The sequence below is a fragment of the Parasteatoda tepidariorum genome, chromosome 3, assembly GCF_982258835.1.
Source record: "Parasteatoda tepidariorum strain Cologne lab strain chromosome 3, Ptep-v5.0, whole genome shotgun sequence".
NCBI lineage: Eukaryota > Metazoa > Arthropoda > Arachnida > Araneae > Theridiidae > Parasteatoda > Parasteatoda tepidariorum.
Window position 1 is genome coordinate 45,489,743 of NC_141757.1, and position 266,797 is coordinate 45,756,539.

Below are 266,797 nucleotides of genomic sequence, written 5' to 3' on the forward strand. Positions count from 1 at the left end.
ATTTACGCATTAACAGTATCTTTTTTTTTTTTTTTTTTTTTTTTTTTGTTATTTCAAGACCTATAACAAGTTTTTATCTATTCAAGTTTAAGGACTACTTTCTATTGGAAATTCCAAAAAAACTTTTAAGTTACTTATCTAATATAATGGAACAATATGATAACAAAATGGAAATGGTTAAAGGTTGAAGCACCTCTATATTACCCTAAGTTATTCAGCTATGTGTTAACTTACTTAATATTACAAAAATATTTGTACATTTATTTTTTTCTTTTAATCGTACATAGATTTAGTTTTTTTTTACTCTTTATCATTTGGAATTATGTCTTTAAATTTTACAGTTTTTTTTTACTTCTTCAAATGAAATAAAATTTCTACTGACAGAATATTTTTTAGTAATTTTCCGGTTGATTTCTCAACAACTTACACAAATTTACAAACCATTATTGAAAAACCGATATTTTGGTGTTAAAGGCTAAACACAAGACAAAGCACTATCTCAGTAGCCAAACTCAAATGCCTAAATTAAGAATTGTTGAAACATAGAACCTCTTTTCACAATTAGTCTGCTAATACTTGCATTGGCAAACTTTATCAAAAAAGTGAATTTCATTTTTTTGAGATATTTTTTTTCAGCTAAGCTAATCTTATTATCTCATTCCTTTTTTTGTAACTTCTCCATTAATATCAAATTCGAATTAATAAAAAAAACTCTATTAGGGAAGAAATATTTTAACTAGTTAGTTATGATTAATTCCCTTAATATTTTTAAATGTTTTATTTCTCTATTTGCATTATTTATTATCTTGACGCTCAGTATTATTATTCTCATCTTAAATTTTTAAAGAATATCTTTTAATAAGAAATTACTGCACCTACTTTTAAAAAATAAATAAAGAGAAGCACTAAAGAAATTATTATATATTTATATACTAAAAACAAAATCTATTTTATAATATTTTTCAAATAATTAAAACGGATTAAAAATGCTTCTTCTTTAGCATATTAATACATTCATGTTTCCTCAAAGTAATATAAATCATTGAAAGAAATAAAAATACTTGTATATCTTAATGAAGCAAACTATCTTTTTTAAACTCAAACTTCTTTTGCTTTAATGCAATTTTTTTTAAATAAAGTGCAACTCAACTCGGACATAATCTTCTTTTATTTTCTGAGGATAAAGAATTGGAAATGGAACAACATAATTATCTTTCACCCTTCAGCAAATTTAATGAGGATTACTTTCTTACACATTTGTGCATACTGAAAACTCGTGGTAGAAATTATTTTTAAAAAAACTAATTTAAAAATTTTTCTGTTGCAGCAAAAGAGTAGCAAGTGAAATTTTAATGGAAAAATCTTAACTTTTTGTAATATCCTATAAAAAATTATTTTTGAAAAGCAGATTAAGAAAAATTCTCAGCTCTAAATTGATGTTAGTCTATTTTCCTTAGGGTTTTTGTGATTCAGTAGCTCCTACAGAAGGAAAAAACAAAAAAATTAGATGTAATCATTATTTTTTGAAGTCAAATGAAAGTTTCGATTTTGTGCTCTTTTTCAGAAATGAAAAGTAAGTAAAAATTTGAGAAAAAACAGCATTTAAAAGGTTAAAAAAGAAATGCAGGTTAAGGAAACCAGCATTCGTGATAATGTTACTTGTCATTATTATTATTTCAAAAAAGCTGAAAAAAGTATAACAAATTTAACTCTTTAAGAAAAATTTTATGTCATCGCATTATTTAGACGTCAAAATTTAATTATAAATAGTTATACAAAAAACATTATTTATAAATATTATTAATAACTATTATTAATAAATATTTTAATAAATTAAGTAATTTTCCAATAAATTTTATGTTTTAAAGGAATTTTTTTCAGTAATTAATTTTATGGCCTTCCTAATGAGTTTTATAAAAATAGCTTTTCTAAAAAAATAAGTGCAACTAAATTTGTTATAAAGAAAATTTTTGAGAAAAATTCTGAAATCGTAATTAAATACAATACTTAAAATTTAATTTATAGAAAGGTTTCGAATTAAGTGATGTGTTGTATTGATACAGGTCCAAGTCTTCTTGTGTAATTGGTCACAGTTACTAATTTTCTAGTACCGAACTTTCTTGAGAATGTAAATGGTGATTCAGATTCAACCGTACAGTTAGCCGTACCTAATGGACATTCCCGTCAAATTAAATCTACCAAAATAGTCAGAAAACGTTGATTTAAAAGAAAAATGGTTATATCCAAAAAAAATTGGTTATAAATAATCTTTTTCTTGAATATTTTACTTTTTAAACAGATTACAAGTAACCATAATTTACGATTGCAATTGTAACTGTCTTTAAACGCATGCAAACTCGACGGTTACAGTTAATATCTTACAAGGGAAACTAAGGAAGTGTGACTCGCCAATTTTGAAATAAACTAGTGGGATGTATGCCTTATGAGGAATAATTTTAGGCGGCAACATTCGTTTCGGCCCATAGAGGGTCCTATGTGAGATAAAAAATAATTAAGTACGTAGAAAAATCGGTATTTCATTACTTCAATGCAGACTATTAGTTATTGTAATTATCTTATACTCCAATTAATTTTATGGTACTTTCACGTACTATATAATGCATATTTATTGTCAAAATTGATTTCGAAAATTTTATATATCTGTAGTTTTTCAGAAAAGAATAAAAAAAATTGGCATTTTAAAAAAAAAAAATTTGGCATCAAATTTTTAAATTTTTTTTTTTTTTCAAAAAATTTTCCAACATTAAAACTAGTAAACAGTAATAAATTTCATTTATATGAGAGTCGAAATATAATACTCATTTTCCCAAACTGATGGAATTTTTTCATATTTAATGTGTATCCAAAAATGTGATTTATAAAAAAAAAAATTTTTTTTTCATATTGTTAGATCTTGCAAAAAAATCTGAAATAATTTATGTGATTGCATAAAATTAAATGGCATTTATAAAAATGTTTTCAAATTTGTTTGGCGGGAAATTTGAACTTAAAAAAATATTTCAGTTTTCAATGATTTTCTTTTTTTCTTGAAAGGTCAACCGTACTATATAAACAAAATTTGTAAGTATTTGTCGCTTTAATAGACACATTTTTTTTCTTAATTTTTTTTTATTGCACAACTGGTAAAAAAATGAAAAAAATAAATAAGTTTCAAAAAAGTTTAAATTTTTTGCCAAAAAATTAACATATTATAAAAAAAAATTTTCCTGTGAATTGTTCAATATTTTGTCCAAACATTGCTATTTTTGAAATATTATTCATACAATAATCCTTATACCTGATATCCTAGCTAATGCCAACTTTTAAAGTTAAATATTTAAAAAATTAGTTTTTACTAGTTTTAATACTGTTTACTAGTTTTAATATTGGAAAATTTTTTGAAAAAAAAAAATTTAAAAAATTTGATGCCAATTTTTTTTCTTTTTTTTTCTGAAAAACTACAGATATATAAAATTTTCGAAATCAATTTTGACAATAAATATGCATTATATAGTACGTGAAAGTAGCACAAAATTAATTGGAGTATGAGATAATTACAATAACTAATAGCCTGCATTGAAGTAATGAAATACCGATTTTTCTACATACTTAATTATTTTTTATCTCTCGTAGGACCCTCTATGGGCCGAAACGAATGTTGCCCCCTAAAATTATTCCTCATAAAGCATACATCCCACTAGTTTATTTCAAAATTGACGAGTCACACTTCCCTAGTTTCCCTTGTTAGTTAATAATAATTATTAGCTACTATAACAAATAATTACTATTTACACTTACAAGTAATTATAATTGCACCTTATCTTAAAATTATAATCTGGAGAGCCTGAAATTCATAGAAAAGTTTTTATGAAAATTATAGTTTTTCGGTAGGTAGGGGGTAAAGAAGTAAGCTATCTTTTCGATTAGGGGATGAGAAAACTCACATGAATGTTCTTAGAAGTCTAAATTATGTAAAAATTAAAGATTTGCAAAAGAAATCAAAAATAGTAATGACCTTAAGAATTATGATTTTTGAAAGGTTTAAGTTAAAATTGTTGTTATTGGAAGATGTAGAAGGAGGACTATTTTTATCCGTTGAAGTACTGAGAAAGCCATCATTCCAATGCTGTAGTCATTATTCCCCTACTCATAATTTTTAGATTTATTTCCCTACAAATACAACGAATTCGAATTTATTTCCCTACGAATATATTAGATTCATCGGAAAGTTTCTCTAGTTTTCAAATATACCATTCAAAAAAATTTTTTGAAAACCAAAAAAGTTATATGCAAAAAAGACTAGATTTTCCATGTTTTCCTGTATCTGCAGCCTCTGCAAGAAAAACATATTTTCTGGAAAAAATTTTAGTGTCAAAATCGGATTCGTGTTCAGCACTCCAAAGAAACATAAATCAACAAAAAATAAATTTCTTCTTCTTTCCACCAATTTCTTCCAAGTAACAAACATTTTTAAGCCCTATTGCAATCACTAAAGGCTTGGGATAATGTAATGATAAGCCACATTTTTTAAGATATTCATAGAGCATTTTTAGTGCAAAGGAACTCGATTTCCGAGGGCTGAACCACCACCTAGTGGACATTTTATAATTTTATATTTTATAACCGTCATTGAACAGCCGACCCAATTTGGGTTTACGACTACCTATGTTTAACTTCGTAACCTTGTAATTTTGAACTAATCCAGAAGACAAGGAAACTTCTGTACGAGTACCCCCAGAGGTTTGATATGTTAAAGGAACATTGAGGACTTTGTGACAGACAGATTTAACGTGCATCAGTCACCATTTACTGCACGGGAAGTCTTCGGCCGGCGGGGATCGAACCCATAACCTCTTGTACAAGGGCCCAGCGCCCTACCAACTAGGCTTTCCCAGTCCACCTAGTGAACATGGTAGAAACTCATCAAAAACTTATCTGGAAACAATAAAAAAGAAGAGATTGCTTTTAAAAAATTCTCCTTTTGAGAAATGTGAGGTGAATTTCTAAAGTGCCCCAAAAACTGCTTTCTCATCTACCAGTCAGTAGCAAGGTTTAATAAATTATCTTATTTCAAGTAGTTTTTATACTCTGAGAGAGACAATCGCAAAATACCGCTCATTTTATTTATTTATTTACTTTTTATGTTTTGTTTATACAAAACTTATATATATATGATTCACGTTGTTCTGCCGATCTGATTGGGTTAAGTTAAGGGTTAGAACCTAAAAGTATCAAAAGTATTTAACAAGTTACAGATTCTAATTAACGGCAAAGTATTTAAAATAATTAAAATTCTCCAATTCGCCTCTGTACATTAAAAATACACCTTCATTGAGTTACATATAAACTTTTTGAGTTCATTATATTTCATTTTCTCTCATTTGCACTTGGCCTTCCACTTATTCAAATGATGTGTAAACTTTAGTATTTCAATTTTAAATGTATACTGTCAGACCATCAGACCAACACTAAATGCTTAATTTTTGTAAACTAATTATACAAATAAAATAAAAAAATATTAAGAAGTTACCCATCATTTTGTTACACTGATTTCAGAATGCTATATTTATCTATTTTTAAACTCTTGCGGATGATCACTATCTGGTTGCAAAACTTCCCAAAGTAAATTTTTTATCATATTTCAATGACGTGTGACTTTTAATTCACTTTTTGAATAACATAAACTTTAAAAATATGCTGGTTGAATTCATTTCCTATTCACATTTTATATTCAATCTATGCAGAAACTTTACAAACATTAACTTATTATACATCCGTCGGTACTCACCAATCGAGTTTGTTAAAGATATGCTTTAACATTTTTGGAATGTGGACACAATGAAAAAACATATAAACATTAAAATATAATCTGTGTAAAAGCCTATTTAAATATCCAAGCATAAAATTAAAATCCAAAAGCAAAAGTGACTGATTAATTTTTCCCGCAGAAAACTTCTCATCTTTAGAGTTCCTTTTAAAGGAGAGTTAACGCAGTTACATAGAAGGAGATTTTTCTTACTGAAGCTTTTATCAGAAGTATGTGTAAGTTAAAGAATCAAACCTAATGCGTCCCCTTAATATAATTATATAGAAAGTTAGGTTTTCAGAAAATTTGAAAAAACGCATTAAATGTTCCAAGTCAATTTCCTCAATAAAGAACATAATATTCTCAACCCCACGCAAATAAGAAAAAAAGAACGATAAATTACTTAAGTTTCTGCTTCACTGCTTTTACCACTAAAAGAAAATTTTAAGTATCGCCTTTATTAAAGCAAATCTTTTAAAAGTTGGCGAACTTTTGATGGCGCTTATGTATAAATTCGTCACAGAGTGGTTTTAGAAAACTTCGGTAAACTTATATGCATCAATTACCATTTTAACCATTTTGGAATAAATTTAAGGGTATTCCATTAAAATATTTAAATTGCATAAGTTTCTACAGTATAATGGATATCGTGACACTTATTTAAGTTTGACCAATCCCCGCAGTGTAGGTTTTATGGTATTAGCGTGGTTAACAACCATAACAGTTGTTCGATTTATTGCACATATTAGAAGATAAAGGAATTTTGGAAAAACTCTTTTCTTAAACTTGGGCTTAACTATTTTCCTTATTATAACTTCTTAAATACATTTAAAGGGTTAGTCCACAAAAGAAGAGGAAAAAATTAGCATACTTCGGGAATTTTTCAGCATGACAATGGGAAAAATTAAATTTTTAAAAAAATATTTTATTTTCAATCGGCCCTAAATAAAATATATAATCAGTAAACATGTGCTTATCGAAACTATGAGTTCCTGCACAAAACTAAAATTCATATACAGACATATAAATAAAGCTGATATATCCTTTTTTATTACTGTTTTATTATTTTTATGCAAAACAAGTTTTCAGAAATTTATTCCAACAAAAAAGGAACTTGCATAATGCTATTAGAACATCTATTAAAACATCTAAAATTGTGATCATTAGGGATTAAAACCAGTAGTACAAATTACCAAAGTTAATAAAGCATCATAGATGTCAATAATAGTTTGGCGATTTTTGTTGTTTTACTAAATGAATAAACACCATTTCTCCATTAATTTTGCATTTTAGTACATAGCTTATTTATTTATTTATATTTAATTATTGTAAGCCGTGGTGGCTCAGGTGATAGAGAGTTCATCTTCCAATGAGGTGACCCGGGATCGAATCCCAGAGGTGGCTGGTCGATACGTCATTGAACAGCTGGCCCAATTTCGGGTTTACGACTACTTATGTTCAACTTCGTAGCCTTGTAGTTTTGAACTCAATCCAGAAGACAATTGAACTCCTGTATCAAGTATTAGGAGAAATTTGCCTTCGTGGAGGACTTTCTGATGGTGCTAACCCGCATTTGCGTTACACCGAGAGAAAAACACGAAAACCTCTCATGGTTAGCCTGACGGCAAGGGGACTCTAAACCATGATTCGTCTGACATTGAGGATATTTTGAGTCAGTAATGTTGAGCTTTTCTGACGAGTTATAATTAATGGATATTAATAAAGAAAATTTCCGCTGATGCGTATAGATAAATTATTACTTCAACTGTAGATTTTATTCGATTCGATTTTAGTCGATTATATGTCAATTTATGTGAATGATCACAATATTGTAAATGTTACTTTTACAGTTTATACTATATCATTTATTATAGTTACTAGATGAATATCTGCTTTTCGTAATGGATTAAAAAAAAAACAATAAATCAGTGCTGAATATCACTACGAAATCATAAAACTGAAGGACACATGCCAACACAATTAATAAAGCTAAAATAATTCCCATTTTTGTTATTATTTTTTTGCCCTTGAAGGGGGCTTTACGTTTTAGATTAGGCAAAATATGTTTCTAGTATTTTATCCGATCAAAATAAAGAGCAACTGTATTCAGTACCATTTGACATGATGCTGTTGCTCGCGTAATTTTCTTAGGTACTTCTCCTCTTCGATATTCTCGTAACAAATATAAATAAAAACCTCTTTCCACACTATATTTTTATGCTGAAACTGCGCAGTATTGATGCAGTTTATTCCTGAAGGGTACCAAAAATACTAATTTCATATTAAGATATTTGGTACCTACAATGCTAATATATTTCGTACCTACTAAAACGGTACCAATTGCCATAATCTTCATTAATATTGCTTTTTAATACATAGCTGATTTTTTTTTTCAATTGAAATCTATTACTGAAATTATTTAAATATTAATAATTAAAATAATAGCATAGGGATTTTTTTAACCTTTTTCTCATACGAATTAAAGCCATTTCTCCATAAATTTTTCTTTTAATACATAGTTTTTCTTATTTCAATAAGTACCTTTCACCGAAATTAACTAAGCATAATTGATCTAAGCATATTGATAAATAATATAGCGGGTTTTTGCACTTTTACCAAGACAAATTGAATTAGTACTATTTCACCATCACTTTGCCTTTTTAGTGCCTAGCTTCTTTTCTTGTTTCAATTAGAAAATATCACCAAAATTGATTAAGCATCATTGGTGTCAATAATAGAGTAATGCCTTTTTCTACTCTTCGTCTAAATGAATTAGGATTCATCAATTTTGCTTTTTAGTGCGTAGCTTCTTTTTTTTGTTTCAATTTGAGAATATTACCAAAATTAATCAACATCATTGGCATCATTAACAGTATGGGGATTCTTAACGTTTCTAATAATTCTCCATTAATTTTGTTTATCAATACATAATTTACGTTTTATTTATTTCAACTGCCGCTGATTTTAAATTATATTATTTCATAGTAACGTGTTTTAAAAGCATAATTATATTATATTTTAAAAGCATAATTATATTAATTTATTTCTTACAATTGCCGCTAATTTTAAATTATTTTATTTCATAGCAACATGTTATAAAAGCATAATTATGTTATATTTTAAAAGCATAATTATATTAATTTATTTATTTCAATTACCGATGATTTTAAATTATTTTATTTAATAGTAACACATGTTTTAAAAAGCATAATTACATGCAAAACAAATGCGTGGTTTCAGATAACTTAACGCTAATCTTGTGACGTAGTCCATCTATGTCACCACGTTCATGTTGATCATTTTATTTTGTTTTATAACCGGCGTTAAATAGCCGCCTCAATTCAGAGTTTACAACTATCACTGTTTAATTCCGTATACCAGTAATTTTAAACCGAATCCAGAAGACAAGGGAACTCCTAGATGAAGCATTGGGAAAAACTAGCCTTCATGTAGAACTTTGTGATAGAACTAATACGCAATTGCGTTGCATGGAGCAGAAAACCACGAAAAGCTTACACGGTTAGAAAAAGGCAAGGGGAAATGTTACCCATGATCCGACTTCCACTGAGGATATTTTCAGTCAGCGCTGTGGTCAGTGCGAGGCAGGAGCAAATTTCGTATCAGCCAATCATCGCTGGGATTCGATTGTGGATCACCCTATTAGAAGGCGAACACTCTATCCTGATCTACTTCTGATCATAGATTTTATCTGACATAACGAACAAAAAGAACTAAATACTAAAAGTCTCATAATAAACTCCTCTCTTAATTAACGAGAGTTAACGCTAGTGAACATTAGTGCTGCTGTTATTTTTAAATGTTTGATAAAATAAAATAATTTGCAGTTAGTTCCAAACCTGTGGCGTAACAAAAACTACAAATATTAAATACCAAATCACTAGTATATAAGACATGTTAACTTGATTCTATTCAGAGGTACGCTTTGATGGATGAAGGTTGACATATTCGATAATTAAATCCCTTCATTGGTGATCCGGACGTGATAAGAACATGCCAATATCGATGGATGATCCACATTAAACAGTTAATTTGCTTAAAAATATACTACTCAAAGAAAAAGAAAATCCGGTTAAGTAAATAAAGTCTACCGGTCAAAAAACAATAATGAAGAAAGAAAAAATAATGAGCGAAATGCTATTAAAAAAAATAATGAAGGAGAAAAATATAATGAGCAAAATTGATGTAAATAAACAACAGCATGAATCAACGAGTGGTATCCGTTCATCGAATTATATCACAGATAAAATTCTGGAAGGGGAGTAATGTGGCGTAACTACCACTACAAATATTAAATACCAAATGACTAGTATATAACACATGTTAACTTGATTTAAATTAAAAGTACCTTTTGATAGATGAAAGTTGACATAGTCGATAATTAAATCTCCTGAAACCAATGAGAAAATCTCATTTTTCAAACGTCTTTCTTGAATGATCGAATTTAAATTTATTAACGAAATTCAATAGCTAAAAAAGCTCCCTTCAACTACTGTCCAAATTTCAGGACGCTAGCACTAATGGTTCTGGAGTTATAAAAGAGACGCATAGAGAAATACAGACAAACTCGTTATTTTATTATTTTTAAGATATGACGACTATTTTAAAAATGTCCGCAAAAAAAACAGACTACCCTAAACAACTTTTGATGTAATGATCGGATCATCACATTTTAAGACTCAATCTTCAATTAAAGGGGTAACCTCAAATATGCTAATTAATTAGTGGGGACGGTGTTTTGAATTACAAAATCAGACACAAAAACATACTTTCTCTGAAAAAACATACCTTTTTTTTCCATGGATTCAGATTTCTAAGTTTCAAAATGTAGGGGGTTGTTGTAATCTGGGAAATATGGTCCCAATTGTCTGGTCAGGATAGGGGTACAAAGCTTAGACGCCTTAGTGTTAGTTTGGTTTTTTGCATATTTCGCCAAATATCGAAACCTTTTTAGCGAATTGAACAAAATTTGCACACAATTAAAAAATTCGTTTGTCCGAAAATTATCCCACACAAAAAGAAAAAATTTGAAATATTTATTATTTTTATTATTTTATTTAATGATAATCGAACAAATTTGGAATTATTAGATATAAAACTCTTTGCATCATTCTAAAGTACGTAATTTTGCTCAAAATCGGTTGAATAATTCCTGAGAAAGTGAATTTTAACGATATTTAAAATATTTAAAATTTATACATTTAAAATTAGATTTCTCAGGAACTATTTGACCAATTTCGTTCAAATTTTGTATATTGCCATGCAAAATTACATACTGCTAAATAATACAAAAAAATGTATGCCTTACAATTCAACATTTTTCGATTATTACTAAATAAAATAATTAAAAATAATGAATGTTTACAAAACTTTCTATTTTATTTGGAGTTATCTTTGAACAAACGAATTTTATAATTGTGTGCAAAAAATCTTCAAATCGCTTAAAAAGTTCTCGAGATACAGCGAAATGCGTACAAAATCAAATTAACATTAAGGGGTCCAAGCTTTCAACCCTTCTCCTGACCTAACTATTGGGGCCATATTTCCCGGATTGCGGTATTTTGGAGGCCAGAAAACTGAATACGTTATAAAAAAAAGGTATGTTTATTCTGAAAAAGTACGTTTTTGTGTCTGATTTCGTAACTTAAATTATCGTCTTCACTAATTAATTAGCATATTTGAAGTCTCTGTCTCGAACCATTAAGATTGAGTCTTAGAACGGGAAGATCTTTCCGTTAGGGGATCAAAAATTATACAAAGTGGCCCATTTTGTTTTTTTAATTTTTATTTATTTATTTTTTTTTTGACGCACCGTACCTCTGTAACTGTTCTGTTGCCTTGTGATTTGTGTTTTCATTTCATTATTTTTTTTCGTGTAATTGTTTATTAGGTTGCTTTTTTTTTTTTTTTTTTTAAGACTTCGTCGTTTAATGAATACTATGCTATTTATACTACTGTTGCGTGTTTATTACTATTATTCATGACTGTTAAGTTAAAATTTGCTTAACATTAAGTCAGCAACCTTTACGCTAACTATGAAAATGGTGCTAAATCTCAGTATAAAGAAAAGTCATAATTTGAAAAAATGTAAAGCCTTCTTGATCTAATTTTTTAATGTTTGAAAAATTACACTAATGCTTTATCACTTAGACTCATAAAAATTTGCAAAAATTACAAATGTTTCCACTGATAATATGTATTTTCATCTAGTAAATTGAAAAATCTCGCCAGATGGCTGAATTTTAAAAAGTTGTATAATTTTTTTAAATACTATTTAGCTCTCTGTCCGTTCTAAAGTTTCGCTAGTTAGTTCTTTACAGCTAAACTGTATGTGTTGTTTAAAATAGCTTTTCCTCGAGTTTAGGGCCCATAAATAACTACTTTTTTATTTTTCTTGGCAAAAGACCTTCGAAAAAGCCCTCAAGTAAATCGGATCAAGGAGATAACTGGCCTGAAATAAAAGCGGTAGTACTAATCCTAAATACTGTATTGTAAAAGACAGAAATAACCAAAAATAATATATTTATAAGTTTGAAATAAAAATAATTAAGGGTAAATATTGAGCCGAATTTTAACAAAGGACCACATAACCAATATTAAAAAGCACGCATAATTTATTTTATAAATGTAGAAGACAGCGTAAATTTTAATGGAAAAAAAATATTTTTTGATACTAAGAAACTTCAGTGCTTTTTTATTTATTTAATAAAACTACGCCTAATTTTTGTTGGAAAAAAACACTGTTTTGCTTACTTCAACTTAGGTTTCTTTTAACTTTTGGCTAAGAATTTAATAAAAAAAATTTATTTGTGTAACTTATAAATAGCTACACGTAGTCTATGATATGCGTAGAGAAGGGTAAAAAAGAGAAGAAAAAAAAACGGTAAGAAAACATATGGTACAAAGAACAAATATTTCTCACTCTCAATGTTTTCTTGACTAGACCACAGTGTAAACCTGAAGATAGATGCTTTTCCATTAAAATCTTGCTATCGTTGCCATAGAAACTCAATCTTTGTTGCCTTGCAAATTAGGAAATAGACACAAGAATTTTTTTTTTTTCGATTTTGCTATGGATACAGCTCTAGGCAGAGACAATATTGAGTTTCTTCGCATTCGATTTATCAAGCGATGAATAGAAACTATTCACTTCTTTTCCTTAGGTAATGGAAAGCATATCTTTAAAAAAAAAAAAAAAAAAAAAAAAAAAAAAAAAAGAAATTTAGTTTAGATTTCCCTTTTCCCCTTGTATTAACTCTTCAATATTTTTAAAGAATTAACAAGAGTTTATTTCGAATTTAATTAAAAGGATATAAATGATTCATTTTTAAAATCTTTATAAGAGTAAATAGAAATTTTTATTTACAATTTTCAATGGATGCAACATAATATGCTATTCATCAAAAAAGGGGATTGTTAAATGATACTCTTAGTTAGAATTGTATTTATTTCTTTACAATTTTATATTTATTCAAATTAAAAAAAATACCCTTTTAATGAATTTCTTGATTTATTAGGAATGTAAAATTTTAATTGCGAAAACTCTTTTAAGTATAACATTTTTTTAAATAAAATCATATTTGTTTTAAACAATGAATATATAATTTCAGGAATCATAAATATATTTTTAAATAAGGCGTATGTTTCTTCCTGAGCTTGTTTATTTTCTTCAGAAATTATTCCGACATAAAAACTTATAGAAGGAAATATTAAAATAAAAAAAGAAATGCCAGACAGGTATGATCAAAACAATTGCATAAAAATTTTATTCACATTAAAGAAGAAATTCAATTAATTCTTTTTGTTTCAGTCATAAGAAAGGATTGACATTTTAGAAAAAATCCATGATAACTCTTAATTAAAAGAAATACAAACTAAATTGGCATAACAAAATATTATAGTCTTATATATATCTAAGCCAATCTGCAAAAAACAATGGCTTTATATAACCACATATAATAGAAATTACCATTTAATAGTTCTTAATGAATAATGCATCACTATGGCAATAATTACTATAAATAATTCTTGATATAGCGAGTGTATAAAGAAGAGCGGGATTTAGTTGGAAAGGGCATTAAAAATCATTTCATTAGTAATTCAGTGGATCAGTTTCAAAATAAATAAAACGTATGTTGTGTATTTCAGTGAACTAAGAATATTTTTTTCTAAAGCCTACTCTTAATTAAAATCTCAAAAAAAAAATTTATGTATTGTTTTATTTGAATACATTAAATATGCATTACATTCGCAATGCAGAAAAACTTTTCAATGCACCTCAAAACGTTTTGCTTACTCTTTAAATTAACACAAAAACAAATAAACAAAAATCGTTTTCTGCTGCGATTATTAAAGCGTTTTGTTTGGTTTCGAAACATTGTCGAAAAAAAGTTCCAAATAGTTTTCGTAATAAATATTCCCATGGGAAAAATACTCATTACAATAAATTGGCGAAATTTATTTTAAAAGTTTTTATTCAATTAACCAGCTTTTAACCACGAAAATTAAATTTGATAAACTATCTGTTGGAAGCATGTTGGATACATATTTAATATATATTTAAAAGTTTTCAAAAGAGCTTTATTGAAACACATTAGTTATTCCACAATACGTTTATTTCAGGTATTAAAATATTATCGATTCTAAATGTTGTGTAAATTAGTATAAATATAAAATTATTTATTAAGCACTTAAAATACATTTTAATGAATTACTAAGTAATATGTTATTCAGGTCTACGATTTATTTACCTCCTTTCAATTTAGAACTAAAACGTCATTGTTCGACGAACATAACAAAAAAATAGAGCATCAACCTTTCTCAAGGTACAAACGAACTATCATATATTAATATATCATTTAACCTCATCTTCAAAATACGAAAATTCATTCAACTCTACTGTCATACCACAAAAGACATTGAACCAGGCTCTGTTCGGGCCGTTGAGGTACACTCCAAGGACGTGGAATTCTTTTTCAAGGTCCAAACTTTCCATTTCCATCTCTCTCAGAGGAAGTAAACCTACTTCCAAGGTGCAATGGACTTGCGGATTTAGGAAGAAGCCTTCTCTTTCACGGTTTTCTCTGGATTCACTGGGAAGTTGTCCACTTTCTCTCTTATTTCAAGTTCAGGATGATTCTTCCGCATTACTTTCTCTGCGGAAGCGAGGAAAAACCTTCTGACACAGTGGTCCAGTAAATGAATGTCATGTTATTGCTTCCTTGTTGCTTATTTGAGTCATCGTGTTAAGGTTGTTCTTCGAAGGCTCTTCCGCAAATAACTCTTCTTAATTCGAGAGAATTAATTAAATGAAATTAATTTTAATTTTCAGCAAATAATATGCCGTTTTTAATAAATGTTTTGAATAATTGATAGTTATTCATAACTGTTCCTTAGTTATTTAAATTCTTCCATCTTTCCACTTTTATTTCAAACCTTATTCGCTATATTGCAGAAATCTTTTGCCAATGCTTTATATGCTAATTATGAAAAAAAAGGCCCATACAAGGAAATGCCACATTATCTTGAAAATGAAAAGTATTCGTAATCTAATTTTTTCGGTATTTAAAATTTTACATGCTATTGGACTATTGCAATAATTGAGCACATGAAAATAGGCAAATATGTTCATTGAGTAAAGCAAAACAACGTGAATGAAGCAGAAATAAAAACACAGAAAGGGACATGCTATATTTTCGGTAGTGTTGTAATATTTCCGCAGCCTTGCAATTTTGAACCAATCCAGAAGACAAGAAACTTCTGGATCAATACCCCCAGAGGTACTGATTTGTTATGGAAACATGAAGGACTTAGCGACTCAACAGATTTAACGTGCATCAGTCACCATTTACTACACGGGGAGTTTTTGGTCGGTGGGGATCGAGCACACGAACTCTTGAACGTGGGCCCAGTGCCCTACCAAGCAGACTATCCCGACCTTATTTTATTATATGTATAGATTATTTGCTAACCATCTAGATAGATTTCTGTTATTAGATTAATCAAAACACAATTTTAGCATTTTTTGCGAAATGAAGCCTAGCTGCATTATTCAGTATTATCTGGCCTAATGCTGTTTCTCGAGGCAACTCACGATATTGAAAATTTACTACAATAAAGTTACTTTCTCCTGTTTTCCTGTACTTATATCTTCGAGAGCCCGTAAGAAATCTTTTAAAAAAATGCACAGTTTTGTTGTCAATAATGTTATGGCGATTTTTTACAGTATCACGTAACGTATAAGTATGTTTTCTGCTTCATTTTAGTGCATAGCTTATTTTTTTATTTCAATTAATACCTATTACAAAAAATAATTTTATCATTGACGTCGATAATAATATCGGCGTTTTATTACTTTTTCTTCCACGAATTCGTACGATTTTACCCCTAATTTTGCTTTTTAGTTCAAGATTTTTTTTTTTAATTTCAAAAACCGTTGATCTTTAATTATTTAGTTTTATAAAAACCCGTTTTAAAAGCATAACTGTAAACAAAATAAACTCGAAGTTAATATTGAAAAGGTGACGTAGTCTGCTTATGCTAGCACGATCAAGTTCAGATAACCTATAATAACGAATAAAAAATTATTAAGTAATGCAGAATACGCAATAAACAACTTTTTTGATTAGCTAAGGCTCCTCTAGCTCCTCTAGAACTATAAGCTAAGGCTCCTCTATAAGCTACCAAACACTACTGGTGTTATCGTTAAAATATTTGACAAATCTGTATAGTCTACAGCTTATTTTGAAGCAATAGATTTCGCTAAGTCAATAAGAAAATTCCATTTCTTTACTGTGTCTGAATATAAAATCTGATTCAAAATCGAAAATCAGACTTCGTGAAAAGTTTGCAATTATACTCATTCAGCTTCATGTTGAATTTAGTATTCTTATTACCATTTGCACACACACAAATTATTTATTTATTATATGTGTGGATAGATTAATCTTTCAAGTATAAAAAAATTATCACTACGGCTTATGTACTCTAAATAAATTGATAATTAATTAAAAACTCCTTATTGATTTTTTGTGATAATTAATCAGTTCTAGAAGCAAACTATTACAAGTCTTTTTCGTTAATAAAAGGAAAAACTAAAGTATGCTAATCTAAATACTTTCCTTCCTTTAAACATTATTGGTTATGATTCTTTTTTTTTTTTTAATTTTCATGTGTTCTACTTATTTTGATGAACAAATTTATCAAACGCTTCAATAGAATAAAAATAGAATTTGCAATGTATTTATAGACATAGGAGTAAAATATGGGCATAGGAGTTTCCTTTTAAAAATAATATATGCTCCAACTTTCTGTTATATTCTCTAATCAATATACAAATTTAAATTGCAGATACTCAATTAGACATAATCGGTTTCAAATGTCTTTAAATTATCATAATTGCGTAATCATTCAAAAAAAATCAAAAAGCATGCTAAGAACGAAAACAGAAAGTACTTTTTCGCTGGCAGAAAAATTTATGATTTAAAAAATTTGACATCAAATACACTAATTTAACTAAAAAACAAAAAATATTCTCCTAATTATCCCGCTTATGGTTTATCCCTTATACTCGTTAATTTTGGAACATAATTAAGTTTTAAGTTTTCTTTTTTTAATTGGTTTCCCATTCTTTTTCTAAACAAGACGATGAGGTGATGATGCAAATTTGTGCAAGATGTTGTAGAGATTTGATCACATTAATAAATATTATGTAAGACTTTTTTATTCACTTTGTAATTAAATGGAGTAAGAAAGCAAAAATTTCTCAATACTATATTTAACGATTTTTAAAAAAGTGTGACTAATTATAGTTCATAATTGCTTCAGTAATTTTATGTAATTACCCATCTTCCTTTATTCCCCAACCTTCGTAAAACTTTATTACTTTTGCACTATTACAATGCAGTGTCTTTCTTTCGGTGCATTTTTATAACACCAAGAATTACTCATATTAACATCAAAGATTTTAAAAAGAATCAAATAAATAAAAGAAATTAAAAACTGCAAAATTTTATGAAGCAAAGTTTAGAACAATACATGTAAGAAGTGAAAAGGTATCTAGTAAAATCAATCACAATAATAAGAAATTTCAAATAAAAAAATTAACCGTTGAAAATTAAGAAAAAGAAAATATTTTAAATATATTTTCTTACTTTAAAACCAAAATAAAACTAATTTTGGGAGAAATTTTATTTTCAACATTGTATTCTTGAATCAAAAATCTTTTTTCAAATGTACCTATTAGGGTGCGAAAAAAAAAAAAAAAAAAAAAAAAAAAAAAAAAAAAAAAAAAAAAAACTTAACCACTTTTAAAATTACTTGAAAATAATTATTTTCAAGTTCAGTAAAAACGGCGTACAACATATTTTAAATCAAAAGATATCTTTCTCATCATCGCACTTTATTTTAGGCTTTCAAGAGAAAATAATGCTCTTAAGATATTGTTATCTATTTGCTATCTGGACAAGTGAGTTACAGCTTTCTTCTGTATTTATTTATTAATTCTGAATCGAATGAAAACAAAATCAAATAGAAAGAGTTAATGGCTGGGAAGCTATGAAGTTTGTATGCGTATGTATGTCACAGGCGACTAAAAATGTAAGATATGGTAAAAATTCAATTCATTTTTTATTTATTTAATTATTTAATTATTAAATCATAACTACCACCATTGCATACATTGTAAATTATATTTATTCAGAGCCAAAAGTTTCTTCCGAATTACCTAAAATTGTAAGCTAAAAGAAATATGCTAGAAAAAGTTACTAATTTTAAGTTATTTTAATATATTTTTGCTTTTAATTAACCACCACTTTTTACAATTTTTGTCGCCTGTGGCATCCCTGCATTAGAGTTCATGATATCTGACTTTTAGTTAGAGAATTACGACAATGGCTTCAAAATTGTCCAAAATAATGGGGTTTGTGAAAGATAAAGATATAGGAATGGTTACCATACTTAGCGACATTTCTCTCAAATCTCACTTTTTTAAACCGTGTTGGGAATTTTTATCTTACATATTTATTTCAGTGGTATTTTAATTTTTTAGTATCATGAGATGTTTGGGTTAAATATATATTAATATTAAAACTATAGTGAATAGAATGTAGCGTATCTACCACTACAAAATTACAACTACAATTCACTAGTATATAAGAGATGTTAACTCGACTCTGTGTTGGGGTACCTTTTCATAGATGACGGTTGACAGGGTCGAATACTCCTCTCCCCACATTGGTGACCCGGACGTGATGTGAACACGCCTATCTTGGCAGTAACGCCTACTTCGATATGAACACGCCTACTTCGATGAATGATCCACATTGAACAGTTGACTTGCATGACTTGTGACTGCGACATTATCCACCTCCTCGCACTGCTGCTACTCAGTCTCGTCTCGATCACACACAACGTCGTCTTGCATACTTGTGATTACTCGACTGCTAACGGCAACATAGGAGCGACTACGACAGTGAAGTTAATACACCTCTCACATTCAGCACTAAAAAAAAAATACGGTGATCTTAATACAGCTCTCCCGGCTTCTCACAAAACAGCAATGAATCAACTAGTGGTATTCGTTCATCGAATTCTATCGCAGATATAATTCTAGTGGGGGAGTACTGTAGCGTATCTACCACTACAAAATTACAACTACAATTCACTAGTATATAAGAGATGTTAACTCGACTCTGTGTTGGGGTACCTTTTCATAGATGACGGTTGACAGGGTCGAATACTCCTCTCCCCACAAGAATTTTAATCAAAAAAGGTAAATTATTGATAACCTTACAAAAAATTGGTGAAAAAAAAATTTAGCATACTTTTTATCAATTAAATAAATATTTAAATCTTAATATAAATAACCTTCTTATTTTATTGATTTTTTGTTAACTTAATGAAATTTCGATATCTTTACGATGGAATCTCGATACATGAATCTTTGTGTCGATGAAATCTTACAATCAAAATTTAGATTACTTTCTCACTAGCTGGAGCACTCAAAACAGTACTAAAACTCCCTGTCCGAGGCCATTGCAAGATTCGATCATTTTCTGCTGCTATCAGCAGAACTTATCACGATATTACTGTCAAAGAGAATTTTTCGTAACTCAAACTTTTTTTCGATCATTCTAAGAGCACACACATTTGAGCTGAATCTCTATGCTGAATGACAATACTATTTGCAATCATTTCACGACTGTTACCAGAAGAATTAATCAAGACATTACTATCAAAGGAAATTTCTGCCCACTTCCTTATTAACTACAGTGCTCGCTGTACACGATTGTACACAGTGCGCTGGTTCATTAAATACGAAAATTTCAACAAACAATATTTTATTTTAACAATTGTAAATAACCAAATTCATTGCACTATTACAATGAAAGCCACGACTGGCTCAAACAAGAGTTCAAGAGAAACTGAGCAGTTCACAACAATCGCTACAGATGGCGCTTCGCCTAAGACCGAACATGCCGGCCCCTTGAAATATTTAACATATTTCAACAATAACTAATATGCATTGAAACTATAAGAATCACAATAAAATTATTAGAAATATTTGATTTCAATTAATAGAATAAAATTATGGACTGTAGAAAAATTATTTGTTCCAATATTAAATGAATGCACAATTCCAAATTTAAAGGAAATTATTAAAATACAAAGATACAATACAAATATAAACAAAAAATAATTCAATGAGGTTACAATTATTACCAAACTATTTATTGTCCTCAATAGGTAAAATACTCAATTTATGAATTGGTCTTTTAAATAAACCTTTAGGAGTTCGCACTAAAACAACCCTAACCTTTTTATCTTTGCCAGCTATAGTTTCTTCAACTCTACCAATTACCCAATGACATACTGGAAGATTATCTTCCCTAACTAGAACCATTGTACCAGGGGTAACATTATCCTTCGAAAATTGCCACTTAGTTCGCTCGTGTAAATTAGACAAGTAATCTCTTTGCCACCTTTTCCAAATATTTTGAGTCAATTTTGTAACTCTTTCCCATCTAGACAATCTGTTATCTGGAATTTGAGTGATTTCGGGTTCTATGGGAGCAGTTATTGGACGCCCTATTAAAAAATGACCTGGCGTCAGAGCGTTCATATCATTTGCATTTGTAGATAATGGGGTAATTGGTCTAGAGTTCAAAATTCCCTCTATCTGCGTAACAAGGGTCAAAAATTCCTCAAAGGTTAGTTTTGAAATTCCAACTGTCTTTTTAAAGTGGGTTTTAAAGGATTTCACTGCTGCTTCCCAAATACCCCCGAAATGGGGGGCCCGTTGCGGTATAAATTTCCAAGTAACCTCTTCTGTTAACAGATAATCAATTAATTCTTGTTCCGGGGATTGAGCTAAACTATATAACCGTTTTAACTCGTTCCGAGCTCCACAAAAATTACTCGCATTATCACCCATTAACATAGAACATTTCCCCCTTCTTGCAAAAAACCTTTTTAATGTGGCAATCAAGGCCTCAGTTGTTAAGTCCGAGACAATTTCCAAATGTACTGCCCGAGTGCAAAGGCACACAAAGACTGCTACATACATTTTTTGAAGACTTACTTTTCTTTGATTTTTTTGCTTGACAAGAAACGGTCCGCAGAAATCTAAGCCTGATTTATTAAAGGTGAACTCCGGATTTAATCGATAAGATGGAAGGTTACCCATTAATTGATCAATAGCTACCGGTCTAAATTTAAAACAAGTAACACACTCGTGCACTATTTTTCTGGCAAGATTTCTTCCGTGAATTGGCCAAAACCTTTGGCGAACAGAATTAAGTAATGCTTGGGGACCAAGATGCAAATCTTTTACATGGAAATACAACATAATTAAATATGTAAGCTTATGACCCGCAGGCAAAATAATGGGAAACTTAGCATCGAAACTTACCTGCGAGTGGGCCAAACGACCACCCACCCTCAATATACCATCTGCATCTAAAAGGGCGTTAAGTGATTTAATCTTACTCTTAGAAGAAATTGTACCTTTCTGAATATCTGCAATATCAGAAGAAAATTCATCCCTCTGAACTTCTCTAATCAAAAATAATTCGGATAATTTTAACTCATCCCTCGAAATCGGTCCCGTAGTTTTCTTTGCTGAGTTTTTAGCATTTCTTACAAACCTGAAAATAAAACTTAAGATTCTGATTAGTTTCATATAACTATTGCTTTTGTTCAAAAAATCAATTATAAAAGTGTTTTTCTCAAAGACAGTAAAATTAAGATCAGAATTTTTCTTGAGTTCAACCATATATTCATCGCTGGAAGAAGGAGAATGTTCGAATTGCTTATAGTCCTCAGTCTTTAGAAAGGAAGGGCCATGCCACCAAAGTTCAGAGTTTGAGATTTTGTCTGCAGTAACACCACGCGAAATGAGGTCAGCAGGGTTGCTTTCGGAAGGCACGTGTCCCCATTTAAATAATCTAGTGATTTCTTGAATCTTGGACACTCTATTCGATACGAAAGTTTTCAACAAACATGGATCAGTTCGTATCCACGCCAAAGTTATGGTTGAATCCGACCACAAGTAGACACTTTGTATATCCATTTGAAGAGCTTTTAACAGTTTCTGTAGAAGTTTGGACATTAGTTCAGCCGCCAATAATTCTAAACGAGGAATCGTCAACTTTTTTATCGGCGCTATGCGTGACTTGCTGCACAGTAAGTTAATAGTCACTTGATTCAATTCATTCTTACATCGTAAATAAATCGCTGCACCGTATGCATCTTGCGAAGCATCGCAGAAGCCATGGATTTCAAAGGAGGAAACAGTTCCATTCGTTACACAGCGGTCTATTTTAATGTCTTTCACACAGAGAAGTGAGGAAGCATACTTCTCCCACTCCTTAACTTTGCAGTCTGGCAGTGCCTGGTCCCAGTCCAGTTTTTGTAGCCAGAGCTTTTGCATAAAAATTTTGGCCTTCACTATCACCGGCCCCAAGAGGCCTAATGGATCAAACAGTCTTGAAATGCACGATAAAACAGTTCTTTTAGTACAATTCGTCAGATTAGTGCTATCTGAAATTGAAAATTCAAACAAGTCTGCATTTGGGTTCCATATCACACCGAGAGTCTTAACGTTGTTTTTAATATCGAAATGGTACTCCTGGTCTTCATACGGTAAGTTTTCTAACAAGGACTGTTCATTAGATGACCATTTGTGTAAATCCATGCCACCCCGATGAAGAAGGTTTATTAACTGATTTTTTAACTCTAAGCCAGAAGAAATATCATTAGCCCCCGAGACTACATCGTCCATATAACAATCATTTTGGACTACACGAGCTGCAATGGGAAAATCCTTCCCTTCATCAATCGAAATTTGTCTTAAGACACGCGTTGCCAAAAATGGAGCAGAGGTAGTACCATAGGTTACAGTACAGAGCTTGAAAATTTTAGCTTCTTCATCTTTATTCAATTTCCATAATATTCTTTGTAAGTCTCGTTGATTTTCATCAATTAAGACAGTGCGAAACATACCTCTAATATCAGCCGTAAAGGCTACAGGATGTTTCCTAAATCTACACATAATTGAAAATAAATCATCCTGAAGCACGCCCCCCTTCATTTGAATAGAGTTAAGTGATTCACCACTCGAAGTTTGCGCACTAGCATCAAAAACGACACGCAATTTTGTGGTAGTTTTGTCAGGGCGATGTACGCCAAGATGGGGAATATAGTAACTAGTGTTTACATTAATATCGGTGTCAACTAGTTGCATGTGTCCTGAATTTTGATATTCAAGCATAAAGTCTTTATATAAGTTACAAAGTTCAGGATTAGAGTCTAACTTTCTATATATATTATTCAATCTCTTTAGAGCTAGTTTCTTTGAATCACCTAAACATTGGGGATCCTTTTTGAGTGGCATTTGAACCACATATCTACCACATTCGTTGCGATAATGAGTTTTTAAAAAATGATTTTCACAATATTCCTCCTCACCAGTAAGCATATCTGACGAAACACTTTCGATTTCCCAAAATTTCTGAAGGGAATCTTCAATATTTTCAGAGGTATGTGTTAAACCGCAAAAGGAATTTAAATTGTTCTCATGAACCTTACCCGTTGCTATCAAACCAAAAGCAGAATTTTGGAATAACAAATTAGGAGAAACTCTGGTTTTTCCTTCCTTTAAAATATCATAAAAGAGCTCAGCTCCTATAATCATGTTTATTTTACTCGGTATCTTAAAATTTGGATCAGCTAATAACGCACGATCAGGAATTAAATGCTCACTAATTTTAATGGGAGTCGATGGAATCAAGCCCGTAATTCTAGGAACTATTAACAATTCAACTTGCGAAGAAAAAGATAAATCCTTATTACAAATCAAAGAAGTCGCCTTCCACTTAACATTCATTTTATTCTCTCCCAATCCACTAACAGAAATGTTTATTTTTTCTCGCTTCAACCCCAAATCAAAACAAGTATCAGAATTTAAATAATTCGACTGACTGCCATTGTCCAACAATGCTCTTATTAAAACATATTTATTTTTAAGCGGACTCCAGATGTTAATTAAGGCAGTAGATAGAAGAACTAATTTATTACTATTTAGATTACGAGTTGAGAATGCGTGGGAGACGCTACTCTCTTTCGATTTCTCTGAGTCAGCAATTTCACTGGCTTCAGAAATATTACTCAATACATTTGGCGCCAGGGAGGGGGTTTGTTTTGGCATATCTGAGCTTGATTTAATAGTTTCAAGCGGGCGAGAATTATCTCCATGAAGTAACTCGTGATGTTTACAGTTACAAATTTTACAACTAACTTTCGAAAAACAATTAGAAAGTTTATGATTATTACCAAAACAATTAATGCAAATCCTTAATTTTTTAATTTCTTCAAACCTTTTTAAAGGGGAAAGATCTAAAAATAATGGACAATTTTGCAGTTCATGCGGTTTTTTACACAACAAACATTTCAAACTAGATTTTAGAATAAAAGATTTACTTTTATTTACGGGATGAAGTTTCGATTTATTTGGCTGCACACCTTGTAAATTCTCTAATAACTGAGCTCTTTTATGAAGAAAGTCCAAAAACTTATCCCATTCGGGTAAATCAGAAGTTGTTAGAGACATTTCGAATTCCTTACGTGTATTTTTATCTACTTTTTGTAGAATAATATTCATTAGCAATTGATAACATAAATCGTTACCTTCTAATTTCAAAAGTTTTAAACCTCTTAAATTACGGTTTAACACATCAATAAGATTTCTTATGTCTTTAAAGGAATCATACGATAACTTTTCTAAGTTTAATATATTAGAAATATAACTATTTACCACAATACGCTTATTCTCATATCTATCAATTAAAACTTTCATTAAAGATTCAAATTAATCTTCACTAGTTTCTATATATTTAGCATCGCCCTTAAGCGATGATCTCAAATAAATCAACTTTTGTAAATCAGACAATGAAGAATTATTAGATATTAAACTATCGAATTGTTGTTTAAAGCTTGACCAATGCTCAACTTGTCCATTAAATGTAGGCAAATTAATGTCAGGTAACTTTAAATTCATTTTAGTTACAATAGAATCATTGCCTCTCACTTCACTATGTTGAAACTTAAATATAAAGGTTTGCGAGCTTACCTTTATATGTTCTATAGACTCTTCTAAATTGTCCATTTCAGCTTCAAAATTGGGCAAATCTTTTTCATCGAGGGTGGCATAATAATCCAGTTTCAATTTCTCTAGTTTATCACAAGTGTCCAAAACGTTTTCTAATTTGCATTGAAGCAATAATAGTCCAGCTGTTTCGGCTTTCTCACGAACAAATGTCTCTAATTTGGTTATTCGACCTTTCAAATAACCCTTTCTGCGACTAAGCACAGTCTTTTCTGATTTTTTGTCTTCTTCACTACTACTACTCATTATGAAGAAAACGAAATGAAACTACGCATTCCACAACAAACAGAAAGTTCGAAAGTACGACCTCCGGGTCCACTAGGATCACTTTATTATGTACACGATTGTACACAGTGCGCTGGTTCATTAAATACGAAAATTTCAACAAACAATATTTTATTTTAACAATTGTAAATAACCAAATTCATTGCACTATTACAATGAAAGCCACGACTGGCTCAAACAAGAGTTCAAGAGAAACTGAGCAGTTCACAACAATCGCTACAGATGGCGCTTCGCCTAAGACCGAACACTCGCGTTATAAGAGCCCCTCGACGCTTGACGACAATCCAAGTTTCAATTCTTCCCAAAACAATCAGAATCAATCATCATATTATCGCAAAGTTAATTGATTGTTGGTGAAAATTTCATCCACTTTTCGAAAATCTAGAGAGTTTAAACATCACCTAGGAATCCGAGCCTGATGATAGATAAATTAAATAATTATTATTTCCAGGTAACTTTGCAACAGGTAAAAATTTAATACCGTATTATTACTACAAGAAATTTATAGTTAATTGAAATTTCAACTACTGTCCGATTAGCTAAAGGGCTTACATTTTAAATGGAGATCTGTTCTGGAATGACAACTAATGCTTATATTGCTTCCTGATAACTACATACAAATTTTGGAATCATATAAACACCAAAAGGAAATTGTCTTCTATCTGAATTTCAGCTACTTTCTAACTAGTTGAAATGTTCTTAAATTAACTGAATCACTGTAAAATGGAAATGCTTGTTTCAATTATTTCTTGACCTATATAAGCAAATTTTAGATCGTCAAGTAAAATTTATCATCTATCTCAATATCGACCACTGTCCGAGTAGGTAAGAGTGCTTAAATTTCACAAAATCTCTGTGTCTGGTGACAATAAGCAATTATTTCCTAAATATTTCTAGCTAAATTTATTAACAAACGAAGAACATTTCAATTTTAGAGTCATAAATTATTATTACAAATTAGAGTCATAAATATATTTACCTACAACAATATAAATGATCATTATTTAAAGCAAAATATTTAGGAAAATGTATTTACAAAATATTAGTCTGTAGTAGCCTTCCTGCGTACAGCAGAACAGAATGGTACTTTTTACAACAAGTTTAGCTCTATATAATTTTCGAACTGAATATCAAGTGATCGTTTTTTTTTTTTTTTTTTTTTTTAATTTATTTATCCTACTCCCTGTTTGTTTTTCAGCACTATTTTATTATTTTCAGTTTATAAGCCTCTTAAGCCTTGCGCAGCAAAACGAAATGTAACGTAAAGATACATAGATCAAAAAATAGATAGCAAATAGATCTGACGAACAGGTCTCGTACTTGGCCGTAGTTGACGTGTGAAAAAAAATCGCAATTAAAGTTGCATTAATTTTTGAACAAATAGGAATTTCGTAAACAACGTGAGTTATAATTTTTAAAACGCAAGTTATAAATTTGAATTATTTTTTTATAATAAAAATCCTGGCATTTTAAAATAATAAGGTGTAAAAGATATTATATAAAAAATATTATATAAAAAATATTGTATAAGAAATATTATATGAAGGATATTATATAAAACTGCGTAATTATAATGGTCAAAATCTAAATTTTGAAATAATTGTTTTAAATGTTTCTGAGAAGCAATATCCTGATACTTTTAATAAAAATTCACATTCTCATATAGTATTTTCTTGTTTTAAATTTAAATTTGCTGTGCAAAGTTGAGGGGATATTTTAGTTTGTAAAATGTCAAGTATATCTTTCTGAATAAAAAATCTTACTAGGTTACACAGTGAAAAACTCAAGTCCCTTTATTAATATATTATAAATATATAATTATATTTATAATGTAATTAATATAATTATTTATAATAATATAATTATATAACCAGTAATGAGGATTTACTGAAGAAAAAAAAGATTTTAAGTATTTTTATTTAACTACCAAATTCTCGCGTAGGCATTTACTTATAATTACTGTAAAGAGGTAAAAATACATCAAAAGTGTAGCTCATTTCCACCCAATTTTAATTTAATGAACTGCGTTTTTTGCTTTTCTCGATCGCAACTCTCGAATACGCCATCTGGGAAGAAGATCGGTTCCATGGCTTCACCCTCCCCTTTCCCTCTCCTCCTCTTCTCATTTGTTTAGGAATGCACAGTGCTTCAAAAAACGGACCACCCTGAATAACATTTAAACTAATGTTTGATTCTTCACCTTCTTAATGATTCGCACTATCTCTAAATAAACCTACAATTATTTTGCAAGCCGTTGAGACGACCTTCTTGAAAGAGCTGAGACCCTGCAAAATTTTATGACGACACAATATAACAGTATATTTTTAAAGGGAATTCTCAACCGTTTCTTCGGGTAGAAATAAGTAGCTAAAAACGTACAATCAAAACAAACCGATTAGCATGCTTTTAAACTTGCATTAAAATTGTTTGTATAAAATGTCTATTTGGAATCAAAAAGTACGTAAAAAAAGCAAGAAGTTTTGAAATTAAGTTAAACTAATATCGATGAATATAACTGCTTGAATGTAGAATATAAATTTGATTATTTAATAAATATGAACTTTTTAAAAATTTCATGTGCAGTACTCAAAAAATTCATTCCTGTTAACGATTTTAATTAGTTTTTAAGAAAATTATTTAAGGAAGTATGTTAAAGTTGTTTTTAAAATCAAAATAAATTTTCTGGGGTGAAGAGAATTGTTTAAAATAAAAATAAGTCATGGTATTTCATTTTAATATTTCAGATCATGTGTGTGCGATAATTTAAGGGATTCGTTATTTTGTAAATATTACTAATTAAAGAAAAAAAAGAGTACTACTTTTTCAAAATTTATGTTAATTAATATTATATACAAGATGTTTTAATTGTGAATGTTTCGGACCATTTCAGATAAAAGAGTTTGATCCTAAGAGCTCGACTTACATTGAACTTCAAACTGTTGATGAAGCTGAAGCTTTAGTGACAACGTATCCTAACAGCTCTAAAGCTTGGATATTGTACATTATCTACTATTTAAATCATGTTGAACTGAATAAAGCGAGAGCCATTGCTGAGAAAGCTCTTCAAACTATTAACTTCAGGTATTGTAATGGGAATGCAGGGTTGGCAGGTTTTTGACATGTGACAGTTTTTGACAGTTTAAACCATGGTTTTAACCGTCACGTCAAAAACCTCACTGTCGAAAATGTCAAAAACCTATATTCATATGTGAAATTTAATTAATACATAAAATTTATATATTTTTTATAAAGGATAGTGTTTCTAAATATGTTCTAGAAAAAACAAATTTAAAATTTTGAAGAAACACTTATATTTTGAATAGTAACCAAAATCTTGTACTTTTGAAAGCTCACATCTTTTGTAATATTATGTATTCATTTTCATGTGTTATTGAAAATCTGCAGTGATATTATTAAGAAATTTATTTATAACCAAATTTAGTGTATAGTATAGATTATACTAAAAATTAGACATTTTTAAAGATAAACATTAGCAGTTTTGTACATTAGACATCTTTTAAAGAAAAATCTTTTTAATATTCTTTTAAATCTTCTTAATAATCTTTTTAACATAAGACAATACAAATTTAAGTGCTTTCTGTTAAATACACAGAGTAGTTAGTGTCGATTTACAGTATATTCAGCCTATTCATTTACTATGCTGAAAATTTAGTTTATCCAAATACTTGTGAATTTCATTTTGCTGAATACTATATACATAGTTTTGTTGAATATCTAAATATTCAGCTGTTGAATAATTACTTCTTGCTTTCAAGATATGCATTATTTGTATTCTTAATACAAGTGGGGGAAACAAATTAAGAGGTAAAAATTGTTTTAAATTGGTAAGTGTAATAATTATAAATAAATATAATAAACAATATGAATTATATTTATCATTATTCCCAAATATAACTACTTTTAAATTCAAATTAACATACTGGATAATAAAGATATTCGGTATAACATTAAAATTTTTTTTCATACACTTGTATCAAGTTTGTATTTATACAACATAACTTGTAAGTTCCTTATAAATATTAGTTATATGTTCCTTATATGTCAAAAATGCATAGTAATAAACTTTTAATTTTCTTAAGTATCAAAAAAAAAATTTTTTTTTTTCAAAATATAAATATTTAAAAAAAATTTGTGCAAAATTTTTCTGCACATGCATTTGAATATAAATTTCTGAGATTTTAAATCTGTTATTTTACCTTAATTTTAATTAAAAAATATCTTAAAACCTGCTGATTACCTATAGTATAATTAAATTTCAATATAATGCATGGCAACTGTTGGTAGTTATGAAGTTTATATATTTTTTTGGCAAACTTTAGTTTTTGACATTTTTGACGGTTTAAACCAGTATTATACCCTTGTCATGTCAAAAACCACTTTTTGACGTCAAAAACCCAACCCTGTGGGAATGTATTTATCTTATTTTATACTATCCTGTTTTAGAATTGCTTCGTTTTTTTGCATTTATTTTTAATTGATTTAAAATATGTTTCTTATTAATGTTAATTTATTTTATAGTGATTCTTACTAATAATTAAAACGTTTAATAATTAGACGTTGCATTGTCTATCTTTTATAATTTGTGTCTAAAAATGGTTCTGAAACAGTTGATAAGATTAGGAACTTATAAAATGCATTAACTTGTACAAAATAAGTTAATATGTAAATGCCTATTCAGGGATCTGTCCAGGCCGATTTACTACCGTTTAGCGGTACTTTCACAAATTCAACTTTACGAAAAACGGTAGTTTCACAAATTCAATTTCAGGAAACAAAATATTCTTAAAATTTCATTTTTGTATCACTTAAGAAATTATAAATCCATATTTTTATGTTGATTTTTAAATATAAATTTTAATTTTTCACAAATTGTGTCTAAATTTTCACAAAATAGGTACCTCTCAGAAAAACCTAGACAGACCCCTGCTATTCTCTATTTTTATATTTTACTATTAAATAAGGTGATTTAGATCTTTAAAAATACAAATATTGTGTATGTATTTAAAATTATTTATTTTTTTCATTTATTGAGTATCAGGGTTGGCAATTTTTTGACACATGACGGTTTTTACCGGTTTATACCATGGTTATTACCGTCGTGTCAAAAACCCATAGTTTTGGTAAGACTGTATTTTTATTTGAGTTTAACTGCTTGTAATTTAAAATTAATTCATTTTAGGCCATAAAATTAGAAAAAGAGTTGTTAAAAGATATTTAAGAACAGATTCTTGCATTTTCCCAACATGATTATATCAAAACACACTATTTGAAGTAAAATATTAGGATACTAAACAAAATTTTCAACATTTCCGAGCATCATCAGTGTTTTCATTATAGAAAAAAAATGGGTGAGAATTTCTCACCCTTTCTCAAAAACAGGGTGAGATTTCTAAAAAAACAAAAACTCTTGAAAAAAAAAATCATTTCTTTAATTATAATACATTGTCAACGTCTTCTATTTTTTAAAGCATTGAATATTTTTGGTGCATCATCATAGAAGATTTTGCCTTTACAAGGTATTTGTCCATCTTACATAAGTGCATAAAAATTTTGAACGTCTTACTTACATGAAGAAACTTTACCTACGGTAAACGCGTGGTTGCAGAGAAATGTATTCTGAAAGGGGTTCCATGGTTGTGTTCTGTTGTTCGAAGAGGTTCTGAACAATACTGGTAAATAGGGAAGCTAGATAATGAGGCAGATGTTGAAAATAATGAAAGATCAAGGAAGTAAAGATAAACGGATTTTATTCTAAATGGCGTAATTCAAAGTTTTTACCAAAATGCGAGAAATTCGTGAATTTTGAAATTGATTTATAGAATGCGCGAATTTCTCGCGGTAATCATTTTTTAATGCGAGAAAAGAAAAAAATTTGCGAGATTCTCGCGCTGTAGTAAAAACACTGATCATTTTGTTTGGCATATTACATTCCTCAGGGATGAGATTCTTCCGCGGATTTCCGCTTTTTTTCATATTTTTCCATTTTTCCCGCTAATTTCCGCTGAAATTTTTTTTTTGCCCAAGTTAAAATGTTTTATAAGGAATTTAATTTTCCGCGGAGGGAAATTGTTGAATTCCCTTTTCCTCCCTCTAAAGTTTCTCTAAAAATCATTTCCTTGGGATAAAACTGGTTGACCTTTATACAGGGATGAGATTTTTTTTGTCTCTCGAATTTCAGCCTTTTTATCAAAAACTCTGATTCTCTAAAAGTTTCGTTTTTTTAAATAAATATCCCATTTTTTTTTAAATTCAGTCATTTAAGTAAAATAATTATATTTATTTACGATTTTCAAAGATAAACAGAAAATTCAATCTACGCCCTAGCTGCTAACCCTTCCGTATTTTTACTTAATTTAGCTATTTTCTCCGATTTCACGCACAGAAAATAAGATTTTCCGTATTTTTTATCCGTCGGCTGGATAGCTCGTATTTTCGTAGTTCAGATCTCGATTTTTATTCACGCGATTTTAATATCAATCATCGATTTTCGTATTTACCTGATTTAAAAGTTGCACATTGCGATTCTTATTTACGCTATTTAAATGTCGTATATTACGATTCTTATTTACGACATTTAAAAATCCAATATCGTGTTTTGTATTTATGCATTTTTAAAATCTCGATTTTATTATCAAATCTCGATTTTCGTATTTACCTGATTTAAAAGTTGAACGTTGCGATTCTTATTCAGGCGATTTAAATATTGTACAGTGCGATTCTTACTTACGAGATTTAAAAAATCAATATCGCGATTTGTATTTACGAGCTTTTAAAGCCCTATGTAGCAATTCGTATTCACGTGACCTTAAAATCCAATATCGTGATTCGTTTTTGTGGTTGTAATATCGCGCGATTTAAAAATTATGCATTGTGATCAAAAAATTAAAAAATCATGATTTCTATTTTCGCATTTTTTAAATTCGATGTAGAGTTTCATATTTACGTGATTTAAAAGTCTCATATCGGGATTTATATTCACATGGTTTACAAGTTTAAAAATCGCACTTTTTTGTCAAATTTTTGTTTATATATAAAAAAAAATTTCTTTATTTTTTTTTGTTTTTTGGATTTCCTCTTTTTTACTTTCTGACTACTCTCATCCCTGATTACTGAAGAATGTCAAGTCATTCTTGACTTATAGTATAGCTACAAATTTTGAAAGTTTTGTTTAGCTTATTTCTAATATTTAAGAAATGCCAAATTTTAAATTATTCTTTCTAGTTCTTGAATTTATTAATATCTCGAAGCTTTTTTGTATGTTTGTTTATTTCTAACAATTAAGAAGTGCGAAATTTTGAATCCTTTGCAAATCAAGCTATTATGATAAAAGTAAGCATCACTATTTTCAATAAGTATATTACAATATTTCTATATGAATGTATATCCTTCTATAAGAATACATGTATATAGTTGCAAAATCAATAGAAATCATTTACAGCATTCATTTATAAAGGCAATTATGTGAAAATAATATATTGTCCGCTATATGCCATAAATCAGGGTTGGAGTTTTTGCCGGCAAAAAGGGGTTTTTGCCAGGACAGTGGCAAAAACCTGGTAAAAACCGGCAAAAACTGGTAAAAACCGGCAAAAACCAAATTATCTAAATTGCTGATTAAATATTATTACAAAATACTTGAAACAAATTTAAATCAATCATAAGGAATAATAATTTTGATACATTACAGGAAAAAATTATTTTTAACATATTAATAATTAATATAAGGGTAATAATTTTTAAAAGATTGGAAGTTTTTGACCTCTTTTCATTTTAGAATCCTTATTAAATGTTTTTTTATAAATAAATAAATATTATTTGTATAATATTATTATTATTTATTATAAAAAATTATTATTTGTACAATTAACTACACATGTTGATAGATATTTTATGCTTTAAATTATAGTTTTATTAATTTAAAATAAGTTCATTTCACTGGAAAAAAGAGAATAATCACAAATTTTCCAATCAATAATGTTTTAAACTACTAAAATGATATATTATTACATTAGAATTTAATTATGGAATAATAATTTTGTTAATTTTTTTGTAATTATTTATATTTATAGTATATATTTCAATTTTAGGAATAATTTTGTATCAAAAATGTGTTTTTGTCCTCTCATCTTGGAAAATATAGGTTTTTGCCACTTTTTGCCAATTTGCTTGGCAAAAACCTGTTTTTGCCAGGACGGTTTTTACCGGTATTTACCATGGTTTTTTCCACCTGTGGCAAAATCTTGCCAACCCTGCCATAAATGAAAGAAAACAGTAGGTTTTTGACGGTTTTTACCGGTAAAAACACTGTTTTTACCACTGTCGTGTCAAAAACCCAACCCTGTTGAGTATATTTAAAATAGTGAAAATTTATTGACATCTCATATAGGAGTATATGCTGAAATACCTTATTAGACCTTACTTTTCTGAAGTAATCTTTGAGCTATTTACTTTTAGTTTATATGCATTTAGCTTACATGTATTTTTATTCATCACATCTTTTATCCTCTTACCACTTTTAATTTTTACCATTGTAATAAGTAAAATAAGATGACTAGGATTTTAAAGTGCAAATCTTAATTTTTTTTTATTTATTATTATATAAATTTAAGAATTGTTGCTAAGACCAATATATTTACAAATATATCTTACTAGATCTGAAAGTTTTCCAAAATATGGTTTGATTGTTTTAGGGAAGATTTAGAAAAGTTAAATGTATGGAAAGCCTTATTGAATATTGAAAGCAAATATGGATCAAGTGATACATTTGAAAATGTCCTCAAACGAGCTTTGCAATATCAAGATCAACTAAAAGTTTACAAGCATGTAATAGATTTATATGTCAAAAATGAAAAAATTGAGGTACTAATTTCATATTTACTTTATCTTTTTTATTAGTTGTCAATTTCCAATTATTTATTGCTATTTTTATTTATTTACTGCTATTTATGTAAAAAAGAATAGGGGCTATTAAAACAATATTTATAGAATTAAATATTGTAAAATAAAATCAGTACTTTTTTTTGTACAGGAAAACGGTTAAAAAATATAACATTCTAACGAAATATGTTTGAAAAAAAAAATGTGTATCAACATTTTAAACGTTAGTTATTTGCTACTTGTTAAATTCTGTTATAATTTTAACTCCAATTCTAAAAGTGAACTAATATCATGTGCAGTCCAAGAGAATGCAGGCAAAGATTGTGCATATTTTTCAAAGTTTGTTGTGATGAAATATACAGATTCCACTAAAGAATTGATGGCATTTTCAATGGGTTTTTGCTTCTGAACATAGGGAAACAGATGAGCTATGATTCCAGGGTATTTAAAAAGAGAAATTGGAAATTACCCGTAAAGATAGATTTTTTTTTTCTCCCTAGTGCAAACCTTTGAGAGCATACTTAATTCAGAAATGACTGTAGCTGTGGTTTGAGTTTCTCCACAATTTATGATAACTTTCTAACTTTTACAAAAAATTTAAATTTGTTTTCAGTTGAGAAATTTATGTTTTCCTATCTAAGGAGTTTTATATTAAGTTTTAAAATAAAATTAATTATGACACTATTGCAGGCATACTATTCTTCTGCTAATTCGCGGAATTCTGCGAATTAATGATTTATATTTCGACAAAATTTTCTCAGAGCTCTGCTAATCTAAAATTTAATTTTTGATACTTACACAAAATCTCGTGATCAAGGCATTTATTCCTTCCTTTCCACCAGCACACATTTTTTCTGAGTTATTATTCACATGCAATAATGTTTTTTTTTAACGTTGGTTTGTTTGGGAAAAAAACAACATTCTGAGAGGGGAAATCCATAACTTCGGCTTGGATTAATGAACTACTGAGGCTAACACTAAAGTATAAAATTGGTAATGTTAAAAGTAATTCCAAAATGTTTGAAAAAAAAGATTGTTCACTTAAAACATTGTTCACTTAAAAAAAGGGCTTTTTTTAAAAAAAGAAAAATTTATCTTTTAATGAGTAGCAATTTTGTTGAAAATTCCAATTTGTAACAGAAGAATTATTTAATCACTGTGATATATTTGTCCCCTTTTTTATTTGGCTACAATGATATCAAATTAATTTTTAATATGATATTACGACATGGAAATTTCAAATCGCCTATGTAAGAAGTAATCACTTTTCCATGCAATCGGAAATCCGTGTTTCGATCTTATTGTTAGGTGGGGGGAAAGTTCTTTTTCACTTTAAATTTTGTAAATGTTGATTTTGTGCATAAAAATGACAGTCTTTTAAATATCTTCTTTGTACAAGAGGACAAAATTTCAGATAATTTCTTCCAGCAATCACATGTCTGCTACAGTATTATAAAGTGGAGTTCTTAGCTTACACATAAAAAGAAAATTCTATTTTTTTATAAAAATGCAAGTTTGTTTGAAAGAAAGTTTTTTTTTCCAAACTTCAGATTAATAATCAATACTAATTGATTTTGATGTATTAAACAAATATTTATATTTAATATATAATATTATATTATATTAATGGAAAAATAAATTAAACATTGATCATTAAATAGAGAAAATATTCATGATGTTTGGTTTCTATTTTTTCTACTAGAGAGATATCAGATTAATACTTGCCTTCATTCAAAAAGTGAATAAGCTTAATATTAGATAAATGAATGCATTAATTAAAAGGCCTCATGATAAGTGTTGAGCACAATAACTCTGATAATCCTTCATTTAAACAGATTTGTACGCCTGGGGGCGCAATTAGAACTTGGCTACATATTTACCAAGGTAGGCACTTAAATTTTATCACTTTGATTAAATTTTCACTTTTTGATTCATTTATAAATATCATTTATAAATCACTTTTGATATTTAGATACAATACTTTTATTCAACTGCTATTTATCTTATAATTACAATATATTTTAATAAGTAAACTTACTTATAATTAGTTTTAATTAATAAACAGTTAAATTGTTTGCTATGGTTATTTTTATTTCATGAACTACTTGGCAACTAAATCAGCAAATTGACTTTGTTTTGACACTAACTTTCTTTATTTTTCACATTATTCAATGGCCCCTATGAGGAAAAAGTACCAATAAATTTTACTTTTAAGTTGTTAATTATAAATTATCAAATATATTGAACTTACCAAAATAAGTACATAAAGTATTTTTCTGTTTATAGGAATTAGAAAAACTGTCTACTGTAGTTCTGAAAAAATTTAAAAATGACAAGGATATTTGGTTGCAGTTTGCCACTTTTTACATGCAAAAAGGAAAGTTCAAGGAAGCTAGAAATATTTTAACCAGAAGTTTACAATGTATCTCAAACAAGGAATGTAAGCAAACATAACCTTAATCTTTATTTTAATAACTTATTTTTTTAATTATTTATATTTTAATCATTTATCATTCAATAGCTTGACCTTATGAAAAATAATGTATAATTGCTGTTTTACTGCCACAGCCTGTTTTATTACAATATATTTTTGCTAACATGTATAATATTTTTAACTTTTATAGTACTGAGTTTTACGAGATATAACTTAATATGTATCATTGCTTATAAAGAATTATTATTATGAGAAATAATAATCTATAATGATTGCCTCAAGATAAAAAGAATTAACAAATCACCTTTTATTTTACTAGAATGTTACTCCTACTTTATACTAGAAGTTCATAAGAAAATCATTATTTTTTTCAATCTCCTATTTTTAAAATGAAATTAAAATTCGTAAATTTATTCTAATGATATAACTCAGGTTGATTGTACATTTTGCAGGTGCTGATGTTTTAAGTAAATTTGCTGATTTAGAATATAAACATGGGGACTTAGAAAGAAGTTTCACTATGTATGAAGAAATTTTAGCCAAGTATCCTAAGAGAAAAGACCTAAAATCTATCTACATACAAAAATTAAAAGCTCAAGGACAAGATGAAAGGGTTTCAGCTCTACTAATTAGTGATTAAACTATTAAATTGTAATCATGTATATAGCAAACATGTATATAAATTATAAGTAAAGATTTTATAATAATTTACGATTCTGAATTATTTAAAGCATGTTTTATGATTCGTTAACAGATATTTTTATTACGTTAAAATTTTATTATCTCTACACATAAATTTTTTTTTTAACCTTGCTAATCGTGAGTTAATTATTAATTATGCTTAAAACATAGTTATTGAAGTATTTTAAAGATAAAAAGAAAACTAATTCTAACCAGTTCAGAATATTTTTGCGTGTACACTTCACAATCAATTTTATATTAATTGAGTGGGTTAATTTTATTGAAAAACAGATAGTTCAAAATATGGTGAACTTCAAATTAGTATCGAGTCTCCTTGAATTTTGACTACTGTAGAGATGCCATTTATTAAAGATTAAGATTAAAGATTCTCCTTGAATTCAGAATAACAAAACTCTAGAAAACTATATCAATGTTTATTATCCACATATTTTATGGACCTTTAGTTATTTCTTGATTGTTCACTGTATAAGGGGGAGAAAAATTAGTCTCATTTTTTTTCTCCCAATTAGGACAAAAACTCACTTTTTTTGTATACGTGCAAAATTTTCAGGTAATTAAATTAATGACTATTTTTTTACATTTCTGATTGTGTACCTTCATACAATGATTAATTATATTTTTTAGGAAAATCCCAACTTTTGAATATAAAATATACAAGAAGTAACATTTTTAATAAATTTCAAATATATGTTTTTAATTTTCTATTACAATTTTAGATCTCATCTATTATGCAATTACCAACTTTTTTTCTTCAATTACTTATTTATAAAATTAAATGTGTAAATTTTATTATGATTTCTGTTATAATTAAGTAGATTCTAAAGATAAATATTTCATGTAAATTAAAAGTATGTACCTAATTTTTACACAAAGGTGAATTTAGGATTTGATGATTATCACACATTGGTTATTAAATGAAAATTGTCTAATGATCAGATACTGTGCATCCACCACAATCAAATATTTTTATCCTTTATAATGCAATATTATGTCTAGACAATTGTAAGGGCATTTTTTTTCCCTTAGAATTAAAATAAAACAGGCTATGATAAACAAATTAACAGTGAATCTATACATAGTCTGGCAATAGTTTAAATTTAATAGAATTTATTGAATACAATGTGGTATTTTACATATAAGGAAAGAAAAAAAACAGCAATAAGTTAAGTAAATATTTATTGTTGAGTGTAAGTATGTAAATAATATCACAAATTAGTGATAAAATATAATTATAAACATTATTTTCAAATCTTTTTTTTTATTGTTTTTTTAAAAAAAAGAAAATGCATTAAAGTAAAAAATAAAATAAATATTATTATCCATTCATTTTGAAGTCTAAATATACCATAATAAAAATATTCTACAAACAAAACAATAACAACGGTTTTGGCAATGAATTTCATTCATTTGCCAAAAGTTTTTCCAATATATTATTGTAGTAATCACCAAACACCAGCTGATTGTGTTTCACAAGTGAGAAAAATTGTCCAGTGAATGCAGAAAGTTCATGTTGTAATGATGAAAGACCAGGTGGTATTCTCACAGCAGATTTAGTGTGCAGCGAAAGCTCTATGAACTCTAATAATCGTTTTGCTATAAATATAGATAAAAATGGTATATTATCCTTAAATAAATAGACTCTGGATTTATGAAGTCTTTTTTTTTTATTGATATTAATTATTTATCAATTGAAAAATTTTAACATACAAATTGAAAATAGTTAGTGACTGCAAAGTTCAAAGTTTGTATCATCTGATCTGATAAAGCAACTCTGATTATCTAATGATTTCGATTTTCGAACATAACTCTGGTCCTGTGGGTGCTGGATAATCATGGTTCCACTGCATTTAAAAGAAAATTTGTATTCAAAATAGTTGTTTTAAAATATTTAATATCAATAAAAAAATTTTACCAATGCCTGCCTAGTATGCCAAATTTAATATAAATTATGTTCCAAAAAATTCTCATTTAAGAAAATATGGATTTTAAAATATCTTTAGAGTTTAAGCTACTACTAATAAGCCTTCCAAGTGATGCCCAAGTGTTAACTAGTTATTTTATTTTTTAAAAAAAAAACTAGCAATTAAAACATTTTTAGTAAAATTTAATTTATCAAGTTTAATCTTTTTAACTGTATTTAATGAGAGAAATCAATGTTATCTTAAATTCAGACATATTTTTAATGCTTTTATAAGCGTATTTCACACATTGAAAATCAGTAACATGCTTTTAAAAAAAGTGAAAACTGATAGGTCATCTCTCTAACTTAACAGATTTTTCTTCATTCGCTCGAAACACCAACAGATCAATTTTGGGTAGTCTCAAGCAAGAATTATTTGACGTTAAAAAAAAATAAATTTCTACTCTTTTGTAATTTCATATTTGCATCATCTTTAGCCTAGCATTTCAAACCTATATATCTAGGTTTTATTGCACTGTTATAAATAGAAATAATTTTTTACAATACAGTATAAGAAAGACAGCTTTCAAAAAAAAAAAAATATATATATATATATATATATATATATAAAGAAAAAAATTGTGTAAAACAGAAATATTAATTAGAATATTAAGACTTGGACAATTTGATCATGGAAAATGCAAAAAACTGGGAAAATGAATTATTTTATATAAAATATGCTTAAAGTCAACATTTAAAATAGTACACATCTCTTCTATTTTATCCTTAAAAAGCAAGTTTTCTTATGAAATGGGTTTTTGTTATTTATAATAAAATTGTTTTTACTCCAAAAAATTCAAGGAGTATTTTCACTCTCCGGAAAAATTTTAGCTACATCTCTGGTTAAAATTACATTAATTCAATTTAAGTTTGAAAATCTCAGGGAACTTTATTTTACTTGGAATGTGACCATCCTTGGTCATTACAACAGATGCCATGTTAAAAGTATCCCTTATTTTTTCCTTAAATACATTGTTTATATTAAAAGACACCATTTTTTTAAATATATATATATATACATTCATTTTTAAAAATAATAGAATAAACTCACTGAGAAGTTGTCGCACATGTTGATCTTCATTCGAAATATTTTTAATTGATGAAATCAGAAGTGATTCCTTTTCCTTGTTTAAAATTGGATATCCATGAGATTGTAAACATTCATTCACTTCCTTAGAAACTTGCAAACCAGCTGCTTCCATTTTTGACTCCAAATCGCTTGAACTATTTTTATATTACATAAATAATTTTTTCACAGATTTTTTATAAAACATATAACAAATAATCACATCAAACTAAGTACTACAATTAAATATGAATATAGATTTAGTTATGATTATCGTAATTTAGAGGATCAAATTTAAAATATTGTGCTTTTTAATAAAATAGCATTGGAAATTTCTTGTTAAAAGTAGCATTGATTAATGTATATTCATTTATTGGGGGATTAGGAAGTAAAATTAAATTGGCTCAACAAGAAAAACAGTTAATTAAGATTTGTAGCAGTGCTGCTATATCTTAAAAAACTTAAATTTTAGTTACACGTATTACTTTTTTTTAATCCAAAATTAATACATTAGCAATAAATATATACTTTATACCTGCCAAAATTTTCTAGGACATTTTTGAGATAAAATTTATTTATATTATTATTATTTATTAGAATTGTTTTTTTTTAGACTAGTATTATTTTTTAGAATTATCATTACAGTTGGTATTACATACTTCTCAACTACCCACGCTTATGAAAAGAGATTTTTCTGAAATAATAAAAATGATAGTAAAACTTAACAGTTAGCATTTTATTCTGGATTAATTAAATTTTATTTTAAACAATTTTGACTACCAATACACACAATATGCTGGTAAAACTCAAAATATCTCTGTTTATTTTAATTAATGTTTCACTACTACCTTTAATATTGTAAGGAGGTAAAAATGTAAGGGTTAAAAGCTGTAGTGTAGAATGAAATCCAGAAATTTAAAAAATAATAAATGTCTTATTGATTAAAGTTTACTAAGTTACCTACTGCTTTTTAAATCTAGCTCTCGTGAAAACAAAATTTAAAAAATACTTTTCCCTTCACCAGACAGCGAAAAATGTTCCTTATCATTATAAACAATTCAATTTTATTTAAAAAGAAACAAACATACCTGCATTGTGGTGCATCAGCCAATATAATCTGCAAATGCTTTTTTAAAGTTTCTTTAAAGTCAGTGATGCCTTGAATAGCTGGACCAACTATAGAATATGTCACCAATATCACAGTAGCAATTAATATCATCACAGTAAAATTATGCCGTAGAGTGATAAAACGCTCGTGGTCCAGATGTAAAGTCTATTAAAAAAAATTTATAACTTGAAAATGTGTACTTTTTATAAAATAATAGTCTAAAATACAGTGATTTCAAACAAGCCTTCTATTTCTCACTAAATTATGCAAGAGACATCTAGGGTAGAGTCCAGATAATCTGAGCTAAATATGTGTGATTTGTAAAACTAGATGTTTCATAATAATAAAGCGCCAGCAACAGAAATATTTCAATACATAATTTAGTAGCCTGTACATCAATATGTGTCACCTTTGTTAGGCAAAAAAAGAAAGTGCAAATTCCTAACTATGCAACTTTGGCTAATGGTTATAAAATCAAAATGACATGAATAGCAAAAGATTGAAAAAAGTGATAATTTATAAGTCAAGATTCACACAATACAGTATTGAAACATAATGATTCATTCATGAATCATTATGTTTGATGAAACATAATGATTCATCAAACATAATGATTGAAACAGAATGATTCAGTACTTTAGTGTAAACTATTTATACTTATCCATTAATTCGAATGCATTTTTATTTATTGGCATAAAAAATATTTCATGTAAATTTGGATAATATTAATTTTTGGTCATCTGAACCAGCTATGATTTTAATTGATTTCGATAATAAGTTCTGTAACCAGAGTTTTTCGACCGTTTTTTTTTTTTTTTAACATTATCAAAATGTTCCACTTCTTAAAATCAATTGTTATTTTTTATTTGACTTTAAATTTTTTTATAACCCTACCAACAAAACTTAGTATAATTCTGTAGTACTGAAAAATAGATAATTTATTACAGATTACTTAAGTGGGTTCGATGTTTATATCAAATATATTGGTTCTGGAATTTTCTAAGCTAGTTCTATATGTATATTTTTTGGAGCAAATCAAGTAACTTAAAAGAAAATTATTAAATAAACAGTAGCTCTGTAATAAGTTGACCTGCAAAAGGTTTGCTGAATTTATTTAAAATGAATTATTATAGAATGAAACTGTGACTTAAAAATTTAAAAAGAAAAAAAAATTATATACATTTTTTGAATTTCAAAAACAACTGAAAAAAGACAATATTTCTCCGACTCCAATCTCTGGTCATAGAAATAAATTAGAAACTTTTCATAAATACCTGCAGGAAAAGACTACATTAAAGTTATAATTTTTCATTTTAATTAATAACTTTATTATTTTGCTTCGTAAGTTTTCTTCATAACTAAAATTATTCTCTTATAAAATAAAAATTGATATTTAAACCTAAAAAATTTTATACATAGTAATATCCATAATATAAATATATTTTATTTTTAAAAAATATTTATTAATAGAGAAACTAATTCTAAAGTAAAAGACATTTCAATAAATACCATAACCTTTTGCAGATTTTCTAGTTTGAGTTAATCATTTATTAATATTATAAAAATCTGTATTGACTCTTTAACGATCGGTTAATTTTCAAAAAATCGGTCATAAAAGTGCCTATTTTTTTATCCCTGAAAATTATATAAAAATATGTGTATGAACAATATATATATATTCATGTCCAATTTTTGATTTGTTTTTAGCTTGAAATTTTAAAAAATTAAATGTTTAAGAAAAGCCAACATTACTATGATAACAGGGTTACTATGACTTAATGTTGGTTTTCCAGCAAGCAAGGAAAATTAGAAAAATATGTGTTTTGAACATTTAAAAAAAAAATTATTAAACTTACGTATAATATAAATAAAGAAAAGTTATTTTTTCTTGAGTTATAAATTTCAAAGCATGAGATACAGATGCCAACATCACAATCTGGACAGTAGTATCGAGTTTCCTTCCTACATCGCTTATTGTTAATAGAAAATAATTTAAAATAAACTAATTATCTACAATTACCTTAAAAATATCTTGGTACTGCCATCTGGTGTGTAAAATGAGAAGAAGAAAAAAATTCAGGGCAAAAGATATGAATTAGTTTTATTCTTATTGGCGCGTTACTACTGAACACTCCAGCCGGGAAATATCACGGGAGCAAGGAATAGAAGGCAAAACCTCACCCCGTCAGGGGTTAAGAAAGTAAACATTTTCATAGCATTAAAAAAAAAATTTTAACTTCATCAACTTAGTGTGTTAGAATGTAAACCCACAATTTTGACAAATGTGATATTCCTCAAGAAATTCCCCAAACCTAAGCCCACAGGCACCATAATGTCTGCAGATCCTGCTGTTGTGTGACAATGTAAAAACACTCAGTTTTCTATTAAATGTTATATAACACTGTAAATTTCAAATATAAATTCACCTTGAAGATATAAATGGTGCTGATATTCTAGAATGTGCACTTTTGGTACAAAAAGGTTACAAATACTGTACTATACATAAAATTTAAGTAGCAAATATATAATTTACATACAAGTTTTAAATAGCAAAATGTAAATTTACCTCGGGAAAATTCTCAGTTTCTTTCCATATTAGAATTTTAATGCATGCTTTACTGATTAATGTAGAAATAGTAGGTTTTGCATCACCAGATTCAGCAACAGTCTCTGTATAAGCCTTTTGAAGCCACAATCTAGTGAATTTCAACCCATCAACAGGTGGTGTCAAACCTATTAACCAACAAAATGTTTTCAAATAATAGAAAGATAATGAATATTGTTTTTTCAAATCTGAATTAAAGAGAAAAAAAAATGAAGTTAAACATTTACTTATTAACTCTAAGTTTGAATTCTAATAACATTTTAAAATGGTACTTAGTTCATTCAAAGAGCATTTTTGTTTGATCAAGATTCAATTAGAATTTTTAGTTAAGTAGAAACTATTCACTTATTGACTGAAGAGTGTGACTTATTTATATTAAAATACCGTATTAGTCAAAAATAAAAAGATTTTCAATAAATTATACTGAAAAGATATCAGCAAAAATTTAGTGCAATATATTCTAAAAATTACAAATTTTTTTAAAATTTTATTATGTTTAAAATTATAACTAAATTGAACACATAAATATACCAGGTACCAATTAAAACTTTATATTCATCCTCTTAAACTTTTAAATAGCTGAAACCACAGCTATAAAAGTGGTGTCTAGAAATAGTAAAATGGCTGTACAGCAGACACCTTGTGGACATTTATGCTAGAAAAAGAATGCTTTAAACATACATTTATTAGATTCTGATTCCCTTCACCATGACAAAATTAGGAAGAAGAAAAAACTAGTTATCACAGGATATCTTTATTTAAGAAATACGAAGCTTAAGAAAAGTTTGAAAATAAAAATTAAAGAAATCTTATGATAACAAATTGTTTCTTCATAGGAAGGTTACTGAATAAGAAATTCTGCATTTTAAGCATTCTTTTCTTAACATTATTATTCACAAGTTGTCTATTCACACTAAATTGATGATGCCCTACCATTTTGTTATACACTTTTTTCTATACCTGGCACCATTTTTGAAACAGAGAAACATTTTCCTCTCATCTAACAGATTGCCATTTTGCTACACTTAGACACAGCTTTTATGACTATAGCTACAACCATTTGAACAATAAGAAATTAGAACTTTGGTGATCATTTTGTATATATGTGGTCATACCAAAAACAAAAAAATGCAGAATCAACATAATTTAAAAATTTTTGCACATTTATATTTTTTTTAGTTTCCTTCATCATTTTTACAAAACAAAATCTGTCATTTTAATTAAGAAAATTTAAAAACTTGGAAATTAAGGCAGAAAATGATATGCTTGAGAGTTGAAAACTAATGTGCATATTTTACGATAGGAACAAAGAGAATATTAGAATAGATAAATCACAAGTAAATTTTGTAGCTAAACTGAAAATAAAGAGCCTTGATAGCACAGTGGTGATTAAAGTAATGATATCAATGTGCTACAGCCTGAGCAAACACAGCTTCAGATAGATAGGTAGTCTGGCAAATGAAGACAATTCATGTGAAACATTAGCCATATTGCCCCATCATTCTGTTTCTTTATCTCCATGACCCTCTTACCAACAATTGACTGCTACAGAAAGCTTTACTTTAAATTACAAATAAAAATATATATTTTTCTCAAAACAGAATTTAAAAAAATACTAACAATAATAAAGGCTTTTTAGAAAATTGAAAATCTAATAAGACTTTATTAACTAATAAACTTTTCACAAAATGATGGAACACTCACTTTCCAAGGATCGTATAATTTCTTGAAATTTACTCTTTTCATACTCAACTGATTGTTGTTGGATATGAGGCCGTATGTGAGAAATAGTGAAATTCACCATATCCAATTTCATGACATCTAATGTTTCTAAGATACCTCTATAAATATTTTTAAAAAAATATTATAAAAATTTAATTGATGTATAAATTTAAAAACCTATTTAAACAAACACACAAAAATTATTTATTTAGTAAAGATAATTACTTATAAAGTGGAACTATTTCTGTAAGCTGCCGAAGTTCTTGTATTTTAGAATCTCTTGCTGGGCAACATATACGAGACATAGTGGAAATTATAAATTGTGCATAACTTAATACATCTATTGCACCATTTTTAGCTTGTTGCTCTATCAGATCAATATCTAACACTTCATTTATTTCGTTTTTCAAGCGACTGTTATGAGGTAATAATAGCCACAAAAGAATCTGAAAATAAATTTTATTTTATTATAAAAATGCAACAATTTAAATTTGAATGTAGTACAAAATTACGAAATATGATGAAATATAAATTAAAAAACTGACTGATTTCAACTTCTTTATCAATTCAATAAAACAAACAGTAACTGCAAAATAATTTTTAAAGAAATGTAGTAAAAGTCTAAATTATAAAGTTTTAATAGGTTATTATTGGACACTAAAATTTTAGACCATTTGGAAGAGAAAGTTTTTAAAAAACTGAAATAAAAACAAACAAATCAAATTAAAAGATATAAAAATTTAAAATAGAATGGTTTCATTAGTTTTGCAGCTCATGCTATTTATTAAAATAGATAGCAATAGAAAACAAACACAACTGTTGGTAAAATATAATTATTTTTTGATCACGGTTTAAAAACATTTTTGGTGTAACATTTTGAAACAAAACAAAAATTTATTCTAATAGTGTTTTAAAATTTTAATTAATCTTTTTACAATAATACAGCAATAACAAACAACCAATAATGCAATGATATCAGTGTTTTCATCATAGAAAAAAATGGGTGAGAATTTCTCACCTTTTCTCAAAAACAGGGTGAGATTTCAAAAAGTTAAGTAAGATTTCTAAAAACTAAAAAAAACACAAAAACTCTTGGAAAAAAATCATTTCTTTAATTATAATACATTTTTAACGTCTTCTATTTTTTAAAGCATTGAATATTTTTGGTGCATCATCATAGAAGATTTTGCCTTTACAAGGTATTTGTCCATCTTACATTAGCACATAAAAATTTTAACGTTTTACATGAAGAAACCTTACCTACGGTAAACAAGTGGTTGCAGAGAAATGTGTTCTGAAAGGGGTTCCGTGGTTGTGTTCTGTTGTTCGAAAAGGTTCTGAACAATACTGGTAAATAGAGAAGCTAGATAACGGAGCAGATGTTGAAAATAATGAAAGATCCAAGAAGAAAAGTGAAACGGATTTTATTCTAAATGGCGTAATTCAAAGCTTTTTCCAAAATGCGAGAAATTCCCGAATTTTGAAATTGATTTATAGAATAAGCGAATTTCTCGCGGGTATCATTTTTATGTGCAAGAAAAGAAAAAAATATGCGAGATTCTCGCGTTCTCGTGCTGAATGAAAACACTGGATATGAGGAACAGCATAGATATTAGATTAAAACATTTATTAAAGTAAAATAAAACTTTAAATCAATGTCATTTATGATTATTTAAACAACATATGTTTAGTTAAAGACAAATTAGTCATCGGAATTTTAATATAATATAATGGAGAAATATTAATACTTCACAATTTATCACATTTTCTTTCTCCATCTTAGATACTTGTTTAAATAAATCAGTATTTTCTTTAACTAAATCAAAATTATCACTCACAATACCATGTTTGATGATTATGAATAACAATAATACTTGCCCTATTATCATATTCATTATTTACCATTGTCGTTTATGATTGCAATATTATTGTATTTACTATTTCTTGTAGTCAATAATCATAGCAATATTATAACTGTCGATTCACTATTCATTTAAAGTCATGGTATTCACAAGATATTATAATATGACATGTTTAAAATATTGATGTACTTTATTCATAATATACATTTTAAAATATTCATAATCACATACTATTGATATTTCAGGATACAATACTATATAGCCTATCTCTAATGAAATTATGTTTAAGAGCATAATATTACAATTTAACACAGCATTTACCTCCTTAACTTCTTTTAATAAAATCATAGCATGATGATAATCTGGAGGATCACTAGCAATTCCATTATTCAAAACGTCCCAAAAGGCTCTGTGACAGATTTCACTTACTCTTTGTTCCAAACTGAAACAAATATCATTATAACAATTGAACACAGATATTAGTAATAAAGAATATTTACTAAAGTTTCATGATCTAGAATATTTATCAGCAATAACAGATATTAAACAAAGTTTACAAAGTTCAACTAAATTTGCTAAAGTAAACCAGTTGAAAATAAGAGCAAAATAAAAATTGAACAAGAGAAAAATCAAATGTAATCTATGAAGTAAAAGACATTAAAAAATTACATAAACTTTAAATTTACAACTCTAAGGCATTAAAAAGGCTACACTAAAAAGAAACATCTCTGCACCTCTCCATATTTTCAATGTTTTAAAATCAAACAGTTAAACTTTCAAATAAAAATTTAAAAAATTACATTTTGTTTTACCAGATTAAATAATTTTGAATACACTAAAATATGTAAATTAAGTTGAATTAAAAATAATATTTTTGGCATAAATTGTGATACCTAACCTCACTCTCGAAGAAAATGCCTGACTTAAGATTTTATATTTTTGGTAAGAACTAAAATGTAAAAAATTTTTTTTATCATAAATTAAAATCTTTTGCGCCTAATGAAGTTTAAAGCTGAAATAGTTAAATTATTTGCTGCATAAATCTAATTCTTAATACATTTTAAAGCAAAATTTGTAATTTTTTTTTTTTTATTCTTTTGCATAAATTTTAATTAACAATAAAAATAGCTGAAATATTTAATAGATTCGTTCAAACAGAAAATTAAAACTCACAAATTTAAAAAATCAGCAATACATATGCAGTGATTTAACAGACAAATCTCGAATTACTTAATGATGTAATGCAAAATAAAGCAAGAAATAAAAATGTTAAAAATGAAACAATTTAGCAAAGGAATAAGTTGGTAAGATACCCTGATTTAGGAGCATTTTGCTGCAATTTAAAATCCTTATTTACAGCTATTTCATGGGCAAGAGCCATATTGATTCCCGAGTTTGAGACATCTTCTGCTGCCTTTAATATTTGTTCAAGCGAAACAAAAGCTGGTGGAGATGCTGAAAGAAAACATTTAATTAGATTTTAAACAAACACAGTATATAATTCTGTACATGAAATGTATTCTTTGTAATTAGTTTTAAAACAGTTAAAAATGAAAATTCTAAAACAAGAACTTTTTGCTGCCATGTAAGACAAATAATATAGATTTAAAATTGTTATGCTACCGTAAACCGGGGCGAGTCTACCCATCCAGGGGCGAGTCTACCCATTTTAGTTTTATTTAATTTTCACTATTTTAAATTGCAAATAAAATTTTTTTTAACCGACGGAGGACTTAGTTCAGACTCTAAGGAAGATGGCGCTGTAGTAGTTTGATCCGTTTTTATTTATTTGGTGTCTTTTTAACCGACCTGTTCAAACGTCTTTTGAGAGATATGTATTGAAAATCAGCAAACTTTTAGTTGGTGCTCCGCAAGTATATTATTATTATTACTATTTTCACTTTGGTTAAAGTGATAAACTTATCTAAGACTAAGATTACATTAATTTTATATGAAAAAAACCAAAAAGAATGTAAGTTTTGCTGTTGTAAACAAAAAGCCAGAATTCGCTGGGCGAGTCTACCCATTCGTATTTAGTTTTAATAAAGCATAATAATATAATTTAGAACTTTGTTTATATTAAAATTAAGTCATTTTAAATGAATTTGAGTATATTATTTTAATTCTGCATTGATAAATTTATCATTAATAAGAAAATTTATAGGTTAAATATAAATGTAAATATAAAATATGTTTATTTTACCTATTTTTTCAATTTTTATATTACAAAATTAACTTTTTTTATTTAATGCAAGTTAAATAAATTATTATTTATAAATTATTATTACCTCCCAAAAGAATGGGAAAAGGATTTTTCATGATTCCCAATGTTTGAATTTTGATTTTGTTAATAATCTTTAATTATTATTATTTATTAATTATTTAATTGTAAATTTATATTAATTTTAATTTATTTTTATCAACAATAATCAGAAAAAAATGTTATTTTATAATGTTAATGATTATAAAAACAAAACTGTGATCAAAATGTGATAATTGATCAAATACTCAATTTGTGTTATTTTATGAATAAAAAAATGGAATATATAATAACGTTATGAGTTTTACTTCATAAATATCCTATATAGTAACTAAAATAACAATTTAATAGTAAAATTTGATTATTTACAATGTTAACATCCATTTTAGTAGAATGGGTAGACTCGCCCCAAACGAGAGATTTGTCAGCAGTTCTATAAAAATATACAGTAACAGCGTAACTGTTAATATTTTCTGAAATCGATTTCACAGCTTTAAAGAGGGATAAATAGCGATTCTGAAACACCTATTAAAAGCCTTTTTTCTTTAATATTTACAAAAGTTTGACCACTTGAAAGTTGACAAACTGAAAAAATGGGTAGACTCGCCCCGTTTTACGGTATTTTTTTTTTTTTCAATTTTAAATGAACTTGGTAACCTTATTCTACAAACTAATGATTAAAACTAATGTGGCAATCAAGAAGTAAAACAATTAATTTAGTGAAAAAGTTTATTAACTAGCAAAAAAATAATAAACGTTTTAAAATTGAAATATGTTTTAAAATATCTTGTACTAAAAAATTTAAAAAATAACTAAGTGGCATATGTAAAAAAAAATTTCATAAAATGCTGCTGACTTTTAGACAACCAAATAAAATAGCATAGAAAGTAAAAAGAAAGATATATATATATATATATATATATTTTTTTTTTTTTTCAAATTCAGAATTTTTTTTTACTTACTTTTTTTTAAACATTAACTATTTATTTGTATTAAAATATTTTTATCAAAACGAAGAATTTCTGAAAATTGATTACATCTTTTTCAACACATTCAAAATGTACCTTAAAACTAAAAACTATTCCAGTTTTTAAACATACTAAAAATTAAATTTGAATGGTTATAAAAATGAAATATTTTAGATTTTTAGGAATGAGTATTCAACAAAGGGTTTTTAATGTAACAATAAATTATATGTGAAAAACATGCAGACTATGGTTGTGTGCTAGATTTGGGGTAAAGTTATAATTAACTGAAAGGCATATTCCATAAAAAATACTTTGTGTTTTGGTAGTTTTGGTTTGCGCTTTGCCTACTGTAAAAAATATTTCTTAAGCTGAATCTCTCAATTATAAAATAAAAATTAAAAAGTTATACAAACTAAATATAAAAACTATTTAAACTTAAATAAAATCTGATTAAATTATTAAAGGATATTTATTATATCGTACAAATTACATGTTTTTCTACAAAGACCCTAACCTAAGTCTAATATACAACTAACAATGGATTATTATACATTAGTAAAGAATATTTCAAGCCAAAGAAATCTTTGCTTTGGTAGAGTTTTTTAATTAACTTACCAGGGACAATTGACGGAAATTCTGAATCTGAAGTTGTTCTTTGTCTAGTATTGCTTGTGCACTGGATATCTTTGGGGACAGATGAACATCTTTCACCAGTACTTTGTTCTTTATTTGAATTAGCTTCATCGTCTTTCTCTTGGTTTGAATCCATTTTCTAAGTTAAAAAATCAACAGAGTTTCATAAAATTCAAATATTAAGTTAGTTAAAAATACAAATATTCTCATAAAAAAATGTCAATATAATAACATATTTACATAAGATAATTTTCTCAAAATGTTGAAACAAAACAATTAACTCATGTTGTATAACTAGATGTATTTGGTTAGAGCACTGTACCCTGCCTTAATTTAATAAGGGAAAAATTGGAAAAAGGGTGTAAATAAGAACAAGAGAGATATAACAGTTTTAATTTCTAATTACTTTTTTCCTATTTAAAAAATTACTAAAGCAGCTGTCCTTTTATTTCAGATTAATCTTCCCTTCGAGAACATTTCCATATTGATATTTGTTCCCAATAACTGAAATAATAAAGTGCAACTTCTTGAACTTGCAATAAATTTTTTTAAAGATATACAGTGGTTTATCAAAGGGTAGCTACGGATTTTACACTTTGAGTTTTCCCTGAAGCTTTTATTAGTTTATCATATATGACTATTGGTTGTTGTTGAATCCTTGTTAACCATTTTAGCACGAATACTGATATAAAAATCTTCCACTACACTTTATAGTTATATTTTATTTATAGTTATACACTTATAGTTATATTTTTTTCTCTTTTTCTTTAAATTTTGTAACATTTCACTTGAAGAAAAACTAAGTATCTAAAATCTATAATTTAGAATATACAACATTCAATTTATCGATGAAAACAGAAGATTTCATTAACAGAACTTGTTTCAAAATGATCAAAGTTGTAATGACAACGGGGAAAAGCAGCATGCAAGAAACTAAATAAAATAAAAAATCACAGAATGAGGCAAATGCGAAAGGTAATACCCATAACTACCTCTGACCAAATCATTAAATGCTCTTTTTTATATTTCTGCAAAGATCAAGAAACCGGGCAAGAACATTTCGCACCTAAACGTTTCAGTTTGCATGAACAAATACTGATATGGAAATATCCCAAATGAGAATCGAACATTTAATAATTTATCTTTCTTTTATTCCTTTTTTAATAATCAATAATAACCCTTAATTTATATAACAAGTTAATGGTTTTCAGATGACAAGATACAATTAGAGGCATATCATGTAGTCACATAAAAAAACTGAGAAAATGCCTCAAGCCAAATCCCTGCACAAAACCAGTAAGTTCTTCCAACACATGCTACATATATTTTCTAGAAATCACATTTAAAAGATTTTTAACATAAAAAATCCACAAAATGTCAGTAAATAGCGATGTTCTAACCAAAACAAGTAAAAATTTAAATATTGCTAATCATATGGAGTTTTCAAGTCTATGAATCGCTATAAAAGTATGCAACTAAACAGTCTACAGATGTTCTAAAATATACAATGATTATAACTTTACGGGGACTTCAGTAATGATAATAAAATTTTACATAAAATACTTAGTTAAAAAGTATGACCATAGTTCTATTGACATGTTGAAATATGAAAATAGAAGTTTTAAAAGTTGTTAGATTTGTATTGATATTTTAAAATGTGTACTATGTATTATGGAACATATTTTCAGTGAATACAAATACTAATGAATGAATGAAAAGTTAGAGAATGAAAAGAAATTTCAATTGCCCATGTAACTGTCACACTAGCTACTATTTTTACGCGCTCAATCTTTTAATGAAAAACAAAACAACAAAGAAAAAATTTTGGAAAATAGTGTTTATCTGAGAAGTATTATATTTGATATATTTTTGAGATTAAAATCAAACCTAATACTGGTTTATCACAAAGTAGAACCAATCAAAACAGAAATTTAGAAAAGTCGAAATTTTAATTCTAATAATTTATTAAAAAAATTCTGTAAATTAAATTCGGAAACACAGCAGTTTAATTTTATAAGAAGAACGTTTGGCATAAACACAAGACAAAAATGAAGCAATTGAGTTCTATTTCTATAACATTCAATTTAATTAGTGCCCAAATAGGGAAATTCGTTTACTTTTGATTTTCTTAATAATCTAGAAACTATTTTGTATGCCTACTTCTGCCCGGTTTAAAGATCATCAACCAAAACGATTAATTCAAATTTTTTCGTAAGATTCATGTGGTTGGAAACAATGAAGAGGTCGTGAGGAGTAGATACTGAAAAATAATTTATTCGCGATCGCAACGCTTGAGTACGAGCATATTTTCAGGCTGCCATTTATTGAATTTTCCTTTAGTTCTATCAAAATCATTGGAAGAACAGGTCGCATTTTTTAGCATCAAATAAGAAGCAGAATTTCCCTAAGAAAAAGGTTAAAGAACTTGTAAAAACGACCCAGAACATTAGCAAATCATTTTAAAACAGAACGCGCCCAACATTTGAAGAAGTCCCCATTGATTACTTCATTCTTCTTATGAATACAGGCAGTTTCAGAACGTGCGGAACTGTAATACTTGTATGAGTCCTCGTTAAACTGTTCTACCATAAAGTGCTCGACTTCGCGTGCAGGTCGTCGGGCTACCAAAGTGGGGGTGCCCTCCCCTCTGCAAAAGATCAAAATTGTGATGGCGTGTCTTCGGATCATCCTCAGGGGTGCTTCCTAGACCGTCGCCAACAGCCCATCGTGCAGCTCTAGTGCGACGTAAATTAACTACAACTGTAATACTTATAGAGTATTCTTCTTCATATAGAATAATACATATTTCTGTATCTACATAATTCGTTGTTGTTTTGTTAATTTACGTCGCACTAGAGCTGCACGATGGGCTATTGGCGACGGTCTGGGAAACATCCCGGAGGATGATCCGAAGATATGCCATCACAATTTTGATCCTCTGCGGAGGGGATGGCACCCCCGCTTCGGTAGCCCGATGACCTGCCCGCGAAGTCGAGCACTTTACGGTAGCACAGTTTAGCGAGGACCAATACCGCACACCCTCGGTCCCTACGAAGACTGATCCAAGTGGTCACCCACCCGCACACTGACCGCAGCCAGTGATGCTTGACTTCGGTGATCTGCTGGGAACCGCGTCTTAACGATCAGTCCACTGGGGGACCTATATAATTCGGAAAACAACAATAAAGAATCATCCGAATTACTTGAAATAGTATCATTTGTGTTTAATATCGATAAACTTTTATCGTTTTTTTGGTAAGTAGTTTTAATATTGAATTATTAATTTTAACAGGTTTTTGATCTTAATTAATGATGTAACTATCCACGTTTTCTGAAACCTTTTTTCTTTTTATCAAGCCTGCAAAATTTAAATCAGTTGATAAACATCAATTGTAATTTTGAAAAGTCTGGAAAAAATTAGGAGTTCTTCAATCATCCACCATATTTGCCCGACATTGCACCAACAGATTTCCATACATTCCGACAGCTGCATTTTCCGTGTGACAAAAAATTTAAAAATGTGGATGATATTCAAAATACCTTCTTTTGTTGTCTTGCTCAAGAAATGATTGGTTTTTATGATTACGGCATTTGAACGTCGTGATGACTAAAGGTTTCTAATGACATGGATAATGTATAATTAAAATCTGTTAACTGAGCGTTTGACTGTTATTTCCAATTTGTAAATTTTTTGCAGTGTATGATGTTTTTAATCAAGTAATATGTTTTACCGCTTCAGTTTCTTAAGATTATTTAACTCATAACTTTGGATCTAATGATTGGTTCTTTATGCTTAAGGACTTAATCTTAATGGTTCGAGGGGGTGACCTCAAATATGTTAATTCATTTGTGCAGACGACATTTTAAGTTACAAAATCAGCCGCAAAAACTTACTTTCTTTGAATAAATATACCTTTTTCGGTGGATTTGGATTTCTGAATCCCAAAATATGGGGAGTAACTGCAATCGGGGAAATATGATTCCTATAGTTTCATCAGGAGAGGAGAGCGATCCAAATTTGGATCCCTGAGAGTGAATTTTTCTTTTTGCGTATTTCGCTAATCTCGAGAACTTTTAAAAAGTATTGAAAAACTTATGCACGCAATTGTGAAATTCGTTTATCCACTGATAATTCCATGCAAAAATTCATTTTAGTATATATTTATTTAATGACAGTAAAAAAAAAAAAAAACTTTTTAATTGCATGGTATACATTTTTCACATCATTTTAAGGAATACAAATTTGAATGGCAAAACACAAAAAATGAGCTAAATTAATCGAGCAATTCCTGAGAATTCGCATTTTGAAAAAGAGTTGTATTTTTAATATTTGATTTCTCATGAATTATTCGACTGATTTTCGATTGCTATTAAATAAAACAATAAAAAATAATAAACATTTCCTTAAAGTTGTATCTTGCATGGAATTATTTTTGGATATTTTAAAACTGTGTACAAAAATTTTAAAGTTACTGAGATAGGGCGGAATACACAAAAAGTAAAATTAATGGTCCAAACTTTGGATCTCTCTCCTGGCCAAACTATTGGGACCATGTTTCATCGAAAAAAAAGGCATGCTTATTCATAGAAAGGCAGGCGAAAAAGTTAAAAAATGGATTAAGTCCAAGAAAATTAAAACGTAAATAAAAACTATAAATAAAATATATAGTTAAAATTCTAATTTCATAACATATTTTTTTGTGTAGTTATTCTAAGTATTTATGATTTTTTGAAATTATATTATCTTAAATTTAAATATCTATAAACTATATTATCTTAAATTTAAATATCTATTAACAATTGTAAAATTTCTAATATTATTATGAACCTAAATTATTTTGTTCCAGTAATTAACGTTTAAGGATGTTTCCTAATGATCAAGTATGAACAAATTGCTATTAACAGCATATTTTAAAATCAGGATTCTAAATTTAACCCAACTTACTGATATCAAACAATATGTAGATAAAAAAGTGTCGATATATGCTTTAATTTTTCTTAACAATGAAAGTCAAAACTGAACTTTTAGTATTTATACTGTCATTTTCGAGAATTAGTAAAATATTTTTATAAGTTTAAAATGGTATTTTTTTAATATAATGGTCAAGAAAGTTTTTTTGAATTATGTTTTTGAGCGGAAATAATGTGTTAATTGTGTAAAGTTTGAAAGCTAATATCAAGAAAATGTTGAACTTATTTTTACAGAGAGAATGGATGCAAAGTTTTCATAATATCTTTGCTTGCGATCTCCGAGATTTGTGTACACAGTGACGTCCTTCCCTCTTTTCTTTAGCCCTGATACACCCCCTCCCCCCCCAAAAAAAAATCTATTTTCTGTTCAACACTAAATTCGATTTCTAAGTGCATAATTAGTGTAGCATTCTATAATCTACATCAGCCAGCGTTATTCATTAAACTTTTATATCCTCATGCATTTTTTCACAATTATTTTAAAAATCGTAAATCTGAAATTTGACGGGTAAGAGTAAAGAATGGAATGATATAAATCGTTTTGAAAATATATGAGGCATCTTGAAGATATGCGAAATGTTTCATAAAAAACAACAAGAGAAGATGATTTCAGTACTTTATTGTAAGGACTGATTTAAATTCAAATAAATAATGCAAACATTTTAGAAACTTATATACAAAGTTTTAAAAAATAAATTACATAACACTTTCAGAAATTAAGAAATTAGTGCCATTATTTATATTTGGTGTGCAAATTAACATAATTTTATTTACAAAGTATATGCATTTGAAAATATATATTAATTTGGTATTTTATTTTGTATAATAATTAAAACTGCAACTTCAGCATGAATATTGATTTTTTCAATGACACAAAAATAATTATCTATATTAAAACTACACTAAAACAAAATAAGTAATAAATAAGCATTCTAGTTAATTCATGTAGCAAAAACAAGAAGTTTAGTAAAACGATGATTGATTACAAAATCTATTTCCTTAATAAATTTTATTAAAGTATTAAACAAAATTTGCATGATTTGAAATAAAAATATTTTTCTATTTAAATGTTGAAAGAAACTTTCGTTTTTTGAATTTCATTCGTACAATACTTTATCTATGTCCGGATAAATTTCATTCAGATATCACACAACTATAATTACTAGTTCTCTCTTTCACATCTAAGTGGCATTTATTATTTTCTATTTTGTGAAGATGAAAATAGTGGTACAAATTTCCTTCACATTTTGAGACGGTTTATGACAATAGGAGGGATTATGAAAAAAAGAAACTAATATTTGAAAGAATAACTTATTTTCAATTTATAACGTTGCCACTTTCTCTGTTATCATATTTCAAAATTAGAATGCCAACAAAATTAAAGGAATGTTTTTAAATTTAATAGCAAGTAGAAATTATTTTAGGAATGTACAATATTAAAAATATTTTTATTTGAAACAAAAGGAACTATTCAACAGGTAAGTATTTTTTTAAATAAATGCAATGTTAACAAAAAACAGAATTCTGATAATAATTAAACTCCTATTTTAACAAAGCATTAATTATTTTATAAACTGATTTAATATAATATTCATAATTTATTCATAACATAATTTTGAAAATTGTTTATATCATAATTCTTAAATACCTATTTAATATTGCAAATAAAAATAATTTTTAAACAAGTAAATTTAAATCCACAAAAAAATTATAACATATCTTGTCAAGTGTTTATTTTAATATCAACATAAAAGATATAGGATCAGAAAATCAAAATATATTGCAACTGCGGATTTTTTTTTTAAAGAGAAATCATTTTTGCTTTAAAAGTAGTTTCTGGATAGAAATGTGAAATGGACTACAGACTAGAACTTATAATGTACAGGAACATATTTATTAAACTCTTTGTACTAAGGAAAATTGAGCTACATTTTTTTAGAATCAAAGAAGCTTTAAACAAAAATTAAAAGCTTCTTTGAAATAATCCTGCTGAATTTACAGGTCAGATTTAAATAGATTACAGTGGGAAATAATTGGAGCATTTGTTAAATAAATCAGTTGAAGGCCCACCAATCAAACCAACTTATAAGTTCAGTTTATTTAGTTATACCATCATGGTTAAATTGAAAAAAAAAATGCTTAATTTAATTACATACATTGCATGATATCAGGCACCTTGTTTAAAAAGTTCGTTTTCAAGTTTTTAAATAAATATATTCTAAACATATTAACTCTGCTCAAAACTTTAAAAAAAAAAAAAGTATAACTGATTTGTGGCTGGTTAATCTTAGCTTACCATCACCAAAACTATTGTCAGAGTAGAAATTCAGAATAAGGGGGGGGAAAAGCTGTTTAAAAATCATATTATAACAAATATTTTAATAGAATGTGCTTGAATTCCTGTGTTATTATGATTTCTTAAATTAAAAAAAAATTGCAATGGTTTTTAAGTTGTCCCTCTCCAATCAAATATGTTTACAGTGAGAGATTTTTTCTCTATCTGCATAATGTCAAAATTGCCCAAGGCTTTTCAGATTCTAGGTTAATTAATTGATTTCTAGATTAAATTCAATCAAAATTCATTGAAGTAGATTAAAATGCATTGACCCATTGGAACACAACTTAGAATCTTCATTAATTAAAACTAATCTTCCATTTCTGAATCCATAATCAAAACTAATCTTCCATTTTCAAAGTATTTGTCTCAAGATTTAATTTTTAATTTGTAATACTAAAAAAAAAAAAAAAAAAAAAAAAAAAAAAAAAAAAATTTAATATTTGTATAACTAATATCTATCTATACTACAATTCTGATTGACAGTTCAGATTTTGGGTTCAATTGAATATTCACATACTGATCCAAATTAGAGCATTTTATACATAATTAATCGGCAAATTCAAACCTTAAACAGATATATCCATTTACTACAATTTTGTTTTGCCGTAAAATAAGAATTTGGTACGAGCCATTGAAAAAATTTCAGCCATGACTCATTTTCCAGTTCCACCAATCAGGCTTTCAATAGAGTTATTGAATAAAGCTCATTCATTATAACTGCAATGCTGAATCGGTAAATAAACATACAAGTTTTAGAATCAAATAAATTATTATAAGTGATTGCACAATAGTAAGAAACAAGAAAATTAAATTACTCATTTAATTACTGTATTTAATAAAAATTAAACAAGGATATACAAATAAGATTGAAGATAAAAAATTACTTAATGAACATCAATTTAAGGGAGTTTTCACACTTTTATAAAATCAACAATTTTATTGCAATAAAAATTGTTGATATAATTTCCTCCAAATACATAAAATATAACTTTGAAAAATTAAAAGACTATCTACTTGATCTATTCAGGAGAAGAATATGTGGAATATTTTGGAAATATTCAATATGATAGCTGCCAACATTTTAAACTGAAAACTTTTTGCATGAATAGATTATTGATTTAGCAATAAAAATCTATATTCAAAGTATTTTTTTATAGACAAAACAGTGTTTTATAAGAAAAATAATTTAATTAAAAATATAACATATAAAAAAAATTTTGCAAAGTTTGAATTGTTTTTAATTTACAGATTTTCAGTAATATGACGATATATATATATATATATATATATATATATATATATATATATATATATATATATATATATATATATATATATATTATGAAGTTTGGAAAAAACATTTAAAGTTTCAGAGTTTATCAGGAAAAAAGATAAATATAAGGGTATAATGGCATCTATACATTAAGTAAAAAATGAACACGATTTTTGCATCATTTATTGTAAAAATTTAAGAATACTTTTTGCAATTTAGTTTCAATAATTTAGCTTAAATTTATTAAATAGTTAATGATAGTTAAAAAATAATTTAAATAGAATACATATAATTTCACACATTATTTTGATTTAAAGAATATATATTACATAAATTTACAAATATTTTAAAAACATAAATTTTACACAATTATACACAATGGGGACAAAAGATTATACAGAGATTTACATAAACAAAAAAATACATAATGCAGTCATTTCTCTGAGATAAATCGCAGCTATCACTATAAAAACAGATTTTTCTAAATTTTAAAATAATTACACCAGAGTAGTTCAACCTAAGGCCAATGGGACAGAATCAAAAAAATAATTATAATATAGGGTTCTATTGATCTCAAACTGATAAGTTTTTCAAAGACTACCAAAACCTATAAATCTATCTTTCACTTATATTTTACAACAGCATTCTATGAATAATGTTGTAAAAAGCAAGTAATATCCAGATAAATTAATGATGACCTTAGCTTTAGCAATATATGTTTGATATCAATACACACTAAAATATCTATAATCTTTTTAATTTTCTTTTCTTTAATTTCGCACGTTTTAGTGGCTCTCCTTTCTAAGAAAATGGGTATATCTGAATTGATAATTTAACCATTATATCCTCATTAAATAAGTAAGCAGATAAGTTACAATGGCTTAAGATTTAAAATCCGTTTAAAAATAAAAATGTTTAAACATAAAGAAAAGAGCTATAATTGTTGTTTCAGTGTTCAAATTTCAAAACCAGATTTTGCAATTGTACAAACATTGTTTAATTTTTTTTTCTTCTTTGCAGATTTCCTATTGATTATTGAAAATTGTGTAAAACATATAAAAATATTCTTGAAGTCCTGATGTAAAGGTTTATGTTCTAAATATTAATCTGATGCCCCTGTAAATTAATAATTAAATTTCTTAACTTACAACATCTTATATTTTGAAAGATTACCAATTATTATATTTAATAAAATCATTTTAAAATTGGAAAATCTAATTTGCATACAGAAATAAAAACAAAGACCTGCCAACCTCAGAAATTAAAAGTCTGAGCCATTTTGCAACCACAGGATAGCATAATTAGCTATTAAGATAAAAACAAATAAATTCATGCATCAAATTAAATTTATTTAGGTAACTTTATCAACCCTACTTATAAACCACAAAATATTAATTCTATTGTTTTAATATACTGACAATTTTACCTACATACCTATCCTCTTCCTCCATCTATTTAGTCTTGCTTTGCATAAATCTTGGTGAAAGTATGTTTGCCAAATAAGCCTTGGTCTTCCTCTTTTATGTTTTCCATCGTGTGATGTTAGCAGGGCTAATCTGTTTTAAACGAAGAGTATGCCTAGCCAATCTTCCTTATGAATGGGTGATAATTTTTCCTTTTTTAATAGATCTTTATTTGGAATTATGCCAGGCCAAAAGATTTTTAAATAATAAAATGTAATCCTTTAAAATATATGTATAAAGATTCTTCTACAGATTAACATATAAAAAAAATTTATCTTTTTCAAACTTGCTAAATTTTAAAACAGATTTAGGAGATTTGTCAGCAAATCTCCTAAATCTGTTTTCAAGAGAAAGCTGTAGTTGGCGACTACAAGTTTATCAAACTTAATTTTTTTACTACAGACTTTTTTTACAGTTAGTAAGAATTCTATAGAAAAAAAAAAATTTCTGAAATGTCTTTAGACTGTAAAACACAAAATTAAGGTTTTAGAATACCAAGATAGGAGTTTTTGTCATTCTTTCCTTAAATTTTTACAAACATGGAAAAACTACCAGCAAAAAATTTAGTGCTTAGAAATCAAATTAGCTACCTCAGCAAGAATTTAGATATTACCTTTTACATTTTTCAAACATTTCATCCATACATGCTTTGTTAAACTTAGTCTCACTTATCTTTCTTTTTTATCAGAGATTTTTAGCAACAAAAAATAAATAATAAAACCAGAAAGAAACTAATAATAAAATAATACATTGAAACTAGGTACAACATCCCTGTTCTGGTGGAATAGTATAGGGGTTGCAGGCATAGTACACACTGGTCTAGTGACTCTTATACTTAGTTGGAAGAAAACCTGTAAAAGCAAGACTCTGACCAAAGGCCTGAGAGTTGGCAGGTCTAAAAACATATTAAAACTACACAAACAAAAATAGCTATTGAAATAACTAGTAATTAATTGAAAAAAGAAAAAAGGCACAGATTTTTCAAGGCTTATTCCTCTTCTCCCTATTCTAAAAATGATTAATTTAGAATACAGTTTCAAAATTTCCATTGTAGAAAAAAAAAAAAAAATTCTTTATGGATATTTATGGAAAATAATTTTTTTCTAAAGTTTAACTGATACGAATGAATAGATTTTATAAAAATAATTTTAAGAATTATATCATGTTAAGACTAACTCCTAAATTGTCAACTTGAAACTCTGCAAAGTAAGTGCTTCTTTATGTTATGAAAAAGAGAAACTGTATAGCAGGAAATATTTAAGCAAATTTGCTCAAATAGCACGAAAGTGAAAGGACTAAGCCTTGGGCACTTTATAAGAATATTTCAATACAAAATACAGTCAGCTTAAATGAGCAATTTATTACTTGCCATACTTGTAACTGATACTGAGTGAGATTTTGTCAAGAGTTTCTGATAAAAAACATTCAAAGAATAATTTACAAATCAAGGATTTTTGCTGAAGGCAGTATATTTTTATATGAACAGTAGCATATTTTATTTAAATGACTGTATAATTTTTATCTTAGAGATTTATCCTGAACTACAAATATATTATTCATAAATAAAAAAGGCCTCCCTTCAAATAAAAAAAGAGCAACTTTAGCTTTATGGAGCACAGATTTAGCTATATAGATATTAATCTTAAAAATTATTTGACCAAGAATTACTCAAATAAATATTTGAACAAATAACAATGTTGAACATTAATTCAGCATCAAATTACTTTCAGTACTTATGGCATTCTGAAGTTCTGGGTTTCTGTTACTCAAAACGATGCAATCTGTTTTCTTTAAACAAAAAAAAGGAACATCATTTTCTCTAAATTGAAATGGAAAACATTCCTAAGAGGTGATAAAAGAGAGGATGGTGTCTTTATTTCTAAAAACACTTAGAGAGAAAACTGATTAGTAGTTTCACTTTAGTTTTCTTTCAGCTTCTTTTAATGTTATTGTAAATTAATTTAAATTGCAATAGCTAAAACAAATTGAAAACTATGCAATAAAAGAAATAGTGCAACAACAGGAAAATTTAGCATTTTTCTGCTGTAGTTAGGAATTACAAACTTAAAAAACTAATAACTTAAATTTTTTTTTTAAATAATCTATTTACTTTATTATTTAAATTATTCAATTTAAAATCAACTAAACGAAACAAAATTAGCAATACAATCATTTCAAGACATAAAAAATTGTGATAATATTTGATGACATGACATCTTTACATTTTAATGATCAAAATCTCACTCTGTACAAAAAAAAAAAAAAAAAAAAAAAAAAAAAAAATGTACATTACCACTATGCTATTAAAAAAAAAAAATAAGACTAGCAAATCCATTTCCTTAAATTCATATTCTATTGATATTACAAGTTAAATAATAAATTAACAAAATATTTAAAGGGGTAAACTTACATACTTAAAGCTTTGAAAACAAACAAATAAGGAAAAAGCTATATTTTGTAACAATATACAAACAAGTGATATAAAAATATTGAGCAAGCTTAATAATAAACAGCATGCTTACATGTCACATAACAACTAAACAAAAAAAAATCAAATCCTGTACATAATAGCATGAAAAATACAAATTAACGCTGGAATTTTAACAACTGTTCATTATAATACATTGTCTCTTGCATAGTATTTCAACGATTCACACAATGGAGTTACATAATCCACAATGAAGTGGGAATTTAGACTTGTCAGGCGCTTATTCGGTTGAGAATTTTAGTTTATGTGCTCATATGAAAAGAGTATAAAAAGTTATTCATAATAGCGTGTACGTTTATGGGTTGGCGAGTCCATTATGACGTCTACCGAAGGAGAACGTTTTCTTGAATGTCTAGAGAACTCTTCTGCAATAAATGCACTCAGTTCATTATGGGAAGTAGAGGTTGAGTTACAATGTCTGGATCTATTTACTCGAGACAATCCCGTAGGAGATCCTGGATTATGCTGTCTTAAATTAGCTAAAAGTAGAATGATTAACAATAAACATAGTTTAGTAACAAATAACCAAAAGAATAACAAAATGAAGACGGTATGAAACCTTTAAAGAAAAAGTTTGACATTACATTATTGATTGATTAAAAAATTTCCAAAAAATTTGAAAGGGAAATCCTAGCCTAAAAAAAATTCTACCATCTTCCAACTTTTTTTTATTCATCGCAAAACACAATAAAAATCAACATTTTTAGATTTCTTACAATATTTTTATTAACTAATTTATAATAAATGGGAAGGGGAAAAACACAGGTGGACGAGAGCTTGAAATTTAAGATAGTCTGTTGATTCAAGACCACTACAATTTAGCTCAGACAACTGCGAAATAATAATCAGCGGTGCCCTGGATCAGCAATGGACATAAATTAATATATTCTGGTCTGAACTTTTATTGCAAACTAACAAATTTTAATACAATTGCAACATCACATATTCCGGTTGTCATTATTGGTTTAAATTCAATTTATTTACATTTTAAAAAAATAAAAAATCAAATAGAGACACATTATTGATGAAAATGTGTACTGACTAGTAATAGCTTTTAGTTACAGGTCCTTTGAGCCAATGACTAAATTTTCTTAATTTCTACCCCTTATGGCTATTTGCTGCATGAAAAAGAAGTCATGTATAAAGCACACAAAGCAAATTTAAAATTTTTACCATCATCAAATTTTAGGTTATTGTAGTAGTCAGAGCATACTCAAATCTACCAAATACTTTCTACCAATACTCATAGTTATATCAATTCTCTCCTCCTACTATTTGCCACTTCCTCTCCTCTCCCCACTTTGAACAAAGTGAAAGTACAATTAATTTTTAAATTCATTCAACAAAACAGTAGGTACTATGTTATCACATAAACAGTACAATTTCAGGGTTCCCACTCTATGATGAGATTGAAATTCAAGGACTTTCCAGGACTTTTCAAGGACCTCAACAAAATTTTCAAGGACCTTAATCTAAGACCAATTTTAAAAATTATTCTCTTCTATTTTACTAGAAGCAACAATGCTTGCTGTGGCAATAATTAATTTCAAGTATAATACCTAAATGCTTTGCCTATATAGAGAGAAGAGAGTATATGTATTATGGACTAAAATTTATATTTTTTTAAAAACAACCCTACTGGTTTTACATATTAATTCACAAAATCATTTTCAGCACAATCTATAACTAATGGTAATGAGGTGTTAATGGTGAAATCCTTTAATCCTGTGTATTTCCATGTGGAGGTTGCATGAAAGACAGAGCTAAATCTTAGGTATTCCATATTCCATGACTATTCCATAACCCCCTCCTCTCCTCTATTAAACATCGTTTCTGAAATTATTCATCCATAATTTACACAACCTTCTCTAAATGTTATGCAGCAACAATTCTTTCTGAAAATAAAAATTAGAAGGAACATATCCCATTTTCACCATGTTTAAAAGCATTATTCGTTATGTGTAATCCACAACTGCCAATGAATATGACCTGGTGGGAATATTTCTCTTTTAATTCACACTGAAGCTTCTAATAGAATTTCCAATTGACATAGGGTAATTGAAGTATTTTAGAGAGCTTTTAACCACCATCCATGCATTTGTAAAAAGAGGACAAAATATTTTCTGCAGTTCCATGATCCATAAATTGGGAGGTAAGATACTTAGTGCAAAATTTATTATCAATTCCTTACCATAATGTCCATCTGCTTAGATTGTAGAGACTGATTTAACGTCTCATCAAAGAGTACAGTGTAGCAATCAACATTCTTCAGCTCATTTATAAGAATCCCTTTGAAGTATAGTGCCAATCCAAAGGAGCCCAAATAGGCTCACTTTGTGGCACTACAAAAAAATTGTCTCGCTATACAGCTATCAGCAAACATTATGGAGAACAATTTACTAATCCCTCCACAGGAGTTACATGAATAATTATTAGTGATGCACTTCAGACTCCAGAGAATTTCAGCATGAAGCACATTCCTTTTGACCAGATAAGAAGACAATGTTACCTCGGCCACTAAAGTTTGTTTCACATGGGGCACACGATGTTGAAGGAGTATTTACACCAGATGAATTAGATGTTGATGTCTTTGGCAAAAAAAGAGAACTCAGGGCATGAGACTGTTTTTTTTGTTTTACCTTTCTTTCATGTGTGATTTCAGAGCAGATTCTTCCATTTTTGCGATATCTATCTCCTTCATGCATAATCGGCACTTGGCTCTGAAGTTCGTTTCGGGCATCGATAAAATCCATTCTTTATAAGCTTGATTATCCATCCATTGGGGATTAAAATAGCACTTCCCAGGCATAACTAGTCTAAACTACATAACACAAATACGAAGCCGTGCCTTTGCGAATATGCTTTACAATAAAGTTTTGAATATACGCAAACGTAAGGACAAGTGCGGATGGTAAAACTGCAAATTTATTGAAAACTACAAGGTACATATTGTTACGAAATTCAAGAGTATTCCAGTTTCGATAAGAAAAAAGAAGATCTAAGCATATGCGACAGAAGATGAAGTGGAGTCTCGCCCCAAACGCATTGATTGTCTACTGTGCTCCGCGCGCTTGGAACCACGTGAGAGAGCTCGGGAACAAAACAGAAAGAACGAGAAAGATCCGTGGGTGTTTTAAAAAAAGGGCTGCCGGCAGTATTGGACAAATTCAAGGACCTATCAAGTTTTTCAAGGACCTAAGACGTTTTTCAAGCACTTTCAAGGACCTAAATTTAGCATAAAAAAATTCAAGGACTTTCAAGGACTCTCAAGGACCGTGGGAACCCTGAATTTTGGCAGCAAAATAAAAATTTATTGCAAGGTTAACTCTATTAGAGTAATACAATGAGCAACTATGTTCTGCATCATAATTCAATGCAGTAAAATTTAATTTTTCTCACATCGACATCAATCAAAGACATTTAGATAAAGCTGAAGTATTTTATGTATTATTTTATTCTACAAAGAATACCTGTTTTGTGAACTAAAAAATACTATCATGTTATTGTTTCTATTCAATGATATAGCAAAGCTTTAGATTAAATCATGAAATATTAGATAATCATGAAATATTAGATCATGAGCTTTTTGATAGCAGGATTGGGTTCAGATTTATTACTCTTAGCTTAAAATACTTTCCTGAAATCATGCCATGAAATTCTTGAGATTTTCCTAATGCAGAGCTAATTGTGAGTCCAACTCAAAAATCCGGAAAATTTCTTGAGTAAAATCATTAAAGATGCATAATGTCTTTATAAATTTAAATCATTGATATTTTCAAAACATTGAATTCTAAATAAATTATATACAGCATAACTTAAATGAATAATTATGTATAAGTTTATTTTTATCTCTAATCACATTTATTATTCTACCAGAATAAATATTTACAAATGAAAAATACCAAGTATAAATTGTAGTTCTTCTTCTTGGGTACTACAGCCTATAACAGGCCAAGGCCATCCCAAAAAGTTTTTGCCATCTTGATCTATTCTGTGCCATGGCCTAGTTCTAATATTTTTAAATAAAATATACAAGAATTTTTATACATAAATGTGATCAATGATTTCTTGAAACTTCTGGACCTAGGATTTCTGGAAACTTCCGGAGTGCAATTTGGGAAAAATCCAGAAATCCGGATTTTTCCGGAGCACAATCACCACTGCTAATGTGTATAAATGTTTGTAGGCTATAGTAACTTCAAAATGTAATACGTTAATGGGCTACAGTAACTACAAAAGATAGAATAAATAAGGTGCTTAGTAAAAATAAAAATGAATAAATAATATGTTTAGATGAATTTTTCCTCCACACTGTATTGCTCACTAGCCCCAATGATTGCTTTGCAAATCTGATAGCTTAAACTTGCGCCCCTAATTTTCAGATCTAAACATTTCCTTATGATTCTATCAAGATCTATAAGTGAATATATATAATTTTGTTTCGTAATCAATTTTTAATTTTAAAATAACATTTAAAATTAAAGACATATTGTTATAACAAATTAGGTGAGCTCACAAAAATAAATTAAAATTTTTGTTTACCTAACAGACCGATATATTAATAAATATAATTTGTGCATGCATCACATTATACACAAAGTTGATCGTTAAGTTCTTAATCATTAAATGAATCTCTTTATATGTAATTGATAACAGTATATTAATATAATTAGTATAAAAAATAATAATTATAAAACATTTAATAAGTTGATAAGTAACAGTTAATAAGTTGATTTGAATAAGTTTATTTAAAAAAAACAAGGTAAAATCCTAAAATTACAGCAACCTAACTTCTCTTTTAATTTTAAACCCTTAATTTGGAAAACATTTTAAATTAAAAACATAATAGCATAGTAGAATAAAAATAAAATAAAAAATATAGGTAATATTTATGAAAGGAACCCTTTAAAAACAATATGACTTTGTTAATTTTATATTGATGACAACCAAAAAAAAATATAGAAATTAATTTGAAAAAACTGGATCCTACTATGTGATGTGAAAATGTATCTACAACAACATTATATAGGATCAAAGGTCCTACACACATGGAAAACTCTGATTCGATTACATATAGTTAAGATACAAAAAACATCAGATTAAAGGTCTGAACTAACAAATATCCTTATAATCAAAGCTTTGCTGGATATACACAAGAGATCAAAAATTAATACTGCTATAAAGGATATTTTCAACTATGAACATTATGAATTTCATATAGAAAAATAATTTTAACATACTTTTTGAATCGAAGAAAAATGTGTATTAACAGTATTGAATTAGTGCTTTTACTCTTTTACCAAAATATTTTTGCTTCCTAAAAAAATTAAGCATTTTAAGGTTGTATGCCGACCTATGTAACACGAAACATATCAACAAAAAACAAGGTTGGTGCAACTTAAAACACATGATTTTAAGAAAAAGAACATATTGACTTAAGTTGAAAATATGTTTATAAAATATTTTTAATTACGAATTTTGAGAAAAAAAAATTTGCTGCTTTACTATCCATAAATCGAAATTTTAATTGTATCCATTTTGTTTTATACAATATTACAAATGCTTTAAAAACTTATATTAAATAAGTAGCTAACCTATCAGAATTAATGTATTTAAATAATAAAGAATAACCTATTCCACCAAGATAACTAAAAGTTTTCAGATAAAATTAATTTTCTTTTAGTACTTACAACATGGGCTCCTTTGTTTTATTATTCAAGAGAATATTAAACTGTTAGAAAAATAACCTATTTTATTTATTCAGAGATTAGTCAATATTAATTTGAAAGTACTAACAGTTTCAGTTAAAAGTAATAAATATTTTAGTTTTAGTATTGTTTTTAAATAATAATAAAAATATTAATATATTTAGTTAGGTTAGACCTTTGATAGGCAAATGCAAAAGTGAAAGAAAGAAAAGGGGGGAAAATTACATATTTCATTTTTTTTAAAAATATGAGGTTTTGACTCTCGCATACTATGTTCACCAACTCTTATTATTGTTTCTCTCTAAAATGACCATATTTTCATGAAAAACAAACAGATTTTTGTTAAATAAGTTTAATTTCTAAGTAAAGAAAATTTTGTAAACAAAACATGTTTATCAAGAAAAGAGCTTTTTTGTCAATGAAAATTTTAATATATGGAGAGACGGTGTAGATGGAACCTGGGGGCATGTTAGACCAGGTTCAATTATTTGAATGATATTAAATATTTTTGGTTTATTTTTTCATTAACATGTTACACCACTAGTACTACAAATCCTATGATTGAAATACAAGGCACAGTTAAAGTGTCCTTTTTTTTCCCAACAAGCTATATTTTAGCATTGGAAAGAAATTTTTAAAATTACAATCAAAAATTTCTTTCTATCGGAATAGATTAATAAATTGCAATAATTTTACAAGATTAGATCTTAATTTACTAAATAGTAGCAGTTATTAAAATTTATATGATAAGAGGATAAATTGTGATCTTTTATGAAACTCAGAATATGGGGTACTTTGGTCCAATTAAAACTGGAGTAGTTTGGACCATCAAAATAATTTACAGAAACTTTATTATAAGCATTAGTTTAGTTATTTTATAGAATAACACAGTTAATACTCTCCAATAATAATTATTTAAATTATTTATACTTTTTTAGAAATAGAAAAATTTAATCAAATATTCTTTTTCAAAAATTCAACTTATAAATGTGTTTGGGTAAATTTAAAACATGAATTAGAGCTAAAAATTAAAAATTAGTGATTCATTTCAAATTTTAAAAACAAAAACTGCGCGGATGTAATAACACTGTATAGAAATATTGAATGGAAAAACAATGTGGAAATGGCAAAAAGTGATTGAAACCTACTGAAAAAAGATTGTGAGACACGAGGATTTCCAATGTAATCATTTTGCATTAAGTAGTTATTACCTAAATTTAAGTGCAGAAATATTAATATTTCAAATTTGAAAAACCATGTGGAAATGGTTGAAAAAACTACTGGAAAACAGTGTATATTTACAATGGAGTTGTCACATCAAAAAGCGAATGCTTATATGCTTAAATTGTGTGTCATATAAACTAATTCGGAATTTGATAGACCTAGGGAAAGCTGCTGATAGAAGATATCAAAATTATGTAGATTTACAATGGAATCAGCCTCACTCGGGTGGTTAAAAAAGTAATAACTTATAATTAAAAATCATGTTTTGTAATATCATATTAAATATCTTATAATTTGAAAAACAGGGTTAAATCACCTTAAATACGATGAACTACCGAAAAAATAAACAAATAAATAAATAAAATAACAAAATTGGACTTTTCTGTAAAATGGCATATAATTCCAATGCTAACAAGCGAAATTGCGTTGAAACAATGGAGAATCTGTAATGGTTGGAATCTCTATATTTGGAATTTTACCACAAAGTAATGCTTCATTTTGCAAAAACCAATTAGCATATATACTAAGCATTAGCTTTTTATACAATTTAATAAATTCAGTAATAATGATAAGTTCAGTGACAATAAATAAGTTCAGTAATAATGATTACATTTTATTTTTTTCTCACAATTGAAGATTATTTTAATTAATCTTTAGAATTGAATTGAAAAATGCATTTTTAAAGAAAATAGGTAATGCAATTACTGAATTGGATAACATTTATCTTTTAATATTATTTTAGATTATACTTTTTGTAACTTGATCTAACATGCCTCATGAGGTGGATCAAGGTATCCTTGCCTCGGAATACGTTGGCTCATTGTTCAAGATTTTTTTTATTAATTATAAATAAATAAAAATTTCCAACAGAACATTTGAAAAAAATTATAAAATAAATAGTTAGAAGTATGCAATCCTTCTTGTAAAGAAACATGAAATCATAAGGATAGTTTTTAACAAAATAAAACATAAAAACTGAAAAGTAGACCAATTAAACCTAGTTTCCTCTACTTTCAATTCTATATTGTAAGTTCATTTTCATATGTCTCAGGTTTTATACAATTCTGAATCTAATTGAAGAAACAAGTAGTTCTAGATTATACATAATAAAAACTGCCTCTGTTATGTGGTAGAAATTTAATGAGTTTTTAACACATTTGAGTTTAAAGATATCAAACACTGCTACTGATTTTATATATATGGACGGACAATTAATCAGAAGAATAACGTAATTAAAATAATGGGGTATAGAAAAATAATGATTGAATTTGCATAGCACATTTAATCAAAAAAATTTCCAAAGTAATTTGTACAATGGAGAAAGAAATTAAGTTTACTTATTTTAAAAATTATACGAAAAGAATGTTGTTCTTATCATAAAAAAATTAACTAGCTGCGTTCAATAAAAATCTTATTGAAAATTAAAGGGATACATAGTCGAGGTGGCTACCTCACGTTCTTTTTTTTTACAATCAGACTCTTTAACTTCATCTTCATGCACATTCTCAAGAAACAAGTTTTACCTTAGTTATGAACATTGGTTGTTATAAAACTTTTTCTTGCAACAAAGGATATATATATGGTCATTGTTTAAAGCAGATAGTGAGGAAAAATTTCACAAAGAAAAGATGACTTCATGAATGAAGAACGTTAAATTTTAGTTCAGTAGACATTGGTCATTTTGTAACCCTCACAAGTTTGTGGGTTACAAAATGACACACATGATGAATTCTTACTCTAAGTTTATTGGTTAATAATTTTCGAACTTATTCTCAAATGAAAATTTTTTTTATTACATAGTAATTTCGTAATAATTTTCTATACACCTTTACATTTTTTAAGTTTCTAAGTCTAATAAATTTTGTATAGCAATGTAAATTTAAAGTTGAATACCTAAAACAGCAGCAACTCTTAAAATTTTTTAATATTGAGAGAAAATCATGATTTTTAACAAGCCTAATTAGTACGTCAAAATATTAATTACCTGAAAACGCTAAAGCTTCACGAAACATATCAAGGTTTTCTGATCTGGGAGTAAGAAGTCCAGAAGCTTCAGATTGAGAAAAACGATGGGCATGTCCTAGATGAGGAGAACTATGCATTCCATCTAAAACAAGACGAGGTTTTGGACAAGCAAATCTAGAGGCAGGTGGAGTTCGACCAGTAATATAAGCTATAAGTTCCTCTCTTCGAATATTTCTCTTTTTCTTTTTAACCCAAGACAATAATTCTTTATTTCGTTTCTGATTACCAGATTGAAATCCCAAATCATACAATGGTTTGTGAGATTCTATACATTCTGAAATTGGAAGATATGTCAGTTAAAGAGAAAGTGAAACAGTCATAAAATTAAAAAATAAATAAAAAATAAGAAAGAAATAGAGATAATATATTAATAAGGTGATGATTATAATTGATAGAAGTGAATATCAGATTATCTGGCACATCAAATATTTCGTACAGCTTAAAATTAAGGTTACACAACGAAAGTGCTTCAACTTTTTTAAGAATTAAATAGCAAAAATAATGGATTGATGGAGAGAAAAAAAATGTGTAAATTTGATGTTAGATTTAACTGTAAATATCTAAAAACTTTCAAAACATAAACTTTATAATTCTTTTATTTCTCTCATACATTTTTCAAATTTTCTTCATTTTTCGTAAAAAGAGCAGGTTAAATTATATATATATATTTTTTAAATTAGACAGTATTATAAAATAGAAATATTAATTTGATCATTTATTTTTGTTTCATATAGTGAACAAGAAAAAGAAATCATTTCTAATTTCTGATCCACACTAAATAACTGTTAGTGCACTGTTGGATATAAACTAACTTTATCCATATATAGTCAATAATTAATTTGATGAGAAAGATTTAGTACCTAAAATATATATAACCATTTATATAAAATTGAGCCTGAGATTATACCCGAGATCTTACACGATCAAAAAACAAAAGTTCTTGGCACTCTCCCCCTTGACCACACCTTTCATTGAATTTTTTTTTTTCCTTTTTGTCTTCCTTGTAGCACAAATTTTTTTTTTACATAATTAATACCTATTAAAAATGCATACAAGAACTACCATTTATACTTTAATAATGCAAAAAGAAAAAATAAATATACAAAGGAAACTTATAAGAAACAAAATAATTTGTTAAAGTAAAAATATAATTTTATAAGAAAACATTATTAGACCATGTTTGGTAAATACAAAAAATTTTGAAGTAAAAAATTGTATTAACATGATTATTAAAATGCCATAGTTCCCAACTTGAGATCATAATAATTTTATGAAATTTTCGACAGATTCCATCAAAATAGTGTCAAGTAATTCTTATGCATTAAAAATACTTTTTTAAAACATTAGCTTGTATCCATCTTTAATACTGTTAAATTTATCCAACCAGTTTTCTGTGGTTAATATTATATGTAATCAAACTCTTACAAATATATATTGTAAAAAAGTGAAATTAATACTAAATTAATTAAATTATTACCTTTATATAAGCTTGTAACACTGCTGGCAGCTGTTTGAAAAGGCACCCATAAAGAAACCCCATTTTGTCGATCTGGAATAGTAAAAAAAGCAATTAACTTCAAAAGGAGAGCTTAAAAGTAATTTAGATAATCAAATATATAATGAAAAAAGTTTCAAATTTAATTAAAAAAAACTACAATATTTAGTCTAGTAGAATCAAAACGAAATGGTATTATTTTTTTTTTAAATCCTAATTTTTATAAGAATGTAAAATATAAATTTAAACTACAGCATATTAGATTATCAATATTTAAAATAATAACAATAACAACTCATTACCTGTAATATGAACTGAATGTTTGTAATAAAACAAATAATATTGATCTTACAGTATTAATACCAAGATTTTAGAAAAATCAGCAAACAGTTTCACTAATTTTCGCAACATTTTTATAGATGTTGCATAATATAAATCGTAATTTTAGTACTAGATTGTAATGCAAGTATTGTGCATGATTTAACTTTGACTAAAATGTCCCCAATGGCAAAAGAGAAAAAACTTGCTCCAGGTTTTTGACAGTTTCAATCCGATTTCGAAAGCTTACAACTGTTTCTGACACTTTTTAACTGGTATCTGACATATTACACAAAAAACAAGTTTTTGACATCAAAAACCCAACTCCGGAAAATACTAACCCAAATCATTAGATGATCGATGTTTATATTGCAAAATATATACAAATACTAAATTCTAAGGACAGTGAGTTAAAAGTAAGATTTCTGTAACTTAAAAAGAAAAGGTCTAGATCACAGTTACACAGAACTAGCTTTGTATTACATAATACAATATTTGATTATCATTGCTAGAGGTCTATTCCGAAATGCTTTTTGAATCAATGCTAATTGTATTTCTACAAAATCAGGACTCCAGGATACATATCCTTCACTAAGAACACTTTTCCAAATTCTTTAACGGAAGAGGCTAAACTATATATGGTGCTTTTAACATAAATGTAAACAGCAATCTCAAGCTCTTAACCGGCTCTACTTCTGGTTAGAAAGTATACTGCTTACTACAGCTTATACTATAAGGCGATATTTTTATACATATAATTCTGATTTTAATAAAAGAAATAAATTATATAATTTCTGAACTCAAATCTGCTGTATTTCATAAGATATTAATTCCGGTAAATTTGAAATGAAATTTATTTTAGTTATTTATAGATGTACTGTTAAAAAAAGGTGGCATGGTTGCTAGATTTGGAAAGAGCTCATTCTTTTAGCAGTCCCGATTAGGCCTTTTTTAATATTACTGCTAATTCCTGTTGCAAGCCATGCACCATCACACGTTAGAGTTAACATATTATTCGACCAGCGAGATTAGGTTCATTCTACAAATTATCATTTAGGTTTAAATTTCCAAGTAGGCACATTGTTGATAAAATAAGAAGTGTTTTATAAAGATTCTTTTTTTCAAATGCCGATTCTTACGTCTTAAAATGACAGGTATTCAAACGATGATTCTTATAATGTTTCCTTTTTAAACACAAATAATAAATCAAGTAAAAAATAAACGTATACAAGAAATACTACTTAAGAGAGTCTCATAATGCAATGATCAATTGTGTTTCCAGGCAAGGGCACTTCCAGTTTTGAAAAGGCACTCATTTACCACTGTTAAAATTTATCAAAATATGTAATATTATGTAATAACTAAATTTTATCTCCAATTTTTAAATTACTATACTATTTTATGTGTTTATTTCACAAAATAATTCTCACTCATTATCAAAATAACAGACAAATGTGTACATAAGTTTTTGAAAAATAAAGGTAAATTAAAGACCTCTGTGTGTAAATTTTCTTCAAAACAAAAATTATTAAACTGAAAAAAATAAATAAAAAGATTAATTAATGCACTTTAAACTGAAAATTATGAGTAAAAAAATATTTAAAGGTGCATTTTTAAACAAAAGATACTTATTTGAAAAATAATGCTAAAATTTAATATCACTAAAAAATTCCTTAAATTAAAGATGTGAATATCTCTGGGGTCAAATAATATGAGAATTTTATTTATAAAACTAGACAACACAAGATAAATCTTACTAAAATGAAGGAATGTAATGAAAAATAAACTAATCAGTAATTAAATAAGTCAGAAGTGGACTTTTCATTTAAAAAGGCGATTAAGAAAACCTTTTCCCAGAAAAAAAGGCAGCGTTTTTAAGGGATGCGGATAATTTTTTAAATCAAGGACAAAGAGGGCGCATTTATAGGGATCAAAGGCAGTCGGGGTGGTCCCGCTTTTTAAAAACACTTTGGGAGAACACTGCAATAGTATGATATGAAATGCATGATAATCAGTCACAATGAAAAACAAAGTTAGCAACAATAATTATAATTGCATATAGTAATTAGATTAAGCATCATCTTAGAATACAAAAAAACATTATATTGATGAAATAATCGAAGGTGAGACAGGGATTAAAGGTTTACAACCACTAGTCCAAAACATATAAAGATATTTAATTAATAACATTGAACAGAATAAATATGTTGCCTACTGCAAATAAAAAAAATTCTACTAATATAAAATTGAAAATTCATATAAATTGAAATCGCACGATTAATTGTTATTGACTATTATATTAATAAAATGTAGAATTAGTAATATTATAAAATGCTTAAATATTATAATTTATAATGCTTTGCATTTAATGTTCATAACAGTTTTTAGAGATTAATAGAAATCCAGCAATTACTTTTTTTATAAATAGACGTGAATTTGAATTATGAGATCCCCGTATCATGATCTGTGGCAGAACAATTGCCAGGGCTTGGCAACTTCCAGGCTCCCGTCATTAAGAAACTAAAAAGAAAATCACAGAAAGAGACTAACTTGAAAGGTATAGCTCGTAGACAACTAGGGCAAATATCTACATGGTTGTTTTCTTTTAAATTTTGCAAATTTAATATCTATTTGACGCATAGGCGATTGAAGTTGGCGCGACAGATCGTGATACGGAAACACACCCCTGTTTACATTTTAAAGACATAAACCCTTCTCTTAAATATTAGTTCAATTTAGACATTGTAAAATAGTTAGTTGCTACTATCATTAAGCATTACTTCAATGAAACTTTACTTTCACATAATCTAGTTATGGGCAGATTTCTTACAAATAATAAAAGGATTCTGGGCAGTTTAAGGCAGCATGATGTTTACTGTGAATATGATCTTGTATCCAAAATCTTGTCATTCTTGGCTTGCACAATAACTGGATCTATCAATTCAATTACCAGATAAAACTTATCATAAAATTAAAGAAGTCCTTCTAAAACTCAAATCCAATCATTAAAATTTAGGGCTATACTAGATATCGCTAAAGTTTTTTTTTTCTTTTCACCTTAAAAAACATTTATAAAGTTAAACTTTAAAGTTTTCAACGATCGTTAGGATAGGGGTGGGGGGACATTTGTTGTCTAATAATTGTTTTTCTCATCTTACCTTTATATAATTGAGTAATACTAGTTGCGGCATTTTGAAATAGAAACCACAGTTTTTGAACGGCTACATCTTTAGCATTTTGCAATTCAATATCTATATCTGATGTTTTTTCATGCTCGTCAACACATTGTTGTTCCCATGAAGACAAGCCCAAAAAAGATTCTAAAGTCTCTGGATCATTATTCATTTTAGTATACTAAATAGCTAAAGAAGAGTAAAAATAAATATTCAATCTAAACGATACATAATTTTGATGAAAATACAAGGGTCTTATTTTTAGCATTTACGAGTTAACTTTCAACCAGCCCTTCCCTGTGGAAAACAGTCTTCAACTACTTCGTTTGCTTTCCTCTTCTCTGTTCTCATCACACTGATGATGATGATGATGATGAATAATTTTACATAGCGCATTCAGAAAATAAGCCAATCACGTAAAAGACAAAATTAAAACTATTTTTAAAATTTTTCCTTTTTAAAAAACTTAAAATAAAAACTAATTTTTCCCGCAGTTGCTTTTATTTAATTTATTGAATGCGTACGTGTTCAGTTTGTTTACATGTTTTATTGCGTCCCGTCATACCCGGCGGAAGTAAACCGCCATCTTGTTTATTTTCTTGACAATGAGGTAGAATTTGCCGTGAAAAGAACACAAGATATTAATTGTGTGATCTTTTATCGGTGAGCATTAAAACAAATTTGCTGACTTCTTTTTGGTTTGTTAATCCGGTGTTCGGATGTTGATGCCTTCCCCTTGTAGGGGGGTTGACACCAGCAGACATTGGGCGAATAGCGAGCAAGTATTTTAAAGTGAGTGTGTCTGGAAAGAATTTGGCAACTGGTTCGGGAAAAGAGAGAACTGTAAACTTTAAAGAAAATTTTAAATCAAAGAAAGTAAAAGAAAACTTCTATAGTCCTGTATCTAATATGAACCATTTAAATCAAGTTTCTTATGATAAAAACTGTCACCTTTCAGAATCGGAAGAAATGGACACTCGTGAAGGTGATTATGATAATGATTTTCGATGACGCTCATTTAATGTTATTGAAAATTGTTAAATGTTTTCAATTCTATTTACAGTAACCGATATATGTTGCTTGTCCCCACTTATTAATAGCTTAAAACTCATTGATAAACGCTTTTAGATTAATTTTCTGACACTATTGATACATTTACCAAGACGTCATTCTTTCTCAAGTTTCACTTTAAACTTTTTAAATTTATTCAATTGAGTAATATATTTAAGATCACTTTTGAGCAAATGAAATTCGTTATTTAAGATAAAAATTACTAATCAGATTATTAGTTGTTTCATTAACAAAAATGTCAGCATTCCAAATTTTATCCTAAAACCTTTCTAAATTCTTTAAATAATATCAATCTGCTCTTTAAAAACCTTAATATCTTTAAAATGATTGATGCACAGTGATTGCAGTTATATTAGCATTGAAAATTTATTTCAAATTAAGTATCTTAAATTTTAAAATTAAAAGTGAACCTATTATATGCAAATTATTTTTTAAAAAAAACATACCCATGTATTTTATTTTTTTATAACCGTAGTTGAAAAGCGAACCTAATCTTGGGCTTACGACTTCTAATTAGATTAAGTATTAGGATAAATTTGTCTCTGTGGAGGGCTTTTTGATGGGACTAACCCACATTTGTGTTACATGGAGAGGAAAACCTCCCATGATTAGCCTAACTGCAAGAGGACTCTAAAGCACGATCCATCCACCACAAAGGATATTTTACGCCAGCACTGTGTTTGGTGTAAGCCATGTGCAGAGTTCGTAGCAACCAGCTATAACTGGGATTCAAACCCGGTTCACCTCATTGGAAGGAGAGCACTCACTATATTTTAACCAATTCTTGAAGTTTCCTTTATACAGAAATGTTTTCTTTTTCTTTCTAATTGATTAATCTTTACTTCAAAGGAATTTCTCTGGCATATTTTGTGAGCTTTTAAAAATATATCTTGCTATTTGAATATATCTCGTTTTTTCCCCTCATGAATGTTGTTTATCATGTTTTTGTTTGTTTTTTTTAAATCTAAAGTGTCCCATTAGGTTTAGATAAGTCTTTGTATTGGATAGCTTTAATAGATCAAACTAAAAAAAATTTATTTAATGTTTTTTGTTTTCGCAATGGGATACCCTCAGGTGAGGTAAAATGGTAATCTCGTTTCTGATTAGTTGTTGAAACATGGCATTTGTTCATGTTAACAACTGTTTTTTCCATTCTATTTCTAGTAAGCCAAGCCTGTCAAGTCCCAATTCTCTTAAGTGACATATTTTATATTCTTTCACAGAAATTCTTTCTCAAAGATATCGACTTTTTTACTGTAAACTTCTTACTTAACACAGAAAGAGACATGAAGCCATGTGGAACATAAACTAATTATGCATCAAAGTTCGTACACAAAGCAAAAATATATATTACGGTTAATATAAAGTACATTAATAAATCTAAGTTAAGTGAAAGACGTAGACGAGAAAGAATTATATTTTAACAATTTTGATATGATGCATTATATTTAATTAACTTTGTGTTAATTAATATTATAACTTATGTGGAGAAACTTAGCTTGACTTTAACTGGCCATCTTGTTCATAAATGATCAGCTAGTGCTAAGGGCACGTGTCTGTGCATCAGTTATAGTCTTTTTCTCGAGTTACAAGTACCCAATTACAAAAAATATGCTGAAATATTTAGTATACTTATATATAAAAAAAATTTTACTTAAGATATTTGAAGGTAATTATATTAAGATGCGTATAGAATAAAAATTAATTTCAGATTCTATATGTATACTTTTATAAAATATTTCATAACTCATTCTATCTAATCAACCAGAAAGATTTTTAAAAGAATTATTGATTTTCAGTTTTTTTTTAGTAATTAGCATATCATGTGACTGTGTGACATTTAGTATTAATAATTAAAATTGGTTGAAGAATATTCAGTAAATTTTGCTAGGTGCAAATTTTGATTAGAATTTTTCTGCTTGATGGAAATCCATTTCTTCAAAATTGGTTAGAAAAATTTCCCCCCCCTCACTATAAAAGAAACTCAACAACCTTTGTTTAGGTATCTTTGTGCTATATTTGTTTTCAAGTTAATAAAAAATCATTGAGGTGTAGGATTTAAGTAATCACCCGCAACTGGAAATAGTTCCATTTTATTTAGCTATCGAATTATATAAATATGCTTTCAAAACAATATAAAAGCTTTTAAAAGTTAGACTTGTCAAGCAGAAATTTAATTCGTGTTATCTTTTACAATACATATATAATTATTGAAAAAGGTTATAGTTTTGTAATCTTACTGGAATCTTTAACTTGGTGACATGTTTCGATAAATAAGGAGGACATTCGCTTTTGAAAAAGAAACAACTATATGACCTTGCAAGGCCATTGGGTTTGATTAGACCACAAAAAATAGCTCTTTATATGCTGACATACCCTTGTCAAATCAAGTGCAAAATAAAAAAAATTTTTGCTTTTATAGAAAAAAGTTTGCAAAATTTCTTTATTTCATCAGTTTCTTTATATGCAAACAGAAAGACTTCTATTTGTTATGATTTTTTGGTATCATTTTTATTAATTTTATTATTAAAACAGTAGCTTTTATTCAGTAAGTTTTATTTTCCTCATTTCAAACAATTTAAGAAAGCTAGCAAAAACAAAAAAGGTGTGCAATGCCGTTTCAAAAGTTGGCCATGTTGATATGCGTTTGCACTGGGAGCTTATCATTAATTTGGTGTGAATTTTGTTGCAAATAGGCTCTCTTCGTAAGGATAATGAGTTTTTTTCTTAACTTAAACATTTTTGGATGTGGTTAGTTAAGCTACCTCTAATGATACATAATTTACGTCAGAAGTCTTTTCGCATCAATTAGTGCATTTTTTTTTTAATAATCATGTATTAGTATTTCAAGGGGAAAAAATATAAATCAGTGTTCATAGAATTTTGTTTATTAAATCTAACTGTATATACAATTAAAAGTTTTTGTTTGTGAGAAATCAAATGCTAATTATTTTTTGTATCTAAAATTTTCAATAAACTAAACATTTCGATCCCTTTTTAAAATTTCTTATTCTCTCTGACCTTTGCTATTTTTATTGTTTCTGTTTTATTGTTAAAATCTTCAATTTTAAGTAAGTCAATATATAATTCCTTCTTCTATCTGTTTAACAATTTTTTTAAGAAACTATGTTGCTCATATACTACCACTTTAAATACCACTGCTCTATTTGGCTGAGAATGTCATTCTAAAGATTACATTGATCAATTATTGGTCATTGTTATAGTGTGACAGATTTTAACATAGCATCTAAATTTTTTAAATAAATTATGGCCTTAAGATTGACAATTTTTTTATCGATGAAAGAAATTATTTTTTGCTGTAGATATCTGAAATATTAAATCGAAATAAATATTGATTATTTATAAGTATAATTTTTATTAAAATTGTTGGTAAGTTTTAAAATTTTACAAACCACTCTAAGAAATTTTTAAAATTCACTCTAAGCATCTGGTTTGTCTTTAAGTAATAAAAAATGAAGCTCTTATTAATTTTTCTTCTGGAGACATTGTAAGTAAACAAAATTATTTACTATATGATTAATTTATTCTCTACTATAAGTCTCATTACATGCAAGTTTAGAAATTTTATAAGAACTAGTACTAAGTTTTGTTATTTTTTCTTATTTAGACCCAATTCCAGTTGGTTATGCAGTGAATCTAATGAAAATTACTGCAATCTTAGCTGTTTAATCTCTAGCTAATACTGTTTTGTTTAGAAAAATTCCTTTTGAAGTAATTTTGAGGATAGAGTTAAATATATTTTTTTCTTTCCATCGGACGAAAAAAAAATCGTTCGCCGAAACCTAATTTTATTCGCCAAATTACTGAAAATTACTGCAATCCATGGGTGCAAGTCTTCCGTCCCTAGGACGGATTTCCGTCTTTCGAAAATGTCCGCGGACGGAAGTAAGACGGAAACAAGACTGACTCGAAGACGGAAATCGGAATAATTTTTTTTCTGTCCGTAAAAATATTTTTTAGGTCTAGGTTATTGGTCTATTTTCTTATGTCCTGTTGTTATTTTATCAAAAGACAGATGAATACATATTTTTTGTACGGTAGTTAATCTTGATGTATTATGGTAAAGCTTTCTTAGATAGTTTGCATAAGTTGAGGGGGTATTGTGTATGTTAGGTATTACAGTCAAAAAAATTTCAGTCTTGGCCTTTTTTCCAACTTGCACCCATGCTGCAATCTTAGCTGTTTAATCTCTAGCTAATACTGTTTTGTTTAGAAAAATTCCTTTTGAAGTAATTTTGAGGATAGAGTTAAATATATTTTTTTCTTTCCATCGGACGAAAAAAAAATCGTTCGCCAAAACCTAATTTTATTCACCAAATTTACGATTTTATCACATTTGGCAAGGTGACCTTTGCTTAGCGTTGACCCTGCTATTGTAAAAGCCTTTACGTTAGAGCTTCATATTTCTGAGCTATTTATTTGCAATTATTTTACTTATTGTTAAATTAATTTGAACAATTCTTATAATCAGGATTTAATATTTCTAAATTAATATTTTTAACTATTTATTACATTATAATTATAAACGAATGTTGTTAAAAAATATAAACTTAAAAAGAAGCATTATTTCACTTATTCTGATCCTAGAATAGAAAAGTTTCATTAATGTTCCAATTAATTTAGTAGATAGATGTTTGTCTCTTAAATTTAATTGGAATACACCAATTTTTAGAAAAGCCTTTTTAGCTTTTGTAGATTAAAAGTATTAATTTGTCGTTTATTAAATATGTTTGCTTTTCTCCACCGAGAAAAGTAATTATTCTCGCATATGATAGGCATGAGCTTGGTCTTTTTTTAAACTTATCTAGATTTTAATTCAAATTTGTCAGTCTAATGGTTTTATAAATGTTTTAATAAATTGTGTAATTTAGTACAATGTAGTAAGTTTGACTGTACTTAAATGAGATAATTTTAAAGTGAAGGTTATATTGTATTTTTATTATGCTTTTTATTAAAGAAAATCGATTTTTATATTAGTTGAAATTTAATATATATTTTAATTTAAAATAATAATTCCACCTACTAGGAGATCTGCATTTCAAATTAGTATACTGTTAATTTATAGACATTTATTATTACTTCTTAGATGAGACTGGCACTGTTCAAGTTGATGGAAGTGGTGAAGAAAGATATATAAATGGTGATATTACTGAGAACAGTGTAGGAAATCAAGAAGAAGCAATGGAAGAAGAAGGTATTATTTATGAAAATAAGTTACAACATTTGTAGTTTGAGCATTTCATTTTATAGTTTTATCTAAAGCTAAATGAATTTAAAGAATTTATATTTTTTGAAGTTACAATGTATACTATTTGAATGAAAAAGAAAAAGCTTAAATCAAATGAAAAGAAGTATTATTTGTTTTTATATGAGGCGTTATTTTAATCTACGATTGTTAGCGATGCAATGGAGTCAGCGCAAGCTCGATTCGAGCTTGTTTACTGAGAAAAGGTTTCTTAAGCGGGTTGGTACCCTTGATAAAATTTTCATTAAATTATTTATTACTTAAAAAAATATTTGGTTCAGTTATTAAACATAAAAATGCAAAATTTATAAGGTTTAAGAAATTACAGCTAAAGATCTGTTTAGTCCTTTTGTTTGTATGGACATATGAGACTGACTGAAAAACTGCAAAATTTGTTCTTTATCCAGTGTATATTTTGGACTCTTAAGTAAACCTATATATATATCTTACGCTCAGAACCGCAAAAGCCAGTCCGAACTAATCTCTAGTGAGTGTAACTTAAAATCATTTCAATCAAAACCAGATTTTAAATTTAACATGAAAACAAAAAATGCCTCTTGAACTTTTATTGGGCCATTTTTTTCTTCCTGTAATGTTAGATTAATATCTTAATTTGATTTTTAAGACTTTTTTTTTTGTGTAAAAGTAGGTGGATTTCCAAAATTTTACCTATTATAAAGGATTGACTATAAACTTGAACTTCTGCTCTTAGAAGTAACTGAATTTATAAATTCTTTCTTTACAACTACAAATAAGCTGATGAGAAATTATCAAGGAAGAAAACAAAATAGAATTGAAGAAATATAAGGAAGAAAACCAAAGACCAATTTTAACCAATGTGTTTTATTTGCATTTTGGGATTTGAAGCAATGAAATTCTTTTAAAGCAATGAAATGTTTCTGAATTTAACATTTATTAGCACTGCAGTTCTTCTTTAACCATGTTAAACTTCTTTTAAAATATTTAACTTTTGTTCTACTTATAAATATTTCTCAATTAACAATAACATTGAATATTAAGACAGTTAAGAGTTAATTTAGTTGTTATTTTTTCAGATGAAGCTCGCTCTGAAGCCACCTTAAGATTTGTTGTAAATAACTTCAGCAAATTAAGGGAGACTGCCTTGAGTCCTCCAACTTATGTCAGAAATTTACCATGGTAAGTAAATATGTTCAAAAATCAAAGATTATGTGCATATATATATATATATATATATATATATATATATATATATATATATATATATATATATATATATATATATATATATATATATTATGTAATGTTTAAAGAATTAAATTAATTCTAATCCATGAACAGAACTTATCTAATGCGCAATCAATTAAAACCTTTCCCATAATGAAAGTAATAATATTGATATAATTACCTCAGAAAATGTAATGTGTCTTTGGTAGCTTGGGAAATTGATTAGTCCCATGTTACTAAGACATGTTAATACTTAAATATATTGTTTAGAAAGATTTAAAAACCCTTTTACCAAGATCAAATTGGCTCTTTATCTATCCACCAGAATGAAATGTCTCAGCAATACTTTTGTTAAAGCACAATTTGTTTTGCCGAATTAACGATTTTATCACATTTGGCAGGATGGCAAATGATTAGATTAGTGTGTTTTAAGAAAAATTGTGTTTATATGAGAAAAATAATGAAGTAATCTCGAAACGCATGTTTACAAGGAATCGAATCTGCATATTTTGTATGCCTGTATTGTTATATTTTTTATAAATTAGCAACACACCGGTAACAAAACTGTTGCCTGGGAGGGAGATAACAATGCTTTTTTTTTTTCATTTATAAAATACATGTTTTGTATCATTAAAAAAAATGACTATAATGTTAAAGAATTTAAAATTTAATAGGGTGCAGTATCTGATTTTGTTTTTAGCATGCGACAAAAGCAGCATCAATTAAAATGCACCACAAGCTGTTGGCGAGAAAAGAAATCGCCAAACATTAGGTGCAGGTGCATATTAAATCAATAACTGAAATTAATCATCAAATAATGGAAAAAATTTACTGTTTGGAGATAAGTAAGTTTTCTTATGTTCAACACTTTTTTTTTAATAACATCAAAAATGTCATGCTATTTTATGAATCTCTTTTCTTTTTTGCTTTTATTTACGCATAAATTTTCTGATGTGTATGAAAATAATCTTTCGAGTTCTAAGAATGTAAACAAAATGGAATATTAATCATGATTTAAAGAAATTAAATTCTACTACAGCGATCATTTTTTGAATATAGAATTATGTGAAACATCCATATTTAAGTTTTTGTGAAGGGAACTTTAGAGTCTTTGATCTGTGGTGAATGGTCTTTAAACAGACCTAATCTCTTTTAACATTTATGCCTATATCAAGATACTAAAAATATATTGGCATCGTTTATCATTGATTTTTTTTCCCTACTAATTTTAACTTTTATACCTTTGTTATTGAAATAGGAAAATCATGGTTATGCCACGTACGACTCATCAGCAGGACAGATCTCCAACCAGAAGTTTAGGATTCTTTTTGCAGTGTAATGGGGAATCAGAATCCACGTAAGTGAATCTTCTTTTTAAATTTTTTTAGGAGACATTTTTTCCTAGTTTGTTTTTTGGAACAACGAGTAAGATTGGTCTGGTCCCATAAAATATGACTCATAAATAAATAATGTCTGACATTGAAAGATATTGTTATAAATGTATAGCATATGCGATTATAAGTATATAACAATTCAGTTGAGATCAAAAGTGGATTTGATATTCAGGAGGAGAGCAAAATCTACATATTTAGCTTCAACTTAACATTCATTTTATCTCTACTTAAATGAATTATGGTGTTTTAGAGCTAAATGAGTACATATTTTCTGATTGTTTTGAAACTAAATTCTTTCTGAAACAGTTGATTTTTTTTTTCTTTTTAAGTCTTAACACGTATTTGTACATAGTAATTTAAAGTTCAATTCTTTTTGTATTCATTTAAATGTTGTCCTTTTGTAAAATTTCTAATTTATTTTAAAATTATCATCACAATTCGCCTATATTTGATTAAACTGACTGTTTGCTTATTTGGAACTAGGTATTTCCCACCTATTGATAAAAGTGAGTGTACTGTATGGACAATGTAAACCTCTCACCATATAATTGTGAACATAAGTGTTTGATTGGTATATGTAACCAATAAAATGTGTTATTGCTAAGTTAATTAACATGAAAAAATTATAATTATCCATTACAAATAAAGTTTTATTCTTTACTTGTGTAATTCATGAACAATATTCATTCAAATATTAAAATAAATACTGAATAAATGAAATCATAGCTATACAAGATTTCAAACTTGAAAAAAAAAATTAGCTTAGCTAATGCAAAACACATATTTTTTTCAGAACATGTTACTACCATCATGTCTTTAATTTTATGTTGTATTTTACTTTATTCTTTTATTAAATCTTTGTTCAAAATTTTTTTAATTTGTATAACAGAACATGGTCTTGTAATGCTGTTGCTGAGTTGAGACTTATTACACAGAAAGAAGGTGTTGAAAGTTTTTCAAGAAGTAAGTTCATGTGCATAAGCATTTTATTGGCTTTTTTAAATTTTTTTTTATCTGATTTGAATCAAAAAGTTAATTTAATGACATAATAACAAAAATTATGATTTTAATTATATTTTTTTAAATATTTTTTATTTGCCAGTCGAAGCTGTGTTTAAATTTATAAATATTACTTTAACACAAATAACATTAATATAGTTCTAAACATTATTATTCCAATATTAAAATAAATACTGAATAAATAAAATCATAGTTGTTTTTATTCAAGCTCTATATTCCCTTTGAATAGAATGCCAAGGAATTGCTTTGTTAGATATCAGTTAAAGAGTAAATCAGTTAGATATCGAATGAAAAATGAGTTTATTTGGATCAGAACGTTATGAAACAATCAAATATACAAAATAACTGAATCATTTAAATATTATATATTAATTAGGTTTTAAACACACTTGATTGGGGAAACTGAGTTAATTTGAATTTCAGGTATCTGAAAGTTTGATACTATTTATTTTCTCCAAAAAAAATCAATTTTGTAAAAAAAAAAATATATATATATTCCAATTCTGTTAGCAAATATAAATGTTTTGTGTTATATTTTATTTATAAAAACACTATTATTTAGAAATGAATAAAAATTATGTCTCTGGTTACTAAAATCGGGGAGATTTTATAAAATTGGCTTGGAATAGTCTAGGAATTTTCTGAATGTTTGGGGCCACCCTTCCAATATTATATCTAAATTTTTGAATTAGAGGTGTCTTATAAAAAATCAAGTGATTTAAATCCTGTCAGTCCTGCTGCTTTTATTATCTTCTAATCATGTTAACTTTTCTCTATTTTTCAGAAATTCAGCACCTCTTTTATAGTAAAGAAAATGATTGGGGTTTTAGTCATTTTATGTCATGGGCGGTAAGTGAAACTTCTCTTTCTGTATTTTGGACAGTTTTATAGTTATAATCAAAATATTTCTTTGTATTTGGATTTTTGATTGTTCTATACTTAATCATTTTTATTTTGTTTCTCTAAGGGGGAACAACAGGGTAAAAGTCTGTAAAAAGGAATTTTTTATTGAAAGAATTGTGATAAGTTTAGCTTAATACAGTTTTTAATTACTATACATATTTTAATCTTCATATAAAAATCAAAAAAACTCAGTGCTTACACAGTACAATGATTATATCTTGTTTTTTAAATTACCCATAACTTGCTGTACTCAAAACTTTAAAAAAAAAGTCATCCAAATTTGATTAATGTAATCTTCCTTTAAAAAAAAAAAAAATCGCAAAATGTCGCTACATTTTCATGAATTACTCAAAAATGTAAACCCTAATTAAAAAATCCCTAACTGCAACAAAAACTATATTTACTGTAAACGCTGTGCCAAAATTTGAAGTGATTCAGTTGAAATTTTTACTAGTTAGTGATACAGCAAGTTAAAAAAACATAATTTCAATTAAATTTTAAAAGTTTTGTAATCGATTATTCTTATAAATATATAAAAGTTTGTAACTAACTGTACTGCATCAATACCAAGTTCATAAGATGCTTCTTCTACATCATTGCCAGTCCAACCCATTTTCTGGTCAATCTACTCTCATGGAACACCTCATATGGTTTGGTTGAAATGCTGCGGTCATTTTCATTTTAAGCACTTTCTTTCACTGTAGGGCCTACATTTATTTCTAATTGTTACATAAACTACCAATAACCCTTTGTAACCTTTATTAAAAATTATTACAGCTAAATAGGTTGCTATTTATACTGAAAGTATTATTAGTTCTTTTTCTTACATAATTTTTACAAATAATTCCAATATAATAGCTAAAATTATTCTTTTACTAAAATATTTTGATAAGAGAGAGAAAATCCATAAATCAATTGAGCACACAAGTTCACTTATTCTTGCATTTCACAACTCGTTGTGCACCAAGCTTAACATATTATGTTAAAAATATTTTGTATAAATATTTTGTTTCTTTAAAGGATAAACTATCGAAAAATACAAACAAATAGAATTAGTATTTTTATATGTAAATAATAAAGAATCATCAGAATTATGTAGTTAGGTTTATGTAAAAAAGATCTTTTGAGTGTTTTATATTTTGTAGTGTTTAAACGTTTTCTAGACATTTTGCTAAACATCTGCAGGGTTCCCACGGGTCAGGGAGAACAGGGAAAACCTGGAATTGTCAGGGAACTCCAAAAATCAGGGAAAGTTGCAATTTTTTTACAAAAACCTGGAAAATTCCTTCAGTATACCTGGCAAAAAATCAGTCTTAGAATTGTCAGTAACAGTACTAATTTGTTGAAATTCGAGTTAAATAATTCTAACATCTATTACAATTATTTATTGTAAAAATTTCACATTTTAGACAAACTGAAATGCTTCCTTCCTCATATAATATTTGTTTTACATAGAAAATCTAATACTTGGCGTTACAAATAAAAGAATCAAAATGTTCCGATGAAAAATTTCATAGCATACATAAAATATGGTATTAATTTTCATTGAAATATAACCTGATATACCTGGAAAAGTCAGGGAATTTTTTTCTGAAATTGAGTGGGAATCCTGATCTATATTTATCCTTAGTAATAGAAATTGTTAAATAAATAATCAGATAAATTTTTCAGTTATTTTTTTCAATATATTAACAATTAAAACTTTATGTATTTTTAGGAAGTATGTGATCCCGAAAAAGGTTTTATTAAAGATGATAGTGTTATCTTTGAAGTAACTGTTACTGCTGATGCTCCTCATGGTGTTAGGTAATTATTTTTATCCTGTTTTCTTTTGAAAAAGTTTTTTTTCTTTCTAATAATTGCTAGAGAGAGAGAAGAAATTAAATTGTCCAAAGTTTTGCATTGTTTTCAGTTAAGTGTTTTTTTATTTGTTGTACTGTCAAATTAAATAAAATTTATTTAAGTTAAGAGTAGTTTTTTGTGGAAATAATCCTTAACTTTGACTAAATCCTAATTAATATAATCCTAGCAAAATAATCCTAACTAATAATGCCTGCACGCTAGTAATTATTTATTTATTTAAAAGAAAATGACCAATTCAAATCGCAAATAATATTCTAAAAATATTGTGAAATGATTAACAGTTTATTTTTTTTGCAGTTGGGACTCAAAGAAACACACTGGCTATGTTGGTTTGAAAAATCAAGGTGCTACATGTTATATGAACTCATTGCTCCAAACATTATTTTTTACTAATAAACTTCGAAAGGTAAGTTTTATAATTTTAGAGTTAAAAGTTATTTGTATGCTTCCAGCAATTGTAAATTTCGCTTGTTTTGTCAACTAAATTTAAAAATTATTTTTTTAATTTGTGTTATGCATGGTTATAAAAGGTAGAAATGCTCCAACGTTATTGAAATCCAGTTGTTGAAATTTAATAGCTATTTTTAAGTGTTAATTTAAAAATCTGAAAATCTATTGCTTGACTGTAAAAGATTTTTTTAATCATAAATTGTTAAAATAAAATTCCTTTTTTAAATGTAGTTGAATTTATGTAATAAATTTAAAATTCATTGTATTAAAATATGTCTATATTATGTGTATACTTTTATTCTTTCTTATCTAGGCAGTTTATCAAATTCCTACTGAAAGTGACGATTCTTCAAAAAGTGTTGCTTTAGCTTTACAGAGAGTTTTTTATGAACTTCAATTTTCTGATAGGCCTGTTGGAACTAAAAAGTTAACAAAATCATTTGGGTATGCAATTTTTCTGCATTTGTTTTAAAAAATGCTGATAAATGTTTATTCCCTAAAAACATCCTGAATTTTATTATTTTAACTTATAAATTTATTATTCCATGTTTTTTTTTTTTTTTTTAAATTAAAAAAATGGTAATAAGTAAAGACAATTTTGATAGAGTTTTGTTATGAAAATATATTCCTGCTGGTATTAAATATTCTAACTAGTATATCAGAATTGTAGAACTTTAAATAATTTATTATTCCATGTTTTTTTTTTTTAATAAGGAAAGTGGTAATAAATGACAATTGAAAATATATTCCCGCTGATATAAAATATTCCAACTAGTATATCAGAATTGTAGAACTTTAATTAGATCATTTGATATTTTGGAACTGATGGACTATATGCCTGCTCCCATTTTTTGGGAGGAAAAAAGATGTTCACCCACATTCTTGTTAATGACTGGCAATGTGGTTTTTAGATTGTGGCAAGGTTGGCATTTCATCTGGAAAGGAACCTATTTCCTCTAAGACATTTGCATATTTTGTGTTCATGAATGATCATAATGAAAGCGAACCTCAAATTTAATAGGGCTGTAGTATCTGAATCCGCTTTCGGAATGTGATGAAAGTAGCATAAATTAAAATGTGCTGTTTGAATCTCAGCGATAGCTGGTTGGTGAGAATTCCACACCCGGCTCACACCGACCACAATGCTGACGTAAAATATCCTCAGTGGTAGACTGATTGTGAATTAGTCCCTTTGCTGCCAGGCTAACATTGGGTAGTTTTGGGGGTTTTCCTCTCCATGTAACGCAAATACGGGTTATTTCCATCAAAAAGTTCTCCTTGAAGTCAAAATTTTGCCCTATGCTTGATCCTGGAGTTGCTTTATCTTCTGGATTTGGTTTAAAATTACGAGGCTATGGCGTTGAACATTGGTAGCCATAAACTCAAAATTAGGCTGGCTGTTCAAGGGCAGTTATAAAAATATCAGATGCATAACAATTAAATATCTTTTTTTATTTTTCAATAAATAAAAAAATTTTTAATGATAACACTACCTCCTTCACAAAATATAATTTTTGAAATCAAAGATGTCGAAATCTAAAATTTTATGTAATTTAGTATGAATTTTATTGTTATTAAGTTAAATAAAAGTATATTTAAAAGACTATAAAAATATCTTGATCTAATGATTTCGTTCCTTAGTGAAATTTTGTTATCTAAGTATGTTCAAAAAGTAATATCACAAGATGTACTGTTAAAAAATTCATTAATTTTGAATTTCTCTAATTATTTAGTTGGGAAACTTTAGACTCCTTCATGCAGCATGATGTTCAGGAACTATGCAGAGTGGTAAATAAGTTACATATTTTTTACATTTTAATTTATTTTCTTGAATTGTATATTTAGAGGAAACAATTCTATTCATTAAATGCATTATAATTTATTTTTAATATAATTACATTGCATTTACACCTTTCAACAGCATAGACTATAATAAATCTAATTTCAAGTAATAAGTTTAAACTAATTGAGTAATTTTTTTCATGCCATTTGTTACCTGTTGGTTAAATATGACATCTAGAATGTCTGGGGCAATCACATTACCAAATTAATAATTTTCTTTAGCTATCATTGGTGTTCTCTGTCGTTGGTGTGTGTACATTAATTTTGAAAAATATTTTATTGGTGTTTGATGAATGAGAGCTCTTGAAAGAACAAAATCCTTAATCCTTTTGCTATTTTAAATGATGTTGAGAAATCTAAAAAAAAGTGCAGACCAGGCATCCTTTGGATGATGGTTGTGTGAGTGGAGAAAATGCATATTTCTACTGAACTCTGGTGAAAATGTTGTTCAATATTTGGTATCTGAATACTTCATATAATGATAAAATTTAATTAAGAAGCAAGTAAAACTATTCTCATTAATCGTTTTATTTTGTTTTCAAAATTTTTGTTCTATACTAATTATACAGTAAAGACCGATAGAAGTTTTAGAATATTAATTTAATTTCCCTTTAAAAAAATTAAACTATTATAAATGAAAAACTTTTAATTCTATTTTTTATCTTTATTTTTTTAATTAAAATTAGACATAAAATAAATTAAAGAAAAAATAAATTAAAATGATTTTATTAAACACAAAAATTTTTTGCTGGAAAATAAAAATAAAGAGAATCTAACATTGCCAGTCTTAAATTTTATTCTTCCTGAATTCACTTTTGGGTAATTTGTTAAAATTAATTCTGAATCAAAGTTATTGCTGTAAGAATCTATGTTCAAGAAATTGTATAAAAATATTTATATGTCAATTTTAGCTTTTAGATAACATGGAGAGTAAAATGAAAGAAACTTGTGTTGAAGGCACAATACCAAGGCTTTTTGAAGGGAAAATGACTGTAAGTTCTTCTTTTTTATTTATGTATTTAAGTGTTACATCTTGTTTAATATTTACAGGGTGGCCACTCACTCTGGAAACCGGGAAAACCGGGAATTCTCAGGGAATTTTGAAATACCACTGGAAAACCGGGAATTCTCAGGGAATTTCACGTCAATTCTGGAAAATAATTTTGTCGCGCGTCGTCGCTCTTTTCTTCCCATTCCGTTATGTTTAGTTTTTCGGAGCGAGACGCATCTGCTTCATCGCGATCAAGCATCACGTGATTATCCTTCAATGAACGCTTCGTGTTCCCGCGAAAAAGCGGAAATTCGCCTTTTTTTCTCCCAATTTTGAAAATTTCCGACCATGTACCAAAAACTAAAATTTTTGGGAAGTCCTATTCGAGAAACCCAAGCCGCCCGAACGATAGTCGGATTACTGCGACTTCCGCTATAGAGTGAAAAGGAGTCTAAGCGTTTCGTTTCTACCGTCGATATTTGATTTTTTTGTTTGACTGATTTTCGGAATTTTAAATATTAGGAACTGCACCGGAATCTGCGAAAATCGCGATTTTTAATCAGACGATTTTAATATCAATCATCGATTTTCATATTTAACTGATTTAAAACTTACGCGTTACTAGCAATTCCTATTCACTCAATTTAAAAATCAATATCGCGATTTGTATTTAAGCGTTTTAAAAACCCAATATTGCGATTTGTATTCTTGTGAGTTTAAAATCCAACGTTGCGATTCGTATTCACGCATTTTTAAATCCAATTTTACGATTCGTTATCACGCAGTTGTAATATCAGATATCGTTTTTCGTATTTGTAAGCTATTTAAAAATTACTCACTGCGATTCGTATTCACGTGATCTGAAAATTATGCATCGTGATTCTTATTTACGCGATTTAAAAATTCAATATCGCAATTTGTATTTTCGTGTTTTTAAGATCCAAAATCGCGATTCATATTCACGCGATTTTAAAATCCAACCGCACGATTCATAATCACGCGATTTTAAAATCCAATATCGTGATTCATAATCACGCGATTTTAAAATCCAATATCGTGATTCATATTCACGCGATTTTAAAATCCAAAATCGCGATTCATATTCACGCAATTTGAAAATCCAATATCGTGACTTGTTTTTTCGTGTTTTTAAAATCCAAAATCGTGATTCATATTCACGCGATTTTAAAATCCAAAATCGCAATTCATATTCACGCGATTTTAAAATCTAATATCGTGATTTCTATTCACGCGATTTTAAAATCTAATGTCGTGATTCATATTCACGCGATTTTAAAATCCAATATCGTGATTTGTATTTTCGTGTTTTTAAAATCCATTATCGTGATTTGTATTTTCGTGTTTTTAAAATCCAATATCGTGATTTGTTTTTTCGTGTTTTTAAAATTCAAAATCGTGATTCATATTCACGCGATTTTAAAATCCAAAATCGCAATTCATATTCACGCGATTTTAAAATCTAATATCGTGATTTCTATTCACGCTATTTTAAAATCTAATATCGTGATTTCTATTCACGCGATTTTAAAATCCAATACCGTGATTTGTTTTTTCGTGTTTTTAAAATCCAAAATCGTGATTCATATTCACGCGATTTTAAAATCTAATATCGTGATTTCTATTCACGCGATTTTAAAATCTAATATCGTGATTTCTATTCACGCGATTTTAAAATCTAATATCGTGATTTCTATTCACGCGATTTTAAAATCTAATATCGTGATTTCTATTCACGCGATTTTAAAATCTAATATCGTGATTTCTATTCACGCGATTTTAAAATCCAATATCGTGATTTGTATTTTCGTGTTTTTAAAATCCAATATCGTGATTTCTATTTTCGTGTTTTTAAAATCCAACAGCACGATTCCTATTCACGCGATTTTAAAATCCAAAATCGCGATTCATATTCACGCGATTTTGAAATCCGAAATCGCGATTCATATTCACGTGATTTTGAAATCCAAAATCGCGATTCATATTCATGCGATTTTAAAATCCAATATCAAGATTCTTGAAAGAAGTAGAAGTAAGTTTTCTCTTGAATTAGTTACTGTAAAGATGTGATATATTTTTCATTAGTAAGTAATTTAATAGTCGTGCCTTCCTATAATTGCTTAATTTTTTTTAATTTATAAGTGGTCAAAATTTTAAAATTATATTTAAGAAAAATTTAAAGTTAACTGTCTAAATGCTTCTGCCACTTTAAATATTGAATAAAAATCTCCTAGCATAGTTAAGAGTTACTAAAAACTTATAAATCTCGCGTATCATATAGAGCACTCTCCCCCCCCCTCCTCCCAGTGACCTGCGTTGTAAAAGTTCAGCTTTCTTTATTTTTGTCCACTTTCATGCCTGATTATGGCGAGCAATTTCAACAAACCATAGCTAGCTGTGATTATTTAGTTATGGGCTTTGATGAAAGTCTAAATAAAATCGCTCAGAAACAACAAATGGGCGTTAGTGTTCGACTTTGGAATAAAGATACAAATAGTCCAGACACAATATTTGACATCAGTATTTCTTCGTCATTCAACAGCAATGGATTTGTTGGATAACTTCAAAGAAGCCCTTACCCAATTTTCAATCAATAAAAATAAAATAATTCAAATATTTATGGATGGACCTAATGTCAACCATAAATTTCTTAATGATCTTAAAAAATAACATGAGGAAATGCCGCAAGATCCTGTGCTGTTAGATATAGGTAGCTGTGGACTGCATACAATCCATTGTGGGTTTAAACATGCAATAAAGTCTACAGAGTGGAATGTAATGGACTTTTTATGGGCGCTATACTACATTTTTAAAGATGTACCATCACATAGAGCTGATTTCTTGTATTTCACAGGATGTGAAAAATTTCCAAAGAAATTTTGTGCAATCCGATGGGTTCAAAATGTAGAAGTTGCTGAGAGGGCATTAGAAATGTTGCATCATATTTTCGAATTTGTAAAAGCAGCAAAGAAGGAGAAAAAATCTATGTTGGCTCAAAAAATTTCAGTGTACTCTCGGAGTGTATCAAATACAGTTTCGTTGCTGCAAAATTGGCATTTTTTCAGTCATTAGCTGCTTTTATTGAAACATTTCTCACAGAATTTCAGAGTGATGCTCTATTAGCTCCTTTACTTTTCTCTAATTTAACATAAATTTTAAGATCTCTTCTTGATAAATTTGTAAAACCCGATATTTTAGTGGAGAACTCTTCAAAATTAGGAAAAATAGATTTTTCATTGGCAGATAATCTGCTTCCAATCAACGAAGTTGCTCTTAGTTTTGCAGTTGCGAATGAAATAAGGAAAATAAAAGATTCTTCACCTTCTGAAGAATTTTCCTTTAGGAAAGAATGTGCAATTGCTTATAGAAAATTCTGTGAAAAGATTTTAGAAAGATCACCTTTTAAATTCCAGTTAACAAGGGGGCTATCTTGTCTTGATTCTGGTGTAATTTTAAATATAGCAATTATTGAAAAAAGGCTTTCATCTTGCCTTTCAATGTTGGTATCTAGCAATTGGATATCAGGTATCAAGGCTGACAGTGTGAAAGATAGTTACAAAACGTTCATTCGGAATCCTCTAGTTAAGAAAGAAATGGACCAATTTGAGAAGAGGGAAAAACGACTGGATAATGTTTTCTTCTCTCTATTTGAAGTTTGCAATGCACCAAAAAATTTAAGTTCCTTTGTTAAGTTTCTCCTCATATTGTCACACGGAAGTGCTTTTATAGAAAGGGGCTTTTCTATTAATTCAGATTGTTTAATAGAAAATCAACATGAAGTTAGTTTAGTTGCTCTAAGGCAAATTCATGATGGCGTTATGGATGCTGGTGATGTTGACAATATAACTGTGACGAAATCCATGATAAACTACGGAAAACAGTCTCACACACGTTATATCTAAGTGTTAGAAAAAAGGAAGGAGGCAACGGAAGAAAAAAAGAAAGTTATGTTGAAAAGAGGCAAAATGAAAAATTAAAAAAAGAATTGCATGCTAAAAAACAAAAATTAACGGCTGATTTTTATTTAGAAACTTCTTTAATTGATGAACAATTAAAAGCTATAAGAAATAAATTTTTAAAAGCTTTCAATTATTCACTTGTTGAGCTATTTATACTGTAGAATTTGATTAATTCCTCTTTTTAAAACATCTCAAACTTAAGTGTCAAAGAATATATTAATATATATACTGGTATATTTTTTATATTTATATTTAAAATAAGTTTCCCAGATAATATAAATGAACAACATTATATGACTAAATATTTTTGGCTTTTCATTTATTGATAATTTATTTCACAAGTAATTTAGATCTCAATTCTAAATTTTTAGTTTGATGGAGTTGATCAATTTGTGTAATAATCTATTTATATAACAACTTTTTATTTTATACAAAATAAAGTTTCTAAAATTCCTTGAAATGTAGATTTTTATTTTTATAATTTTTATAAACTATTATTAATTTTTAAGTTTATTTTTATGGTTGAGTATACAGCAGTTATTTTTTTATATGTAAATTTTATGGCTGCTATTTCAATAATCTGTATTTTTAGCAGAAATATGTGTATTAATATATATTTTTTGTGCTAGAAATGCCTAAATTTTTACAGCTGTTTTATTAGAGAACATTTACACTTTTTTCCTCGTTTTAATGTGTCATCAGATCTTGTAAATGTGTATCCACATTTGTAAAAGAAATTCATACAATACATTTTAAATGCAACACAGCTGTATATATATATATTATTTACTGTATATTGTTGTATAGCTAATAAATTTATGAAGTCTCGCTAATGTTGCGTTGTGGTATCTGGAATTTTAGAAATTTACTCTGGAAAGTCTGGAAAACTCAGGGAATTTTTTTTGGTCTGGAGAGTGGCCACCCTGTATTTATCCTTAAAGATATCAATGAAATCACGTAACTTGTGATTAAAACTGTCTATATTCTTACAATGGAACTCTTATAATGAGCCCTAATTTATTATGAGTCTGGATTTTACGAAGAAATCTGAAATACTTGGTGGGTACAAAGTTAAGTCTGTTGGATCATAGCTTACTTTTAAGAGGCAAACCCAGGTTGTAGTGAGTAATATTGTAATGATTTGTAAAGTTTCTACTTATTTACAAATCTCAAACTCAGATAACCCTTTCTTGGAAAATTTGTGTCTGATGTTTTTCTGTTCTACAAATTCTTTTTTGATGTTTTTCGGAATGATATTTTTTATGCCGATTATGTTTATCGGGCTATAAGTCTTATCCAAAGATCAACAGAAACAATGAGACAGTTCAAAGCTATTTTAAAATATATATGTCTTGTTCAAAGCTTTTGTGACTTTTATTCTGTAACTGAAATAAAAAAGATATTAAGTAAGTGCTATATTTATAATTTAGTTCTTAAGTATGTATTAACTTCTAGGTTGTTGTTTTTTTCCACAAAAAATTTTTTTTAGCGCTTGGTTGCAACAAACAAATTTCCATTCATCTTCAATATAAACAAGTTAGACTTTTTTTTTAAGCTTATTTTTAATGTTGCTGTTTTAGGTGATCAACATTCCGCTACTTTTTGTTTAGCAATGAGAGATTTCTTTCCTTTAGAAATTGTAAAGGTGTATAGAAAACACTTTTTTTATGTTATTATGCATTCCACTACTTTATCTATCTGTAGTGTATTATTAATTATTTGTATTAAATATAAAAATAAAGATTTCCTTTTTGTAAAGCTATTTAAAAAATTTTGAATGTTAGTGCATAGAATAGAAGCCTAGTTAATACAAATCATTCTTAAAATTTCTGCAATCCCTTTCATTGTTCGTATGAGCGTACTGATGGGTAAAAAACTCAAATTTAAATACCTGTTTAAATTTCCCATAAGGCAAGAAAATATGGCTTGTGTAAAATGTAGTGCTACGCAGGTAAGTTTAAATTTTTAAAGTTTCAAAATTTTTTCAAAAGATTCAGCTGCTATTTTTTATTTTATTATCATAATAAAATAAGCAGTTCTTTGAGATTGTATATCTTTTTAAACTTTTTTTTAATGTACTGCATGCACTGTACCTTTTATATATATAAGCAGCAAGGACTACTTTGTTAAGACTTACTATTAAGTAAAACTGCCATTATAAAATATTTCTTTTAAAGAAATTTCTTGTAAATCAATTATATTTTAGTATTTTAAGTGAAATATAGACATCTATGCAATTTTTTTGTTTAGTATTTTTGTATCAATGTTTTAAAAATATTGAATTCAAAGATGTGTCTATACTTCGCATTATAGGAATAAAGTTAATACTTTTTTTGTATTTAATAATTTTCTGTACAGTAAATAGAGAAAATAGACACCAAACGGTGCCTTCCAAATTTAATTCACGCAGCCGAAATAACATAGATAAAGGCTTTAACTTTTGTTGTTTGATTTATGATATTTGTTAATGTTATAGTCAAAATTCAGAGTATTTTTCCATAAAAAACATAGTTACATTTGTTACTTTTTGATTTGTTACTGTGAAGATGAATAAAAAACTACATACTTAGCCAAATTTATTTCCAATTCTAAATAGAACTGTAATGTTGTTTTTGAACTTTACTTGCTATTTAGTTTTATCAACTTCAATATAGTAAATTAAAATTCTGCTTATTAAATTGTGAATTTCGTGACAGTTTATTTTTCTTATTTTTAGTCTTTTCTTCGATGTAAGCATGTAAATTATACATCTAGTCGTAAAGAGCCTTTCTACGACATCCAGCTGAATGTTAAAGGAAAGAAAACAAGTATGTTGCAATATTTATTTTTCTGTGAAATTTTTTTAATTTAGTTTTTAAATTAACCCAATTTAGCAGATAAAGGTGCAAAGTATTCTTCAGCTTCTAAAGGGTCTTGATATCTTATTTTCCAAAGAAGGATTTTTATCAAGGAAAAGAACACTTCCTTTTTAAGTTGACTTCACATTATAGGGATCATTTTATTTACATTCAAATTTAATTCATATTAACACATTTCTTTAAAAGGGTAACATTTCCAACTTTATATATCAACTGCCTTAAATATGTGAAGTGTTAAAAAATGAAAAAAAGAGCTTAAATGATCAGTTGACTCATAAAAGAAAAAAAAAACCTTTCAAACTTTCCTCTTTAATATACTCATTAAAATTTTTTAAACCATTTTTAGGATCTGAGGCCGAAATTACCCTTAGGATTCTGGACAACAATTTTGGGGGTATAAAAGGCACATACACACTCTTCCTCTTATTATTGATATAATAATCTGAAATTATTCAAAAGCATTTGAAGATTATTTTATACTACCCTTAGTATCCAGTTTTCAACCTCTTTCACATGTATTTACATCCCCGTGGCGACATTGTCGCAGAACGTTAGAGTTCTTGCAGAAAGATTTTGCCTTTGGGAAATAAAAATTTTTACTTTTTTTTCTGCTGAAATTTTCAAATGATTTTATCTTTTCTTCAGAATTATATTCAATGCCTTCCTTACTTGCTCATCGGAGTGGGGAAAAATGCTTGTGATTTTTCATTTGAGAATAATGAAGTAAAAAATTTGGTTTTCTTTTCTGTAGAAATTTTAGTTCTATTTTGTATGCTGTTATTACTATTGATTTCCTCATAGCTTTTAAAATCCGGTATTTTAAAAGCGATATTTTTAGTGCAGTATTATTTATTACAGTAACTGAATTCCGAAATGAAAATACACATTTTAGTAACTCCTGTTTGAAGAGTTCGATTCGCGAGATTTCGTCGTCGATCTTTTTTTTTCTTTTTGATAGTTACTACTGCTACGGATTTCACTATTTTTTTTACGGATGAATTATAACATGTGAAAAAGGAAATAGTGTGTAAAATTAGTGACATGTATATTTTTAAAATATCTTGCAATATTAGAGAGGTATGTCGGAGAAAGCCTGAAAAAATGTTGCCACTGCGATTTACATAATTTTAATTCTCTTAATTAACTCTCTTTAATTAACTCTCAAACATGATCCTTTGGGAGAGGACAAAAATGTTTCATAGAACTTCGAAGTCAGAACAGTCAAGCAACTTTTTTTTTAATACTTGGCATAGATTACTGTTACTTGGTGTTAGTTTTAATTCCATTGATGATTGATAAAATTTTGTAAGAAAATATTTATTTGCAAATAAGAAAATATAATTTTGAACATTGTAGATGAAGTTGACATAATAACTCAGTATCATATTAACCATGCAATAAGCACATCAAAAGCAAACTGCCTTTGTTATGTGTTAATCATAGTTTTTTAACATTGCTTTATTTTCTGATTTTGAGAACTTTATTTTATCTTCAATTTTCTTTCAGCACTAAATGCATCTGGCTCTTTTACCTGTAAATTATACCTTCAATCTAATATTTTGTAACTTCTCATTGATAGTATACTTTTGGTTGCTTATGTTAAGTTTCTTTATCTATTTTTTCTTCCAGTAATAGAATCTTTTAAAGACTATTGTGCTACCGAAACTCTTGATGGGGAAAATAAATATGATGCCGGGGAATATGGCCTGCAGGAAGCTGAAAAGGGAATTTTCTTCTCTTCTTTACCACCAGTATTACATCTGCATCTGTTGAGGTTTCAGTATGATCCTATGACTGATCAAAATATAAAAATTAATGATAGGTATGTTTTTAATCCTTTATTTTGTTTCTTTAATAAATTAAACATATCTTATGATTATTAAAAATAAATCATTGAAAACAGAGTAGAAACAATCTATGATTATTAAAAATAAATCATTGAAAACAGAGTAGAAACAATCTGTCTAGTTTTTATTAATTTATTATTATATGTTTCTGAATTCACGTAATTGATAATAATTGAGACTAAAATAGGTAGCACAGATTGAATCTTTTAGATTTAGATAACCACTAATCTAGCTTATTAACGCAATGGATTATGCCTTATTTTTTTCTGATACTTAATCAAATTTTTAGAGTTTCGTCAAAATACACTTTTCCAATTAGTTTGACTTTGTCGTTATGATGTAAAAGACTCCTAACTAAACCGTAGGCTTGATTTGCCCATTGTTTTACCTGTAATGCGACCAGTACATTGTAGCGAATCTTGTTGGTACAATCTAAGCTTGTAAGAATGAAAATGTTTACTTTAATTTTTGCTTAAGATGAGGGGAAACAGTTTCTCCACCTTATCTTTTGGAAATTCATAATAATTGCTTTGTTTAATACAAACATAAGAAGAAACTTATGTTTGAGACCAAGTAATTTTCTTAAAGGAGGTCATTATCTGGCAGTCAGATAAATTACTAAGATAAATTCCTTATTCTGACCTTTGCATTGACTTCTCTAATTTTAAAAAGTTATCGCTTTTACTGAACAAGTCAAGTGAAGATAGTGCATTTGTTCTTGGTGCTAAAGTGGGAAGTTCATTTGTTCTTGGTGCTAAAGTGGGAAGTTCATTTGTTCTTGGTGCTAAAGTGGGAAGTTCATTTTGTTCACATCAATCTGCAATTGGTGACATCTAAGATTGAACACTAAGAGGGTGCTGACTTTTGACAGCAAAGTGAGTTATATCAACCTAGGTGGTGAACCTGAGGAAAAAGAAAATAACTGTATTCTTTCCCTGCTGCTTTTGACATTTTTTTATGGGCTCTTTATTTGGTTGCTAGCATTTAGCTGAATTAAATTCTACAAACAAAATAATATAAACAAATATAGAGTACAAAATTTCAAACAAAGTTAATGTATGATTTTTTGAAGATTCTAAGTTAAATAGGTTAATCTGATTCGTATTACAATTTTATCGTTTGATACTTTAGCTGTAATTCCTTACTCTTCCATATGCAATTTAAATCCTTTGATACCTTAGCTTTAGTGCTTTGTTTTTTAAAGTCATCCTGGTTGTCTTTTGCTGTTTTATTGTTTAATGTGAAAAGATTTTTGCTACTCTTTGACTTAAACTGATAGTCGAGATTCAAAAATGTTAAATTTAAAGATTACAAGAAACATGTATTGTAACCCATTTACTAAAATCCCTGTAAAATAAGACAAAAATTATCAGTAAGAAAAATTTGTGCTAGTGAGCTTTCACAAGTTTTTACCACAACTGAGTGAGTAGTCCACACCAATAATTTTATGGCTTTAGTAGTTCAGCTTTCCTCGTACAACATAACCATTCAATATTGTTTGTTTATTAATCCTTTTTTTTTTTTTAATTATGTGATTTTTTTTCTTTGCTTAAAATTGTTATATGACCATAAATTAAATTTGTTTTTTGCAATATTTCAGGTTTGAATTTCCAGAACAGCTGAATTTAGAAGAATTTTTAAAAAGTGATGAAGACACTGGACCGCCTATCTACACTTTGCATGCTGTGTTAGTTCACAGTGGCGATAATCATGGCGGACATTATGTAGTGTTTATAAATCCGAAAGGCGATGGAAAGGTAATTTATTATAGCAACAGTTTTATTTATTTTTTTAAATTACGATTGGTGTTTGTTATTGATTCATTTTATTTTGTTTTTAGTGGTGTAAATTTGATGATGATGTTGTGTCTCGCTGTTCTAAACAAGAAGCTGTTGATCATAATTTTGGTGGCCAAGAAGAAGATTTAACTGTCAAACATTGTACAAATGCTTATATGTTAGTGTATATAAAAGATAGTGCAATAAGTTAGTTTCATTTTTTGCTTAATAAGATATTTATGAGTGCTACAGTAATAATTCATTATTTTTCCTGTACTTAATCTTATTGTAATTACAGCTGATGTGTTGCAACCAGTTACAGAGCAAGATATACCAGATCAATTAGTAGACAGACTCCAAGAAGAAAGGTTAGGTTTTTGTCATATATATAAGTTTACACTCTTTAGTACAATCCTCATTACTGTTTTCTTTCTTTATAATAGTACCAAAGAAAATGAAAAAAAAAAATCACTCCAAAAGTAGGCTTAAAATATTTTTTGGCTTTCAAATCGAACATTTTTTCCTTGTTGATCAATACCAAAAGTCTAAAGGAAATTATTCAAACCACTGGAATATTTGATATTACGCTCAACATGCTTGAAGCATCTATTGATGAAGAAATAGTGACAGGTCCATTCATTTTTATCCTTGGTGTAATCTATGATAATAACAATAGAGAATATTGTTACTTTTTTTTTTATAATTGAGAATCTTCTAATGGAAGTTAGTCTCCTGTATGCTTTCATTCCTCTTTGTGAATTTGATTACGAAGCAATCAATACATTTTATTTATTTGTTTTTAGAAATGTTGTATTAAGTAGTTCATTTTGGAATTAAAACACATGGTTGTCATAACTTCTTGATTTTATGTTTGTTCAAACCAGAGATGGTGGATCTTTTTCAATTAGTGTGCCAGTTAAATAAGGATTTATTATTTTAGGGATTCTAGTGTGTCATTTGATGCTCAAGCTTGACATTTTCTCTTTAAAAAACTAGAGTTCAATTCGAAAACAGCTGCATAGAATTTGCAAGTTTTGTAATTCAGTTTGGATTATCTCTTTACATCTCATCTTTCTTTTTTCCTTTTCACACTCACTCATTTTTCCTTTTCGAGCAAAAGTCATTTTCCCTTACAATCTGGAAAATGTCATTGTGCTAATACCCATAATCACTTCTATTTGCTGCTGGTAATAGATTTGTTTATTTTTGAAATATTATTGAATATAAGTAACTTAATCTGAACTTCTTACATACCACTGAAATACCTATGTACCACCTAATGGCACTCATTGCATGGGTTTGCCCTCTCTGACTTAGGCTTTGAGATTCTCTGAAACATATGTTAATTGTCAAAAATGACTAGACCTTACAGGCGTAACGCTATGGGTTTCAAAAAGAAATTTAAAATTTTGAATGAAATGAATATCAGAATCGGAAATTGTAAGAAATAAAAGCAAATGATGCTGTCTGATTTTTGGAAAGAACTGAGTCTTGTAAATTTTTCTACCCTTAAATATACTTTTAACCCTAAAAGGTCAATTTTTTTTTATGAAGTCTTCCCTCCTTGTCCAATTATTTTTGAAACAAAGAAAGTAGACTTAAACTAAAACAGAAATAAATCAGTAAAGAATAATGCAATCCTATATTTTTTAAAAGATATAAACTTTTAGAAGCAAAACAATTGGTAGATGTTTTTAATTAATTTATATCTATGTATAATATTTTAAAAATTCCAATTTAAATTTTTTACCTTGTTATAATTATTTTAAGTTTTTATTAAAAATTAATTATTAAAATGAAAACAAAATATTTTTAAAAAAAATTCTACTAAGCTTTATATAAATAGTCTTAAATAACATATTTTAACTATAAAATAATAAAACAATTATGAATTTTTTTCTAAAAGTTTAAATCTTGTAAAAAATTTAAACTAATGAATAATATATTTATGTGTTGAATAAAACATACTAAATATTTATCAATCTTATTAGATCAGAAATCTAGAAATATAAATGAAATATCTCAACTCTGATTTGAATCTCTCCCATCTCTCAATTAAAGGGCAGATAGCTTAACTGTTATGCCACAATTCCATGTGAACTAAAGAGTTCATCATTTTTCAGTAAATGATATAAAACTTTGACACCAGGCAGCAGTAACTGCAAATTTTTACTCTTATCCAAGGTTTTCAACCTTTCCCTTTAATTTGAGCAGCTTTATCTCGTTTCAATACGGGTGTACACTTTCCTCATAAAAGAAAGTCGTTGAAAGATTTGACCTTTATCTCTGTTCTAAACAATAAGGAATCTGTGTTTACCTAAAAAATGACACCATATTTTTAACTCGAATACGGTTTGGGACAAACTGGGACTTCAAGTTTTCTAATTCATTTGGTTACCTGTATATTACTGAATTATCAATTAACCGAGATAATGAAGCAAGACTTTTTTACCTTTCATTCATATTTTTAATCTTTTCTATTATTATACTAAATACATTTGCTAATGATAAGCATTTTCTCAAATAATTATTTTTAAAATTAAATGGTACCTAATTATTTTTGTACATTTTAGGCGACAAGAGGCTTTACGGAGAAAAGAGCGAAATGAAGCCCATTTGTATATGAATGTACAAATAGTTACATCTGATAATTTTTGTGGTCATCAAGGAACAGATTTATATGATCCTGATAAAGTAAATTATAGGTACACTATTACAATTTCTTATATTTAAAAAAATATAGCTTTGAAAGAAAAAACAGATAATAATTTTTATTCTTTTTGCTATAGATGCTTTAAAATTAAAAAGTTATGTACCTTACGAACTTTCATGGAGATTCTATCTGAACAAATGGTAAGCATTTATTTAGTATTTTATTTTAGCATTCTAATATTCTTTGTTCAATGCCTTAAAAAATCTCAATTTGTGATAATAAAAAATAATAGAGTATTAGTTATCTAAGGGCCAATTAACCTGATTTCTCAGCTTTCTCTAAAAATATTTTTTATCTGAAGGAAATCAAAAATTTGTTTCTTGAAAATTTTTACACTTGCTTTATTCTGCCTTGGAATGCTGGACCAGTTTTATTAGTTTTAAAAAAGGGGACTAAAGCACTCATGCTATTTTTTTAGTAAATTGGAAAGAGTAAGAAAGTTTTTTAAACATGTCCTAAAAAATGAGAAAAATGTATGCTATCCTTACATTAAAAGATTGAAAAAAGGAGAAAACGTAATCAAAATAATTAAATATGGCTCTGAGTGGTCAACTACATTAGTTATTGTATCAGTTTTGAATAAAGGCTATGTAAAACAAAATACACTCTGTGAACTATGCTAAAATTTGTACTGCTGCAAATCCTAATCTCTGTTAAAAGAGGAAAAGTAAGTAAACTAAAAAACAACTGTTTTTTTTTCCTTCCAAGTTGCCCAATTGTTCCAAATTTCGTTGATTAATGATCTACTGTATTTTTATCTTTTATTGAAGTTTTCAATACAAAATTTCATTTACAGAAACTTCTTTTTTCTAATAAAAATTTTTAAGAATAAATTTTATCTGGAAAATCAATATTTTGATTTGAAATTAGTTCTTATTTTCAAACTAGGTATTTTACAATTACAGTACTAATTTACTTCTTATTATCTCTATTCAATTTCAAAAATTGTATCTAAAGCTGGGAAAATTTCTTCATAAAAATGTTAATTATCGTACAAAAAATTCAGAATTTTATGAAATAAACTTCTGTGCAGCGTTTTATAGATATCTATATAAATGATATTTTTCATATTTGCATGTTAAGATTTTTATAAATGTTTTTTCTGTTTATATTTAGTAGTTTTTTAAATTAAAGAAAATTTTATGTTTTATTTTTAGAAATATCCAATCAATATGATAAGGCCATGGCCCTTAATTTACCGAACGAATCAAACTTGCAGACCTGTAGCAATAGATACTGAAACTGAAGGCAGTAAACCAGTAAGATTAGAATCTATTACACATGTTATTGTTTCATTTGCATTTATTCATATCACTAATTGATTTTTCTCCTATAGATAATAGATATGGCTGATAGCACTAGTCCATGGACAGTTTTCTTAGAAACTGTTGAACCAGATTCTGGAATGCTTTCTATACCAGAATTTGACAAAGATAGTAAGTTTTTCCAATGATAGTATAGATGTATAGCACTTTCTATTTAGCTTATTAATATTAAAACTTTTGCACTTAGTAGGCATTTATAAATGCATAGCTACAACTAGATTTTTTTTTATTTAATTCTGTGTTTATGAAAACTGATCAGTATATTCAGTGTTCCTCAATTATTTTAATTGATGGTACACTAATATTATCATATTGTCTGTACCTTGCCTATTACTTTACTACTACAGTGATCAACCTTAACCATGCACCAATTTCATCACATACGAGTTCATGTGCAATACGTTAGTAAAGTATTTATTTTCTTTACCTATTTTAAAGGATTGAATTTATTGTATTTGATGCAATTTATGTAGCAGTACATAAACATGACTTGCCAATTGTGAGACTTTTTCTCCAATCGTTTTAACAGTGTGAGATTTGTTAATAAGAAATAGAAATTTTTTCAAATTTGAGAAATTTTTATGTAATTTTTCCCTTTGATCAATTTTAGAGATTAAAAAAAGCTTGTTTGCATCTGTATGCTGTTTTAAAATGATTATGTTGCTTTTTGTATTTCCATTCAATCTGTGATAGCTAATATAATTGATATTAAACTCTTTGATGGATAGGTAAAAAATATAATTTTTTAATTTTATTTTTTCTTGCAGCTGATGTCCTTTTGTTTTTCAAACTGTATGATCCAAGAAATAAAAGAATGTCTTATTGTGGTCATACATATATGTCAATAAATTCCAAAGCTAGTAAGTAACATATTAGGACTTATAAATAATTCCTTTTTGTAGATTGATTATTCATTTTTCCTTAAAAATTTTTTTTTCTTTTTAATAGGAGCTCTAATACCAATTTTGAATGAAAGAGCTGGCTTTCCAGAAGATACTGAACTTCTTTTGTTTGAGGTGATCAAATTTTTTAGTAAACTTTTAAAAATATTAACAAAATTCTTAAAATAAAAACAATACATGTTTATTATTTTATGTCCACTAACTAGATTATATTTCATTTTTAAATTTTCTTACAATTTTAAATGTTGATAATTATTGCTTGTTATGTACATAACTTAAGGATGATACTGTTGAATGTTAAAATATGACAAAAGTCTGTATTTATATTTTCCCATAACCAGTCCATAAGAACTGGGATTAAAAAAAACTTAAAAATTTTGCCAATTTTACATTAAACAATTCTATAAATGGAAGTTTTTTTTATTTTTAGATTTTTGTTGACGCTAAATCAATTAAAATTTACAATATTTATTAGATCATGTTATTCTCATACTATTTATGCCACTTTAATGCCTTATAACCATGCACTAAAATAAATGCAAACCTCTGTAATCCTAAGTTAATCCTAATTCTGTAATCCTAACATACTAATTAGATAGGTTTATAATCATTTTGACGCATTTGTGTGTTGACAAAATTAGTAAAAGTATAACATGAAATAAAATTAGTGCTGCAGTGGCTGAGGGGATAGAGCATTCGGCTCCCTATGAGGCGACCCAGGTTTGAATCTAAGTGGAAGCTGTTTGATATGAATAATGCTCTCAGTTTGCACGGTTAGTGCTGATGTCAAATATCCACAATGGTATGGGTTAGAATTCTCTAACTGTCGGGGTATAAAGGTGTTCATAGTTTTTCTCTCCATGTAACGCAAATGCGGGTAGTTGAATAAGAAAGTTTTCGATGTCCCAATGCCTGATCCAGGAGTTCCTATTGTCTTCTGGATTGGGTCCAAAATTACAAGGCTACAGAGTTGAACATAGATGCTCAGAGAGCCTCCTGTTCAATGCTGGATTATGAAATAAAATAAGTAATATTGAATGTGAAATTCAAAATGTTGTTGCTCTTCCTCTCTTTTTATATAATTTTTTTTTATCAGAAAAAGAAGTTTTTGAAAGGGAACTCCTTAAGATGCTTCGAATTCCGCAATATTTCATTTATTTGAAATTTATTTAATAAAAAATATTTTCATTTAATTATTTACACAGCATGTCATCGATCAGGCACTTTGAAAAAAACCAAGTACCTTTTTATATAAATTTTGAAAACTTTGAATTTCAATATTTTATAAATTTAGCAAGAATTTTCTTGAAATTTTAAGATAAGCTGGCAATTTTATTAAGAGGCATGACCTTAATAAAATAAAATAAAAAATCTTAACTGCCATAACTCAGTCAAAATTATTAAAAATAGGCATACATAAAAGGTACAATACTGTTAAAAGAATACAAAAGATATTTCAAACATCATTGTTTGTCACTTGAAAGTAGCATACAGAACTGTACTTAATTCTTAAAAACTTAAATCTGAGTATGATATAGATTTTAACAGGAAATGTCAACAAATTTCTTAAGTTTGGGTAAAAAATTGATGCACCTGTAAAAGAAATACTTTTATAATCAACATGCTTGAAAAATTATTATATTTTTACCTGAATAGTTTTTTTTCTTTTTTTTTTCGTTCTCACAGATATAAGCAGTCAACAAAAACTGCAAGATGATTTGTCTTATTGAAACCTTTAGATAGAACTGTACTGAAGCTTAAATGTGCACTCCAAAGTTTTGTTCATTTCTAAAATATTTTCTTTTAAATTTTTTTTTAGGAAGTAAAGCCAAATGTAGTAGAACGTATTGAAAATATAGATATGCCATTAGAAAAAGTTCTAGATGAGCTAATGGATGGTGATATAATTGTTTTCCAAAGGGCAGATTTGAACTTTGCCGATTATGAATTGCCAACAGCTAAGGAGTATTTTCGGTTAGTTATTGCAATTTCTTTTTTTTATATTTATATATTTTTGCATATTTGTTATTTTCTTAATTTTGCTTTTCCTCTATTATCATATTTTGAGTTCAATATTATTGCAAAACATTGCTAATTATTAAATACATGAATGATTCTGGTTATCTTTTATTTTAAACTAGTACACTAATAAAATTTAAAAATATCTATCCCACACCTAATATTTTTTGACATTCAGCCTATGCATCCCATTTCAAATAAATATTAATTTTTAAAGTAAACGAACTGCAAAAATGTCTTGTTCTTCTAGTTATTTCTAGTTTAAATCTCTAGTTCTGAGCAATAAAAAAAATTTAATTCTTTCATGACGTAGAAAAAATTACTTTGAAATTGGACAACATTCAGGGCTGATTGTGATCCGGATTTCCTTATTTTTCGCTAACCGTCATCCGGAAGTTTCCGGAGATCGAAGGTTCAGACTTTTCAAAAAATCATTGATCACAAAAGTTTCCAGAAATCAAATTTTCAAAGGTGGAACTTAAAAACACAGTTTATTTTATTTGTTTGTAAGGGAGAGCTAGAGAGATACTTTGTAAACTTATATTCAAGATTAATATTAATTTTTTATCAGTAAATAGTTATTATAATCATAAACTCAAGAAAGAAAGACATATTTGTAAATTTCAATTACTTCTCTAGGGCAACATAGGTATGTGTAAAATTTTAAATATATTTTAAGTAAATTAAGAAATATTGAGAAAAAGGAAAAAACCTTGCTTAAATTTTTTTTCTAATTTTTCGATTTAAACTTTTTTTTTTTTTTTTTTTACTCAAGAAATTTTACGGAATTTTGACTTGGTCTCTCAATCACCCCTGAACATTAAAAGAAAAGGAAAAAAAAACAGGGCAATTTAAAATTTTCTTTCTCATTACATTTTTAATGAAAGAACGGTTTTTGTAACAAAATATAGTGTATTTGACTAGCTAATTAATCATCTATAAATATAATTCACTCTTCAATATAATTTTCAAATTTTGTCATGTAATGGATTTAACTTTTTTTTAAACTATCTTTCCTATCTTTAAACCTGCCCTTATTGCCAATCTGTGTCAGTTTTTTTAAACTTTTATTCCATTTATAATGTTTTTTTTAGTGATCTTTTTCATCGAGTTGAAGTTATTTTCTGTGATAAAACTATTTCTAACGACCCAGGCTTTACTGTAGAACTTTCCTTGAAAATGAATTATGATCAGGTTTGATAATTTATTTATTTTTCATTTAATTTCAGTTTTTTTTTTTTTTTTTTAATTTGTATCATGTACCAAACTGTACCAATTAATACATGTTACCTAGAAATATTGGATACATTAAACTTTTCTTGGTTTATTGTTATTAATAATGAATATAATTTTTTTTTTTTTTTTCAGATGGCTCATGCTGTTGCAACAAAACTCAATACAGATCCCTATCTCTTACAGTTTTTCAAAGCTATAAAGTATGTAGCAATAATTTTATTTAACATTATATTAATTAATAACCAGTAATTACATTTAATAAAAAACTTAGTGGTTTCCCTTTTTTTAAGTACTCTTGACAGTTTTTGTCATCTTAATTTACCCTTTAACTGTATTATAAATTAGTTTTTTTTATTTATTCAATAGGTAAGTCAAATGTAAGGATTAAGGTTAAATGTAATCACATTTAATCATTACCAAATGCTAAAAGCTTAGAGAGAATTAAATATAGTATTTGATACCAACCCAACAAGCGTAGAGCTTTGTGTTATTTATACATTTTTAAGACTTTTAATATATTTGTACATAATAATTACTCTTGTTAATTAATAATTTCATTGTAAGGGCTGAATTTATCATCTGAAATATTTACTCAGTGCATACATAGTGTATTCCTTTTAGTTACAGAGATGGTCCAGGCGCTCCACTTCGATGTACTTATGAAGGAACTTTGAAAGAACTCTTGGTTCCAGTAAAAGCTAGGCAACCCAAAAAAATGTATTATCAACAGGTAAGAATGTTTGATAAGTTTCTAGTTTAAGTTATTTGAGTGAAATTAGAGAACTAAGTATTCCTCCAAATATTTCTACTTTACAAATCATTTCAAAATTCTTTCTTTTATGTATATTTGTTTCTAATAGTAACATGAGAAAGTGGTTTTTCATTGCAAGAAAACCACCAGCTTAAAAATTTTAAAAAATTAAGGACTAACATTCAGAAGGTTGAGACAGTGATGTATTTTATGCATTGAAATTTTTTAAGTAATTTTGTAGTGTTTAACTTTTTAAAAGTATGATGATTTGATTAGTTTTAACTTTGGAAATAAGATTTTAAAATGTTCAAACCCTATTTATATAAATAGCCAGTTAGTTAATTTTATTTATATATATATATATATATTTTTAATTATTTTAATCTATAGCATACTTATAAAAAGTGGAATTTAAAATTTAGTCATAAGTCATGTTTAAGAAAGGCGTGAAAAATTTCGGTAATAATTAGAAAATTACAACCTTTCATTACTTATCCATATTAATAAGAACATATATCTAATTCGTTTTTCTTTCTCTAAGTGTATATCAGTTGTATTCAAAATAAAAAAGAAAAGTAGCTATTTGAAATTAAACAAGTTTCTATTTATTGAACTAAACAGCAAACTAACAAATTAGTTGATATTTTAGGACTTAAGAATGTTGTAAAATATTAATATATATTTTCAGTTTTGGTTTTAGCTCTTTGTTAAAATATCACTGATTCCATTACTAATTATATTAATAAAATATTTACTTTTCGGGTTTATCTTAAGTATAGAACTTTATGTAATTTTTTTTAAGAACTCTCTTTAGTCAATGAGACACTGAAAATTGAAACTCATGAATTGAACCCTACTCTCCAAAGACTAGCAAAATTACTGTTATTTAAAATTTATTGTTGCATTATAACTAAATTTTAAAATTGATTTGGTTGATATGAAAGAAAGAAATTAGAAATATAAGTGACTTGTATCTTAATTTAAGATACATTTAATCTCTGATGTTGTCTTTGTGGACAATTTTATAGACACTGTCTATATCGATTTTGGCACATACAATATTCGATTTATTGGAAAGGTGAAAATTCATTGGGGGATCCCCATAATTATTTTTTAAATTGATCTAAAAAAAGCTTTTACTAAATTAAATAAAGGAAAGAAGAAAATTACTATCTTTTCCCAATTCAAACTCTTTCTGTCCCATTGACCAGGTAATATATTTGATTTCTTTCAAGAGTATGTTGGGAAAGTTAAAAATAATGCATGTAAAATAAATGTTGCTGCGTATGAAATAAATATTATGATCTACAATTTATTAATAATAGATTTTAAGTAATTATTTACTTAAATTATAAATTTCATGAATTAAAACTCTTTCTATTTTTATAGAATTATTGTAATTAAAAATTTACAATCATACAGTGCAAATATTAATGTAGTTACAATTTAATTTTATGTTTTGTGCAATGAATAGCAATTTTAATTTCTTTCTTACAAAGCTTCTGAATCATTTTCATAAATAACACTTATAAACCTTAAATATGACAATTATCTAATTTTATGAATGAAAAACAATAGTTTCTTATAAGTTTTTTTCCCCTCATTTGGCACTTGAAATTCAAACAAGACAAAAAGAAATTGCTGTGATGGTGTTTCAAGACTTTGATGTAGATATATGTTAATATTGAGAGCTTAGTATTCATTTAGCCATCAAACAGGTTCTAACTGTAAAAATAATAATTTTTTCTTGAATTACAGCAAATTGTATTGATGTATAGTGTCTTTTTTAGAAATATAAAGCTAAATTTCATTGAGAAAATAGAATATTTCTTGTTAAAAGTTGTTAGTAATTGATGTTAAAATTCATTAAATTTAATTTACCTCCCTTTACATTTCAGCTTAATATTAAAGTTAGTGAATTAGAGAACAAAAAGCAATTCAAGTGCACGTGGGTGAATAGCAAACTGAAAGAAGAGGTAATCTATGCTTTATTTTTGTTTACAAATAAGCTAATGATTTAAATCTTACCTTAAAAACCTTAATATGAATAAATATATACTTATAAAATTCTTTTTTCTGCTTCTACATTTCTGTCAATATCAGTTGCTAATTTTACCTGTTATTAATACTTTTTTCATGGGTTTGCTTTGTTCTAATTTTAAGCATACAGAAAAACATTAATCAAGCATCATTTTTATGAAATTTTCTTTAAAAAAATTTTTTTTTAAATTTCCTTGAGTGTGCTACCTAACAGTGGACAGAATTACTCATATCTTTATATAAAATTTATTTTAATATGAAATTTATTGGCTCATAATTCAACAAAACATTTGCATTAAAAAAATTTGGTTATGTAACTTTTTCTTTAACCTTTAGATATATTGTTATGTAAAAAGACATGAGATCAAGGAAGAAAAAAACCTTTGTTCAATTTTATTTCTAGATAATTCTATCTAGAAGTGAAAGTGAAGAAAATTTCTTTAAAATTATTATCTTAGGTTTTGAAAAAAGTATATATTTTTTTACGGAGTTCATTTTCGCTCCTGGTCGATCAAGCCTGATAAGAGGAATTTCTAAAGGCTTTTTCTTTGAAAGTTATACTTTGATTAACTTAAAAACTTAAGTAAAACAATCATGTATGCATTTCTTTTTTTCCTTCCTCTTAAACATTAATTTCATAAAAATATTTTTTTTTTTTTAATTTGGAAGGCTAAAAATACTCAAAAAATGAAAATCAGATGGATAACATAAAATTTCTAATAAAATAAGATGTTAAATGTGATATCGTTCATCAATTGTATTCTCTCTACCTTTATTTATCATTATTTGTTTAATGCATTTACTTTTACCTTTATTTTGATTTCCATTTTTAACATATTTATTTTTATTGCTTCTTTTCTATATCGGCTATTTGCTAAGCTTTTATTTGTATTTCTTCCGGGAGTTTGCATCAAAGTCTCCAAGAATATTCTGGAAATAAACCTAAACTATGGTTCTAAAATTATTGAGATATTTCTTTACCAACACTTTCTAAATTTTATCTACAATTATGCTTCTTGCATAGAATGGAAAAGATAAATAAATGTGATATTCTAAGCCAGTTTAAAAAAAAATGGCTGCATTTATTTTTTAAAAATTTGATGAAATAATTTTTGACTACATACATAAAGTTTCTGATGTAAGAAGTTTGATATTTTGCTAATTATAGTGGTGCTATTATTATTGAAATTCTGTGCAATGGTTTTAATGTAATAAATATAATTTATTTAATTGACCTGATTTCGCTTTTAATTTTAATTACTTCCGTGATGTAATTTTTTATTACTTTTGCAAAATTTTTTGTGCAGTCTTCATTGAACTTTGATATGTTTAGCTGTTTCATAAATTGAAAGACAAAAACCATAATTACCTGTGATGCTTAATTATATTAATAAGATTTTTATGACTTATTGTGGTAATAAGTTTTTTTAGCACCTTTTTTTTTTATTTCAAATTGTTTTCTAAATCAGGGATGAGATTTTTCCGCTTTTTAGCGGATTTCCGCTTTTTTCACTTTTATTTCTTGAATTTCAGCTTTTTTATCAAAAATTCAGATTTTTCTAAAAATTTCAGCTTTTTTTAATAAGTATTCCGCTTTTTCAGAAAATTCAAACTACATAGCTACCAATCCTTTCTCATTTTTACTTATTTTAGCTATTTTCTCCCCTTTTACTCGCAGCAGATAAGATTTTCCGAATTTTTTATCCTCCCTCCAGATAGATTTTTGTAGTTCAAACGACGCTGCTTCTGACAAGCCTTTTAGAGGTCCCAAGCCTGGACTCTGCTAATATCTCGATCTTATTCACACGATTTTAATATCAAACATAGCTTTTCATATTTGCGTGTTGCGATTCTTATTCACGCGATTTGAATATTGTACTTTGCGATTCTTATTTACGAGATTTAAGAATCCGATATTGTGATTCGTATATACGCCTTTTTAAAAACTTATGTAGCGATTCGTATTCACGTAAGTTTAAAATTCAATGTCTTGATTTTCTCATGCGGTTTATAATATCAAACATTGATTTTCATATTTATACGTGATTTTAAAATAAGGCATTGGGATTCGCATTCACGCAATCTAAAAATTATGCATCATGATTCGTATTTACGCGATCTAAAAATTATGAATCGTGATTTGTATTTACGCGTTTTAAAAATTCTATATCCCAGTTTGTATTTTCTCATTTTCAAAATCGTATATCTAGTTTCATATTCATGTGATTTCAAAATCCATAATTGTTATTCATATTCACGCAATTTTAAGATCAACTATCGCGATTCTTGTAAGAAGTAAATTTTAAAAAAAAATTAGTTACTATGAAGGTGACCGTTTTTCTAACGACGATTATTAGTATATGTAAGTGTTACAACATCAGAGAAACTGGAAGGGAATATATTCAAAACTTACATTCTGTTCTTGCAAAGAAGAAAAAATAGGATTTGTCACAAGATGTTTGAAGATGGACTAACGACTAAATATAGCAAACATAAAAGATACAGCAAACAAAAGGAATCACTTAAAAAGGGATTTAATTTATTTATTTATTTTTTTGGAAAAAGAGTTAATTAACTCATCAAAATTTTATTTATAATTGCTGTTATTTATGCTATAAAATGCAAAATTCTTATCAAATAAAAAACAATTATCTAAACAGTTGCTGATTGTCATATAATTTTTCAAACTAAAATAGCAATTTTTGTATGTTAAGGAGTTACTATATATTTCTACTTCACTTTTATTGATATGTTTCAAAGGGCTCTAGTTAGATTAGACTATAATATGAACATAATGATTCAGTCCATTGTTAAAGTTTTTTTTTCCAATATAATTTTAAAAATAATATTACTGATATATTTGCTATAAATCACATAACAATATTTATTAAAAGAAATGAAATATTAATGTATATTCTCAGTAGTTTTAATTTGCTAGACCAGGTAGTTTTTCAAGTAATAATTGTCTCTTACGTGAACTGAGGAAAAATATAATTTCCAGCTTTATTTTTTCAATTGGTAATTTTTATTTTCACTAAATGTTAAGTATCAATGTAATAATTTATATAATAATAGATTAGTGCACAATTATATGTCAACACATTATTTATTACCTTAAACTGTCTGGAATTTATTATTAAAGGGTTGCGCTTAGCGTAAAATTTACTATCGTGGAAATTCAGCTTTTTTGCCTTTTGGCTAATCTCATCCCTGCTAAATAATAAAATAAATTTGCTCCCATTTATTGTTAAATAAACAAATATTGTGAAAAAAAATTATAAATTTTAAAATCTGAACTTTCCTTCTTGTGTTTGTTTTAGAAAGAACTAGTTTTGTATCCACCCAAAAATGGTACAGTTGCTGATCTATTGGAAGAAGCCAAAAAACAAGTAGAACTTTCAGAAAATGGCTCTGGGAGACTCAGGTATGAACTTAAAATTATTTTTATTTTAGAAGAAAAACACTAAATGACATTTTAATAGCCCATTTCTGTTTGTTATAAGTTTCTATTTAAAGTTATTTGTTTTTTCTCTCTAGGTTATTAGATATAATTAGTTATAAAATATTTTCTGTATTACGAGAAGATATGACTTTAGAATCATTAACTAATGCAAATACGAAATGCTTAAGAATAGAAGAGATACCAGCTGATGAAATTGGTCTTGCTGAAGATGAATTATTGATACCTGTTGCTCATTACCAAAAGGTAAGATACCTGTTTAATGACGTGGGTGATATTCACTAATTGTTTCAAAAGTTTTAAACATTATTATTTAATTCATTATTGATACCTTGTCTTATATTCAATCTAAATCATTTCTTAAAATTTTGATTTCTTCAGTTAAATAAGTATGATTTAAATTACATAATTTACATTTGGTATTTTTATTCAGTTTAAAATACCTAATTTGTAATGAATGTTAGTCATAAAATTATATTACATTGTAGTAGACATTTTCTTATATGCAAACTTCATGTGTGCAGATATTATTCTTGCTTGATATTTTTATATAATGTTTGATTTTTGATTATTTTCTTAAATATGAAATATTTTTGTAAATTGTAGGAAGTATTTTCATCATTTGGAGTTCCTTTTCTCCTAAAAATAAAACATGTAAGTATTCTCATATTTAATTTAAATTAATAGTTATAGTAATTAAAAGAATTCTATCAATAGTTGTGTCTGTGCATATTTTTCATAAAATTTCAATTTAATTTCAGTCTAAAATAATAGATACCAATATATATCTTAAATATTGCTTTGTGTCTAGCTACAATCTGATCTGGAATTTTGGTTAATACTATCCTGAATTACTAAGAAAGTTTATTCACCTATAAAGTTGAAACTTCGCTTGATTATGCACTTCAGTTGTATTAAAAGTTTGTATTTATATTTTAAAATGTTAAATACTTGTTTGTTACAAAATAAGTTGGTATTAATTATGTACTGTTTTTCACCTTTTGGAAATTTTTACAAACTGAAAGAATTCGTTTTCCCTGTATAGTTAAAATTTTTAAAACGAGAAATTATAATCATTTTTGTTTCGTAAATTAAATAGAAAATATATCATTTACCTTTTTTTCTAATTTTGGAAGTGAGTTTAAAATCTTGTAAATAGAGAAAAATGTGCTTAGTATGAGTGTAAATATTTATATTTTTATCTATCTTAATTTTTTTCAGGGAGAGCCTTTTTCTAAAGTAAAAGAAAGGATACAAAAGAAATTAGAAGTTCCTGATAAAGAATTTGAAAGGGTAACATTTTAAATAGTAGTTATTGTTATATTACTGATGTACTGCCTCCTTCAAACTCACTGAAAATTTTGATTTCTTTTTTCAGTATAAATTTGCTATCATTGTTATGGGTAGGCAGCAGCCCATTCAAGATGATGTAGACTCAATAAATTTACCCGATTTTATACCTCATCCTCAGAGTGGTAAGTTAAAAAAATATAAATATATAGTTCAGGAATGATTGTATTCTGGATATACCTCAGAATTCCGGGTTCTTGGTATCATCCTTTCGTGTCTAAAAACTAGGAGCAGGATGTGATTTTTTATTTATTTATTTTTTTTGCAAAATTTCTGCATCTCAAGACTATTAGTTCGCGGACTTCTGCGAATCAAAAACTTCTAATCCAACAGAAATTTTATGGAGTTCCGCAATATAAAATTCTTTAAGCTTTTGCTAAATCTGATTAACGAGGTGTTTACGCATATATGATTCTTCCTCCAATTGGGGGCGATCCACCGATTTGATTCCTTTGGTTTGACAGATTTATGCATTTTGGAACTGTGCCTGAATCCATTGATGTCGTGATGCATAATCGCACAATTTTATATATCAAACAACGGTCAGTTTTCGTATTTACCTGGTTTAAAAGATATGCGTTTTGATACGTGATGACATGATTTAAAAGTCATACATCACAGTTCGTATTCAAATCAAATTTTGCAATCTATATTTACGTGTTTTTCAAATATCGCGATTTGTATTAACGCAAGTTTAAAATCCAAGGTTTTGATTTTTATTCATGCATTCTATAAATTTAATATCGTTATTTTTAAGTCCAATAGCGTAATTCAAATTCAATATTCTTAAAAGCTAAATTGTTTCTTAAAATAGTTACCATAAAGGTGTGATATACTTCATTGGTAGGTAATTTCATTATGAATCTTAGTTTTAAAAAAATATAAAACATGTATGGTATATAGATTGATATAGAGTTTTTGCACATAAAATTCACTTTGTGTAACAATCACCCCTGATAGTTATAATTGCTATAAATTAAGAATTGAATTAATATTTGATATTCTACTTCCCTAAAATTTGGTCATGCAACTTTGGGGAAATGATCAAATCTCGAAACCTATACCCAAAGTTAAGACCAAAAACAAAGCGCAATTCAACCACCATGCCAAATGAGACAGTTCACAGAAACTAAAAAAATTTATTGACAAATATTTCCACACTAAAAAGTATTTCCACAAATATAGTGTTAATTGTCCTTAGGAGCAACTTCTATTACTATTAGTTATTTTCAATGATCCAGGTTGTTTCAAGTGTGACCAAGACATTTTATCACTGATAAATTTATTTACTCTAGTTGTACTCTGATATTTGCATATGAACGTAATACATATAAATTGGGTGAATCGTTATTCACATGTTAAAGGAGTTTTTTTTATTTTCAGAAAATAATTTTTATGCATTATCTTTGTGTTTTATTAGCAGTTTAAAAAGAATGAACATTAAATATATTGGTGTTTTTTTTTTTTTTTTCATTAGTAGAAACTAACATTCTACTAATTCTATTATACACTGTTGGACAATTGCTAAGGACGGATCACAAATTGCAATGTAGCATAACATTAAGCGAGACATGAGATCTAGTAGAATAAAATATAGTTGCCACACTGTTCAGATATTAGAATAAAGAATATTCATTGTTCTGGAAAGTACAAAAGCTATGAAACATCTGAAAGAAAAAAAAATGTTCCTCTGATGCTGCGTACGGAAAAATGGAACAATGCATCTAAATGTCAGCAGGCAACTTGAAGAAAGGTGTCAGTACGGGATATGTCCACCGTGGAGTGTGATGCAACATTCTACACGTCGTATCATACTTTGCACAACATTATCCAGCAGCTGTTGAGGTAATTTATCCCATTCCTCTGTCAGTGCACGGATGAGGGTGTTCTTGTTTGTCGGAGGATAGTTTCGACCAGCAAGTTGCCTCCCCAAAGCATCCCAAACATTATCAATGGGGTTTAGATCTGGAGAACGTGATGGCTATATGAGGCGTTGAATACCCTCGCTGTCTAGACAATTCTGGACAGCGAGTGTTCGATGACATGTTGTGTTGTCGTCCATAAACACAAATTTATCACCGACACCACCACGGAAAAGACGAACATGAGGAAGTAGAACTTCATCAATGTATCGTTGGCCAGTCATAGTCCCATTCGCAACCGCATGTAGGCGCGTGCGGCCATTGATCATGACCGGCCCACACCATGACAATGCATGTCGGATATTGGTCCCTTTCCTGGATATTTTCTGGAGGATAACCAGTACCACTCTCGCGCCAGATTAGTTGGCGTCTACAATCCGATGACAGACTGAACCTACTCTCATCTGAGAATAGTACGCATGCCCAGTCCTGTTCAGTCCAATTGTGATGCTCACGACACCATTGCAAACGGGCAGTAAGGTGCTGTCTGGTCAATGGGACACACACAACAGTTCTGCGGGCGTATAGTCCTCCTCCCCTCAAATGTCTCGCAACAGTTTTTCGGGAGATCTGCTTTCCTGCGGCAGCAAGAAACTGATTTGCCACCTGCTGAGCTGTGGTGCGCCTGTTCCTTTTTGCTGATAGGACAATGTATCTGTCTTCTGCAGGCGTCGTTCTTGTAACACGACCTCCCCCGTGCCGCCTACTACACATTCCAGTAGTTTTAAATGATTTCCACAGCCGTGAAACAACGCTGTGAGCGATGTCGAACACCCTGGCAACATCTGTTATTTTTTGCCCTTCTTCGATCTTTCCAATAATTCGGCCACGCTTAAAATCATCTAAGTGATATCGGGAAGACATGCTGAAAATGTCAAGTTCGTCAACTAAATCTTTCCTGTATAACTTTGACTTAAAACAACAACTCTCCACACGCGTCAAAACCTTTAAAGCTCTTATCAGCACTATCATGTGATGAACAGACGTGGGGAAAAAATTTGCATACGCATACCTCTTCTTACTATATCCCGCACTTATTCTAATTTTCCTCATTTTGCTTCCTTTCATTTTGTGGTTGCTATGGATGATAGTGTTATCCATCCTTAGCAATTGTCCAGCAGTGTATATATTTTTTTAATATACGTTTTTAAATGATCAAACTGTTAACTTAAGTCCTAAAAATTGTCTCTTGATATAACTATCTTTATATTTTTTTAAAGAATCTGAAAAATATTGTAACAAGTTTTAATGTAGTAAAAGTGGAGTAAAGTATACCAATAAGGAATTTTTAAGGATTACTAATGAATGCTCTGTTGTAATATCAAGAAATTATTACTTGTGTGTTCTTACATTATTTAAAAGCTTCTTACAAGTTTTTTGTTATGTCACATTTTTTATGTGATCTGTAAAATGTGTGTGAGAATTTATAAATGTATAGAATAAATAAATTCGATCAGCTTTTCTTCTTAATTAAAGAATTTGCTAATATTTTTTTTAAATGAAAGATTTTGTTTTTTTATACTTACGAATAATATTACATTTTATGAACTTGATACATTCTATGTTCCATTGCAGGTAATGCAGTTCAGCCAAAACCCTGGTTAGGATTAGAACATGTAAATAAAGCTCCAAAGCGATCAAGATATAATTACTTGGAAAAGGCAATCAAAATTCATAACTGACAGTGGCATTGTAATTATTTAGAATCATTATTGTAAGTATAGAATATCTATTGCAAAAACTTTAATCTAAGTTTAAAAAAATTATTTTTAAATTAATTTATATAAATATACTAAGAGTTTGTAATAACCACAATTTACAATAGCTGGTGGAAAAGTTTTGTTTTAATCGTTAAAAGTTTTTCATTTTATCCCTACGGTATTGTATTTTCTTCCACACTCTTAAACTACAACTATGACATAGCAGTTAATCTCAATCAAGTTAGTAGCAAAAATTTGTCAAATCTTTGATTTCATTTTTAACATTGAATATAGAGTTTAGTAATTAATTGTCACAAAGAAAAGCAATGGGATGTGTTAGATAAGTAGTGAACAAAAAGTACATTCCTTTGAAATGTGCAGTGATATTCTTAAAAACAGCAGAATTATAAGAGTCTAAAATAGCAAGAATTTTTCTGATTGTAACAAGGAAATGAGTGAAATGCTTGTTTATCCCTTTTCTGTATTGATACCAAAAATGAATTAAAATATGTTTCATTTTACCTTTTTTTTATGTTGCTCTTTTTGACCTATTACATGAAAGATGTATTTGCATTAAAGAAAAAAACTGTTGTTGAAATAACAGTTATATTGGTGGTTTTTTGAACATTAAATAATAGAAATTGTTTAATGTTCTTTTGATTTTTATACATAAAAATTATTTCACTCTGGTAATAGAAAATCTATTTCCTTAGCTGTTAGTAGGCTAGATTTTACTATAGATTAAACTTTTAAAAGTATCTTTGTTTGTTGATATTATAATAGAGAAATCATACTTATTCTTTATCTTATCTGCCAACACATGCACTATAAGAAGTTTATTCTAATGATAGCAAAATGAAAACTTCTACTATAACTGTAAGCAGAAATGTCTTAAATTTTATCAGCACCTAAAACTTCATCAATGATTAGCAAAGAATTTATGTATCTTTAAATAAAAGAGTAAAATATCAAAGCTACCTCTTTAAATATAAAAATAAAAAATTTCTAATGAAGTAGGAAAATTTGGCAACTATGGTATTTATAACTAATACTTCTTTAGAGCCTCTCCTGATTCTTCTTTGCAGGATTTCTAATTGTTTTTTACAGGATGATCTAATTGCAGGAGCGTATTTATGATTCTGTCAAATTTAGAATTTTATTCTGCAAAATGGAATTTTTCCCCTCCCTAAGATATTTTTAAGTGGACAAACTCTGAATTACATTTTACTAGTTATGAAAAAACTACCATATTAGCGTCTTATTGTTGATTAATTCATGGTGTCTGTGTAGATAGGTTTGTTTTATTATGGGAACTCTAATGTTTTCTTGTTTTTAAGCTATCCTTATTTGTAAATCATTGGAATTATAAAAATTATTTTTAGTCGAGATCATTATACTTTTACTGCCCTAACAAAAAATAAGATTTCATCCTGTAGTAGCACTGTTCTATTTCGGCTACCTCTGCTCTCCGGGTAAAATTGACCTTAGCAGCAAAATAACTTTGGACCAATATTCACGATTCTTGGCTCAATAAGGGTTCAAAGGTCCATTATTTTCGAATATTGGCCTTGTATAGAATTGTCAGATTCAGCCAATATTTCCATTATTCAGCCAATTTTGAGCCCAACTAGTGCCAAGGTAAAATTGTTGTTACGCAGGTACCCCCTTGATATGTGTCTATGCAGAGCCCGAGAAAGCTGCAGTGACAGCAGAAGACAAATACATCCAAGGCTGAACAAAAGTTTTCAAGCTCTGGGTCAAAATTTATTGCAGGCTCTTTCTTTAAAGCACAAAGCCTTATTTTCATATGTTGTAGAATTATTGAAGGTTCTTTATATAAAATTGTATTTTTTATATTGATAAAAAGAAATTTTCTGCAGTTTCTTTTAAGAAAAAAAGAACTAATCAATTATATTTTGGTAAGGAATTTTGATGGGGCCTTCAGCAATACCATGCCCCGGAACAATTGTCCCTCCCTCACCCCCCTTGAGTATGGCCTTGCCTACGTCTCATGTAAAGCCTCATATATAATAGTCAGTCACGTTTTCACTATTCTAGTATTTCTAGGAATTGATATTTCGGGAGAATCACTGCTTGATCTAAGAGTTCTCTTGTCTTCTGGATTGGTTCAAAATTACAAGGCTACGGAGTTGAACATCAGTAGTCATAAACCCAGAAATTGGGTCAGCTGTTCAACGACAGATGTAAAATAAAAAAATTTGTACCCAATTTTACCTTACTAGTGTGGTAAGTCTTTTTCTAGAAAAAAAATTTCATTTATAAAAAAAGTAATGCATCAATGACTTTTGAGGAGTGATGTATTGTACAGGCCTAAGCAATGAATATCTTGAATAAATCTGAGTTTCTAGGTTGAACTGTTTAGCTCTTAAAAGCTTTTGAATCTTAGCTACCCAATATTACCCCACTTTCCCCATTATAATTTTCATTAACTAAAATAATGCTTAGGACAGATTCATTAACAAAACATTTCAATTTTCATCTGTTATGTGCTTTTTTTCCTTGTTAACTATTTATTTTTATTACATAGTATTTTTTTTCCCCTTCAGGCAACAGCTTTTTCCAGTTATGCAGCTGTTTCGAGCTGTATTTTTCTGCTGGTCAAGTGTGCATTCAGTCTTTCATCATTGTACAAACATTTTGCAGTCTGCGTTCCTTCCCACATTTTGTAGTGTATGACAAGTTTTCTCCAAAATAAAGTTATTTGTATGAGATTGAAACAAGTTATGCTGTTTAAAATGATTGAATTACAGACAATTATACGTTAGACATTCAGGGGCCTTTGTTTATTCAGAGCTGTATATGTCTAGTGTTGTATGTGGCAACATAATTGTCCAGGAACTATGCCCATTGCACTGTTAAACTTTTATATAAATAAATAAATAAATTAAAATCACTTATTGAGGAATTTTCTTGCCTGGTAATAAAAGGTTGCAGCTGGCCAAGTTTTCATCCAACGTTGGCACTTTGTACGACTGGAACTGCACTTCAATTTCTACTGTTAATATACATACTCGTATGTATACGAGCATGGCTCAAATTAGGTGTTAAATAAATAACCTTAAAAATATTTCAACTCTATTTTCTCAACAAGAACTTCCGACTATGATTTTAAGAACAATGCAATGGCTGTCGATGAAGCTATCCTCCGATTGGACAACAGGATGGGCAGTTTAGCAGAATTATAGTACCAGTGGTTGTAACTGTAACTGTTGATATTTGATCACCTGCTTTATTCCTGAACGTGGTGTACAAATTTAAGGAAAAATAATTTTAAAGAAAAATGGCTGCTGCTGCAAAGATAAAACTGAGACTGTTTATTAAGATTTGTGTGTTTTAAGGACTTGAATTGCCTTTCTAGCGTGTTAATTTATTTTTGCTTTAATTTTAGCTTTTTTCCCTTGATGCAAGCCTTTTGTACTTTGTGTTGAGTTTGAAAATAATACTTTTTTTTTTATTTAAGAAATTAAATATGAGTAACAACATAATTTATGTTTTCTTTTTTAAATTAACTTTTATTGATATGATTTTTTATTGTAAAAATTTGAAGAAAATTACTTTGTTAATTAATATTGGAGTGCTTCAATTTCCATTGCAAATTTTAAAAAAAGTGCAGAAAATTGTATTATTTTATAAATTTTACATTATTTTTACTAATTATTGCTTGATGTGTGATTATTGTAATTTCTTGAAATTGTTAAAAGTTTAGAGTTTTGATCACTATGCAAATAAAAATGAGGTTATTTTAGATGTCCTCACTTGATCTGTGATGATATTGATGGAAATATTATATTGGCTTGTTTTCACCTACAAAGTGTCTTAAAATTTATAGGAGTTACTAATTTTCAAAACTATGATGACAAGTTTTTTATCATGTGTTTTTAATAATTTTCATGATTTGCATTCCATGCAGATTATTTTCTATTTACTGTTTACTATTTTCAGAATGCATGGTTTGTAATTTGTATGTTTTCTTTTTTTTTTTTTTTTCGTTCCTTCAAAATTCATTTTTACAGTTCTAAGTCCACACACAGTGTCAATAAAAGTAATTCAAAATTTTGTTCCTTCCTTTCTTTTTCACTATTTTGCATCTCAACCTTGCATTTCAACCATATAACACTCATATGATTATCGAATGAATATTATTTTTGAAAGTGAAACAAGTCCACTTGGAGCTAAAAATCGTTAATTTCTTAAGATTTTAATATTCATTACTGCATTTTAAATTTTAATTAAATTATAAATTTAAATGCAAACATCAAAATTGGTTAACCTTTGCCAATATTTTTAAATTCAAACTCTAACCCTTCAATATCTTGATATAGGAAAACTGAACTTATTTCACTTTCAAAAATAGCAGCCCAAATATAAGTCGGACTTAACCACTAAAGAAAATATGTTTAAAATTTATTATTTTTAACCTTTAACACACTTTAAGTGCATAATAAACTGCTATAATGTTATATTTATTAATAACTTTTTAGTTCAGTTGGCTCATTTTAGATATTATAAAATGAGAGTAAAATTATTTTAAATTATCTTAAATGTAATATATATTCAGAATTTAAAAAAAGAAAACTAATGGCTGCCACTGTAAGTGGCTAATTCCAATGTACAGTGTGAGAATAGAAATTAGACTGATCCATAAGAGAGTGTCTACTTGTTGAAACTACCTGTACAGTGCGCCCCCAAAAAAGTTACTCCGGGTGTATTAAAGTTATTCAATAGATCAAAAGTTATCCTGGGTGACCCCTTTTGGGGGGTCACCCGGAATAACTTTTGAACTATTGATCGGATCTTTATGTTAGAGGACTCAATATTAATAGTTCGAGGTAGTGTCCTCAAATATGCTAATTACTGCAGACGATACTTTAAGTTACGAAATGAGACAAAAAAAGTTACTTCCTTTTTTTCCCAATGAATTTGGATTTCTGTCCTCCAAAATATAGGAGGTAGTCGCAATCTGCGAAATATAGTTCCCATAGCTTGGTAAGGAGAGCAATCCAAAGTGAGAATTCCTTAATGTTAATTTTACTTTTTGCATATTTCGCCATATCCAGAACTTTTTAAGCGAATTGAAAAAAATTTGCACACCCAGTTATAAAATTCTTTTTTCCAGGAATAATTCCATGTCCAAAATAAATTTTAGTAAGTATTTATTATTTTATCTAATAATAGTAAGAAAAAAATTTTTAATTTTTAAAAATCGAATTTTAAATATTAGTCATTTTTAAATTTCGATTTCTCAGGAACTATTCAACCGATTTCATCCAAATTTTGTATTTTGCCATGTAAAATTCTATACTTTAAAATAGCGTAAAAAATTGTATACCTGACAGTTCAAAAAGGTTTCAACTATTATTTAATAAAATAATCATAAATGTTTCTAAAATTTATTTTTTTGCATCTTTGGAAAAACTAATTTTGTGGAGAAAAAAATTTTTCAATTCGCTTAAAAAGTTCTCGAGTTATGGCAAAGTACGCATTATCATTAAGGGGTCCCAAACTTTCGATTGCTCTCCAGACCAAACCATGGGGACAACATTTCTCAAATTGCAGCTACCCCATTATACTTTGGGTGTCTGAAATCCGAATCCATTGAGAGAAAAGAAAAAGGTATATTTATTCAGAGAAAGTACGTTTTTGGGTCTGATTTCCTAACTAATTAACATATTCGATGTCTCCCCCTCGAACCATTAAGTTTGAGTATTACAAAGTGAAGATCCGATCATTAGATCAAAAGTTATTCATAGTGTTTTTTTTTTCTTCCTTCCTCACTCTCTTTTGGGCACTGTACATTGCTTTTACAGATAGATTGGTTGCTGTACTACTTTGGGCCTCATTTTTTGATTTGCCCTGGCTACTAAAAGACATTCTCACTTGAATTAGCGTTACAGATGTTAGAAAAATGCTGGGAATCTTCTGACGTATACATGATTCACTCAAACTCCTATGTAAAGCATGAATTGCAGCTGGTGGTCCTTCATTTAAGCATCAGTTGTTCCTTTACCATTCATTTTTATGGCGTTCTCCATTTTCTCTTATACTACCGTAATACTGCTGATTCAGAGCGATTTGTTGAGAACTGATTTTGAGCTAGATTCCACCTTCACAAATTCAATTTGTTCTGAAAATATACAAGACTGAAGTAGCTAAAAACTATTTGGTAAAATGAGCATTTCAAAATCTAATCGGAGATGGAATGCTATTCAGATGATTTTTATCCCAACCATTAATTTAACTGCATTGGAGAAAGCAAAGGCCCACCCCTGGTTGATGTGCCAATAATGACGATGCTTTTGATGGCAAAACTCTGCCGAATTCGATATTAATAACTTACAAGATATTATCCTTTACTTGAATTTATTTTGAACTAATATGGATGATATCAACTTTCAATTTTATTGCTGCTTTTAATATAAGAACTTAAAACGTTATAGAATTAGAAGAAGCGTATGACTTTTGTACTAATAAATCTGACTGGGCAATAATACCAAAATATAAACACTGTTTATAAATAATTTAAAATTAAACAGAAGAAAATGCTAAAAATTAAAGATAAGAATTTTAATAAATGTTAACAGCAAACATTAAGATTCTCAAAATTTGTCAAGGGTTAGGTGCCAACCCATGAGAATATTTAACTATGTTCGTGAATCTGTTGTTTAGTCACATGAAATCACAACGTCTGAATCAACTATTATTTATTTTACACAAATTGCATATTTTATAATTTATTAATCATAGACGTATCATCGGAAGGAGGACACCCAACAATTACTAATTACAAAATTAATCAAGGTTTATTTTTTCACCCTCCCTAAACGTTTTGAAAATATTTAAAAGGATTTGAAGCTATTGATAAGTCATTTAATTTCATTATAGTCGTGATTATGTTTGGAGCTTAATATGAGATGTTCTTCTTGCCCATGAAATGCGATCATGCTTTAACTACATACTTCGTCTAATTTAGAAGCCAACCCATGAGAATATTTAATTATATTCGTGAATCTGCTGTTTATTCACATTTGGAATCTTAACCACAACCTCTGAATCAACCTTTTATATATATATATAAATTTATACATCTATCACTAATTACAAAACAAGACTAATTTTTAAATGTATACTTCCCTTTTACTGTTTATATTTTGTGGCAATTAAGATTGTATTAGATTTTGTACAATTTCTTCTGTCACTCGAAAATTGAAATAAAAATCTAACTTTGAAAATTAAAGTACAAATCTAACTCAAAATTCTATATTTAACTTAAACGGACTAATTTTTCAAAAAATTTCCTTTTTCGCCACGCTTCTGTTATCAATTATTTTATGATACGGATGCAAAGTACTTACTTTAAAATCAACTTCAATCTCGGGATCTTTATTCCAAGACATAGAATTTGCTTCGATCATTTTATGAAAAGAAAAGAAAAAAAGTCTGGCAATTTAAATGCTTTACCTCATTTTATAAAGATTTTAGTTTCCGTTAATATAGTCTCTCTTAGGTGATATGTTTTTATAAACGGATATAATGTTTTAGGTTATTAAAAGCATGAAAAAACGATTTTTTTTTAAAGTTACATTTGAACCATTCCATTTCAATCAACAAAATAATTCGTTGTAAAGCAAAACTTTTTATCATGTCGGAAGAAAATACTGAAAAAATCACTTTCATTTTGCCAACACTACAAAAATTAGCCTCTTTTCAAATAGCCGAAGAGCCGGCATCATCAATGCTTGAAAGCATTTACTGGCAAACGCTTGGTTGGGTTCACACGCCTTCTTTCAAAGGCATTGATTTGCGAAAAACGCGTAGCACCTTATTAGTTCCAGAATCAAAACTTGTCACTGATTCGTCACGGCTTTATTTTGATAAAAGCTTTCGTCCTAAAATACAAATCGAGAACAAAGTACCATACGGAGTTCTTCCGAGAGAAATAGCAGAAGAAATTTTTAAAAGACGATTCGCTAAACAGGATTTGAACACCATTCTCAGCGAAATTGGCTTGGAACCCGATATTATTCGCCCACCTTTATTGTATTACAAAGATAAATTTTGTTTTCTGAAAACAAGTTTTGATGAGGGAATCCAAATGGAACCTTTCCTTCCTCTCCATTTATTTGATGACGAATGGTATTATGAAACGCGATCGCCTGAAGAATGGGTGACTTTAGGACATTCTGATACCGAAGAAAGACCAGTTCCTGCTACTGCATTTATTCCAATAGAAACGGAACAGCAAAACAAACATTTTGAATGGCAAAAGGTAGCAGTTTTAGATTACTACGAAGAAAGAAAATTATATCGAGTTAGGAAAGAGACAAACTGTGAAAAACATGGAAGTGTTCTTATCAGCAAGGATGAAAGTTTAGATTTATGGGTGCACCGCATTTATTTAAAATTCGAAGCTGAAGATCCAATTAAATTTGTAAGACGATTGTATAATGCTGTCACGTGTAGGCATTTGGTAGAAGAAAGCTTACGGCTCAATTATTATGTTGATTGTATGCCCCTAGATAAAATTCCTGGCTGGTCGCCGAAAGACGCTGATGAAATTCTTTCGATCACATTAAGAAACCCTCAGTTACATCAAAGCAATGGGTTAGAAATTTGCAAAATGCAATTAAATTACGAATTTAAAAGAAGATCCAATCTAATAAAATACATGAAAGTTACAAGTCAGGATCCCAATTTTTTGAAAGAATTTAAAAGTGCGCAATTTCGAAATATTAATGTTCCACATACGACTGGTTCTTTAGTAAAATTAGAATATTCATTTAAAAAAAGATTAGAGAGCTTCGAATGCTATACCCTGTGGAATCAAAAAGAAGTAGTACGGGTACTACAATTAGTGCAAATCGAGATATTGAATTTATATGATAAATCTCTTTATAGCGTACCCACTGACGCTTTAGCCATTGAACAATATGAGATTCTACAACGAACAGAATTAAATAATATGGAAGAATATATCCGTGGTCCATGGATAACCAATATTGTTTTTGCTGTTGAATCAAATATTTGTAAATGTGGAACTGGATCTTATGATGTGAATCAAACTCGTTTGCACACTTTTCAGCTGACGAAACTTGGTAAATTGTTGAAACTGATTACTTTTAAAATGGAAGATGTTATTCGTTCCTTAGTTAACAACTCATTGCGGAAGTATTCTGAAAGGATAGTAGAAGCTTGTGAAAGTTTAGTAGATATAAAAGAAAACTTTAAGTGGTCCGATGGATTCTTTAGTAAGAAATTTTCTCCTACTTGTTCCCCAGTGTTTGAAGTAGCCTTAGAAGTAAAAGGACAGCATCTGAAATATATTGTTGACCTTAAAAAACATTTAGACGTAGTTATAGAGTTATTTGAAGAGGGACTTCACGTCACAAAAGATTTAGAAAAAATACAAAAATTAGTTATGAAAAGGTTATTATACGATCCACTTGAAAGATTGAACACAGTTATGAGCACTGAAGAACAAATATCGCAGTGGAGGAAGCTCATAATTTCCGGTTTGTATAATTTTCTTTTTCTTGTAAAACCTTCTCGTAATCACCACCCCTCTAATATGCATTTTTTAAAATCTATATTAAAAAGAATTTTTAAAGAAAATGTACACACATTAGTAGGGGCTTCAAATAAATATTTAAGTAAGAAAAAAAAAAGAAAAACACAATCAAGACCTAGCAAATCACTATTGAGGAAGGCGAGATTAAAATATCAAAAAAAAATTTGATAGTAGGATGCAACATGAAAGTGTTTTTGATAATTCTCTTTCAACTGTTATTTGTTTCTTTAGGCAATCAAACGGATTTCGATCATTTTTTCTCCGCTTCCTCGATAGTGATTCATTAGATTTCTGATTGGTCTTTTCTCCCTTTTTGAATATTAATTTGCAACTCGTCATGAGTTATTTTTTATGTTAATTTTGACATGGAATCTAAAGAATATAAATTTAGGGTGGTGATTACGGAACATCTTGTATTTTGAGGATAAGGTTCATGTTGTTAATTTAATATAAAGACAAAAAAATCGCGACTTGAATTATTTAGAAAAAAAGCGTTTGTGTTTTAAAAAATTTTATATTTAGTGATCTCTTCGCGTAAAAAAGGAGCAGTCAATTTATCATTGCAAACCAACAACGCGTCTGTATTAGCTACACATGAGTTATACACATAATGATGTTTTAAGACTATACAAGAAGGGTCAAATTATTAGCTCTTATTGAAATGAAAAGAAAATTATTGAGATTGCTAATATGATATAGGAATTGCTTGAAGTGTTAGGGTAGTGTTTTGAAATCTGAGAAAGAAGTAAATGAACGAATGAACCAATCTTTTCGCATAAAACGTGTGGTCAAAAATTGATCTTAATTTTGAACGACGATAATTAATTAAGGTTCAAACTTAAAAAGGAGAGCCGGGATCCTTATTAAAGAAAACTAAAATCGTTTTATAACTAGTCCTATAAAATGTATATGAAATTGAATATTTTTGTTACACATCAGGAAAGTTATTTCACAAATAAATTAAATAAACATAATTCTTCAATAAACAGATCATAAGAAAATTTGAGCTCTTCTCGATATTTTATATAATATAATAATATCGATATTAGTAATTTATTATATTATATTTTTGCTAACTCAGACTCAGTTCTGTATATGTGAAGTGTAAAAACCTGCAAACGAAATTTCGAAAATATTCCGAGTTACTGGAAATTAAATTTTTTTTTTTTTAATTTCTCAATTGAGCTAAAAAGACAATAACAATTTAGGCCGCTCAAAACAAAAAACGTAGAACACGTCACTTAGCTATCTTAATAAGCTTAATCTTCAATCACTCCCGGACATTTCCCTTACGGTTTTCATAAGTGATGCTCCCTACTTTTTACACAGTTTTGAGAAAATGAAAAGCGTTTTGAAGTCTAATTGTTTAATATTTAAAAATTTTCTCCAATGCTGTATTATCCGGGCTCATAAAAAATTGTAAAAAATGATAAGGCATTGATTTTGATAATTTTTATCTAGGTAGAAAAATGCCGCCAAATTGGCAATTTTTAAAAAATTTAAATAACTTTTGAAATATTTCAGTAATTTGTTCTTTATGGCAAATATAGTTTAAAATTATAGCTTTGCTCCAAGTGATTGTGACGTGGCGAAAGAGTTTCGAAAAACCATGTTTTTATCATTTCTTAGAATGCGCGATACTCTATTTCTGTTTTAATTTTTTGACAAAACATTTTATTGGTATAAAAATAAAAACTTTTTTTAGGTATGAGGAATGCTATTATAGTTGCTACAGCTTATGCCAAATCTTATGACAATACGTTAAAAGCCTTCAAAGAAGATCATATCAATTACGTTAAACGTTTGTCACGGTCTAAAGTTACATGCGAGCAGTTAAAGCAGATAACAGAAATGCACTACAAAGAAAAAACAGAATTATCAGACACCATACCCACTTTCATAGATATAGGTCCTTTCCGCCTATTAACAAGCGCTGTTCGCACGACAGCTATTAAAAAACACGAGCAACTAGCCAGGGCTGTGTTAGAATACTTTTATGAAAAGCTCAGGCAGAACATGGAGGCTATAAATGACCAGTTCTTAGTCTTGATAGACAGAATTGAGCAACAAACTGGAAATATTGAAGACCTTTTGGAAAAAAAGTTATGGTGTAGAACGGTGCCAAAGAAAATCGAAAAAATTTGCTTAGATGTTAACAGATTGTCAGAGGACTGCAAACTCATTGCTTCATTCAATAGGAATATGGATGACGAAGACGTCAATATCTATTGGAGAATTATGGTGAGTTTAGCAACGAAATTTTTAACCACACTAGAACTTTTTCTTTTTTGTTTGAAAAGAAGAAGAAAAAAAAACATAGTCTCTTTCACTTAAATATTGCTATGCAATCTTTTAAGAGCAAGGTTTTTGTAATAAATTTTTTATAAGGGATCTAAAAATATATAAAAAGCGGTCATTACCGAACATCCTGCATAGACCATTTCTAAGGGACTACCAATATACTACGTCTCCAAGCATTTTGAAATTAATTATCAGCCTTAGTTTACGGATTAATGCGTGTTTTTATAAGGAGTCTAAAAAAAGAAGAAGGCATTAATATTTCTAAATGGATAACGTTAAAACGTTTTCATAAATTTAAATTTCGATCTCGTGTTCCAAAAACTAAACTACTTATGGCTGTAAAACAAAAGCTTATATTACAAGAATGAAATTACTCAAATCAAGATTGTTTATAGGATAGGATTTGGAGAATTGGATAAAGATGTTATTTAGTGACGAAAGTATGTTATGTGTATCGTACGGAAATCAAGGCGTTCGAGTTAAGAGGATGAATCAAGAAGCGTTTAATAAATAGTTCCTGAAACGGTCTGTAAATTTGTAGCTAGTTTGGGGATATGGAGTTGCATGAGCGCAAATGGACCTGGGAGGTTATGCATCCTCAAAGAAAAAGTCAATTCAGATATTTATAGAGAAATTCTCGATCCCTGTGTAGATCCTTTCTGCAAGGCTTCTAATTCACAACTTCTCCGCATTGTTTAATATTTAATCATCAACCTTAAGTTTACGAACTATAGAGCAAGTTAGGTCCAAAACAGTGAAGCAAAACACACAGTTTGGTTGAAATTTTTTTAAATTAACTTTATCAATTTTGTAGAATGCATATCATTTGTCTATCGGTTTTCCTTTTGTATTAAAACTTCTCAATTTTGTATATAAAACACTCATAAGACAACTGTAATTCGCGTCACAACAATAATTGATTTAATTTTCTAACATTACGCAGAATGATTAAAAGTAAGAATCAGGGATGAGATTAGCCAAAAGGCAAAAAAGCTGAATTTCCACGATAGTAAATTTTACGCAAGCGCAACCCTTTACTAATAAATTCCAGACAGTTTAAGGTAATAAATAATGTGTTGACATACAATTGTGTACTAATCTATTATTATATAAATGATTACATTGATATTTAACATTTAGTGAAAATAAAAATTACCAATTGAAAAAATAAAGCTGGAATTGAAAAATAAAGCTACCTCAGTTCACATGAGAGACAATTATTACTTGAAAAACTACCTGGTTTAGCAAATAAAAACTACTGAGAATTTACATTAATATTTCATTTCTTTTAATAAATACTGTTATGTGATTCATAGCAAATACATCAATACAAAAAGGCGTAAATACGAATCACAATATCGGATTTTTAAATCTCGTAAATAAGAATCGCAACATACAATATTCAAATCGCGTGAATAAGAATCGCAACACGCAAATATGAAAAGCTTTGTTTGATATTAAAATTGTGTGAATAAGATCAAGATATTAGCAGATTCCAGGCTTGTGAGAAGCAGCGTCGTTTGAACTACAAAAATCAGATCTATCTGGAGGGCGGGTAAAAAATTCGGAAAATCTTATCTGCTGCGAGTAAATGGAGACAAAATAGCTAAAATTAGTAAAAATGAGAAAGGATTGATAGCTATGTAGTTTGAATCTTCTGTTTCTCTTTGAAAATCGGTGAATTTTCTGAAAAAGCGGAATACTTATTAAAAAAAGTGAAATTTTTAGAAAAATCTGAATTTTTGATAAAAAAAAAAAAAGCTGAAATTCAAGAGATAAAAGTGAAAAAAGCGGAGATCCGCTAAAAAGCGGAAAAATCTCATCCCTGAAGAATGGTTTTTCGAAGTTAAATTTTTCTCTTAATTTATCAAACATTAATTTAACAAATATCTCCTATTTAATAATCTTTTCATTAGCTATTTATAGTCGTTCCCATTTTTGCAGTTTATAAAAAGAATAATTATTGAGATGCAGCAAACAGCTAAAATGCTGGATCAGTATATGTTTACAGTCATCATCTGTACTAAAGTAAATGGCTGGCCTGCAGTTGAATCAGCAAATATAAAGGCCGTCAGCTGGCCATTCACCACTTTAAAACTTTCTATTTGTTGGTAAGCTAACATAAAGAGGGCGATTACTTATCACATTTCAAAGAGTTGTTACTAAATAAACAAAGTAACAGCTAGTAATCCGTGAGCTACAGCAACATCTAGGCAACTTAATACCGATGTTGGTCAATGACCATCTGGGAGTGAATTCAACTCCCTAATGAAAATATTGAGAAAAAGCGATTATTTTTACAAATAAATTAACAAAAAACTTATTTCTGGGCATACCATATACCATCCCATTATCAGACAATCGAAACATCTTGTCTTTAAGGATAAATTTAAAAAAGTATTTAGAAGGGTATTTAAATGTAAATAATTCCTAGGATGTCTTTTTCGAATTATCTCTAACAAGTGATATTATAGGCAATAAAAAGTTAATTATTTTATTTTTAAAATAAGAATTTGTTGTTTATAAATTATAACTAAGACATTTTTTAGGAACTGCCACAAAAAACAATGAACATATTGAACAGAAGGATGAGCGAGTTTGACAATGAAAGAGACATACACAAAGAAAATTTAAAATTTGACCAAGAAAAACTCAAGACAGGCATAAGGGATCTCCAACAAGAAATACAGCTCCTTGAAGATAAATTCGACACTAAAAAAGCGTCAACTATAGCCGCCGATGTTCGCAGGCTTCGAAAAACCTTGAACACTTACCAAGAACATGCTCAATTGTTCAACAAGCGAGAAAAACTCTTTGGTCAAGACCTCACTGAATATCCAGAGATCGAAAACATTTCGAATAATTTAGTACCTTACGAGCTTTTCTGGTTGAGTACTGCAGAATTTCATAAGTATCGTGAACGCGATCTTTTGGATCAGCTGGCCTTGGAGCCTGCTCAATTAATAGATTCAATAACGGAATTTCGCACAAACCTAGAAAACAGCTTAGAGTATTTCACTTCAGATATTAATCCTAAAATAAACGAAGCTGCGATAAGAGTTATAGGCGAGATAGATGAATTTTTGAGGAGTAAGATGGAAGAATAAATTTCTACTATGTATATGATTATTATTTGACTTTTGGCAGGTTTTTTTATTTTAAAAATAAAAAATATATGGACAAACTAGACTCATCACTGTTGAGTCTTTTTTAATGCAAAGGAGGCATATAAAAAGTGCATAGAACCGCAAACGGAGTTTCAAATTAAACGTTCAAACCTTTGATGTGTTGCTCATGTAGAATCGTCTATGACATGCATGCAAAGTCCAGGGTCTGATTGGTCATAGACCTGGAATCGCTATTACAGTCCTTATATCCATTTAAATAAAAAAAATGTATTGGAAGAAAAGAGTGAAGTTTTTAATTTATTATCTTAATTTTATTGTAACTTGTTTCATTATCATTATGAATAAAAATTTATTGTAAAACTTCATATGTAATGAATCAGAGTGGAAACATTAAAAAGCGTAATTATTTAAATCACTAAAAGGCGCTACATACAAATGTAATGTTTGCTTTAACAGCTTGCCTCCCCCCCCCCTTCGTGGATGTTTAGGTAAGAAAGAAAAAAAAATCCAAAAATCCATCAAGTAAAAAAAAAAAAAAAAAAAAATTCCAAGGTGTCCTTCAAAAAAATTTCAATGAAAAATGACACTTGAACTTCGTATTCATGAATTATGAAACTAACTACATACTTGTTTCTTTCTATGTATTTTAGATAACGTTGCTAAGTACAAACAAAATAAAATTCGATGATTTGTAACAACAGTTTGAATTTTTATGATAGGGCATTTACTACGTTAATAAAAAACATTTTTTTAAAAATGAAGCATAAAGCATTTAGTTTGTTAAAGAATAATTTAAATTTCCAATAAACTTCGAAAATCAAGAAATCCGCAACAGTTTTTTTTTAAACAATTCTTTAAAATCAAATGAAATACAGTATAAATAATTCGTGTATATACTTAATTCTCTCTAGCGGCTTTTAGTTATGTGTCTAAAAATTAGTTGACATTGGAAAGTAGTCGAAATTTCGATTGGTGATTAATTTTATTTATTGATAAATTTTCCTTGCAGCAATCAAGAAATAATTGTAACTAGCATTGTCCTCAGCACTGAGTTTCAGTAAAAAACTAATTACTTTTGCTAATTAAAAAATGGTCGAAATTTCGATTGATAAATTCTATCAGATGATAAACTCAGCTTGTAGTGGCCAGTAATGTCACTATGCACAGAGATCCAGTTTGAATAGGATAAATTTAGCTCGTCGGAAAGTGGTTAAAATTTCTGTTAACAATAAATTCTGCTTGAGGTGATTAGAAAAACAATAGAAATTTTTTGATTCGTTATCGGATAAATTTAGACCCATATGTCTTAACCCTTTAAACTATGTTTAGATACAGGAAAACTATAATCTAAACTAAATACATTAATCTATAACTAAATAATTCAAATACAGGCACAAAATTTTATTCACAGTTTTAGATAAAACACATATTTAAATTACAAACTTAGTTTAGTAATAAAAGCAGCTCTATATGTCCATTAGTCTATAAGAAAAATAAAGCGTTGACATGGACAGGTATAAAGTTTACTAATAACATAATTAACAAAAACAGTTTATGCTAGAATGCAATTGAAATAAGGTAAACAGTTAATAATCTTTTAACACTTAAAGCACTGGAAGCTTACAAATATGATTTAAAGTTTAATTTTTAAAGATATGTTTAAGAAAATAGCTATCAACTGCCTCAATCTTATATTTATCTCAAAGCAAAGTGTAAAACTATCAGCAAAGTATTACACTTTTTTCATGTTTTTATAAGTACAATAAATTAAAGCACAAAGATCATAAAACAAACAAATACATAAATTCGAAATAAAGCTCAAAGAATCATTAAATATTGATTATACTATCAAAGGCAGCTTCAAATAACGGAACAAGCAAATATAATGAACAAATGTAAAAATTAAATTTTGTAGTAGTTTTTCTACTGAGAAAATCTTTGATATGCTTTATTTAAATGCAAAATAAAAAAATGCAAAAAAAAAAAAAGCCAATATTACAAGTAACAAATTTGTATTAAATGTGGTTAAAAGTATTTACTTTTAAAAAACTAGGCTCTACATGTTTTTTTTTCTTTTTCAGAAAAAAATAATCTTTTTATAAAATGCGCCAACTTTTTTTAAAAAAATGACAACACTTTAATAATTAAGAAGGTTTTTATGCATATCATTGACTATCTAATAGAAAACAACACAGTAAAAAAATAGTTCGAAACCAAAACAAATGTTGATTATATATATCAGCAACGAGTGATTCTAAAGATAGTCTAATACATATTTCTTTATAGGTTAATAACATAAACAATATCTGAGCCACAATGTAATTCATTAAAATTAAAATAAGCTCCGGGAGAAAAAATTTACGTATAACATGGCAATATAACAGACATGAGATAAAAAATAAAAGAAAAACTGAAATTAAAAGTTTAAATGTATAAAAATTACTAACTAATAAAGCAAAGAAAAATAACTTTGATTACTTAACAATTAAAACACTGGAAGTAATGAATACTCCATTGTATAGCTTATGTTGACGCCAGAAGCGCCATCTGTGAAAATTTAGTGTGTGCAATGAATCTGAAGAGCTCGGATGTGAGAAAAGTGCGTTGCTCTAAATGAGTTATGTTAATTAAGTGTTGTGTTTGATTATTACAGTCCGCTTTTATTGATTTTTGAGAACATTTTTTATTATATCGAGAATTTATGTGAAACTGAGCTATCGTCGGACCCAGCTTAATAAATAAATAATGATTACTATATAAGTTTCGTGTTTATGTTCTTAACATTTAAACTCCTGAGGAGTTTACAGCCGTTTTAGTTTACAGTTTAATTCTAATTTAAATAGTAATCTTGTTGTCTTATATTTTATTTAATTAAAATTTTCTAAAAAAATAATAGCATTATTAATTACTACATATGAAACTGAACTTTTATGACCTTAATTTTTCCAAAATAAAGCTTTTTCTAAAGGTAGTTCAATGATTTCTATAAATACTTCTTTGCTGTATTTTTAGTATTTATTCTTAATTTTAAATAGTTTTAGTTATTTTTTATACTTAAATGTTTTTAAGTAACTTACTTCTTTCTTTTTTTTAAAAAAAAATATACATATATATTATTAAGTAATTAGGTTAAATCTATATATTTACCCTCTGATATTTCTGGAAGTGAAAAGCTGCATTTCGATTTTTTCAATTTCTTATAAATTGTTTTAACTCATGTTATTCATATAGAAAAACAAATTATATAGGAGAAACTATTGTGAGTTTCCAAATTTTAAAGAGAACCAGAAAATTAATGAAAGTCATAATCAAGTACAATATTAGCTAGATACTTCAATAAAAATTTGAAACCAACCATTTTTCAATGATATGCTGCATGCAATAAATATTTTGGTTAGGCTACCTCAAATAAATGTTTAGTCAGGCAACGTCGAATCAAATTTTTATAATTAGGCTATATCATTAAATTTTTTTAATTAGGCTGCATCAAAGAAACTTCGTAGTTAAGCTGCATCAATTACATTGTTAGTTAGGGTGCATAAAATAATTTTCTTCGTTAGGTTGCATAAAAAATTTTTAATGTTAGGCTACATCAATTATATTTTTAGTTAAGATACACAAAATAAATTTCTTAGACTGGTTTATTTTTCTGTCAGGTTGCATTAAATAAATTTTTAGGTGCTGCAATTTAGAAGTTATAATAATTTGACTCTTTTGTAAACAATTCTGTTAGTTATAGTAATATGTTTCATAAATATCAAATAAAATTATTTAGCAAAATTGCGAAGATTACACCCCACAGTACTTAATCATTCAAGATAGTTAATTGGGCATTTGAATGGATTAAATTTAATTAAAACTTATGGCAAAGCTAATTTTAAAAAATTCATTAAAATGAATTATAAATAGTGCAGATATATTAATAATTTAATACAATGCTATATACAATGAAAACTGCTATTTAGAATGAAAATTTCATTTCAATAGAGTACTAGCACAAACTATTCACAGATAGAGCTAAGGGGGGGGGGATATATAACAAGTTAAAATTACAGCATATTTTAAAATAGTCACTTTATAAAACAATAAAAGATAGTGAAAATACTTTGTCCTAAATGTAAAGGTGAAAATGGTATGCTTAAATGCTAAACATTAAAATAGATAACAAAACACTAGGGAAAAAATCACAATTTTACTTTAAAAGAAAGGTATAAAAATGGTTATAGCTTAGAAATTCAGTATACACTAAAACTTTGTACAATCTAATATAAACTTAAACTCTAATAATAACATTAACAATTACTTATGCTGTCATAATTCACATAAAAATATTCTACCACTACAAAATTTTAAAAATTTGTTTTTCGTTGGCTAGTATAAAAGAGAAGCAAACCAAGAATTACTTTATAATGTTAAAAATAAAGCACATATAGTAGGTGTATTTTGAGCAAAATCTGTTTCTCTTTGATGCAGTTAATGGTCGAAAAGGATTCATGGCAGTAAATTTCTATTAGCAAAAATGTTCATAGGATCAACGCTATCCTTCACTGCTTTCAACATTTGTACTCCAATGTCTGATACTGTTTGCTGCATCCATTTTTTACGCAATTTTCCAACTAAAATTAGAAGCATTTTAATTCACATTAAATATGAATGCTATTTATACTAATAAAATACGGAATTAAATGTAAATAAATTGTTAAATTATCGATGATATCTCAAAAAATTTAAAGAGATGGAAAGCACATGAGGTACAGCCTTAAAAGCACATTACTGTACAACATTAATCTTCACGGAATTATCAAAATTGAGAAAACTTGCATCTGAGGTAATAATGCCGTTACATTAGGAATCTTTAAATTATGACCTATGGTTATGGGTAATAGTTTCATCACAGTTATTTTGCAAACTGATTTAATATGACCAAACAATAAGGCAACAACAATCGACTTTTCGAGGGTCAATCGTAATCGACTTTTTGAGGGTCAACAATCTACTGGATCTTGTCTGACTTCATCAGACAATTAGAGGATAAGAAACAACAACAAACAATAAGGCTGTTTTAAGGGCCTCAATATAAAATTAACTGTGGCACAAAACACACACAAAAAAACGAATCCTATTTTCATATTTTGTAGAATTTATTCAAAATTGTAGTTTTTATAATATACAATTTTCTTCATTTTTTCTTTTAATGAAAAAACATTACAATTGTTTGCATTTGATTTAGACCAGACATTCAGCAGTTCCGGGCCTGGCACAATTGCCAATGCGCCCCCTTCAGAACGGCCTTGGAAACATTAACTGTTACACATAATGAAATTAAACTCCTAATGAAAATGTAGTTGGATCAAAATGACTTGGAAAATGCTTGAAACAGTTCCAAAACTGTGAGAAATCAGTTGTATTTTTTAAATTTTTAAACAGATAAGTCAGAGATGAAACAACATTCCTCTAAATAAAGCCTCTGCTAATTAGGTTTGGCCTTGAGACTTAGGGAAGGAGCTTGTGTGGACCATAAGCTGAAAAGTTTGAGGACCGTTGTTCCACAATTTGGTCTAGATCCGACACCCCCAGACTCTACCATTTCTACTAGCCCCAAAACAGAAATTGTGAATATATTTAAGATAATTACAAAATAGGATAAGATTACATCTTAATAGTAAACAAAAGCATTTGTTTTCCTAAGTAGATAAAGAAATATTTTATATGAAAAAAAAATAGAAGAGTCATTATCTGATGCATGAAAGAGTCATTCAAAACTATACACTAAGTATACATATTTGAGATTTTTGTGCTAATTACATTAAAAAAAATGAGCAGTAAATTAATTAAAAACATAAGAATAGAAAATATGAATTATTAAATATGAATAATCATAAAATAATATGAATAATTAGTTAAATAACGGATAAATAAAAAATATAAAAAATAAAAGCTGATTAGCTACCTCCATGATGATGGGATATGCTACCTCCACAAGCAATGATTTCATCTCTTGCTGCACTCTATAATTATTTTTAAAACAATTATGAAATTGCACACATAAGTATATATATATACATAAAAAACTTATTTAAATTGTTTTACTAAATGCAATATCTTATAGTGAAATTTTGGTAGATAAGAATAAAATCTTTTTGCCATCTTTGTAAATAAAAAGTTGATTAAATTAAACAATTTATTAAAAAAAAAAATGAATAAATTTCAAACTAAAAACTTATTATAAAATATGCACTTTAATATTTTACAGACACAATATTAATGAACCAATATAATGGTAATGATAAAGCAACAGATAGGTATGCATATTTTTTTAAGGAATATAATAAAGAGAGTATAATATAATAAAGAGAGTATAATATAATAACAATATATATAATAATATATGTAATTTATTATACAACCTCATACCTATTAAACTATAATTCAGAAAAATTGCGAAAATATTCTGGCTAGTGGATTTTTTAGGGGGGGAGGAAAGGTGCAATTTTTGTTAGAAGATTTTTATAAGTTGTAAAAGCTAAGATTTATAATTCATATTACATACAACAAACACTAAAAAAAAAGCAAGTTATAATAATTTGTTGTCATTCAAAAAATTAGTACTTATTTTTTTTAACGTTATTTACATGGCATTTAATGTCAGCTCAAAAGTATATGCTAACATACCATCAAACATTATATTACAAACATAAAAAAATTAAACTGCATTTCACTATGATACTTTGTTTCCCGGTAGTGTTTCAAATTGTTTTCACAGATTTTTAAATGTAAGTAAAATGTAAGATTGAAAAGAGACAGTTAAAGATATTTTCAAAAGATAACAAATCCTCTGAACATCAGTCATAGTTTTTTCTTTTAATGATTTAGATGCAGGCCTTCTTGTATCAAAAAACAGGTTTCACAAATTTACACAAAGGCTCAACGCATGGATGTTTAAAAATATTAATATTTTTCTTTGTGTTAATGCAAACATTACTTACTTCAATGCTTTCATATGTATGCACAGGATCTGCAATACCCTGATAGCTAAAAGCAAAGTAGAAATAAACACAAGCCCCAACGTCATATGACTGAGTGACACGACAAGAGGCAAAAGGTGGAGATTTTATCCCATGCTTTTGACATTCCCTGTGGATTCTGTCTTTCACATTACGGCACAAATCAGTTACCCTACAATATATTCAGAATCGAAAGCTTTTAAATTTTTGAAAACAGTCAACCATAAACAATGACAAACAACTCAGAGATATTTACATTTTTATACAGACAAAATAAGAGGTATTTAAAAGATTAATGATACTTTTCATGTAATAAATTAAACAGATGTTTAAAAAATCGAAATGGCATTGTTACCATAAAAAATATACAAATTATAATTTTTAGCATTACCTGTCCCAGGGAACTGCTGTTTCAAATGATTCTGATACAACTCCGTGTTCCAAACCTATGTCCTATAGTAATAAATTTTAAAAAAATCTCAGGATACAAAATGATTGCATGAAAACTAACTAAATATATGTATATGTATATATTGATAATTATTTATTAAAGTAACTGCAGTTGATTTCAGGAATAATTAACAAAAAAAAACCCATCTACGAAGACATTAGATTTAATGTATTATGTACCTAGATGGAAGAATTAAGTAGAAGTTATTATGCAACAATCATATTTACCTTAACAAAGAGATGAAATTCAAAATAAGAATATTTATTTATAAGAGATATAATATTCAATTGTCTAGGTTAGTGTATATATATATATGAAGAAAGAGGAAAAGAACTGCCTCTCATCCCTTCTTCTGCCGCCATCATTCCAGCGCCACAACTTCCCCCCGCTCCACCACCATTCCTTTTTTTTATTGAAAGAAACAGTTTTCGTTAGTTTCTGGAAGAATTGACTTCATAGCCCAGCTGGGGCTTATACTTGCGAAAACGGGGCAGGACGGCCCATATTCTTGCTTATGATAACAGGGCAGATGGCCCATATTTTTCAATTTTCATAATTCTTCATAAAAATTTCATATTTCATCATATATGTAAATTCATTTTATTATTAGATATTACAATCATAGAAAATAGCATTATTAAATATTACAACCATAGAATTCATTCCTCAAAAATCCCACATATATATATATACACACATATATAGGCAATGTATGCTTGTATTTAGATCAAATGCAGACAACATTTCGGAGCAGTGTTGGCCAACCAATGGTCTAGGTAGTATGTTTAAAAAAAATTTCTTGTGAAGCCATTGCCGAAAAAATTGGCTTAGTTCTTGTTTGCCAGACATATGGTAGTTCTGGTATAAAATAATATTAATATTAAAACTTATTTCAGTAAAATCATGCATAGAAATTCTCAACTGATATTTTCCTTTTCTTCTAGCTTGCCAATTAATCACACGAAAAATTTACATTTCAGATAATCTATAAACAATAAAAATGTGTACATGTCTTGTTATTTTATATTGACTACTGTATTAATATACAGTAGAGAACCGATTATCCGGAACGATCGGGACTATCGCTATTCCGGATAACTGATTTTTCCGGTTTTCTGAATCACTACAAAAAGCCGTTTTTTTAGTGTTAAACCCAACTAAAAAAAAAAAACAATTTTTGGAAATAATCTTAAAAAGAAGAAAAAACGATGGAGTAATACACTAATAATTATTTCCAAAATGATGGTAAGGTAAACATCTTTCAAAAAAGAAAGAAAAATCCTAAAATCTTATAAGGGAAAATTTTTTAAAAAAAATGGCGGGAAAATTTATTGAATTTTGTTCCGGTTTTCTGATTTCCGGATAACGGGTTCTATCTGTATTACAGAGTTATAAAATATGGGGCAATTTTAAACGTTTAAAGATAAAAAAAAACAACACTTACTCTTATGTAAGCTATAACAAATGTCAGGGTGTAACCTCTTTTGCCATTTTCTTCTCCGGCTGGCAGACCTCTAAAAATACCATATAACTAGCATAATTCATTGACATAATTTAAAAAAATATTCTATATTTAGTTAAAATTTTATTGAACTGGAATCAAAATATTTTGTATAAATCATTTATATCCTAACAACTGCCATCAAAAAAGGAGGGGAAAAAAGTTCATGAAAAATTTTTACTTTTTAATGTTTCAGTGATTGTCATAGAAAAATAGAATGAACGAAAAACTTCAGTTGATTTAACATTAATCGTCAACATACTGGAACTAATTCTCAGTTATGACAGACTAATAAATAATTGTATTTTACAATACAACGTATTGAACTGAAACTTAGCTTAAGATTGAATTTTTTATAATTGAGAAGTTGTAAAGTAAGAAAAAATTGAAAATTTGAACAACTGGAATCAAAGCAAGTAAGTCCCAGTAAAAATTAAAAGAATGAGTAGTAAAATTTTGTTTACTACATCAAGACTAGTCTTTAATTTGGGCCTGATGTTACAGGATGCAATGAGTGGCATAAGTACACATAGTTTAAATTTTTATTTTCTTTTGTAAAACTTGCATCATTAAAGATGGGACGATGAGATTGAGGGGATGTTTTAATATTTAGAGCAGCCAGGGCCGGATCAACCTATAGGCACACTAGGCACGTGCCTAGGGCCTACGACATTCAGGGGCCTACGAAAAACTTGAGAGAAAAAAATTTGCTGACAAAAATAATTTAGCTTTAAAAACAACAAGTGTATTTTGCACAAAATTATGAAGATACAAATAAAAATATAATATTTTTCGGTAATAAATTATTTTGCAGAATCTTATGATCTAACATATTACTTTTTTGCGATTTTTGGATTCAACGAAATCTTGTATTATGCTGTCGAATTCCAAACTACGCAAAATGTCGTATTCAATAGACATAAGTGCGAGCGATGCCAAACGATCTTGATTCATTGTTGAATGCAAATAATTTTTTATCAATTTTAATCTGGAGAAAGATCTTTCTCCTTCTGCATTTGATCCAAGAATCGACAAATATATTCTTAATGCAATGTGAACGTTAGGAAAAGTATTCACAAGTTTATCTTTAACATAGTTATCGATCGAACTAATCATAATGGTATTATCGATATCAACTGCAATATCGGCAGTATGTCGGTATTGCAGATAAAGTTCGATAAACAAATTTGTAAATTTAAATCCATATTAATAAAAATGTAAAAAAAAATATGCAAGAAAATTTTAGCATATATTTTGAAAAGAGGGGAGGAGTGGGGGTAGGAGGGGAGGGCCCAAAAACGGCTATGCCTAGGGCCCACGAAAGGTATAATCCGGCTCTGTGCCTAGGGCCTACGAAAGGTATAATCCGGCTCTGAGAGCAGCTATAAGTTACATCACTTGAACATGTCGGTAAAAGGAACATAAATCATTATATGTTAGTCTTAGTTTATGATCTTGCAAGGTGTTATCTCCAATAATGCCAAACCAAACATTTCCAGCAACAAGTGATGATTAGCTACAATGGCAGGTTAAGGCAATAAGTTGCTATTAGGTAAGACCAAGTTAATTAATATCAGGAATTGTATTTGCGTTATACTAGGATAATCGTAAACTGCAACTTAATGATGAAGTTAATTTTTTTATTATTTATCAGAAATTCATTTTCTTTTCTCTAAACTTAGCAAAATTTGAATGGTTTCAAACTTACTGGAAAACCACTGCAAAAACTTGTTACATTAAACAGGGTTGCCACAGAAAAAAATGAGCAAAATAGTTGCTTTTAGTAGTCTAAAGCATGAAAATAGTAGCCAAAAACTAGGAAAATAGTTGCCTAATAAGAACAAAAATTCATCAAAAATATGACTAAAATTTTGTTAATGACTTAATTGTCATATACCATGATCCATTCAGTCAAGTTGGTGGCAAATATGATAATTCGCATACAAATGTTATGAAAAATGATTACTAAAATTCGAAATTCATGCATTGTAATACCGTTAAAAAGTTATTTTTTAAAGCAAAAAAAAAATCATGCAGACTTTTGTAGCAATAATCATTGAAAAGGTGATCGAGAAATGAAATGGACTTACAATGGAGTTTGCGCAGATTGAACGAATTAAAAAGTGAAGACTCTAATTTGCAATTCAAAATTTTTAAAATTTTTTATTTTTTAAGAAAAAAAAAGTTCAGTGGGTTCAGGAACTATCTAGCAGGGCGCAGACTTTTCACCAATTTATGCTTGGAAGAAAAAAACATCTCTAGGAGTACAGAAAAATCTCCCAATAGTCTCCTTGTCTTGAAAATAGTTGCTTTTTTTAGCCTTCTCAGGCAAAACAAGTTGCCATAATCGCCTCATGCCAAAAATAGTTGCAAATAGTTGCATTTTAGTTGCGCCTGTGGCAACCCTGATTAAACTTTAAAACCAAATGTAAAAGTAAATTATAAGCATTAATACTTACCCAAATCTTGATGCAATATCATAAATTCGTCTTTCTAATACTTCCACATCCTAAAAATACCCATAATAAATATGAAAATGTTATTAGATTACAATTTTTTTGATAACACAACAATAACAGTACTAACCTCTTTATTTCCTTCTAAAAGTAATGTCATCACACACATTTTATGAACATCAAATCCTTTAATTTGGGTAACATAAATTTTTTTAAAGTGATCAACTAGTGAAGAAATCATTGACTCTGACTCAGGTTTCAGGGCATGACCTAAAAATACATCTTCATAAATAGTAATATACATAAATAATTATACACATTTTTTTAACTTTTTATTCTTAAACCCATAATTTCCATACTTTAATAAAGTAATAAATTTTGACACTGCTAATTTCATTAAATGCTATAAAATTCAACACAAGTTAACTTACCAAATTGAAATTGCTTATTATCCATTAATCTTATAGAAGCAGGTTTCAATTGCTGAAAAAGAATTGTGCACAAATTAACATCATTTTTCAAGTCTACATCATTTTCATAGTCTACAAAAGTTAACTTTTGAAATTATGCGTACAACTGTAATTACAAAACATTAAATCATTCATAAATTCTATGCAGATGTTCATAATAACTCATAGGACACAAAAGTCAACTTTTTAAGAATTGTATTCTTGTCCCTTTATTTGAAATAAGGATAGAAAATTTAGTATAGTTTTAATGTAAGACTGTATAACTAAAGTTGGATCCTTTTTTTTTCTAAGTATTGTTAAAAAAAACTGAATTAAAATTCCGCATTCTCACCATTTTGTTAAACTGAATAACATTAAACCTCTCTCAAAATTTTTACAGTATTTTCACATAAACTATATTCCTATAAAATAAATTGGTGTACTTTCCTGCTTAACTGTTAATCAGGCAGGAAAGCAGTAAAGGTGGGAAAAATTCTGAATAATTCCCTATATATATATATATCTTATAGTTTATTAAAAAATATTGTATTGAAATATTAATAAGTAGATATTTTATAATGTTATAATATTATAAAAAACTATGTGTACGAAATTCTTTCTAATAATATTTAAACAGCTATTTTAATAGAATCTAATGAATCATACTGACAATCCTCACTATTCACACGAAGTGCAAACAAGATCCAACAAGTATATTTAATAGTCAGCAGCTTGGAATGAATAAAAGTTATTTAGTATTTTAGATTTCATTCAGTAGGGAAAATTAAAAGAACACCAAAACAGATCAGTTTGTATTAATCTTTTAATGCATTTTGAATAAAACTGAGCCTGAACAATTTATGAAATTAAAATAATAAATATTATATAGTGATTAATAGTTAAAAAACAATGTTGGAAAATAACTTTTTGCACTACTGTTAAATAATCTTTTTGGTGATAAAACATTAAACACCTTTTTATGGTAACCATACACCAAATAAGAATTTAACAGACAGTATCATGCATAAAGTTGAAATATCAACTGACCGCATGCCATAATCAAAATCATTAAACCACATCTGAATTCAGAAAAACTATTAGTGTAAACTAAATTAATCAGTTTTAAATGCTAGCTAAATAATTGAGCCAAATATTTTATCCCACTAGAATCATAAAGCACATTTTTAGGGAGAGGAGTTGGTACTGGAATAGAAATAAGGAAACAGTTTTTCAAATCCAAACAATATTAAAAGTTTTAATGAAAAATCAAAATTTTGAGTTAGTTCTGAAAAAGAATGATTCTTATAGTTATAGAAAATATTGCACTGTAATTTAAACGTTTAAAACAATTTTACTGATCGAAGAAATAATTCCTGGTTAATTGATATTAAACAAACTATTTTGAAATGAATAATTACTTGTCGCATAACTTCTTTTAGACAGTCAACACCAGGCTCAAATGATGGAAAAGCGACAGATCCATACTTAATAAATGGTGGGAGTGGTCTTACTCTAATTACAACTTCTGTAACAACACCAAGAGTACCTACAAATAAAAAAAGGAACAAAAATATAACAATTTTATTTCATATACTTACTGCTTCAATAAGATATTAATTTTAAAAAAATCTGTTGCAATATAGAGGCACACATTACACTCTTATTATTTTCAAAGCATTATTTTAATGGCTAATATTTTATAAAAATAATACAATTCAGTCAATACAAATCTGTAGTGGAAAGAAACTTACAGATTTGAGCCATTTTAGTTTTTTCACCTTAAGTGAAGCTGTACTCCATTTAGCTGTACTTCAAAAGATTTAATTATGAAATAACAGAACATTTAGAGCAAAAGCATTTCTTTTAACAATTTAGTGATATATTTATCTTTTATTTTAGTAATAAATGTTAAAAAAATTTTCTATGAATTATACATTTTGGTAAAAGCTAATAATTTATTATTGTTGTTTCATTAAATTATGAAGACAATTTAAGAGATTTTTAGTGATTTACTTATTCACATATTTTATACATTGTAATAGTAGAAAACTTTAATGATTGTAATTGCATGTAAGGGCAAAAAGAATATACTTTTCAAAACTTCTTTAGAAGCTTGTAAAGTTACATAGAAAAATTATTTTTTTTTTCCTTTCCAATGCCCACCTTTTAGAATGACCCACCTGGGCATCATACAGGCACCTGAAGGGCAAATTTGTTGGCCACTCTTTCAGGGGCACCATATTGGGTGGGCCAACGTTGCTCCCACAGTAAGGACAGATAGTACAGAGAAGGAAAGAACATCCATGCCATGGCGGGGATTCGAACCCAGAACCTTTCTGATGCAAGGGCAGTTCCCTAACCCCTACACAGGTCAGTCGGCTAAAAATTATTAATCAGCTATTCATATCTCACCTTCAGATCCAAGAATGAATTGATGGATGTCAGGACCACTAGATATTCTAGGCACCTGAAATATAAATTATGGACACAAATTAAAAGATAGTGATATAGAAATAGAATTATTACTAAAAACCAGATACAAAGTTTTGGAAATTGACATTCTGTGTATGCATGGATATAAACAATAGGTACCCTATAAATAATGTAGAAGTATTTCTTAAATTATGCAATAAAGAGGCAGAATTTTTTTAAAATTATGCAAATAAATTGCACAGAACCTAGAAAAAAAGTATAATATGTTTTCTTTTTTAATAAAAAATTTTCAATTGTTATAAAAAAGATTTTAACCAGGTTACACCATATCCTGGCTTAAAAAAAAAAAAACAATATTGGTTATTCTAACATAATGGTTGTAAAATTTTATTGTAGTGAGCCTAGATGCTGAAGTGAAGCAAGGACAATTGTCTTTATTTCGTAAAAAATTGGCTATAGCAAGATAAAGCTCTTTTACAGTCTACTGAATTTAGCAGCACACAAAGCACTTGCCTAGTTTTACTTGCAAGTTACAGATCTTTAAATTCTGCATCTTTAAATTCCGTAATACTATTACATCCAGGAAAGAACATTTTTTATTGGTTCTGTATTAGGTTGTTTAAAAAATAATTTCGCTTTCTTTTTTTTTTACTGAGAATGAAAGTAAATTTTCTTATAATGAAAAAATAGTTAAAATGTTTGTTCTTTTCTGGCGAAAAACACAAAGTGATTTTTGTCCTCCTTATTTGAAGTAAAGATGCTACGATCTAAAGAATTTTGTACAGACCAGAACATAGTCGTAGACAATCCATTTCTTATTCCCGGTGATGATGCGCTTCAAAAATGGATGATTTTCTTGACATTTGAGAAGCAAATCACAGGCATCAATGTGATGTTAACATTATAACTTTCATCCCATAAGAACATGTGAAATCTATATGTCGAGCTTTGAAATTATACCTTAAACTTTTAAAATTATCATGGATGTTCAAACTCGATAAACTTAATGTCTCAGTGATTTCAGGAGTTGCTATTTACTGGCTTGCATTTAATTCTCTTATTATGTCTTCATAAGATTAAATGGACATGGTGAATCATGCATCTTAATTCAAATTTTGCAAAAAAATTTTTGCACTGGCGTTCTACCAATGCATTTTATCTGCATACATCTGATTATTTTTTCCCTGCTTGAACAGCATTTTTAACTTTTTGATAGCAAAGAAGTGAAATATGCCGAAAAGTTGGCTTTTGATTTTTCATATTTGAAAGAGCACAAAACCAAAAACTACTGCAGAGAATCACTATCAAGTCTTACTATATCAGCTGTCAAAATATTATCTAATAATACGGCTTAAGGGTGAAATGGGCAGTGAAAAAATATATAATAAAATTCACTGTTGGGGAAAAAAATTAATAAAAAAATTCGGAAAAATTAGATTACTTTCAGAACGGCTCAATTACTAGGGCCCTATGACTAAAACAAGGTTCTTTTTATTATATTTTACTTAATCATGGGTTGATATAGAAACTTCAGAAATAAAGGATTTAGAAAGGTATTAAAATGAATATATGAACCTCATTCATGAATTCAAATTTTTTTAATTCAAGAATATGAACAGTCATCAATAGTGAGAGCAATAGTATTAGCAGAAAAAATAATTAATTTAAATCTTTAGACTGGAATAATATATTTTGTTTTTATAATTATAGTACGTAAAATAATAATTAGTTGAAAATTGTTTAATTTGTTTCCATTTTTTTTTTTGTCTGAAATTATTTATGAAATTATTTTAACCCAATTAACAAAAGCATTGCTTAATGCGAAAACTAATGCTTGACTAATAATTAGTTACTCAATAATTTGAATTTCCATGTTAGCAAATATGTTTGTAAATTGAACTTTCAGTAGAAAAACGGAAAATTTTAAATTAAAGAAAATTTAAAACAATTAAAGAAAATTTAAAATACACAACTTAATATGAAGAAAAAGAGGAGGGAAAAGAGGTCTGTGTTCAATATGAAATATCTTTTTAATTTAAGGAAATAAATTTGCAGTATTTCATTGTAAAATTAAAACATAGCCATGTACTAACAAAACATAATAATTTATTTAATAACATTTTAATTTAAAATAAAATAAGTGTTAAACGTTTTTAAGCATTGAAAAAAGTGTTCTTTAGTTATGTTGTTAAAAGAGCAATACTGTTTGCATTAGAGTTATAAGAAAATTAGCAAAGATCTGGGATTCATCCTCAATTATTAAGTGAAGACTATACTGGTACCATACTGTACTGGCACCACACTACAACAATTTAGATTGATAGGCAGATGTAGGTAATAATTATCAAGCATTCACACCATGTTGCTCAATTAACATTGACTTTTTTAAACTACTATGGTGCAGTGAGAGAAAGAGCAGTTCGATAAGACACACAGCCTTCAGCATGAGGAAACAAATCTTGCCTCAAACAGTGCTAACCAAAGATTAAATCCACCATAATAAAATAATTCTAAAAGTCAGGATTATAAATGAACTAAATTAATTTAACTGTTTACATCCCTAAAAGGAGAATTTTTACAAAAATCTTAATCATGAAAACATTTAAAAAAACGAACTCTTATGACTTTGATTCAAAAAGAAAATTAAAAATCTAATTTGAAATTTTAAAATTTTAATACCACAACACTTTTCTTGCCCTGGACATTAAAACTTAATCACAGAATTATTTAAAGGAAGAAAAAAAAACAATTAATTCAATGAAAACTATTTTACATAAATGCAGTAAAGAAGGATACAGAAAAAAATTTAACATTTCTGAATGCAGTTTAAAAATTTGCTTATGAAATATACTGAATGAAGTACAAATGTTTAGTTTTCATGGATTTTAATGATATAATTAAACAATTACCTTAGAAGTTTTTCTAGCAGTTCTATAAGCAGCAAAACTTTTTTCCATTATGAGATAAAAAATAAAGTCACTTGAAAAATAAATTTCAGAATAATCGTGCAGAATCCACAAATTATTTTATTTTGTATTTTAATAACGAAAAAAAGAAAAAACATATACATTCCACATATAAAAATTTTAGCTCTGAAATGTGCATGTAACCTATGAACATTGTGAAATGACCCTGATATAAAGCACTAAGAAGCAATTTGCGCTTACTTGACAATTTTTTTGTATTTCACCTTGTGGTGTAACCATTTTCACATGAACAACCATATCTTCAATATTACCATAGATATTTTTTTTCATACCAGAAGCCCTTGTAGAAACCCAGCCACCAAGGGAACTGAATTCATATGAATCTGGTTCATGGCCAGTGCACAAGTCATATTTCAGTAACTAAAAGTAAAAATAATAATAAACTGGAAAAGCATTTCATGATAAAAGTATAGTAAAATAATATATCAACTAGATAGTTTCTACCACAAGAAAGTAAATTTTGCTTAAATTTAACATAGAGATAGCAAGAGGTGTGCAAAGTTTCAGATTTAAAAACACAAACTGCACTTATAGACTAATAAAAACATACTGTGGGGTTGCCAACTTTAAGAAGAAGTCCAACACAAGTGTGAAATAAAACATTTAATTTGTCTCCTTATCATTAAATTTTTTAGATTCTAAACCTGAAACTTTGAATGACTTAGTTTAATATATTTTGAAAATAGTAAGGTGAAGATGAATCTTATAATTAGTTTACTTGATGCAAAATAGCCAATGTTAAATTTATATTTTCTTCAGAAATATTAAAAATAATTTAAGTAATGTAAGAAAAAGTGAGAAAGTGACCATCTTAACTGCAAATCTTAACTCATTTTGACTACGCTCTGTTCAAATTAATTAAAATTGTAAGTTAAAATAAATAGGACGGAAATTATATACAGTAGAAGTCCATTATAACGACAATTCATAGTATCAGATTAAATTGTCTTTATATCCAAGTTGTCATTATAAGCATATTTAACTTTAAAATTGTAATAAAAAGACTAAAAATGTAACAGACATGTTTATCTACTTTATTATGAACAACTATTTCAAATTTAAAAAAAAAAAAAAAAAATCTAGAGTAAACTGTTTTTGCCTTTAGATTACTGACTGAATTACATTGTTCTATACTTTATGAATGGCAGAAATGTCTATGACAAGGATGTTTGAATAATAAGTTTCCAAATCATGATAAGTTTTTGAAAGAATAAAATGATATAAATTGCAATACTTCTTGATGCCGTAAATAACAGTGAATGATTTCAATAGTAAGAAGTCAGAAAAGAAACAAGGGGCATGTTTAAAACTTTGTCAACAAAGGGCATAATCTTCTTGAAGTGTGCAACAGGATTACTAAAAATAAAGGACAAAGTTTTCTTTTGTTAGGACTTAGCCGAGGGTCGCCCATACACTACTTTATAAATGTAAGGAATTAAAATTGTAATAAGGATATTATGCTACTTTTTTATTTAATTTTTTTGCTTTCCTGCATTGATACCAGAAATAAATCTCTTTTAAACCTGTTTAGTATAAAAAGGTTCCCTTTAACGGCAAAAAAAATTTGCCTAATTTTTTGTTGTTGTATTAACAGAAGGCTAATAATTTTTAAAATTATAAAGTAACAATTTTGTATTTTTTATATAAGAACTTGACTGTGACTTGGAAATTTGTCGTAATAGTGGACTTCACGTAATATGCACAGAGTATTATAAAGTTTTTACTGTATACATATACATATTAATGTGCGTAAGAGCAATGATTTCAAAAAATTTCCGGAGAATTGGGTACAGACTCTAAAGATTTTAATACGTAATTGAAAACAAGTAACTAGCTTAAAAATCAAAATTGCATGCAATTAAACTGGGTATGCTTGGAAGTTGATAGTGGTTTTCATTTTGTATAAGAAATCTGTAGCAAATGTTTGGTTGATCCCTTATTTTTATAAATTGATTTTAATATATAATATTATAAATTGATTTTAATATTTGTTAATTTTAAGTCTTTGATCCAAGAACAGTTTTAAAATTTTTCAAAAACATATGGGCATTGTTTTGCTGTTCAGAAAGGAGTCGAAGATGTGACTATTATTTCAAATAAATCAATCATCTCATAAATTTCATAACAAAAGCACCTTTTGCCTTTATTATGAAATTAGCAACATATTTATATTTTCAAATAAAAACCCATCACTGTATACTTCCAAATAAGAGCCCCTATATATATGCTTTTCATTGAAATTTAACACGAAATTCAAAACCCATATAGAGGCCAACCTAAAAAATAATTAATAGTAATAAGCCATTCTTATTTTTGTGGATTACTTAAAACTTTCCTTCTCTTTATCTTCCTCCATCGATGCTTTTTTATTATTACTTCTTATATATTTTTTTTAATAATTCAAGCTATTCACATACTTCTTGTATATTACCGATTGAAATGAAAATAAATTTAATTAAGATTTTTAACATGATTTAAAGATTTTATAGGACAAATACTACATATGTCTTAAAAATTGAAATTAACAGAATGAATTTCAATTTTCAACGCAAATTTAAAAACTGATTAGTTAAAAAACAGACATGCTTATTAAGATAGTTATACATGCCAGTGTTCATAATAAATATTTTTTTAAAAAAATAACTATAAATAACATATATGCAATAGGAAAACTTAATATAATGTGTTTTCAATATTTTAAAGTTTATTTAGTAATACTTGCAAACCTATTTGTTACAAAAGTCTTTAGTTATTTCCCATATCCTCAACTCAGAAAAGAGTTTTGGTTAATTTTAAAATAGGGATAAATTTAGCAGGTTTCACTGTATTATTTAATTAAAGTAGATTGATGGCAATCTTTGCTACATTAATGTAAGAATGTTTAGGTTTTAAAAATTTCAACTGTTATATTAAATTATATTAAAACTGTTCATGGCTTTGGTCCCAGAGTTCCACAGGAGGGTAACAGGGGTTCAAGACTTAGGCCACTTTTTTTAAAAAACCTTTTACTATAATAGTATTCAACCAATAATCCATACTTTAATATTTTGTTTGTTTTTAAGAAATATTATAACATTAATATATATTTACCTATATACCACTATATATTAAATAAATTAGGGAAAGGATATGCATTTACAAATAAAGCATAAATATTTCTACAACTTTTCAATTCAACATAACAAGGGATTTTAAATATTCTGCCCCTCCCTAATTAATCAAATTAAGTACTTGTAATAATAAAAAAATTCGACATATTTCAAGAAACATAATTAGATGTTAAAATTAATTTTCAGACTGTTAGTTCAAAAGTAAAATGTAAGTTAAAAGCAAAAATTTCTTTCAATTTTAAAAACAGAATTGTGGTCACTTTTTAAAAGAATGTAGGTACTTTTCGATCAGTTGGGTTTAAGTGAAAAGTCTCCAAAAGATTTTAACCTCAGTCAGCTTTTATATTTTATTTTCTTAAACACATAAAAATTTAAAAAATAATAATAATGGAATTTCTTTGTGTTTGGCTAACCAAAAAGTACCAGAATTTTCTAGGTTATGCTCGAATTTTAAAATACCTATAACAATTTTATATGTTATTGTATTATTTGTATACATAGTAAAATACATACAAGACATTTGTACGAAATGAAAAATACATAAAATATTATAAGAAGAACACACCTCTCTTTCTAAGTCTTGGCCAATGATACCAGCCTCCACAAGTACTGTGTTATTTTCTCGATTCACCCATAATATTCTATTCTAATATTACAAAAATGTAGGATATTTATTATTAATATTTATGCATGTTACATAAGTATAAAAAAAATTTAAAAAGTAAAATATAAAACTAAAATGTAAATCGAAATAAAACATACATAAAAAATTTTAATACACAGAACTTTTATGAATTTTATTAGTAATTAAGGAAAATCTCATTTAGATTTTTAAAAATTATTCTTTTTATAAAAATTTTTCTGACATGCAAATAAAATACTTGAAAACACAAATAAATGTGTGTATTCTTTAGGAATAATTCATATGATTTAGCATATTGTGTGTAAGACAATTACAAGTATTGTTTTATAATATTGAAAAAAGCAATTTACAAGTGCTTTAAATTTTATTAAATTCTAACTTCCAATTTGTATAACTATCAAGAAATACATTACACAGAGATTTCTCTCATTAATTAGAGTCATATCAAATTTCATCCATTTGCAAAAGAAAAAAAAAAGAAAACTAGTTTTTTTTTATTAAATTCAAAATAAAGAAAGAAAGAAATAAGAAAAGAAAACAACTCTTATTGTATTATTTGCATTCTTCATGAAGAAAGTAAGAAATTGTGCAAAAAAAAATTTTTTTTCTAAAAAAGCACCAAAAAATAAAACATTTAAAAAATCAAGAAAGTGCAATTTCGTTCTCAGCTCTTAAAGGTTTTTTGTAATTGTATGTTTGGAGGTAAAATCCATAAAACATTTAAGGACAATCCATCATAAAAAAACATTAAAAAATTGTTTGTTAAAATTCACTCCTATATATAATAAAATTCATAATTGCAGTATATTTTTTAGATTGTGCTCACTTTCATTGTTAAATAAATTTTTTAAAAAGCAAAGTAAAGATGTACCATTTGGGAAGTATCCAAGGACACAATCATCCGTTTCTCTTCAGAAGGGCATTCCACCCCACAGGAGACACTAGTGCCACCTAAGGAAGCAATAATTAGTGTTGTGCACTATAAAAAACGAAAACCTAACTATAAATACAAACACAGAAGCATAATTAAAAATGAATTATAAACTATTATCAAAAAATTGCTGGAGAATTGCGTTGAAACATTGAGGGTAAAAAAAGGAATTTAATTCACATTGAAAAAAATACACATTGAAAAGGAATTTAATTCACCTTCAATTTGAAAAAAAAAATTTATTAAATAAAGAAAATAAATCTTAAATGGATAAAATCAGATTACAGTCAGCAAATTATAAAAGAAAATCACACTTTTTAACTTTTGAAAAAATGAATTAGATTTTGCCTTAATATTTTTAAACATTGCATACCTACCAACATGGATACGAAAAAATCTAGTAGATTTTATGAAATGAAATTTTTTTTATTGTAATTGTTGCATAATGTAGTTTGTAGTTGTAGTTGCTTATTTACGTTGCACTAGAGTTGTTGCAGATTTAATAAACTCGCAGTTGTTTACTACGCCTACACAATAGGCCATTGCCGTAGGTCTGGGAAACATCCCTGGTGATGATCTGAAGAAATGCCATCAGAATTCTGCCAAGGGGAAGACATCCCTGCTTCAACCCAACGATCTGCTTGGGAAGTTGAGCACTTTACAATAGAACAGTTTAACGAGGACTGATATCGCTCACCCTCAATCCAGCCGTAGCTGATCAAAGTGGTTACCCATGCGCACACTAACCACTGCCTGTGATACTTGACTTCGGTGTGTCAGGGAACAGTGTCTTAACGATCAGTCCAATGTGGAACATTGCATAATGTCCCACATTATTATTAATATATTAATGTGGGACAATAATATTTTACACATATGAAATTTTAGTCATCAAAATAAAAAAATTTCAATATTTTCCAGTTATGATAGATACTTGAAATGTTATGTATTATGTTGACTCATAATTTTGAATAAAAATAGACATTTAATTTATCAAAGATACAGTTAAAAGATTTTTTAAATAATTTAAAAAGGGAGTTCTGAATAAAAATAAACTGAACATTTTAGGACAAAAGAAGTTTTAAACTGATTTCAATAATTGAATCTCACGTCATTAAGTATTAGTAATATTTATTTAAATATTCAAGCAAGTAATAATCTGTGGAAAAAATCAATTTCAATGGGAATTTTTTAGGAAACTTACTCAATTTTAGGGAATTTTTTAAAATGTACAAAAACTAGGAGAATTTTTATTTAACCAGTTGAAATTGGCAAAATCCAGTAGAGATGGCAGCTATGATATTGTGTTACCTCTTGTCTTTGGCAAATGCTCAAATTAAATCCTTTTTTGCAGACAATTGTAAAATTTAATTGGTAAAAATTATTTCATACAAAATATTTCCTTTTTTTATTATTTGGTTTGATTTTCTTTTTTTTTTAAAAAGTATAAGTTGTCAGATATAGAAAACAGACAATGTACTGGTTTTAAATGGCAAAATCAAAAATTTGAAAAATAAAAAATATCAGTTAAATAGATTTTTTTTAAATTTAATTCTCTAAGGACCAACCATATAAACTTTAGATTTATGCATTTAAAATCATGTAGCTTTCACCAAAGTATTGTGATTATATTTTCGAAATTGTAACGAGAACAAAAGAAAGTACAAACTATTAAAACAAAACTATTAAAAGAAAGTACATTTTCATGTCATGTTATAAATTATCAAAAGCTATACATAAGCTTATAAATTATCATTTGATGATTTATTTAAGATATGACATATATTTTAGGTAAATTCTGGAGTAACACAAATTGCAATTAAATATATTCAAATTCAACTGTAATATGAAAAGTTACTTATGGTGAATCATTGTTTATTTAACGCACACTTTTTGTAATGAAAAATTATTCATCTTTAATTCATTGTTGCAAATTAATCATTAAATCATATTTAAACATCACAATTTTGAATGATATATGTTGAATAATTGATTTCAAGCAATTTTTTCACATACATCACTCACGATTGTGAAATTTAAATATAATTTCCAATGAATATGCAAATATGTACAGTAGGGAACCGATTATCCGGAACGATCGGGAACATCGATATTCCGGATAACTGATTTTTCCGGTTTTCTGAATCGCTACAAAAAGCCGTTTTTTTTTTTAATAGTTAAACCCAACTAAAAAAAAAAATTGGAAATAATCTGAAAAAGAAGAAAAAACGATGAAGTAATACACTAATGAATATTTCCAAAATGATGGTAAGGTAAACATCTTTCAAAAAAAAAAAAAAAAAAATCCTAAAATCTCATGAGGAAAAAAAATTTTTTTTTTAAAAATGGCGGGAAAACTAATCGAATTTCGTTCCGGTTTTTTGGTTTTCTGATTTCCGGATAACGAGTTCTGTACTGTAGAATAACTATGATCAAGCAGTTTAAAGTCATAGAAATAAAGTTATCATTGAAAATATTTAGATTTTTTAACATACATCATTTTAAAAGCAAAGATCCAAAGTTTATAATGAGCTTTATCTATGGGTATTTCATTAAATATTTTCAAAATTATGTATCACTAAAATCTGCCAGTTTTAAAATTTAGAGAACCCCCTGAATGCTAGCATATTAACAGAAAAATACAAATTTTCTAATAATAAAAAACTATCTTTTAATAATTTGTAAAAGACCATAGTTAAATATTTAAGAAGTAATTATGTATTTAAAGTCAGAGTGATGTGTTTTTTCCATCCTTAATAATGATTAGAAGGGAAATTTATTATGGATAATTAGAATTTAAGGGGAAAAAAACTCTAATAATGATTGTTAATGTCTTGATTAATGCAGTCTCTTCTTTAATGTTTGTTATGAAATTTGAAGTGAAGTCCTTTGATAATAGTTTTTAAACCACAATTAATTGAATTTATATTTAATCAAATAAAGTTTGATTAATAAAAAATATGATCAAATTATAATTTAAACATACAATGAATTCTTAAAACTTATTTATCAGAATTTTACAGGAAGTCAAGAAAATAACATATTTTTATGTCATTGGAGAATGTGTTAACATTAGCATTATACCTAAATAAAGAATTATATTCTTACAAAACTTAGAAGGTGCTTACCACCAAAAGGGATGATCACAACGTTACATTCAGTTGCAGCCTGGACAATGCTTAAAACATCATCATGACATCCTAAATAAAATGTTTATAAAAATCAGAGAAAAAAACTAAGTTAAAAAGTACATAAATAGAGTGATAAGAAGACTATGAGAATATTGTGTTGGTTTTATATACATCTGAGAAATATTTTTTACAATAAAAGTTTTTATTTGCAGTATAATTAATTTCGCTACTACATTAATTGAAAAATTAAAAGCAATGTTTATCGACACTTCCATATATGAATAGTCCAAATGAAAACCTTTTTAACTGTATTTTAAAGGGAAAAAATAATTATATTTAGTTTTTGCTAAATATGATTAGGAAGTGGAAGGAAGTAGAGCTGATGTATGAAGGAAGTGCAACTGAATATATTGCAATTGATTGTCTGGGAGAACACCTGCATTGTATAGGTATTTATGACCACCCTCAGTGTCAACTGTGTGGTTCTGGAGCACCAATGAATAGAGAGCACCTCCATTGCTGTAGGAGGTTCCACGGTTCTTGAATCGGAGACCGCAAGATATTGGTGTGCGAGAGAGCTTTTGGGAAGATGACTTTGGTCTTTTGTTATTTTCTATTTTTATTGCTCCTCTGTGTTATTGTTTGTATTCCCTGCCATTGGAAATAAAAAATAAGTTTTTGCTCAACACGAAAAACTCTTATTCTTAGCACAAACTAAATTTTTTTTTAAAATTTTTAAACCACATTTTTTTTTATTGTATGCAAGTTTTACATCTCTACTACCTCCCGTATGCGATTATATATTTAAACTGTGGAATGTACTTACTTGGCCAAAGTACAATATCAGGTATTCTCTCAAAGATTCCATGCCGCAAAATGAATATTTCTCGCATTGTATGACCTAAATCATGCAAATAATCATTAGAATTTTTTAATTATATTTGCCATTAACTAAAATCCATATGATTATTGAACATTACCATGAGCTCTAAAGAGTCTGTCCTGTGGATCTAAAGAATGGTCTATACCAAGCTGCTTAATTTCTTCAAAAAAGGATTCATTTATGATAGGCTTTGGAAAGTCTTCAGATTTAATTTCAGGCTAAAAATAATAAATCAATTTAAGTAAATAAACAAAATCTTGTACTTTCAATAAGGGCAGTAAAATATAAATATTTCAAACATTTCTAAACATTTTTAAAAATAAATAACTTTATTCAACACATGGAGAAGTCAGGCATAAAAAATTATGTTAAACTCTTAATAACAAACATCCATCCTGCAACATTTACTCATATTTTGAAGTATAATTGAATATATGCAAGTTTTTTCTTTCTTTTTCACTAGGCAATTATAAAAATTTAATTAGTTGCAACATTAATAATGAATATACTGTCTATCTAAATGTTAAGATTAATGAGAAGATGTTCTTTTTTTTGTCTAGCAAAGCAGCTTTAAATTAAAGTATTTTTTTAAAAATCTATTTGGTTTATTTACTTATTAATCACTCAAAATAAAAATATATTTTTAAATTTTTAGCAGACATACTTAAAGAAAGAAAATAATGAAATTTTATAAAACTATTAGGATTAGTTAAGGAAAAAATTTATAAGAGAAAATTTAGAGCCCAATTCACCAGTAAAGAAATTGCATAATTAATTTTAAAAGAATAAAATACCTCAGGTAAAAGAAAAAATTACGTTTAGACATTATGTAAAAAGGATTAACAAGAGCACAAGGTTATTTCACTTCTGATTGACAGGTAATAGTGACCTTGTATGACAGGTAATAATGGGGCAAAAAGTGGTTCTTAGCCTAAACACTGCAAGATTTTTTTTCTTCTATGGCACAAAAATAAAGTTACTTGACCTCATTTTTAAAATTTTTTTTAAATGTTATACTTTTCAGTATAAAAAACTCAAAAAAGTTTTTTAAGGTCATAAAAAAAAAAAAAGAGGTTTTCAGCCCAAATATTTAAAATTTTAAGATTAATACAAAAATTTTCTTATTTCAATCAAATAAAAAAAACATCCTCTTGATTTTTGTACATTGAAAATTATAAAAAAACTTTATTTATGCCTCTTTATATTAAAAAATCATAAAAATAGCCTCTACTGCTTTGGGTGCCCAACTTAATGTTACTTTTAGTTTCGCTGTGTTAAAACTATGAGACTTAGCAGCGAATCACCATTTACTTACAGTGAGACACACACAAAGTGTAGACTCAATCATTTGTATAGATTGAGTGGGATTTCAGCCATGTAATATTAATTGCTCCATAATAAAAAATCTAAAGAAAAGGAAAGGATGTTCAACTTAACGCTAAATTTTCTTTTACAGTGTGAAAAATATAAGACTTAAATTATGAAGATGTGTAGAAAAATGTACAGAGAGTAAAATTTAATATATTGATAATTAAATCAAAGATTATTAAACGTTAAGCTTGCAGCATAAAACAACATGCAGGCTACCTTGAAGGACACAGGAATGCAACAACAGACTTCAAATTTAACATGCTGAAAGAACCACGTTGGTTAATGAAATTACAGAAGCTTTTCTTGAAATTCTAATTTGTTTAAAAGTTATTGCAATTTTAAGTGTTTTTTGGAAATTTTTTTCACATATTTTTCTTTCTTGCTTTATGTTACATTTTTTTTCGTAAAAATTATGATTTAGAAAATTTAAACTACAAAGGTGTGTAGAAAAATATACAAGGAAAACTATGGTCTGCTGATCTGTTAAAATTGCCTACATCGATACTGTTCAAATTACCTCGATTTCATAACACCCATTTGAGAAAATCCTGTCTTGTGCATTTTTCTAACAGATCAAAATCATTTTTGTTTGCACACATTTTTTAAAGAGACTTGTTAATTAGCTTTTCTGACATTCTTTCTATTCTATCTTATTTCTTTTTCGTCTATTAGAGGGAATTTCCCCATGAGATAATATCAGAAACATGATGGGATGGATAATGAACAGGAAAGGTGGTTAAAGGAATTATGGGTGCTTAAATTATAAAATTTGAAAGTGGAATTTTCCTAGCAAGCTTCAGCATTTGAATCTTGGAATTTCCCAACTATTCAAAAAAAGTTTACACTAAATAACTGGTCAAGTTATTTAGTGTAAATTTTAGTTAATCAATTTGTTTTCTTGACTCCAGTGACCTGCAAGATGCTTCTAAAGCAAAAATAAATGTTATGGTAGCTTTGAATTTGATTTCTACAATGTTGACTAAAATACATTATAAATGGACTTAACAAAACTCTTCGGGGTTAATAGCGTCTCAGTATTCTACGGGAACCTTGGCCATTCCGAATAAAATTGCACAGCCGAGGATCTTCCGAAGCTGATGACACATATATCAACAGCCACACACATTCCATTACTTTTCAATTTCTTCAATACCTGATTTAATGTCTGCTCCAATCAGAGTCGGATTAACCATTAAGCATACTAAGCACTTGCGTAGGGCCCTAGAGGTTAGGGGGGACCACAAAGAGCCAATAAAAAAAAAATTTTCTAGAAATATTTTCTTTTACACATTTTAGTTTGATCATAAGCTCTTACACAAGATCATGATTTAAACTAAATTACTAATGTGTTATATGTGTCATTGCTATTGTGCAGATTGTCATTGCTATCATGTTATTGTGTCATATGCAATTCCACTGAAAAGAAAAAGAAAATTGCGCATTGGCAGTATCCCCTCTCAAAACAACCCAAGCTTTTTCCTAACCAATCACCTACATAGTCGATAGCATATATGAAACGTCAGTTGATAGCTGAAATACAAAACTAGAGCAGGGAAAAAACTTTGAGTAAACAAGTGTAACAAATTGATTTACTACACTGTTGTGTCAAAGACTCTTTTCCCAGATCTTACTCGAAGCCTTAAACATCTTCATCTTCGTGACTGATAATTGCCCGTATGATTTTGCCCTTTTTCAACGAAAAATACTATTTAATAAGATACTTTAAAATTCTCCTACTTGGTGGCGATTTGTGTTACAGAAAAGTAGGAGGTCTAATGAAAGAGAGGTGCCTTGATTGACATATTCTTTTAAATCAATTAGATGATTAGGAGATTTATCATCATGCATGCAATTACATTATTAGGAGAGAACTACATTAGTTACTAATTTTCCACATACACAAGAAAATTGAACATTTATTACTTAAAAAGAGATTGAAACAATGCTACTCTATCTTGACTCAGTGCATGTTTTGTTTATTTCATGTTCAAGAAGACTTGATTTGATTTTAAAATTATTCACCTTTTTTAAGTTTTAATAATGCAATGAGGCAAGAATCCTCCAGAGATTCTATGAATAATTTGTCGGATGTTCTACTTCATCTTATGTTAAAATGACTGAATTGAACATACTGTGTGCAAAAAAAAAAAAAAGTAACGCCCCGAAAAACTTTAGATCTAATCTAATGATCTGATTTTCACAGGCTCAATCCTAATATCTTGAATGCTTTAGCTTCAACCAGAAATATGTTAATCAATTAATGCAGCTGACATTAAGTTATGAAAGCACTTATTCAGAATAAACATATTTTTCAAGAGATTTGGAATTCTGACCCTCAAAACATGGAAGGGACAGGGTATATAAGAATAGGGGGAATCTATAAAATATAATACCAGGAGAGCAGTTAAAAGTTTGTATCCCTTCATGTTCATTTCCCTTTTCGCTTATTTTCCGATATCTCAAGAACTTAATTAGCTATTTGAAAAGTTTTTGAACAAAATTATAGAAGTCATCTATCCGAATATAAATCCATGTAAAATAATAACTGCTATTTATGTAATTTAATGAAGATAATTTGAATTGAAAGGTATTGAATTTTTTAGTATGTAATTTTCGATGAAAAATTATAAAATTACTTATTTTCTCAATAAAATAATGTTTCCAATTGGAGAACTTTAGCTAGCTAGAAAGTGATTAAGATATATATCTAGTGAAACGTTTTATTTACCGATAAAAGCGTAATGAATTTGATTCATAGTGGTCAAGAAATGAATGCACTTGTTAGGTTAATAAGCACAGAGCTCAAGTAAAAATAATCTAGCTAGTCGGAAAGTAATAGAAAATTCAATCACAAGTAACTATCATTACAAACAAGAAAGTGAGTTAATTTATCTAGTGAAACGTTTTATTTACCGATAAAAATGTAATGAATTCGATTCATAGTGGTCAAGAAATGAATGCACTTGTTAGGTTAATAAGCACAGAGCTCAAGTAAAAATAATCTAGCTAGTCGGAAAGTAATAGAAAATTCAATCACAAGTAACTATCATTACAAACAAGAAAGTGAGTTAATTTAGTTAATAATAATATTAATAAATCCTGTAGGTAATAAGAAAACTTTTATAAATTCATAAAGAATTGTCTCAGGTTTCCCAACATTTGCAGAGATAAGAAAATTATTTGTTATTTTTATTAATTATTAAAATTATGTTCTTTATACTGTATTGAACTTTTGTATATTTTTTTATTTTCTATAAAAATTTGCTAAAGTTCGATAAATTTTTTACATGAATAAAAGAACTACAAAAAAAAATTTTTTTACTTAATTTTTAGAAAAAAATTAAAAAAGTATATTAGAAACATTATGGAACAGCCGGAAAGTTTGAATAAAAAAATTTGTTAGATTTTATAGAAGGGAAAAAATAGCCATCATGAAATTTTTTTAAATAATAAAACACCGGAATTGACAAAATTATTTTAGTTTGGCTCTAAAATCACAAAATATGTGGTTTTCATTGAAACCTCTTCTAAGAGTTAATTGAAAAATTTCGATTAACATTATAAATTCTTTGCAAAAAGCATTTAATTTGGCAGCTTATAAATTCATATGTGCAAACTTACTTTAGTTTTATTAAAAAAATATTTTTTTTATACTCGTGCTGATATTTTTTATTACATTTAAAAAAACATCAAATATTTCAGTGCTTAGGAACTCTAAGGATCTTTCTCCGATGATAGCCAACAACTGATCAAGAGTTTGAAAGCATTAAAAACTCTGATACATTTGCCATAAAGCAAATTTGCAAACAATAGCAAATATCAAGAGAGATATTGTCAAAATCGTATCTAGAAACAAAAAACGTGTAAAGATTACACATTTTTTCTAGTAGTTTACCTCGTAAATCAGAATTTTTTTAAAAGTATGTGTATATTTTTTTACCTTAACATTACATTATCTGGCTTTGTACGCTATTCAACTCTAGTGCAACGGAAAGTGTAAAATTGGTGTTCCACTGTACATGAATTAGTATTTGGAAATTGGCATTGAAATTCAAACATTTATGACATAAAAAACTTTATTGTTTAGACCACTTAACAAAAGAATTACAGAAAAATATGAAAAATTCTTCCTTGTACTTTTAACAAAAAAATTTATAGAAAAAAACCTTTTCATAGCTTTAAACTAAAAATTTAAGTCAATTTAATTTGAAGAAAGAATTCGTTCACTATGATTTTTCTTAGAGTTACCCCTCTTAGTTTTCCTTTCTTTCTTCTAGTTTCAAGACGCTCTCCGCCCTTGGAGATATTTCTCTGTTATATTGGACTGCAAGACTTCTCATGCTCCAGAGAGCAAATGATGGACGTAATTAAAAAAAAAATTTCATTTCATTTTTTTATATTGAAAAATATCACATTTAAAATTTTGAGAAAAAAAAATTAGGTCAAGTGTGCTATAATTTTTTTTTCTTCTGAAAACAACTTTTTATTTTTTTACTTACCAAATAAAGAAAACCGTGAAGTTAAGAAGCTTTGCTTTTGTGCTTTAAAAAAAATCTTGAATTATTTTAGCTAAAATCCAATTTTTATTCTTTTACTGTCCAAAGACAAAAAACACTCTTGAATTTTCTTACATTAAAAATAATACACTTAACATTACAATAAATAAAAAAACTGAAGTGATGAAAATTGCTACTTCCTGAAAAGAAATTCTTAAAATTTGCTCCAAAAATTATTTCAATAAAACCTTTAAAAAAATTCTACAAATATTTTCAGCATTTTATTAGTTTAATTACATAGTGTTTACTTTTTTCTTTCTAATAACACGAAAAATTGAGAAAATTTGCTCATAAATAAAAAAGATAAACACATTTTCAACATTCGAGTCACCATCTGTAATTACTGATCTGTATTACATTACGATCTGTTATCTACACATATGTCGAGTCACCATCTGGAGTCATTTTATTAAATTGGGTCTGATTTCAAAATAGCTATCTAATCGTAATTTGTCTAAAAATACTCAAAAAATTATTTTACGTCATTTTTTGTCAAGACTTTTAGGACAAAAAAATTTTCATACAAATCTGTAACATGACAGCAAGGACTATTGATTGATTTCCCTGGAAAGCTAAGCATTAAAACTTTATCGAAGAATAATAGCATGAATAATTAATTTAAAAAAAAGACCATATGAATATCATATTTAAAAAGTACCCAATTACGTAATGAACACAACTCAATGTAAGATTTTTAAATTAGAGAATAAAGCAATACATTTAAACATTCTATTCTTACTACAATTTAAAATACATATTCACCTGTGGAGGATATTTTTTGCTATCAACACTAATTGCAAATGTGCTTTCAACCCAATTCTTGAAATTCGGTAGGACTTTGTTCCCAATTAGATACCTTGAGGAAAATATTGAAAATTAATACAAAGGAATTTGTAGGCAAAATAAAACAAGAATAACACTATAATAAAATATTGAGTAGGAACACTCTTATTTTGAAACACCAGGTAATATAGCATTTAATATTTTTTTCAAATCATTTATCATAAAAAACCAAAATGTAAAGCTATGCATAAATTAAGCTAATGATCAAATAGTTTATTTTATTACCCTCCGTTATCATAGTGATGGAATTTAAACTATTTAAGAACTTGATACATTTAATAATTTTATAAGAATAATTAAATACAGTACAGAACCCGTTATCCGGAAATCATAAAACCAAAAAACCGGAATGAAATGCGATACATTTTCTCGCCAATTTAAAAAAAAAATTTTTTTTCCTCGTAAGATTTAAGGATTTTTCTTTCTTTTTTGAAAGATGTTTACCTTACCATCATTTTGGAAATAATCATTAGTGTATTACTTCATTGTTTTTTCTTCTTTTTAGGATTATTTCCAATTTTTTTTTTTTTTAAAGATGGGTTTAACAATAAAAAAAAAGTTTTTTTTGTAGCGATTTAGAAAACCGGAAAAATCAGTTATCCGGAATAGCGATGGTCCCGATCGTTCCGGATAATCGGTTCCCTACTGTACTATAGAGTCATCGACACAAACTGTAATTAAAAATTTGATAATAATAAGAAATTAACACTTTCTGTTTTAAGGAGCATAGGATGCATTTTTATCGTTCTAGTGAGATTTCAGCAATATATGTAATAGAAAAATAATTTAATAAAGCAAATATTTCCCCTTTTTGAGCAATTTCATAGCAAGTTATTTGAAGCATAGAACCTGCATATTAAATGGAACTAATATAAATAAAGAATCAAAAAAATATATATTTTCCATGCATCAAAAATTAAGAGAATACAGTTAGAAAGTAAAATTGGATTCACGATGAAATCGGCACACATAGAAAGTATGAAAAATAATAACTAAAATTTCAAATTCGCATATCGTTATAATGTTGTATTAAAAATACTGGGATTTTTAAAACTATGTAAATCAGTAGCCTTAATAATCGAAACAAAAAAGATTGAAGAATTACATTGATTAAGATCGGACGTGTCAAAAAGCCTAAATAAGCAATTTGAAATTTCCATTTTTTCATTATTCAAAAAGAAAGAAAAAAGAATTAAAATATTTTTTTGATTATGTTCAGATGCTTTTGTATGTCGCACATTGAGAATTGGCAGGATGCAGGATGAGCACGCTTATCTTATGAACACCAAAAATATCAGTTGATTAAGTATAAATAATTAGGCGTTTGGGAATGTCCGAATGATATGACTCTGGAACCAAGTTTGCAAAGATGATAAAAACTAGCTGCAATATTGGATCTTAAAACATAAACAAATTAATAACATACAGGGCCGGATTAACCTATAGGCACACTAGGCACGTGCCTAGGGCCTACAAAATTCAGGGGCCTACGAAAAACTTGGGGGAAAAAAATTTTTAAAAAAAATCAAACGTAGTGGAATCAGAAAAACAGTTTTGTTTTTCTGATTCCACTACGTTTGATTTTTTTCTTCCTTTTAACGATAAACTTCGCACTCAATAAATTCTTTTTATTCATAAATTTTATAATCAGGTTTTAAAATTCCGTTGATCTTGCCTTGTTCCGGGTTTTAATATTTAGGCTAGTGCCTTTTTTAACTATCGTTTCAGTTCGATAATTTTCAAGTGTTTTTATTTAGATTAATAAGTTTTCCTTTTATTTTATTGTTCCCCCCCCCCCCCGTTTAATTAGGTCTGAAATATATTGCGTTATTTAATCATTGATTTTGTTTAGATAAGTTAATTTAGGAATTGTATTTATTTTTAAAAAATAAATATGAGAATTTTGTATTTTTTAAACTTGTTTTTCTTGTCTTAACTTGTAAATTTTTTTATTCTTTTAAGTGTTATATTTCTACCATTTTTTTTTCTCTTTAGAATTAGGAGTACCTTTCCTTTTTCTCTTACTTTATGCATTACACTTGTCGGTATTGCAGATAAAGTTCGATAAACAAATTCGTAAATTAAAATCCATATTAATAAAAATGTAAAAAAAAAAAAATATACAAGAAAATTTTAGCATATATTTTGAAAAGAGGGGAGGAGTGGGGGTAGGAGGGGAGGGCCCAAAAACGGCTATGCCTAGGGCCTACGAAAGGTATAATCCGGCTCTGATAACATAAAATTAATAAATAACAAATAAATATAAACAATAAATATGATTCCAAAGATATACATAATTCTTTAAATATTCTATAAAGAGATAGATAAAAAAACATATTTAAATAATATAGATCAGAATTGTTATCAATGATACATTATCAAATTACATAAAGAAAAATTTAAAATAAAATAAATAATCACAATAAATCAATTTGAAAAAGAAAGGAAGAAAAAAAAAAGGGAATTATTGATAAACAGCATTGATTAAAGCGTGAGATTTACAAGCAAAAGGTGATCTCACTAATGTTGTAAATATAGGTTGAATAATGTATATTTAAAAAACATTTTTTTAACTTTGATAAATTACTCATATAAAACATCTTACCTATTTCCGGTGAATGTGAATAGCCCTGTTTTAGAATCAAATTGAAATTGTGAATCTTTATATCCCCAGCCATTCCATTTTAAGAGCTCTTGCCTGACAATTAAAAAGAAAAACGCACATTTTGATAAAAACATTTAACTTTAAAAAATGGATTTGAAATTAATAACATTATCAAATTAGTTAAGGTTACCATACCTGTGTTTAGGAATAACACTTTCAGTAGCTGCAACATTACGATTGTCTGAGTTATTAGCAGAAAGATGACGTTTAATTGTTTCTAAACGATCTTTACTAGGCATTTTGACTAGATTTTACTTTGATCCCAAGAAAGAGTGCACACACGTGAAAAAAGTCACATAAAAAATCCAATAAGAAAACACTTTAGAATCTTTCTATAGAAAGAAAAGATCAGCAACACGTAAAACAAGGTATGATGGAATTATATGAAAGAGAGAATTGAAATAAAGATAACATTATCAGCAAATGCATCACTTCACCGGTAAATTATGTCAAGTAGAAATTTTCAATTTATATACCGAAACAAAAACAAGGTTAATAAAAATGCATCTGGCAACAAACTTTTATCGCCTGTTTCGGGATTTGACAGAAGCGCTTTAATTTTTTTTATAGGTTTTCAGAGATAAAAGATTCAAAATTTATGATGAAAAATAAAAATATCTCAGAAAAGTTTCCTTCTAATGAATAAAGGCATCGCAAATCATTTATTAATTAAGAAAATTATTACGTAGTTATAGCACAGCTCAACTTACAACCGTTATTGATGTTGCCATGGCTACAGCTCGTGATTTAAAAGATGGTATTTTTTATTTATATATATATTTACTTTCTAACTGTATTCTCTTAAATTTAGATGAATAGATAATGGTTATTTTTTTTCAGTTCTTTTTTATTTATAATAGTTCCATTTAACATTCAGGTTCTATGGTGCAAATAACTTGCTATGAAATTGCTTAAAAACGGAAATTTTTGCTTTGTAAAATCATTTTTTATATTATATTCAATCTATCATTGAAATTTCATTAAAATGATAAAAACGCATAAGTAAGAGGATTTTCATTCATTTCATTAACTCCTTACAACAGCAAGTCTTCCGTTCTTATTGTAAAATTATTATATGTTAATGAATAGTTTATATGTTAATGAATGTAATTAAACTAGACATGCAATCTTGAGGTTAAAAAATAAGTTACTTTATAAAACTCATTGAATTGAAATATATTTATATTTGTTCAGATATGGAGTGCAGAGTTACAAAATATTAATCTTAAAAATCATAATGTTTAATGCTTTATAGAGCAAAACAAATGTTAAAACATGAAGTCGATCAAGTCGAAGGTGTACGAAAATAATACAAATGTTATTTAACATCTTGAAAAATTAATAGAAAAGAAGAACATAGTAAAAATAAATTTCATTTTTAACTTTATTTTGTACTAATTTCGGAATAAATGTCAAATTATTTTTTTAAAAAGTGTTATCGAAAACACGATGCATTTTAAAACATTTAAATTAGCAGTTTGAAAATGAATTGCATTAATTGTTTGATTAAATTTAAATGTACAGCAATACATGCTCATCTTGGGCAAAGAAACTGATATAATATTTGTGATAAAATTACTAGGGATTAAAAGAAAATGCATATAAACTAAATAACTTTCACATGTATTTAAGGATTAATAAAAAGAAAAAATATTGTACGTAATTTTTATATGAGTTGCAACAACTGAGCAAAAGCTGACTAAAACAGGATGTGAGTGCTACTTGATACTAAAAGATAAGTGTAATCTCACATAAATGTGAATTAAAATTTATATATATGTATACACACACTTACATATTTGATTAATTTATAATTCTTTTGTTCTCTTTCAAAAAAAAAATATTCAAAGACAGTTAGTGTATGCCCTTATAAAAAATTAATGAATGCATACAAGATATCATGAGCATCCTTGAAGGGAATATATATGTCCCTTTCAATAATTAAAAATATCCCAAACTCCCCTTCAATATTTCAGACAAGCAACGAAGATTTTTGTCAATAACTATCATTAAAATTCGTTAAAGGTAAAAACAAGAAAAAGACTAATCAATTTACAGATGTTTAGTAGATATGTGAAATTTTTTATAAGTTAAATTTTGAGAACTGGTGTCACTGTGTAATTTAATTTAGCCCCCTCTCGAGAATTGGATGCCTACAATGCATATACAGAATATTGTGCTGATTTCTCCAAGTAGGGCAAACCATGTCCATGAAAGTAGACAACCTGGAATAAGAATTTTTGGAGGTCCTGTCCACTTTCATTCAAAGAAAATTCAAGATGTTTCATGTTTGTTAAGTGGTTAAACAAAGTAGTGCCTCTAAAATTCTCTTTAAAATTTTACACCTAATGGTGGTCTTCCAATAGATGCTAGGGGTCTGTCCAGACATTTTGTGAAAGGTCCGTTTTTGTAAAATTGTGAAAAAATTATTCGTAATTTGTGAATATAAAATAAACGTTAAGTCACATTCTTTCAACTAGGGTCCTGTTTTTGTGCAAATAGGGTCCTGTTACTACAAAAAAATTTTTAAGGGGTTTTTAAGTTGTAAGGGCATACAAGATTATGCTCAACACTGTAAAATTATAATTAAAAAAACAAAACATAGTTCGTTTACATATCTCTCCCCCACCCCCTTCCTTGGTGCAGCATGTCCTCTTTTGAACTTTGTGCCACTAAACCCTACATTCAATCCAATCCCACCCCCTTTCTGGGAAGATTTTATTCAATTAACAAAACAATAATGAGGATAAACAACTTTGTGAAGGGTCCAATTAAAATAGGGGTGCACAACCTTTTTGAGTGAAGGGCCACTTGCACAGCAGGTTGGCTAACGAAGGGCCGCACATGTATTTAGACATGTTAATGACAAATGTAATAATGTTTATTTAAACATTAGCATTCCATTTCTTTATCTATCAATAACTTAGTAGTGTTCCATTATTAGAATTCATTCAAAAATAAAAAAAACTTGATACTTTTTTTTTTTTACAAAAAAAAAAAAAACTTTCTATTTTTATCATATGAACAATAGATTTATCAAAATAAATAAACATTGAAGAAAAGAAATATTTTTTTTTATCATATCATGCAATATGAAAACTCATTTTAGAATTAAATTCTAATAAATTAAAAAAAACTGCAATGCCCACAGAATGAAAGTAGGAAGAAGTTTAGTCGTAATTAAGTAATATAAATTCAAATTAAATATTTTAATTGAAGAAAATTTATAGGTTTTAAACAAAAGCCTAAAATAAAAACAAAACTGTGATAGTTCAAAATAAAATTCAATGCTTATTTTGTGATGTACTTTATTATTTTATTAATTACTAGCCGCCTAAGGCGGCCAGCTGTCCGCCACGCTGAAGGTTTTCACAAATAAAGTTTTTTAAAACATAGCAGGAAATCTGAAGATTAGTGGACAATTAAAGTGTTCCTGTCCAGCAATTTTGTCTTCATATCCAGTTCTGCTGCAGATGTGTTATAGCTCTTGAGGATGTTTGAAATTATATAGCTACTACGCTTAAGAAAAAAAAAAACTAAAATGCTAAATACATGAAAAGAACACGAAAACGAATAAATTTTTTATGGTATCAATTTCTATTTCTATATAATTTTTTATGGTATCAAATTCTATTTCTATATCTGTTACGTCAAGCACTCAGGTATTATAATTTGATCTAGTTGTGCTTGTATAATTTTGATCTAGTTGCGCTTTCTACGTCATTTTGTTAACATCGTTTGGTTTGTTATTTAACATCATTTGGTTTGTTATTTCTAAGTTAACTTTCAAAAAATTGGCTGGCATCAGCATTTTTATTCTTTAAGTTGTTTATTTTTTCTTTTGGAATTCGTTCCTTTTTAGCGAAATGTTTTTCAACCTAATCGAATTCTTTGCCGACTGTTCTCTGTATATATAAAGAAAATAAAGTAAATATTTTTAAAGTGTTGTGAAAAGAATTTTTAGTTGTACAAAGTACTACAATATCGCTATAAAAATTATCGTCTTCGCTTAAGAAAAAAAAATAGAGCGTGAAAAGAAGAAGAAAAACTTATTATAACAATTATGAACAGCGACAAATATATCAAAGCGAAGCGTTCTATTTACGTATCGAATATGTTGCCACATTTTTAATACAAAAGTTAAACTTTTCTCCACTTTAATAAATGTAAACTAATGCGAACTTTACAATTAAATTATTAATTCCTTCGTATATTATTGGTTTAAGTTGTTGAAAATTAATATTTAAATTGTGAGGTTCGCATTAGCATACATTTATAAGAGTGGGGAAAAGTATATGCATTTTTTAATAGTTTTTTGAATATGGCTCTTTGAAGACGAAAAAGCAGACGAAAAGCATAAACTTACAAAATGACTGATAACTAAATAACTAATCAAAATTTTTGAAAAAGAAAAAAAATACTTCTTCATAATGTCAAAACACAATTATGGGCCGAGTTTCGTGCCCGGGCGAGGCTTCTGGGGCGATATATTGTGATTACAGACACACACACACAGCCGCGTTTATTATTATGTATAGATTAGATTTTTTATATCGTAAACATTTTCCTTTTTTTAATCGAAAAAGATCACTTAAGCAACAAAAAATTGAAATATAAACTACAAACAGTGAGCAGTTTAAAAATTCGCGTTTTCCGCCATTTAATGAATTTCTCAAGTTGCAATAACATTGCATTTAAATTAGGGAGGAATGTAACGAGTATTTGGCCCTTCTGTGAAAAATTCAGTTGGTTGAATGATCAGTCAAATATTTGGCAGAATATTTTTTAGAAATGTATTTTTCTAAGTTTTTTTTTATTTTTGAATTTTTATAGATATTACTTTTTTTTTTTAAATTATAATCAGACAAGTCAATTTTGTCATTTTTTCGATACTTTGAGAATTGAGAAGGATCCATTTTTTGCAGTTTTTATTATAACCCAGCATTTTAACAGAACGCCTCATACTATTAATTTATTATCACTCTTTCCCTGTACTGTAATATAAATAACCAGTAACATAGAAAAGTGTGATTTTCAGTATTAAAGTTTTGTTTCAGGAACTAAGAAAAATTTGTTTTTTCTGTTTTTCTTTTTTTATGAAATTTTATTATGACTCAGCATTTTTTTCAAAAAGGAAGTTACAAATAAAATTTATTTTATAGCAATTTTTTTTTCTTCTAAAATTATGGCAATGAGAAAAATTTAAATTGAGATTTTCGGCATAAGATTTTCACTTAAAAAATTAAGAACATTTTTTCTATCTTTTTATTTTCTTTAAATAAAAAAAAACTTTTTTTAGACGTTTTCATTATAACGCAGTAATTTTTAATAGCATTTCTGTTGACTTAATTCTTTTTTCTTGGCTTTTTCTGGTAATTGAAAAGCTGAGATGCTCAGCTTTAAAAAAAAAATTTCAAAAATTAAGACTGATTTTTATGTTCTCTGTTTCGCTTTTCGATATTTTCAAAAACGTTCCTGATTGGCCTTATTTTTTAGAGTTAATTTATGAATACGTTTTTCCAGGAAATATTATTCTGAGCATTGAAGTTTTAGTTTCAGTGTTGCTATACTGCTAAAAGATTTTGCTATTTGGCCCCAAGTGTACGGCGTTCAATAGATTCTTTCTTCTTTTTTTTTTGCCGAATATTTGGTTTTTGATCAAATCACAATTCATTACCACATTCGACCAAATCATATTCCTTGTGGAAATAAAAACGAAGGAAAAATAACTAGGATTTACGATAAAACTGTATCGTAATACCGTATCAAAAAGTGATTATTTAATTGCGTGATTAACAATCACGTGTCGTAATAACATCATAGTTAAATAACGGGATCGTCAAAATCACGAGGAAAAGTATAGAAATAATTAGGAAAAAATATATTTATGCTGAACTCAGGACGAATAAAGCGCGTCAAATGCATGATTTAAAATTTGCATGTCGTAACAGAATAATTGGAATTTTTTATAATACGTGGGAACGCATAGCAATAACTGCCGAGAAAAAATTTTGAAAAAAAAGAAAGAATTGCAAAAGAAAGATAAAAAATCTCTTAGATTTAAGATGAAATCGTTACAAATGAAGTGCACAAAAAGTGATTATTTAAATTTGGGATCTGAAACTCGCGTCGTAATAAAAATTCGGAATTTTCAAAATCACGTAGAAAAGTGGAAATAACTGTTTAAAAAAAAATCATTTATATTTGCGATAAATTCGGCTTCAAGAAAGCGCGTTAAACGTACATTTACTAAAGAATCTGTTAAAATTTATTGTGTCAAAACGTGATGACTTAAAAGTGCGATTAAAAATGGCCATTTTTTAAAATTTCTTTTAAATGTGTTTAGAAGCTCTCGCGGGCCGCACTTCAGTAGTCGAAGGGCCGCATTTGGCCCGCGGGCCGCAGGTTGTGCACCCCTAAATTAAAAGATAAATTATTTTGTGAAGGACTCGTTTTTAAGTAAAATTATTTTGTGAAGGGTCCGTTTCTATGAAAAGATATTTTGTGAAGGGTCCGTTTCTATGAAAAGATATTTTGTGAAGGGTCCGTTAACTGACCCAAATTTCTTCTAAATAGACGCCTGGATGCTTTGTCTTTTTCTTTAAAAGAAAAAAAAATATTTAACTTTTAGAAGATTACTATCAATAAATTATTTAATTTGCTTCAATGTAATTTTTGTGAGAATGAAATTTTTTTAAAAAAAACTTTTGTTTTGGATATTATAATGAACAACAAATTTGAAGCAACAACCACGGAACTGTAATTAGGCCCAGAGCCATCGTAAGTGGGGTATAAATAGGGTATTTGCATAGGCCCCCACATTTCTAGGTCTCTTTGAAAATCTACTCAAGAATGAATAAATTTATGTATTGTATTAAAAATTTTAAAACTTTCATTTCTGTTTCAATGTATTGAATAATTTTAAATTAAATATTATAATACAATTTGTACGAAATATATTTAAATATTTTTGGTTGATTATTAGAATGACACCCCCTTTTATGTTGTAAGTGCCCCACACTTAATTTTTCGTTGATAGTATCTAAACATAAACAATATTATAAAATGTATAAATAAAATTTAAAAAAGAACATCAGAAAAATTTTGAGTTTCAAGAATGAAATTTGAAAAAAAATCATGCGAACTAATTTCTATCAAATTTGAAATAAAAAAAATAGTACAAAAATCTAACAGGGTCCAAAGTGATCTACTTTTCGTGAAGCTCTAATAGAAGATTATATTTTGTGCTCCCTAGAAGTGTTTTGTTCACTTCTTTGCAAAATCTAGCAACAGCTGTATATGTGGCTTTACGCCTATACGGAAATGACCGTCATTGCATTTTATAAACCTTAAATATGAAAATTTGCTAATTTTTATGAATTAAATTTAGTGTTATGCACATTCAAATACAATAGGTTGCAAAAATTAGCTTTCCCAAATTAAAAATTGCTAACATAAAATTTCTGCTGTGAGAAGCCTTTTCTTTCTGTCAGTAGCTTGAAAAGAAATAATGTAAGTTTCATTGCGGCGAGCACAGTATACAGACATTTTTATTTGAGTGATCCATTAATTAACCATTTTCAGATAATTTAATTTGTGATTTAAAGTGTAATTTTACTAATTTTAATATAATACAAACACCATAATTTTGTATACTAATTTAGTGTATTAATTATGTAATAATTTTAATGTGTTTTGTATGTCTAGAACTAGTGTACTAAATTTTTCAGAATAACTTTAAGTGATCCTTATGTATTAGTATGTTATCTGTCCTTCAAAAAAAAAAAAAATATTTTAGCACATTCACTTACATTTTTAAATGTTTCACTAAATATGGTATCATATCTTCATTAGAAATCAACAATTAAAAATAAATCCATTTAATGATTTTATATAATGTATTAATTTTTCATCGTTATTAAAAATATGTTTTGAAAGTTTCGTTATTTTGAATCTCGGGCCATATTTAAAAATTTCATTTAATTAGTTCTCTAACCCAGCATTCCTTAAAAGGTGTTCCTTGAAAGGGTCATAAGGGCTCCAAATGTTAAGACTTTTTTTTTTTAATTTCTAACCAGTAATGATTTTTGAAACCTATTATTATATTTATTACCAAAAATATTTAATTTAAATACTTTTGTTGTTTCTAAGTAGTTATTTAAAATGCCAATGAAAAAATTAATAGAAAAGTTTCAAGTAAATATATATACTTTTCAATAACACTATATTGGATAAATTATGAAAAGGATCTGAATTTATTTTAAATTTCATTAGTATTTTTCTTCGAAATTTTCAATTCCAAATTAAATAACCAAAATCAAGAATAAAGAATTATGTTTCTCATCCCCATTCTAAACGTTTTAAATAGTTGTAACAGTTGTTTTACTCCAATGTCTCGATTTTCGCCGCTTTTTATGTTATCCATCCCTCTGTGTCTGAGACAAAATTTGCATGCGAAGGAGCCCAATTAGAGCAATGATCAAATGACGAAACGATCTGAAATGGACTACTCATACAGTTCCTAATGCCTCCTTATACATTTAAGATCAAATATAAAAGTTGTGCTATTAGATAAGACTAAGGTGTAATGATAATGATTGAAGCTATCTTAAAAAACGTGCCATATAACATTAAGTTTGGTCTAAACCTTTCATCTGATTTAATGAAAGTGAATTGTAATACAGTAATCTAATATATATATTTTGGCTGTATTTCTTTTCCGCTGGTGGCAACAGTTTTCATTTTTAAAGAAGTACTTTGTACAACTAAATAAGATTTTTTTCACAACACTTAAATATTTACTTTATTTTCTTCATATATACAGAGAACAGTCGGCAAAGAATTCTGTTAGGTTAAAAAACATTTCGCTAAAAAAAGAACGAATTCTAAAATAAATAAAAAATAAACAACTTAAAAAATAAAAATGCTGCTGCCAGCCATAGAATTTTTTGAAAGTTAACTTAGCAACATAAATCAAAATGATACAGAAGCGCAACTAGATCAAAATTATGATACCTGAGCGATTGCCGTAACAAATCCTTCAATTCTATAAGTGTTGTATCGCCAAATGCCCAGATTAACAATTGTGTTTTTAAAGAAATTCTATAAAAAATTTTAAATTAAAAAACAACTTCTACAACTGCTTCTTGAAGAACTTGGCTCATTGATTAAAAATGTTGTTTTAATTTTACAGTACTAACTTTACTTCTACTAACATTATTGCTATGACCCTCTTTCATTACATTTTACAACTTCATGCTAAATTTGAGGACTTTAAGTTGTTTTGTGGTTGAATACTGACATTTAGAAATGTGTACATACAAAAAATAATATTTAGAGGTTAAGAGTTGCCTCTGAAAAATTTGAATTGTTGACACTGAATTTAATAATGGAAACAATCGTTTTTGTGAAAAATTGAATTGTATTGCTGACATCAAAACTAAAAATATTGTGTTTCAACTTAACAATACTACCTTAATTTTGCTGACATTTTGAACAAAATTAAGGTTTAGAATTGCCTCGGAGAAATTTGAATTGTTAACAATGACTTAAACAAAAAGTTTTATTTTAACTGACAAATACTATATTATAATTTTAACTTTTTCTATGACTATACTCATTTTCTTACTCTTTTCTTTGTTTTTTATACATTTTATATTTTTGTGATAAAATAAAAAAACTTATAATTGTTCTGCTTCTGAACACTGATGAAAACACAAAATGATGGACTTCATCTACAATCAAAAATATATACATTTATTTTACGAATTCCATATTATTAGGGTGGCGCCCTTCAGAGAATTAAAAATACAAAATTATCTTCATCGAAGCCGATGCTTTACATCCGGCGTTCAGTGGCAGACTACTATTTCATATTGTTTTACAACACATGGCTTTAGCCCTCTGGTGGGAAAGACTTTAAAACAAAACTTACAACTGTTACTTTTCTCAACAACTGAAATTTAGAATAGTGTGATTAAACAAAATATGTGAACTGTTTGCAATTTCAAATTAATATTGAAATGTACAGGTTTAGAATTTTCTACAGTGAAAAGTTTTCGGAACTTCAGTATTCAAAAAAGTATACAAAACCTAGACGTTATGAACGTATCCAATGAGCAAGCATTGGATTGCGAAGCAATCCGAAATGAACTGCGAAAGCAGTTCCGGGGGATGGCGAGCGCCAGCGAGCAGTGGGCGAAGCCTCCTAGTACTATTTAAAATACCAATGCAGTAGTTTAACGACAAAAGAATTGTAATCTGAATTAAGAAATATTAATTTTTCCGTTAGAAAAATTAGTATATCCATATTTATTAAAAAAAAAAGAAGAAAAAAAAACAATTATAGTAAAAGTTAGATATATAATAAAACTAAAAAAATTTAGTTTTGTTCCTCAATTACTTTTTTTTAATTAAAAATAAAGTATGAATTTTCCTGTATTTTACTTGCGTTATTTAGTGCGCTTTACTATAAAATACGGTTTATTTGAAATTATTCTCATTTTATTATCAGTGAAAAAATTATTATCAGTCTTTGAGCTAACATAAAGGAGATATTTAACTTAACTTTTCCCCTTTTTCTAAGGTCTTACTACTTTCAGAATATATTTCAGACAATGATTTATTACAATTAATTTTAATTATATTCCTTACAATACCGTTTTAAACGTTGAATGACCTTATATTTATGCTCTTACAAATAACATACGAATAATTTAAAATTACTTCAATTCATTTCTATTTTATCTCAGTATGTATTTTTCAAAGTGGGGAAGTGGTTTGGCCAATTACTGAATTTATACGGTTGAATGAAATTCTTTGTTTGCCGCTTCTAGTAATTATTATTTATTAGACACGCATTAAAAGTTATTGCCCACAGCACGTTAATAGTTTCCTAATAATATTTTATTAGCCTCGTATAAGTAAAAAATAATATCCTTATTTCCAAAAGTGTGATAGAACAAATATCTAAGGGGTTGACTCCATTTTTAATGGTATGTTATCTCTATGTTTTCTTAACCGAATTCGTATAATAATACAGTAGAGTCGCGATTATCCGAGTTTCCGCTTTAACCGAGCTATCAAAGATTTCAAGGATTTTTTCTTGTTATTCTAGTTTATTCGTTATTTTTAAAATACCGCAGGAAAAAAAAAATCAGAATTTTATCTTCCAAACACTCAGGAGAACGGAATCCAACAACTTGATCCGATGATAATATTGTCAATCCGTGATCCTTGATCGTTAATATCGCCATTAATGAAAATGAATCCATCGAAGATGATGAAGACAGTGACGATGAAAATCAACATATAAAAATCTCTCATACTGATGGACTAAAAGCTATTGAATATATGGTGCTATTGAAATATATATAGAACAATAAGAAAAGGCGATACCAGCCTTCCTGTAATCCCTTAAAAAATGGCGAAACATTGCTGCAGAAAAGCGCCAAAGTAAGGACTCCTTTAAGTAAAAACTCTTTAATTCTCGTATAATATATTCTTTAAGTGTTTTTAAGCTTTTTAAATATAAAATGAACTGTATGTGGTGTTATATTACATTTATACCTACTCTTTTCCTTTCATTTTTTATACTCTTCGCTTTATCCGAGTTCTTCGGTAATCCGAATTTGTCGTGGTCCACATTAACTCGGATAACCGGGACTCTACTGTATTTATATATTGGAAATTTATTATTTTATGTATGCTATTCAATAATACACGTCTATTTTCCTGTTTCTAATTTAATGTATTTCATTCTGTTACGTGATTTTCAGGCAGGTGCGCAATGGTCTTAATTGTTGAAAACATGTTCAAAAATATGTAAAGCCTAATTAATATTATTATTGTTTTGATAAAATAGTACAGGAGTATTTAGGGTTTCTAATTTTGACGTTAATTTCATTATTTGGTGAAAAGAAAAATCTTGTTGTCAAAAAAATTTGATGTATGCCTACGACTGAAATTACCTGCAAAGCGATTTGAAAAAGATTGCGTAAGCAGGTGCGATGATTGGCAGGTGACAACATTGAATGATAGCGAACTTAATCAAGTGGTGGAGCTCCCTAGCACAATAAAAATGATTTCCCATTGATAGTAAATTTTGATTTAAAAAAAAAAAGTTTCTTTTATTTTGTGTTCCTAGCAGAGTTGAAAGATATAATATGCAATTATATAACCCTTCTAACATTTAAATAAAAAAAATTTAAAAAATAAAATAAATGATTGAAGAGCAATCTCGTGAAACAATCGTATTTCTATGCTGTCGAAAAATATTTTACATACCTCGACATACAATCGAAGGGTTCGTTAATAATCCATTATACATTTTAACAATGAATGATTGGATAAAGTCTCTCTCCCCTCTCTCTCTCTCTCATATATATATGTGACCGGCAAAGTATGAAATGCCGGCATTATATATAATGCCTGACGTCTTCAGGCAAAGTATGAAATATGAGAAGTATTACATACTTTGCCAAGTCATTATATATAATCCCTAGAACATTCGTGAAATATAAATCATTTCATACTTTGCCGGCTAGTTTTAGGCATTATATATAATGCCGGATTTCATACTTTGCCGGTAACATATACAATAAAAGAAATGATTTTTACTTTTAATATAAATAAACTAATTACTTGGAATTCTAATGCTTCTAAAAACGTCTATTTGAATACCATTTTTAATCAAATGAATAGTTAAAAGAATATGTAGTAATGTTTATTTTTCCAAAAAACAAATCGACAAACTTTTTCAAAATTTGATAAAAAAAAAAAAATAAAAAAAAAAAAGGAGCAATGGATACCCAACTAAAGAAATTGAGTTCTATATAAAATTATTGAGTTAATTTTATGTTATTTTAAATAAATTTACTAAAAGCTTCGTTGTTAATTTATATTTTTACCATGTGCAAATCCAATTAAGGCAAATCCGTGGTGAAAAATCTGTGCAAAACGGGCAAATCTTGTTTCCCTCTCTCTCTTCATCTTCTTACTTTTTTTTAAATAAATGTTAATTTTCTAAAATTATTAAAATTGTGTAATTAAATATTAACCTTATTAAATATAAACTTTAAATTATTCGGTATAATATTATTACCTTGCGCACATCCATTTTTGTGCCGAACCTTGGTAACTAACAAATCAAACGATCATCAGTACTGCGGTGAGAACTCGCTATAAAACAAAATCCCTCTATTTACGCTTTTACCTCAATTTGCTCTTCTGTTTTCATATTTTGTAGTCTAGCGATTTTATTACAAAAATATTACGTAAAATTTTTTTTTATTCTATTGATTTTATGAAATTGGGAACTTAATAGACCAAAGAACATGCATTAAATTTTGCCTCCCTTATGAAATTTCGGCTACAAATGAATTTAAAGAACTAAGTCAACTGCTCACCAAAAGCAACAACATTTGATTTGATTTGTATAAAAAGTTCAGGGAGGGATGAGAATTTGTCAAAGGTGATTAAGCTATCTTTTTAACCATCCACTTGGATTAATGATCAGCTTGAGCGGTCCCTATGTCATTTGATACCTGTTAAATAATTTTAAAAAAACATTTAAAGTTGCGACGCGTCTCATCTCGAGTTGTTCTAAGAATTTTGAATTTGTTCCTATAACAACATGTTTAAGTGGCCAGAGCGATACTTTCTCAAGGCTATTCTTTTGTAAAATTCTTTACAGAGATTTCTAAGCTTGTGTCACTTCACTTACCTGCCCGCTAAAAATTTATTAATGATCTATCAGTCACTAGTAGCAAATAATTGTTGCACATTTCATTTAAAATAGTCTACTGATTTTTATAAACAACTTTAAGCTTATGCATCTCTATTATGGGCATTGAAACTACGATTTTGACACATAAACATCTCAACAATCAAGTGGATATCGGTTTAAAGATGAGACAGGATCGAAAAGATCACATCAAAGTTATTCAAACAAAAGTCAAGGTAACGTTGACTGTTTTCTTTGATTTGCCGCCATGCTGTGCTTTGTGAATTTCTGCATTGTGACTGGCCAGATAGTCTATAAATAGTATTATTTAAGGGTTTTGCAGCGATGTATTTGGCAATCCGTCGAGAATAAGCTGAAACGTGTTTAAAAAACCCCATGGAATTTTCCATGATAAAGCACCTTCTCACACTGCAGTTATTTTCGTTTAATAATTAAAGTTATGATATTGTATATCCGATATTTTGAATTAAAAAATCGGCTATTGGTTGGATATAAACTTATCACAAGTTTTAAAAATCATTACTGTTCATAGATAAAATAAATAAATTAATTAAAAAAAGAAAAAAACTCTTAACTTACGGAACTTTTGAGACTTTTCCACAGAACCCTGGGAATCTGCTGAACACCTTTTGGGAACTGCTGCCCAAGTTAATCTGTACATTAGATGTTAATCTTTAGAATAAATGTTTCCTACACAATTAGCGGTGCCTCAATTTGAAAAATTTAGTGATTTTAAGGCTTTTATTATGTTAATCTGATTTGTGTTAACCTCCTAAGAAGCAAGTTTTTAATAATGATCGAAGATGTGATTTTTACTTGTTGTTTCATATCATCAATATCTAGACTCACTTCATGAGATTATATACTTGTGAAATATCCAGAATCATTGGTGGAGCTCTATTTAAGTCATCTTGTGTGAATTACAAGCAGTCCATAATGTAGTCCGGGGAAGTATCTGCAGATGTATACATTTACTGCAGACTAAAGGAAAACCTTGTGACCACTTCTCAAATGGCCACTGGCAAATCTGAATAAGGTTATCTAGGATTTTGGGTCGCAGGTTAGGTCTTATTGGACCTGAAAATTTAAATTTTCAGTTAGAAGCCAGTAGACTTGAATAACTTAGTAGAGACGTTTTCCTCAAATGCAATGAGTCAGTAACCGATATCGATTGGCCCTTTTTATTTAATGACCACTCTTTGCTATTTCTTTTGTTTTGTTGTTGTTGCTTGGATTAAATTTTATTTTTTTAAATTGGAAATATTCTACTAGGGCTATAAAAAGTTAATTCAACCTTAAAAACAATATAAACATGTTACAAAATTTATTTTAACATGACGACTTAAAGAGCTTTATTTATAAATATTTGGGCAGGCAAAATACATTTAGTGTATATGTGACCGGCAAAGTATGAAATACCGGCATTATATATAATGTCTGACGTTTTTAGGCAAAGTATGAAATATGAGAAGTATGTAATGCCGGATGCTATTTTGGCGAAGTATGAAATAAACGTCCTGATGTGCATGTTACTGTGAATGACCGAAATCGGTGGTTGTTGACTTTCACCGGTGAATGTCCGAAAAATTTATTACATCCGATTTGATATAAATTTATTCGTGGATATAATTACATTTATTCGATATTTTAATACTTACTGACGATAGATTAGAAGAAACATCAGTGTTTGGAGTATCAGGCAAATATATACCGGGCAATGGTTTTTTAAGGTCAAGGGCCACTGCCCGGTATACCCTTCACTGATGTTTCTTTAAGATCAAGTGCCACTGCCCGGTATACCCTACACTGATGTTTTTTTAAGGTTCAGTGCCACTGCCCGGTGTACCCTACACTGATATTTTTCTAAGGTCAAGTATCATTGCCCGGTATATATTCGCCCGAAACTCCAAACACTGATGTTTCTTCTAATCAGTCGTCAGTAAGTATAAAATATCGAATAAATGTAATTATATCGCCGAATAAATTAATATAAAATCGGATGTAATAAATATTTCGGACATTCACCAAAGCGACTATGTTATTGTCAACATTCACCGGTGAAAGTCAACAACCACCGATTTCGGTTATTCACAGTAACATGCCCATCATTTACATAATAACCTAATCAGGACGTTTATTTCATACTTTGCCCAAATAGCATCCGGCATTATATATAATACCTTGGCAATGTGTGAAATATAAATCATTTCATACTTTGCCGGCTAATTTTAGGCATTATATATAATGCCGGATTTCATACTTCACCGGTAACATATATATTATAACTTTGAATTATGTGAATTGTTAAAGAACTCTTCTTCCACGTGAATCTTTCCATCCCAAATTGATGAATTCTAAAGAATCAAAGTTTTGAATGGAGACATTATTGAACATTTATATGAAAATTCTGTTTTCCATAGTCTTTCTTCATTGATGTACTTGTATCATTAAACAATTTTCCAAAAAAAAAATATTGAAATATTTGCCACTTTTTTTGTTAACGTGCTACGTGGCGACTGGTTATTTTCAGGTCTAGGACCAATGAACCACCAGGAATCACTCGCGATTCTCGTGTACCATTCATTTGCTGGAGGGATTTGCTACTAGAGCTTGTTCATATTTTTCCTTTCTGAAAAGTTTTCTTTGAATATCCATGATAGAGGACAGGGTTCTCTCTTTGCAAATTTATCTGCGACCTCATTTCCGTGAATATCTACGTGCGAGGGTATCCCCAGGGCTAAGGGTATCCCACTGCAGATGCATTGTTCGAAATAAGGAAATCTTCATCCTATCTCCCGCATCACTCCCGTCTTTTAGATGTTGGATTGCGCACTTGTTGTCCGTTAGTATCCATACTCCTCCAAAGCATTTTATGGCCGCATGCCATTTTTACTCAGAATTGAGAATGAAATAAACGCTTGAATGCGATATATTTTCGAAAAAACATCTTTATTAGCATTTTTTTTTTATTTATTTATTTTTTTTTTTTGCATATTGTAGGATATTATTAACCATAAATAACTAAACATTCGTCGAACAGACTACCGATCCCTGCGTGTTTTGATAACTCGAAGTATACCTGTTGCGCTCACAATACCTTACTCACAGTACCATCATAACTAGTGAAATGAGTTGCCCGTAGGTGATGAGCACGTCTGTAATCATCGTTTAACATTCGAATGTTTAGTTATAAGATGCAGAAGTTAGCATCAATGCCATAATCGGCTACCGTGTGTAATTTTGCGTTTCTCCTGCATTTTATTACTATATTAAATATTTTTTATTCTGTATACCTAAGGAACGCCGAGTGACGAAATACTTATAAGTAGAGCCCGGATTTTGATGACCTAAAAAATCTCAACTAATGCCCTTAAAAAGTGCAAAAAATGCACTTAAGAAGGGCAAAAAATGCCCTTAAAAATGCAAAAAATGCCTTAAATAAAGTAAAAATATTGAATAAAAATTTTTTTTTGTTCTTTAAAATTATTATGAGTCATTTAAAAAATATAAAGCAATGCAATACTTGTTCTACATTCATTAAATTTTGAAAAATATGTTTAATATCCTAAAATAACAAAAAAAGGAAAATATATCGACACCAAAATATTTTTATTTTGTATAGAAACTTTAATGGATATAACAACTCCCATCTCCTAATATTACTAAATATCAGAATTACATTGGATTATTAAATGTTTCTTGATAATTTGAAATGTAAACGAGCGTCTCTTGTCTGAAAGTAAATTTTCATTCCTGCAGAAGTTTCTTTCAACATCTACTGATGTTATAGGTGCGTACTTGAGAAAGACGGTCTCACTTACTGACAATTCTTCTTCAATTTGAAAAGATTTTGCTTCACCTGTTAATAATAATAAGATTTTCTTCATTGTTTGGAAGCCAGTGGAATAATGAAAATTGATAAAAAATAATAAAAATTGGAAGAAATTAACAAAAAAACTTTAAAAAATGCATTAAAATGCAAAATACGCCCCAAAATTTAAAGAAAAATGCCCTATAAATCTAAAAAAAATGCTCTAAGAGACAAAAATGCAAATGTCATCAAAAACCGGGCCTTACTTATAAGCAACTACTGCAACAAGCCCATTTGCGGAGAGCACACTTATAACATCTGCCAAGAGTGTAAACGGCAATTTTAAACATATTTTTTTATTTGAAATACTACGATAACTTTTTTAGGTTTCGCTAATTTGTTTGAAATAAATAAGGGAAATATAAAAGTATATTTGTTTTTAATGCATAGTCTATTAGTCGAATCATTAGTTACAAATTAACACTGATTTAAATTTAGTTATCTAGGGTTAGAGTGCATTTCTTTACATTTTGGCTTTGTAAGAAAATCCACAATTTCATAAAATCTGCCACAAAACTGTCAAAAATGTAATTTAAATCGGATTTTTTACCTTTGAAATTTTTCATTGTAATTAAAAACTCCGATCAACTACGTTATTTATTTATGATTATAAAATATTTTTGGAGTAATAAAATTATACCATATTTTGTCCAATATATTGGACGTTGAGTCTGAGACAGTTGTTATGATATTTTCCGTTACCATAACAACTGGTCAATTTTTATACGAAGCCGAATTTTTTTCCCTCTTTTTTCTATGTGTTTGTTTAATTTGCTTATTTCAAATTTGCTCATTTTTAAGTTCACTTTTAATATTAAATGCCAACAATTAATGAACTGAAACTAAACTATTATATTATAAAAGATCCTTGACATAGCGAGTGAATAAAAGAAGAGGAGAACAAAGGGGAAAAAAGACAGCGAATTAGTGTATCGACTTACTAGTAAATGAGCTAGTCAACCAATCAATTTGTGAGTGATTAGTTAAATCAGTTTGTATAAATAAGTGAATTTATAAGCCTATAACTTGTTGTAGGCCAGTGTTTCCCAAACTTATGACTTTTGTGTACCCTTTCTAAATTTTTCGTAATGCTGTGTACCACTAATAAAAAAAATTGAATTTATTTTTTACTATAAAAAATTGCACAAAAGTTAAAAGTGCCAATACTAATTATTAGTGGTAAAACAATGCTAATAATAGTGGTATCACAACGCTAATAATTAGTGGTGTCTGTTGATACCACTAATTATTAACTGTTGACTCAGCAAAAAATAGCCAATAGAAAAATACATAAACGTAAATTTTCTTGGTTAGCCTTGTTTTTAAATAAAATATTTAAAATTTTCGTCTGTTGCAAGATATTTCGCATTAGAACGTGAACCCCCGCTAAACTGTTCCCGTGCCTCTGGGGGTACGCTTACCACACTTTGGGAAACAGTGTTGTAGGCAATCGACGACTACAAAATGTTAATCTTTTTTTATTGAAAAAAAAAATAATTAACTGTAGAAAAAGCGATTAGGAAAATAAAAATTTTATCCAGATTTTGTATATTATTACCAAAGACTTATTTGTATGTTTTATAATAACACAGAAATATTTATAGAACTATGAAAACTTTTGCATTCTGCCCGATTTTAAGAAGACGCAATGCTTAAAAACAGGTTGGAATTAGTTTTGTGGACTTTCTTTCTAGGGAGTGTCAATAGATGAAGATGTTGAAAAGAAAATCTAAAGGTTAAAACTGACAGTTCAAGGGCAATTATTGTTTAAAAAAAATGAAATATCCGGGTCATTTGCTTTTGAAATTATTTTGACGTGATGATATAATTTAAATGTCATCTACCAAATTGAAGAACTTAAAAATTCTAGCTTTATTGAAAAATGAAATTAATAAATAAAAAAAAAATGTTTAACGAATTTAGGCAGAATAACACAGCATGCATTTTTGTAGATTAATTGACCAATCATTTAAAGTTTGTTTTCTTAAAATAAAACCATTTAAATTTTTCAGTTCTTATTCTTTTTCACCTTCTTACGCATTACAAATTGCGAAGAGGATAAAAATATGAAATTGTCAATTTATGTTCCATTCATGATTTTATTGGAATGGTAAAACAAACGAAGATAAAATGCTGAAAAATAACAAAAATTTACTTATTAATAATCACTTTTCACTTGGAAACATTGTCATTTTTGAGTTATCGAATAGTGATAATATATTTAAAGAAATTAACAGATGAAATTATTATTTAGGCTTTCTGAACTACGTTGCGTTGAATATAGTTTTATTTGTAAGCTAAAGTGAAATTTCAAACTTTAATGTTTTTTTAGATTTAAAATAATTGAAACTTTTATTGTATGCTCCAAGTTAATTGGCTACCACTTTTAATTTTTATAGGACACTGTGACAACTGTAAAATAATGTTCCATTAAATAAATACGAAAATCTGCACAACAAATATTAATTTAACGAAAACAGTTGTTAAAAATTTAGATTTTTAAAGAAACATCTGATATATTCGTTAATTTAAAACTAAGTTTGCGAAAGTTAATGTTATTTTCCACACATAATGTTAACATCTCACACAACGAACAAATACGTGCTTATAAACTATGTACCACGTACATAATTATTATTAATTTTTACAACACAGGCTGTTAAAAATTTTAGTCTTTCGTTTGTATTTTTTGATTAGTTTCCTTAATCTCCTCGTTAACAAATTCTTTAATAAATTGTCTAAGTAATCGCTAACGTAAACGAATCTCTTCTACAGGCTGTGATTCTCCGGATTTTTGCGGGCTTATAGCACACAAAATATTACAATACATCAACAAATTTTATTTTAACTGATAAATAAACATAATTTTTCCCCCCTTCACAAATCTTCAATATGTGAACCTTTGGTAATACGAAAGGCTTCAAGTCTGAAGTCAAATTCTTGCCACACTCGCTGCAACATGCCACGATCAATGGTAGCGAATGCGGCTGTGTTCCTTCGTCGATATACGGCAACATGGCAAATATTAAAATTACAGGAAGATAATGCGTCGTTCCTTTTTCAATCAATGGGCATATCCTCATTATTAAATAGATGTTCGTGGTTTCCTAAATAACAAATTTACACGTTATTGGAATGAAGTGGGTTGGATAACAACTATCGACTTCGACACCGAGTTCTCCAGGCTTCAGTGGCGTAGTTTGGGGGATGAAACCCCTTCCGAAATTAAACATTACTTGAATTATGAACTAATGTACGGTAAATAGGACGTAGATATAAAAAAGTTATTTATAAACCGAAGAGCCTTTACATTATGACCACCCTCCATCTATAACAGGGGTTTCCAACTTACATGAGACCGGGGGCCACAATTAAAAACACAAATCAAATGGCGGGCCGCAACTTTGTCAAAATTTTATGTAAGACTCTTTTATGTTTGAAGGAACATTAAATATGACTGTTAGATTTTTACCAAGTTGTTCAAAACAAAAGTATTGGATAAAAAATAAAATAAGAAGTTGATTTTTAAAAATATTTAATTGCATATTAATAATATTTAAAAAAATATTAAATAAGTAATGAAAATTCGGGATACAATAACTTTAATGTGCACCTATGTATTGAACAATTCACGTGCAACAGATATCTAATTGTTAAGATATAAAGCTTTAAAAAGATTAGTATTGAAACTTACATAGTAGCACACAAAATGTTCAATGAGAAAATTGAGGTTTGTCTGCTGCAACCACCAGAGAATAGATATTTACATTTTAAATTTACAAACGTGTGTGTAAATATTTTCGTCCTAAATGAGTGGTTTCAGAAAGTTAAATCGGAGAATTTCTTGGAGAAAATTTCTTATGCACACATGCTAAATTATAATCACAAAATACAAAAAAATGAAATAAAAAGAGAGCAACATGCACAATTATTTTTGTATTTGAATAAATAAATTCTTGGATGCAAAACCTGAGAAATAAATTTTTCTGCACCGTTGGTATTTTAAATTTCACAGAAACGAAGAAATTAGGTTTTTATTACCGAGAAAAGTATTTTAAACCAATATAGATTTTTTTACGAAAATTGCCAGCAAAAAATGACAACTAATATGTTTTAGTTCGCGGGCCACAAAAAAAAGGCTCCGCGGGCCGGAGTTGGAAACCCCTGATCTATAACAATGGGCTCGCCCATGTTTTCATGGTTTCTCTCCCAGGAACAATGTTTTCATGGGGCACATTAGGACCCATAATCCTCATAGAACAATCCCTGACGTCAGTAAGCTACTTGAACATAGTTGCAGACCAGGTTGTCCCATTCATGGCAACAGTTTTTCCTGCGGGGGATGGTGTTTACCAACAGGATAATGCACCATGTCATAAGGGTCGAATCGTCATGGATTGGTTCGAGGAACATTCCAGTGACTTTCAAGTCATGTCTTGGCCCCCAAATTCACCTGACCTTAATCCAATAGAGCATTTGTGGTCCTACTTGGAAAACCAAATTAGTGCTGCCACGCTACCCCCTCGCAATGTGAGGGAATTGCAGGGCCAGTTGGTGAGCGCTTGGTACTAGAAACCTCAGACTACCTATCAGCACCTTGTGGAATCAATGCCACGGCGGGTGCTGGCAGTTTTGAGGGCTAAAGGTGGTCCTACATGTTATTAACAGAGTGGTCATAATGTTATGGCTCTTCGGTGTATATTAGAAGGAGATAACCCCCTTAAACCATACATTAAAACTACGCCAATGCCAGACTTAATTCCGTAAAAAAAAAAATTATGGAGTTACATCAAAGGTTAGGCATTCGTGCCCGATATGCCATGTGATTTAACATACTTGCGACGAAGGGTCAGAACCGCATTCGCTATCATTGATCGTAACAAGTTGCAGCAAGTGTGGCAAGAATTTGACTTCAGACTTGAGGTCTGCCGCACCACCAAAGGTTCACAGATTAAACATTTATAGAAGAAAAACTTGTGGTATTGTATTTCTTTATCAGGTAAAGTTAAATTTGTTGATGTGATGTCGCTACATAAAATTAGAGCAAATAATTATTTATATTTCATTAATACTAGACTAATTTTGGCAAAAACATGCTACACTTTAAATAGAATTATGAAAACTAACTAATACGCAGTTTTTTTTTAAAGTCAACATATTAAAAGTATTATTTAATATAGTATATTAATAGTTAAAAATGCATTGAAATTTTTTCAAATGACATCCTTTAATACCGCGCATAAATTTAAGCCAGTCGTTCAGTGCTTTTTCTTCATTTTGAAATTTTGCTTCGCGAGAACGATGTCACATAAATTTAGAACACTTTGTTCTTCTACCTTTAGAATTACGTAACGATTTTTAATTATTGTAAACAAAGTGTTTTTTGGAATCTTGAATAAATTTAGCGATTATTCTTCTATCCTCTTCCTTTGAAAATTTTTAATTTTGCTCTAAGCATCTAGCATTTCACTCGTTAAGAACAGCTATTTTCGCTAAATATTATACTCCGAAAGTGAGCAAAACTAAAATCCAGAAGAATGCAAATAATATCACGTGTTTTAACACCAAAATAAACCACCTCTTACAAAACTTCACAAAGAGAGAGAATACAATTTTCAAACAAGAAAAATATGATTGATGAATAAAAGAAAACCTTTGAAAGGTAATTTTGGAAGGTTCTGATTATACAGGAAACTTGCATTTTTAAGTGAAGGTGCAATATACACTTCAAATTCTCAATGATGATCAGTAATCCACATTCCACAATTCTTTTGACTATGGATTACGCCAAACCTACTAAGTTAAGAATAGATGGTCCTGTCACTCTTTATTCATTCATAGAGAATTGAACTCAAGTATTTTATTTTAATTGAGCAAAAACATCAAAGGATACAGTGGTTTGTATAGTTTTGTCAGGACTTTTGTTATCGATTGACTCGTTGTCAATGGAAAAAATGTTATTTTTGAAAACACCTGTTTTTGTTTGATTTTCTAGTAATTAAAAAAAATTAAGCAAAATTTCGATCGGATCGCTGTATTGAAATGAACGGTTCAGTTCGAATGGATGTTAAAATAACATTGCGTCTATATCAGCAAACGGGACTTCGTGTAGCAATCGTTATAATGGAAGAATGGCACTAACGACAGGTCGTACTAAAGAGTGTAGACTATTTTGTTTGTTAAAGATTTCCAAATCTTGGAGAGTATCGCACTCTGAAATTTCTAAATTTCCAACCACGTTTTACTCGGTTGCTAAGCAACCAATTTTAGACTATAGAAAAATTGAAATACGGTGCTGGAAAAAAGTATTAAGTCACTATAGAAAGTGATAAAACGTTAGAAGAAAGGACATTTAAGGTTTTATTTTATAAAATAGCCACAGATTATGCCATAATGAAATCAAGACAAAATTAAAATTTATAGCGAAATACATTACATATTACTTAAAGCGTCATAATAAGATTTCAACACTAAGTAAGATGGAAAAAATTTTTTGATCGCCGCAAGGCGATCATAGGTTACCCATTGTCAAAATGGTTGTTGTCTATTTTTTTTTTTTTTTTTTTGATAAGTACAATTTCAATTAGCAAATTATAACATGCTTCCTCTTTTCATCATAATTAATGTAATTTAGTTCAATTTTAGCTTTCAACTCTTACGTCGTACATTAATTATTTCGCAGTTATATAATCGAGAACAATCTAGTAAACAACAATCTTTCGCTTCTATACAAACAATGGCAAGAAATCTATTTATGATTTGAAAGCAAGGTCATGAAGTTCTAAAAACATTATTGTGCAATATGCAGTTAAAACTTGGATAAGGTTGTGCTTTTCAATTAGTTCATTTTAGTAATTGCTGCCTCCACGCTGTCATGTCATAATAGGCGACCATATTCAATGGCCCTGAACGGCGAACCTGAGGGGGTCTCAATTTAATATTTGTATTTTGTGCCTTGAACTCTGTTGCTCTCTTAATCATGTTATTTTAGATAATAAACACACATTTTTCTTGAAAAATGCTCTTACACTTTTATTTACAAAATTATTTCGAAATGGCACTTTGAAATATTACAAAAATCCTTGATTTCTGTGTGACAAGAAAATGGCTCAAAACAGAATAAAAAGTATTTCACAGTTTTTATATTACTTTGAAAAAGCTAATTGCAAATTGATTATCTTAATAGTCAGAAATCTGAATTACTGTATCCTCTTTAAAAAAAACAGCAAAAAAACAATTTTCCTTTCATTTTTATTAGACTTCATTTTAAAATTTAGAATGTTATGTTTATGATCATAAATCTTTTAATGCCATATTCATAGTAAAGCTTTTGATGACATAATATTTAAATATATTTCAGCAAATTTTGTAAAGAAAAAGATTACGATATGTAAAATACTTATATAAATTGATTGCTTTGAAAAATTGCTAAAATACTCTTCGCCCGAGTAATCGGCCTATATGCATTAGTTTGTGTAGACCTTGGCGATCTTTGGCCAAGGTGTAGACTATGGAAAATTGATCCTGATGCAATTATAATATACTAGTGGGTGATTAGCTCTTGCCAACCAGCTTTGGCACCTAAACTCACGGGCCCATCGCAACATTTTTTTAATAATAATACATGTATCGAGGAAAGTTCAAACATTTTATAATCAACTTCATTCTTTGAAAAATTTTATTGTAAAGATTGTAAGCAAGAGGTTGCATTCATTATGGCAGCATACTTTTTTTAAAATTTATTTTCAACATGCAAGCATGCATCTGTTCTATTATATTTGCTTGTTAATAACTATCGAAATTCATTTTACAAACTAATTCATGTTTTGAAGCTTTTGTTCCAATATTATTAGGAAGTGGAAAAGCTTTTAAATTATATTTTAATCAAATGAAGCCAAATATTTGAGCTATTTTATTTATTGAATTTCAAACATTTATCTACATTAAGCAGAAGGTTCAGTATAATGGAGTAGCAATATCTTGTTAAATAAAAGCAGTGCTTCAAAATGCAAAGTGATTGATAGTATTTGATAAAGAATAATTCATATTTTCTCACATTATCTGTAAAAATAGGCATATCTATTAAATTTCTCCCTATATAAATGTCCTTAAAGCTTATTTGGTAGTCATGGTAATCAATTTTATTAGCAGAATACAAATCAAGTAGCAACTTTGTTTTAAGTTTAAAAGACAACTATTCTGATTTACCAGAGCTGGTATAATCTCAGTTTTCGGCAGTGGCGTACAGAATGGGACGAAACAAAGAGAGTTCATACCAAGCATTCAGCCAAACGAAGCATCTAATGATAAGTCTTCCTTTTGGACATTTTACCGTAATCACCATTTCCCATTATAAAAAAGTTACAAATTTTATCTTATTTTATTCAAACAGCAAATATGTAAGCAAAAATAATTGAAACTATTAAAAAATATAAATTGGCCATATTATGATTCTTTGAACGTAACGAGTTTTAATCCAGATTTTGAAAACGAAAATGCTCTTAAAACATAAAAAATTTAAGTTTAATAAATACTTCTGTAATTAATTGCAGTTTCATTATGACAATCGTCCATGTAGTTTTTGCGCAGTGTGGGTTCTTCACGCATAACAAGACAAAAGTTTCTTTATAACAAACTGGCACAATTTAGAATTTTTCTGTTTTACAGAGTAATATTTGTATGTAAGAATGAGCCAGTACTTCTAAAAATTTATTTAAAAAAAAGGCCTTAAAATTAAAAAATAGCCCAAAAATCTAGAATAAAAAAATAATCTCGTAAAATTAAAAATAGCCCAAAATCTCAAAAGGTGCCCTAATATAGCAAAATATTCCTAAAATGCAAATGCATAGCTGCCAACTTGAACGGCCATTGAAAAGTAATTTTCTTAGCGGTAGCAACATAAACGTTTTGATGTAATTAATCTTGAATTTAAAAGTTTCAAAACAAACTTTTTAACCTATCACAACAAATCAGTAATTTAAAAATATGCATATAGGATCTAATAGTCAGCTAAATTTGCTTTTAAATAATACAATTAGTCGGAAGTTTTTCCAAATTTAGTTTCTGTTGTCTATCATTATTTTTCATTTTGTAAAATCTTTTTCAACGAACGTACAAGTTGGCAGGCATGCAAATGTTATCCAAATCCAGGTCTAAACTGAAGAGCTCAGGGAAAGAAGTGACACTTTCAGGATGACTACGATCGGGGTATGAAGAGCCGTAGTGGCTCAGGGGATAGAGCTTTATCCAATAAAGTGAACCGGGTTCAAATCCCAGCGATCGCTGATCGATACGAATTCCGCACCCAGCTCGTACCGACCACGGTGCTGACGATAAATATCCTCAAAGGTAGACGGATCATGGGTTAGAGTCCCCTTAGCGTCGGACTAACTGTGTGAGGTTTTCCTCTTTATGTAACGTAAATGCCGATTAGTTCCTTCAAAAAGTCCTCCGCGAAGGCAAATTTATCCCAATACTTGATCCAGAAGTTCCCTTGTCTTCTAGATTGGGTTCAAAATGACAAGCTACGGAGTTGAAAATTGGTAGTCGTAAACTCAAAATTGGCTCGGCTGTTCAACGACGATTATAAATTAATATAAAACCTATGCTTGTGGGCCGTGGTGGCTCAGGAGATCGAACATTAGTGCCCAAAATGAAGTGGCCCAGGTTTTATTTCCAGTGGAGGTTTGAACGAATTCTGCTTTCGGCTCGCACCCACCACTGTGCTGACGTAAAATATTCTCAGTTGTAGACAGATCATGGGTTTCAATCCTCTTTCCATGGGGCTAACCGTGGGAAGTTTTCGTGGCTTTCCTCTCCATGTAACACAAAAGTGAGTTAGTTCTATCAAAAAATTCTCCAAGAAGGCTAGTTTGCCCCGATGCTTGATCTAGGAGTTTCATTGTTTTCTGGGCTAGATTCAAAATTGCAAGGTCCTGGAGACGATTTTCCCTAATGTCGACTCTATTCGCTCCTTTACTCGCTGCGGTTTTATTAAACTACTGTTTCATCACCTTATCTAGTAACCTTCACTGAGAGGCAACCCTATGCTCTCCTCAATGCAGCACTCGCCCAAAATTGTAAACGAGTCTTCGCACTCATGGATATTTTTAAAAGTTGCTTGTTGAATTAAGTGGATTTTATCTTCGTTTAAAACAAGAAAAATTCAAATAACGAGAAAAAGCACTTCGTCCTTCAATAAAGAAAGAGTTAGAAAAATCTGCCGAAATATCGTATAACGACAACACATGCACACAGTAATTTCAGTTAACTACACAAATATTTCAATTAAAATAAATTTTCAAAAATCTGCCGAAATATCGTATTACGACAACACATACACACAGTAATTTCAGTTAACTACACAAATATTTCAGTTAAAATAAATTTTCAAATAGAAACTATTCCTGTAAATTAAATAAAAATTTGGAGTAATAAAATATTTATATCTTCAGAATAATCAATTTTTTTGAATACCTTAATTAAGTTTTAAAAAAATTGCCACCTATATAAATCATCACATTATTAAATGTTCATATCTTTAGCTTTTATTTTAAAAAAAAAGGTATCACAATTTTTTTTGCGCAGTATGAAAAGTAATTCTTTTCATTTCCTTCATTTTTACCGGGTTTTTTCAATTATTTCTATTTCAGAAAAAGTATGTATGTATCTTTCTTCAAAATGCTTACAATATCTTTAAAAAAAACATTACATATATTTTATACTGAACAACTTTTGATTGAAAGTATTTTCTTCATAAAAAAAAATGATGTCTTTAAAAAAATGAGAAAAATTTTCATTAAATTTTTTCAAATATTTTCTAGAAAATGCGTACTATTATGAAAATAAGGGGAAAAAATATTTTTAAATAAAGCCATGACATAAAGAAACAAATTTTTGACATATTCACTATTATTTTCGTATAGTTAATTTATCTTTAACATCAAATCATATTTATTGAAACTTAAAATAGTGGCTGCTGAACTTTTTTTTAATATATCTTAAATTTGTCACCGAAAATTCCGATATTTTCCTACACTCTTGCTTCTATTACTGTTATTTGTGCATATCTGAAATTATTCACCTGCTTTTTATTTGTTTCCTAATTAATTTTATCATACATTTTGCTATGTACTTATCCTTTCATGTTATGCTTCATTAATTTCATAACTTATCTATCTTGTAACTTTTTATTCATAATTATATAACAACTTTAGCTTATTCGATTCTATAACTCAACAATTGGTCTATTTATTTTACAATTTTTTGTATTCAATTTATTTTATGCAATTTTTTTTATTCAATTTATGCTCTTCTAATAAATATAAATATCCTATGAAAATTATTAAATTTATTGTCACTCTAAAATAAGGTCTTTTTTTTCTCCTTAATACAAAAACACATTTACTAACTGATAACATATTTTAGCACGATCCATCTATTTTAATAAGAATGGTTCAGAGAGAAGCAGGATCAAAAAAAGTGAGATGTGTCTTTTAATTTATATTCTGCTTCAAAGAGGAGACACAGAAAACTTTTTTGTTATTATTTTTGAAGTATTCATTAGTCTTTAAAATTTCAAAAGAATTTTTGAGTTGGTCGAATCATATAATAGTCTCATTTGTAACAACTTGTTTTTTATTTATTTATCTATTTTTTGCACAATAGCTTTTATTGTTGGTAATTTGCTTTAAAAGTTTAAACATTTATTCTTAGATTGTCATGCATTCTGTATGTCTAAAAACTGTATGACCTATTTTTTTTTTTTTTTTTGTCCCTTGCAGAATGGTAATAAATTGTTTCTTATTTGGTAATCAAAATCTTACTTTTGCTGTGATAACTGATCGTAACAGTTCAGCTGCGACAATCTCGTACTATTAAGATAGGCAGAAGTGAGTAGTCTTTGTCGATAGATCTCTATTTTAGTATTTTGTCGAAAGCGCTTTTTTTCACGAATTTATATATTACGAATTTATTTGACGATTTTTGATTTATCTCACGAATCTATTTGTTTTATTATTGTTATTAGTTATTCATTGAAAAATGAGTCTCAATCGTGCTGTTACGCTTTAAGATTTTATACTATAGCACATTTCTAATAGGTTTAAAGAATTACATGTCATTTATTTGAATTCAAATTTATTTTAATGACTTAGTATTTACTAAAAAGATGTAATATTTTTTTTTAAAGAAAAGTTGTTACATGGATTTGAATGATTGTTTTGAATTCTTAGAATTTTGTGCATTTGCAATGTACCTAAGTTAGTAGCGATCGAAGAGAGCTTGGTTTGCGAAGCAAACCGTATAAGATTGCGTATCAATTTTCGGGGGTTGGCGAGCATTAGCGAGCAGGGGGCGCAGCCCACTAGTTTACAAAAAAGTGTCAAAGCTAAGTACGATTGTTTGGACGTAAATGTTATTGTCTCAAAAAAGGAAAAAATAATCAATTAAGGTATAAAGCTAACAGCAACAATCTCCACATCATTACACACATACAAAAAGAAAATGCTTAAAACTTATAAATTGTGCAGTTACTTAAATTAAAGGATTTAAAAACTAAACAATAAGGTACAAAAGCCTGCTACATTATTAAATATTGCGGCCACATACTTGGTAAAGACACCGTAAATTATTTGAAATAAATTTATAAAAATAATTACAAAGCTATATCCTATACTCACAGAAGAGGGAAAAAAATTCAAATATAAAACAAACTAAATCTTTTCGGAAACGAGATAAGAATTCTAAAACAAGTTTAAAATTAAACGGAAACAAAAAACTAAGAAATAAAAAGGTGTTTCAGAAAGTCCGATTATATAAAGAGAATGATAATACACAAAAACTTATGCTTACAGAATAAGATGAATCGGTTGGTGGCCCTTCGGGCCAAATACCGAGCTCCCACTAATACCAAGCACCAAAAACTTATGAAATAGCTAAGTTTATTCGCACCTCATGTTCACTCATGCGTTTTTTAAATCGTATGTTCCAAGTGAAACATGCGCGAAATAGTGTTCGAAGATTTTCGCGAGAAAATGTGAGACCCGACTTGGCGAATTTCAAAATACGGTGCCAAAGAAGTGCCCGGGAGTAGATAATGTGGAAAGTCGCTTCACTGTTTATAAAATTGAATAAAACTGATGCCTGTGTTGCAAACATTAAATTTTGAATGATCTGTTATGCAGAAGAAAACAATTTTTATAGTTTTCTCTGTTAGCAGCGTTGTTCGTTGTCATGCTTTATAACTAATTTGAAATTTGGTAATTAAAAAAAAAACTAGTTTCCTAAAAAGAACGCAGCGAACTGTACATTTCTCTCTCTATCCGTTTATTTTTAAGGGATCGATGTATTTCTTGTTATATTTTGTAAGCACGTGTGTTATTTTATAATTTTTACCTTTCTTTTTCTAGTATTAAAAGACGCCCTCGCTAAATCGGGTGCCCTTGGAGAAATAAGAGCCAAAATACGTGCTGAAGTATTTAACATCCTGCAAGATGAAAGTGAACCTCCCAATCCTGTTTCCAATGAAAATATTCTTATTAATGAGTTAATTCGAGAATACTTAATATTCAATGGATACTTATTTACAGAATCAGTGTTAGTTGCAGGTGATATATTTTTTAGTATGCTCTGTTTTTTAGAAGATCATGTCTTAACTTCGCCAATAACATTACTAACTTTTTATGCTTTTTGAAGAATTTCAAACTTAAACGGCTACACTGGATAGATATGTTTTGAGCACTATGACAAGTTAGTGACTATGAATTTTTTATATAAGTCTTTAGGATGTTAAAGTGACTTTTACAAAAATATTTTAGTTTTAATGCAAAATCTACATAAGTTACGTGACCTGTGTAAAGGTCAGAACAACGAAACAATTTAAAATATTTATTCTTACTAAAATCTAACACTTCTCAACAGAATTTTGTTTTACTTTCAAAAAGTGATATAATATCGACTTGACATGGGTTAATTTATTCTAAAGGTATAAATTGCATTGATAAATTAAATATTGGATGCGTATTGTAAATTAATAAAAATTCTGGCTATTTAAAAAAAGAAAAAAAAAATTGTAAATAATTTAAATGTTAAATATTCTCATTTCAAAACATTTATGTGAGTTCTAAGTTGAGATTTATCTAAAATTTTAAAATACATGAAATTGAGGGGAAAAAAAAACAACTTCGTATTAAGTTCTTTTTCATACATACTTCGTATAAAGTTCAAAATGCAGAATTGATTGTTGTTAGAAATTAAATAAAAAGGCAAGATCGTAAATTAAACATTTTGTGTTCTTTTTTACTTTTATAGAGTTTTAAACTTATGTAAAGTGTTCTGTAAATACTACTCTTAAAATATATTCTACGAATCTTTTTAAAAAACTTTATGCAATAAGGGTTGCATTTGTAAGCGAAAAAGAAACAAACACGTGTACTTTATATATTTCTCGAATCACTTACGAGGAGAGAGTGAAGAAGAAAATTGTTTGATATCTTGACGAAACCAGGAGTTGTTTCTAAAAATCCCCTTTCACCTCTTGTTTTACTCGGGCAATCAAACCGGTTTTAATGTTATCAGTTCTGCCTTCCTCAGAAGTGATTTCGATAGCGTTTTTTTTCTTCTCTCGATTAAATATTTATTGGCGGTCCCTTATGTACATACTTCTTTTAATAAGGATTCTGAAAATATACATTAAGGGCTATCATTACGAAAGACCCTAGGTAATGAGTAGAGATGCCAAATTTAGGACTGCAACTATACAGGAAATGGAAGAGAAAAAAACTGATAATAAACATATTTTATTTATGTATTTTCGAGAGGAATAAAGTATTTCCTATTACCATACTATTTTTCACACATATTTTAAAGTGCGCAAAATAAAAAAAGTTAACAGTCCGAATAACTTTTGATTTTATGATCGGATTTTAACATATTAGGACTCAATCTTAATGGTTTGAGAGCCTAACCTTAAATATGCTAATTAATGAGAGTAGAAGATATTTCAAGTTATGAAATCAGACACAAAAACGTACTTTCTCTACCTTTTTTTAGACCGCTTCTAGATCCTCAGAAATTGGAAAAGAAGCCGTTATCAGGAAGCTATGGTCCCAATAGTTTTTTAGGACAGCGGTAGATAGTTTAGACCCGTTAATGTTAATTTTTGCGGGTTTCACCATATCTCGTGAACTTTTTAAAAGCGAATCGAAGAATTTTTACAACCAATAATAAAATTCGTTTATCCATATATAATTTCATACAAAAAATAAATTTTTATAAATATTTATTATTTTATTTATAATCGTTGAAAAAATTTTGAATGGTAAGGTATACAATTTTGTACATCATTTTTAAGCATGTAATTTTACATGTCAAAATACAATATTTGAGCGAAATCGGTTGAATAGTCCTGAGAAATAGAATTTTAACTATACGACTTTTTTAAAATTTGATTTCTCAGCAACTATTCAACCGAATTCGCTCAAATTTTGTATTTTGCCAATGCAAAAATACAGACTTTAAAATGATGTACAATTCAAATTGTTTCCGACTATTAAAAATAAAAATTTATAAACGAATTTTATAATTGTGGGCAAAATTTTTTAAAATTACTTAAATAGTACTCGAAGACCAAACTATGGGGACCATATTGTCTACATTTCAGCCACTCCCTATATTTTGGGGTAAGAAATCCACATTCGTAGAAAAAAAGGTATGCTTATTCAGAGAAGGTGCATTTTTGTGTCTGATTTAGTAACTTAAAGTATCATCTGCCTGCACTAATTAATAAGTATAATTGAGGTCAACCTCTGGCACCATTAAGATTGAGTCCTGGAAGGTAAAGATCCGATCATTAGATCAAAAGTTATACTGTACATATGAAATCTTTTACTATCGAAATTATTGAAAAATTAGAATGAAAGTTATAACTATTAAGCCTTTACTATTCTCGGTTACAAAAAAACTGTCTATATCTACATATTTACTTCAAAAAAAGAAATTGCTGCCTAAATCATCTTATTCCTCTTGCTACAATTTGTTTACTTTTAATAAAACTTCAAAGTGTTTAAAAATATATTTTTACACTTATTGTTTCTTTTTTCCTTTTTATTCATGAAAGTTTCCACATTTGTTTATTAAATACAATTTATCTGTTTTTCTTTTTCAGAATCCGGACATCCAAATTTTCCTCTACAAAGACAGTTACTGGAAGAAAGATTAAAAGTTAAAGTTGTAGATAATTCCAGCAATATGTAAGATTTCTAAAATAAAAAAAGTCATTAGTAGTATATTTTCTTTGTTGATTATCATAGAGATGTGTTCAGCATTGTTATTGCTGTAGTTGTAATATAGTGAAAAGACAAATAATATCTTATGTATTGATTCTTTAAAATAATATTGCATTGATTACACTGGGGAACAAATTTTTTGTTGCATTTATACAAATACTTGATCATGCCTAACTCGAGTGTGCAAATTTCACACCTGAAATTAGTTTTGCTCCTAAAGTTACAGATTTATTTTTAAAAATATATATTCTTAGTTTGTTTTTTAGTGGCCTGTATCTATTTTTTAACATTTCCATTCTTGGGTTCCTGTATAATTTTAATCCTGATGTGTCCTAACTACCCTGGAAGTTTGTCACAACATTTATGTGAACCCCTGTTATAGATAACGTTTTTAAATTTGTACATTTCTACAAAAAAAAAAAAAAAAAAAAACATCCAGAGACCGTTAAAAAACCAAACGCAACAAAAAACAAAGAAAATTTTTTTTACCAGTGTTATCATGAATAGAATATTTAATGCAAAAAGTTAACTTTTACATTTTCAATGTTTTATTCAAAATAAGGTAATAATTTAAGTACAGTGGTTGTAGTACAGTGAGAGTATAAATAATATCTAATGTATTGATCTTTAAAATGATATATAAATAATATCAAAATAAGTACATCTATTACACGTAAACATGTAATTATTTTACTGTAAATTTTTGACCTATTATAATATTATGTTATGTTATTTTATAAAATTATGTTTATACACCTATAACACTATTTTAATAATTTTAAAAACATTCTATGTTTAAATATTGTTCAAGAGGTAGGGGAATCAAAATTTTTTCTTTCTTTCCAAAGTGGTATTGCCTATTAGGAACCACTTCGTAAATTGTCATATTATTTTTCAGTTGTTATAGTCAATATTTTCCATGATAGTAAAATTATTATAAAATTATGTATATTTTATTACGCTTCATAATATATATGCATAAAATAAAAGTAAATTATAAGGAGAATAAAAAATTGTATATAAAGAAAAAATTGTAAGGGTTTGTACTATTTTTTTTCCTAAAATTCTTGAGTTGGGAGATGTTATGTATTTCTGCCTGACCAGAAGAGGGCGTTGTAATCACTCACAATAATTCAGTATTCCTTATTTCCTTCTTTTCTTTATGCACCTCATACTTTTATTTTTTTAGTTCTTACGTCCACATTTTTGAAAATAATTAGTATTTTACACATTTTACAATAGTTTTTTGAAAACTTAAATGTAATTTTTATGACCGCAAATTAATTTTTAAAATAATTAATTTGAAGCATATGAAACATTTTATAACTAATTAATTAAAATTATTTAGCTACTCTATTTTGATAATATGTAACTAAAAAGTGTCTGTATTTATATATTTATAGAGATACAGAAATTATACATTTTTTTTTACAGGCCACTGCTGTATGAACTTGTATCTCAGTTCGTAAACCAACCTAAATCAGAGCAAGAAAATCTTCAAAGTGAAGAATTGAGGTCAAGTCCTTAAAATATTTTGTTATAATCTTATGTATTTAATTATGTTTTACTTAAATAAAAAAGCTTTTCAAGTTAATCAAGGATGCAAGAAATTTTTTCGTTTTTGAAATTTTTAGTAGAAATTGAAGGATTTTTCACAAAAGAGAAGAGCAGAGAAAAAATTAAGTTGTAAAGAATTAGTTGTAATTTTTTAATCAATGTCTATTTTTGTTAATTAGAACTTTGGAGAGATTAGAATTTTTTATCTTTCCTTTTTAGTTCACATCTCTAAGAGTTAATTATACTAAAAATTTAAAAAAAAGACAAATCAATTTTTATGTATTTGATTTTATTTAATTCAATAATTTGCATATTGAGAGCATTTTTTTAAAAGAAAACTCTTATAAATAAGTAAAACTTTTATAAGAAGATACAATAAAGCACATTTTTACTAATGTTTATGATTACAAATAAAATAAAGTAAGCACTAATTATAGTTATTATTTAAAAAAAATTGAAAAATTCTACTATCTTATGCTACATTAAATTTTATTTAGTCAGTTTTCAGTTTCTTCTGTTGTGTCTAGGTTTTTTTTCCAGACAAAATGCCAATCCGGTTAAGAATTTTGTAAAATAGAAAAAAAAAATGCTTCCTAAAACTTCAACTGGCACAGAAAAACAATAAAAAAACTTAGAGCTTGAATTCGAAATACAGTAGAGCACCGATTATCCGAACCCTTATTATCCGAACGTCCAATTATCCAAACTATGTCTGATTTCAGTTTTTTTTTTTTTGAAGTTTAGAATACTTTTTAGCCTATCGACAATTTTTCTAAATCAAGAAGAAGAAATAATATCCCCTACATTTGAAGACCATATTTAATTTACAACCTTTTTAGCAGTTTTCTTATAGTAGCCATACATATATTTACTGTGATACAGTTAAACCTGCATACCCCTTTACAAAAGAAAAATATCTTCCAAGAATGTAACCTTCATTTTGATAGTCTAGAATGCAGAAGAAGTTCATGAATAGATAAGTGCTGAAGTTCTATAATTGGGGAATGGGTAGTTGACACTTATGGTTAATGATTACAGTGCTTGAAATCTTAAATCTTGGAATAAAATTCTTAACAGAAAAACAAACGAAACTGAAGTTTCTGAGCCCGTAGATTTTCCGGATGAAAATGATGAAATTGTTACTGAAATTTTGAATGAAAATTGGAACTCTACAGACGAAGTGAAAGAAGTAGGTGATCAAGTTCAAGATAGTGGATCTTCTCATATAGAAGTGCATTTCATTAGATTTTGCAATGAATTGGCCAGAACGTCAAAATGATGTTGCTCCAGTTCAGTTGATTTATTTAAAAAGAATAAGGGATATATGGCCGCTAATAAACGCGTCTTCTTTGAAACGATATCTTCGCTGGATTTCTTTTGCAATGGAAATAAATGAAAAATGTGGTAAAATCCGTAATTGTCAAAAAAAGTATATGAAACTTAAATATGATAAAAATAATTCAAAATAAAAAAAAAGTAATAAAAAAAATTTATTAAAAATATTTAAAAATTGAAAAAAGAAAAAAAAAAACTTAAACCCGCCAGAGCTATTTTCGACAGTACTACCAGTCCTAAGCCTACAAAAGGTGCGAAGGGAAGTCAATGCATAAATAATAATCATTTAAACTAGATTTTAAACAACTTTCCAATTATCCGAACTTTTCATTATCTGAACCATGTTCGGATAATCGGCGCTCTACTGTAGTTGAAATATTATTCAATTTAGTTATTTCAGCCCCATTTAAGCTACCATTCCTAAAAGTGAAACCAGCAGTATATACTTTAATATCACAATTATACATCTTTATCTTTTTGGCTTATCAGATATTTTTAGCATAAAATTGTAAAAAAAAAAATGAAAAAAGGAATAAACCAAATACACTTAAAAAAACACTGATCTCGATGAGTGCTAGTTGATGCATACATGGTCTGCCAAGTCATACATTCAGTTAGAAAAAAATTTGCAAAAATACGTTCTCCAAAGATTAGATACAAAAGCAGGAGAGTTAAGCTAAAAGTTGGCATGCCTGAGATTTTTATTATTTGTTAGTTAACAGTCATAAGTTCTTATTTCGAAATAATATTAAATCTTCGAATAGCAAAAAGTATTTATCATTGCAAGCCAAACCTTTGTTCTAATTTTTGGCCTTGATATTTTGTATTTCTTTACTTAGCTATTCTTTTGCATGTCGCACAACTAAAAAAATTTAACTATATTTTAACCACTTGTGCAGGAAAGACGTGCTATGCACATTAAGGTGCCAGTGTAAAAATTACCAACGTGTTGTACATATCAGAAAGAAATTATCACGGAAATAAAAAGGTTTTTTTTTTTAAAATTTCTATAAGGCATTGAACACTTAATGTTTCTCTGTGAGTTGTAATCGAAAATTTTATACGACAATCTATGGAAGAGACAGAATTTAAAGCTAGGTGCAAGAAGAAATCACAAATAAGCAAAAAATTCATACTTAATTTTTGGGAGTCATTCCACATTCTTAAAAATTCTAATAGTTTTTCTTCGAGTATCTTACTGTGTTCCTAATATTTTGAAGTCAATTCTTATTTTATCTGTTGCACCCTGGGATTCCCAACAAATACACTCCCACCCGAAGGGCCTAATTCTTCAGATATTTTGTTCAAACTTGTTTTTCTGTTACTATTGCAATTAGTTAAATCACTTACACTTTGCATGTGTTTGTCTCTTTACTTCTCTTCCATTATTCTGTGTTAAGGCACTGAGGAAGGTTCTTGTTTATAGAACCAAAACTTTAGTAGTATGTCATTCACTGTACTTTTTTATGTGCTTTATTCACGTTTTTTCCCTCTTTTTTTTTCTTGCTTGATTCATAAATTTAAGAAGAAGAAAAAAACTAATGAGGAAACAAAAACTTTATTTCAACAAAATAAGAATAAAAAATCATACTCTTTAGAGAAATAACAAAATTAAGAGTACTGAGTGGATAATTTATAAATGAATAAAAAATTATTTGTTCAGCATTTATATCAAACATAACATTTGATTGAACATTGAAACTTTTGAGAAAAGTTACGAATTAAAAAAGATGTTTACCCATTGCATCAATTTGAAAGGAAACTAATTTGTTTTCCTTTTAATTTTATAAGCAACTGCCTGTTGCAGCTTAAAAATTATACATTCTAAACAGTTCAGACTAAATGTCTTAGAGGTGTAAGAATTTTTTTTATATATATCATTGACCACTTACATGCATTTAATTTAACAAAATTTACTTTAAAATACTATTATATTAGCCCTCTATAACTAAACTTAATCAATATTACTAAGATTACCACTAGTTATAAACATTACATACTCATAAACTAAAAATTGGAAATATATATGTTTTTATATTTTATTGTTTGACAGTTTACAGTTTTTGTAGTTGTCCTTAGAAAATAAAATTTACTAATGAATAGGTATGCAACCATATTTTTGAAACAAGTACTTACTTTATCCAGATCAGACTATTAAACAAAATCGAATATTTAAAGACAACAATTTTTATGCCAATAAGAATATTACATTAAAAAAAATTTGTAAAATTATTTGCTGAGGGCTTATCAAAAACTAAATAATGAAATAAGCTATAATGAATATAGTAAGCTTCAGTTGGTTTAGATTAAAAAATATAAAATAATAACAATAAGCAGTTAAATGAGATCTAGATCTAGAAATCATTTATGTTACAATTATATCTTCTTCTAAAAAAAATATATATATATTTCTAACCTGAGCACATATTTTAAAATACATAAATGGTCAATAATGTACTAAAACAATGATGATTACTTTTCTTAATAAACTGGAATTTATATATATAAATATTTCTGAACATTTTCAAAAATTTTAAGCCAACAACAAAAATTATAAGTCAATATTACAAGCAATCAATGTAAAATATACACTTTGTTTGAATTGTTCGGAAAATTAACCATATCAGAAGATTTCGACTATGGAAATTTGCATAGGAAAAGCATTTAATTTTTTTCTATGATACTTAATAAAGCTAAATAAAAACAAGTTTTTTTTTTAAAAAAAAAAGACCAGATTATGCCTTTTTTTCCAAAATGGGCAGATAATATTACTGAAAACCACATCGGCAAAAAGAAATACTTAATAGACAAGAGAAAAGAGACAGTTATGTCACAAAATGTAAATACATAAAATAAAAATTTTTGCTTCTTAATGCAAGATTTTTAACTATTTCTTAGTCAATCAATTAATTTTTTAGAGTATAATCAAAATTCCAGAATCAGTAATTTAAATTAATTGACAGTAGGTAATCAGTAAATTTAAATTATAACTAAATATTTGTTACATATTATCTTTGAGAGTTACATTCTGGAAATTCATCCGCATCAGAAGTTTTCTCTTTTTTTATCTTAAGAGAAGACCGTTTCTTTTTCTTTGATTTCTTCGAATCAACAGATGAATTGGGATTATCTAATGCTTGAATAGAAAAGGAGTTTTCAAAACCTTCATCTAATGCAGACGAACTAAAATTAAGATCATTAGCACTTGTATTATCCCCTTCAATTTTCACTTCCGAATTTTCGATAATTATATCCTCATTGAAGAAAACTGATCCTGCGAATCCCTTTTTAACACTTCGCAATTTTCCATCAGATTTTTGAGGTAAAATTATACTTAATTTAGTTTGTTCAACAGGGTCAGAAATATATTCAAATCTAGAATTTTCATCACATTCTAATATGTGTTGATCACCATCCAAAATAATCTTTTGGTTTTCAATAGCTGTGGGATTTAAATCGCTGGGAACTCTTATCAACCATATCTCAGAGTCTTCATCTAAATCTTCGTAAAAAAGTTGAGGCGTAATGGACTCTTTTACGTAACCATTTGGGCACTGAAAATCGGAACTATTGCTAGACATACTTAAATATTGATATTAACTTTAAATATATTCAAAGTTGAAAATTGTGAAATGCAGAGATATCAAAAGCAAATACGAGCATGCTTATTTTATTTACTGTTTTCTTTTATCACAACGGTTTCCGCTTGCCTATTTCTTTGTGTCTTATATATCCAATGCAATTGTTTCAGTTTTTTGACTTTTTTAAATAAAGCCAGGTTAAGATCCTTAATCCCTCGGTTACTGAATAAAAATTTGTACAGTTTGTACAAATTATTTTAAAGTAGCAAAGCAAGGTCGAAGAAGAAATCTAAAATCCAAATTAATACTTCTGAAACTTTGTGGAAATCGCTGTTTTAAACTAATTATATTTATAAATTTCTTCTTTGCGTAATCATCGACTAGGTTTGTATGTTAATTAACATGGACACAGTGTTCTAGTTTTCACTCTAATATGTGTAAATTAGTTACTTATTTTATGCCAAGTTTATAACTAGACTAGGTGCCTGTAAAAATATATCCTGTGTAAAAAAAATTATTTTTGAGACTTTTTCTTATTGCATGGATTATTTAAGTTAAAGAATATACTGATGTATCATTTTACATGTTTATTAAGTTGTCGAAAATAATTCTAACCGCTTCGGCTGTAAAATCAGTTCCCTGAAAAATCATCTAATTGTTTGTGAACACCAGTGTTTATGATGTTATTTCGATTAAAAAAAATTATCTGAAAAGCCTGTTTTAGGATCTTTAATCTAATAATGATATTTATTTCAAAAATTATTAAGTTAACTTGCTATTGTAAACAATACTTAAAAACTATTAAGTGACCTTTTTATCAAAAAATGCCCAGAGTCGTTTCATTTTGTTAAAAAGCGAAAGATTGAAAAATAGTAAAAGATAAAAAAGGTTTTGTTAATAGTAATTTGAAAACGATGTGCAAATTCGTAGATAGCTTAGAAATGCATCTTTCCACCTTGTTTAAAGACATTATTTATTAAATGAACAGATTTATTTTCAAAATAATTTTATAATAAGGCAACAGTTTATAGGTTGTGTAAAATTTGCTTAATTATTTAGGTTAATTAAAATTTAAGTTATGGTTCTAAATACTTTTTATTGCTTTTAATATATTTACTACTGCACCCCGTGGCAGAATCACGACAACATTTTCTCAGCGCCTTACAGAGTTCTTGAAGAAAGATTTTTCCTTTAGTTTTAAAATTTTTTTATTCTTTTCTGCAGAAATTTTTGAAAGAAGTTTTTTACACCCTAGAATTGTATATTAAAGATATCTTTCGCACACTTTACAAGGGAAGGAAATGCTCATGATTTTCTATTCTCATTTGGAATAACGAAAAATAAAGAATAATGAAGTTAATAAAATGGTTTTCTTTTCTGTGGAAAGTTTCGAAAGATTATTTTTTCGCCAGAATTATGTTCAAAGAAATACTCATGATTTTTCTATTCTCATTTGAGTATAATGAAGTAAAAAATTTTGGTTTTGTTTTCTGCATGTATATTTGTAATTATTAATTAATTATGTATATTTGTAATTATCAAATTCTGCCCGAGGCTATCGCAATTAAGTAGTAATTGTGCTTCCAAAGAACATAAATGTATTTGAAGACAATGATTAATTTTTTTTTCAAAAATTATAACTTAATTTTTGTGTGAAAAATTAATTACTTGATTTGTTGCAACTTCAAAGTAAAATATTCAAGCTAATGTGGGAATTCAGTAAAGATTATTAAGTAAAATATGTATGAAAAATATAATATTAGATGATGCAAAATAATATTTGTTGACATGTTTTGGTGAAATTGAAACACTTTTCTTATCAATTTACAAATTGATAAAATGAAGGTGACTTAATTTAACAATTAAAAGAATATTTCCAATTGGCTCCATACATAGACATAATTAAAAATATAACAAGGTTTTCAAATATTTCAAGGAGGCCAAATTGGAATTTTGTAGTATATCAATAATCCTTATGTTCTTTTAGCAGAAACTTGATGTAGTGTTTTGTAATTTTAATGTAAAAGAGTATGTACTTATGGAAAAATTCTGTTTATGGCTTAATCATCATTCTGCTTTAAAATTAAATAATTTATTTCTGCTGTAAATAAGATTATTTATAGTGAAAATTAATTTTAAATTGAATCTTTTACAATTTCAATTTTAAAATTTGTTGCAGTTTTTTTTTCGATACTGGAAAAAGGTATTTTATTGTTATTCATTTATCGCTATGTAAGGTTGCATTAGAAAAAAAATTGATTTCAACCTTAATTTAAATTTACTTTCTAGAAATGTCAGCCTCAGCTGAAATGAAGAGACTACCAAAACCTCAAATGCGGGGTTTATTGAAAGCATATATTTCAAAGCATTTGGCAATTGCTACAATTCTTGGATTCGCTGGATCCATGGCATGGAAATTCCTAGTCGCAGATCCTCGAAAACGTGCTTACGCTGAATTTTACAAGTAATGTATAAAATCAATCATAATTTTTTTCAGTTACTGTTAAAGGGAAAGGCAAATTTTTAGTAAATAAATTTTTTTTAATCTTTTGTATTTTAGTTTTTCAAGTTTTCTGGCCTAACCTAGTTAGATTTGTCTTTTCATATTTTTCAGTTTTATTTTAATTTCACCTTACAAATAATATGTTTTCCAAGCAAATAATCTGTTTAAAATTTGTAATTCTGGTCTTCAGAAAAGTTTTTTTTAAATTTATTATTTTTTCATGCAATTAAGAGCATAGCAAATAGCAACATACTGAAAATTGATTTTAGCCAAATATTAAGCAGTTCTTCTACTAAGTGCAACTAAGTAGTAAGCAAATTGCATGCTCATCTTACCAACATTGAATCAGTATTAAATCTTGATTTTTTAAATTTTTCCCCGAAATTAACATCAATAAATTTTAAGTAATCAATCTTGAACTTTGTAGTGAATATTTTATATTTTAGGCAAACAAAAATAAGTAACTTTTAAAACATTTTTAAATCGTGATTCATCATTCATTTGAAGGATATTTTAAAAATAAAATATCAGCAGCTTTTATGATTGCCTTATTAAACAAGTCGGTTCTTTTTAAAAAAATTACTATTTAGATTAATTCAAATTGATTGAATAATTCAAGTACTTGTTAATTACAAAACAAATAATCGATATTCAGTGCTGTTGTGTAAAACGTTTCTTAAATTATCAATTTTAAATGTGCATACAACTTTCTATAATTAAATTATTTAATTTCATTTTGATTTCAATTTATTTTGAGTTTCTTAATTTTCTTTTAGAACTTATGATGGTGATAAAGATTATGAAAGAATGAAAAATCTAGGAATTCTGCCACCCTTTCCTCAATTTGAAAAGGAAGAAGAATAATTTACTGTTAGGTTAGTCTCAATGTTGTTTTCTCCCTGTTTAAAGAATATCTTTCTTATTTCTCATCTTATGTCTTTTTCTCATCTTATGTCTTTTTCTTATCTAATGACTAATTCTCACCTATAGCGTATTTTAATTGTATTCATAAGCGTTAACATTTTAGCATCCTTCTACAAAAACTTCTCAAAAATTATTATTCAATCAATAATTTCAAAAGTATATTTAATTAAATAATTGCTTTTAAAAAAATTATGCTGTTTTATATATTAGTATCTTTATTCAAAATATGGTGGCAAAATGTTAAATGTAATAATCTAATGTTATTAATGTAGCTAATGTTCTAAATAATGTGGGGAAAAAATTTTGTTCTAAAAATATTCTCTATTATTTATATATGAAATCTACTTTACATATTAATTGTATTTTAAAATTTTATTTATATAAAAAAATAGAAACTTCACAATAAAATAAAAATATCTTAATAATGATACAACATTAAAAAATAATTTGCTATATGTTTAAAAAAAAATTGACAAAACATGGTGTTAGAGGTATCTGTTTCCAGGTCATTTTTTCCACCCTTAATAAATGTAACGTCATCAGAAATTCGAATTTATAGATTTGATTTTTTTTTTTTTTTTTATCTCTTCTGCTGCATGGTTGCACATCTTTTGATTTTTTCTTTGTCTGAAACAGTCACAGGGATATTCCTTGTTCTTTCATTTTTCAGTTTTGGATTGTTCAAATTTCTTTTCAATCCTTTTGTACATTATTTACTTGTTTTTTACTTATTCCAATATATTGTCTTAAATCTCAAAACTAAGTTTTTAAGTTTTGTTGCATCTATTAAAACTTTTATTTTATTTTAACATTAACCTTTTCCTATTTAAATCTATGTGTTATTTTTATGTATTAAACATGTAAAAATATCACTCAAGTAAAAAACTTTTTCCATGTTGGAATGTTCTTTTGCGAATTAGCAACCCATCACTATTACTGTGTGGTTCAGCCATCTGACCATTTTTTTCCTTACTGATCTCTTATCTTAAATAACACCAAGACCCTGGTAGTAGGCATGTTTTTCTTGCTTCTTATTCATAAACATTTGAATGGGAAAGTTCTTTTGATAGCACTATCAAATCTTTTTTCTAATGCATTCTACCCCCTTCTCTAAAACAGCATTTGTCAAAAGAGACAAGGTAAATAGTAATATTAAATAGTATTTCCCTAAATTTAACTAACCTTATGTTTAACTTACTTTTTTAAACTTATTTTCTATAAACTTTGAATAGTACCCCTGATTAAGAGGTAAATACATTAAAACTCATATTTAAAGGAACAAGGTCAATAGAATTGTCCTTTAAGTATAAAGTGTCACTTACAGCAGATATTACTATATCTTTATTTTAAATTAAAATAACAAAAAAAAAAAAAAAGATCAGAATAATATCTGTGTTTACAATAGATATTATCAAATAACTTTCTACTAGGCTTACTACAAGCTTAAATAATCCTTACCTATATTAAAAAATTTTGAAGTTTCATATTGATTACATAAAGAATTATTAATTATATAATAAGACTTCATTAATTATGAGACTTACCTTTCTGTGGATATTATGTCTAACCTTTTAGCTGTAGAAGTGAACAGTTGTACAGTGTTCCATTTTTGTCAATTCTGTGCAGCCTTAATGTTGGAGCCATAAAGCCACAAATTAATGCACAATTAAAGGAATGATGGGGCAGGAAAATAATTTCTTTCTTTATATATTTGTTTTAGTGTACATGTTAGTAGTCATCCTGGAGCTTTAATCTACCTTCAGGAGGTTTTTTCTTTAGCTTTGCAATTATATTTGAAATTTTCTTTCATTGCTATTAGAAATAATGTTGTAACCATTATTGTTATGTACCTCTCAGGGCTTGAAAAAACTCAGAAATTTTACCCGTCCTCCTTTGAAATTAACCTTCTAAATAAGTAAAAATATAATTTTCTCTTATTTATTACAAACATTTATATTATAAATTGCACTCTGAATTAGTCGTTACTAGGATTACAAATACTTGGTTTACATTATACAGTAATAAAGGAAATACCGGGTTACTGATAGTAACCTGGTATTTCTTTTATGAAATAATTTAAATGACAAAGGTCAAGTTATCTGGAATGTCAATTTATCGAAAAGTACTAAGTTTTTTAAATGAATCAAATATGACGTTTGCCAGTTCCACAATCAAGCCAATGACTTAGAGGTTTCTGCACAGAAATCTGAAAGGGGATTTCCATTTAAGTTGGTGTTCATAATTGCGTTTAACGCTTCTTGTTTAAAACCAGTACGCAATGTGTTTTTTTTTTTTTTTTGTAAGTTCATTGCTGAAAATCCCCTTACAACCGCTGCAGTACTCCCAGACAGAGAAAATATCAATTCCACCATGCACAGTATGTTGCTGTATTGTGGGTCATTTTGCTGCATTAGGTCTTTATAAATAGCTTGGGTTCGGAGGGCTGAAGTTTTCTGGTGTTGAACGATGTTATGTATCTAAAAGTTTAATGACATCCATTCTTCAGAAAAATTTTCATTATCTACTCCTTCAAAAAAGCAAATTAAATGTTCAAGTAACATCTGCATGTTTTGATTGCCAAAAGATATTAAAAACTGTTTTTCAGGTGGCCACTCTGTGAAATCAAATGCACATAGCACCTTTACTTTTGTTTACCAATTACGTGAGCATGAGCATTTGGTCTGACAAAGGAATTAACGGGATTTCTAGAATAGAGGGTAATTTTAAAAGTGAGGCGCTAGACTCTTGTAAGATAACAAAAATTGAAAATGTATCACGAACATTAACGGGAAAATGGCCGTCATGCGGACGTCGGATTCGAGAAATTTGTTGTCCATGTGGAATTTTTTACCACCACGGACGGTCGGTTTTTCGAGCCCTGATACCTCTACTTATCCATAACTTGAACAATTTTTGAATTTAAAAGTTAGTAGAATTACTTTGTTATGTACGTCCACTATCAGATTTTCTCAAAATCAAAAATTATTCAAGTTACTGTAAAAATTACAATAATCTTATTAATGAAAAGTTCAGTGAATGTAGGATTTTCCATGCATTTTTGGAATTTAATTTTATGCTGTTATTGAATGATTTACTATTATTTCTATCACATTGTCCAAATATTTAACATACAGAAATAAAATAGCATTATTTAAGCTTTTTTAAAAAAAAAAAAAAAAAATGCAAAATATAAGTGTAATAAAATACAAAAAAAATCAGGTGATAAAATTTTTTAGATTTTAAGATAAGCTTTTTATTTTTTGTCAAATACATTTATTTAATATAGTCTTAGTTTACAGCATTTGTAAATATGTTATTTAGTGACATAATATTTAAAAAAAATTTGCTTAGTTTAATTTAGAAATTAGAGTAAAACATATATCAGTCTCTCCCAAAACATACAGTATATAATAGTATCTGGAGTATTATGTTTAGATAATAAATAATACAAGTTGTAATTAATTGCTTTTCATGCATGCTATTATTATAACTTATATTTTTCAGCAAATCTATAATTTTGATTTATTATTAAATTCGTTGATAACTGTTAAGTATTGAATTGATGTACACCGCACAATTTTTCTTTTGAATTAGCAATAATAAAAGTTAGTACAATATTTCATGTGTAAATAAAATATGTTTTAATAAAATAAATTTTATAAATAAAAAAACTTTCAGTACCTTTTAATGGTGTTATTTGAAAGTAATATTATAAAAAAAATTAAAATCACTATAAAAACATTTTAATCTAAATTATAATTTTCTTTCAACAGATTTACATCTTTATTCACTGGCACTGCTGTAACCAAGATAAATTATTCTCATTCGTCTGTTTTGTAAAATATGTATTCAGTTATTAAATAAAGTACTGGAATTCCTTACTTAAACTGTTGCTGTAATTAATTTTTTATTGTATTATACACTAATTTTTAATAAAAGTTTAAAGAAGAACAGTGTTTTTACATAGCACAGATCCCTGTGCTACAGACCACAGAGAGCTAGGAATTTCAAACTAATACCCTAAATATAAGTTATAAGTAATTTTTTAGGTTCAAATCTTAAGTTTTTTTTCCTTCAAAAATTACAACTTTTATGACAATATTTAAAGAAGAAAATTTAATCATTCTTTAAATATGGTCTTTAAGATCTATGCAAGAGTTATGAAAGATAAATAAGATTTAATGTACGAGTACTCATGTTATTCACTTATTCTGTAAGTCTCATAATTTACTATTTCATGAGGTTTTTTTTTGGGGGGGGGGGAGATTTATCAATTTATTCATAAATTTAAATAATTCCTACTACTTTTGTCCCTTTAATGGAGGTATTAAATTTTACATATACTAAGATGTTCATCATCTAATGAAAGATTACATTAGTTCAACATATTTTTTCTGCAAAAGAATACTGACACAAGAATAACTACATAAGAATACACCCACATGAATTATAATTATAATATTTTAAGACTAACCCTCCAAGCAAAAAATATTCTATTTACAAAAATAATGTGAATACTTCTCATGCAGAAACAATGTATCATTATGAAACATTCAAGTTTTGGTATTGTTTTAACTTTTTTTTTCCCCCTGAATATAATATTTTGATGTTACAATAAGAATCAAGATGTAATACTTTTTGCAGAAGATTCAGCCTTTATTAATTTATCAAAATTAAAACTTTTGGCATTATTAAATGCCTTTATGCCATATAATAGTGGGACAGTGTCTTAAGCTGTTAATGAAAATATTTAAGGATTGCTTGCTTTAAGGTGTTCCACGAGGAACTATTAGGTTTGATATTCTAAGTTGTTTTTAAAAGGCTCTTGTTTGTTTGAGTTGTTTTTAAAATGCTCTGAGCGTTTTGAAAATCACACCAACACCTTCCAATGTAGTGCCCAAAATGTATGAAACATATGATGGAATTAATATTAATTGCAACAGGGATATCTAAACTAAATCGCTACCTAACTGATTTTTTTGAAAATTTGATAAAAAATATAACTTTAAATATTATTTAAAATATCCAAGTATAATATAATGTTTAAATATTATTTTAAAAGTGTCACCAGCTTAACCTATATATATTTATAAAATTAATTACGATATAAATTTAAGTATGAATTCTTCAGAAAGAGAAAGTTACCTTCTTCAGGAAAAAAAAAATTTTTTTTACTACAAATAAAAAAAATCCATAACTTTCACACTGAGTGGCAGGTATGCATAATATATATATGAACGCGTGAATGCAGCTCTCAGGAAATTTTTCACTATCATGAAAGTTTTATATCTTCAAAATACTGCCAAATTTAAAGAAATATATGCTGACATATAAAATAATTAATACAGAGTTTTATAAAAATGAAAACATTTTTAAAAAAAATCAATGATTTTCAAACAAATTTTGTTTAAATTAGATGACAGCGAATGAGTTGAAGTGCTAGCAACAATCATAAATAAATTGCTGTCAGAAACTTTTTTAGTTTATCTAAGTCTGTTGAGAGTAACCAAAAATCATTAGTAAGTTTAAAAAAAAACGTATAAAAATAAATAATAATTGAGAAATTTACAATTTTTTTGTAATATTTTATTCTTTTTCTTAAAATAGGCTATTCTAAATTTTCATAAAAGAAAATAATAGTTCTAAAAGCTTATAACTAGTATTCAATAGTGACATAAAAAAAACTACATCACTATGAATTAACAAAAAATGACTCAAGGTTAAAATAACCTTAATTATATGTGTTTGTAATTATGCAACTTAAATATCTAACAAAATGAGATGTCTTCAGTTCCTCCTAGAAAATTTTAATTTTGTAGGATCAGGATATTCTGGATTTTCAATAGAACCTTTTCCAAATTTTAATTCCAAAAATTCTCGATAATTATTAGGTGCAGAAGCTGTAATGCCTACAAATTTTATCGTATAAAATGGCTTTAGATAATGTTCAGGGAATTCCATATCTTGTTTGTGATCTACAAACCAAGTATCTTTAGTCATAGTACCATTTCTTGAATAAAAAGGAAAAAGATCAACATGAAGGTGATTTGTGGCACTAAATTGTACTCTAATAAAATCACCTTCAGTAGCTTTTTCCCATAAAAATCCCTGAGTATCTACAAAAGATTGTTTTTGTGTATTTTTTAACCACTCACACTTTTGAATGTCTTCTTTATACATTCCAATATCGACATCATAATCCCAAGGGATTATATCTCCAGTGCGTACTGCTCCTAACAAACTTCCGCCTTCAAGCCAATATCTAACCCTGCACTTTTCTAATATACCAATTACATAACGTGTGGTTACTCTTAAATTTTCTATACAGCAGGGTGGAGTCCATCTACCTTCATACAAATATTCTGGCATATTATCTACTATAGTACCAAAACAACGAGCAGTCTTTTTATTGCAGCCATGCCATTCTACTTTGGATGCTGGAAAAATAATTTTCTTAATGCCAAACGCTTCATATAAGTTTTGTTTTCTTTGCATTTCAAGAGTATCATGCTTCATTTTGGAATGTGCATCAGAAAAAAGAGTTTTCCGTTTTTTGAAAGCAAAATCTTTCACAAGTTTAATCTAAAATAAACAATGAACAAATTAGAAATATAGCATTAAATAGATTTCATCATTAAAAAAAAAACATCTCATGGACAGCTATGATTATGGATTGCTTATGGCAAAGCTAAATACAAGTGTGTGGAATTAGTGGGTAATAAAAGTTAACTATCAAAGAGATTAATTGAAATGTTGGCTTTTATTTATAGCGTTACAGTAAATGCTGGAAATATTGTCTTTTTGCCCAAATGAAAGCATGATTTTGGAAAATAAACCTTATTTTTGGAAGATAGGTATTACAATAAATGATGGAAATGACATTTTTCCTACACTCAATGTCCCCTTTTTTAAGTTTTTGGTCAACAAATACAGAAACTTCGTTCAGTGTTTCCTCATTTAAAATAAAGGACCTATTATCTCTTTTTGTTAGTTACTGATACGGTGACATTGTCAAAGAACGTTACTGGGTTCTTGCAGGAAGATTTTTATTTTGGTAGTAAAAAGTTTAGGTTTTCTTTACTATAGAATTTTTCAAAAGATGTTACTTTTCTTTTTACATGTAAAATTATGTTCTAAAGCATCGCTTCCGATTCTCACGCATCAGAAGGGGATGCCTTATTTCATTTTTTTTTTTAAAGAATGTCATATTTTACATCATAATAAAATATAACTGTGAGTGGGGAGTTTGTTACAAATTCAGATTTATATCATACGAATTAATTAATCATTGAGATACATTTGTTGCTTTTTTTTAATTTGGTGAAAGTGAAATCAATTCAATATTTTTCAGATCATATTGCACACACAAGTCTTCTGTCAATTGAGTCCTTCAATCATAAATCGTCTTTATTCCATTCTAAATTTAAATAGTGTTTTGATCATTTTTGTGGAATTATTGCTACGAATTTTCACTTGGTATTTTTATATCTCACCAATATCTTTCACTGCTAAATTATTGCTATTGACATTCTTGAGATTTTTCCCATGATATTACTACGACACGGGAAGTTCAAATCGTGCTATCAAGAAATAATTATTTGACACGCCCAGCTTCCGCCTGTATAGTTAATCCATGTCCTGGTTCAATAGTTTTTTTGATCCGATTCCAATATTTTTTAAATACAATTTTATTAATTACACGTGAAATTTAAATCAGGCAAATACAACAATTTCCTCATTTTTAAAAAAAAAACTTTTTGGCAGTTATTGCTAGAACTACTATTATACACATTATATTTTAAAATTCCAGTATTTTTAAGCTGATATTATTCCGACTCGTAAAATTCAAACTGCACATATAAATAATAATTTTTTGACACATTGAAATCCCGCAAATGGTATCGTAAATCCATATAGTATTTCAATTATATTTTCGGAAGTTATTGATATTGATTTTTATGTAGTTTTTAAATATCCCGATATATATTTTAGACAATATGGGAAATTCTAATCATGCATTTAAATATTAACTTTTTGATGCAATAATTCTATTTTTTTTTGCTATCGATTTTTTTGATAGCTATTGCTTTTGATTTTCACAGTTTCAAAATCCAATATTTTTAATATCATATTATTTATTAAAACAACTGAATCTCGAAATCGAACACACATTTTTGAAAACCTTTCTTAAGGAGTCCGATTAGTGTGATTTCATCATTTATATATATATATATATATATTTTGTTAGTTACTGTCAAGGTTTTAACAATTTTTAAATATTTTTGTTTAATTTAATGATTTACAAAATTCAAAAAAGAAAATAATTAGTGCTTTTCCCCCCTTCAAAATGTCAGAATATCGCCCATAATGCTAGAATAAAAAACTTATTACATTTCCAATTAAAGACGAGTAGGTTACAATTATTACATTTCCAATTAAAGACGAAAAGGTTACAATTATTACATTTCCAATTAAAGACGAGTAGGTTACAATTGATTACATTTCCAATTATACAAGTCAATTTGTTTTCTTTTGTAAACGCAAAACTCCTTTTACAATTTCAATTAATAATTAGAATTAAAAGCATTTTGCAGGAAGATATTAGTCTTAGGGAAGCTTGTCTCAGAAAGCCCAAAAAAAATTCTACCAGAGGGCTGATTAATTTGTCTTGAAACTATGAGCACCACTAAGTTATTGGGTACTTATGCATCAGGATTTATCATGCAAAATTCTTCAATGTAAGAAAACTTTCCAAACTTAAATAATATTTTAAAGAGAATATTCTCCTTTTACTGGTAAAATATGTCACCTCTTTAGACAATAATGAACTTTTCCCTTTCCGCCAAAATAAAAATAATCACAAGTTCTGGCAATTTCCAAGCAGTGGCAAGCAAGAAACTAAACAGAACATCACAAAAAGAAACTAACTTGAAGAGTTTTAATCGTAGCTATAAGCATACCACTAAAAATATTTTTTTTAATTTTTGAAGTTTCTAAAGCTTTTTTCACCTAGAAAATGGTAGTTGGTGCAAACAGGTACTAGTATGGAAATATTTCCAATATATTACGATAAAAACCTCATGTAACAAACACTCCTACAAAATGGATATCTCTCATTGTAGAATTTTTTTTTTAATATTCCCCCTGAATCTTCTACCAATAAACCATTATGTACCATCTCCACAATGCGGATACCACCGTAACCGAATCTCTAATAGTCTCTGAATCATTATTTTCGATCGCTTCAAATGGGACACCACTTTTTTTAAATGTGAACAAAAGAAACTATTTCTACTTTAAATTTAAAAAAAAAAAAAAAACATGTATCTTTCCACATTTTCTTAAAGCATGTACATTTTTGCCTTATCCATAACTAGAAATTTTGTTGCATTAATCAATTGAATTTATCAATCATTCTCCTGTCATCTTACTTAGGAGAGAAAATGGTACTGCTCATGAGAAATATTACAAATTGCAGCATCATTTGATTTAGACATAGGTAATGAGACCCCATAATTTGAACTGTTACATTTAAATGCTCTCAATTTTTCTTCCACACTAAAAATTCCTTTCTTCTGTTCAATTTCATCCTTGTACTTACCACAGCTAGGATCAAAAAATTATATAAATATATGGGTATATAAATCAAACATTTATTCAAATTCTTGACAAACGATTGATTATGATTTCATAGTTCCTGGTGCCTGACAGGTAGGTATTATAGGTATTACCATGTTCTATTTTTTTCAGTGCATCTCAAGAATTTTACCTTCAAAGAGATGTTGTCACATTTTCTTTCAAGTGATAGGGTGGTGTTATGGGGTGCAAACCTATTAATTGGAACCTAAAATGATTCTCAATTGAGGCTTTCTAAAAATGAACAAAAAGTGAAAACTTGTAAAAAGTGATATGATGTTCAAACTTGTATTGAAGAACTGAGGAATTTTATACACCCAAAAATAATGAAATTGACGTAAAAATGCTAAATGATTTAAAAATGAAGATATGAGAAGTCATAGCAGCTTAAAAACAAACTTCTGTCACATATTTCTTTTCAACTAGATAAATATAAAACAAAGACAAGCATATGTATCAAATTTCTTCATCTATTCTTAAATAATATAATTTTGTTAAGTTTATATAAATATCTCTGTAAATAGTTTATTATAAAATATTTAATTACTTCTATATCATTGCAGTTTTTCTAAATACAAATTATGGTATGAGCTTTTGTTATTAGTGTACCCTTTTTATAAACGGCCAACTCTCATAAGCAGAAAAAAATTTTGGGTTCCAAAAAGTTTTTCCAAAACAGAGGTTTCACCATAGTTACAAAAAAAGCCCCTAAGCACAAGATTACAATACAATCAAACAATCTGCATTGCCATCTATGAGGAGGGAATAATAATGCATTTTTCTTCATTATAGACCGTTAAATTTGTAATATATGCTTGCCTTTATATTCAGCCTATAAAATTTAAACATTTATAATTACACCCATAGTTTAAAAAACAACTTTGTACCTCAATTTTAAAAAGTGCAGCTTGAATAAATAATGAAGTTGAAAATGGCCTTGAAAAAGGAAATCCTAATTGCACCAACAAGGATTTTGTAACTAAAAACACATGTTGACCTTCAAGTGCACCACAATCCGATTTTTTACTATTTCGACTATATTTCAGAGTCCAATAACGAAGACTTATATTAAGTGATAAACATTCAGACAGACTATCTTCTATTGGAGCAGCGATGATTTTATTAGGATATTTACTATGCAGTTCTAGCATTTGAGATAACTGAGATTGAGAATCCAAATGCACGGCATCTGGGAAAATGAACACATGATTTTTATCAATATAATTCATTGGCAAAGAAATGTGTTGAGGCTTAGATAATGATGATTTTAAATTGATAATCTGAACGTTATCCTTTACATGATCGTCAAATTTTAAAGGTGGGTAAATAATCTTGTCTGTGATAAGCAGTATTTTTACCGCAGGTAGAATTGTACTGATCGATTTAGTAGTGTTCGGTAAATCATTTTCAAAAAGTTCGAAATCTCTGATCACAATTATTATTTCAGACGCTAATTGTAATTCAGTGTAATTTATATTATTCTTTTCGAAACCATGTTCTTTATGTACATCTCGAATATATGAAGTGTAAATTTTATCTGGTTTCGAACAATCGCAATCCAGATATGACCACATAATACCAGCTATAATAATGTTTGTAAAAACCGCTCCAATCATAAACACTCTCCAAGGAATAACTCTCATCGTTTTTATTTCTTAGCAATAGACACATTACAAAGACATCAATATCTATTATTCAAGATACTTTTTTAAATGATGGGGTCAAATTTTTCACTATTTTAATACTCTTTTTTCTCCCAAACTTTTGTAAAACTGACATTGCTTTCACTCTAGCAAATCGTTTATTTTTGTTTCGATTTCAAATTGAGTAAAAATCATATTTGAAGAGTCTGTATTCGTTTTGAAATTAGCTTTTAGCTTACAGATATAAATAATCTAAAAATGAGAATTTCCTTGTGACGTCACTAGCAAACGATCGCAACTCTCGAAAACGACACTGGGGAGAAGACCGGGAGCTCAAACCTCGCAGACTTCGAACGAGCTAGGAAGAGAAAAATGACGTCATTTTGACGTCACGTTTCTACTCCTAGGGAAAACCTGAAACCTCGCGCTTTCGAACGAATTTTGCTAACGGGCTGCGATCTTCATTTTTCCTCCCATCTATCGGAAAGCTTTCACCTAACAATTTGCTGGTGAAAGCGATTCGAACGTTCGAATAGGATGCATTTAACACTGGGATTAAATTAGATTTCAAAGATAATTTTTACCCAGATATTTTATGATTTTTTATAATCATTTACCTAGATATTTTATGAATATATTTCAGACATAATTTTTTCTCTCACAAATTTATTATTTCATATAATAAATGGATTAAATAATTAGTTTCGGTTTCTACCAGAACTTATAATAAAATCTATAATAATCTTGCACGACTTTAAATAAAACGTGAACATTTTTTCTGTTCCAAATTTTTGTGTATTCTTAGCCATAATATGTTTAGTATAATTATTGCCATGTTTTTATTAACTTTTATTTTAATTACCTCGTAATATTTTCAAAATATCTGCAGAAAAAAAATGGAATTTTTTTCTTTAAAAAATTGGTGAGTTATGACTGAGATTAGTGCCAAATAAATAAAAAAGATTACTATAACTAAATCGTATAAAATTTAAATAAGAATTACTATAAATTGTATGCTTATTTTTAATCCGCTATGCAATTTTCTATCAGAGATTTGAAAGAACTGAAGCTTTTAGAATATGATCGGTTTTGTAATTTTTATAAAGTAGTTGATTAGTTTAGATGCATAATTAAGAAGCATAATGTCATTTATTTTCACTTGTCTTTTGAGTTGGGTAGAATATAAGTGGGTAATAAAAAGCATGGAATATGAAGAGCAGAAATTTTTTCGATATAATCGTTTTTGAATTATTATTAAGTTGCAGTTAAATTTAGATGCATAATTAAGAAACATTTTTATTTTTTTTTTTATTTTTCTGTTCATACTTTAAATGCGAAAATTTCATCTCTTATTTTCTAAGAAAAAAAGATATTTTTACTCTTATATCTATCTATAATGCCAAAATATATTCGACAATTTAGTTTTTGAAAAATTATCTGATATTTTTAGGAATAAAATTTGTTAAGATTAAAAAAATTCTAAAATCACCTTTTTTAATTTTTTTTTTTTTTTTTGTTAGAAATAGCATTAAAAAAGCAATTGAATAAGAAAAGCGTTTTAGAGTTATTTCTTAATCTTCTGTTTGACATTTGATCTTTTTAAAATAATTACTCCTTTAATAAAATGGTAAGTAATAAGTTTTAGGGTGGAAAAAAAACTTAAGCATTATTTTCTTTTCTGTTTTGAGATTCTCCATTAAGTATCAGCTAAGTTATTCTAAAGATATTCACTTATATTTATTTGTTATTATTAAACTAGCGTTATTATGTTTTTATTCAAGTAATACTTTAAATTATCTTAATGTATGCGATTAATTCTACTTCAAAAAGCTTTTTTCGAATTTTTGCGACGTGTAAAAAGAGAAAATTTCTTTTGAATTGCTTTAGCATAATTTATTTATATACAGAATGGTAAATCATAAGAAAAAAATATCCTGCGTCAATCAGAAAAACAATTGAGAAAATTTTGTTCTTAAAAATGTGTGCAATAAAAGCTAGTTGATATTTGCATCGAGCTAAACTACTAACACTAATTTGTGATAAAATAAAATCACGAATAATCCTTATGGCTAGACCATTTTCCATTGCTGTACAATGGAAATGTATAACTAAAAGTTCTAACAAAGTTTTCATGACTTGGCACCCTTGTCTTCTGAGTTGGATTCCATATAAGAGCATAATAAAAAGACCGGAATATAAAGAAAGAAAACTTTTTTAATAAAATTGTTTTTGAATTAATTATTTTAAAGTTGCTGGTAAATTTAGATGCATAATTAAGAAACCTTTTTTTATTATTTTTTTCCTTAATTTTCCTGTTCTCAATATTCCAAGAAAAAATTATTTATATTTCTAGTCTTATAATTATGACATCGAAATATACTCAAAAATTTGTTTTTTAAAAATTATGTAATATTTTATGAAAAAAAATTGTTAAAATAAACATTAAAAAATTTCTAAAAAAAATCACGTTGTTTTAAATATTTTGTTTAAAAATTGTACTAAAAAAATTCTAGACTAAAGAAAACTTTTTAGTTATTTCTTAAGCTGTTGTTTGACATTTGAATTTTTGAAAATACTTATTGTTAGTATTACAAATTTTAGAGAGAGAAAAAATCAAGCATAATTGTTTTCTCTGTTTTGAGATTTTTTTTTAAATATTAGTTAAGTATTAATAATTTGCTAAGTATTATTAATTTTTAAATATTAACTAATATATTCTGTTTTACCTGTATTCATTGGTAATTATTATACTAAATTTTTTTTGGTATTATTCGAATAATATTTTAAGTTATCCTCATTGATGCAATTAATTCTAATTCAAAAAGTCTCTTACAAATTTATGTGGCACTTAAAACAAATATTTTTTCGAATTACTTTTTCATAATTTATTTACATACACGATAAGGCAAAAAAAATAAAATCCAGCATCAAATATAAAAACAATTGAGAATATTTTGAAATTGAAAATGTGTTTAATTGAAAGTATACAAATACTTGTAACGAGTTAAACTTTAAAAACGAATTTGTGATATAAAAAAATCACGAACTGCCCTTATGGTTAAAACGACAATAGTGAAATTGTGTAACTAATAACTCTAGCATGAAATTCTTAAATAAAGTACAACTACTTGGTATCCTTGTCTTCTGAGTTGGGTTTAATGTAAGAATCTAGTTCAATATAACACAACGATTGAAAATACCATTTCCAAAAAAGAGATAAATTATTAAATTTGAAAAATAAATATTGCATTGTTTGAGTTGCAAATTGTAATTTATTATAAAAAAGAAGAAAATAATGTTTTTCTTGAAAAAATAACTTACAATTATTAAAATGTATAAGTTTGCAATTGCGAAAAAAAAAAAAAAAAGAGGAATCATAACAAAAAAGAAAGTGAAAAATTGAAAAAGCAGTTTCTTTTAAAATTGTGAAGCAAATTTTTTTTAAGATTATTTAAACTATCAATTATTTAAAAAATGCTAGTTTAAAGTTTATTTCATGCATTCTACCGATTTATTAAAGTTTATTTATTGCGCGTTATTTTGATACTTATTGTAGCTTTAAAACTAAAAGATTTTAGTGTTATAAAGTATAAAGCTACACATTTTATCAATTGCAAATAATAATAAATAAAAAAATAATTATAAATAATAGAAGGTAATAAAGTAATCATAAATATAATAAAATAAATAAAAATAGAAGATTGCAAAATTTTGTGAAATTAAATAACCTTTATTAATCATTAGTTCTTTAAATCTAAAAGCACTCGATAATATACATATAATTTCGAAAGTTTCATAATCTACCCAAGTAGCACAATTCACAAAAACGATATCGTAAAAACTTAGCTTTGAACATTGTACAATATCGTAGCGAAATATTGTACTATATAAAAATGGACCCCTTTTATAACGTATATTCAATATTGCAAAACAATATTGTACGATGTTGTAAAAACGTTGGGGAACGTCGATCGACATCTCTCTGCATTTACAAACGTTGTACAATGCCGACCGACATCGTCAACAGGATATTCAAAAAACGAATGCTGCGGAATGCCGACAATCGCCAAAATTACGTTATTTGAGAAAATAAATATTAGTTTTTGAATATATTCATGCCTGCTTGTAACCTGGATAAAGCTGATAACAAAACCGTTCTAGCTTGTTTAAAATTAAATTATTTGTTATTACCAAAACTTATAGAATTTTAAAGTTAAAATATTAGTTATTAATATTTAATAAGTTTGGGTAGGCAGGTATATTTTATTACTATTCTAGAAAATAAGCTAGAAAGTAAATAGTTTTGTTAAGATATTTTTTCTCTTTTTCAGGTTACAAGCAGCCATTTATACTGTGAAATAATTTTAATATTTTAAGTGATTTGTGCAATAATTTTTACAGCATCTATATTTTACTATGTAGATTAAAATTACAATATGTTCAATTTAAAACTATAAACATTTTTGCTGTGACGTTTTAGTATTATATAATCTGTATTTTACTAAAATAGTATGTATGGAAAACAAAATTCCTTATCTTCACAGCATCATGTTCGATTTTAAGAAATCTGATTAAAAAAAGCAATATTTACACTGATGTTGTAATAATAAAGTAACAGGAGTCACTTCCTCAGATTTCTGATTTAAAATAGGGTAAGCATGGTAGAATAAGCTGTGATTTAATTTACATATAGCCTTTGTCCATTTAAGTGTAGCTAAAATATCTATTAGGGCATGAACAGTTGTCAAATGTGTCAATGAAATATAATTTTTATTAAACAGTAAAGAATAATATACTAATTTCTATAATTTATTGTATTCTTTAATACAATCAATTGTTTCTAAAACAAAACTGTGTCAGTTGAGGCAAACTTAGTCTTCCTGCCTTCCCGGTCGTCGACGGTGGCAAGAACTTCACCAAATTTTTAAGCTTTTTCTAGTCTGCTAGTTTCTTTAAACAGTCTGAAGGTAGTAGCTGAAAAAAAATGAGACATGAGCTGTGGTTAATTTTAATATTTTTAAATTAAAAGACAAATAGTTATATTGAAAACATTACATGAACTAAAGTAGACATAAGCAAAACGCAAGTACTACTAGCAGCGTTTATGCTAATCCCTAGGTTGATAATTCTTTTGTATACAATCAGAGCAGTTTTTATGTTTTCAGGAGCACTGGGCCTGCTTTTATATGGGGGTCCTTTACGAGTAAGTTTATAACATAAGGAAAATATTATATTTTATAATATAACAGTTGGAAAAAAGTTTTTCTTTGAATAATTTTTAAAAATTATTTAGTCACCTTTCGATGAGGTGATCCAGGTTCTAATTCCAGTATCGGCTGGGATTGGAACCCGGCTAGTCAATACAACTTCCACATCTAACATGTGCTTACCACAGCGCTGATTCAGATATAGTGAAGTATTTTGTAAAGGTACCGCTAAGTGGTAATAAATTTGGCTTGGACACAGATCCCTGTTCTTTAACTATTAAACAAAGTTTCAATTAGCAAACCATAATTTTATTTAAAAGTGAGATTTTTTTCTCTTGATTTTTAATATGACAAAATAAATGCAACAGATTGTGTTTATAAATGTAGTCATTCATCAATAAATAAATAAATATTTAATCTATATATTTTTATATTAAAATATTCATTTTTAATCTTATATCAAAATAGATAAGTTAAGCGAAAAAATTTTTTTTAAAAATCTATGTGCTCATTGGAATTTTTTTTTCCACAAAATTTCTTTAGAGAAAATCTGATAATGTCAAAGAGACTATAAACACATTATGAGAAAAAAAATACCAGTTACCAGTTAATAACTCTACTGTCTCAAATAGACTTTGAAAGGGAAGAATGACACTATATCAGGAAAAAAACATCTGAATTCATCAGCCCCCCTTTTTTTTCCTTCTATTTTTGACACATTAGGGTAATTTCCTTCTAATATAACTTCAAGCTTTAGAAATATACATTTTTCACTAATAAAATATAATGTAGATTTTAATTCCATGCTTTTATCAATCAAAGGGTAGAATTTTAATTAACATTATTTGAATTTTTTTTTTGAAAAAATTAATGCTTATTAATTACTTTCTACAGCTATGCAAGTCTATATTAAGACAGCATTAAATGTGCATTTTAATCTGTACACATTTAATGCTATCCAATCAATCTCAAGAATCAAAAAGATTTTTAAAAATGTAATTTCAAATGTGTTGGAATATAACACACACCAAGAAAGAAAGTAATTTCAATAACTAAAATTAATTAATGCAGCAATTTATTTAAAATAAATTTTAAAACTAAGAAAAGAAAACAATAAAGTATCAATACTTTATAACACCGTTTTTTAACTTTCAAAATCAATGATTTTTTTTAAAAAAATCATTTGATTTAAATCACGTATTAAATTATGATTTAAATCAAGCTGATTTAAATCAACAAACCCTGATAGCTAGTAGTTGAGAAAAGACGCCATGAAAAACATTACAAAACTTCAAGAGAGATTAACTTTTGAACTTTGAAACATACAATGCTGTAAAATGTAAAAGTATTAGAGTTTAGAATACAAACTATGCAAAATAAAACAGGAAGGATCAGGGTAATCAATTTAAGGAATAACTGATCTATTTTAGTGCAAGATAATGACTCGTAAAAAAGTAAAGTCTTATTACAAATTTTAAAATTCTATGTTTATAAAATTACCCAAGATGGCGTTTGTAACAGCTGAGAGGCTTCCAAAACACTGTTTCCCTTTTCATTCTAATTTACAATACGTCATCGCCAATTCCAAGATGGTGCTGAAGTAAAAGAGCATAAATAGCCTTTACAGATGGTTTCAAAATAACATATCTGAAAGAAGAAAAAAAATATATATATATATATTGTTTTAATAACCATTACAAAATGTATCTCATATTTTATCATCAATTAAGATGATATAAGTAAAACGGGCATGGGATTGCTGAAGGAAGGAATTATCTAAATTTTTCATGTTTATAATATATTATTTATGACTTCAGTCACTTTTCACTGAAAGAGTTATTGCATTAGTTCTTTACTTTGTATATGAGAAGCTTTCAAAGCAATTGCCTTTGCATAAATATATTAAACATTGCAATATCAGATCGTATGTGAACGAATCCAATTATCAAGAATTCTATGTATAAATTGTGTGCGGAGAAATACCCATACCATCAAAACACTTATCACAGTAATATTTGACTTAAGAATCACATAAGTCAAAATATGTTGCAAAGTTGGGACATATTCAGCTATGGATTGCTTTTGATTTTGATATGTACAGGGTATCTGTGACATTTTAGATTTTCAAATCCCTGACTTTCCATCAATAATTCCAAGAAGTTGTCATGACTTACCGAAGTTACTATTTTTTCCAACAAAAACACAACAATAAATTTAAAAAAGCAATATAATAACATTAATTGAAATGATAGGTATAACCAAAGTTGTTGTACTCTGAATCCATGAGGCAGAATTTTTTCGAGCTATCTGCGACAAAACTCTCTAGCACTAATATCTTTCTGCAAAATACCTTTCATAATAATAAACATGTATGCTGCTAATTTAAAATAACAAAAGCGCTGTGTTTAAAAAAAAAACCTATATATAGCTTTTTTTAAATTGAACGTGTAATTTTTATTATAACATTACATGTAACATTTTCACATTTTTGTTGGTAGGCCGGGGGACACAGAAATTATTACCTTCACCTTTTGTAACTAATCATCACAATAAAAAAAAATTGCAAATCATTAAATATGCAGTAGTACTTGGTGAAAAAAAAAGATTGACGACGAATTCACACGAATCGGTCGCCTCAAATGAGTGTTTCGTTTCTGGATTAGGCTGTTGTATAAAGATATCAGATTTAAAAACTACGGAGAAATCAGCAGCAATAACTGATAAAATTCGACAGAATTATCGATTTAAAAAGTAAATATCCAAATACAAGATTCCAATTTTTCAGGTTGTTTATTGGGATACTTAAAATCCACATGAAAATCAACATCAATAACTGACGAAAATACAACAGAAAAAATACATCAATTTACGCTACTATTGGCGTATATTGAGCCTGTCAAAAAGTTATTATTTAAATGCATGATTAAAATATAACTGGTAAATTTCTGTCAAAAAATAAAAAAGGTAATTTTCGTCATATTTCAAGTCTTTCAGACATTTCTTTAGTCCGAGAGGAGCAGACAAATTGTTATAGTGCACATAACCATAACCAATAAAAGTAAACAAACAATAAAAGTAAACAAGATCTTTGGGAATATCAGAATTGAATAATGTGATATAATTTAATAGTTAACTAACTTCAACTAAAAAAAAAAGAGGAAATTGGCGTAATTCTGGCAAATATATATACACATATCAAAACCCCTTCTGAAATTATTCATTACTTGATTAATGAGCTATTCGATTCGGTAAGTTAAGTAAGATGTAGACACATAAAATTTTCATGATTAAATTCTTTTTTTTTGTAATTTAAACATTATATATATATATATTAATTAAATACATTAAACGTAATAATAATTAAACATACATATATATATAGATAGATATAGCTGCAAACTTGTACGGTTGAGAAAAAAACTTCTTACTAGCAGCAATATTAGAGATCTTATTAAATCTTCAGTAGACATATTAAATCAATCTAGTACATATACTAAATCTTCAATATAAAATTTCGAGAAAAAAACATTTCAATCTACCATGACAAATTAATAATTAAAAAATATGCAAATATGATCCATTTGTTAGCTCGCTTAGCTCTTAAATTTTGAATTAGTTTAAGTATTAAAAAATATTTTTCATCGAAAGTACAAGTTCCAGGTGTGAAAAAATATAAACATAAGCATGTGAGAAGGCTTAACACCTCCAAACATACTATAAAATTACGCCAATGTTTCTGAATATGAGAATTGAATAATGTGATATAATTAAATAATTAAGCAGCCTGGACATGAAAAAAAAGGAAATCGATGTAATTCTTACAAAATATATAATTATATATATTAAAAACAGCACATACCTGCCAAGATCAGAGAATTCGCTCATTTCAACATGATGCATTAATTCATCTTCAGCTGGTTTGAGTTTTCGGTCTCGCTTAATCGAAACAACTTTTATTAAACTTACATTATGAGCTAAGATATAAATATTATGAGACGAAATCAGATTTAAATATAAGAAGACAAAAGATAAATAGACCGCAGGCGTAGCGAAAAATGATAAACAGCATCTTAACGGGTTACGGTTGCGAGTGGTTTCGTTTAAATCGTAGTTTTCATTATTTAGTGAAAACGATCGATGTCGTGACAAAAACACGATTACAATATTGATATCAAATATTGTCCGGGTGTTATGCGGATATCACTAAATTTATATTTCAAATTTATTTTTTAGAATTATAACAATTTGAATTCATTTTTTGTATTTTAAATGATTAATTTTGATTTAAGAACACAATAAAGTTTTAAATCAAAATTTTACAAACAGATTTTTAATGTGAAATCGACGGGAATCGTACAATATCGTACACACAATTTCGATTTTCGCCAATATTGACAATGTCGGTCGATGTAGACTGAAGCTGTTACAATATCCCTGTGCTACTTGGGTAGTGATAAAATTTCTGATTGACTCAATTACATTTATTTAAAACAACATTCAAAGTATGATTTTTAGAAAAGGTAATAAATAAAGATGTATTGGATTTGTATTATTGATTTGTATTATTTGACGTATTATTTTTTATTTTAAGAATATTTCTTTTTTTTGGCAAACTGTTAGTAAATATAGTTATAAGTAAATCGATTCTCTAATAATAAATACAATAATGCAAACAAGTTTAAAACGAATACTACATATTAAATTCTTGAAGAAAGATCAAAGATTAAAATATGTAGATATTTATTTTAGACTATGTATGTAACTGTCAAAATGAAAGAAGAATACATTCTCTTTCTGAAAGAACACTGTAAACTCTGGGATAGAGGTCACGACCCCTAAGCGAAGGGAGAACGATTAAAGGATAAACAAAAGCCATTGGTCACTTTCTTATAACTATCGATATAAAACGTCACTTCCTAGGGGGAGGGTCCGAGCCTTTGTTCGAGGGCTGGTTCACCCACTCTTCGGGAGTTGCGAGGTTTGGATTTTGTTTTACTATCGGACGGTGGTATAGAATAGATTCCGGGGAATAGTGACGTCACCGTCCGTGTTCGAAAGCTGCAAGGTTTGGGGTCCCGCGGATTCATGCTTTTGGCCCTGCCCCTTTCCCTCTCCTCCTCTTTCAGTTGTACAGGAATGTTCTACGTTATTTTCCCCCTTCTTAATATTTTTCGTGTCCCGCAGTGGACTGATCGTTAAGACACGATTCCCAGCAGATCACCGAAGTCAAACATCACTGGTTACAGTCAGTGTGCGGGTGGGTGACCACTTGAATCAGCCTGCGTAGGGACCGAGGGTGTGCGGTATTGGTCCTCGTTAAACTGTTCTATCGTGAAGTGCTTGATTTCGCGTGCAGGTCATCGGGCTACCGAAGCGGGGGTGCCATCCCCTCTGCAGAGGATCAAAATTGTGATGGCATGTCTTCGGATCATCCTCAGGGATGCTTCCCAGACCGTCACCAATAGCCCATTGTGCAGCTCTATTGCGACGTAAATGAACAACAACAATATTTTTCGTATTTAATTGTCCCAAGTATTTTTTGAAATTTTCAAAACGCTTTCTTTTAGAGCTATGTTCTATGTGGTTTTTAGTTCCGTATAGTTTCCTAACTTGAAAGTTTTTAATCTATTTAAAAATCAAGAGAGAAACTGGCGTATTTCCTTCTCCTATAACTCTCCCCATGCTAATGGTGAAAGCATGCTTGCGAAGTGTTGCCATAGGTATAGAGTTCTGCTATACGCTATCTATAGCCCATTTCGATCGCCAATATTTCGTTTCTTGATCCCAACTTGATTTATTAAATAGATCGATTTTATGGGACTGACTTATTTAATTCTAGAAAGTCGCGAACTGCACTAGGGAACACTGCAAGCTCCATTTCCCCTATACTTCCGGGTTACTGCTTCTGGTGTATTTTAAAGTCATTTGGCTCGCAACTTGATCATCGTGTTTTGAGATTCTTGCAAACGTGGTATTTGATTACTTATAACTTGTGTTTACAATGCTAAAGGTGCTGACACTAACGTAAGATGGTACACAGCTTCCAACAAAAACAAACAGTAATAAACAGATGGAAAGAGGCCAAATCAGTACAGACTGCCAAAAATGCGAGCTATTCAAAATTTAGTAACCATGCCACCTTTTTTAACAATATATCTATAAATAACTAAAACAAATTTTCACTTTAAACTTACCAGAATTACTTAATAACATCAATATCTTATGAAATACAGCAGATTTAAGCGCAGAAATTATCTAATTTATTTCTATTATTGAAAACAAAATGATCCTTTTGAAAATATCGCCTCGCAGAATAAGCAATTGCAAACTTTTTATCCGGAACTAGAGCAGGTATTGAGCTCGAGATTCTTATTGCTTACATTTAGATTGAAAACACCAAACTAGTCTCCCTCCCCTAAAGAGAAATGAAAAGGATTAAAAAAAGCTGCTCAACTGCTTTGATTATAGGTTCTGTTTAAAGATCGTACTCAATAAGAAAGATTACTTAACTAGGAGGGGGGATTATCCCTGAAAATCCTATCCTGGGTATGCTACTGCATAATACATTACACTTTTTAGTAAAATGCTGCAATTTGAAAACTAAGAAAAGTTCTTATTTTTAGTTTGTATTCTAAAAAAGAAATAATTTATCATTACTATGTAAAAAAGTTTCATCTTAATTAAACTAAATCACTACGTAGGTCACCAAGTTCCACTAATTCTAAAATTTTCATCCCAATCTTAAAAGTTATTCAGTGTGTAACTTACAATTTAAATTTTTACTCAGTGCTCGTCCCGTAGTGGACTGATCGTTAAGACATGGTTACCACCAGCCAGAACACCAAAGTCAAGCATCACTTGCTGCGGTCAGTGTGCGTGTTGTTACTCTGCTTTTAAAAAAATGCATGCTATATCACTTTTGAAACGGTAGTGTTTTTACCACATATTCACTTAGAATATATAGAAATACAGTAGAGCTTTCAATCATATGTATTGCTGCACTTATATCGACGGCATTATTTGGAAAGATTATATCTTTGCACCACAGTTGACGAAAATAAACTACAATTCAAAAATCTTGAGAATGGACTTCAATATTGGAATAGACTTTTATATAACTCTAAAATATTTGATAAATTAGGTATTGAAAGACATGATTCAGATCAATTTACATAAGGATTTACTAGTGTAATGTGTTTTTTATTACATCAAAAAAGTAATAAAAATTTTTATACTAGCACTACATTTCTAACTTTAAATTACGACATTGCCGCTATACGTACAGTCATAAAAATTTTGAATAGGAGGGATCCATTCTATAGAAGTTTTAATAATATAGCTTTCTTCTACTAATTAAGTTATATATACAGTGAAACCTCATTAACGTGTAAATACTTAACATGAAGTAATTCTTGATTTCCCCTTCAAAGGGTCAAACTGTATACAGATATACTTTAAAGTACTTTTAATGTGAAATATTTTTTAAGGTGAACTCTAATTTTACCACCATAGAAAAAAATTTTACTCCAAAAAGAACAGAAAATTTATTTCTCCTGACAGGTAAGAAAACTATTCATTCACAGTTCTACATCTTTAAGAGTAGGTTTTTTGAATGCTTTGTTTTAGTGTTGATAATTGCAACATTACAGCAGTCAAATGAAAGAGTTGTATGAATTGAATCTGTTGAGGGGGAAAAGGCATTACAGGAAACTACATAATCTCTTTTGTATTCTGATATTAATAGAGTTTTCTTCCACATCCATGGGGTGCTTCATGGATGTCAAGAATCATGTCATGTTTTCCTGAGAAATGATCACACATATTGATCCTTCCTTCAATATAAGTTGCTCTACGAAACTGATATTTCTCCTGACAGGTAAGAAAACTATTCATTCACAGTTCTACATCTTTAAGAGTAGGTTTTTTGAATGCTTTGTTTTAGTGTTGATAATTGCAACATTACAGCAGTCAAATGAAAGAGTTGTATGAATTGAATCTGTTGAGGGGGAAAAGGCATTACAGGAAACTACATAATCTCTTTTGTATTCTGATATTAATAGAGTTTTCTTCCACATCCATGGGGTGCTTCATGGATGTCAAGAATCATGTCATGTTTTCCTGAGAAATGATCACACATATTGATCCTTCCTTCAATATAAGTTGCTCTACGAAACTGATATTGCTGAATTGCATTTCTAAGGGTAAAGATGTGTGGAGCTAAAATTTCATTAGAGAATACTTTGGTTTACTTTCTCACGATACTACGAAGCAATTAGAACTTTTTGCTCGATTGTAATGCAAAATGAAATATTAAATAACTTTTTATAGAGTTGATAAAGTAAGAAGACTTTTGGAGAGCAAGACAGCAAGCTATTACCAATTATTTTACTAGTAATCCTCTTTAATTTATGTAATAAATTTGTTTATTCTTATTCGTAGTTACGTTTCCGTAACTTTTTATTTATATCAACAGAATTAGAAAAAAAAGAGCATCAAAAATAAGTACACATTTTGAATTTTGTCTGACCTGTATTTTTTTTCTTCCTTTCCTTATAACTTTGTTTTATTTTTTGAAGTAATTGGCAGTATTATTCAATATGAGATTCATACAAGTTATTAATTTAATCTAGAGTGCAAAATAAAAACATTTATTGAGATGATTTATATATTCATAATAGAAATTTAAGATTAGAATTGAAAATAGATAACAGATATAAATAATATAAAACGTTTGTGTACTGTAAAATTTTTTTCTTCTAAAGTATAAACTGAACTACTTTTAATGTGAAAATTTTTTTTCTTTCCCTTTAGAGTTGAAGTTATCGAGGTTTGGGAGAATTCATACATATAGTTTTAATAAATATATTTAAGAAATAATAAACAATGAGCTAATTTGATTGATAAATAAAAACATAAGTGCCTTGTTTTTATCTATGAAATGGTTTAAACTATAGTATAAATCAGTGCAGCATATTAAAACAAACAAAAATGTTTGCGTTAATAAAAAAGAAGTCCATATGACATTTTCATTATTTATTATTTTATACAAAATGGTATAAAAATATAAAAGACAATGAAACATAACAATAAAAAAATATAACAATTACAATATAAAATAGCAACTTAAAATTTTAAACTATGGAGTGTAAAGCAATATTTTCAAATATCCAAATTATAATAATTATACCAGTGAAGTCAAATAGATGGATCATAGTAAAATTTAAACATTTCTGAATAGAACAAACTGTAAATAGACATAAATAAAATAATTGAATTAGTAAAACTTTTAAGTAACAAAACAAAATACATAAAAAACAATACTGTCGCTGTAAGAACATTTAAATTCAATACTGAAAAAGAAAAAAAATGAAGATAAAACATAAAATACACATATTACATATACATACAGCAGTTAAAACTATAATTATGACATAGAGAACTTTTTAATCAGTTTAAGTGAATATAAATTTTTATTATTTTTAATATAAAATTTCAGCAACTAATAAACTTATTTATAAAAATTATAGATACTTTTAACTCATTTTGATATAATGCTTTAAAAGCATTTGTTTTTAATTACATGATTTACCATATATTATGCTTGTTTATTGTTGCAAAATTTTCTAACTGATACAAAACAAATTAAAAAAATTCTTTGCCATAAAAAAATATGGGCATTCATAATATTCCTCTTAAAATTGAAAAATAACTAAAAGAAGCCACATTAACACAATGTGATCTTTTAAAAAGAACGATTAAAAAAGGAGTTAGAGAAATCACAATTAAAATAGTTTGCATTAAAACATTTTGAATGATTGCTTTTCGTTACAAAGCAACCTCTTATATATATATATTTATATACATTTAAAAAAATAAGCTTTTTAACTTGCATAAATATCAATTTTGGCAGCAACTTTTTTACACCCATAGACAGAAAATAATTCCATTTCTGCAGGAAAATACTCAAGCTGATCAGCAATCATGTTTACGTCACCCCTTAAATTTTGGCGTTTAAGTTCTGAAATGATGCACTCTTTTATATGTTTCTTCTCCAAAGGTAAAAAAGGAACATATACATCAATCAATTCTTTTGTCACAATATCACTATGCTGCAAACCACCTGAAATATAGTAAGCAAATACAATTAAGTTTTCAAGCAGTAGTTTGTTTCAAACAAGTAAACTAAAATTTCAGGAACTCCCTTGTCCTCTGGATTGGGTTTAAAATTACAGGGCTATGGAGTTGAACAATGGAACATGTAATCTCAAAATTGTGTCAGCTGTTCAATGACGATTATAAAATAAAATACATTTTTTGCACAAATATTTTTTTTAGTATTTACTTTTATGTATCTAAGCACTGTAACATGACATATTTAAATATACTGCTAAACTGTTAATTTATCATAAATTACAGTTATTACAATTTGAGCTCAGTCAGCGACAATTTATTCAGTATATGAGAATATACTTACTTTTAAAAAACATTTCAGTAGAATTCTATGAATTATGTTAAAAATAACAGAAAAAGGAATTCTTATTTGCTTCAATTTGTATTTCCTATTTTGAAAGGATGATGGAATTTGAGCAAAAAGCTTGTGGGTGTGGTTATTTTTACCGACTGATAAATTCTTCTATTGTATACACTTACTTAATAATAAAGTTTTCTTTTTAAATTGCTTTTAACATTAAATTTCTCTCTTATTTTTTGTTTTAATAATGAAGTGGTTATGCAGTAGATTTGTTATAGAGTTTATGCAAATAAAGCTTTTCATAATTTTCAAAAGTCGCGATTTCAGAAACTAAGTAAAAATGGCTAGCAATAACCACCGAAAACTCACTGGATTTATGATGAAATTGGCACTGACGAAAAGCGTCAAAAGTGATAACTAAAATTCAAAATTCGTGTATCATAATAATGACGTATTAAAAATATTGGGATTTTCAAAACTATGCAAAAATTTGCAGTGTTAAAAATCGAAAAAAAAAGCTATTGAAAAGCTACATTGATTGAGATTGGGTGCACAAAAACTTATATTTAAAATAATTTTTTCATTTTTCAAAAAAAAGAATTAGTTTTTTAAAAAATTTGTTGATTGCTGCGGGTGGGGGAGGAGATAGAGAATTGGCAGGGACGGCAGGTTGTGCACCCCGGTACTATATTTTCAGAAACCTCAGTATGGGACCAAATTTTTTTTTTTTTACCCTCAAAACATTCAAAAAATCATTGTCAATTAAAGTTATAATGAAAATAATTAATTAATAAAGTTATAATGAACTACAGTTATAATTAATAAAGCTATAATGGAAATGAAAATAATTGATACCCTTTTCATTAAAAGCTCCTTTATTAACCAAGTGTTCCAAGTCTTTTAAAGTAATATCCTCTCTCGTTTTTCCATCAGCCCAGAAATCTAAGGCAACTCGTGTGATATTTATGGCACCAGCATTACTAAAATTATTAAAAGATGTTGTAAATATTAAAATTCAAAGTAAAATTTTTATAAAAAATGCAGAATGTACCTTGTACAAAAATATAATAATGCAATAATTGATAAAAAGTTTTTATTTCATTAAAAAACCAGAAATTCTAAAAATGGCCTGCAAAATTCTTTCTTTTACTCTTTTTTTACAAGGTAACAAGTAGTTAAAATATAGCTCTTGTTACAGAAGTTCATTTATATACAACCAATTATTATTATTATTATTTTGTTCATACGAGTTTTAGTAATCACAATTTCTGTTCATTATACTTAATGAATACTTGCGTGAATATTGATTTATTTAAATTAATTATATTAAATAGCAATTTGTTAACATGTGGTTGACTTCTTAACATCTTAGTTTTAAAATAAACTATCCTTAGAATTATCAAATTCTTATAATGCGTTAGGGTATCCATGAATCCTATTTTCTGTAATAAAAAATTTTAAAATTTTTCACTAGGATTAAGTCCCGACTTTATTTTATTTATTTATTATTATTTTTTTTTATAGTCGGCACAAGATAAATCTACAATGACCAGAAAATATACTTCTTATTTCCAAAATATTAAAAATGATGGAAAAAGATAGAAGATTAAGGGATAAAACAATTTATGATCAGAAGATGCAGATTTATCAGATCAATAATCACATATAGTGTTATTTTTTAAGTAAAGAAAAAAATACAAGTACAACTAACATGTACCAAAAAAAAATTCTGTAAGGGCATTGTTATTTTATACAGAAGTGAGATCTTTGGTTATAATGATTTGAACAGGGTTTAAATGTCCCTAAAAAAATACACACACATTTTCATTACAAAATAGAACTATAATTTGACAGGGGAAAAATTTTTCTAAGATACATGGAAACTAAGGTAAGTTGGTTCACTTTACAGTTTTTATTTTTGTCATTTAATGAAATCCATATAGTTTATTTCTCTCTACAAAACATCTCACTATTCATGAATTTTTTAAAAATTATTAAAAAAAAAATTTGATTAATAGTACAGTGAGGCTGGTGTACTTTGAACCACCTTACGAGGCACGTTACATAGCAAAAATACATCCAGAAACAACATTGAAGGTTAAAGGTTATCAAATACAGTAATAGCACTAATTTCTTAAGTCTTTAAAATAAAAAATGCATTTTTAAAGATTAAGAGATAACTAAAACAAGTTTTTAGTCGTAAAAAAAAAAAAATCAAAGATAATTCTTCTTCTTAATGCTTATAATTATTTATTGAAATTTAATTTAAATTAATAAATAAACTATCTAACTATTGATTAATATTATTAAAAGCCGAAATATTTGTCAATAAACTAAGTCTGAACTATACCAAACTTTTTAATTCCCTGCATTTATTAAAGAAAAATAAATGATTTTATGAAGTGCCAATGTCATACATGCTTAATATTACCTACTAAATTTCCAGCGTCACATTTACCAGATTACATTTGAAAAATAAAGCAATGTTACGACAAATGAGCTAAATTTGTAATTGAAAGTATTTTTCAGCATACTTTTTACCTTAAAAATATAAAAATATTCTTGCGATAATCTACGCCTCTTACAGACTCGTGATAATCTAGATAGGGCGTCAAAACATCCAGAACACCAGGAGGAATTTTATCTATCTCATCGAAAATAAATAAAGATCTTTCACACAATTTGGTCTTTTCTTCAATTTCTTTCTTTAGTTTATCCTATAAGACAGAAGAAATTTTTAGTTTTTAAGAAAAAGAAAGCAAAGAGCATTAAGAAATTTTTGAAAAGGCAATAAGCTAAAACAATTTTTTTAAAAAAAGTATGCGGAAAAGGACAAAAATTATTTTGTTTATCAGGTGACTCTAGACCATTAGAGGATTAGTGCAAAGTTAACATATTTTAAAAGTTAAGAAAATAAGTTTAAAAGCCTGAATATTTAAAATATTATTTCTTAAAAAAATTATAAATCAAAAATTTGCTGAACTTATTTAAAGTAAATTTATTTGTTTAATTCAAAAAAAGAACAATTAAGTAGTAAATACAGACGAAGTTGGCATGATTCAAATCACTAGCATTTTAAAGAAGACATTGATTTAAATGAACCAATTTTTTTAATAAAAAACAATTATTGTTTCAAAAAAAATATTTAGGATACATAAAATATGAACATATTCCTAAATGCGAATTTTTTTTGTTTTCTTTTACAGTTTGATCTCATTGAAATTGAAGATTTTATTCAGAGAAAGAATGTGAGAATAAAGCAAGTAAATTATCGAATACACTAATAAATAAAAGACTAATTATGGATTGAAGTGATATGAAATATTTAAATTTAATAAACATGATTCAATTATACCAATTTAGTTTTATGTATATTTAAATAAAAATACTTTTAAAATGCATGGTTTGTTTATACAAATTGTGAAAAAAAGACTTGGTCTGCAAAGAACAATTATAAATAACTGATATTTTTTATATTTCGTGATCTAAATTAATTTATTCTTCATTTAATATCTAAATAACGAATTTGGTTTATTTTTACAAATTTATGAAAGTATTGAGTTTGAATTAAAACAACCTTCTTTTCATTTTTTAATGAATAATTTGTAATAATTATATAATAATAATAATTTGTAATAATTATATAATAATTTTAACCATTTTAGATAGAAATAAAGTATTTGTAAAATAAATTTTTTTTTTAAAAACAGAAATTAAAATTATTAAGATATTGCATTGTTAATATATTTTATGAAAACTTTAATTAGTACATATAAATAAAAATGAAAAAAATCTAATTTAAACAAATTAAATTAAAAAAACAAAATTCTGATTTTGTGTCATTTTTTTAAAATTATGATTTTTGCTTACTATAGAGAGAGTAGGCTTGACTTTCTGCTAGACTTTTCTAGTCAATAAATAAAATAAAACCAGTATAAGCACATAAAATAAAAGAATAAAATAAAAATGATTATTTTAAAATTTTCTCTCATAATTTGGTGCTTGAATTAATTTTTACTTTGAATTAATCTTTACTTTGATTTGAAGGAGTCTTGACTTTTTAAATGGGCACAAATCTTTCCATCATGGGAAAATTTTTTTTAAAGCTAATTCTTTTAATAATTACACTAAAAATGCTTCCAGTAATTAAAAATTGAACTTAGTATCGCTTACTCAGAATACTCACTATAAAAATTTATGTATATTTTAAATATTTTCTAAGTTTTGTGCAGCACGCAATCAAATTGAGTTATTTTTAACATCATGTAACATTTGTCTGTATTACCACCAAACTGTCACATTTTATGAATAGCTGATTTTCATGTAGGAAGATATGATCTTATCAAATGGATCATAATAGAACATGAACTAATTGGCTCTTTTCTGTCAATAACTCTTGAAGCTATTTAGTTTGTATTTAGAAATGGGAGCTCAGATGCAAAATTATCAGAGACAAGGAAGTGAATAGATACTTAGAAGACATGCAAATTGTGAAATAAATGTATGAAATTATACTTAATAATACTTAGGATCAGATGGGGGTAAAGTGGGTATAAAATAAACTTTTTTTTTTTAAAGACTCTAAAATCAAACCAATAAATTCATTTCACCAAAAATTTTGATTCATTTTATCTAATTTTGATTCATATGGATTAAATATGAAGCATAACTTATCTATTTTGTTTAAAAAATTTTTTCAAATTTGTTATTTTAAAGAAATTGTTTTGTTTTCCATGAAAAAAGTGCATACAAAAACAGAAACTTGTGTGAAAACTCATCTTTATTTTTAAATATGCTCACTAAAATATACATTATGCTATTTTGGTAATTTTTTTTATTGTATAATATGTTATATTGCTACTTCCCCCTAATATTTTTTATGATTAAAATATAAAAGAAATTTTGTTTTTTGTGTTAAAATTACTATGTAGGGCTATGATCAAACAAGTAAATTATTTTTCATCCTAAAATATAGAGTATTATATACTTACTAAAGCTGACACAGAAAAAACATATCATATCCTTATCATACAACACTTAGCTAAGCCTAACCATACATCACTTATGTTTTAAAAATTGGGAACTTTTTTCCTATTTTTTTTAAATTTTTTTCGTATTAGCTATAGCGGAGCATTTCTAATAGACTTCGTTCTTCTATTATCATTTTTTTTCTGCACTGTAAGACAGATAACCAGTAACATGTGATTCTCAATGTTAAAGTTATATTACAGAACTAAGAAAATTTTTTCTTTCAGCTTCTCTTTTGCTTTTTTATTAACTTTTAATTTGTATTATTGTTTTTATTATGACAGCATTTCATAAGGAACATTTCTAATGAACCTGAACGTTATTCTTTTGGGTCACTTTTTTCATGTGAAAAAGTTAAATTGAGATTTTTAGCGCCATATCATTCATTTAAAAAATAAGAACAATTTTTATTTTGGCTTATATCTTTTCCTATTTTCTTTTACAAAAAACTTTAGTTTTTATAGACGATTTTATTACGACATGGCAATTATGAGGGTTTCTATTAGATTTTAAACTTCAACTTTTCTTGAAACTCATTAATTGGAAACTGAGAAGGAAGTTTACTTAAAAATTTTCTTTTGAAATTAAAATAAAAAAATTTATGTTTTGCTTATATTATGTATAATAAATTTTTTTATGGGCATTTTTAAAAACATTTCTGATAGCGTTTTTTTTCTTTTCTTCTTCTTTTTTTAAAAAAAGTCTTTTAATAACATTTTATGAATAACGTTTTTCCGGAAAATATTATTTTTAGCATTAATTTTTTTTAAAAAGAATTAAGACGATATTTCTCTTTTTGTTCAAATTCACAGGTTTCATTTTTTTAAATAGTTGTTAGTTAGTTTTAATTCATCTTAAATATTTCTAATTATCTTAATACTTAATTAGCTTTACTATCTTAAACATTTTTATTAAAGTTTTCCTTCCCCTTACCCCATACCAATAATGCAGCTAAGTTTTGATAAATTTTTAATATTGACTTAACTTATTCATTTATATAACAAAATATTTATTGATGATTTTTTTTAAAGAAAAAGGTTGTTATACGGCAGCCAAATATTCGTTATTTGGTCAATATTTTAGGCTGAATATTCAGTATTCGGCTAAATCACTATTCTTTACATCCCTAGTCTTGAACATGACAAAGAAGAATAAAAGCGCTGAAAAAGTTAATTTAAATAGAATATCCATCAATTATAAAAGTACTAGAAATAATCTAACTATAAAAGAAACAGCAAACAAATGGATTTTTCATTAAATAAAGAGAAAAAAAAAAAAAAACTCATTACCTTGTAACGTTTTACGTCATCTGAGTAAGGAAAATCGGTAGTACCAATGTAGAGGTGAGAAAATTTACTTGAACTCTCTTTAAACATATTCCGTGTAATAATTTTGCTAACATGATTTTTTCCACTGCCTGTGTCACCATGAAATGCCATAACAAGGGCTTTCTTTGGATCTTTTCTATTCATATGAGCTTTAACAGTTTTTAATACAACAGACTCAACTAGGTGCTGACCAAATAGATTATCTCTAAGGTCGCCTTTTAAACCTAAAATAAGAAACATAAATTACAATTATGCTATAGTAAAATTTTTTCGATAATGCTTGATATTTATTTGATAAAACTAAAAACTTAGCTACTTAATATAGAGACAAGTAAAAAAAGTAAAGTAGGTAATATTATTTTTGGTTGCTTAAGTAAAATAAACTTCTTCTCAGCTATAAATTTTTCTGTAGCTAGTAATGCAGTTAATTTATAGAAGCATACCAAAATGAATCACTTAATTGATATTGTTTTAGTATATCTCTTTTGACATTTATATAAGATTCAGATAAATAATATAAAGAATAATAATGCTGTAAAAATAAAGAATAAAACTTCACAGTTTCATATAAATTGTAACAAAACAGTTACAATTTATATGAAAATAAGGGGTTATCTTCAGATTGCTTAAACATTGTCAGAAGCAATGTATAGTAAAAAATAAGATTTTAGATAATTTTTTAGTCAAAAAATATATTCAAAAAATTAATTAAAAAAAAAAAAAACTTTGTTTTTTTCCCAAAAAATATTTCACTGAATATTTTGCTGAACACTCGGCAAAAGGGTTGAATACCTATTAGTGGCCAAATATTCGCTACACCCCTAATTTCTAACCAGGCCCGTCCTCAACGGAGGGGGGGTCTCACCCCCCAGCGATATCATCCAGTCGGCAAATTCAGGTTGAGTCGGCTTTTCCCCCCCCTCTTTTTTTTTTAAAGGTCAAAATTAAATCCCGACTTCGCCGAAATTCTTTCATTGTCGGATTTTTCACATTGGTGATGAGATTTAAACGGATTTCAATGTTATCCGAGCTTCGTCCATTTCGGGATCCCAGACCCGACATGGCGAATCTTGTTATGAATTGTGTTTTTAAATTTAGTTTCTTTTTTCTCCTCCAAGAGTAACCATTTATGATAATTCAAAGCAAGATGGCCGATAATACAAGCCAAAATCCCGTCTGTGCCGAAATTCTTTTATTATCGGATATTTCATTGGTGATGAGATTTAAACAGATTTCAATGTTATCTGAGTTTCGTCCATTTCGGGATCCCAGACCCGACTCGGCAAATCTTGTTATGAATTGTGTTTTTAAATTTAGTTTTTTTTCTCCTCCAAGAGTAACCATTTATGATAATTTAAAGCACGATGACCGATAATACAAGCCAAAATCCCGACTTTGCCGAAATTCTTTTATCGGATATTTCACTGGTGATGAGATTTAAACGGATTTCAATGTTACCTGAGTTTCGTCCATTTCGGGATCCCAGACCCGACTCGGCGAATCTTGTTATGAATTGTGTTTTTAAATTTAGTTTTTTTTCTCCTCCAAGAGTAACAATTTAAGATATTTCCAAGCAAGATGATCGATAGAGCAAGCCAAAATCCCGACTTTGCCGAAATTTTTTTATTATCGGATATATCATTGGTGATGTGATTTAAACGGATTTCAATGTTATCTGAGTTTCGTCCATTTCGGGATCCCAGACCCGACTTGGCGAATCTTGTTATGAATTGTGTTTTTAAAATTAGTTTTTTTTTCTCCTCCAAGGGTAACAATTTATGGTGATTCAAAGCAAGATGACTGATAATACAAGCCAAGATCCCGACTGTGCCGAAATTCTTTTATTATCGGATATTTCATTGGTGATGAGATTTAAACGGATTCCAATGTTATCTGAGTTTCGTCCATTTCGGGATTCCAGACCCGACTCGGCGAATCTTGTTATGAATTATGTTTTTAAATTTAGTTTTTTTTTCTCCTCCAAGAGTAACAATTTATGATAATTCAAAGCAAGATGACCGATATTACAAGCCAAAATCTCGAAAACCATTTCTCATTTATTATTGTTTCAACGACGCATTCTAAAATTTAAAAAAATTTCAGTGACCTTAATTTTTAGTTAGCTAATAATGTATAATAAAAGTCAGATATTAATTATCTGAATTATAGTAACTCTTTATTAGAGGTTTAAGTAATTTTTTTTAAAGGAAGTGGTGAACTTACACGAGTCTTTTTTAAAGAATTAATAAATTTTAAATGAAATAATCGTGTCGGTGATGCAACCTATTTTTTTTTCTTTTACCTTCAAAATATTGGGGAAAAATTACAAATAAGAGTACCTTTATTATTCAAAATATCTTATTTAAATTGTTAAATTTTGTTTAAACACCACAAATTATTAAATAATTTATATTTTCAATTAGTAAAAGCTATTTTTTTACTATGAAGAATTTTACTAACTCCAAAGGACTTTAAACATTTAAAAAAAAAAAAAAACATTTAATTTGTTAACTACCCTTCAGTCCATAACTTTTAAAATTCTATGATGATTGGATTATTATTTGAGTTAAAATTTTTTTAACCTAAAATAAATTGTTGAGGGACCAATTCATATCTTTAGAACAATTAATCATCACAACAAAATTTGATATACTCTATGGAAAATAGTAAACATATTTGTGATCCTCAATTCACCTTTATAAAAGTTTCTGTTCCGAAAATAAAATATTATATTTTGTTTTTAATATTTTTTTTCAAGAATCCTAAGAATTCTGAAACATTAAATTGAGTTAGTTACACTCAATCGAATCAACACTTCAATTATTTCACACAATTTGTGGAAGGTTGCAGAGTTCAAAGTATTACATATTGTAATTTTGGATTCATTAATTATTTCAATAAAAATACGGTGAAAATAGAGGAATTCTTCCATTCCGAATATTCACGGAAAAGTGGCAATTCTGTTTGATCTAGCCGTTACCGGCACTATGAAAAAGCGAAAAAGAAAAAAAAAGGATGGTCCTGCGATTCTGATCTTGTGAAGCAGCAGACAAAACCCCGGATATTTTTGTCAACTTGAAAAATCGAGGGTGTTTTAAATGTTAGCTAGAAATGCCCTAAGCTATATTTTCTCTTACTCTTTCTAAGAATAAAGACAATATCTTTTCCCACGTCGTTAAGAAGGGGAAGGACGGGGTTCAATGCACATGCAGCTGTGGTACCAATTACTTCACTGACCTGTTTTTAACTGTCTAGTACGGGTACATAGCTACTCAAAGCGTATTTTATAAATCCATATTATTATTGAATGAAATAGAAAATTCGCTTACAAGCCAACGATCATCCAATCTACCGCAGCTTTTAAGTTTTGAATGTAAGTTTAATTTTTTTTTTATGAATACATATTTATTATTTGCAGTCTTGTTGTTTAAATATTAAGTTTAATTAAATTGCATTAAATGTGTTATTATTTTCAAATTTAATTATTTCCTTAATTATTGCTTAAAAATTTAGGTTTTAAGACTTTCTCAAAAAAGAATTTTTTTTAAAAATATATATATATGGGTAAAAATTGATTTTCATGAAGCAGATAAAATTATTTTTTAATCTCTTTTATGCAGTAAAATGATTTAAAAAAAAAAAAAAAAAGAGCAATTAAAAACGTTATGTTATTTATATTCATTAGTAGGAGCTAGGGATGGAAGAAGATAACATTTGAATTCTGAAAATTGGAATTCTTTTTCAGTTTTTTACTTTTTATTTTGAGTTTTAAATAGTATTTTTTTAAAAATATTTTTTCAGTTGAAGTTATTTTTTTTAGATCTTATTTAATTGAAATTTCAAATATCGAATTCTATATTTGTTCGTACGCTTTGTTTTTATAAGTCCAAACTGCAATCTTTTATGAACAAAAATGTACTAATGCTTATTTTATTGAAAATGTAAGGTGATTAAAAATAGAAAAGTTTCAATTTTTTTTGATAAATAATTCTTTCTAGCTATTTTGCTGTATTTCTTATGTATTTAATGTTTTTATATTATCTTTTTGACTAAAGTTAACAATTTTTCATTTGTTTAAGTTAATTATTAGTACAAAAAAAACTTAATAATTTTGTAATTATGTAAAAATTCAATTCACAGTTTTGTATTAAAAATGCAGAATAATCATTTTAGCATAAATGCTTTCATAAGTTTTTATTGTTAAATCTATTAGCGATAACTGCACCAATGACAGTTGCGACAAATGAAGGAATTTTCAGCAAGATGAAATTGATTAAAAACTATCTTCGAACAACAATGACCACAGAACGCCTAAATTCACTGCTTTTACTCAAAGCAGAAAAAGATTTTGACAATATTAAGCTTGATAAATGGGCAGAATATTTTTTACTTTTAAAACAATGTCGAAGAAAATTTATGTAGCTAATATAATATAATGTAATTTTATTAATATCTTAATTTTTTATCATTTTTATGTGTATTTCTTCATTTATAAGTTAAATGGCAAATATTTTCAATGTTTTTCTACATCATTTTTCTTATTTTTTTTAAAAATGAAAGAACAATTTACTTTTGAGTGAATTTTGTTTTGAATCAATATCTTATAGAAGACTGTATTTTTTGATTATGACTTACTTTCTTATCTACAAACAGTTTCTTTAATTAGCTTACGGTAACGTTTAGATGAAACGAAAGATAAATTTTAATTACTGAGTGATTTTTCAAAAAATATTTAAATATAGCATACCTGCCAACTCTTCCGGAAGATTTTATTTTCATATTTAAAGTGGTAGCAATACTCAGGTTATTCCAATTAACTTTTTGAATTATAATGATAAATATAAATGAGTTTGACCACCACTACATATAAATAATTATAATAAATATATAAAAGCATAATAATCTATGAGAAACCGAATTTCAACGAGATCGAAATATAAATATATTTTTGAGTCAAATTGTTTTTCGTTTATTGTTTTACAACCACTCTGAAAATCCATTATCGTAAAGAGTGAAAGTTGGCAGGTATGATATAGAGTAAAAAGTATCTTAAAGTTGCATTGAAAAACATTTAAATTTACAACTTTATTTTTTAAAATTATTTCCACAAATAATTACTGATTACTATTACTGAAAACTTATTTTAATTGAATAAGTTTCAGTTTATTTAAAAATAGTTTTTTTCTTTAATATTTTGTAACAATTTTAATAATTAAAATTAATAGAAATGTAAAAACTATATTTTCTTTGTATTATTTTGAATAATTACTGGTACTATTTAGTTATCAATAATACCACATTTTTCACCTATGGCAGTTGCATTTATAAGTGCTGTAAAAATTTTTTCGATGAATAGCATTATGTTTACAACTAGTCGAAATGATTTCAAAATTGGAAGCTCAAGTTTTGTGGCGCATTTGAAGTCTTTTATCTGTTTTGTTTTACCTTTGATTATCAAGCTTTAACCATATGCAAATTGTGTGTGCGTATATATATATATATATATATATATATATATATATATATATATATATATATATATATATATATATATATATATATATGGCAGTCGGCAGGGTTGGCAGGTTTTTGACATGTGACAGTTTTTGACAGTTTAAACCATGGTTTAAACCGTCACGTCAAAAACCTCACTGTCAAAAATGTCAAAAACCTATATTCATATGTGAAATTTAATTAATACATAAAATTTATATATTTTTTAAAGGATAGTGTTTCTAAATATGTTCTAGAAAAAATAAATTTAAAATTTTGAAGAAACACTTATATTTTGAATAGTAACCAAAATCTTGTACTTTTGAAAACTCACATCTTTTGTAATATTATGTATTCATTTTCATGTGTTATTGAAAATCTGCAGTGATATTATTAAGAAATTTATTTTTAACCAAATTTAGTGTATAGTATAGATTATACTAAAAATTAGACATTTTTAAAGAATAATACTGTTAAATACACTGAGTAGTTAGTGTCGATTTACAGTATATTCAGCCTATTCATTTACTATGCTGAAAATTTAGTTTATCCAAATACTTGTGAATTTCATTTTGCTGAATATGATATAGTTTTGTTGAATATCTAAATATTCAGCTGTTGAATAATTACTTCTTGCTTTCAAGATATGCATTATTTGTATTCTTAATACAAGTGGAGAAAAAAAAATTTAGAGATAAAAATTGTTTTAAAATGATAAGTGTAATAATTATAAATAAATATAATAAAAAAATATGAATTATATTTATCATTATTCATAAATATAACTACTTTTAAATTCAAATTAACATATTGGATAATAAAGATACTCGGTATAACATTAAAATTTTTTTTTATACACTTGTATCTTGTATCAAGTTTGTATTTATACAACATAACTTGTAAGTTCCTTATAAATATTAGTTATATGTTCCTTATATGTCAAAAATGCATAGTAATAAACTTTTAATTTTCTTAAGTATCAAAAAGAAAAAAAAATTTTTTAAATATAAATATTTAAACAATTTTTGTGCAAAATTTTTCTGCACATGCATTTGAATATAAATTTCTGAGATTTTAAATCTGTTATTTTACCTTAATTTTAATTAAAAAATATTTTAAAACCTGCTGATTACCTATAGTATAATTAAATTTTAATATAATGCATGGCAACTGTTGGTAGTTTTGAAGTTTATATATTTTCTTGGCAAACTTCAGTTTTTGACATTTTTGACAGGTTTTTGACGGTTTAAACCAGTATTATACCCTTGTCATGTCAAAAACCACTTTTTGACGTCAAAAACCCAACCCTGGCAGTCGGCAAAATAAACTTCAACACCCCTCTCTCAAATCGGTTAGCGACGGGCCTGTTTCTAACGCATACATCATGGCATGCTACTTTTTGAGACAGGCGCTTTCATTTGCCTTCGGACTTACAGAAAGAGTGAAGCAATTTTTTTGTTCACTTACGACTCCACGATAGTGATAATTTAAAGCCATCAAACTGAAAACTTGTCCTTCGACCTCCTCTACTTCTATGCTGGGAAATGTGGTTACTAATTGACTGAATACTGTCAAAGGAAAAGGATTGCGTACTGAATGTGCCGACTTGCTTCAAAAAAAAATCTCAAGTAACTCAAGCTCTACATCTTATATGTTTCTTACTTATTCATAACAAAACTAAAAAATACATTTTTATAACTCCGAAACAGATTTATTTTTCAAAAATAGTTTTATAATTTTATTTAACATGCACATTTTCTAATTATATCTTGATTCGGATACTATCTTGAAAATTTAAACTAATAATAATTAAAGTATGTAAATTTATAAAACTTAACTATGCAATCATCGTATAAATGTCATTTGCTTTAAGTAATTATTCATTTAAAAAATAATTTCAATGTTACCTTAAAAATAAAATAATGGTTGTCTAAACAGATTTGCTGATTCGTAAAACTTTTATAAGAGAAAGTAAAAGTAAGATTTTTTAATTTCAAATACAAATATTTTATCCACATTTACTTCCTTCAAATAAAACCATTCATCTAATAGAACTTCATCCATAAACTCAATTTTTGACATTTAATTATTAGTTACTATTACTAATTATTGGTTAAAAATTATTTAAAAATAATGTATATAGTTTCTCTTATTGCTTTAGAATCGTAAAAAGCCATTTTCTACGATTTAAAAAAACTATGCACAAATTAGTCTTCAAACAATGAAAAAAGATGAATATTATCATATAATCTAACAAATTGCAACAGAGAAATTGGGAATGAAAACATCAAAACCAGTTTGATTGCCTGAGGTAACGGAGAATAGTGTAGCTCAAATTATTACAATGTATTTTTTTAAATTAATTTTGAGGCATTAATAAAAATCATATATAACATCCTTTCTGTTCCCTAGGGCACTCAGACTGGTTTTTATATTTTCAGTCTTGTTTTCCTAAGCAGTAATTCAGTAGATTTCGACAAATTTTTTTATTTTTCTCACATAAATATTAATTGTGTTCACTAATGCTCAATAAGGAAGGCCATTGCTTTAACAGCTTGTATATGCATATTTTCATACTCTTATTCACTTAATTAAAAAAAAAATTCAAAATAAATAATATTCATCATGAATTTAAATGAGATTTAATAATATCATGAATGAATGATATTATTATTCTTATTTAAGTTTTAATTAATAATCTCATTGCAACACTTCATCTACATAATTTAACTGCTAGTTTTTTTAATAGTGCACCAATTTGTTTCTTGATGTTTCTTTTATCATATTAACAGTTTATAATTTAAAGAAATATAAATGAAAAAAAACAAACATATTTTACCCAGATTAAAATTCATGAATGGCATTCAGGCTTCCAGAAACATATAGGAAAGTCGTAACAGAGGTCTGTTAAAAAAGTATTTAACATACTTTTTTTAACTAACATTTATAATTAAATTACCTACTAATAAAGAATGACAATTTTTCAATAACTAATTCAAGAAAAAAATTACTTCTTACAAGAATCGCAATATTGGATTTTAAAAATGCGAAAATACAAGTTTTGATATTAAATTCTTAAATCGCGTAAATATGAATCAATATGTATAATTTTTAGATCGTATGAATAAGAATCGCATTGCGTAGTTTTCAAATTACATATAAATATGAAAATGGATCAATGATATAACAACCGCATAAATACGAATCTCAATATTGAATTTTAAACTCACATGAATACCAATCAGAATATTAGGTTTTGAAAACAAGTCAATACAAATAATCGAGCATCGCGATATTGGATTTTTAAATAGCGTAAATTCGAATTGCAATGTGTAACTTTTAAAAAACATACATATACGAAAATTGATATTAAAATTGTATGAATAAGAAGTCAGATCTTAGCAGATCCCGGTGCAGTTCCAAATATTCAAAAAATTTACATATCCACAAAATCAAAAGAATAACATGTAAGCGTCTCATTAACAACATTTAGAAAAAGACCCGGAAGAATGATAAGAAACATCTAGATCACAATTACCCCTGATTATAGCTTTCAGGCGAATTTTCATGCATTTATATTTTATTATCTTATTTTGTTTTATAATTTTATGCAAATCAGTAATAGAAATGTTGCTTGGGGGAAATAGTTCGGTCTATTATCTGATGTATTTTTGTTTCAATAATATTTGCAATTTAACATACATTGATGATTTTCTTACTGATTTGCATAAAGATACTCAGGTATCTTACTGATATTTTTTATAAAAGTGCTACCGCTCAGGATACTTTTGCCTGGTATATCATACCCTGAGGCTTTTGTAAGGTTAAGTGCCACAGCCTGAGATGCGTTTATTCGGCATACTATTTGCATAGTGCATACTGATAATAAAACTGTCGTCTAGGGCTAAGATTGGATTTTAGGTCTACAATGTTTTTCACTAGTAAAATTTAAGTCTGTGTTGATAAAAAATATGAAATACTGATAAATAACTGATGATAATGATAAATACTGATTTATATGCTGGCAATATTTAATTTTGTTCTGGGAAGTCGCAATAGTTGGAGTCAAAATTAGCTGGCGATGAAAATAAAATCGCCAATATAACGGGTGTAAACTGCTGATAAAACAGTTCTAGTTTTTTATTTCATAGAAAGCTGAAATTTGATAATTATTTGATCTTAAAGGTTAAGTTTTGAGATATTTTGTTCAGACTGACATAAATTGTGTTTGCTGACATAAATTATGAAATAAAAGGCACTGAATGCGTTACGCATCTGATACCTAAGGGCTATACTAAACGATTTGAACCAAGCAAAGATGATTAATTATCATTTAAAAAAAGTAAAATACATTAACAAACCAGCTAAGTCGTAATTTATCCACGTTTTATCACAGCATTCATTATTTATGCAATTGGCGTAATTCCACCCAGCATAACCAATAGACAAGAAAAGTCCAATAAATGTGGCAGTAATAGGATCCATAGATAGAGAAATTTGACACAAAAATGTAAGAAACACAATAAAAAAGCTAAATATAAATGCAATCTTAGTCATAGAGATATTTTTAGTACATATTTAAACTATAGAAGGGTCTTTAAAAAGCAAATAATGCTTAGGTAAAAAGATATAGAAATTTTTAAACTTTAGCTATAAAGAGTCTATACGCCAAAAACATGCATCACAATAAGTTCAGCTGATAAGCTTCTTCTTCTTTTTTTTTTTTTTTTTTAAATTGCATAGGGGAATTTACCCGCTTTTCGATTCAATAATTTATTTACTCAGTATGTTTCCGGCTGTCTGCTTTTGCTTAGCATCGAACTAAAGATGAATTACTCATTCGCTTTACAGCACTGTTCTTTTAAAAAATACATTTTTAAATATTTTCAGTAGGGTTCAGAAATTTCTAAATTGCTTATTTCGAGGTAAGTAATATTTGAATTCCAATATGTGCTCTTTTACGAAAAAAATATTCAAATATCTTTTTTTTTTAATGTTTGTGACTGTAACTGAAAATCGAAGTTTATAAATTTTGCGCCAATAAAATTACCCGCCATAACGCTTTCGTTTCGCCTAGGTTTTCGACGTTTGATACTTGTGATTATTTTGAAATCCGCTTAATTAATTTTGCAAAATGTCTGGTCGTGGAAAAGGTGGTAAAGCAAAAGGAGGAAAAAGCAAAACACGTTCTAGTCGTGCTGGATTGCAATTTCCAGTAGGTAGAATTCATAGACTTTTACGAAAAGGTAATTATGCGGAAAGAGTTGGAGCAGGAGCACCAGTCTATTTAGCTGCAGTATTAGAATATTTAGCGGCTGAAGTTCTGGAATTGGCGGGAAATGCAGCCCGTGACAACAAGAAAACTCGCATTATTCCTCGCCATTTGCAACTTGCCGTTAGGAATGATGAAGAATTGAACAAATTACTCTCTGGTGTTACTATTGCTCAGGGTGGAGTGCTTCCTAATATTCAAGCTGTTTTGTTACCCAAGAAGACATCTGGTGGACCTGCGAGCTCTGGAAAATCCAGCAAGAAGGGAGGGCCCAGTCAAGAATTCTAAAGTGAATCATGTATAAACTTTCCAGACTTCATTGGTTAATTTGTCATCATGTTTAAAAAATCTCATCTCGAAACTTTGCTGTGGCAATGAAAGCTTTTAATTTCCACATTTGTGCTAATTTTTTAAATAAATATGTTTTGATTCTTATGCTGTGCTGCTTGGGATTATTTCTTTTAATAATTTGCTGTGAAATTTAATGCTTTGTTTCTATCCATTTTGATTGTGCTACTGCTATTGATTTATAATTGTTCTGATGTAAAAAATTTTTTAAAATTTAAAAACAATTTTTTTTGGTTTCCTCTGAAATTCTTTGAAAAGTTTGATTTGTATCTATTATGTACTGAAGTCTTAAGCTGACTAAGAGATTTAAAGTGTTGGGTGCTCTATTGAAGTTCTAATCATTTCTGTGATGTGAACCAAAAGTGCCTTATAAATCTGTGATAAATTGCCTACTGAGGTTTGCAGTGCTTATGTTATTTTGTGATAATAGCTTTTGTCTTATTAATCCATGTGGTTAAAGAAAGAAATTAATAAGTTAAAGGCATTATTCGGGTTGGATTCATTTTAAATCATAAGTTAGTTCCTAAAAGAAAATTTAACTGTTGATAAATTATAATACAAAGGAGATCTTCAATATTTATGTCAGTAAATTATTTAGAGGAATTTATTTTGAAGAAATATTTTATATTTAATTATAATATTTTCGCTATAAGTGGGAATGATCCTATTCGCTCAGTTGATTTAATATAGGCACAATAATTATTTTTTATTATAGGTGATATTCTCATATTTTGTAGGAAAATAACACACAAATTATTTCCTTTTTTGCATTTTGTAATTTATCATCACTTAAAAAATAAAAAAACCATGAAATATGTATTGAACTTTTCATAAGGGGTTACTAAATTTGTGTTTCCATTTTGAATCTCGGTTGTTGTAATAAATAATATCAAGTTTTAAAAGCAATCTGTTTATCAGTAATAACTGCATGAAGAAAATAGAACAAGAATTTTTGCAGAAAAGAAAACCAAATTTTTTACTTCATTAATCTTAAATAGAAATAGAAAAATCATAAGCATTTCTCCCCCCTCCCATTCTGATGCACAAGAAAGGCAACTTGTGAATATAATTCTGCAGAAAAGAAAAGAGAGATTTTTTTACTATGTTGCCACGATTCTGCTAACAAAATATTTCTAACAATAATATTCATGTACATTACCATAAAATGCATTAATTGATTTTTGAACCAAGAAAAATTTTCTTGATAAATAGTTGAAGGGGATATTTCCATTTTATGATCTACCACGTTAACTACAACAGGGTTGCCATTCCACTGGAAAATACAGGGAATTTTGTTTTTGTCTTTTAAAAAATGGTGACCACTCAAAGCATAATATATGGGATATTTAACCATGATATTTCAGCTCTACTGAACTATTTAATTTATTATAGCATTATTTAAGTCTGTTCAGCTATTTTTCCAGCAATTGAAACTAATAAATATAGTTAGCCCATTATAGCTGACACAAGAGCACAGTAATTGTTGTTTCCTCTTAATATATTGCGTATAACATGTACAGGGAAAACACAGGGAATTTTTTTTCCAGATTTGAGTGGCAACCCTGTACAATCGCCAAGGTGCCAAATTGTTTTGAACTGCAAATTAAAAAAAAAAAAACATGTAGTGGCTTGTTTGAGGGTGGTTGCAAGTTGGTCCCTTTTCGTGATGTTTTTTAGTTTCTTGTGGGCCAGTGCATGGAAGACATTGCAATTATTCTGGCCCAAATTATGTTATGGAAATTTCCTCTATTTACACGATTGTTTAAATTTGATAATTTAAAATCTGAATGTTATTACTAAAGTACTGTTAAAAAAAAATCATCTGATCCCCAGTGGCAGAATTGCTGCTACATTGTTGCAGAATGTTTGAGGTTTTGAAAGATTTTTCTCCCTTGAAGGGGGAAATTTTTGTTTTCTTTTCCGCATAATTTTTAGAAAAATATTTTTTTTTCCTGCCGAATTTTATTTTAAAGATGTCTTCCTTGTGCATCAGAGAGCAAAGAAATAATCTCTATTTTTCTATTTCTTTGAGATTTAAAAAAAAAAATCTATAATAACTGGCTTTAGCTAGAATTTCAAATTAATAATATAAAATAAAAAAAATCAGCTGTCCCAAAAGTTAAAAAGATATTTTGTTCCAGAAATAATGTTCGTGCTCTCATTTTTTCTTTAAAGAACATGTTTTACACAGAATTTTTTGAGTATTTTTTTTAAAGAGCCCTATTTGCATGATTTCGTCGTTTATCTTTATTACTGCACAGATTTTACAATTTGTATTAATGTACGGATTTTAATTTATTATCCTTTAATTAATTTACGAATTTTATTATGTGCGATGATTTACAAAATTCGAAACGGGAAATAATTAAGGCAATGAGATATTGCCTCTAATATCTGAATTAAAAAAATTTTATTTTTAAAATTGAAAAATGTTTATACATTTTTATTCTATGCTTTCTTTTAGAATTCTTTTGAGGAAGATAGGGATAATATATTAATATAGCATGAAGGTGACTCAATACAGTTATAGTGATTATGAAATGAGGTGGTTGTTCTGTAGAATGTTGATTGTAGATAATTTTGAGGAACTGCATTCAATTTTGAGAAGCAAAGACGATAATAGAAAATTTTTAGTGGTTTTTCTACTTGCATATGGTGTTCTATGTAGAAGGAACTATAAAGGTTCTTCAGACATTTGGGAAAACATTCAGTGCTTTCCTGTAATAGAATAATCGCCAAATCTAAGCAACTTCTGGTCAGTGGCTAGCTAAAAAACTAAAAGAAACGGCTCAAAAGGTATAAATTGGTAGACTCCTCAGGACAACAAAAAAAATTCAAGTTAAAAAAATCTTTTAAAAAGTTTTTGAGATTTAAATTTGGAAATTTAAAACTTAATGTTAATATCCTGAATTATTTAAAAACAACTGCCTAAAAAGTATAAATAAGTTATTGTGCAACAACACAAGAAAAAAATTAGTAAAAGGCCTAAAATCTTAAAGAAAATCTCTATTTTGTGACAAAAAAAAGCAGAAAAGGTTACAATAAATTTATCAATCTCAGAGCTGATTGTGCTCCGGAAAAACTCCGGATTTTTCGCAAACAGTGATCTGGAAATCGAAGGTCCAGACGTTTCAAATAATCAAGATGACAAGTGACTTATATAATCTATCAGATCTTTTTGGCGACTAATATAATCAAGAAAAAAGTTCTTTATCAGTAACTAGTTACAGAGCTGATTGTGCTCCGGAAAAAATCCGGATTTTTCGCTAACAGTGAACCGGAAATCGAAGGTCCAGACGTTTCAAAAAATCATTGATCACAGAAGTTTACGGAAATCAAGTATCCAAAGGGGGAACTTAAAAACACAGTTCATTTTATTTGTTTGTAAGGGGGAGCCAGATACTTTATAAGCTTATATTCATGATTAATATAAATTTTTTATCAGTAAATAGTTATTATAATCATAAACTAAAGAAAGAAAGACATATTTGTAAGTTTTAATTACTTCTCCAGATCATCATAGGTATGTGTAAAATTTGAAATATATTTTAAGTAAGCTAAGAAATATTGAGAAGAAGGAAAAAAAACCTTGTTTAAATTTCTTTCTTATTATTCAATTTAAATTTTTTTTTTTTTAACTCTAGAAATTTTTCAGAATTTTGATTTGAGCTCACAATTACCCCTGCAATCCTACATAGGTTTGAAAATGACATTCACTCTTTTTTTCTAGAATGTTAGTCTCTTTTGGTGGTTTGTTTCGTTTTTTTAAGTTATCCAGTGATATTAATCAA

General features: G+C 27.8%; 13 protein-coding genes and 2 long non-coding RNA genes across 21 annotated transcripts; 6 read left to right on the forward strand and 9 right to left on the reverse strand.

Annotated features, from left to right (window-relative positions):
* Positions 1 to 20,549: 20,549 nt before the first annotated feature.
* LOC147813775 (uncharacterized) lies at positions 20,550 to 24,932 on the reverse strand. The gene is made up of 2 exons (XM_087160097.1): positions 22,174 to 24,932; positions 20,550 to 21,969 (listed from the first exon to the last, which is right to left on the reverse strand). Exons 1-2 carry the CDS (start codon positions 24,930 to 24,932, stop codon positions 20,550 to 20,552), a joined length of 4,179 nt encoding a protein of 1,392 aa, XP_087016223.1.
* A 3,142-nt stretch (positions 24,933 to 28,074) lies between these two features.
* LOC107452854 (protein RRP5 homolog) lies at positions 28,075 to 37,815 on the forward strand. 2 transcript variants are annotated; one of them, XM_043038889.3, is made up of 5 exons: positions 28,075 to 28,229; positions 28,663 to 28,853; positions 34,484 to 34,652; positions 36,957 to 37,110; positions 37,557 to 37,815. In XM_043038889.3, exons 1-5 carry the CDS (start codon positions 28,209 to 28,211, stop codon positions 37,742 to 37,744), a joined length of 723 nt encoding a protein of 240 aa, XP_042894823.2. In that variant the 5' UTR covers positions 28,075 to 28,208; the 3' UTR covers positions 37,745 to 37,815. The 2 variants fall into 2 exon arrangements, with proteins under 2 accessions (XP_042894823.2, XP_087015378.1); XM_087159252.1 differs by having other exon boundaries at positions 28,175 to 28,494.
* A 1,150-nt stretch (positions 37,816 to 38,965) lies between these two features.
* Positions 38,966 to 54,244, reverse strand: LOC107444444 (T-complex protein 11-like protein 1). 4 transcript variants are annotated; one of them, XM_043038886.3, is made up of 10 exons: positions 54,108 to 54,244; positions 51,973 to 52,129; positions 49,443 to 49,584; positions 48,451 to 48,571; positions 46,493 to 46,713; positions 46,250 to 46,386; positions 44,507 to 44,673; positions 41,921 to 42,105; positions 40,818 to 40,990; positions 38,966 to 39,399 (listed from the first exon to the last, which is right to left on the reverse strand). In XM_043038886.3, exons 2-10 carry the CDS (start codon positions 52,124 to 52,126, stop codon positions 39,206 to 39,208), a joined length of 1,494 nt encoding a protein of 497 aa, XP_042894820.2. In that variant the 5' UTR covers positions 52,127 to 52,129; positions 54,108 to 54,244; the 3' UTR covers positions 38,966 to 39,205. The 4 variants fall into 4 exon arrangements, with proteins under 4 accessions (XP_042894820.2, XP_071034897.2, XP_042894819.2 ...); XM_071178796.2 differs by having other exon boundaries at positions 38,966 to 39,647; XM_043038885.3 differs by having other exon boundaries at positions 53,878 to 54,144.
* An 8,235-nt stretch (positions 54,245 to 62,479) lies between these two features.
* LOC107444439 (HUWE1-associated protein modifying stress responses) lies at positions 62,480 to 78,790 on the reverse strand. Its single transcript, XM_016058571.5, has 4 exons — positions 78,452 to 78,790; positions 74,958 to 75,029; positions 73,440 to 73,754; positions 62,480 to 65,002 (listed from the first exon to the last, which is right to left on the reverse strand). The coding sequence occupies exons 1-4, from the start codon at positions 78,636 to 78,638 to the stop codon at positions 64,797 to 64,799; spliced, it is 780 nt and encodes a 259-aa protein (XP_015914057.2). The 5' UTR covers positions 78,639 to 78,790; the 3' UTR covers positions 62,480 to 64,796.
* A 198-nt stretch (positions 78,791 to 78,988) lies between these two features.
* Positions 78,989 to 128,427, forward strand: Usp7 (Ubiquitin-specific protease 7). Of its 2 annotated transcripts, none has more exons than XM_016058570.4 (34): positions 78,989 to 79,129; positions 84,645 to 84,752; positions 85,859 to 85,961; positions 87,268 to 87,366; positions 88,293 to 88,366; positions 89,208 to 89,272; positions 91,044 to 91,132; positions 91,487 to 91,595; positions 91,953 to 92,083; positions 93,373 to 93,427; positions 94,393 to 94,473; positions 101,166 to 101,256; positions 102,937 to 103,129; positions 104,755 to 104,911; positions 104,995 to 105,139; positions 105,231 to 105,300; positions 107,506 to 107,637; positions 107,722 to 107,785; positions 108,803 to 108,904; positions 108,982 to 109,081; positions 109,738 to 109,830; positions 109,919 to 109,986; positions 111,692 to 111,846; positions 112,986 to 113,085; positions 113,260 to 113,327; positions 113,749 to 113,857; positions 115,777 to 115,854; positions 119,239 to 119,342; positions 119,456 to 119,624; positions 119,985 to 120,032; positions 120,600 to 120,671; positions 120,757 to 120,853; positions 124,226 to 124,364; positions 126,918 to 128,427. In XM_016058570.4, exons 2-33 carry the CDS (start codon positions 84,740 to 84,742, stop codon positions 124,330 to 124,332), a joined length of 3,141 nt encoding a protein of 1,046 aa, XP_015914056.1. In that variant the 5' UTR covers positions 78,989 to 79,129; positions 84,645 to 84,739; the 3' UTR covers positions 124,333 to 124,364; positions 126,918 to 128,427. The 2 variants fall into 2 exon arrangements, with proteins under 2 accessions (XP_015914056.1, XP_015914055.1); XM_016058569.4 differs by lacking the exon at positions 78,989 to 79,129 and adding an exon at positions 79,177 to 79,451.
* A 1,939-nt stretch (positions 128,428 to 130,366) lies between these two features.
* Positions 130,367 to 131,827, reverse strand: LOC147813776 (uncharacterized). Its single transcript, XR_015432525.1, has 2 exons — positions 131,724 to 131,827; positions 130,367 to 130,495 (listed from the first exon to the last, which is right to left on the reverse strand). It is a non-coding gene; the product is annotated as an uncharacterized LOC147813776 (long non-coding RNA).
* Positions 131,828 to 131,922: 95 nt separating this feature from the next.
* On the forward strand, positions 131,923 to 139,631 carry sac (sterile affecting ciliogenesis). Its single transcript, XM_016058567.4, has 3 exons — positions 131,923 to 133,880; positions 135,642 to 136,177; positions 138,787 to 139,631. Exons 1-3 carry the CDS (start codon positions 132,011 to 132,013, stop codon positions 139,342 to 139,344), a joined length of 2,964 nt encoding a protein of 987 aa, XP_015914053.3. The 5' UTR covers positions 131,923 to 132,010; the 3' UTR covers positions 139,345 to 139,631.
* A 3,909-nt stretch (positions 139,632 to 143,540) lies between these two features.
* Agps (alkyldihydroxyacetonephosphate synthase) lies at positions 143,541 to 175,288 on the reverse strand. Its single transcript, XM_087159253.1, has 19 exons — positions 174,915 to 175,288; positions 174,720 to 174,812; positions 172,034 to 172,127; positions 165,442 to 165,562; positions 165,288 to 165,362; positions 164,459 to 164,530; positions 161,271 to 161,350; positions 160,322 to 160,402; positions 156,827 to 157,006; positions 153,639 to 153,693; positions 152,645 to 152,772; positions 151,209 to 151,260; positions 150,908 to 151,047; positions 150,781 to 150,830; positions 148,265 to 148,334; positions 146,761 to 146,822; positions 146,352 to 146,541; positions 145,316 to 145,373; positions 143,541 to 143,981 (listed from the first exon to the last, which is right to left on the reverse strand). Exons 1-19 carry the CDS (start codon positions 175,016 to 175,018, stop codon positions 143,857 to 143,859), a joined length of 1,830 nt encoding a protein of 609 aa, XP_087015379.1. The 5' UTR covers positions 175,019 to 175,288; the 3' UTR covers positions 143,541 to 143,856.
* Positions 175,289 to 175,317: 29 nt separating this feature from the next.
* Positions 175,318 to 210,274, forward strand: LOC107444442 (centrosomal protein 20). Its single transcript, XM_016058573.4, has 4 exons — positions 175,318 to 175,536; positions 205,804 to 206,001; positions 208,560 to 208,644; positions 210,115 to 210,274. The coding sequence occupies exons 1-4, from the start codon at positions 175,509 to 175,511 to the stop codon at positions 210,206 to 210,208; spliced, it is 405 nt and encodes a 134-aa protein (XP_015914059.3). The 5' UTR covers positions 175,318 to 175,508; the 3' UTR covers positions 210,209 to 210,274.
* Positions 210,275 to 213,114: 2,840 nt separating this feature from the next.
* On the reverse strand, positions 213,115 to 215,280 carry LOC139426419 (uncharacterized). Its single transcript, XM_071185277.2, has one exon. It carries the CDS (start codon positions 215,151 to 215,153, stop codon positions 214,581 to 214,583), a length of 573 nt encoding a protein of 190 aa, XP_071041378.2. The 5' UTR covers positions 215,154 to 215,280; the 3' UTR covers positions 213,115 to 214,580.
* A 95-nt stretch (positions 215,281 to 215,375) lies between these two features.
* Positions 215,376 to 222,467, forward strand: cype (cytochrome c oxidase subunit cyclope). Of its 2 annotated transcripts, none has more exons than XM_087159254.1 (4): positions 215,376 to 215,537; positions 217,443 to 217,617; positions 218,433 to 218,531; positions 222,354 to 222,467. In XM_087159254.1, exons 2-3 carry the CDS (start codon positions 217,445 to 217,447, stop codon positions 218,518 to 218,520), a joined length of 261 nt encoding a protein of 86 aa, XP_087015380.1. In that variant the 5' UTR covers positions 215,376 to 215,537; positions 217,443 to 217,444; the 3' UTR covers positions 218,521 to 218,531; positions 222,354 to 222,467. The 2 variants fall into 2 exon arrangements, with proteins under 2 accessions (XP_087015380.1, XP_087015381.1); XM_087159255.1 differs by having other exon boundaries at positions 215,433 to 215,657.
* A 1,677-nt stretch (positions 222,468 to 224,144) lies between these two features.
* Positions 224,145 to 230,041, reverse strand: LOC107447037 (ribitol 5-phosphate transferase FKRP). Its single transcript, XM_016061857.4, has 2 exons — positions 229,104 to 230,041; positions 224,145 to 225,162 (listed from the first exon to the last, which is right to left on the reverse strand). Exons 1-2 carry the CDS (start codon positions 229,857 to 229,859, stop codon positions 224,368 to 224,370), a joined length of 1,551 nt encoding a protein of 516 aa, XP_015917343.2. The 5' UTR covers positions 229,860 to 230,041; the 3' UTR covers positions 224,145 to 224,367.
* A 4,611-nt stretch (positions 230,042 to 234,652) lies between these two features.
* On the reverse strand, positions 234,653 to 239,512 carry LOC147813778 (uncharacterized). Its single transcript, XR_015432526.1, has 3 exons — positions 238,926 to 239,512; positions 236,567 to 236,713; positions 234,653 to 234,833 (listed from the first exon to the last, which is right to left on the reverse strand). It is a non-coding gene; the product is annotated as an uncharacterized LOC147813778 (long non-coding RNA).
* A 4,572-nt stretch (positions 239,513 to 244,084) lies between these two features.
* Positions 244,085 to 262,336, reverse strand: LOC110282496 (torsin-1A). The gene is made up of 5 exons (XM_043038883.3): positions 261,748 to 262,336; positions 251,855 to 252,117; positions 248,079 to 248,254; positions 246,393 to 246,517; positions 244,085 to 245,186 (listed from the first exon to the last, which is right to left on the reverse strand). The coding sequence occupies exons 1-5, from the start codon at positions 261,941 to 261,943 to the stop codon at positions 244,948 to 244,950; spliced, it is 999 nt and encodes a 332-aa protein (XP_042894817.2). The 5' UTR covers positions 261,944 to 262,336; the 3' UTR covers positions 244,085 to 244,947.
* LOC107447021 (histone H2A) lies at positions 262,239 to 263,093 on the forward strand. Its single transcript, XM_016061835.4, has one exon. The coding sequence runs from the start codon at positions 262,521 to 262,523 to the stop codon at positions 262,944 to 262,946; it is 426 nt and encodes a 141-aa protein (XP_015917321.1). The 5' UTR covers positions 262,239 to 262,520; the 3' UTR covers positions 262,947 to 263,093.
* Positions 263,094 to 266,797: the final 3,704 nt, after the last annotated feature.

Coding starts and splice junctions, on each gene's coding strand:
- LOC147813775 (XM_087160097.1), bottom strand. CDS start 24,932: ATGTCTCTAACAACTTCTGATTTACCCGAATGGGATAAGTTTTTGGAC. Junction 21,970..22,173: donor ATCTCAAACTCTGAACTTTG/GTGGCATGGCCC, acceptor TTTTATTTTCAG/GTTTGTAAGAAATGCTAAAA.
- LOC107452854 (XM_043038889.3), top strand. CDS start 28,209: ATGTCTATTTGGAATCAAAAA. Junction 28,230..28,662: donor TGTCTATTTGGAATCAAAAA/GTACGTAAAAAA, acceptor GGACCATTTCAG/ATAAAAGAGTTTGATCCTAA. Junction 28,854..34,483: donor CTTCAAACTATTAACTTCAG/GTATTGTAATGG, acceptor TGATTGTTTTAG/GGAAGATTTAGAAAAGTTAA.
- LOC107444444 (XM_043038886.3), bottom strand. CDS start 52,126: ATGGATTCAAACCAAGAGAAAGACGATGAAGCTAATTCAAATAAAGAA. Junction 48,572..49,442: donor CAAAATGCTCCTAAATCAGG/GTATCTTACCAA, acceptor TATTTGTTTCAG/TTTGGAACAAAGAGTAAGTG. Junction 39,400..40,817: donor ACATGTGCGACAACTTCTCA/GTGAGTTTATTC, acceptor CTATATTTATAG/CAAAACGATTATTAGAGTTC.
- LOC107444439 (XM_016058571.5), bottom strand. CDS start 78,638: ATGAATAATGATCCAGAGACTTTAGAATCTTTTTTGGGCTTGTCTTCA. Junction 73,755..74,957: donor TGTTACAAGCTTATATAAAG/GTAATAATTTAA, acceptor TTCCAATTTCAG/AATGTATAGAATCTCACAAA. Junction 65,003..73,439: donor TGAAGCTTTAGCGTTTTCAG/GTAATTAATATT, acceptor TTCTACTTTTAG/CTAATTTAAGACAGCATAAT.
- Usp7 (XM_016058569.4), top strand. CDS start 79,376: ATGAACCATTTAAATCAAGTTTCTTATGATAAAAACTGTCACCTTTCA. Junction 107,638..107,721: donor CCTGATAAAGTAAATTATAG/GTACACTATTAC, acceptor TTTTTGCTATAG/ATGCTTTAAAATTAAAAAGT. Junction 111,847..112,985: donor ACAGCTAAGGAGTATTTTCG/GTTAGTTATTGC, acceptor TGTTTTTTTTAG/TGATCTTTTTCATCGAGTTG.
- sac (XM_016058567.4), top strand. CDS start 132,011: ATGTCGGAAGAAAATACTGAAAAAATCACTTTCATTTTGCCAACACTA. Junction 133,881..135,641: donor GAGGAAGCTCATAATTTCCG/GTTTGTATAATT, acceptor AACTTTTTTTAG/GTATGAGGAATGCTATTATA. Junction 136,178..138,786: donor ATATCTATTGGAGAATTATG/GTGAGTTTAGCA, acceptor GACATTTTTTAG/GAACTGCCACAAAAAACAAT.
- Agps (XM_087159253.1), bottom strand. CDS start 175,018: ATGCCTAGTAAAGATCGTTTAGAAACAATTAAACGTCATCTTTCTGCT. Junction 165,563..172,033: donor GCAAAAAATATCCTCCACAG/GTGAATATGTAT, acceptor TATTATTTTTAG/CCTGAAATTAAATCTGAAGA. Junction 151,048..151,208: donor TAATAAGCAATTTCAATTTG/GTAAGTTAACTT, acceptor ATGTATTTTTAG/GTCATGCCCTGAAACCTGAG.
- LOC107444442 (XM_016058573.4), top strand. CDS start 175,509: ATGGCTACAGCTCGTGATTTAAAAGATG. Junction 175,537..205,803: donor AGCTCGTGATTTAAAAGATG/GTATTTTTTATT, acceptor TTCTTTTTCTAG/TATTAAAAGACGCCCTCGCT. Junction 206,002..208,559: donor AGAATCAGTGTTAGTTGCAG/GTGATATATTTT, acceptor TTTCTTTTTCAG/AATCCGGACATCCAAATTTT.
- LOC139426419 (XM_071185277.2), bottom strand. CDS start 215,153: ATGTCTAGCAATAGTTCCGATTTTCAGTGCCCAAATGGTTACGTAAAA.
- cype (XM_087159254.1), top strand. CDS start 217,445: ATGTCAGCCTCAGCTGAAATGAAGAGACTACCAAAACCTCAAATGCGG. Junction 217,618..218,432: donor GCTTACGCTGAATTTTACAA/GTAATGTATAAA, acceptor ATTTTCTTTTAG/AACTTATGATGGTGATAAAG.
- LOC107447037 (XM_016061857.4), bottom strand. CDS start 229,859: ATGAGAGTTATTCCTTGGAGAGTGTTTATGATTGGAGCGGTTTTTACA. Junction 225,163..229,103: donor CTGCACTTTTTAAAATTGAG/GTACAAAGTTGT, acceptor TGTTTATTTTAG/ATTAAACTTGTGAAAGATTT.
- LOC110282496 (XM_043038883.3), bottom strand. CDS start 261,943: ATGACTAAGATTGCATTTATATTTAGCTTTTTTATTGTGTTTCTTACA. Junction 248,255..251,854: donor ATGACGTAAAACGTTACAAG/GTAATGAGTTTT, acceptor TCTGTCTTATAG/GATAAACTAAAGAAAGAAAT. Junction 245,187..246,392: donor AGGAGCTTTTAATGAAAAGG/GTATCAATTATT, acceptor ACTATATTTCAG/GTGGTTTGCAGCATAGTGAT.
- LOC107447021 (XM_016061835.4), top strand. CDS start 262,521: ATGTCTGGTCGTGGAAAAGGTGGTAAAGCAAAAGGAGGAAAAAGCAAA.